The sequence below is a fragment of the Homalodisca vitripennis genome, chromosome 2 (assembly GCF_021130785.1).
Source record: "Homalodisca vitripennis isolate AUS2020 chromosome 2, UT_GWSS_2.1, whole genome shotgun sequence".
NCBI lineage: Eukaryota > Metazoa > Arthropoda > Insecta > Hemiptera > Cicadellidae > Homalodisca > Homalodisca vitripennis.
The window spans coordinates 40,942,638-41,202,691 of NC_060208.1; the positions used below are offsets into that span (position 1 = coordinate 40,942,638).

Here is a 260,054-nt window from a genome sequence, read left to right on the forward strand (position 1 = left end):
ACTTGACTTGTATACTATTATTTTCATCCACCAATGAATAACAACATAAATAATAACACCTCCTTCGCTAAAAGGGACGAATCGAAGCCAAAACAGCTCAAACCGCAAAATGCACAAGAGCTTACGCTCATCATTCAAACTCACTTGAGTATCGAATCCCAAAAGGGTAACCAATCCTTTTACTATAAAGAACTGTCCACGAACGACTTACGTTAAAGCAAAGTGGGGTAGAATGTAAGAAACAGCTTTTCCCTGTTTTCATTCCTTCGGAAATCATCAGCATGGTGAAGGAGCTATGGAACTTGGAAAACTTGTGTTTGCAACTGGTACTACTCTATATCATCTATCTACCATCGATCAAAGATGATTAAGCTGTGAATAAACCCTGCATCTACCTATCTTAGATAAGGGCAAAAAACTTCATAACATTTTCTAAAGACAAATTTGTATTCAATGCCCAATAAAAACTACCTGTTTTTGAAAATATTACATAATTTGGTACATTTTCCATTGTGATATGACAATGTGAGAGACTGGTGTGTACAGATGTTTTGTGCAGCCTGTATCATGATATGACAGTATTGCCTGTGTATCTTCTGACCTCTTGGACTCTGAAGCATGCATTTAATTTTTTACATACAACTTCTTTTATTTAGGTGGGTTTTATGCCATATATTTATTTGTGAAGAAGTTTTGACTGCTTTCTTTGCAAAAAATGGCTACATAAATTATGGAAAGTGGAAAATACACTTCTGAATCTGGCCATTGTGCAGTGGCGAAAATTGCAGTTGGATCGGCCATTCGAATTGTTTACACATCACGGAATTTGTGATCCATATGGATTTATAAAAAGTGCCCTTACAGCCAACTGGAATGTACACTCTGAAGTCCACACTCTGCTTATACTATTGAGTCCACACTGTGGTACTGTAAGTATTTAACAATAGGTATTAGACAACTCCAATTACTTGAGCAGGAAAATCCCACAGCATTAGTGTACTGACAAATATCTATATAACACAACAATTTTTCATACTGTAGAATACAAAATAAATAGATACACAGCTTGGTGAATCGGTTATGTGTATACCTGAGAGCAGCACTTAGAGCACCGGATATGAACAGGCCCGTGAGTCCTGGGTAGTCTTTTGCCACTTGCATAACATAAAATGGCATCACTTGTCCAGACTTCTGAACCATCTACAAAAATAAATTGTCCCACTTTAATTCATTCAGAAAGTTACTACAACAAAGTAACGTATTTGGTTAAATCCCTCCATGTAAATATAATTCAACAAAACAATAAATTTTGTCATTCTATAATTGTAACCATTTGTCTATTGATGCACTTTTTCTTGCTTGTACAATATAATTTTGATTGAATGAGAACTTATTACAAGTATTTATACACATCGGTCTATCCAATTAAACACTTTATTACCGTTTTGTTTATCTGAAAATACTGTACATGCTTCTTTTGTATCACATATTGCAGTGTTTATTGACAAGAAAATTTACTGACTACATAATATTCATACCTAGTTAAAAAAAGATCTTAACCATCTATCTCATAATCATTCAAATTTTGGATTAAAGGGCAGGAATAAAATTTAGTCTTCTGGATGTATTGTATGGATTTCTGTTTGATCAGATTTTACCAATTTTCGGCTACAAAAATTGGAAAGCGAACAAAACTCTGAACAAATTCATTGTAAACGGATTTTAGTATTTTCACCCAACTAGAGTCAAAAAACAGAATGCGAAAAAAGTTTCGAGCCTTCAAAACAATATTATACTATGACGTTTTCAAGACAATAATGATGATTAATGATGACGTTTTGCTATATCATTCATTGAAAAAATAAGCATTGCATTTCCTTAGATTAAGTATTTTTAGGTTTTACAATCAACAAAAAGATTGTTTTTGACGATGGTAGGATTGAGAAGGAAACAGTATTTTTTTTCTGAAAATTTCCCACCATTCAGTAATACAAAAAATTGTATAGAGAGACATTCAGACATATGCAATGTATAATACTATGACAATGCTCTGGTATGATTAGTTTATTTTAACCTAGATTGTTATGTATTAGTTAATCATCCACCTATGAAAGAGATCAGATTGCTGATCTCAAACGTAGTGTAACGTTTTATCACTAAACTATGGCAAATTTCCGGAAGAATTCTGTTTCCTTCACAACGAAAAGAGATTGGATAGGATTGTAAGATTAAATAAGAGCAATCTATATTTTGAAGTTTTACAGCGTTCTTTAAGTGCATTTTATATACCGTGTTGGTATTTCTTTAATCTTGTTTCTGGGTGAAGAGGGAATTTATTCAGAGTTGAGAACGAAATACATGTTGTCTGCGATGGTCGTTAATGATCGAATATAACGAATTGGAAAGAAGAATAGATACTCATACCTTGGTAGCGATAGGGTCACAGTCGTGGTAGTGGGCATAGATCAGCATGCCTAGAAGGGTCGTGATAGCCTTAACCCATACGTAACCCACACAAGTCCATAATAAAACCCTGCAACATTTACAGCAACAGCCCTTTTTTGAGAGCAAATAGAAAGGATCCTAAAAACAGCTGAAGCTCTTATGAATTTAAAGTACCAGTTGACTTAAACCTAAATATTCTTGCATATGTAGTATGTATGATCCTTTATAGAAAATAAATCACTTTATCTATCACTAAGATCATTAGGTGGGTGAGATTGATTTAAAAAGGCATATATTTCCTATTTCCAAAAAAAAATTATACAGATTCATGAAACAAAAATAACTCACTCCAGATGTTCAATGTTTTTTTTGATATAATTATATTTTCTTGTACTTACTATATGCTAAGTAACGTAAATTACTGTCCATAAAGATATATTATAACATACATTTCTTTATTTTATTCTGTAATGATTTATTTTTACTTTAAGAAAGAGCTACTGTAAAGATATATATATATATATATATATATATATATATATATATATATATATATATATATAAACCTAGAGAAATGTATATACTTATATTATATTATACATAATTAAGTCAGTTTTAAGTAGGTCTTTAAAATTTTCCATTTCATTTTACATTTTTATACCTATTTTATAATTTCACAAATAACTACGAACTAAAGAATAGTTAAAGTCCCAACACTCTCTTATTGATTTATTGCTTCCATTGGAATCCCGGACGGAAAATGTTTCATTGAACCATTTGGACTAAATAATTCGGCTATATATCTGGGTGCAGGTCGATTGGACCAAATAAGGTCAGTATGGATCATTCTCCTATATAGCTTTCCCTACTAACATACACCTAACAAGTACAAAGAAGCACCCAAAATAAATTAAATTGTTTTGTCTGCTTGAACTATTAGCAGAATAGGGGATGATAATAGAATAGATAATGAGAATAGGGGGACTAATGTGGTTGAAATGTGGCACTTATTTATTCTTTGCACACTCATAACAACTCTCTTCCAAAGATGGGGAAGCCAATTTTGTTAAGGAGTTTTATAAGGAGAAACCTTGCCTGTAAATCCTTCGATTCTGGGCAGTGTTCAACTAAAAATGAGAATCTTTAATATTAACAAACTTGTGTCCTTCGTTTAAAGTTTGCTATGGACAATGGTTTGGAAGGATGATAGGATTTCAAACAATTACCATTTTTATACTTTCACCATTTTTTATGCATGAAATTTCTTGCCTACCAAAAAGGGTATATATCAATCCTCGATGTTATATTGTAACAAATAACGATGGCAAACGTCCGAAATACTAATATCCTTTCTAATCTTGTGTGGTGAAAACTACAAAAACACCAGCTTAAAATAATGCAATATTTTTATATAAAGAGATTGTGTATATATATGCAAGCTGAATGATTCATGGAGGATGGAGAATCGAGTATTATAAATATTACTTTGATCTAGCATAACTAAATAGTTTGATAATACTGAGTTTACCTTGGCGACAACACTATTTTTGCTTACTATACAATAATGGTTTTAGAAACATATAGTGATGTTTTACCTTTTCAGGTACAACACAAATTATGTGCATGCTGCCTAATACTCCTGTATTAACATTAGATTTCATAATAAAATGTCTGACAAGGATTTACACCCCCACTGTACATTTGATTATTGTAAAAACACGGTTTCCATTAACCAAATTACACATGTGGAAAAACCGAAAACAGACACATATGCCAAGAAACACAAGTATGAAAAAATAATAAGACTTTTATTTCACTAATTTCACTTGAAAAAAGTAAATTAGTAAGTGCACCTAATGCCTACAAGTTCAATTTCACAAATGTTTGCACTTCTGGGACGTACCGGAATTTTTGTGAAGGTTTGGGAACTTTTTCCTATTTTCTAGTTAGGTTTGTGTAGTGGTGAGTCTTATAAAAAGTTCTTGCACAAAGATTATATTCATTGGGATTAAAACTTTGCTTATGGATCATTGCTATAACCTCTCCATTCTACTTCAATACTCTGTAAAGATTTGGATATCTCACCTTAACCACTTTGACTATTACTAACTTATCAATTCCACTCTTAATCATATTACACCTTTGATTAAAGACTGTATTCTTTGAAAATGCATGGTTTATTATTATACTAAAATATGGAACATGGATTTTTAAAATCTTGACATAAATTGAGTGTTTAAGTTTTACATTAATATCTCAAGTTTATAATTATCAACTTCAGTTTGATGTACGCTTTAAAACATACTTTTTTAAATCAATAGATTACACCAAAGTACTTAAATAGTATTGTACGCACGCTCTGGCCTCCTTGACAGTTGAAACGGCGATGAATCTTTGTGAAGTGCCGGGGTGAACACCCACGTGACTTAACCATGTGAATACGGACCCCAAGCTAATGGTCCAGAACGTGCTACGTGCAAAAGGACTCGGATCCATGCTAGAAACAATTAACTGTAATAATTATTAGCCATTAACATAATATCAGGTATTTAAATGATAGCAGGATTCCACCATCCTGTTAAATCTACCATCACGTTATGCTAAAATATAGAACACAACATTTCAATAACTGGTATCTACCTACTTCGTCAGGTGTCAAAAGGCAGTGCACTTTTACAAAATTATTTTTTATTGTGGTGTTATCGAATGTGTTTAATTTTTTTATATACAATTAATACGCATCCAAACACTTTTTTCAAAAGTGTATTCTTTTGAATACTAAAACTATGAAATACCATACCAAATAGTTTGAGGACTTTATTCTTAAACAATGCTTTAAAAAATCTAAAAAACTAAAATTTGTTTTGAAGCGTATTAAACGTATCTTTAAAACTATACATATCTCATACATCTACGACTAAAAAAAGTCATAAAAATGCATAAGGTCTTTCAAGTATAAATTTGATTTTTGGCAAATTCAGCATCATGTATTTATTTTTTTATCCTTGACACTACCGACGAATGAGTATCTACTTTCCTTTTTCTCCATTACATTCTTCTTTTATTATCATGCAGACAAAATTCAGTTCATTATTCAAGATGGATTATTTAAACATTTACAGTATTTCCATCATTACAAATTGATGTTACAAAAATAGAACAAGAACACAAAAATTATAAACAAAGCAGTATATGGCGTTAATTTTGCCGAAAGTCAAACATGGTAACATAATTCTTGACAATTTTTACGTGAAATCCAAGCTTCTATCCTCCAAGTATATTTTTAGATCTAAAATTTATTTAATTAAAAATGATAAAAACCTATTATCTCCTATTATCTTACGTTTTACATAATATGTGTGCTTTACTTTACAACATTAACTGCGCATGTTTATTTTACTTGATAACTGGTTGCCAAGTGTGTTACTGCATTGTACAATCTGTCACCACAGAAACAGTTATAGTAATGATATCACGAATAAAGATTGCTTCATTGAAACTGACTTTCATACTGGAAGTTGTGAAATTACAATATTAAACCTCACGTAAGTTGTTTCGTTGAAATATAATTTTTCATTGTATTACCTGATTTTAGTTTTCTTAGGGGTCTATGTATGAAAATCTGTCCATAACATATTGAAGAGTTATTACTTAATAAGTTTTTTTTACTTTAGTATTGAATGGATTTTTATACATGCTTCTAAATATAACAACCACATTAAGCATTTATTATATCAGCATATTTGAGCAAGGCAATTTGTCCATAACACTCTGTTAAACATATGTAAAAATTACATTATAAAATTTCATTTGGAGTGTAACAACAAAAAGCATTCAGCAGAATTACCTTAGAGTGCCCATCATGCTTAGAATAATCTTGTCAACCTGTCAGGATACATTTTCATTGTCTGTTTTTGCCACCTTTTACTCTCTGATAACTAAAAACACTTTTCTCAGAATGAAACTAATTTATATTAATAGGTACTTTAAATTACTTTCTGATCATAGCTTATTTTTTCTTATTCAAGTACCTTTAACAACCTAGTCCTTAAACTAAAAAAATCTTCAGCAAACTAGTTATGGCCGCAAAAATAAATACAATTTCAAAACAAAACGCCCAAACATCAAGATTCAAATGATAACTACTTTAATACAAAATTACATATCTGGTAGGATTTTGTAAGATTTTGTGGACCTGCTTACTTGAATAGCTCCAGCCTGTGCCCTTCTCCATTGATCCTGAATACCTCTGATATGCTGCCAATCTTCAGAAACCCCAGGACCAAGATAAAGAGGGTGGATGAAATAGTGAAGGCACTTTGCAATGTGTCTGTCCATACCACCGCCTTGAGGCCACCCTGAGAAAGTTCAATTCACTTATTTTGCTTGATAAAAAACGCCAAATTGATAAACTGTTTATGAACTTCATAACACACAAAAGTCATTAAGACGTTATTTATTTATTTATTTATTACAATAGATATATAATTGTAAACTCAACATGGTAAATTACCAAAATATCCAAATTAATAACAAATTGAAATACTATAATAAGTAAATAGACAATAACAATTGCCAAAACTCATACACGAACATTTGTATCAGTAGGTAATGCAACAGCTAACAAAATAAAAATAGATACGCAATAAAAACTGCAAAGAATAACCTAACGGTAAGAATATAGTGTAATTGTGAACTTAACCCCTGCAGCAGTAAAATACGAGTTTCCCATTATTAACCTATTGAGATCGTCATCCTGAACAAAAAAATATAAAGTTTAATGGGTGGAAATGGCAAATAACGAAGTTACAGAACATGAAAAGTGGAACTACTTTTCTTGCGCTAAGTATTTTTTGTCTTGTTCTACGGGTGTGACGTGGTCTTTTTATGATCATAAGTCCACCTCCTATTAGTTGTTGATAACGTCAGCTGTTACGTCATCTTTGGATACCTGAAATAACAATAATGCTGAAATCTAGGGAATTTGGCCCAAATGAAAGACGTTTATGTTAATTTAGACCTTCTAAGAATAAAAGTTTATATCAATCTGACACAGGGCGACATACGAAAAAGAATCCCTCGAGTTAGGTACCGTAGTGCCTATCATTAAAAAATTTAATCCTAAATGGTCCTAATGTTGGATCACGAATGCCTCCGGCCATCACTGATTTACAGGAAACGAAACTCGAAAAAGAAACAACAAAAAAACAAATATTTTAAATTCACCTAACAACTTCCGTCTATCCTGCAAGAAAAGTAGTTCCACTTTAAATGCTCTAAAATTCATTTCCTTGTCATTTTCATAACCTCGAATCTTATATCATTTTCTACAGAAGGACAATAGCAATAGGTTAATAACGCGAATCTCGTTTCCGGTGTGGATAAAAATACAATTGACAATAATGTATACAAATTGAATCAAGCTTTCAACAAAACCAACGTGACCATAACTTCGTTTGTGCGTATACTTACATCCCACGTGGTAACTTATCCCATAAAAATAGCTTTTCTTAATTTAAAAATAACACACGATTACTCAACGAACTTATACTCTCACTTTGAAAAAACACGAAGACAATTAACAATTAAAAAGGAATAAGATAATTTCCTAATATTTTAATTGCTCACGTAATCTGCAATCAAACACGTAAAAACTTTCAAAACTAATTGTATTAGAGTTACCGCTCCGTGATTGAGTAATAGAGGCCATTGTTGAAGAGACTGCACGGAACGGTAGATGGTACTTAACTAAACTGTTCTGACCACAGAAGACTCAGATAAGCTATCGGGAGTAGATAACGCTACAAATCATAGATTACAAGAAGCAGAGCACATAAATATAAGCACAAATTTACATGTACACTCCATTTATTAAAAAACTAACTTATTTGTGATTTCCACCCTCTAAAACCGCATATATTTTTGTTCGCGAGGATGAGCAGAATGCGTTAATGACATTGCATTTTCGATTGGCTTCTCCGGCCGTTAACCTCACTAATACCGAATTAATAGCTATATAATAAAACAATCAACTCACAAAAGAGGTGTAGATAAGACAGATGACGCATACGATGGGCGTGATTACGTATATTGAGACCCCCGTCACTGCAACAGAGTACCATATTTCACAATATCCAGACAATTAAACTGAACTAACATTCATATCTTAGCCCCTGCATTTGCAATAATCAGTATTTAAATAGGGTTTACTTACCTTAATCCAAAAAAATACAGCACTTACGTGTTTCGATATACATTATTGTGAAAACAGTATTCAAATTGTTAATATTTTTCAGCACTGCGCGTCATCGTAATTTAATTAAATGCACAAAGACGGACCTAGAATTAATATATTTCAAAACATTTTAAGATTTCCAAGTGTAGAAATGCGAATGAACGTAATATAGACAGAACAAGAAAATGTAGCAAACTGTAGAAAGAAAAGGAAACAAGATGTAAAGAGAATGTCACTTGCAATAATACCCAGAGCAATTTTACACTGCAAACCAGAAAGCTGAGGAAATGTAGGAAGAAAAAAGTGGAAATAAACCTAAACTTCGAAGACGAAGTTAGCTCTAGTATAAACCCTGAGAGTGGTTAATATCAATTCATTAGAAGAGAAGCTTACTAGAATTAACCAATATTGGAAAAGGGATTATAACAAAGTCAATTGCATTTTTAATTTAATATAGTTATTTAATATAGTTATGCTTTTAAGGGGAAACGATCCAAAACCATTTGCAAATATGTGTTGACCTTACCGGGAAACGAACCCTTGACCTCTTGGTTAGAGAGCCCGCAACATTACACCTAAGCTACGGCGAAGGTATGTTTCACAAGGACTTTGAACCTTCAGGGGCAAATCTTAACTTAAAAGGTAAAACATGCATAACATAAATAACAACATAAAATTAACATTATTGGACTATTTAAGTGATTTCTATATTACAATATTGTTAATTATCAAACCTCAAATCTGAGTACACCAATTAATTTAGTAAATTACTTGTAAAAATCCTAAGCTGATAGTAATATTTAGACTTAATTTATTGAAATTAGTTTGATAAATGATTAAATCTCGTTACACAATACCTTGATTAAAAGCCAGTGCCGGGATGTATATTACAACAGGGATGAATAACACCTGTAAGTAGATATCCAATAATTGTTAATTAACTAAATTGATGTTTAAAACCTTGCTACATGATTAACTCTGACCTTTTATATATTTTTGTTATTATATATATATATATATATATATATATATATATATATATTATATATATATATATATATATACAAAATATAAATATATATATATTATGTTTTAAAAGTCCAGGAACGGTTCAATAATGTTTAACCACTTCTTGTAAAGCAACAAGACTTGGTATATCAATATTACCCATAAAATCTAATTTTTTATGGAATTTTCAGGATTTTATTTCATCAGGGAGACAACCCTCAAAGTGTCAGAAGAAAGTCTTAAATTAGAGCATAAGTCGAGATTCGAGTGTCGAGAGCATACATCAAATTAAAGGTCTTTTCTATTAAAACACAATGCCGCAAACCGTACCTCAAAAGGATTACTCCATCCAAAATGGCGGTGTTTTAAAGTTTCAAGATATCCGAAATTATTTCCCGAGTTTCTTCATTGATGCGATAAATTAATTCTCGTATGTTGGCAACAATTATCACAAAAATGGAATTTCCAAGATAATTTATTCCATAAAAGTCATTACCCTTTACATCCTTGTTAATAAGTGAATTATGTTAATGACATTCCTACAGTCATTTCAAAGTTAAAGTGATTCAATGTTTATCTCGTCTAATTTGATTTTAGAATACGTTCAGACAGGACATTTTAATGTTATCTTCAATAAACAGAATAGTATGTGTTTTACGAACTTGCATGATTTAAAAGAAAAAACACCGCCATTTTTAATAGGATAAACTTTTTGAAGTCCGGTTTGCAGTATTGTGTTCTACTATATAAGACATTTAATTTGATGTACATCTCGATCTATTCTCTAATTTAAGATTTTCTTTTGACACGTCGAGGGCCGTCACTCCAGTGATATAAAATCCTGACAATTCCATAAAAAATTATATTTGTATGGGTAATATTGATATACCAAGTCTCATTGATTCACAAGAAATGGTTACAAATCAGGAAATCGTTCCGAGACTTTTCAAGCACACTATATAGGCTCAAAGACTAAACTTACCAAGGACAGCGCAAACAGTAACGAAGCTAAAGTCCTCGTTCCTTTACTGAACCGAAGTTCTAAATACTGAAATCATAAAGAAGAGTGTTAAATGGAGAAAGAGAGACATATATAATAAAAATTGAAACCAGTTACATCCGCGGATAGAAGGACGGGTGAGACATTAGGTAGAAAGGGTTCACTTGAGTTTCCTCGCTTTACCCGAGAGGGGGTGATTTCCTACTCCTCCATGGCTTCCAGGGCTGCAGTGCGATCCACCGAAGAACGAATCATTTTCTCTGAGAATCGTCACTGGGATTGGGGTAGGAAGTTTAAAAACGAACATAATTAGAACAAAGGGGTAAGCCATCGCGGCCGGTCCACATCAACGGCCAACGATACACGATATACTATACAACGAATATGAGAAAAGAGAGTATAGAGACCACGGGGAGACACTTCCACTACTACGAGAACAAAGGGATGAGCGATCGCAACCAGACCGTATCTCCAGAAAGGTTCCTACGGTACGACTGAATGTTCGGGCGTCTAAGGGACCCTCCTGAACGTCGGACGGACAGACGGACGGGACCACGCGATGTCTTCACCAATGAGAGACGGCCGTTAAATCGGACGATGAGTCCAATGGTCACAGGGTAAGCTTACCAGTTTGTTCTTTGTTTAAAGTTTGTTATTGACAATGGAAGGTTTGAAAAAATAACAGGATTTAGGACAACTGCCATCGTTATAGGTTATAAAAGGTATAACACAACGTTTTTAGGATTGAAATCTATCCTCTTCGTCAGGTGGGGAAAGTATTAATACGAACAAAAATAAAGAATAGAAAGCAGTAAAGAAGTTAAATAAAAGGGTTTAAGCATACCCAAAAGCTGCTTGGAGTCCAGTCCAAGCGTTGTTACTGCACAGGAAGTCTCGAGCACAAATCACAAGTGCTCTTACTTGTAGTATTGTATTCATCGTACTCATATTTACGAGTTCATCAATCCATTGTTAATGAACCAAGGAATTGATATTGTTAATTTTGGTTACACATGAAGCTACCCAGTAATGTTCTAACATGTTTTAATTTTACACGGCTTTAGTCGTGAAGGCATGTAAGGCTCGTAATATCTCCCCCAGTATTAGAGCACGGAGTAGCGGGCGCCGCAACCCTTCTGGAGAAACATCACTGGCCCCGAGCGTGTACATTGGGGCACACCGTATGGGTCAGCTTGTACACTGTGCACACACCAGTGTACCCTGTGGATCTAAGATTTGACTTTAACTGTCCGCTCCATATAGAGCAGGCATTGAAATCGTATCTTTTATAGCTGTGTTTCATTTCCAAAGTAGGGATAACTGAGATGCTCATAATTAAACAAGAATACGGTTAAGATTTACGTCTCTGACTAAACAATCCCATCGAATACCACCAGCGCGTTACGCTTAACTATGCTTCCTGAAAACTACTTTCAAACCTGCAAATAAATACCAGTCTAAGAAGTATTTGTTTAAAGAGCATTATAATGTATTGTAAATAGCCCCATAATTTCCTTTAAATACTTAAAATTAGTTATTATTATGCCTATCTCATTCTTAAGTCATAGCAAAAGATATGTATAGTTAACCAAAATAAAAGTATCATCTGGAATCCCATATAATTCCGAAAGAAGTTCATCAATCCATTGTTAATGAACCAAGGAATTGATATTGTTAATTTTGGTTACACATGAAGCTACCCAGTAATGTTCTAACATGTTTTAATTTTACACGGCTTTAGTCGTGAAGGCATGTAAACGACTTTAGGATTCTGAAAAATCTGACTGAGGTTTAAATAATCTCTAAAAGCTGATTTATATTATATTATAAATATACTGACCCTTACGCAACTATTATATTGGACTTCCATATATGAGTTTTACAATTTTGAGTACAAGAAGAAATCCATTGCAATAGTAAAAATTACTTTATTTAATCCCTGTTTATCCTTCCTGCATGGTCGGTCTTCCGAGATTGTCCTCTTTGTTCGCAATGGAGAAAAAGAGAAGAGAATTTAGTTTGTAATCTCCACAGAAAAGGTAGAAAAGAACAGAAGTATCCCGCGCCCATACACAGGACTACCATTAGGGAGACAGTTCACCACTATCGAATTCAATTGACTATCTTAGTTATTAATCTAGTGAGAAGTCTGGGTTAGGATTCTCTTTGGTAATCAGCATTTGAAAAACCAAACACGAACTGACCGGACTGTTGTCATTTAAAAGGTTTGCCATCAAAACTTCGTTCTATAAAGCACCATCTCTGAGTTCTTCATTAATAACGTAAAAATATATTTGTCAAAGTAAAAAAATACTCTGACTTCAACAAAATCTCTTTTTGCCTTTCCCGGCGAAAGGATTTCTTTTTTAATTCCCTGAAAAAAACTTCTTGGTGATAAAGCACTTACCTCGTACAGCGAATTCAGCTGGAGATTGAAAAACACAGGCAGGAAGCTGTTTACCACTATGAAGTACATTATAACGAAGCTGATACACATGACGAAATACTGAGTCCCATAGGAGTAAACCTCTGCTGGTACCCCGATCAGACTAACGCCAGAAACGTGGCTGAAATTGGATTACACAAATTAATATAAGAATTGTAAATTTACAATAAACTTGATTTTAATACTATGCCATTAAATAAAAGTGTTATTCTTCACTTCATCACCTTGAATCGTAAATATTTTCGTGGATATATTAATTTACTATGTTAAAAATACCTGAAGGTAAGGGACATTGCGACTGGAAAAACGGACATCTTCTTCCCTCCAAGCAAATACTCAGCGACGGTATCCTGCTTCTTAAAGTAGCCGAAGTACACCCCGACCAGCAGAGAGAGCAGCAGCATGGAGCAGAACACTGAGTACTCTACCCAGCTGAACATCAGCGCTGCTGACATTAAGCTGTTCGATTCTGTTCCGTTCATCCTGGAAGTAATTTTGGTGAATGAGACCTGTGAGGATTCAAGGTTTGTGTTGTCGAGCCGGTTACACTACTTGTGACTAAGAAATGACCAGGTTCAAACCCGATTTCTGTAGGTTTTTTAAAGTGGCCATATTGTACTGAACAAATAATTCTTCCTCCTGTCTAATTAAGTCCTCGCACAGGCTTATAGCCTATGGGGACGGGCAAAAAATATATGCATCACTGTATATATTGAGAGGTATTAACTGTTTTTCACCAGGTATATTTACAAGATGCCAACTGTTTTAAATTTTTATTATAATTACAACGGTAATTTAATCAACGAAATTCGTCAACGCATAAGCGACCACGACCATATTACAGGTACGTTTACACAAGACGGAAGCATCAAGCGTCAAAACACCTGGTTCCTCTGAACTGACAATAATGTGTGTTTATCCCAGCTTCTAGTACATTTATAATTGTTACAAAAGTTTCAAATAGGTGGCATGTTGTGAATGTTTCTAACTGTACACAGACTTTGGCTATGTTTTATTTGACTTTTAAAAGGCACCATGTTGTTAGTATTAAAGCAAATAACGCAACTATTTTCGTACAATAACACATATCTTAAAAGTTCTGTTTATGTACCTTTACTAGTTCTATAGATGATAACGATACGTTTCTTGACCTATGGGACTTTTTTGTTTGAAATCATAAGTACTATCAGTCACAGAAGTTTTTTACTATCTTATAAACACTCTGTATACATATATCATTTGTTAAAAATTTTACTAACGGAAACACTATAGTTAAATTAAAACATAATGTTTCCGAATTAATTAGTTTATAACGACTATTTTGAAAACTAAACTGTTTTGCATGTTATTTCCCATACTTGCCATAACCTAGCATTTATCAATAATGGAACATATTGTCATTAATTATCAGGGATATGACTATGCTTTTGTTTAAAACTAAGAGTTTGGACGAAGTATTCCAAAATCTTCAAGTAAACTATTGTAATAAAGTAGACGTTAAGTTGTTAATTAATAGATTGCGAGATGATTTTAATTAATACATGCAATATTATAAGGGCCAACAATAACTTTTTAAATAATACGAAAATAAAATCGTACTAAACTTGAATAAAAGTTGTTTTATTATCAACCTGAAGCTCTAAATGAAGCTGTTTATCATATTAACAATTTAGGCTAGTCTAAATGAGTATTTTTTAGCATGGAAAACAGTATACCCAAACCGTTATTCTGAAAAACCAACTCTAAAAAACTAGAATATTAAAATGTGTCACCTGGTTTAATCTGGCTTTCTTGCTGTAGAATAAAATTTGGAAACTGTGAAGAGTTGTTAAATAGAAGCTGTCAGTGTTGTACAGATAAGAGTATTTGAACAAGACTGAACTTTCAACCATATACGTTAGTGTTGGTTTAGCATAATACTTTAAGCTCGATAAGTAAAACGGTAAACATTCACGTGCTAGTAAGGTACCGTAGGCAAAAACTACATAGTGGAGGATAAGTTGATTTCATAGCCTAAACATAGCAGACAACCAGGGCTACTTGGTGTAAGAGATTCCCAAATATGGATTTTAATATTTCTAAAATACGGGTTACATCATGCTAATTTTTTGGCAACACGCTTGATGAATAAATAGTTTCTTATGAATGTATATCACAATAACTTAGTCAAGTGTCTCAATACATAACATCAGCTTATTGATCTGAAACAATTAAATGACTTTTTCACCTAGTGGAAAAACAATACAAATTTAAAGCTTATCCATTAATTGCGATGAAGTTGGTTAACCGACAATATTTGTAATTTGTGAGTTCTAAGAGTGCGATAAGCAAAATGATGAAATGGAATTAAGATCATACAGCACTTATGATTGTTTAATACTCATAAGAAGGCATTCCAAAAATATCTAAATAAAAAATCTGTATTTCTATATTCATTATAAAAACATTCAAAGGACAGTTAAGTTCGGTGAATGATAATGAATTAACTCGCATCATTAATATATATATATATATATATATATATATATATATATATATATATATATATATCACACACTATCACTACTATGTACTAGTGTAGAATCGTACACTATTTAACCGATCATTCCATGGAGAAGATTTATATGCTTTACCCATTAATGTAACTCGCCACCAGGAGGCGCTGCAAATGATAAAAGTTTTGAAAACGCATGCAAATTATAAACTACAATTACGGGATAGTTACGTATATTAAATAGCCAAACATTATTTCAACGTGCTAAGTTATGATGTATATTTGTGTTTAAAATAAATTAGTTTAACAAAAATAAATAAAAAAGATTAAAATAAAAAAAAAGCTTGAGTGTTGACTACTTTATAATACAGTACATGGACGTGATAATAGCTATAAACATACAATTGGAACAGATCTTCTTGATCGTTGCAACAAGGGAAACTTTACATCGGCGTGGGTAATATAATTCACTTGAACCAGAGCTCATACACAGGCAAAGCTTGCGGAAAAGCTTGCGAAGCCGCGGAAAACAGCTAGTTGTATATAAATGGAGGGGGGTGTAAACGAAATAATTATCGTCATAGAGAATGTGTATTCAATTCAAGTAGCTGTACAATCTCAGCCAGGGATTATTCATCGTTATTTGTTTAAATTTAGAAATCTCTATTGACGATAAGTGTACTAAAAGGATAATATGATTTTTGCATTTGCTTTTGTTCTACATTTAATATACACTACGTTACGAAGATTGGAATCTGTACTCTTCCTTCGGAGCCAAAACAAAATGTAACACACCGTTAAGCAATAGCAAAAACTAAAGCAAGCGTATGGCGAACAACCCCCCAAAGTCAAACTGTACAATAGAACAAGTTGTACAGTACGCCACAAATTCAATCATATACTGTACGTGATAGTACAGAGCTTCCAGAAAAACAAAAATCCACATGACAACACGATATAGGCGCATTGCACGTACCAGAGAAGGTGAGAGACCCGAGAGAGTTCTTCACCATTTATTGATTCCACCTTAAAATTTTGTGTTCTTTCCCTCACTTTTGGTAAATTTTACTCGAATTCAGATTATGGGAGCCAATTAACGGGGAGAGCTAAATCATTGTGGGTAAAAAAATTTTATGAAACGTTATTCATATCGGTTCCTTTCCGTCCTTTTGATGCCATCAGAAATAATTATCATACGTACGGCTCGGTGAAGAGTTACTTGTTGAGGAAACAGTTCCGTACCAAGAAACAGTTTCCGATGACTCCTATCCCTCATTGATCAATTTATTTCGGATCAAACATCCTCCTTTGGTGCAATCCTCCTCGCTCTTTTATCAGTAGTTTGTTTCCGGCAGTTCAACTATCAGACATCACAACACAGAATTCTCTTACCCATTCAGACATCTGTTATCTTGTCAGAAGTGTGGTTGGAGTTGCGTAATCTCTAGGTAGAGGGGTGAGGCAATCTCGGTTCAGTGTGTGTCCCTACTTATCAGCGATCTTGTCAGAAGTGTGGTTGGAGTTGCGTCAGCTGTACGCACCATCTCGAGATTTCATTGCGTCAGTTTTCTAATGCTGACGTTTTGGCACAGTCGTTTTGATAAATTATTATGAGTACATGAACAAGCCGAGTTCGACGATGGTTTCTGAAGGGACAGGAGAGAGAGCGCAAGTTTATAACATCTAATACAAGAAGACCCATTTCCATCAATTCTTTTATGGTTTGGTGTGTATATTACTTTGTCTTACTTGGCTAAGGAGTGGAGTTTTATATTGAGATATAAGTAATACAGTCTTTGGATTTTAACACACTTGAGTTTTATTAACTATCAGGAAGTGAATGGTTTAACTACGTTGAGTGACCGTTTTTAGGCCCCAGAGATGAAAAACTTCTTTTTTCTATCTTAAGGAAGAAATTAAAATTTTAAAACATTAACCCACACCCGATTGCATTACCCTAATGCTACCACCAAGCGTTGTAGTAGCATTTACGTGGAAGCAGTTTTCAATAATATTTCGCCAAAATGTAATGCATTTTGAAAAAAACATTTAACTACACTTCATATTATAAGAATACAAATTCAATAAAAAAGTACTTTTAAAGTTTTAATATCCTTATACGTTTTAGTGCCAAAATAAGTATACACTTTTTCCAATTCATGCGAGCACTCGTTCTTTTAAAGAGTCTTGATAAATGTTCACATATTTTATATCCATCAACAGTACAAGCAAATTATTTGTTTTAATAATTTAATTAATTCAACTAATGATTTCATAACTAAACAAACCATGAAATGCGAAATTATAACTACATTTTTATTAATTCTAATCACGTGTGATTGAGAATAATTTTCCATTTCAATTAACATTTACATTAAAATAACATTGTTTATTAAAACTTATTTGAAGTAGTCTATTTTTTCTTTCTTTAAATTTAATTTTTATTTTTAAGATCCAGCCATTATTTATTGGTTCCAAATATATTTTTAAATACAACTGTTAATTGTTCCAAACAAGTTTTGCATGTAATACATAATTCACTGAGATATATTCAGGAGAGTTTTTTCCTGAAGAATAATCGGTTTCCTCCGATTTAATTAAGTATTTGAAATTTTGGAACAAGATTCCAAAAGGTGAGTACAGGAAAGGTTGAAGTACATTTCGATGATTAAAGCTAACTTCTTTTTCAGATGTCAAAACATAACATCAACAGAACAAGTTGTACCTGATATTCTTGGCGTTATGACGAATCACAAACCATAAGACTGCTGAATAGAAACTCAGTTCACATAACGCATATATCAGAGAAGAACAAAAGAAATGAAGAGGATATGGCAGCTTCACGACCATACTTTTAACTGTAGTACTGTTCCGGGTTCGTTGGACACGAAACGATGATGGATTTTTGCCTAGGTTAAGTTAGGTATCTGTAATAAATAACTCTCTCTTTGGTTGACTGAATAAAATCATGTATTTACAAAATACACAATTTTAAATTACGTTACAATTCAATACAAACTTAGTAATTTAGAAGAGGAGGGAGAGCGATGTCACGAGAGCATAAACCGCACGTCTACTGTGAACAAAGAATGCTGCCTTTCTCTCCAGAGGCAGGAGGAGTTTCTCCCTCCACAATGAAACAGTCCAAGTTACTCCCCTCAAAGTGGTATCGGCCAGACATCAGCTAAGTAGTCTCAGCAGATCCCTACGTGTTTACTACGACTTAACTCTGCATCTGTTCTGCACATTGAATGTTTTCAGTCTTAATGGTGTTAGAACTGGACCTATAAACCACATTATATCTTTTCCTCTTGTATTACTTAACCTAATGTGACTAACTGCTTTACATTTATAGTGCATTATTACAATTAAAGAAATGTTGTATGTAAAAATAATAAATATATCGAAAAATTTAATATTTTTAAACTGGCTGATTGAGACCGTATATGATGTTACCGTCCTGGCTTTACAATTATATGCTGGGACTCGTTACATCCCCCCCCCCACCTTAAAACCATAATGGTCTCAAAGTATGAGGAACCATCAGCCAGCAGTCAGCAAAATGAAAGTTAATTTACAGAGGAAAATCTCTACCCCTCCTTTACCAACAAAATCTTATTAGGGTGTTCGGATGTAGGATGTAGTGTTCTTTCCCGGCTTGTGTTCCACAGTGTAAGTGAACTTAGTAAGCCTCATTATTATACCTGCTTGGACCTTTCAAAGATAAAATCCACATTTGCACTGCATGATCTATCACAGCCTTAAACTCCCGGCCAACAAGTAACATCTGAAATATTTCGCAGTCCATACGAGACATAACGGTTGTCTTTTGTTCGTATCAAAATTCCTCTTAGCAGGAAGAAGTGTACAATAAGCGTACGTGACTGAGTGTTCTCCATCCACTTCTTGGGACAACATAGCCCCCAGAGTGTTAATACTAGCATCAGTAGCCAACGGCTTACTAAACTAACTTCTGCTTAAGGCTGCGCTCTACCACTCTGGTGAACGCTGATGCAAGGGTCTCGAATCTGCCTCATTGTAGACTAAATTTTTTTGAGCTATTACAAACATATTGATGTCATTTAAGTAACTAAATATTTGTATACGTGCATTAGTTTTTGAAATTTCAATTTCGATTCAACTTAACCTGCACATCAGGTGGAAAGTTTTTAAATTAAGGGTATTTTCAACGCTTCATAAAATAAAAACGTGAATTTGTATTAAAGAATTGAATACAGACATTCGTAGATTGGAATATAGTAAGCGTAAAAACTGCAAACGGTTTATTAAAAGTTCTGAAGTTAAGGTACAATAAGGCAGACATGAAAGGTCTGCCAAGCGCTATTCAACGCTCTGTCAGGTGGCGCGCGTGGCGGCTACAGCCGGAAACTGTAGGCAAATTTCTCCCACCACTACCTGCTGGATATTTCCCCTCACCCGCTTTCGCTAGGTTATAACGTGGCCTTTCATTGTTGGTGTCCCTTCAATTTTGCTGATATATAATATCTATTCATACATTAATAATCAAGTTCCTATTTTGCACAAATGAAAAATTGGAGTCAATATTTTGTTTTTTAAATAATAATGTATTATGAACAAGTATGTATGTAATGTATGAACTACAATATTTTTATTTATTCATCATCCGATCAGTGTGAAAGGATAGGATCACAGGCGGCCACTGAGCTCACGGGCGGCGGTGTCAAAGCACCGCGCCGCGCCAGATCTTTCCAGCGGCCATGGACGGAACACTACCTTACGCGCCACCGTGGCGCGCCCATCCTATGATTGATCGTGTCGTGTGGAAGCTCTCTCATACATCTTCATATCACCGAAATAGTGTTGGCGAACTCTTTCCGTAACAATAAATTCGTAACGTGTAACACCTACCTCTACCTCCTGGGGGAATAATAAATTATTGATTAAATGTCAATATTTCAAAATATGAGTGACATACCTCATTATGAGGTATTTTGTTTAGTGCAATATTATAGTCTAACTATAATTGTTGACTTTAATATATGATTGCTTCATTTGATTGTTAAACAAAATCTTATTACATGAGAAGCTATTACCCATTACAAAAATAAAGGAATCAAAATTTTAAATTAAAATTCCAATTTTAACTTTTTACCACAAATGCATATTGCCAGAACTAGTTGACCCAAGATACCCTCGAGGGCTTCCCTGTGAGAGACAGACTAGATGTTTTATAACTACAATTTTTTGTTAGTATAATGCAATAGACGCGGACGAGAGCAGCTGATATAGTAATTCATTTAATTCACATATATACCTATATTAATCCCTTACAGTCATGGAGACTAGTTGGTATGTTAAAAAACAAACTACACAATTAAATATGACAGATAGGTGTTATTAAATATGTGTTATTAGTTTCAATGCAACATTAATATTTTTGCGTAATGAGGATAATAGAAATTGTATTTTTATAACTAAAATGAGTTGTTTCCACAAATTTGAAGAAAGATTGTTAGAGACATTTAATTCATTTTGCATCTAATCCAGTATATATACTCAGTATAAAATACTCAGGTAAAATTTTATCCTATACAATTTGCTAAGTAAAAACTGTAATTTCTCTCATGTTTGGTCTTGCGATATTTTGCTTGATTGTAATTTTAATGTCTTGTTGTGACTTTGTTTTTGTTGCTGAAATTTTGTTATGTTACTATTGTTCAATTCTGTAAAGTTTATTGTTGTTACAAAAGTTATAATTACATTCTAATTTGGCAGACGTCCAGAGAGTGACATGTAGCTGTGTGTATTAAGTCGTAAATATGAACTGAGCTCATAAAATATGTAATTTTGTAATATACCGTTATCTTTGATATAATGTATCTATAAAATTTACTTTTAATGTACATTTAACTAACCACATTACTGGTAGCGTGGTTAGTTAGTCTTAAAAATCTTATGTGATCTGATAATTCTAAAAAAATGAAAAGAATGATTATACAAACAAGAAAATGTGTGGGTTTACATTATGTATCAAAGAATTAATAAAATTATGTTATTTTTGTTGATACATTAAAATTATTTAAATTTTTCTATGGTTTTTCATAACAATTCCTTCCTTGCCTAGTTTTTCCACGTATTCCAGATCGGTAGACACTCTGACATGACAATATCATTGGAATGATTACGTTTCTGTTAGTTTTCAAATATTTCAGTAGACCGAATTTAAATTAACAAAAATAAAATATATTTTTACTAAAACGTTTTAATAATAAAAGTATGTTGTACCAAACGAGTAGTGGTAGGAAATGTACCGGTTACAGTTTTATACTGATTTAGCCGATCTCCACACTACGTGGCGCGAGTGCGTTGTTACGAGGGAGACGCTGCATTAGCACCCCCTGGAATAAGCACCCCCTTGGCCTCTGACGTCACGGCAGGGGGTGCTAATTCAGCGCATGGACATGGTCGAGGCTTGAATTAACACCTCCCTGTTCCAAGGGGGTGCTTATTCAGCGCATGGACATGGCCCAGTCACTGAATTAGCACCCCCTAGCATTCAACAACAACCCTAGCCTCGAAAAGTGTTTGATATAAATACATAATAATAAACCTTTTAAACACTTTTTATATACTTATTGTACACTGTGTATTTCGAATTCAATGAACCTACAAGTACCTAATAATGAATTCATTGAATTCGAAATGTACATTGTACAATAAAATATATAAAAAGTTTTAAAGGTGTATTATTGTATATTCATATTTGTCTTTTACAGATTTAATTTTAATAGTAAATATAATAGTTTTTTATCTGTATATGACAGTTTTTCTTTAATTGTAATTTATTAAAAACATAAATATTTTTTAGTACATCTGCTCCTAAAATGCAAAACAATTGTAATTTATGTTTTCGGGCCTACCTATGGATACCATAGAGTCATATATTTGATGTTTAATGAATTAAAAAAAAATATTTATTGTTTTAGGGCATATTTACTTATTAAAATTTTTTCAAACGACAATCAGGTGTATTTCCAATAAAACAGCTTATCTATGATATTGTCATCTATAAAAGAATTATGGTCTGAATATTACTGTACCAATTGTACTTTTTGTTTATTATTCCTAATATACAACAGTTAATCTAAAGTCTCTTTTAATTAGTTTTGTAGCATACATTGTGAATATTTTAAACCCTGTGGTAAATAAAGCAGTTTATTATTGTTTAACTAAGAATTTTGATTGTTTTCTGTAATTTTTCATAAAGGCGTTCATTGATGATGAATTTACAATACATGTATTAGGTTTCAATGTATTAGAGAAAAGAGTGACTTGGCAACATATATTAATGTATTTCATATTCTTTAAATTAAGGAACTGGGATCTGAGTGCAATTGGCATAAGATACTCTGGAGCTGCCATTTAAACGATGTTTGTATTGTGAGCTACTCGCTGATAAATTCAATGTCGACCGTGCATTGTTACAGTAAATCTGTGTGTATGTTATTTTACATAAGTTTGGTCATTAGATTTGTGATAGAATCCACTTAAACTGTAGTTTTTGCAATACCATAGTAAAATTGCAGATTTTAAGAATGTAAAAAATTAAAAAAATGTAATAGCTACAATTTTGAAAGTATTAAAGATATTATCATAATATATTTTTGCAGCTAGGCTTTCCGGCCATAAACAATTGACCAATACTTACGTCACCTTGAGCAATAATGCTTTTGAAAAATATGGTAATATATTTATTGCTGCGCATTTTTAACATGGTTTGTTACAGCGTGTTTTTAAATTTTTTGTTGATTATAGTTTAACTGACTGATATAGATATAACTGAATCCAGTAAACTTCACAAACATTATCGCCTTGCACAAACTCCATTACAAACTAAAAACACGATGTAGATAGCAGATATTGATTCTTGTAAACGTTCCAAAATATTGTAATTTTTGTCCAGTGTGTTTGAACCATACGATTTAAATTGGTCTGTCCCTAAAAATCATTGATCCTTAGCCTTTGGAAAATTACTTTCCCGAGTTTGATTGGTCTTCGCAAAATTCAAAACAAATAGATAATCATTTTTAAAAAGGTTAATAGGTTGATAGAATCTCTGACCATGTATATTTATTTACACATACCCGGATGTAAGAAATATCAAGCCCTCTGCGTGGTTTGTACCACGGATTTAAATTAAATCTACTATAAAAATAAAGTTGTATTTGAATGTCTAGATCCTAATTTTTTACGTAAGCATATAGGATGCATAGTATTTTTTACAATAGGTAATTAATTATTTCGTTTTTAATATTAAGGTCAAATCATAGCAAATATCAAATCGCAATATGATTAGAGTTTTATTGTTTTATTCAGTTGGAGGTACTTATTCTTCACATCAACAAGATATAAGCGCTGATTCAAGGGGGTGCTAAATCAGCACATGGACACGGTCAAGGCGCTGAATTAGGACCCCCCAACTCGAAGGGAGTGCTTATTCAGGGCATGGACACGGCCACTGCGCTGATTTAGCACCCCTTTCCGTGACGTCAAAATGATGTCACTGGCGAGAGGGTGCTATGTCCAGGGGGTGCTAATTCAGGCGCACCGTTACGAGCCGTACAACCACCGAACGCATTTTCTTTCGGCAAATAACTGAGATGCTCCGTAGTCCCGATACTGCGATCTCTGGCCTGTGGTACATCGCAGTCTTAACAAATCTAAACATGTACTGTAATAAAATTGAAAGTGTCATGTAAAATGTTATTCACATGTAATATTTGAATGAAGCCACTCCCAGTCTGATTTTTTCTATAATATTTTACGTATCATGTTTTGCCTAAATTATACTACAATATTTTATACAGGGTGTCAATTAAGTCCTGGAAACCTCTTTTTTTAATTTTTGAACCATAATAGAAAGAAATACCAAAGTTCACACGTGCTTACTGGTGATAGTAAACGCACACTGCCCAATTACCGACCGGATAATCCCTTTGGGGGACGGTCCACAAGGAGTCAGACAAAATTCTTAAATAGCAGCATAGGTCAAGTTTGGTATCAAATTAAAGGTCTTACTTAGCAGAGTACAATGCCGCAAACCGGACTTCAAAAGGTGGATTCATTCAGTAGTTATAGCTACTTGAATTTTAAAACAATTGAAACAATGTAAATTATTAAGTATTACAAGTAAACACCAAGTTTTAAGTACCTGTGATCAAAGTAAGTGTTAAAAATGTTCCCCTCCCATCATCTGACAATGTAGTAATCGAAGCCAGGAATCAATAAGTATTACCAATAACACAACTACTGTTATAATGTGAAAGTGGCAGATTGAGTCATACACAGCATCCACAAGAAAACTTAACGTTTGGGCAGGTATTATAGGAAATTAAATTATGGGCCCATTATTGATCAATGGTAATTTAAATGGTGACTCGTATCTAGCAATGCTCCAAAAATGAGATAATTCCTGCACTACAAGCTGCTCTTGGTCGACAATTTCAAAGAATTTATTTCCAACAAGATGGCGCGCCACCACACTTTGCTCTCCTTGTTAGAGAATACTTGGATACAATATTCCTTCACAGATGGATTGGAAGACGTGGTGCAGTAGAGTGGCCTGCTCGTTCCCCTGATTTATCTCCGCTGGATTTATTTCTTTGGGGATACCTCAAAGATAAAGTTTTATCATTCTAAGCCTTGAGATTTGGCGCACCTAAGAAATCTCATAGTCCAAGAAGCTCAAGATATTCCTCATGACTACCTTCAAAATGCAGTGGATGGCTTTTACAACCACCTAGGACATTGCCAGACGATGGTAGGGGAACATTTTGAACACTTACTTTGATCACAGGTACTTAAAAATTGGTGGTTTACTTGTAATACTTAATAATTTACATTGTTCAATTGTTTTAAAATTCAAATAGCTATAACTACTGAATGAATCCACCTTTTTAAGTCCGGTTTTGCGGCATTGTACTCTGCTAAGTAAGGACCTTTAATTTGATACCAAATTTGGCCTATGCTGCTATTTAAGAATTTTGTCTGACTCCTTGTGGACCATCCCCCAAAGGGAATTATCTGGTCGGTAATTGGGCAGATATGTGCGTTACTATCACCAGTAAGCACGTGTGAACTTTGGTTTTTTTTATATATATTGTGGTTTAAAAATTAAAAAAGAGGTTCCAGACTTAATTGACACCCTGTATATGTTTAGCGACAGTTTTCATGTGTATCTTTGTGTCCATTTTACTGTCAGTATATAGGGGCAGGACTAATGTGAATAAAGCATAGCATGTGGCTTGGGTAAAGTTTCTGAAGAGTGAAAGGCCTACTAGCCATCCCTGTTAAACACGAAGCTGGTGCGCTGTGCGGACGTCACGCACCTGGCTCGGGTCCCCCCGCTCGGCAAATGTCGGAGGCGCTAGGTAAGTTCCGATCCCTTCCACAGCAACTATTACTCATTGCCCTCCCTACAACCGATTTTGCCAGCGCTCCAAGCGGATTTTTGTAAACATCGAACTGCGATTTCTGGCCTGTGGTAGAGCGCACCCTTAAGTGTTTCAAATCCAGTTTGGCACGCCTGATCCCAATAAAACTCCTTTCTTTGCTCAGTTTGACGATCAGGTTCCCAACAGCAGCAACGCTTTCCTGGGTCAAAGTCAAAGTCAAGTCTTTTATTGCCGTTGATAATAATACAATTATGTGGCAAAGGTCATACCGAATAAATCTAAAATTTTTACATTCGTTCACAATACCACATTCAGACATACAATCGTTACATTCATCCATACCACTTACTCGCCAATTCTCTCCACCGCCAACGCCAGTGTCAGTCTTCTAGATTGGAGGTCTCCCAACTATAATTCAAAAACTCGTCGACGCTATAGAATGCTTTAGATGCTAAAAAGCGCTTCAGACGAGTTTTTAACGCCTTGGGCGTTTGTACGTTTTTCATGGAATCAGGCAAACTGTTGATGAAACGGACACCTGCCTGCGAGGGCAGGTGTTCATAAACCACCGTTCTGTGTCGCCCAGTACGGTAGTTGTCTCTGCCTCTCGTTTCATATTCATGCACGTCACGGCCCCTAGTCAGGGCACATTTTAACTTACAGAATAAAACTGCCTCCAAGATATAGAGACATGGCAGAGTCAACAGCTGCAATTTTGTGCTACGACCTCATGGGGTCAGGTTCTACACCCATGGTAACAAATCAACACACTATTTCATCAATCTTCCTACATGTTTAGGAATTTACTTGCTGAGGCGTTAGACCAATAAAAACAAAGAACTACCGAACAACTACTAAATTATTCTCAAAATACCGAAATTCCGATTGTCGTTAGCTCGAGTAGTCGACAATCGATTATCTAACAAAGAATATAAGTAGGAGCTACCAAACAAGTATGGCGGACTAACTAGCAACTAGCTATTGTTTGAAGAAGATCTTTAGCCAATTTGGCTTCTCTTTTACAATGATTGCTTTGAAATTCAACATAAAATATAAAAATTTATCAAAACAAACTATCAATTTGCATTGAATTTTAAGCGTCAAATTGTCTTTGTCTTTAGTCGTCTAGTTATTTCAAAAATATAAGTTTTACATATTAAACAAAACTTGTAGGCTAGAGTTATCACCTCTACGACCTCATATTTTAAAGATTATTTTAAAAATTTTCCGGGCTCGTTCAAAACGACACGATGACGGATTCTAGCCTATGTTAAGTTAGGTATTTGTAATAAATAACTCTCTCTTTGACTGACCGAATAAAACAAAGTATTTAGAAAAATGCACAAAATGTCACAACTCAATACAAACTTAGTCATTTATAACGGGAGAGAGAGAGAGGTGTTATGTTATTTATGATATCATGCGAGCTTGACGCGTTCAAAAATCCGGCGTGACTGCTGCTAACGATGAACACTTGGAACAATGGAACAGTCCAAGTTGACTCCCCTCAAAGTGGTATCGTCCCAGATATCAGCTAAGCAGTTTTCAGAAAATTCCTGCGTGTTTACTGCGACCTAGATCTACTTCTTTTCTGCACGTGAAAAGTTTTCAGGCTTAATAACGACAGAACTGGACTTACAATTCATATGCTGTACTAAATCATATATCTTCTCCTCCTGAAGACGTAATGCGACTGACCGCATATTATATCTATAGTGCATTATTATAATTAAACTATTAAAAAATGTTATGTTGAATGAAAATGGAATATATTACTGCAAATGTAACATTTTTAAATTAGCTAATTGAGACCGTATATGATGTTAGCGGTCTGGCCTTAGAACTGTACGAGTTGAGGGTCGATAGATTAGGTTAGGTTAGATTGTTTTATGTTAGGTTAGGTTAGGTTGTGTTATGTTAGGTTAGGTTAGATTGTGTTATGTTAGGTTAGGTTAGATTGTGTTATCTTAGGTTAGGTCAGACTGTGTTATGTTAGGTTAGGTTAGATTGTGTTAGGTTAGGTTAGGTTAGGTTGTGTTATGTTAGGTTAGGTTAGATTGTGTTATGTTAGTTTAGGTTAGGTTGTGTTATGTTAGGTTAGGTTAGGTTGTGTTAGGATATGTTATGGGCACATGGCGTGGCACTCAGTGCATCTGAAACAAGAAATCGAGTGTTTGTATTTGGCCCTACGTCTTCGTTCTTGATCTCAAAGTCATAATGTATGTTCCAAAATACTGCATTTTGAAATCTGATGAAGGTAGTTTCTAATACTCAAAACGCAGTGTTGTATTCTTGTATTCAACGTGTAATGGTGGCGAATGTCCGAAATCTCGTTTTCAAATTAGAATCATTAATAATACATTTATAAAAAAGGGTAAAGCAGATCACTTAACTTTGTTTTCATATACTTATTAAAATTGTGTTATTGTAAAACCCATGTTTAAAATACTCGGTAGTAGCTTACAGTATTTTATCCTTTTGAAAAAATTATTTGAACGTAGATTAATTGGTGAAAGCAGAATCTTTCTATAAGTTCTAAAACTGTTGTCAAAATACATTTTAATTTGCTTCTGAAAATATTCGTGTTGCAGGTACTTACCAGTAAATATTTATTCTCTGCCGACAGTGGTAGGTCAGGCTTACAAATACACGAGACCAATTAAAGGGGATTTTGGCCCAAAAATGAAGCCACGTGTTCCGCGCTCATCCTTTATAAATATGGCGGCGCGGGCGCTATAAAATTGTTGCTGGCCAATACCTTAAATCTCTGTTGGCTACTCAAGAGTTTATTTCTGCTGCATTTTTTCTCAATTTTATAGTTGAGAAAGTTTAAATATTAGAAATTAGAAATATTAAAAATCAAATCCTTATTTGATTTTTAACTTTTATTGTAGTATTACTGAATTAATCAATAAATGTCTTACTAGATAGTATAATATTCATTCAATTGGTATTTTTGAACGACGTGAAATTTAATCTGTTTGGAGCCTTAGGGGATCCTACCTCGTTTTACAGTAAACATGTACTGTGCAGTTTCTATTTCTATCCTAAGATAAGTCTAAAAAAATAGGAAAATACTTTTAATCGTAAGTGATTAAATCAAATAGAATACAATAAAGGCCACGTAAATAACATAACCGGTTATCAAAATATTATTTAAAATGTATTGTAAAACATAAAACATATGTTTTCTGCAGGATAAGTGCTGCAATCAAATCAGTTTAGAAAGTAAAGTACCGTTTTTCAAAAATATATGTAATATATAATTCTCTTTTAGATTAACTAAACTTTATAAAAGTGACCAAACGGGTGATTAATATTTCGGGAACTAATTAGGGTTTCAAAATAAAAATAAAATCAAACAGGGCTTTTTACCGAAAATGCTTTGTTTTTCTTTGCATGTATGTATATGTTTTAAAGATAAATATGTTTACTGTTTACGCTAGGCCTATAACACGGAAATTGGGTATACATATTGAGAGTACAGCAAAAAATACTCGTGAAAAATAACAAAAGTATATTATATATATTTGTTAAGACAAATTGGCGATAACATTTGACGTTAAATAAAAACACGATTCATGAAAATAGAAGGATTTTTATACATAATAAATTAATAAAAGGTGTTCAATCTAATCACAAAACCAAATAATACACCGAATATAACAATAATACCAAATACTAATAAATATACCAAATTTGTAAATTTGTGTAAGGATTATCTGAGATATTACCAGTTTTATCAATTGGAATACCAGTAAGTTTAAATATATTAATATGTCGGCAACAGTGTAATCCAAAGTTATTGAACTTTACTCAAAACTATTTAAATTACTCCAAACTAATCTACTGAACATGTTGGTGGATTATGTAGCACACTGTATTTCACGCCAAGCATCATCAATTCTATTCGTGCCTTGGTCCTTACTTAGGGGGGAATATAATATCATTTTTGTGAATGTTAAATTAACTTTTGGAATTTAAAAACATTTTATTATTCAGTCTTGGCTTGGCAAATAAAGAAACGGAGAAACTGTCAGGACTTGTTCTTACGGTGAAAATAACGAAAAAAGTTCATATACACATAGGTCCAGAAACGCTTAGTTAGCGAGCTATACAGGGTGAAAGATCTCGCCCAGATTTCAGTGCCACCGTTAAAAGGGGGCCCTATTAAATTATTTTGGGCGTTACCCAGGACTTAAAATTTAATGTATATTATGCAAATTGAACTGAAAAATTGAATAAAATTGGTACCAGACCTCTAGCTGCAGTAATTTTTAAGATATCTGGAGAAATACGCAAAATTCTGTGTCCAAAAACAAGTTTCATTTAGGTTTCAAGTAGATTAACTTTGTTAAATGTGTAACAAACACGTAAAATTCTTTAACAAAACCTGTAAAGAATTAATTTCTTAAGATAATGATGTAAAATAAGCCAGTAAAAATTATACGTAAACTTTAAGAAAATCAATTTTTAATTTATTAAATAAATAACTTACGAAGAATAGACAAAATCGGTTACACTTTTTATCTTACTGAATGTGCATCCTAATATTTGGAGAAAACATGTTAATTATTGAAAATATTATTTAAAATAATTATGTATAGATTTTATTTATAGAAACATTCTTCTATTTTTTATAATGAATTACATTCTACTAAAAAAACTTTAATGTCATAAAATCTGAATCTTAACAATAATTGCGAATTAATTTACGTTATTCTACAACTTTTGTAACAAAAATATTATTTTCATAGGTTGGCAGTACTAACAGCTGTTCAACAATCACAATTACGAACTTTTTTTGAATATTTTATATTGAAGTGTCATACAGATAAGTTAAGTGTAAATATTGATACAGTATAAAAGTTAATGTGCCGTTTCAATTTTCTAATGAAGAATATGCCGACATAATATTCTGTTACGGATATGCTAATGGAATGCGGAAGCTGCTCGACGTGAATATCAGGAATGATTTCCTGCAAGGCGAATTCCGAATGCGAAAACCTTTTCTTCAGTGTTTCAGTTTTTAAGAACGAATGGATCATTTCCAACAATTTCGTTTTCGGTTGAACGGCAGGCACATCATCGCGTTAACGATGAACTTCAAGTGATTCAACATATTCATCGTAGCCCGGGTACTAGTACGAGGCGAATTGCGTATCGCACTGGTTTATCGAGAAACAAAGTGTGGCGCATCTTGCGTAAAGAGACTTCATCCTTTTCACCTGCAAAAGATACATTTGCTGCCGACAGATTACCCTTTATGGTTAAACTTTTCTCATTGGCTTCTAGACAATGCTGATAGGGTAAATTCAATTTTATTTACTGATGAAGCAACTTTCACGAGAAACGGGTCCTTCAATTGTAGAAATAGTCATTTATGGAGCGAAGAAAATCCACATGGTACCGTAGAAACCTGTTTCCAACACAGATTTCACATTAATGTTTGGTGTGCCGTTATTGATGACAAAATTCTAGGACCATTCGTTTTTTAAGGAAACCTTACAGGAAATATGTACGAACAATTTCTGAAAAATGATTGACCGGCTCTTTTGGAAGGTATCCCTTTACAAAAAAGATTAAAAATGATTTTCCAACACGATGGTGCAACTCCTCATTTTTCTTTAGTAGCTAGAAATCATTTGAATGCTAATTTCTTGAACTGGATTGGGCGTGGTGGACCAATCAACTGGCCACCACGATCGCCTGACTTATCGCCTCTTGACTACTTCTTATGGGGACATATCAAAGCTATGGTGTATAAACGTAAAGTTGATACCAAGGAAGAATTACTCGTTAGAATTCGCAACGCATTTGACAGTATACGAAACAATCCAGACATAATTCGCAGAGCCACCACAAATATTTTACGTCGAGCAGAGTGCTGTGTGCATTGTGAAGGAGGGAATTTCGAACAGTTACTAAACTAAGGTTAGTTATTTTGTTAGCATTAATTTTTTTTGCAATAGTAAGGTGAAAATAAAAGTTCATAAAAACATGTACGTTCAGCAAGAAAAAAAAGTGTAACCGATTTTGTCTATTCTTCGTACGTTATTTATTTAATTAAAAATTTATTTTCTTAAAATTTACGTATAATTTTTATTGACTTATTTTACATCATTATCTTAAGAAATTAATTCTTTACAAGTTTTGTTAAAGAATTTTACGTGTTTGTTACACATTTAACAAAGTTAATCTACTTGAAACCTAAATGAAACTTGTTTTTGGACACCGAATTTTGCGTATTTCTTCAGATATCTTAAAAATTACTGCAGCTAGAGGTCTGGTACCAATTTTATTCAATTTTTCAGTTCAATTTGCATAATATACATTAAATTTTAAGTCCTGGGTAACGCCCAAAATAATTTAATAGGGCTCCCTTTTAACGGTGGCACTGAAATCTGGGCGAAATCTTTCACCCTGTATAGCTCACTAACTAAGCGTTTCTGGACCTATGTGTATATGAACTTTTTTCGTTATTTTCACCGTAAGAACAAGTCCTGACAGTTTCTCCGTTTCTTCATGGGACACCCTGTATATGCTGATATCATACATTTAAATTTTGTACTATACGAGGTATGATCAAAAAATACGGTGAATGAATTTTTATAGCGGCAATTGCTGACTCTACATCAATATGATGAAATTTGCTTAGTAGCGTGATCTGTTAAGACAGGCAGCGACAAGTTTCAACACGCTGGAGCTTGTCAATCGACTGCCAGAGCCGCTAGAGTGAGGTCGTGTTTATCGTGTCTGTCGCGCACCATTGATTGCGAACAACGCATTAACATTAGGTTTTGTTTTAACTTGCAAAAGAAGCTGACGAAATGTTAAATCTGTGTATGGCGATAATGTGGTAACTCTGAAGACTGTGAAAGACTCTGAAGATAACTTACAAATGAGACGAGCGAGTGCAAAATTAGTTCCCTAGTCTTTTGAATGATGAACAAACAGAAGGATAAGGTGCGTAAGTCTGCACAGGTTGAAGGATCGTCTTCAAGCAGATCCGAACTTCACGGTCAAAATTGTAAAATGTTATTCTTAAAATGTTGTAGAATAAATTTCTGTTTCTGTAATTGATCATTATTTTAATTTTCGTAATAGTACTAATCAGTAACTGAATGTAAAAATCGATAAATTTATCAAATACATTTCACATTAAGCCTTTTTAAGTTTTTGTTTACAAATACCTTGTAATTTTTAAGTTTTACCAAATTATATACAGAAAAAAACTGATTATTCAAAATTATAAAAGCATATCATTATACATGGAATACTCAGTGATGATAAATTATCCTACAGTTTATTGCTGCTTCGGCAGTGGTGTTTATTCCTTTGATGATGCAGAACAAATACAGTTCATACCTAGATGTGACTCTGCCCTTTCAAAGCATTAATAATATTAGTCAATTACTGGCATTACGGGCATCGACATTTCTTTCCGCTATAAACTGGTACTAAAACACATTAAATGTGAAAATTTTGGACGTCAAAGCTTGGCAGCCCATTCAATTAGTAAACAATTAGCATAGGGAAATTTATATAGTTTCCTATTAAAGCTATTTGGGGTAGTCTACCTAAATCACGAGAACGTCGTTTTTGTATGTGAAACAGCGCCAGCAAAAATTAATATTAAGGGTAAAACTTGTTATGTACTTGGTGTTTATTGTCCACCAAGAGGGTCACACATCAAGCTGAAATCAAACCACACATCTAAATAGGTGACGTCAACATAGACAGATTAACAATGGAAGATGAACTAACAACTTTTTGAACAAAACGGCTTTCTCTCCCAGAAACGAAGACTACTTATCACTCAAGATATATATATGCTGTATTTACATAAACATATCTGAAAATAATAATTCTTTATTGCAGTAAAATAATTAATAACATTGTATTGCAAGCGTCATTTTATAATATTGATTACAAATTCTATTAACTAAATCTATCTTAAGTTATCATAGGCACAGTCAATTCCACATATTAATGTGTGAACCTAATAATATATTGTATTTTGCATGTTTTGGATATCAGAAAAGGAGAAGTGGAATAATAATAAAATGCTAATTTTCATCCCTGCGGCCCATCGTAAACTCATCAACGGAGTAAAATTCCTTTGACAACAAAAAGTGTCTTAATCGAGATTTTAATTGTTTGGGTTCATTAATTCGTTTGAGGTCTCCAGGGAGCTTATTGATTATCTTGATGCCCACTTGAGATGGCAAACGTTCGAACACAGTCGTTCTATGCTGTTTAGTTCTGAAGTTGTTGCTGCCTCTGGTCTCGTACTCGTGGACGTCCCTGCCCTGAACCAGTTCACATTTTAATCGGTAGTACAGAGTGACATCGAGAATACTAAAGGCTGCGTAAGGTTAAAAATCCAAGCTCCCTGAAGGCAATTTTACACGAAGATATGGTGGACTTTACAGTAGGCTACTGGAATATCAGATCATACTGGCTATACCTGCACATTCAATATGCAAACAAAACTCTTCTCTAAAACGAAGCTAACTTTAAAAAAGTCTTTTCAAGGAAAACCCTTGACAGCCTGAAAGCAAATGAAAGGAAAAATGTGCACTGTGCATCTGATGCTAAGGAGAGCCACAAGTTATATGTCACAACTGTTAGATTAACATTTGTCCATGTTTCTCCTAAGAAAAAAGTACAAGAAAAACAAAATAGAAAGTCAAAGTTCACTACAATGAAAAAATATAAAAGAAGACTTTCTAACTGCCTGACATCATATGAACTAACTAGAAATGATAGTGACAGAATAGCAATAGTAGAAAAAATAAAACCTACGGCACTAACTTTAGAAATATTTAACGAATCACAATAATAGAATATAGTAATCAAGCTGACAACCGGTCTAAAGCTATCTAGAACACAGAGAACCAAAGTATACAAAAAGAAGAATCATATATGCAGTTGAAAATAGATGGAAATAGTGAATGACCCTGCCTTGGTTGTTGAACACCTTAATATTTTTCAAAAATAGTAGTTTCTACATTAGATAAAAATCTGGTGCAAATTAAAAACCATAAAAATACTCCTTCAAATTATCCTCCCACAAAGTGATTCTCAATTTCTAACTTTAACACCAAAAACACAAAGGAATTCATTGCTACAAAACCCACGCTGTCTTGCGGAGTAGATGAAGTTCCTTCAAAAGTCGTAAAACGCTGTGCCAAACAGTGTATTTGTTGACATAATAAATATATAATTCAAATTAGAGAATTTTCCCTCTACTTTAAAAGTAGCCTAAATATATCCAAAACACAAGAAAGGATCTCTCATCATACTAGAAATTTAACGCCCTATTTCGTTAATATCAACACTCGAAAATAATAGAAAATATTTCTCTGTCACGCTGGGCCACATGGAAAAGCAGGAACTAATTTTAAAAAATCAGCATTGTTCTTTTTTTAAAAAAGAAGATTTACCACTACAGCTGTTAAAAATATAGTTGATACATATCTTAAATAACTTGGAAGATGACAAATATGTATCAGCTGTTGTACTTGATTATGGTAAAGTCTTTGATTGTTTAGGCCTGACATTATTCTGGGCAGTGATGGCCTAACTATCTGAAAGAACGCACACAATTTATTGAAATTCAACTAAATCTGAATGAGAAAAAATGTACATACAGATCAGTACATTCTCTACCAGTGAGTAGAGAAGTGCGACAAGTCTCAATGCTTGGCCCTTTTTGATTTTTTATCACTCTTATCAATGATGACAATGTAGAGACTAAAATTTATGCAACCGATTGCAACTATTTTATTTTTAAATGACACATCACATGGATTAGTAGCAAACAGTTTATCTTCAACAGACAGAGCACTCCAATACTGTCTTCAAAATGACTTGGCTATAAATCCATCAAGAACCATACATATAAATTTTATTCGAAGACATGAACAAATAACAGTTATTCCTAATATTAAAACGGAACAGTCAAGTAGCGTTTTAAAAGTTATTTAAAGGTTGAATAACGACACTAGTATTGTGTAGAATTTATTTTCTGAGCTTCCATTGACTGAGAATTCTTCACATCCTCAGGACTCAATTCAGTGTTGACCATTTGATATTCTCCAGCTGGGTGTTTTTCAGGGCAGATCTGAGTTTGAGGAAGAAACCGGCGGATGCAAGGAGTGATGAGCTTCGGGTCAAGATTTCTCAGATCCTGAGGTCCTGTGAGGTATGAGACCGGGAGTCCAACCATGAGGACTATCAGAGTGCCGAGGCCGATGTAGTACCAGTAGGACATCTGGAATATGAGTGCCACGGAGTCATCAGCGACCGTGGGAGTTCCCACTCCAGTGTGTGTCTGCACTCGGGTGGTCGCACTGGAACGTGACAATTGTATTAGTCTCCAAACAACTAAAATGAAAACGTTTTAAGAAACTCAAAGTTTATATTTGATAATGATATGATCGCAAATGGCAGATATTATGAATATAATAGAAGTAATAATAACATAATTCAAATGTTACATATTTACGTAAATTAATGTATGCATGGTATTATATAAAAATGGAGAAAGTATAAACATGACTTGTATATTTACTATAGATAAGCCGCATTGAAAGCAACCTGCGCGAAGATTTCTTGCGCATAGGGGGGAGAAGCAGGAGCTTGACCACGCCTACCGCCACCCCCTCTTTCACTGCTTCATGTATTTCTTGTTGGTGGTCTGCTTCCCTGTGTTGGTGTTTTGGATCATCACACTATGTTTTGTTACTCTCGATGTTACGTAATAACAAATATTATTATTAAATATTATTATCTATGCTAAGAATAGTGCATTGCATACATTTAATATGTTAGTATAATTAGGAAGTATTTAATAAATGCTTACTGTTAACAGCTGTTGTTATTATTACTAGGTTTGTAAAACAGCTGTTATGTAACACACACCCTACGAGTGGTAAAATGGCGACTGAGGATTGGTTGGTAAGGAATGTGAGGGAGAAGTGAGTCCGCGCTTCTTCTCCCTCTCCACATCTCTCTCACTCATTCCCCCTCGCACTGTTCACTTAATAGGTCGCTTTCAAAGGGGCTCATCTATAATTCAACTCATAATACTCGTATTAGCACAATACTGAATTATTTTCTCAACAATCAATAACAGCTGTATATAATACAGCTGCTATTTATAATGCAACAAATAGTTTAAAGAGAATACATATCACACGGTAACTATTTCTACTTCCAGCAATATTTGCTAATGCATTATGAAAAAAAATCCTGCCATTAAGGGGAGGGATAAAAGCAGCAGGGATATTAGCTAGCAGTAACGTTGCATTACTGGTTCCAGGGGTTTAAAAACTCATTACTGCTGTGGTATTAAGACAAATATTTTATACACATTGGGTGGTTATTTGTTTACTGACATAATATATTTTGGTGTTAATTTGAAGAAACTTAATTGCTTTCTGATAGTTAGGCTATATATATATATATATATATATATATATATATATATATATATATATATATATATATATATATATTATCTTAAAGACTACTAAATATAGTCTTTCCGATTCAGATTGAAATGCTAATTAGGTTTATTTTACAATACAGGTAAACTACAATTGTACAAAAACAATTAATTTCTCTAGGGATATACATTACAGAAAATTGGGTTTTGTTCAGTTTCCGTCATATTGGAACGGGATAGCGTAACAAATTGGCACATGAACTAAGCAGAGACACTTAACAAACAAATTATTGTACCGTGTATGAACTTGTTTTAGTACTGTTTTCTCCAGTTCTTGGTGATCGAAAAATGTGTATAGGATTATCATTTACTCGATATCTCAAAAACTGTTTGAGTTACAAACACGATGTTCATAACAAATATTTACGAAATTTTATATGTTTTACTTTTTTGTAAATCAGCAAAAACGGAGTTGTGGATTTAATCGAGGTTTTAACGGTTGCCGTATTGGAAAAAAATGGCGTACAATGCATAACCAACGTAGCCGGAATATTTATAAGATCAACTTCTTATACATATTTGTTGTATTTGGTTGGGATTATTTGGTTATGGACAGTTTATTTTTTTCAGTGCCACGTTATATAACCTATATACTTTTGGACTGCGTTGGTTTTGGCCCTTATGATCATGTTCGTTGTTGCAATTGCTATAGGCAATAATCAGGTATGGGAAAGTCGATTTGTTGAATTTTAAACAGATTTTAGCTCCATACATCTGGTTGAAACTTAACTACATGTTGCTCACTATGCTAAAACCTCTCGCTGTGTATTTCATGTCATATTAGCTCCACTTGGACCGTTTTTTCCCTCACCGAGCAGATGGGCAAGCTGCCGTGGAAAGGCAAAATTTTAATTTTGTCCAAAATCTTTTTATTTTATTTTAACAAAACAAAATTTATTACTAAGTTCAGTGATACATACTACATATCCTTTCGTTAAGTTATTGACCATATAATAAAGCTTTGAAATCGACTCTACAAAAAACGTTGCTGCTAACATAAATAAGAACCTGTATATACTTTAATACGGTATACCAGAACTATAGCAATAAAACTAAGATCACACTTTTTTAAATTTCAACTTGTTCTGTAATAAAATAATAATGACTACAAAAATATTCATTTAAAAAAGAGCATTTAACATTTATCTTCATCAACGAAAAATTTTGCATACTTCCAAACATTATATACAATCCAACGAGTTCCATACTGGACTCAAGTATCGAGTGTTATACGCTGCCCAATGTGACGTAGAACGTAGACCGGCACCATGCAGCCAGCTGCAGCGCCAACCCAACTGCTTGGGTCTTAATATTGGTGATGAACGTTTCATCACCGATGTGGCCGGTGGAACGTACATAATAAGCCTCAAAATAAACTCCAACCATATCAGCTGTCACTTTTTAGTTAAGGAAAAGAGCAAGGCGAGAGTCACCAGCTATGAGCTTTGTTCGCCAAAGTTCTAGCGATCACAAATTTCTCGGTTCTTCTCCTAAATTGGTCACAATCCCAGAGGCTCACCGCTTTGTGAACAGCACACCAATTTTATAGTTCTACTTACTTGAAATCGAGTCTAGCGAGGAGCTCAGGAGGACAGCCGTCCACACTCGTGATTTTCCCCGGGAACTTCATCATACCGGAGGTTATGTAGTACTGGGCCCCGAACACTATCACTACCATGGTTGTTAGGCTCGACACGGCCCCTGCTAACGCTCCCTGGAAAACAATAACATTATTTCAGTTTTAGCAGATTTTTCTCGTGGGGTTTCACAGCACCTAATCTCACAGCACTTAAAAAGTATTCGCCGAGGTGTTTTTACGAGGACTTTTTTATCTTTTTTGGCATGATTTAGGGTTAAAGCTTGCGGGTAATAATTATATTTATATAATACCGTCAAAAGATCCATGGTCATGTATGAACACGTTTCGAAGGCATCCATTTCCTACATCGTCAGACCACCCATCGTTGGCGGGCCGCAGTCTCCTGAATACAGTATCGCGCTCAATCGAGATTTGTGTAGTATTGTGAGGCGATATGTATTTATTGGCTGAGCGGTAGCGAAGCCTATCAATTGAGGGGCTGGAAAAATGTAATTTCTCTATCTTTTTGCCTGTCTATCTGTCTGTCCGCATGATACCTCGAAATCGAACAGACCTAAAGATTTGAAATTTGGCATGAAGTTTCATTTGTATGTCACGCTTCACTGAGTTCATGTCACAGCAAATGATTGATGATGTATGTCACTCCTTGTGATTACGCTAATCTTTATCTAATATATTGACAATGACACTATGTACGTGTTTGTTTTTTTTCTAAATTGAAAAACATTTTTCATAATTTAGAACATTTAGAGCTGCAATTAACGGTTAGTTCAAACACACAGTCCAGCGGACTTTCTAGCATAGTTCTTGCCGACTTCTTCAAGGCAACCTTCGGAGTCAAATCCCAATCTTTATATATTTTAGGACAATGTCTAAGTAGATTTCTAGGGTAGAGTACTTACCTAATCGCTGATATCTAAAAACGGCATGAAAACTAGTGGTTACTCCTTAGAGAGTTTACACACTATAACAATAAAAAAAATGGAAAATAGTTGTTAAATTATAAACCATTTGGTTGTACTGGCATAAAGCAATGTTTATTCAGAACAGCTGATTACATTTAACAGGCTCTTTCAATTAATATTTCACACTTTTAGAGGCCAAAATGGGATTATTTGCTACTTTAAACTCCCGTGAATGGTCACCGGGAGAGATTTTCGAAATGAGAATAGGCCTATATTCATTCCAGAGACCGTAAGAATGTCGATGTAAAATTTTAGTACAATCAGTTGAATATTTTACGCTTGAAAGCAAAATAAACAAACTAAGACACTTTCTCATTAATAATATTATTAGAATAGGATAAACAGAAATGCAGTGAGAAAAATTTTTTTGCACAATAAAGCATACAATTTTGCTTTCTAACAAATCTGTAAGAAAATTATCAAAAAGTTATATATTTGTATATTGACTAATGTACGACTTTATAGATTTCAAATATATATGTGGAAAATTAAGCTTGATTCTTAACCGCTTGTAATTATAAACAGATTTTTGTAAATTAGAGCATTTTGTTAAACAAATTACTATTCTATTATACTACTGTTTCTACATTTGTACGTTTCTCGTAATTTGCGTAGATTGCTAGAGAAGTTGTATGCAAACCTCCTCAAACAAATTAATTGAAATTCAACCGGAGTCCCGGATACATACACGAGACTGTGCTTGTGTTAATGTGTAGGTACTCTGATTCATACATTGTACGGTCTGACTCTTGCCGTTTATCATCTATTTTGCTTAATGTAGATAAATTTAATATTTCCAAATGCGAACTGTTTTTCATTCTTGAAGAAATTTATAATAAAATGCACAATCAATTACTTATTTTCCGAAGAGCCCACAGACGACGAAAACGTCTTCTGAACCTAGGTCGCTGGATCTGATTTATTTTGCATCCTCGGAGGATGTTCTTTTAGTTATCTACCAGTTGAAGATAATTGTGTCTTTCTTAGGTCAGCCTTCCTAATTTATTTAGCACTGAGGGAGATCCACCCAACCCGTCATCATCCATAACAAACCAGGCCTATCAGCTGACATCCCTAAGCTCCAGTATCATGCCATCATCGCTCCTGGTCATCCATTGTAATGCCAATAATAAAAAATGCCTTTGCTAAATCCAGTTTAGTTACTACTGGACAGGATAAATCATTCAGGGGTCAAGTTTCTTTCTGGAGACCTCTACACGTACCTTAGCATTGGCTGTAGGAAAGAACAATCCCAAAATAAACATTCCAACCAGAGTTCCATTGGTTACTCCACTTAGGCTGATTGACATCTGTAACAGAAATACAGTACGATATATTAAATATTCATGTTGTATCTAATGATATACAAACATGGTAACCGTTGCTTCAATATTTGTTCAAATCACAAACTACTACATTTTATATATAATTTTTTTGATATTACATTAAAGTATGAATTCTTTTTATTTTTTTTATCCCAACAGAGCTTCTACCAATTCCGGTTATTCTAAGATTTTGCAAGACAATTCTCAAGCCATTTAGAATTAGAATTACATTTTTACAAGTTGAGCTGGAAAATCCTGTGACAATAAACTGTTAAGAAAATTCGTATATACTGATGTTTGCTGACTAGCCACTGAAGTGACTTCGGAATCCATACTGTGAACACATGAGGACAGAATACATAATATTGTTTAAGTAGTCGCGTCAAAAAATACGCTAGACAATTCAGATGTTGCTGAAAGATGAATAACTCATTCAAAAGGGCAACTATGATATACTAGAAAATGTGGTGTAGTCAAAGCAGAACTAAAGAAACTGAAAGTAAGGAAATTGAAATTATGGGTATTAAGGATTTCAAAATTAGAAGATTGCAGATAAACTAGGTGGCAGTAAAACTTTCCAATTTAATTTGTAATCGATTACTTTACTATTTACGCTATTAATTTCTAATTAAATTTCCACGTAAACTAATACAGTTGAATATCAAAGAGGTGTTCTTAGAAGCAGTAAATATCCGTTGAAGACGCAGGACGGACAGCTGGTCCTAATCTAGTTATTACTCTTGAAGCACAACATTCATATTGCCTCAAAACCTTAAAATAATCTCAAAATATACTCCAACAACGATTCAGTATCAGATCAGTACCACTAAATACAGGATGGCCTAGATTTGAAATAGGAAGATGACAGTCTGAGATACGTGGGTGCGGCCATAAGCACTCACATTGATCTGCCGCATAGAGCTTTTCCTTGGTCTCCCACGCTATGCTACAGTAAAATTTGCCCATTTACAGAAGTCAATTAATTATGGAATTGAAGTACTACCAGTTGGAAAACCACTACCAGTTGCACCAGTCAAAGTGTAGGCTATGGATCCAAGGATTATAGGTTCTCCTATAACTTTTGTCCAACAAGATGAAAAGGCAAATAAGGAAAGAGAAACAGAAAGATAATCAATGTTTTTCTCGAACCATAGCACTCCCTCCATCACGTCAGAGCCAGCTCTACGAAAAGGTTTTTTCAACTGGAAATCATAAACCCTCTGTGGCACTTTGTGCATGTGTTTAATATGTACATTATTTGAACATTTAGGGAAGAAATTTTATTTTAAATGTGGATTAGATCTGTTCACCTCTGCTGCTCTTCCCTTCACAGCTAAACTTCACCAAATAACTCTGACATTACTCTAAGTCCACCATCTGAAAAGGAATACGGATGCAACATCTAATGTTGCTCCTAACCTATTAATGTATTTAGCTTACACTTTCTTTTATACTACCTTTAGGGATTAAAATTTATCTACAAGGGAACGACCTTAAACATTACACAACTGTATTTTTAGGGTGGCTGAGAAAGTAGGGAACTGTCTTAGAATTATACAGTGCTGCTGTTGCTTTATCAGTTATAAAACATATTTTCTGGGAAATCCAGAAGGTTGAATATTATTAAATTTGTAGGGCCACTACCCTCTAGAATTCATTTCTTAAGATTACAAAGTCGACATTAAGGCTTACCAAATTAATTATATAATATAAAGGCATGGTTTGAACACATACTAGCTTGAGGTTCAGAAACTCGCCAAAAAAATAGAACAATAAAAAAATACAATACCTGAAGCAAAGATCCAAGTTTCTCTACAATGAATACTAGTCCAATGCAGCTAATCCCAATAACCAAGACAATTATCTTCAGCGTAAAAGCCTGCATCGCATCTGTTTGTTTCTTCCCTCTCAGTATAAACTGGACAAAGTCTTCGTATAGGGTGCCAGCCACCGTGTTCAAACATGCAGACATCGTGCTGCCAACATAACAAAACTGTATATTCAAATCAAATTTATTACAATCATTCAAAGAGCTTTTAATTGGGTTAGAATAGAATATAAATACTTCGTTATTCAGGCGAAATTACGACCGTATGATCCTTTCTTACATTTAACCTCTTAAACAAAAATAATCCTAATAGTACAAAATTAGGCTTATTAACTAAAACTTACTAACATAATTTTCCATTCCCTCTTCCATTCACACAGTTAAGATTCAAAGAGCAGATAAAAGATCACAATTCAAATATCATAGCCCCGCCGCCCGCCACGATCATCCGATCCAGGTATCTTCGTCTCAGCTTCACCGCAAACCGCTCCCGGCTCTCAATTTCTTTGACAGAATCTGGTAAGGGGTTCCATAATCTACAGAGATAAAGTTTACCTTAGATAGACTACATATAGATGTAGAGAATTATTAAAAAATCGCGTCCGGTTTTATAAAGTTCAAGCTATATAGTTCAAGCTTAATTCTACGTGTATGGACGTTTCTTGGTTACGAATTCCTTTCAAAACTCATGCTCTAAACATCTGTCCAGCGAAAGTATTAAAATAGTCTCCGATTTGAATGAATACGCGTCTTAATTGTTTCCCAGTGCTTTAATGTGTAAGCTTTGAATTATACGTTTTATCTCTTTTGTTCAACTGGTTTTTTTTTATCCAATATTATATTTTCAAGATAAAAGTATACAATTTTATCACATAACCAAATAAAATCACTACGAGAAGTGTTGCTGAAGCCACAGTGGGTATACAATGTTTGTTATATTTTGCGTTTTTAGCTTTCACTGTTTAATTCTATAGGTTTCTAATTACATCAATTAGTATGTGATGTTTCAATGTGAAAGAACATCATTTATTTAGTCATAACAGCAAACAATATCAATATCAATCGATGTGCTTATCGCTGAATCCGCATTGGGTATAAATATTCTATGAATCTGATATTATTACACTTGCTTCCCAAAGAAAAACGTGTATCTAATCTTGTAAGATTGCATACACTTTAAATAAGATAAAAATTAAAGGAGCAGTTAATAATTCTCAAGGATTATTTTTAAACATACAATGGTGTGATGATTGACTTTGCAAACAAACCTGTTTATGCTTTAAATATTGGAATATGGAACAAAATAGGTTTTAAGTAATAAAATAAATGTATCAATGCAGTTTTCGAAGTAATACTAAATTGTCAAATTATTATTCTTTTAGAAAGAAGAAAACATTAAGTTGCATTTTTATTAATATAAATAATCCGTTAATGTTCCACTGGTGAAGATGAAAATGTGTAATATATGAATGAATTCCATTCACAAATAACAGGTGTGCCATCATAAAGACCAAAGGTAATCCAAATCTAGATGTCTCTCTGTGTTTAATAACTAAGATTTTCAACGGATTTTCTAGTGCTGGGTTATGACCTATCAATGTTAGTAGTACTAGGCCTGGCCGATGAGATGTTATTTGAACAGTTGTTCGTTTAAGATCTCTTTTAACCTTTCATTGTTTAAAATGAAGGTGTAACACACGTTGGATTTAGAACCGCGTGTTAATTACTGCTAATAAAATAGATATAAAGCATATAAAGTTCGTGTACAAGTACAAAGAGGCACACAAAAAACTCAAACTCACTCAAAATTAACTCATTTATACCCAATAGATTATCGATTATGAAATATTATATTATTCTTGCATGTCTTAGTTACAGATTTATCCAGATCTAACTATAGTAAAGTTACCTAAGGGCTGCACTCAGGACACCAGATATAAACAGTCCAGTTAACCCAGGATAGTCCCTGGATACGTGCAAAACGTAGTGGGGAAGTATCTGCCCTGATTTCTCAACTATCTGTAAGTTTCAAACAATACGTTACATTTCATTTTTATTTGGCATTACAAACAATATTATAATATTATAAAAACGAAATATTTCACAGGATATTATATCATAAAAAATTATATTTTTGCCCTAAATGTCGTAAAGCTTGATTGATTTAAATTCAGGTATCTCTCTATAAATTAAAATAGTTTAAAATTAACGATTTCTAATGAAAAATATGCTTAGTTTTAAATTAAAATATATGAAGATAACAATTTTTTATTAAATTGTTTTCATACATAACAGCCTTTTATACTGTCTGGTAGTGCTAGGTTGAAAACAACGAATTTAATAAACTTTGTTCTTTATAATAATTTCTAAAATACTGATCAAATCACTTTTTACTCTCGTGGACTAGCGTCTATACCATATTGTACTGTATATTTAAACAGGTAAAGATGGTACTGTGTATGCACTGTACATCGGTATCATAAGGAATTTAAAATGTAATTATACCCAGTCAATGTTGAGAAAGAAAGTAATTAATTAATTGTTCTACAATACAATAGATTGATAGGTGAAATATTCAAAATCTGGATACAACAAGCATAGAGAAAGTATAAAACCTAACATAAGAATTGGACATTAGTTTCAGCGAGCGCCGTATTGAGAGCTAGGTGCAAGATTTGTGATTAAATTGTTGAAATTTTTCGACCTCTCTTTGGAGGGCCATGTTCAGAAATATCTGTTAATCCGAAACTGTTTCATATGTTTACTATAAAATTTAAAGTTACGTGGTAGATTCGCTATCTTAGATACTCTCCAGTCCTTGTTCGAATTGAAATCTAAGAAGAATATAACACAGTATTTCAGAATTAAAAGAAAATGTGTTTTTAAGTTAGTTTCGTTGTATACTTAAATTTATCGATCCACTTCATCTTAATTTTGATGATTTTACTTTCACTTTCAACTGGTATTACGTAGAAATTTGCATTTATGTTTTTCTGCCCGATATCTTGAAAACGAAAAAACCTTTTAACGATATTTTTACGAAGCTTTATTTCTATATTGGCAACATTGATTTCGATTATTGTGCATGTCACTCCATGGTAGTATTCAGCTGAGCGTTAGCAAATACTTTTTCATTGGTCTTAAGGGTAACCATGACGGCAACTAGAAAATTTCAGAATAAATAAACTTGTAAATAAACTGAATACAATCATGAAATAGTGGCATGTGATATTTTTATTCATAGGGTGAAACATAAATAAGGAGTGGAAAGTCAACGTTAAAAGTCGGTGACAAGATATCATTTCGGCACACTGTTGTCCCGTAATAACCTCTTTTCAAACCTAACTAATAAACTAAATGTGATGTATTATAAGGCAAGATATTTTAAGAAATATTACTGTTGAAGACTTTAAATTTTGCGTAAAACTTCATTTCTATACACTCGATGTAGGAGTACGCCACACCACGTGTCGCGTAAGAGGCTTTTCTGAGGTTTAATGTAAAATTTCAGATAAAACGAGAGACAATCATATGGAATAATAAAATCTTTACCAGTCTCGAAAGTGACCTATTACAGGACACGTATTGAACTATACTTTTTACCAAGAAGAAAAAAGCACTCGAAATGTTTTAAAAGATTATCAGACATTTCATAATCTAGTAATTATTCCTCCATAAGGAAACGTAACAATATGTTATCACTCATTTTGGTATTTAAATCAGCTGTTTGAACATGCCACTGAGCAAATAATCCGTCAAAACAAATAACGGAATTACACAACTGTCATATACGGAAAGAGGTGTTTACAAAAGGAAAGAATTGTTTACGTAGGGAAAGTAATATTTGGGAGAAGGAAATTAGCTGTCTTAGCTACGACGGAAATTATAACTTCACAGATCCCAGCTGTGTTGGAAAGTAGCCTATTACCATACAGAGTAATGGAAAAGAAATTTTAACATTCCCGGCAAACAAAAGAGAAATTGTGTCAGCCTGCAGAGGTTTCATGGTTAGACATGCACCATCATAGAACTCATTTTTACCTATGTTTCAAGCAAAATTTAAAGTCTAATAAATGAAATCTATTGAGATGTGTTTCATATCAGTGTTTAAATAATGAAAGTCTACACACCATGGTCAAGCTACAAAGCTCAGCCACAAGAATGAGTTCTATGATTATGCATGTCCAACAATTTAATTTTGCTGAGCGTTATTGACGCCTATTTCTTTTTTGCCTGCCGGAAAAGGGAAAATGCTTTTAAGTAGCCTATGAGCATCTGTCCGCAGGACGTCTTGAGAATAAAATGACCATACTTGAAATTTTGCAAGCAACGTCAGAAAAGCCTGTTACGCGAAAAGCGGTGTGGCGTAAGTAGATAGTAATATGGGGTTCCTGGCGCACTTTCGGAGCCAACCGAAAAGCAATGTAAAATACTGTTCAATGTACCATAAAGGAAGCTGAGAAATAACACAGCAAATCTCAATGAAAAATTAACCGAATCTACAGTCGTTCGTCTATAAAAGCGATCGGTACATTACTATCTACTCTGTGGATTGAAAAATTAACCAAATCTACAGCTGTTTGCTTCTACTTTCTTAAGCTGTGCTTTGTAAAATGTTGTCAAATCTGCTACGAATAAAGATTTATCTTAATAAAATTTAATCAATTTAAAACATTTTTACTAAAAACATACTTTTAATAAAAAAACTTTTCTACTAAATAGTCACCAAACAACATGAACTCACCAAAGTCTCTACAATTTCTAGCATTAAAAACAGTGCAACAAAGATGAATTCAGTGAATTGCCGGTTTATTCTCAACAACAGTTTGAGTAACCGTCTTTAAATGAAACAGAATTAAAAGAACTTGTAGAGTCTTTTGCAGAAAGAACGAAAACTGCACACGTGTACACACACAAAAAACGAAAAAAATAAAGGGATTATATATTTAATATAATTACGAAAGATATTGAAAAGAAAGTAAAAAAATAAACAAACAGAGAGTTTTCATCGTTTTTTTTATGACATTTTTCCCATATTATACGTTTCTTTCAAGATAATCAAGACTTAATTGATGAATTTCTTAGGAATTTTTTGTGAGTATCAAGATTTATCAACACAATTCATTAAAGAGCATTATAGAATTTTTCTTATAGAATATAGCCACATTTTGTGTGAAACAAAAGGTATTACTGTAGATAATATTCCATGTGATTCCTATGAAGAAAGACACCAACTATGGTTATCAAAACAGTACTATGACGTGGGGAGGGACTGCAAGTTTTAGAGTTTAAGACTTTATTCTACAAAGTTAATTGTTATAATTTCTTTATCTTTAATAGTCTTCTTTTCCAGTAACAACCAAGTGTAATTTTTCATTTTTGTTTAATTCTTTAATCTTTTTCTCATCCAAAACAGTCAAATATCTGTTCGGCAAGTGTACTTTACAATCTTCCAACTCGGCAAATATTGTAAAACCCGGCGCAATCGTTGGTTTACAAGCACCATTTAGTTAAATAAATTTTTCTATCTAAATGGAGCGCGATAAAATATCATGTCCGTTCTGCAAAATAGAAATTTTTAAGAAAAAAACTATGATCGCCATTATAATTCTAAAAGTCATGAAAAAAAACAAGCAAATTTACAATAATGAACTAAATTATTTAAGACAGTGGGCTAGAGAAAATAAAATTGCCGATCACGAAAAACATGTTTTAATATTGAGAAATTACGTGAATTAAAGAGAAATTTCAAAGTTGAAAAGAAAAAATCTCGACCTATTTAATGATGAAAAACTTCATTCAATAGCTGAAAAGTTGGCTATCGGTACTAACGATAATAAAACCAAGTCTGAAATGATCGAAAGAAATTGATAAAAACTCTTAAAGTAAAATCCGAAAAATATCATTGATGTAGAAGTTTTATCCTCAATACACGGTCTTTTCAAGCAATACATTTTAACAAACTTGAACGATAATTCCATGTCAATTTACAAATATCTTTCAATTATGCGGTCAGAAATTAAAAAGTTTAATCAAGAAATTTCAAGAAAATGTTAAAAATATGAAGGGCTATCTCTCTTTGGAATGTGAATACGAACGAACTTTAGTGAATGGTGAACCGCAAACATGTCTAATGTATTTTTACTATCAAAGCAGACGAAATCTTTGACGTAAACGACTTTATTACTAAGCAATTTAATAAATTAACACATCGAGAAACAAACGAATAATCCAAATAAAGGTTCCGGATGGACATTTAAAAGTTGTAAACAACTAGTTTTTTGAGCCTTAACAAACACGAAATGATGAATGCAGGATCATACATCGATTTACCAAAGAATATCAAAGATAAAAAAAGCTTGTATAAAATTAAAAAAATAGAGATGATTTTTGCTTTATTTACTCAATAAGATGTGCTATTGAAAAACCAGAAAGAGACTGTGAACGTGTAAAGCAATACGAAAAATTTGTGAATGACGAAATATTTTCAGGTTTTGAGTATCCAATGTCTCTGAAAGATATACAAATATTTGAAAAACGAAGCTACAATTCCAAGTATAAGTATCCAACAATGTCTATCAATGTCTACAGTTTTGATGAAAATATTAACATTGTTCCGTTACAAATTTCTGAAAAAATATGACGCTGAAACAAACATTGATTTATTGTATGTTAAACAAGATGATAAATCTCATTATGTTTTGATAACCGATTTAAATAAGCTTGTTTCTTCGCAGTTGTCTAAACATAAAGAAAGAAAATTTTTGTGTAGAAGATGTTTAAGGCCATTTTTACAAATCTGGAGATTTAACAGATCATTTAGAAATTTGTAAAAATCATGAAGTTTGTAAGCCAATTATGCCATTTCCAGGTCAAACAACTAAATTTTACTAATTATCAAAAGAAATTTAACCATCCGTACGTAATTTATATGGACTTTGAGAGCATATTAGAAAAAATTCCGACATGCAAGAACAATCCACAAAGATTCGACTACAACCAAGATTCAGTTCAAGGCACATTCCTTATGGTTTTACTCTATATTTAGTGTCGAATGTGACCAATCGCATGTACAAACCGATATGTTATCGTGCCAAAAATGAAGAAGATTTGAAAAACGTCCCGACAAAATTGTTTGAAGAACTCAATAAATTATCGAAATACATAGCGAAAAAATATAATTCTAAGAACATGAAAACCTATGAAATTGACAGAAGAAGAAGAAATTTTTTTCGTATCAAAATTCAAAAACGTTTGTCATATCTGTGAATGGTCTGCTTATGATGTTGGGGTCAATTCAGTATGGTTTTACTCCTGATAGTTGGAAAGATAAGAGTTATAATAAAGTGAGAGATCATTGTCATTTAACCGGCAAGTTTCGAGGCGCAGCTCATGCATGTTGCAATCTAAATTTGAAATTTCCTCAGAATATTCCCGTTTCTGCCACAATATGTCAAATTACGATACTCATTTGTACATAAAAGAATTGGCTAAACAATATGGAAATGTTGATTTGATTGCAAACAACCGATGAAAAATATATAAAATTATTCTGTAAATTCTGGATATGGCTATGAATTCGAAGGTGATAAGCCAAGAAAATTCATCAAGTTTTCGTTTGTAGACACGTTCAGATTCATGGCCTCGTCTATAGAAAAGTTAGCTAAAAATCTAAAGAGAGAAGACTTCAAACATACAAATCATTTTATACAGGATGGACTGAATGAAATTATAGAAAGACAGCCAAATGACGAAGAAGAAATCTTTAAAATTCTATCTGGAAAAGGCATATTTCCTTACGAATTATCGATAGTATTGAAAAACTTGATTACACAGAACAGCTGAAAATTCAAGATTTTCTATTCACTTTTGGACAGACGAGAGCATATCTGAGAAAAGATTATCAACACTACTTGAGCGTTTGGAACAAATTAAAAGAGAAAAATCTTGGAAATTACTCTGATTTGTACAACATTCAAGATGTTTTATTGCTTGCTGATATATTCGAAAATTTCAGAAATATTTGCTTAAATTGCTATAAACTTGATCCGGCACATTATCTAACAGCTCCAAGTCTCGCATGGGATGCTATGTTAAAATTAACGAAAAATAGAATTACAATTGATTAGTGATTATAATATGTATTTGATGATGAAAAAAAGGCATTCGTGGAGGTATTTCTCAATGTATTAAGCGATATGTTAAAGCAAATAACAAATATTTGAAAGATTTCGATAAGACTAAACCTGAAAACTATCTGTTGTACGTCGATGCAAACAACCTTTTATGGTTACGGTCTTATGCAAAATTTACCATATGGTTGATATCAAGTGGATGAATCCTAAAACATATACAAAAGAAGAGTGGAAAGAAGCAATTTTGGAACTCACTGGCGACGAAGATTATGGCTATATTCTTGAAGTCGATCTAGAAAATCCAACAAATTTACACGACGAACATCACAAGGATTTACCTCTTGCTCCAGAACATTTTAAAAACAAACTTTGCACAACTCTACTGGATAAACTGAATACGTTGTTCATATCGAGAAATTTGAGTTCTATTTGGAACAAGGTATGATTTTGAAACATGTGAATAGAGTTATTGCATTCGATCAGAAGCCTTTTATGAAAGAATACATTGATTTTAACACAAACATGAGAACCAAAGCTACAAGCGACTTTGAAAAGGACTTTTATAAGCTGATGAACAACTCAGTTTTTGGAAAATCTATGGAAAATGTGAGAAACAGATGTGATATTAAAGCTTGGAAATGAAGAAATTTTCAATGAAACAAGCTAAGAAAACAAATTTCAAATGCTTTTAACATCTTTGACGACAACTGTATAGCGAGTCACATGTACAAACAAAAGGTTAAATTTAACAAACCGATTTACATAGGATTTTCAGTTCTCGACCTCTCAAAATTGCTAATGTACGAGTTTTATTACAACAAATTAAAGAAGTTTGATCCAGATTTGAATCTGTGTTACATGGATACAGACAGTTATTTTCTAGAATTGAAACGAGATCCTTTTAAAATTATTAAAGAAAATATAGATGACTTTGATACAAGTGATTATCCAAAAGATCATGAATGTTTCACTACTAAAAATAAGAAGGTAATAGGGAAATTCAAAGATGAGTTAAATAGCGAAGTTTTAGAAGAATTTTGTGGATTGAGATCGAAAATGTACTCGTACAAATATCTAGACAAAAAATCCAAGTAAGATGCAAAGGGATTAAGAGAAGCGTTGTAAATAAAACAATAAAATATCGAAAACTTGAAGAAATGTTTGTTCGAGAGATAAAGAAGAAATTTAGAGAGATGACAGTAATCAAAAGCTACAAACATGAGTTGTACACTGTTACCCATAAACAAGCTGGCACTGAACGCTAAAGATGATAAGAGAATTGTCCTAGAAAATAAGATCGATCCAGTACCGTATGGCTATAAATCTGATATATTAGACGAATTAAATAAACTTGGAAACTTTTGATATGTAAATGGAAGATGATTTAATTCACTGTCACAAGTGTAAAAAGAAAACGAAAAATATAGATTCAAAAATCGTTCAAAACTCAAAATGGATTGTATAGAATTGCTGCAAAATGTTCAAAATGTAAGACAAATAAGAGTAAATTTATAAAGAATCCTTATGAAAAACAAGTAAAGAAAGAATCTAAGAATAAGGAAGAAATCGAGATTGAAGCTAGAGAAAATTCATGCACCGGTACGAATAAAAAGTTTAAAAAGAGAAAAAATTATAACATTAGGAATTGACGATTTTATGGGCAGCAGATTTAGTTATAATGTCTAACTATTCAGATCAAAATGATGGATTTAAGTATATGTTAAATGTTATTGATACTTTCTCAAAAATATGCTTGGTCAAGAGCTATCAAAAGAAAAAACGGTAAAGATGTTTCAAAAGCCTTCGAAGATATAGTAAAAGACGCGATAAAGATCAATCACAAACCGCCAAATCTACTTCATACAGATAAGGGTTTAGAGTTTTAAAAATAAAGAATTTAACGAAGTTTTGAGAAAATACAACATTAAGATTTATCATACTGAAAACGAAGAGAAATCAAGTATTGTAGAGCGAGATATAACAGAACTCAAAATGAGAGAATGAAAGTAATTTTTTTTGAGATTAATAAAAACTTTAAATGGATCGATATTCTTCAAGAAATCGTAAAAAGAAATATAACGATACTGTTCATAGCACAATCAAAATGAAACCGAAAGACGTAGATAAGGATGCAGAAAAGGAGTTATTTAGAGACCGATTCAAGTATGTTCCACCTGAAAATTCACACGAAAACTAAATTTAAAGTCAATGATCATGTAAGGAAATTGTTAGTAAAAACAAACATTTTCGAACAAATATAAGAACAATTGGTCCAAGAGAAATCTTTTGTGATTTATCAAATTAATAACACAGATCCTGTAACTTTATAGTATAAAAGATTTTAAATAATGAAGAAATAACCGGAAAGTTTTATGAATCATGAATTGAAGAAGTCAAAACTGTAATATAAAATTTTCTATATATAAATGTGCGCATCAAAAGAAATGTACAAAGTGCAAAGAATATTTAAAGATTTAAATGAATTTATTATAAAGATAAAAATAGGAAAGATGAATGCATTATAATTGCAAAGATTGTGAAAGGGAATATCATTAAAAGAATTATATGATAAAATAGAAAAATTAACTTTGGAAGATAAAGAATGTCTTAAATGTAAGAAAAAAAAAACTAAAAAAATTTCAGAGTTTAAATAGTGATCACTATAGTAGAGATAAGAAAGACTCATTATTGTAAAGATTGTGTAAAGAAGAAATCACCATAGATTATATTATGAAGATACTCAATGTGAATGTGGAAGAACTATAAAATTGGTTAAATAATTAATCAAAAACATTTACAAACCAAATATCATAAGTTAAGAGTTTAACATTTTCATCGATGTAATAATTTGTTGTTCTATATAAATGGAGTCCTCAAAGAAATGTACAAAGTGTCCAAGAAGAGAATAGAAGAAAAGACTGTTATTGTAAGGAATTATATGATAAAATGAACAAATTAACTTTTAGAAAGAGAAAAAGTGTTACTTTTTGTAAAGAAATTAAAGAAAATATTTCTGAATTTAATAACTGGCAGTATAGTAAAGATAGACAAAGATGCTTTTTGCAAAGATTGTGCTACAAAAAATTTTCAGCGAAAGTATATAAAACGAAATGCCTTGTGAATATGAAAAAAAAATTCTACGATGGTTACCTAGTTATGCTGCTAAACATTTACAAACAAAATATAATAAATCGAGAGTTTTTAGTAAAAATTTAGAAACATTTTCATCGTGTAATTTAGAAAGAGAATTCTATAAATCAGTCGAGATTTCTGCCATAAATTTTGTAGTAAAAATGAATTTCCGTTGTATAAAATAATTCAAAGATTCTTTAAATTTGGTTGTAGAGATTTATACTATTTGGATCTCCTTGTCTTAATAAAATTTCCATTTTTCTGGGTAATCAATTTCAAGTTCTTTCAATCTTTTCGGTATTTCTTTCTTTTGAGCTCTGATAACGTAATAAGGATATTCCCACATGTGATTCTTCTTAATTAAATACAAAAACATGGATGTAATTTTTTTCTTAGCAAAATTCTTTACAAACAAGGTCTGGTTTCATTAAGATTCTTCATTTTACATCTTTGTTTTGCGATTATTTCCGTTTTGATTTCATCTTTAATTTGCAAGTGTTTAACTTCGTCCTCTAAATATTTAATCTTGTTTTCAAGTTTGTACACAACCAAATTTTACGAATACTTGGCAAAACTTCTTCTAAAACCCAATCTGGTTTGAAACATTTCTGCTATCTTCGTTTTTGATTTCATTATTAAAGAATATATGCCAAGGTTCATTAATGAAAATATCTTGTTTTTTTGAAAGTTTGAAGGTAAGAACGATTCGTTCCCCCCTTCTGAATCTATGTTATCGTAGCTTTATTTATATTTGTCTTTAACGTGATCTCTAATCGCTTTCAATCGTATTTTTAAAATTCCCCAATATTTCTGCAATATATTTTGCTTTAAACCAAAATTCATTATTTTCGTCAACAAATGTTAAAATTTCTTTATTATTGAATTTGAGTAGATTCACAACTGAACTCCATTTAGATAGAAAAGAAATTTAACTAGTAATTTTTATTTAGAGAATAAAGGCTAGATTCATTAATGAAAATAGTGTCAGGATGAAGATTTTGAAAGGGTCTATGGCATAGACTCTTGTAATTTATATATTTAAAGTTGTTTTTCTTGAAAATTTGAAGGTAAGCTATTCAATAGCTCCCCTTGATTCATCATTCTTTCGACAATCTTAAATAAATTGTTGTTTTACTCTCCATTATTTTTAATAAATTTCCACCTCAGAGTCTTGAATAGTCAGAACGATTTTTTTGAATTCTATTTAATATTTTTTCTAATTGGAATATAATCGATTTCATTTGGTTTTTCACTGATTTTTGATCCATAAGCAACATTTGGGAAAAAAGTGCACAAAATTTCAGATTCTTTGTGTAAATGTTCGGTATGATTTTCAAAACTAGGTTCAACGAGGATTGCAGTGCACTTCAATTACATCGAACGGTCTAAATTTTGGCGTTTTATTTCCTAAATATACCTGATTTGGCTCAATAGTTTCTTGAACAAACCCTAATAAATCTACTATATTGCTGAAAACATTATTCTTACTGGTGATTTTATTTGAATTTTTATTAGAGAGATAATTTTTTTGCATTTCAAACTTGTTTTTCGTCAAAGTTTTAAAGATTTATCTGATTGTTTGAATGTTTTTTCCAGATAATTTTTAAGGGAATTTTTTATTTGATCGAAGGTATAATATCCTTTGTTTAAACCATAATATTTTGTTATGTTCTTCTCACTAAATCCTATGCAATAAAGGAGAACTTTTCACTAATATTTATTACAAAATTGTCAGAATAAAAACCGCTTAAACCGATAAAATAATTTGATTCTTCCTCTAAGTGTATAGGATGTTCCAAGTTTAAAACTAATTTAGAGCTTTCTGAAGTCAACTTGAACAGCTTCATTTTCGCAAGCGTTGCTTCAAGATGAAAATCTTCTATTTAAATGGAGAAATTTTTAAAGCAAAAAGATCAGATAAAACTTCAAACGTTTGAAGAAAATAAGAAAGATCAACCAATCAGATTGTTAATTGTTGGTTCAAGTGGATGTGGAAAAACAACTTTATTATTGAATTTTAATCTACAATAGGTTGATTCCTTATTCCAATTTGTATGTTTTTAGTAAATCTTTAGAACAAAGAACGCCTATAAAAAATTACAAGAAAGATTTGAAAAATATTGAGAAAAACTTAAACAAAAAAAATCATCACATTTTTTATAATGCTTCTTGAGGACATAGTTCCGTTAAGCGAATGTAAACCCAATTCGTTAATCGTTTTTGATGATTGTATTTTGGAAAATCAAGACGTTATTAAAGAATATTTCGTAATGTCTCGTCACAAAAACATATCTTGTATCTATCTTTCTCAATGCTTTTCAAAGGTTGATAACAAGTTATAAGAAATAATTTGAATATGTTGTGTGTGTTTTAAGCAAGATGATCACTATTCGAGAAAGATTTATAACAATTATGTGGGATCTGATATGAGTTTTTAACCACTTTATTGAGTTATGTGATAAAATTTGGAAGGAAGACTACGGAATTTTTTAACTAATTAATCTAACTTTGAAGCCTAAAAATGGCAAATATTTGAATAAATTTTCCAATATAAACGTGTGATAATCTAGTTGTTTTCATGTTTTTACGTTCACGTTCCACGTTCACGTTCATGTTTCACGTTCATGTTTCACGTTCACGTTTTTACGTTCCACGTTTCGTGTTTCTCGTTTCGTGTTTCACGTTTTCCACGTTCCACGTTCACGTTTTACGTTCCGTGTTCTCGTTTCCACGTTCCACGTTCACGTTTTACGTTCCGTGTTCTCGTTTTCGTGTTCACGTTTCCACGTTCCACGTTCACGTTTTACGTTCCGTGTTTCACGTTTTTCGTGTTCTCGTTTTCCACGTTTCGTGTTCACGTTTCCACGTTCCACGTTCACGTTTTACGTTCCGTGTTCACGTTTCGTGTTCTCGTTTCCACGTTTCCACGTTTACGTTTCAAAATTTTCCTAAATAAATGGCGAACGTAACTTCAGAAGAAGCAAAAAAAAACTTGATCAAATAGAAAAGAAATTAATCAAAAGAATTTAAAGAAACAGATTCGAATTGATGAAAAAGAACAAGAATTTATTCAAAAAATTAATCAACCTGTAACATCTGCAATAAAAAATGTTGAGGGCAAAATTGAAAATGTTTTAAGCGATAATCAAAATTTGATGAATTTGGTTCCAGTTGTACGACAATTTGCCGATATTTCGATACCAGAATCTGAGTTTGAATTGCCAAAAATTACCATCTTCAACACCATTTATGACCTCATATCATTGAAGACTCTACCATAGTTGAACCAATAAGTCCTGGAACAACGGATATAATAATTGGTGAAATTGGGTTAAAAAATTTCTTCCTAGAGCAAAGGATGATTAAATTTGGTTTGTATTGGGACAGAAAAAAGAAAAGTTTATATGATTGGAAATTTACCCGTTAATTTTGAACATAATGATATAATTATTGAAGATAAAACATATGAAGGAACTCAAGGTTTATGGAGATTATTAACAGGCACTGATGTTCCAAAAGACGGTTTATATTCTGAAGAAGACTTGAAAAAAGTATACTGAAATTTTATGGAAATCTGATTCAATTTACAAAAATAATGATCCATCAACTAAGAAACCAAAGTCAAGTAAAAGGTAAAAAATATCTCAATTTTGATTAAACCAATTTGGGAAAAACGAAATCGAAGGATCAGGTGTGAGAAAATACAGTGATAATAAGATTGAGTACAGATATATCGACGATTTGACAAAACTCGATGGAATTATTAAATTATATTTATGCTCAAGAGAAGGCTGGAAACAACAATTTTTTGAACGAAAAGAAAGCGATTAAAGATTTTATTTCGAACAAACTTGATGAAATGATTGAAAAACCTGATGGAATTAAAATATTTAAAACGAGTTTTGCCGCAATAAGTTCATCTATGATTGAGGGTAGCGGACTTTTGAATGATTTTTATCAACAATTTACCTCTTTGAATTACACGTACCAACTTATCAGTATCTGGGGCCTGGCACAAAACTCGAAAAAAGACTAAAAAGAGGAGATACTGGTTATAAATAAATTAGATCAAGCTGCTATGGAACACGATATTTTTTATGCAAAACATAGAGACACAAATTCCAGACATATCGCAGATAAAGTTTTGCAAGATAAGGCAATGGATAGATTTTTATCAAAAGATGCTAGTTTTAGGTGAAAAGATTTGTTGCGCTTCCAACAGCTGGAGCAATGTTTTTGAAGAGAAAACTAGGAATGGGAATCGAAGAGAACTTGAAATTTTTAACTATATAAATGGAGGTGAATGTAAATTTCAGCAAAAATCAGAAAGGAAAAAATAAAATCCGCTTTTAAGAAGAAAAATACCCGTTAGTATTCAATTTAAAAATAGATCAACTAAAAAATGGCGAAGATAAGATATTTTTAACAAATAGACAATACAATAAACTCGAAAAAACATAAGAAAAACAATAAAGGGAACCAGAATAGAATTTTCTTATAATCAGTTGAAAGAACTTAAAAATGGTGGACTTTTGAAAGATTTATTAGATTTTGGAGAAAATATTCCAGTTGTTTAAAAATGTTGTTCCTTATGTTCGTAAAGCTGCTCCAATCGTTTAAAAAGGATGTGATTCCTATTGTTCGAAACATTTTAATTGGTTAGATAAAGAGTTGGAAGATGTTACAGGATCTGGATTAGATGAAAAAACTTTTGAATTACGTGAAATCAAACATTGAAAAAAAAATTTAAACCTTTAACATTCGGGGAATTGGAAGAAATCTGCAAAAATATTAAACATTTTAGAGGAATCTTCATGAGAGATACATTACCTGAAAAAAGTTAAGAAATTTGAATGTGGAATTGTGAATTTAGACTCGATTATGGGAAGTGGTAAACGCATTGGATTTGTTATTATATAAAAATGATAAGAATGCATTGTTATTTTGATTCGTATGGAAGAATTGAAGGACAAACCACCTATAGAATTGATTAAATATTTGAAAAAATCAAGCGTCCTACTACAATGATTCTCAGATTCAAGACTATAAAGATCCCCCAATTTGTGGTCATTTATGTGTTTTTGTTTTGAATGAACTGAGTACTGGTAAAGATTTTTAAAGAAGTTGTTAACAAATTATTACTTAATAAATATGGATTCACAAAATATTTTTGACGTATTTGGAACACAAATTATTCAAAATGTAGATAATAGTTTGAATTTTGATAGATTTGAGAAATGAGTTTGATAACAAGTTAGAAAATTTATTACAAAAACCTTCCAGATTCAGATATGTTTGCTGTCGAGATTGAAGATTTTTAAAGCAGAATATGATAACAAACTTGCAAATTTCATGAGTTCAAATGAAGTTGCTGATAAATAAAAACATTGGAAAAAGAAGTTGATGATCTGGTGTAAAAAAAATTATTTACCAATTTAATGTCTCACATCGAAAAAGCTGATGAAATTACTGAAAGCGATCAAAGTTGAAAAGAATTATGTTAGTTTTGGCTAATAAGAAAAGAATTGTCGGTGTTCGACCTGGTATTGACAAACATGATGTTGTTGTTAAAGAACAAATTTTAAAACCTCTAAAATTATCAGAAAAACATCGATATTGTTGATTTACATGATCCGAAATGTTAAAAATGCCTTAGATTTTAAAAGGAAAAAGAATTTAGCGGTGTTAGTAAAGGAATTAATCCATTTGATGTTGTTGTAATGATTCAATTAGAAGATCCTATTAAAATGTTTTAATGAACTAAAAACAAAATTATGAGAATCATAAACAGCATGTTAAAGATTTTACAACAGAAGTCTATGACAAGTTAGAAGCCAGAAATAGAAGATCAGTAGACGATGTTGGTGAATTACTTGATAAAGTAAATAAACTAGAAGAAAAACTTTAATACATATAAAAATAGTGTTAATGTATTAGTTGGTGAAGTAATTAACAAAATTCTGGAAGATTTTGGATACACATTTCAATGAGAAAAAATAAACTTTTTTGAAGATTTTGGTACAACACGTTTAAATGAGCAAATAACACATAATAATGAATTACTTAAAAGTATAAGATGATCGATACTCTTTATATCTCGATAAAGTAAATAAACTAGAAGAAAACTTTAATTAAAATTTAAAGAAGATGTCGATAAAACTTTTGAAAACATCGACAAACAGATTTTAATGGAGTAGGTGGTTTACGATGACTAATTTTCCTTATATAAATGGCGCCTCATATATTGTGTGAGATGTAAAGAGAAAACTGCCACAAACGATATAAAATACTATGCAAACATTAACGGAGTATAAAAGAATTTCGGGAAAATTGTGCTGAATGTAACTCAAAAAAGAGCCAATTTATAAAAAACTTGATTTTGAAATTTTTTCTTAATAAATAGAGATGGCGGGACATCTACAGTGCATTTCGATCTTTTATCTTTTTATCATGCAACACGAAAGAGATTTGAAAAAAGAACATTGGGATGACATTTCTCAAAAATATGAATTATCCGAAGATATGATGAGATTATACGTAAAACAAATGAATTGGTATAACATTGCTAAATATCAAACTCTGTCCCCAGAGTTCATTCAAGAAAATATACATTATCAATTAAAAGATCATATGTCTGTTCTTTGTCTCTATCAACACTTGAGTATAAAGTTTTTGGATGAAAATAAAGATACAGTTGATTGGAACAATATTATAGATAGCGGTTTACTATCCTGTGGCAAATTTTATTGAATATGTGACCGAGATCGCAAAATTTAAGGAAGAGAATCCTGAATATGACCGAAGTAGATCATTAAAAATGACTCTAAATCTTTTTAATTATTTTACTAAAATTTATATCTTTTCTTATAAAAACGTACATTAGATCGATGAAAAAATGATACACGATGTTTAAAATTTTCTAAATTTTCTCTTATTAAATGGCGGACTACAGAAAATATGCTAGTGATATTGAAAGGGCGGAGTTTAAAAATTTCTATCCAATTAGTAAACAACATTTGAATGAACCGAATAAAAGAACTGAGTTTAATATTGATTTTGGAGATAACTTTTGCTCGTCTAACTTCCAGTTTTATATTTTACTGGAACTTTAACAAAACAAGATGGTCAAGCATATCTTTGGAACTGATAATGTTAGATTAATCGATAATTTATACCGTTTTTTATTTTCTAAGATTGAAGTAAGAAAACACAATAAAATTGATAGAAGAAGTCGATAACTGTGGCCAATTAAGCACAATTAAAGGAACTATTTCGTATTCAAAAAGTGATGTTATTTTCTCAAACTTCTAATGGCTTTGAATCAGATTTTAAATTTGGTGTTTTTGAAGCAGCTGGAAATTTATCTCATATTTGGATTAGGATTTTTTGAAAATGTTACTATTCCGATCTATAAAGGAGGATTTTTATCTAAGTTTTATAAGAGCAGAAGACGATGATGTGATTCTGAAGACTGCAACTGGAAATGTTATGCCTGTTGATGGAAAAATAACAATTACAGATTTTTTTATTAGAGTTCCAATGATTGATTATAAAACCACGAGTAAAATTAGGTTGATTGATGAAATTACAAAAAGTCAAAAACATTATGTTTAATTTTCTAGATTGGCAATGTATTGAACAAAAAGGTATTTCCGGAACAACTTATTCGTTCGATATTACAAATATTTATAGAAATATCTTCAATCCCCAAGTTCGTTATCATTGGTTTTCAAACAGGTAGACAGAATAATCAAGAAAAAAATCCTTCAAAGTTTGATAGTTTTGGATGTAAAAAAATATCAGAGAGTAAAATTGAACGGTTCTTATTATCCAGATGAATTACAAAACTTAAACATTTCAGGAGGTCTTTTTCAGAATCATGTATCAGATGTATCAAGATTTTAAGAAAGTTTACTGTAATAATAAGGAAATGTATTACAATCCTAAAGAATTTTTTTAGCGAATAGACCTATTTATGTCATTGATACAACAAAGAGTATGACAAATTATTTCTGGTTCAAAGAACGATATAATTATCAATATGGATTTTTTCAAAAAGCTGTTACAAACTCGACATGTTATGTGGTTGTGGTTTCTGAGAGAAATTTTTAGCCTATGATGTGATTAAGAACGATATTAGAGAAATTCAGTAAAATTCACGTTATTTTCACTATTATTCATCGGATAATTTTTAAAACTTTACAGAATTGTTTAAAGGACATTGATATAAGTATTCATTTTTAATTTCAAAAGAATATCTTAAAAAATGGGGATGATATTAAACAAAAAACTATTCCAAGGTCATCTTAAGGGTTGGACCGGAAGTTAATGATTTTAAAAAATACTTTAATATTTACTGATCTAATATACCAAATTTCAGCAAAAAAGCTCCAATAGTTCTCGAGATATAAGAGTTTTAAGATAAGGGATGATTGGGGTAGTTTTTTGAAAATTTTGTTATTTTCATGAAATTTTAAGTTGAACTCGCTTGTTTTTGAAGTTTCAGATTTTTCTGATAATTTTTTTTTATTTTTTATGAATAATTAAGAAATAGGGGATGATTTCACCCTTATGGATAAGTTAAGTCGAAAGAGTTAAGTATTTACTATATGTGTACCAAATTTCATTAAAATCGGTTGAGTGGTTTTTGAAATATAAAATTATTAATAAATTTGTAAACTAGCAATCCTAATTGAACAACTTATATAGCAGAGATATAGCTTATAACTTTCGAGACTCTCCGTAGCTCAGTTGGTAAAGACGCTTGCCTTCAAAGCCTGAGGTTCTGGGTTCAAATCCCAGAGCTTCAGGCGCGCTTTTTATTGAGGAAGACATGGTTGTCGTTCAGTGGTTGGGGACAAGTCTTTTACACGATGGCCATAGTGTAATGACTATAGAACAAGCCGAGTAATGACAACTGTGGTTGGCGCGCCATTTGCTTCCTCACCCTTTCCACTTCATTCCTTAATTCCTTTCTCTTCCTTAATTCGTACATTCCTTCTCTTCCTTAATTCGTTCATTACATTCATCATTCACATCATTCATTAATACAACATTACACTTACAAAACACCCGACAACAAATTCCCTAATTGTATCTCTCCATCAACTTCTACACAGTAGTTACCAAAGAAAAAAATGAGACTTGGGAACAAAAAATTCCAGAGTCTAAGACCCGAATTACAGCTCCTAGCCATTAACTTGGTTGGACAGTAGCAGTGCAGGCCAAGTCACTAAACAATAGACACCGTAGAAGTTGAATGTGATGTGATTCCCCATAGCGCAAACACGCACACTAACAACACTACACCAAAGACACAATCATTCATTTTGTCTTTTACAATAATTGATGATGTTCATATTATTCTCTTTCATTCCTTCTAAAAAACTTCAAAAATATACTCTTTTCGCTGATGAAAAATCTCGATTTTCTTCCGGAATAATCTTTGTAATCATAGACAAAATATCCTAAATAGTTGAATAATAAAATAAAATCATTTCTTTTTATCTCGGTAGTTGAAATATAAACATAAACAATTTGCGTTTGAAAAATTTATATCTCGGCAGACTTAGTTCCATAATCTCCATTTATAAAAAAATCTTTTTGTTTAAATGGAAGAGTATAATGCCAACTGTTACAAGTGTTCTAATAGAGGAGAAATTATCGATAAAAGATATTTAGTTTGTAGAGGTTTGTAATTTAATTTTGTAAGAAAGACCAAAACCCTAAGAAATTTCGAAATAAATTAACACATTTGAATAACCTGCTTACAAAATTGCAATATGGAGACAAGAAGCAAACAAAATTTGTTACAGAATTTAGAAAACAGAATAAAAATTTTTACTTATCTCTTGGAACCATATGACAAAATTATTTCCTTTCAAAGAAATACATTAGGTTTGTAGGTATCGATACACACGTTTATTATGAAAAGATATTACCTAATAATCTTTCACTATTTGGATATTGAATTTGATTACGATTTTAAGCCTGAAATCTTTGATGATTTTTATAGTACATTTGGAGAAATTAAACGAAGAACCTCTTGAAAAGAATGCGGTTTTACTCACATTCTCCCCGACTTCTCGAGTGGAAGGTTAGCGAATTTCATTTTTTTTCCGTCTTTAAATTTTTTTCTATTTAAATGGAGTTCTTGAAGGAGTTAAATGATATTGGAGAATGTAAGTTTAAAGAGTATAAGAAGTTGAATGAATTGGAAGAAAGGAAGAAACATAGAATCTTGAATTTGGAGAAAATGAAAGATAAATTCGGGTTTACCAATAATTGCCGAGTTGGAAGATTGTAAAGTACACTTGCCGAACAGATTTTTGACTGTTTTGGATGAGAAAAAGATTAAAGAATTAAACAAAAATGAAAAAATTACACTTGGTTGTTACTGGAAAGAAGACTATTAAAGATAAAGAAATTATAACAATTAACTTTGTAAGAAATAAAGTCTTAACTCTAAAACTTGCAGTCCCTCCCCACGTCATAGTACTGTTTTGATAACCATAGTTGGTGTCTTTCTTCATAGGAATCACATGGAATATTATCTACAGTAATACCTTTTGTTTCACACAAAATGTGGCTATATTCTATAAGAAAAATTCTATAATGCTCTTTAATGAATTGTGTTGATAAATCTTGATACTCACAAAAATTCCTAAGAAATTCATCAATTAAGTCTTGATTATCTTGAAAGAACGTATAATATGGGAAAAAATGTCATAAAAAAACGATGAAAAACTCTCTGTTTGTGTTTATTTTTTACTTTCTTTTCAATATCTTTCGTAATTATATTAAATATATAATCCCTTATTTTTTTCGTTTTTTGTGTGTACACGTGTGCATTTTTCGTTCTTTCTGCAAAAGACTCTAACAAGTTCTTTTAATTTCTGTTTCATTTAAAGACGGTATCAACTGTTGTTGAGAATAAACCGCAATTCACTGAATTCATCTTTGTTTGCACACACTGTTTTAATGCTAGAAATTGTAGAGACTTTGGTGAGTTCATGTTGTTTGGTGACTATTTAGTAGAAAAGTTTTTTATTAAAGTATGTTTTTAGTAAAAATGTTTTAAATTGATTAAATTTTATTAAGATAAATCCTTTTATTCGTAGCAGATTTGACAACATTTTTACAAAGCACAGCTTAAGAAAGTAGAAGCAAACAGCTGTAGATTTGGTTAATTTTTCAATCCACAGAGTAGATAGTAATGTACCGATCGCTTTTGGAGACGAACGACTGTAGATTCGGTTAATTTTTCATTGAGATTTGCTGTGTTATTTCTCAGCTTCCTTTATGGTACATTGAACAGTATTTTACATTGCTTTTCGGTTTGGCTCCGAAAGTGCGCCAGGAACCCCATATTACTATCTACTGGCGTATCTTTACCTTGTAAAATATTTAAAAGAGAAAAAGTACTTGCAGGTGAACAATATAGGTTTAGCTTACCTTGACAGCCACGGGATCACAATCGTAATAAGAGGCGTAAAGCAGCAATCCCACTAGAATTGTCAGCACTTTGACCACAATGTAACCTATACATGCGCAGAGTATGACTCTGAAAAATAACAGTCTTTATCATTATAGATTACAAGCTATTAATTAAGCGTGAACAAGAAAAGTTCGTTACTTATAAGTAGTAAATTAATTTAGCCTTCCAGAGCTTAAAAGTGTTATAGCGTATTGTTTTTATCACGCAATGCTCTGATGAACACTTCTGACATACAGTAAACTAGCCAACATAACCTAAAACATCACTCTCGAACACTATCCTTCATACAGTACGCAACAATCTCAATTGCCTACACTATCTTATTTCTTTCTTTTTTATACTTGGCGTTTTCCATTCCCGCGAGTTTACATGTGATTCTACAAACGAATCTGGCCATTGAGATCCAAGGTGACGCGTGAAATGTGAACTAGATTTAATTGGTGAAAATTGAAATCCATCTACAATGGACCCGAATTAAATTAGTTGGTTGGACTAATTCGGATTATTTACTGAAAAAATGTTTAGTCCAATGTAACTTAACACTTCATTGATTACAACATGTTAGTTATTTCAATGGGATGGTTAAAATCATTGTAGATGAGGCGAAGACCATATTGGAATAAACCTGTGAGTAGTTTTTAAATGTATATCCTCAGACACTCACTACACGGTGACGTGGCATGATGCGACGTACTTAAGGGATATTTTCAACTCAATTTTTATTTTCTGTTTTCTTTGTTAGAAATATTTCTTTCATGCCGCATTGCTTCGATAAATAAACATCCTTTTATTTCGTTGGATATTTGAATATTTGACTAACTACTTGTATTTTGATATAAAAAGACCATAGAATACTTTGTTTGAAGGTTATTTTTGACATGGAAGGATTGTGAAGGAAACAGGATTTTTCCGGACATTTGCCATCGTTCAGTGAAACAAGAAATCAGTAACACTACGTTTCGAGATCTGCAATCTGATCTTTTCTTCAGGCAAAAGAACTAACCTAATACATAATTACAAACTAGGTTAAAATAAACAAAACTTACCAAAGCGTTGTGGCACGCCTAAGTCAGGAATCACAACCATCTAATTAGAATCATTTTAAGAATTCATAAACATAATAATAAATAACGGTGTTAACCTCAGATGGGAGCAGATAACACAGCTTATAAAGAAACTCTCAAAATGACATATCCTTACTTACGCCTTGGCCTCCTTGAAAGTTGCGACAGCTATGAACCTCTGTGAAGATCCTGGATGTAAAGCCACGTAACTAAGCCAAGCAAACGATAATCCAATGGAGACAGACCAGAATGTGGTTCGCTCAAACGGATTGGGATCTAAACTAAAACGGTAGAAATACATTTAAATTAATTGGAAAAACTAAACTTAGTTTTATTACTTTTAACAAAAATAGTATAAACTTAAGTCAACCAAAGTTGGAATAGTTTAAAATTCATATTGCTCCCTTTCTCATTGATCCTGAACACTTCTGATACTCCACCAACCTTAAAAACTCCAGGATGAGGACAAATATTGTTGGACCCAGAGTATTACTTAGTACAATGTTATTTAATATTTATAAAACAACTGACACACTAACTTACTTAAATAACTCAAGTCTGCTCCCTTTCTCATTGATCCTGAATACTTCTGATACTCCACCAACCTTCAAAAACCCCAGGATGAGGACAAAGATTGTTGAACCCAGGGTGAATATACTCTGAAACGTGTCAGTCCAAACAACAGCTTTCAAACCTCCCTGAAAAATATAGACTATTTTACAAATAAATATAACAAGTAATTTTAATTATAGTCAAGTTAAAGCTGCAACAAAACCACGTCAAGTTTGCATTCATGGTAAAACTGTGTAAATTGTCTACATTTTACTTCACCATGATTGACTTATATTAATTGAATGATTTTGAATTACATCATTTTAATTTCTGTAAAGGATTTAGAAGCTTTTCTAATAAAATTATACTACCTAAGGAGATACTTGTCTTAACAAATAAGACTTGTAAACTAATGGGATCATAATTACTTGCTTTTCCATTAAGCAGCTGATTACTATTCAACCTTTAGTGGCTTTAATAAAACAAAAATGGAGCAAATCAATAAAATGAATTACTTAATCAAACTTATAGCTTGTTCAGTTTATCTGTACAGTTTTAAAATAATGATTTGCCTGTTTTAGCAAATCAGTAAATGTTTAGCATTTGCAAACAAATTCTTGTGCTATTAGAGATTATTTGTGGCAAACTTTTAAATAATAAATGGAAATAAAGTAACAACAATGATCCAAAACTGCAACCTTGAGGAATGCCATGTAATTAATAACATTAACAACTTTCTTTATATTTGTGTTCTGCACAATAAGGAATGATGCTTAAATTAACTAAACATTAAATTATTAATTCATAAAACTTACAAACGAAGTATAGAAGACGCACACTAGACTCACTATTGGGGTGATTACATGCACTGACACGCCCGTCACTGTGGAAATAGATCGTGGTGTCAAAACTTGTGAGTATAACCTTTCTCAGATTTATTGGAAAATATACAAGGCTAAATATATAACTAAAGCCAGTATGATTACTTTATTTATCTCATTTAGTAATTTAGTAATAACCATTCTTTATATTTTAGATCTTCCAGCCTGCAAAACAGTTGAAAATAGCAAATACCTTGATTAAATGCAAGTGCAGGTACGTAGATTACTACTGGGATGAAGGTCATCTGAAAATTAAATTTAAAACATTTAAAATAGTTAAATTAGCACAGATATGTTGTAAGCAATTGCATCAACTACAACAAAACATTGGTCATATTGACATTTTTTAATCTAATGATAAAACCAGGAATAACATAACTCCTTTAAAAATCATATTGCACGACATAAAGAAGGTATGTAAGTTAAGGGCGAAATACTTAATTCTATAATTTTGATAATATGAGATTTCATGAAAATATACTTCCAATACATAGTAAAATGCACTTTATTTATGGTTCACAAAACTTACCACTTACCAGAGAAAATGCAAATATCAGAGATGCAAGTGTTCTTGTCGCTTTACTGAACCTTAGCTCAAAATACTGAAACAAAATCAATTTTATCAGAATTTTATCTTTGGAGCTCTACACTATTTTATACTATTGATTGCATTATCATATGTAAGTGAAGATTAACTTTTGTCAGAAATTTAAAACTTTCTATAATGATTGATCAAGGTCTAAAATACGGGTTGTTTGTTTCTATTTACTATTTATAATTAATTTTATCTGTAAAAAGTTATACCAATAACATCGACAGAGAGTGATCTTGACCTAAAACAGCTCAAAAAATATTTATAACGATTTGGGTTATCAGTCACAAAATTTTGAATAAAATTCAAGGATTAAATTGTAATTAACTCTCCAAGTTGGTATAGAAATTTTTTTGATTAGTTATGCCTAAGCAATGCTTAATCATTAACCACCAACTATATCTAAGCCTATGAAATATTATTGGAGTTTTTTAAAATCAAACTCACAGTTAAAAGTCATTTCAAAACAAACTTAATGTCACTTGGTAAACTCGATATAAAAACACTTTTCTGCCAAATTGCCAATCTTTGTATTGCCAATTAAATTTGGAACAAATTTTCTCATTCGAAAATTCTTTTGGCAAAAATATATTAAAATCAAAGTTCTCATCTTGTGCTAAACCCAAACTGTGGGATCTAGTTCAATTCCCGTTATGTTCCAGTTAATTAAAAAAATTCAAATGCAACTTGCTTCAAAGTGAATTCTTAATAATGTGCAAAATTACACAAATTAGTTACAAAGATTTCAAATATTAAATATTCTAAAGATGAAGTTAATCCTTTGTTCCAATAGTAAAAAACAAGTATTCTACATGAAATTTTCTTTCTTCTAACTGCCTTCCTTTTTACTGGATTACTTTAACAAATCTGCAATCTAGTCTTGTGTAACTGAGTGAAATTCCCTATAACAAGAAAACCCCAAAATTAGGTACAGGCCAGGAAAACTATTTAACGTAATTTTGAAAGAAATGTATTCACCCAAAGTCACTTGCGGAAATTTAGACACACACGGAACGGACTAACATAGATTCGCACACTATTACAATAGAAAATTAGGGGGAAATTGAGAAGTGCTGGTTTATATATTCCCCCCTCCCCATAATAACTAATTATGTCATTTCCGAGGTAAATCATTAGCCCAGCACGATTCTAACAAATTAGCCAGCTTTCCTGATTTTAAGTAACCACAACCCAATAACAGTTGGACAAAAGAACCGGTATAACAATGGCTCAACTCAGAATTGAACTACTATCCTCAAGTAACATGAGCAGATTTGCCAAAGTAGTACATTCAATACCATTACCTACCGTCTGACAATCTACTTAATACAATAAAACCTCTTTTTTACATTTCTTATATAACTAAATCTATAAAATTATAAAAATTACTACAATCTGCCGTAAGCAGACTAGTAATAGTTGGACATCTTCAGACCAAGTAGAGGGAAAAGATTAAGATTCCCTGGCTTTAGAAAGAAATTGACTGTGGTAGGGTAACAATATGTTCTGCTACATCTACATGCACTTTACCTCATACAGTGAGTTCAGTTGGAGATGAAAGAAGACAGGAAGGAAGAAGTTGACACTCATGAAGTACAAAACAACTATGCTCACAAAAACAGCTGCATACTGTGTTCCGAACTGATAAACTTCTGATGGGATTCCGATGAGACTAATACCCGACACGTGGCTGAAAAATGTATTATCTTTGGTAATTTCTTTTTTAGATATACTCTATATCTTTTAATTTTAGTAATAACTATAGTATTAACTTCATTAAGTACAATGAGCGTCTAACTTAATTTTACTGTTGAAGATTTTTGTGTTTGAATAGTTGATTTCTTTTGGCTATTTCTATCTTGAAATAAGACATCCAGACTCATTCGTCATTCAAATTCGGGAATGATAGTATTGGCTTGTTATTTTTCAGTGCTATTTATGTTGGATGAAAGTCATAAATTGATAGGTCGACTGTATTGAAGAGGACTTAAAACCGATATTTATTCCCTTCCCATAGCAAAAGATGTTATTCTATCATTTAGTATATAATTGTAATTTTTGACTAGTGAGATTCATATTTCAACCTATTATCAATGTGGATGTAGCAGTTGTTTTTTTTCTTTCCTTGTTTATTATATTGATTCAGTTGTGCTAGATTGATCCATGGAACCTTCAACTAAGCTCAGCGCTTAGTGTTTGAGCCATGGGCGGATTTAGGGTGTGATCTTTAGGGATGCAATCATAATGAAAGGTCATAGAGTGTTGTGTAGTGTAATTAACAGATCTAGTTCTAAATACAAACATAAAGAGCCCATGTCAAATTCAGACCAATGATTTCTTTCTGCACGAATTCATTATTTCATAGGAATGCACCACGCTTACATGTAGTGATAATAGTCATACACTTACTTTAGTACTGGTTCTCTCACTCTCATGTGTTACTGCAAAAATGTATACAAAAATGTTGGGGTACGGTGCACCTCCTCTCATCCCCATGAATACACCCATGGTTAGAGTAATATATGTTGCATTCAAACTTCCTTATGTGTGGTTCTTGTGACGATCATGTGTATCGAACCCTGTGATCTATGAATATGGAATTTGAGTGCTTGCAAAATCAAGTTAGTATTCTGAATTGTAGTGACTGTTCTGAGCATTAAGTCTATAAATGTTAAAACTCCAGTCCATGATACAAAATCCGTCTCTAGTCTGGTTGTAAAATCTATGTTCTTCATATAGGTTAAAATGCTACTGCTAAAGTACTTCCAGAATCTCAGCTTTTTCAGCAATCCACGAGATCATTGGTAGACAAACTATTAAAGACCCTGTTAACCACCAGAATGGCACTATTTAGCCTTGCTATTAGTCACTGAAGAGAAGGTAATCAATTTTATTACTCTTAACCCCAGGAAGACTATGGTAATTACTTTCATTCATAAAACTAATGTTTTATTCTTTCTATGGGATTAGTGCCATTAAGATAAAGAGGAAGTACAGAGTATAGGATCTTGGTAATCTCATAGATTTAACTGATTTTTTCTTAACACATACGCTGTGTTTGTTTGGGAGCTTGAGGTATTTGAATTCTATTGTGAACATTGCCCAGTTTTTCCACAATATAGATTCTTGCATGTTTTTTAAAGATCCAAAATCTGTCCTGAATATTGTCTGGAGTATAGACTGAAGCTACAAAAAAGTAATAATCTAAACTGTGTAGATTAAATTCCTTTTGTGAATGTTCAAGAATGTTTCTAAACAAGCTATTGCAGAATGTGAAAAAGGAACTTCAACCCTCCATCCTCCTAACTCATTACAGGATAATGTGGTAGACTTTGTTACTTACTATAGAATTATGATTTATCAAGTAAACATATGTCTGAGTTCTAGACTTGCATTTTGTGTAAGAGACTCTGTTACATTCTGTCCGTATTTGACAGTAAGTTACTGGTAATTTGATATATGGAATCACAAATACATTTTATATAAATTTGGTCAACAGCGACTTTGGCATGTCTCTAACTCAGCTGCTTACTGTATGTAATGCCTCATTTTCTCAAATGTTGAAAATACTAGTCTCATGGCTGTGCTTTGTGTGGAACTGGAGGATACTTCCTATATCAAGATTTTTGCTGATAAGTTGTCATTGTGGTAGAATGTGGAACAGTCAGTGAGGCATATGGGTTTGTGGGACTGTCGTTATACTTTTTTACTATTCCTAGAATCTTTATTGTTCCATCTTTATTCATCCTGCAATGTCAAATCTACGTAAGATTTTCTCATAACACAATTTTAATACCTAACAACAATTTTTTTTTTAACTAGGGATTATATTACTAGTTACATAATAGGAAGGTTACTTATCAATAAATGGTCAGTGGGATTAGGTGAAACCATTAATACAAATTACATGGAGGAACACTAACCTGAAAATAAGAGACATAGAAACTGGGAAAACGCTCATTTTCTTGCCCCCTAATAAGTACTCAGCCACAGTGTCCTGTTTCTTAAAGTAGCCAAAGTATATCCCAATCAGCAGAGAGAGCAGCAACATGGAGCAAAACACTGAGTATTCTATCCAGTTGAACATCAGCACTGCTGTGGCTAGGCTGTGTGATTCTGTCCCATTCATTGTGAGAACCGAGGCTGTTCTACAACTAAACAACAAAAAAAGTTTAACTATAAAAGATTAAATGAAAAGATAATGCATATTTGTCAGGAACGTTTATAACCAGAACATTCATAACAACTGACAATGAATAGTTGAAATATACAAACATCCAAATATAATAACATTATGGAGGTGTTAAATTTATCACTAGAATCTGTTACCCATATTTTCAATTACCAACAATGCAAGATTATCAAAGAGAATGAAATAACAATAAAATATTATACTGTATATTCTTTACACTTTATCCAGAGAACTATGGCCTCTGAACAAGAATGTAGCCAGGAAAAATTGGGGGGGGTCCAGACAACTGATATTTTTCCCGTAGTGGACAGAGAGAAAGGCCCCATTTTGTTACTTAAAAAGTTCTTGACCCGTTTCTTTCTTGAGAATGATCTTTCAGCAGTACATGTCAGTAATACTGAATTATTTAAATAATATTAATCGTTTACAAAAAAGTAATTGAAAAAATTTTAAATTTGTGGAGAGTCCTGACCCCTTGGACCCCCTCACTGGCTACGTCCTTGCCTCTGAAGCATTTTATAGATCCTCACCACTACACTGCATTTTTTCAGAAGATTTCATAATCAACGACTGTACACATGCACGCGCGCGCACGCACACACACACACACACACACACACACACACACACACACACTACTAAAACAACTGGCCACTCCAACCTAACTTCTCTACCTGGCTGATTTGTCATTAACTGGTGGCATGGTGTAAAAAAACTAGTTTTTTATTTGTTTATGGAATAACTGCATAAAATATCTGATATCCATGAAAACTAAAAGAAATAAATCTAATCATAGCAGAAATAATATTATTAAAAGTAACATTTAAAACTGTTGGAATGGTGAATTAACATATCCCTTTAAATTTAAATGCCAGATTTATTATTTTCGTATGTACATAGCATTTAAACATATTTTGTTAAGAATATTACACACGCAATAAAATTAATTCAATAAAATAAGAATTAAGAAAACTGATCTATCGTGAACACAAGTAAGCGTATTATTTCAATCCAATATAAACCCTATGAGGTGTTCCTCACAGTTCTGTATTGGGCCCTATTCTATTCATTGTCTATATTGATGATCTTCCTTCTAATATTAATTATGGTCATGTTGTTTTGTTTGCTGATTATTATTATTACTCTCTTCTAATTATAAAACCCGCTGTATATTCTGATACTTTATCTGCAAATTTAAGCCTTCAAGAAACGTCTTTGTGTTCTTAGAAAATAAGCTATATCTCAATGATAAATAGTCCTGTTTTCTTGAATTCAAACGTCATATGTCCCAAAACAGACTGATGTCAACTGGTTTTCTAATAAATTGTAATCCATTACAGTAATTGCATTCAACCAAATGAAAATTAGTTTAGTAAACAATATTTCATTTCTAAATGCTTTTATAGTTTAAGTGTATATAATTATCTTTTTAATTTTAAGACAAAACTATATTTCTTCATATAGCATAACTACTTAATCATATACAAAGACATGTTCTTTACAATTATTTCTTGTACATGATCGAATAAAATTGATTTCATTGATCAAAAGTCAGCCCTTAGGACTGTGAACGTGCATGAGCACTTGGTCGGCGACTGCTCATAGTCCTTCAATGGCTTACCATACAGAATTTAGAATTCAATATTTTATCTTTAATTTACTTAAACCATTTAATTATTTTAGTTTTAAATAATAAGTCTTTATTCTGCTAGCAAAATACAGTGAATATAAATAATATTTATAAATATATTTAACACATGTAGTAAATGAGTATAAAAAAAGGAATAGTAACTACCTCTCAGCCTAGACCAAGTACCTAATTTAATAGTTTCTTTCCCAAAATTTAGAAATATTCTACAGAGTAACTGATTCTTTTTTATAGTATCTTCATTCTTCTTCATTCTATTAGGTACTCAATTTCTATTTCTTTTCTTATTCATTACCATTTTATTAAGAAGAGTTTGACTCGAAATATGTCACTGGTCACTGATTAACTAATTTAATTTAAATCATACTGCAAGAGGAATAAGTAGATTTTTGTTTACCTATTATAAGTACAGTATTATGTTTGAATATAGTAAATTTTTTACCTCTTGCTAGTTAGTTTTATTATTAAGTCTTGTGTTATATGGAAATATGTTATTTATATATTTATTATATGTATATAAGGTTAATACTCGTAATTAGTTTTCATACCAAATTCCAAAACGTAACAATAATCTCAATATACAGTATATATCTTACATAATTACAATGTGTTATGTCCATGTGTCAAGAAAATCAAGTTGAAATTAGGCCAGAGTGCATTGTTTTGCTCACTGTTGTTCAAAAGGGAAGATCTTAAAACTTCTTCCCACTCACTGCCACAGAAAGCGAATATATATATATATATATATATATATATATATATATATATATATATATATATATATATATATATCCCTTTCTATTGGCTAAATTAGTTAAGATTTATGTGGTAAAAACATCAAACTTGATGAGATATAATCTAATTCCAATACTGATGTACTGGTGAATCAGTTATAGTGTTTTTCTCAATAGGATGTTCTATCACACAAACCAGAATGTCTTTATAACCATCAGTTTGTTGATTGTATGTTCTATAAACTTGTATATTTCAGACTCTAAGTAAAATTTTAGATACCAATATTTGACTATTATCGTTCTTCATTTCAAATTTCCTGATTCCGAATTATTTAAATTCAGTACCGTAGTAGTAATCCAATTCATTTTATAGAGTCAAACTCATGCATGCCATAGTGTGGAGGTGCTCCACCCTGCTGGAATAGCTGGATAAACCTGGTTTTTTTACATTTTCTCTTGTTATTGAAAATGCTTGTTATTATACAGTATATAATCCATAGAAGAACAGCTAGCCGTACAAACTGGTTTAGAATGCAATAAAATATATAAAACCACTCTTTAAAGTTACTATGTTATATACTCACCTACTTGGATGATGAAACTTTGGCAGCTTTTGGGGGCAGAAAAGCAGAATCCCTAATGTGTACAATTGGCCTGTTATAAAGATAACAGTGTTTGATCAACTCCATTCTCAGCTTTGGGTTGTAAGATAAGAATTTCAAACAAAGGCACTTTAAACAAATCTTTTACTAAAATTGTGTTCACTGTTGTTAATATCTTTCACATGTGTCATAATACACTTATAGTTTAAGCCAACATTTTCTTGACTTAGCACTCAGATTCTAACTTTGTTTTAAGGGGGCTGGCATGGTTGCTTGCAACCATTTTGCAGACTAAAACTTAAAATTTTACTGTAAATTACAATGAAGGGCAATTTGAACTAAAACTTTGAGATTAAACCCAGAATAAGTCATATTTATTTTTTATATCTTGAAAAATATATAATTATATATTTTTTTTCAAGGAAAACTGATTTTTGTGATTTTTTCCTTGAAAATCTTGCTACCCTTTGAGATGAATATGAAAAGTAATTTTTATCTTGATACGAGGAGCTGCCTGAACAATTTTTACTGCTTACATATGAAAATAAATTTTTAATGGTTTTTTTATGTGAACGAAAATGCATTTATGTTGAACTTAACATGATTGTAGTTCGTATAGCAGATACATTTGTTCTAAACAGTCCATAATATCTTGGTAACTGTAGCTCTGATATACGAGTATGTGTTTATTTATGAGGGAAATTGGTAACTCAAAAAATGAGTTTTGGAAAATCACTGTTTATTTGCACTAAAGAAACTTTTAATATTTTATAATAAATTTTTTTAAATACTATGATTGATTCTAGGGTAATTTAATCTAAAAATGTTGTTCAATTTAGACTTCATTAAATTTACAGTAAGATTTTAAGTTGTAGTCTGAAAAATGCTTGTAAGTAACCATACCGATTTCCTAAATTAAATTTTTTATGTTTGCAGTTTTGATAAGGTAGGTTTTTTTGTATATATCTTTCTGTATGATTAATGCATATTGCCACTGTACTTGTAGAGAAGGATGTTGCTGGTGACAAGTGATTTGGTGAAACAAATGCACTACTACAAAGGTTAGGTTCCTTATTCAAATGAATTATAGCTACAGATTATCATATCAAGAACTATGGACTTACCCAGCAGTGTTTGTACCATTAACCCTTTTACTTCCATTATTTAAACAGCATTATTGTACACAGTAACAGGAGTTGGAGCTGCCAATAATAGGTCCTAAATTCTCAGTAGTTCATCATTTCCAGCTCAACTTCAAGGCTGCAATTTGTTTCATAGCCATGCCTGTACCTAACAATATGTTCTGTATTAGTGATGTTTCTTTGATTGATAGAACGTAAGACCAGTCAGGCTTCATGTTCATGGTTGATATTGAGAAAGCCAAGTACCAAAATTTGTTTAGGTCGGTCTGACTGGATGTGGTGTGGTATGCAGCTAGAAACATTATTTCCCCTACCTTACCTATTATGCTGATAGAAGCATTGGGAACAGTAGCAACTTCCTAATTGATTGCAGTTTGCTGTTCTTATAGCTTGATGATTCTTTGTCCTTCCTTTATTGAATTACAGAGCTAGTGTAAGAGCTACTAAAATTATGAAGAAAAAGGATGGATAGATATAATTTACGTTAAAGTTGGTGGTCAGCAAATTGTTTGTTTCAATTTTTCTTGTTCCTAAAAAAACAGCTTTAGAAAAAATATTCTTCTCTTGAAATGTTAATGCCATCAAAAATACAACAAGGTCAACAACATATTTTCCATTAACAGCAACTATAGTGTGAGTTTTAGTTTCTCAATCATTGTATAATTTTGGTCAGTGTACTAGCAAACTCCAGGATTCCAATTTTTTATCATCCAAATTTTGTAAGAAAATGAAAATTTTGACTTGTTATCATTAGCTAGTAAGCATTCTCGTTGAGTAGTGACCTTAATATTCAGCTTTAAATGTATTCACAAAGACACTTTTTTAGTTGATATTCTTTTTCGATTTGTTGACTGTTAATTGTCTCATCGTACTCGTTGAAAATAACAGTGCAGTGAGTACTAGTATGTCTTGGCATAGAACAAATGTGCATTTTATTGCCATTGACAACTTTACATTGAAAGTTGAAAAGTCAACTCATTTTTCTAATCTATACAAACAATTGATTTTAATATTGAGAAATCAAAAATCAATAGTTATAGCACAATGAAAACTATTACAAATAACTATTAAGAATAGTAAATTTAGGTCAGTTACTTTGATTATTTATAAATATAGAGTTTAAAATATACTTAAACATAAATAACATACAATAAAACATATAATTTAAAATATACTTTAATACATACTAATTAAAACAGTATAAATTAATAGGTTATTTAAAACTACTTGTTACTTAGTCACAATAGTTAAGAGCTGAAATTGTACATTAAAATTGCAATTCAAAAATTCATTTGTACTATAAAATGGGTTTTGAATAAGCCAATTATATATATATATATATATATATATATATATATATATATATATATATATATATATATATATATATATATATATATATAATATTGTCTGTGAGGAAGGTTGTCGTGTCATAACCCAATAACAACATAACCTTCAAACCTTATGTTTGAAGGTTCTAAAACTAACATATCTTGCCTATTAAAAAAATAAATACAGTTTAGTTTGAAAGAGGTACCAGTTCTAGCCAGTCTGTGAGGAAGTATATTAAGTTTAACTCCACCTCTAGTGTTATACTGGTGAATATCACTTCTGGTTAGAAAATTCAGAAAACACAGAAGTTACAATACTACTAGAGTCAATGAGTGGAAGCGTTGACCTATGCAAGCAGCATAACAACCTGTCAGTGCTGATGTGTCTGTGTAGAGTGTTGTGTTTTCACTGTGCTGTTGCCACAGGAAACAAGTCTAGTTGCTACAAAGCTCACTTGTTGCGTTCGAGTTTGTGATTGGCCGCTAGCACTTTTGGTGTTTTTTTTAGTATAGCAAAGGTTATAGTGCTGTCAAGTTGTGTTTATACTGATAGTGATAGGTACAGTAATAAAAGAAAAGCGAATATACAAAACTATTTAACTGTTAAACCATTGAAATACCATATATATAAAAGGCAAGTGATGTGGTTGGTGAATGTGGCGATACTTCGGCAAGTAAGGAGCTGTCTACAAATACAAGCATTGTAGAAAAGCCTTGTGTTACATTGGAGTAGGGCTCAAAAATCAATGTAAACAGGCCTGAGGCTAATGTAAGTAACATACATTTCTTTATATAAAATCAAAAGTTTGACAGATAATGAGATGTTAAATGTTTTAAATGCTAAATGGGTTCCTTAGAGTCATTTCAACTTCCCCTACAAATCATTCGGGAACCAATAATGTAAATTTTTTATTTCATGGCTGAACAAATATTCTTGGCTTTCGTACTCTGGTATTGAAGACTCTGCATACTGTGTATATTGTATGCTTTTCTCGAAAAAAGAAGTAGGTAAGAGTAGCGCTCAACATACTGGCCAACTTATTGATGAAGGTTTTTGTAACTGGAAGAATGCATTAGAAAAGTTTTAAAAACATGCAAACTCTCAATATCATAAAGATTCATGCAAAAATGTGACTAACTTTAAAAGACTAAGGGTCAGCCAAATAAATACAATTGACAAATCTGTAGATAGAGGAAAACATGTTCAAGCCAAAAATAATATGATAAGATAACTCCAATAATAGATACTATTATTTGGTGTGGTAGGCAAAATATTTACTTTAGATTATGGTCAATTTCAAATCAATTGTAAACCAATTGAAAACAAGGAAAACCTACGAGCTTTTTTCAGAGCAAGAATTGAAGAGGAAGACCAACATTTAAGAACTCATTTTGAGTCATGTGGCAGAAATGCAACATATATAAGTTGGAATTTCTAAAATCAAGTTATCAATGCTTGCAACCAAGTTATAACTAAAAAAATAGCAAGTAAAGTTAAAGAACACGTTTTTTAGCATCCTCGCTGATGAAACCTATGACGTTTCGACAGCTGAACAGTGTTAATTGTGCCTACTTTATGTGACATTGAATTCTCAAAACGACTATCAGATATGTGAGCAATTTCTGAAGTACATGACTCAAACCTCTACTACAGGTAATGAGATGGCAAAAACCTTAGTTAAAGGTCTTGAAGCCTGTAATATAAATGTCAATAATGTACGTGGCCAAGGGTACGATGGGGGTTCTGCTATGAGTGGGAGGTTTAATGGCCCTTAGGCTTTCATCCAAGAAGCTTACCCAACAGCAAAATATTGGCATTGCACTTCCCATAGCCTTAATCTGGTGTTGTCAAATGCGGCTGAAGTGGTGAAGTTGTATAATTTTCTCAACACTCCTAAATAACAAGGCGTTTTACAAAAGTGCATTAAATCAGAAATAAATCTTGACACCAACACGAAAAAGCTTCTGCAGCTTTGCCCAATGATATGGGTTCAGAGGCATGATGCTGATTTTATTATGAAAGATTTATAAAACCCATTGAAGCAGCATTAGAATAAATTACAAACTGGAATGATAGTGACTCTTCTTCGGGAACTTTAATGCTAGTAATCTCCTTGTGACAAGGTGAATTTATAATTTCTCTGTGGTTACACTACTAAGCAAAAAGCTGCAAGCAATTGATTTGGGTTTATCATCTTCAATTACACAGCTGAAACTGTATTTGAAAGCTTGAAATCCGTTAGAGAAAATACAGATTAAGAATTTCATCTAATTTTTAAGAGGCTACCCAAATTGCTGACCCCTTTGGTTACTTAATTTCAATGCCTTGTACAGCTGGCAGACTCACACAACTGAACAGGGGCAACACACCAGCAGAAACACCAGAAGTAAGCTACAAACGATCTGATTTTATCTCTTGGATTGGCTATTAAACTATTTCATTGGAATTTTGATTCATCAAGCATAAATACATATTAAAGGATTTTGAGTGATTAATATCATCAGAAGATGTGTCAAATGCAGAGAAAGAAGCCATCCAAGACAAAACGCAACTCAATTTTCTAAAGCTGTGTAATTTTGATAAAAATTGTATGTTTGAAAATGGGGGCTACAAGGGCCTACTCGAGGCTGAGTTTGAATTGTGGCACAACATCTTCAAGACCCACTCTGTAACGTACCAAAATATGCAATTTATGTGACAAGGACTTGTCTCCCAATATCCACTCATTGTTGAGAATGTTGTGTACCATCCCTGTGACTACAAGTACTGCTGTGAAGTCATTCTCTACATTACGTCGGTATAGACGTTAGGAATACCATGGGATCAAACATGTTGACTGTACTAGCAGCATTGAATATTCACAGAGAAATTGAAGTGAGTTCAGAAGTAGTTAATGTACTAACAAAAATCAAATAGACATCTGGATTTTGTTTTGTAAATCCATAGTTCGTACTTATACTTTTGTTCCAATTAAATTTAAATGTTGAAAATAAAAATTTTATTTTTTTTCCCCAAATATTAATATTATAATTTTATATTATATAATCCAGTTGTTGTGTAACATAAAAATGTTATATGTTATCGTATAATGTTATAATATTATAGTATAATATTGATATTACAATATTATAATGGTATAAAACCCAAACCACATCAATTATTCTTGATAACTAACCTTACTCTTTAATGTAATGATTATGTAATTCAGTCCTGTCACAGTAACACTACTCATAAGAGACATAATTAATATAATTAATGGGGGGGCCTCCCCAAACCAAAAGTCTGGGTGCGCCCCTGCATGTACATGTACCATTTTAGGAGCACTTTTAATGTATGAGTCTAAATCAGGACGAGTACGTTTTTTATCCACTGTATTTATAAGTGGATAAATTTCTTTTATTCTCATTTTCAGTCAAAAAATGTTTAATGACCTCCCAAGAACATACCAATTTATCTAATCGTAGTTTTAAATATCATATGAAAAACTTTTTAGGACATCATTTGTTGACTTTAAGACTTATAATTTAAAACCCACAAAACACAACTGCAATTTGGGAGTTTTTATTCTTTATGAGGGTAGTTCGATTGTGGAAACTAAAAGAGATCAGGAAACTGATTCATTTAAAGGTTATTTTCAACTTACTAAGAGGAACTGACACTTATTTTCAACTGTATTTTATCATCACAGTGTGTTTTGTACTATTTTACAAAATACATAACAAAAGAGAATTTTTCTACATAAATACAACTGTGCTTTATAGCTTTATAAAATAATTTAGAAAATTTTAAAAATATTTATTGCAAATATTGTCTTATAATACTCAAAAATTTGAAGTTTTAAGATCATATGATATCTACACATATTTAACCTCTTTCTTATATTGTCACTGCAATGTTTCAATGTCAATAGAAGCAGTTGATAATAAAAGTTAATTAAAAATAGTTAGTACAGATTTTTTGTTTCAATTAATATTAGGAGCTAGCTGTTGTGAAACTACCTTAAGTTTTACTCCATAAGTAATAAAAAATAATTGTTATGCTCTTGCATTAAGATATAGAGTTATCGGAGATCATGTTAAAGCTGTGTCTAATAAATGTCCAAATTGTTTGGTCTTCTAAAATCTTTTTGAGTATAAACAATAAAATAGAAAAATACATGAGAGTTTTTTAAGTAATAAAGTATTGATAACTTAATTAGCGTTAGGATGTGTATTAACTATATTATTTAAATGAATCCCATACCAAATATAAGGGTGTAAATGAATTCAAAGGTTTATCATTGTTACTGTGAGACTACACTAAAATGGCTGCCAGTACAACTGGCTCTGAAATGCATTATTAGGAGATAAAACCTTGTATGGTAAAAGAAAATAATGAGGATGATTTATAAGAAGCACTAGACTACATAAATTTTTATTAAAAACATTATAATTAATAATATTAGCAAACAGTAGTCACATTTGATTCACCAACAACACATTAATCAACAAAAATGTAAGTAAAAATGATTTTGAAATGTTGTAGGACTAATGTTTGTTTAACTTGCTATGCACTGATATACTCCGTGACACTCTCCTTTGCTGGTTCTTTCAAGTCCTCCGGGGCAGGGTTGGAGTTAACCAAGGTGTACTCCTCGGCAGGAGGTTTCACAGGAGTGGGAGGGAGGAACCGCCTTACACAAGGGGTGAACAGACGGGGGTCTAATGAGGAGACGTCCTGTGCCTCTGTGAAGTAGGAGACAGGCACCCCCACAAGCAGGACTATCAAAGTACCAAACGCTACATAGTACATGTACGATACTTGGAATATGAGAGGTACAGAGGGGTCCGCCACCACTGGTGTCCCCAAGCCTGTGAATGTCTGTACGCGCTCAGATGCACTGGAAAATCATAAAAGAATCAGTTGCATATTATCTCCTGCAAGAATTTGGTTAACAGGTTAATGCTCTAAGTTCAATCCTGTTACCCTCAGTATTTTCTATTGATCAATCATATTTATGGTAAACCATAAAGAGCAAAGTTTGGGCAGAGCGAATTAACTATCTCAGACAACTAAAGTATAAAGACATTCAAGGATTACTGATCAGGTTTGTTCCATATAGATATAAAAATATTACAGATTTTATGACAAAGGGTACTTAATTATACTCCACATAGAATATCAGATTATGGTGATTATTTTAACACTTATTTAACTAAACATAACTATAATATAAATATTTAAAAAATGTTCTTTGAAAACCAAAAACAACTATCTACGTAAAATCAACTATTCTGGTTTGGCCACTATTGCAACAAATTTGGTTTAATTTTATTTAAGCACGTCCAATGAGCTACATCGAATTTCCTTCGTATATTTACTTAGAAACAAAAATTCGAACAAAAAGTTATATCACTATAAATAATTTAATGTAATTCAGAAGCAAATATTTGTATTGCCATAAGTCCACTTTTCTGTTTGGCTGCACAAAATCACAATGAACAAATTCCAAAAAATAGATAATTTTATGAAATTTTCATTTTGGCTTTATTTTAAGAATCTTACAAATAAATTAATAAACATTAAATATAGATGTTAGTGTATCATTATTAGCTAATGTTTGATAGTCAGGTAAAATAATAAAAATACATCTTGAAAACTATCAAAAATTGCCTACAGATCACAAAAATAAGCAAGTATCTCAAAACATTTCTTAGTAAATGTTTCTCAATAGGGCTATCATGATAAACAAAATCTTTAGTTTAAATTGCTTTACATGTTTTCCCTGCTAACTATACAAAAAATTAATTAAACGTTGATAAATCTACATGTAAAACAAACAGCAATTTGATTTTTGTTAGTTACGTCTGAAAATGGTATGAGAAATAAGAAATCAAAATCATTGAGTTAAAATATTGATGTCTCTCTTTCGGATTGATTTTGCTCCTCAGAACCTCAATAATAAAAAAGTTTGTTTTAGTATGGTAAACTGCAAATAATAAACAAAATATATTTAAAAAATAAATTGGATTTGTAATAGTAAGAGCATAAAATCAGTAAAAGTCGATGTTTAAAACAAATTCATAACAACCGTGGATAGACATGATTGTTTAGTAAGAGTGTACACGTATTTTTAATCAGCTAAATAAGTACGATGTTTAAGTTCTACTGAATATATTGAAGCAACAGTATATTTTTTAGTAAGGCATTAAGAGACCCTTTCTAGTTCCATAACAAGTAATGAACAACGTAAAATATTACTACTACTACTACTGCTAAAGGCGATGATATACTTTATTAAACTTATGAAAAAAACCACTTAATTTAAGTAGGACCTACGTTGTAATGATAAAAAATACTTGCTGAATAAAAAATAACCAGGATTTAAGTGAAATTCAAATACAGGTAACTATATGTATTTCAAACTAACAGGCAAGCCTGTGTATTCTCACTTGAAAGGAAGACTAGCGAGTAGATCCGCAGGACATCCATCAACACTTGTCAGCTTCCCAGGAAACTTAAGCAGTCCGCTGGCTTTGTAATACTGAGCACCAAAAATAACTACTGCCATCGTTACCATGCTCACTATACTGCCAACCATCGCACCCTGGTAAAAACATTTGGTTGCATCAGTTTGTTGTAATTTCAACATACAAATAAATTGACTTAAGTGATCTTTTACTAGGAAGGTCTTTATCCAATTAACTTTTAAAAATACAATGATATAGATATATTCTTATACGGAGTGCAAATAACAAAACTCCTCCTGAATTTAAAGCAAAAATTTAAAGTTTAGCAAATTTTTATGATATTAATTCAAGCTTCTTTTAATTAGTTTTGTATTTCATTATACCAAAATGAAGGTTTTAGAGAACAACACAGAAATTTCCAGTAGTAATCTCTTACTTTGTGACCCATTAAAAAAACAAATATGAAATCCAACTGTGATTAAAAACAAATGTTTTACTTGTCTCTATACAAAATGAGGGCTGATTAAAATTTGGAACTTTATACTTTGGACTTGTGCAAGTTTGAAATACACTATAAATTATCGCTTGGGTATCAATAATAATTAATTGGACAGTACAATTATCCAGTTTGGAGAGAGAACAATAACTTATGGACAGTACGAAATAATAGTGGGTTGACACAAAGTCAAACAATATATGTTAGACTATCTGGGATGCTTCAGAAAATCTTGAAATAAAATCTGGAGTCACGTAATGATTTATACTTGAATCAATACTATTTTATTATATAATAATATAGTAACATTCATAGTTAGACAATAGACAATAGACAAGTTTCTTTATTGACATATTCTTAAAGAATAGTAATAGAGTCACATATTATTACAAAAAGTTAGCTTATGATGAAACAAAGTCAAGGTTTTTGTAGTCTCCATTCTCCATTGCAGGCGTTCAGGAACTCATCCAGTGTATAAAAAGGTTGATTTACTAGGAGGTTATGCAGTCTTCCTTGTAGGGCATTCCTCTTCAATCCTTTCATTGTATCTGGTAGAGCATTCCACAATTTCCGGCCGATGTAGGATGGTTTTTCTTCAAAGATTGCTGTGCGATGTGGGGGCAGAACGTAGTTAGTTGCATGACGAGTTGTACGAGTGGAAGTCTTTCCCTGTTATGACTATGAGCATGTAGAATAACTTCTTGAATGTACAGAGCAGTGATAGTCTTTATGCCAAGGGCTTGGAAGGCTTGCCTGCAGCTTTGTTGAGGTTCAAGGTCAGCGAAGATTCTGATGGCTTTTTCTGTAGGATGAGCACCCCGTTGAGGTTCCCAGCAGAGGACCCACCCCATACAGCGAGCCCATACCTCATGTGCGTTTCTACTAGTGAATAGTAAGCTGTTTTTGCTGTTTCTAAATTTCCAGTCCATTTTATGCGCCGCACAGCATATATACCTGTGCTGATTTTTTTGCTGAGGATGACTCCTAGAAATTTAACGTGGTTTTCAATTTCTACGTCAGGTATTTTTGGAATGTAGTCTTTTCTTTTACTAAAATTAATCTGTATTGTTTTTGATGGGTTTACAGCCAAGTCATTTTTTCTGCAGTATGTCAGTGCTTTGTGCAGGGAGTTGCAGGCAGTTGTATGCACTCCTTCTGCTGTAGCACCACTGATTAGGAGTGTTGTGTCATCAGCATACATAACACAGGTGGTGTTGTGGTCTTGGATGTATGCTGGGAAGTCATTGACAAATAAAACAAAGATGACTGGGCCTAGAACTGATCCTTGTGGCACGCCGCGTGTGACTGGTTGTGGGTTTGATTGAAAGGTGTTTTTAAAGCCATGTGTAGTGCTCTGTACTTCAACTGTCTGTGTTCGCCCTGAGAGATAACTCATAAACCAACTGTTAGCTATACCAGTAATGCCTAGAGATTTAAGTTTTTTTGATATGAGATCATGTCCTAGACAGTCAAATGCTTTGCTGTAGTCAAGAAGCAGAGCAGAGATGTATTGTTCTTTATCTATTTGGTCAATGATGTATTCAATTAGGTTGATGATAGCTGATGTGGTTGATTTACCTTTCAGAAATCCATGTTGACAACTATTGACTATGTTTAACTGCTCCAGGTGGGTCATAAGTCTATTGAGAACTACTTTTTCAATTATTTTAGAAAAGGTTGAAACAAGTGAAATAGGACGGTAATTTTTATTTCAGTCGTTGATCCTTTTTTATGTTTTGGATACACTTTTGATTGCTTTAATGCAGCAGGAAACTGACCAAGGCTGAAAGATGCGTTTATTATGCTGACCAAAGGTGGTATTAGCTCTTCAGCACAATGCTTTACAATTTTTGATGAGTATTCATCCATTCCACTTGACGGTTTAGATTTAAGGGAATTGATGACCGCTCTTACTTCTCTGTCACTTGTCGGGCTTAAGTTGAAAACAGTTTGGCAGTTGTCTGTTATGGACTGGTTGTTTGCATTGTTGTCATGATTTCCTACTGTGTGGTTGCTGAGTTTCAGTGTTGCTTCAGCAACTTGAGTGAAGAAAGTGTTGAAATGTTCTGCAACTTCAACTGGATTATCCACCACTTGATTCATTTGAATGAATTCTTTTTGCTGACAGAAATTTATTAATAATGTCTAAACAGATCTTCATTAGAGGTGAATTAATTAATTAACATTATTAATCAGTGGTGTGATAATTCTGGATTTTCAGTAAGTATCTCATCAAACTAATTTATAGAGTTCTCAAATTCAATAGGAAATCAATATATCTCAAATGTAAATACTATATGAATTAATATTAATGCTACACATTCTTGAAATGAAATAAAGTTTCACAGAATTATAACTATAATATTTAGCATGTTTAATTGTGTTGTCCCTGTAAATGTTATTTGCTCCAGCAAAAGAGAATTTGAACTTCATTTCCTGACAATTCACTGAGGACTATTGAAGAGCATGATGGGTAAAAGCTGTATGACCACTAGGAACAAAGGTTTAAATGTTCAATTGTACATATCTCCATTTTATTCACGTTCCACAAATTTAATACTTTATCAAATATGTAGAAAAATTATTGAGTAGCCAAAATATGGGCTGAAGAGACTTTTACATCTAAATATAATATTTTTTCGTATGGGTTGGCATGAAGTGTGAACTGTACTCATTGTCTCATGAGATGAGCTGAAACATTACCCAGAACCCAGAAACTAAACAGCCTGCTTAGAGTTAGTATATCAAAATTGTGCATTTTTGTGGAGTGATTTCTGCAGGCAAATGATGTTTATTCTTAATGGAAAATTTCACACTAAGCTATTTTAAAGGAAGGGAGTTTTCTAGGACAGGTCATAGGTGAACTTAGAATTGATGCAAACCAGCATTCTTAATTGCAGAATTTTACAATTCAATGTGTAAAGGGTTCATCACTGACATGTATAGATAATCCTCAAGGTTTCTTCTTAGAGTATTGTCCACTTTGTAAAAGAGCAGACCAAGAGTAAAGATTCTGACACTGAAACGATCTCTATTCCAGAAACATTAAAGGTTTAGTGTGTTCAAAGAAGAAGTTAACTTTCTCGTGTGGTTTGTCAAGTATAGAGGGAGTTCAAGTAAGCCATGAGTTGTGGTAAATTCATGATTTGGTTTAATTTAAGGGCAGAGAAGTGTCTCATTTTGTGATAATGATCACAGGTGATAAGGTGATAAACAGCAATCAAGTTAAGTGACAAATGAAAGAAAATATAGAATTTTTATTAGATTTGAAGGAGTAGAATTTTAATGAACAATACTATTGTACAAATTTAAGTATGACACCCAGTTTAAAAGTTTTGTATTTCACTTTTAAAGTTTTGTATTTTGCCTTTAAAGTTTTGTATTTTGATCTTAGGAAGTTTAACTTGAGGTACCATTGTTTGTATCTAAGGGACATTTTAGTTTTTGCAGCAACTGATGATAACATCAAGAGAAAAATGTGTCACCATCGCACTTGAAGTTTACACAAATAGATATAAAGACAAATAGATAAATAATATATTGTTCTCATTTTGAATGAGAGTTGTCTTGGATACATTCACAAGGGTATTAATCTGCAAGAGGAAGAGAGAAGTGTCACTGTTGATAAGGACCAACAGTCAGGGTTGTAGTCAGCTTTGGAGGGCCCCGGAAAATATATTCGGCTGGGACCTGTTACGTCCACCTCTGTGCTGTCCGTTAACACGGTTACTTCAAATAGACGTGTGGCGAGATCACGGTAAAATTGTCTGAAAAAAACTGGTATGAATACGGGCTTACTGGCAGTGTGAATAGCAGTCAGTAGATTTGTCGTGACTGTAGTTGGCCATTCATAGTTTGAGAATTTGATTTACCATTGCAAACTGAGGTTATTTAACAATAAGATAAGTAAACTGTGGAAAATAAAGTGAATAAATCTTAGTTCAACATAAAGCACAAGTGATGAAGTAGTTTCAATAATGTAGTAACAATAGACTACATTAATTTTACCAAATATATTGAACAATAAAATAAAACACACATGTAGTTTTCATTAAAAAGCATGTTGGAATGTGATTCAACATGTAATTCAGGATTCCACTAAAAAAAGTCTCTAGTTTCCTTGCATTCTCAATGGAGAGTAAAGACTATATTGTGATAGTGTAATTTCTAACAAATGTTTCAGTAACATTTATAAACAAAAATTGTTGTTTAAACTAATTTGGTCCCAGATTTAGTTGTATTTTATATGCTAATTTGAAATCCATAAATTCAGTCATCCTACACAGGTATGTACTCGTACATCTACAGAAGAGCTTTAACTAGAATTGAACATTTTACATCTAAATTATAAATACCAACCTTGGCATTCGCTCTTGGAATGAAAATTCCAAGAGAAAAAAACTCCAACAAGAGCCCCATTTGTAACCCCAAGTAAGCTCAAAGCCATCTAAAAGATTACAGAAACAAAAATATATCAATTGTTTTATCATCAATATTATTTTATGTATAATGCTGTAATGTACATATAAGTTTATTGTTAAGTACTTGACAAGTAAAGCACTATATTTTATGTTCTAATACATAATACCGACAAAAACTATTCAAGCATATTATTTCTAATTTATATTGTAATTAATAGAAAATAACTCATTTACTTTATGTTTTTTTTTTTTTTACTTTTCATTGTAAGCATATTATTTTTCAATTATCCTTGTAAAGCACATGTATTCACTCTAACAAAATTTGAAAACAAATCACACAATTTACAATACCATAGTGCATTCAAACAAAATTGATCATGATAAAATATAGATTCTTTTTTTTCACATAAACTGTTGCTTTTTCTACATCCTTTCTTAAAACCTTTGTTTCTTTAAAAAGTTTGCAATAGTCCAATAATGCAACACACATAAATGGACACTTTGTAAATTTCCTCAGGTGATGAAATCCATTGTATTTTGACATTGTATAAAATCAATTTTTTTACTGGCAATAAACCATAAGCTGGTTGTAACATTGCAATTGTTGCAATATGGCCTAATAAAGATTATATAACTTGAAACAAACACTGCTTGTTTTGGTTTAGTAGGCGTTACAAAGAATATTTAGTACTTATTATTTATTAATTATAATGCATTATATACGTCTTTTAGTTTGAGTTCAAGTTATCCTACTATTTCAGTTCTTTATTTGTTCTACAGTCCACAGGTGACCAACGAGAGTAAATCTATAGCATTGGTAGAGCACATAAGGACATTCACCTCTCTTCAACTAACTAAATAATTTTCAACAACTAATGTATTTTATATTTCTTATGTCCTCTACACTAATCTGTGTTCTCTTTCTTTCAGTTCCTATTTTATTCTCCATCGATTTTAATATTTAAGACTCGGACGACTGTTTAGCTGCTCCTCACTGATATTGACCCCGAGACTTTGATCTTGCCTGGCTGACAGACCTCCCTTCACCACCTGCCAGTGTCAGTTTCAGAGTATATTCCATTACCGGTATCACTTATTATGCTGTCCATAATGTTGAGTTGATCATATCCACATCACAATAATTTTTGGCTTATAATTCAAAAATTATTCTTTTGCACATAGTTAAATTTACTTTTTTTACAAAATTATAAATACGTCATTCCTAAGCACAGGATATGCTTCCCATTTAGGCATTGCTTCTAATATAAGTTTTATCAATAATTTTAATTTGAATTGTATTTTATGAACTTCTGTGACTTATTTTAAATACCTGTTTCTACACTTTTTGTATTGTGTTCATTATGAAATAATGCTAATAAAGGGATAAATTTTAATTGATTTAATTTCCACAACTCAACCTGAAATAAGGAGCCAAGTTTCTGGACTACGAAGACCATGCAGATGCAGATGAGTCCAATCACAAGCACAATTATCTTCAGCATGAAAGCCTGCTTTGCCTCCGATTGCCTCTTGCCTTTCAGCACAAACTGGACAAAGTCCTCGTAGAGGGTACCAGCCACTGTGTTGAGACCCGCAGACATTGTGCTGCCAACACCGTATTAGTAAGAATTATCAACTATCCAAATGCTCAATCCACCTCTAACATTGTATTTGCAAGTAAGTTTTAAGAGCCACTGATACTGATATTATATCTTACTATGATGTATTACAATAAGAGCCAAGCGAGTTACGATGCCACTGTAGCCGGACTGCCAAAAAAACCCAGCTGTAGTGAAATGACCGTAAGTTTTACACCATAGCAACAATGTTAAACTTTTCTTGTTGCAGAACTATGGAGATGTCACATTTTAAAGATAAAATTAATACGAATCCATATACTTTATCTTGAAAATTGTATACCTTTTTGTACTTAAAACTTAATTTTCAGTTTTTCTTATAGTACATAACTGATAAAGTAAAAGGTTTGATTATTTTTCTGAATAATCAATAAAAATGTGTATTGTATCTTAAAAATTAGACATATCCCATAATTGTACGACTAAAAATAAGGTAGTCAAAGTTTGTGAAGTTTAACTTCGTTCTATTGGGGTTAACATAAAAATGGACACCAGCACATTTATTTAAAAGCAGATTGTATATTTTTAATAATCTAACCCATGTTTTTCTTTAGAACATAACAAATATTGCTTAAAACTATAAACAAATAAACTATTCGAAGATGGCAATCAGTTTAATTCTTATAATTATCATTTTAATATTTTCTTTGCTTACTTCAAAGTAAACATTAAATTATAAGAATTAAATTTATTGCTATCTATTTAATTGTATTATTTTATTAATATTTTAAAAATATATATAAAACAAAAGTAATAATTATTTTACTGTACAATTAGTATTTTTTTAATACTAGGCTTTTTATGGAATTACGTTTTTTAAAGACTATTATGAAAAAAGTAAATAAATTACATTGACCAGAATCAAATCAACTTTACACTGATATCTGAAAAATCCATGCATAGCAAGTCCCTTAAGAATGATTTTGAAATTTAAATACACAAAACAAATTAAGTAAGACAGTAGAAAAGCATATAATAAAGAAATTGTGACTGCTCAATTTTAAGCCATATAAATATAAACACATTGAACATAATTTGGCATGCCACCTCCATCAATTTATTATTCAGGAAATCTCTGCCTTGACTGATACAAGAATCAAAAGACAACAAAATCCTTAAATAACAGCAACACAATTTTTTATTATGATTATTCAACAGGCAATACCACATACTACAGATAGGTTTCAGAAACATACCTAAGAGCTGCACTGAGCACACCAGATATGAAGAGTCCTGTAAGTCCAGGATACTGCTGAGCAACCTCCATCACATAGTAGGGCAACAACTGACCAGACTGCTGAACTGCCTGAACACACCATAAAATTAGTCTTTTTCCTTTATTTGAAGTTAGTTTTTGAAAAAGGATGGATTGTGAAGGAAACATGATTTTTTCGGACATTTGCAATCAAAACAAATTGTTTAGCTATACAAAAGAAAATCAGAAACACTATGTTTCGAGATCTGCAATTTGATCTCTTCTTCAGGTAAATAACTAACCTAACACATAATTACAAACTAGGTTAAAATAAACAAATCATACCAGAGCATTGTGACACGTGTAGTCAGGAATCATAACCACCATGTTGTGTGTCAACTTCAATAACTCTAAAACATGCACTTAATAAAAAACTAAACACAAAACTAATTATTAAAACTGAACTACAGAAACAGGTCACATTATAGGTCTGCATTTGCCGACCAACCACCTACGACTGACCAGAGGCCAATAGCAAAATGGTGATCGTCACAGCAGAAACAAGATGGCGGCAAAAAAGGAAGAGAACAGGATTGGCCCTTTTTTATTATTATGGCTTCATGCTATATGAACCTCTTAAAACTATACTGTGACTCTGCATTGGTTTTGTACAAATATCTAATCTGTTTGGTATTTTTGGTTTTTTTTTAGTTCATTTTTCAGTGGCAACCAAATTAGTCTCACCCACAGGATGCTATGAGAAAGTCTCAACATCCTCAAAGTTTCCCCAGTTACCAATTCAAACAAGTTCGTCATTCCTCCTAAGATCTTGTTGTTTGATTGCTTAATTATCTTTCTGGTGGTTACTGTACATTACAGTACAGTATTTAATGCCATGCAAATGAATCAGCTCTACTGATGGGTGATATAAAAAAATCTCATAGAGAAAGATTAACACATTAATTTGATACGAGTATGTAGCCAGCGTAACAGTATGGATATCTATACAACCTCTAAAATGTTCTACAAACTAAGCGATTACTGCCCCCAGGAGGGTTCATTCATGGCTGGTTTTTACTTTCCAATTGTACCTGTACTGGGAATAGCAATAACCGATGTGTCGCTTAAATCTGAGGCACCTTATTGATGTTCAGGAGCAGCATATCCCTAACCACAAATGTCAAGATATTGAGTTGCAAAGGGTGGATTGATAAGTCTAGTCTACTGTGGAAGATGACTTTTGGAGTTGGTGGGGCTCCTTAAGTGTTAAGGGCGTTTGCTAGCCTACACATAAGAGCATGCCACTCCCTGACTGCTTTGACTGGAGAGGTCGTTTCAGAGCTGACCTCCTATTCTTTCAAGGAGCTATGACAGATTAATTCCTAAAATCCTTCCTCATGATCTTGACAGGAAGCGGCCCCTACCCCCAACCTTAGCCATCCAGAATATCCTGCCACTCCAAAAACACCACAAAGGTCCTTCAGAACTAAGTGCAATTTCTCAGCTTCTTGTCCAAAGAGAACCAATTTAAAAAAAAAAAAAACAGTTGCCGCTCTGATCTCAGAATTTTATCAAATTTTTGTACCCTTACAGTGATAGCAGTGTGTAGAAGTACCTTGAATGATGTCACCAGTCCTGTTAGCCATCACACGCTGCTCTGTAATCTACGATAATCATAGTTGCGAAGAATGATTTTGATCATATTTTGTATCAATTAACTTTTGTTGGTATCCTTAATGATCACTATGTTTTCTTTTTAAAGCAATATGGAACGTAAGATTTTAAAATGTTTGTAAAAATTACTGAGCGATTTGTAGAAAGCACTAAAATATTAAATCTTTTGCTTGGAGACAAAATTTATTTCTGTTATTACCAGAGTTATAAAAATGAAATATAACATGTTTCATACTTTTCTAATAAATTCTAATATTCATTTATGATACATTTATAAATCCTGATTTATTTGTTTGTTGCTAAATAGTACACATATAAACCTTTCAATTTTATCATATTTTATCATTTCATGACATATCTTCTCTTAAATTATTATATAATCATACGTGGTAGGCTGAGGGGAGGGGACAACACAACATTCATTATTTGGATGGAAGGGGTGGCAGATTCTGATAGTCCACCTCTGGTCAAACTTCCTAGGAATACACCTTGATCTAGGACGGACTTGGAATGAGCACATTGATTATGTTTGTGCCAAAATCTGCTCACACATTTTTGTTCTTAGAGCTTTAGACAAATACTGCCAGAATCAGGTACTGATTACAACGTATTAATGTTTATTCATCGGGGATATTCTTTTGTGTAATCAACCCTCTATATGGTATTTGTATCATATAGTAACATAGCTTTAACGTACCTTAGTGGCTATGGGGTCACAGTCATGATAGTTGGCATACATCAAGAGGCCCACAAGTGTTACCAGTCCCTTGATCACAAAGAAACCAATGAAACTCCAAAACATCACCCTATAAAATAGAAAAGCTTTACATTTGTACATCTGTTAATTAAAGGAAATAACAACAAAAATTGGTTCAAAGCTAAGAAAGTTTTCCTATTTGAATATTGAGAAACTCATGCAGAAGATCTTAAAATTGGAAAAAAACGCGTTGAGTCAATGTTCTTTTCTACAGCAACAAGCAACATCCTTGTGACATAACGGTCTCATATAGCGTCTATGGTGAAGCTATATACACAAGTTAGGGATTTCATGATGTATCTGAAATTTGTGATCTTTGTATTGACAGTCAACGTCTGTGAGAAGTGAGAAATGTCAATGTTTTATATATATATATATATATATATATATATATATATATATATATATATATATATATATATATATACAGGGTGGGCCATAAGTCAGTTGTCAAAAATGCATTTGGTGCAATAATATACCAAACAAGCGAAAATACAAATACATTTATTTTACTATGTAGTACAAATACAATTTATTAATACAGGAAAACATGTAGTATTCAATGAACCTACAAAAGATGCTCAAAGTGTTCTCCATGCTGTTCTAAGCAAAGATTGCATCTTTTCAACACAGATTTACAAATTTTGTCGCAAATGTTCCTGGACTGTAAGTTTTCAAATTCTGATTGGATTCGTTCCTTCAAATGCTCAATATTACGAATCTTGACTGAATAAACCTCATTTTTTAGTATACCCCAGACTGAAAAATCCATCGGTGTTATATCTGTGGACCGTGGAATGCAAGATAAACATCACTATAATTATGATCATGTTTCCACCATGTTTGCAAAACAAACACACGCTGTTCTGTTGTTAATTTCCTATTCATACTTTCTCAGATATCGACAATAAACAAACATAACCTCAAACTGCTAGTGTTTGACTTAGTCAAGTTCACAACTACTACGCTAGGAAAAACAAAGTCTAAGTAAGGATTGCTAGTGACAACTGACTTATGGCCCACCCTGTATATATATATTCCTATATATGGGAATTTTCAATCAGGGCTGATTAAGATTTGATGATAACTCATCAATAAATGATCAACACTTAGGTCATCAAACTAATTTTAATTAAGTGGTTTTATGTTGGATATTATAGGCTTAATTAGTTTATATCAAATAGCATCTAAAAAATTGTGTAATTCTAACAAAACTTCAATTATATTTTTTATTAAGAATAAAATTAATAAAAAAAGAATAATAAATACTAAATTTGTTGGAATTAATATAAAAATTAAAACTATTCAATTACATTTATTTAGAGTCATGTAAAGAACAATGGTTTGTAAAAAATGTTGAACCATGAATATTGAATACTCACGATTTGGACTCTTTGAATGAAGACACAGCTATGAACCGTTGCACTGCACCTGGGTGGACAGCGATCTGTCCGAGCCAGAAGAAAGTGGAGCCGATAACCACTGACCAGAATGTGTTTCGCTCAAAAGGACTCAGATCCATACTGGCAACAAAGTATGTTAAACAGTATTGTATAAGATTTTAAGTCATTTTAAATAGAATATCTACGAACATCCAAACATATTCTATTTAATCTATTACAGCACAGATGCGATATCAGCAAATTTATTTATTTTCCAAGAACAAATGACTATAGCACTAGTTAGTGCAAATGAACGTACTGGATATTTAGGATTATGCATGGTTTTTTTTACATAAACCTTGTTCTATTGCCAAATTTGATTTTGGCAAGGCGGTCACTATACAGTGATTAATTTTAAATTTTTTGCTTGCTTAACCTATCTATTAAGATTTTGTTGCGAACTAACAAAGACGATAGAAATAATTCTAAACACAATGTTCTATTTTCGTAACATATAATGATGGTAAATTTTTTAAATCCTGTTTTGCTCTCAAACCATCCATCATAAATTATAAACTTTCTCCCTTAACATATGACATACAATGCAGAGCATACTAGAAAATCTAGGCTAAGCCTGATGGTTTCATCATTTGGGTAATCAATAAAGATACCTATAACTGAAGTTATTATGATATCATCAGCAAGTAGCGTCGAGGAGAAAATGTACTCGTACAATGCCTTCAAAATATTATTGATGTACAACATAGTCCAAAAATTGGCTATTATAGCACACCTCAGTTTCCTTCAACCTTAGATGAACCAACAGAGACTATTTTTTCTTAATGAGTCAATCTTTACTTAAAGAACTATTTCGTTTAAGTATGAACCTAGCCAATTCAAAGCTGGATCTATATCCCATAATTTGTTTGGAGGGCATCTGTCTCAATAACACAGTCAAGTGTTTTATTAAGATCAAGACACAAAACAAGAGGGTGGTTCTTTGCTTCCAGCCCAGATACTATCTATATTTAATGTATTGATCACATCCAGGTTATCGTATTATTTAAAGATTAAAGTTTTTGTTTAATATAGTTTATTTTGCTACATCCTATTTTAAATAACAAGAACGTAGCCAGGAAAAATGTTTGGATGGGATCCAGACAACTGATATTTTCCTGTAGTGGACAGAGGGAGCAAGGCACCATTTTGTTCCTTAAAAAGTTTTTGATTTGTTTCTTTATTGTGAACGATCTTTCAGCAGTACATGTCAGTAATACTGAATTATTTAAATAATAATAATCATTTACTAAAAAAAGTAATTGAAAAATTTGAAAGTTTGGGGGTCCAGACCCCTTGGAAGCCTTGATAGCTACATCTTTGTTAAATACAAAAGTAATATATAGGCTATGTTACTACTAACTTGAACAACTCAAGCCTGCTGCTCTCTCCGTTGATTCTAAAAACTTCCGAAATGCTTCCGATTTTTAAGAATCCTAGGATCACAACAAAGATAACCGAACCAAGAGTGAAAGCACTTTGCAGTGTGTCTGTCCATACAACAGCTTTTAAACCTCCCTGAAAACATAAGCACAGTAGTAGATCAATCCTTTTTTTAGTTTTTTATCAATAATACTTTCATTGTGGCAAGGTATGACACCTGATGATGGCATCTTTGATGTCGAAAGGCCTCGTATTAAAATATAAAAATTATTGGAGAATTGTGAGTTTTCTTTTATAAAATAATAGAAAAAAGGTATGAATAGTTTAAAATAATTCAAAACTTTTGGGTTTTAAACAATACCTAAACAAGTGCCTGTTTTTTTTTTCTTTTATTGTAACAAACAAATAAAAAATTAATTTAAGAACATGATTCTTTACGGTTTTATTGCTTTGAAATATGGTTGCAAAAGAAATAAATTTTATGCTTATTACAACTAAGTGTAAATCTAAAGTATCGTTTAAACTGGTAATGCAGTATTGTTTAAACAGGTAATGCAGTAGTAATGGGCAGATTTAGATAACAGAGGGTCATTGGTGTGCCAGTTTTTAATACAAACATAAAAAAAACCTGTAACTTCAGACTAAGTAATTTTTATTTAATTTGTTCAACACTAATTCATTATATTTCATAGCAATGCACCATTCAAGTAAAGAGTATTAATACAGTCATAAACTTACCTTAATACTGGTTCTTTTATATAAGCGTCCCACTCTCATATGTTATTGTAAAATTGTACATCAAATTTTGGGTGTGCAACTCCTCTCACTCCTGTAAATCTGCCCATGGTAGTAGTGTTTAAACTAATAGTGCAGTACTGTTTAAACTGACAATGTAGTAATATATCAAGTTTGTAAATCCAATAAGCAATTCAGATCAGTGCTACTTTATGGATGAGATGTCTCAGAATCGTTGTATATTTTTGGAACTTAAAACGGTAAAACATCTTAAAACCTTTGAAGGGTCAAAGATTCTCTCATTACAATATTATTAAGATTGTACAGAAAATGTATGAAGGTGTATAAAGAATTACAGGAAAACAGAAATAACTCAACACCATGTACATTTTTAATTGAAATTCTGTTAGAAACTTTCAAATTACTCTCCTTCTGATGTCATACGATGATTTCCAAGATCTACCCAGTTTTCAAAACATTCACTAATGCCCTTCTCTGAGAGTCTAATACACCCGAAAAAGCATGATTCAAATCACTGCCTATTTGAAAATGGCGTTGCCAAAGCTTCTCTTCCAGATCTGGTGAATATGATGGATGGGGCATGACGTCAATGACTTGATCCTTTATAGAGTCTTGTACAAATTGTGCTCATTGAGCAGGGGCATTGTCCTGATTCAGAATCAATCAAACTCAAAAAGGATTATGCCTTCAACTGAGTCATATGACATTTACATCATGTCAGCAATCTTTCCTATCATCAATCAGTGATCTTTCCACAGCATGACATCAATGGTGGTGGTCTGTCTGGACATGGTGCATCTTCAAGCAGTGGCGTAGCGACAGAGGAGCGAGTGGAGCGACCGCTCCAGGGCGGGGCGACAGGGGGTGGGGCGGCGGGGCGGGCGGACGATAAAAATGGTGGGAAGATTCGCAAAGTCATGCAATTGCGTGTGAAATATACTATCGACAGGCGACAGGCCAGTACAACTAGTCATAGAAGAAGCGTTCGGGGGCTTTTTGGAAGTGGAAAGCCAGAAATCAGAATACTTATCAATGTTGTTATTTTCAATATCATAGAAAAAGTATTCAGATATATCTAAAGTTCGAGGGCAAGGCTACGATGGAGCCGCTAATATGAGTGGTATATATTCAGGCCTTCAAGCAAGAATAAAACAAACAAATCCTGCAGCCAAGTATATTCACTGTTGTGCTCATCATGCCCTTAATTTGGTAATCAACGATTCAGTATCAAACATTCCTGAAATCAGAACCTTTTTTGATAATGTTTCAAAGTCGTTATGTATTTTTTTTTAAAATTATATCAAGATGGCCACTGTTGACTAAGTCGGCTTTGTTACAAAAAAACCTTAAAGAAAGTGTGCCCAACAAGGTGGACTTCAAGAAATCAAGCCGTCGACGCTCTTCGATGTGGTTATTTTGACATAATGAAAGTACTGACTTTCCTAACGTTAGAAGGTAAAGACCAAGAAGAAGTAAACCAAGCTAAATCACTTTTGAAATATTTTGAGCAGTTTCCTACAGTAATATTGAATAGTTATTGAAAGTGTGTTGCTTGAAACTATGGACATAATTTCTAAAAAACTTCAAAGTACCGAAGAAGACTTGGAACACGCAAAACAAATGCTCTTTAATCTTAAAACAAAAATTAACAAACTTAGGAATGAGTGGCAAACAGTTACAGCAGATGCAACTAAGCTTTGTTTGCAATGAAAAGTTTGTACCACATTTCATTGACTCAAGAAACAAAAAAGAAGACAAGAATGTTTGATGAAGTGCAAGTTGATGACCCTATTAAAGACAATGAGAAACGTTTCCGGGTTGAGGTGTTCAACCGTAGCCTTGACATAATCACAACACAGCTGACAGAGCGTTTTGAGGCTGTTACTCACATTACTAGTAGTTTCCAATGTCTGAAGCCTTCTTTTTTAGTTGGAGCAAGTGATTGATAAGAAATCTTAGAATCAAGCAAAATTTTGATATTAAACTACCAAGATGACGCCTCCCTTAAACTTAGGTCCACAGCTTGTAAGGCTAAAACTTGTTTTTTAAAGTCACGTGGAAAAACTCAAAGGTATAAGAGATCTTGCAGATTACTTTAATAGTGCGTGCTCAAGTTGGTTCCAGCTTTCCAAATGTTGTGAATGCTTGTTTGATTTTTTGACACTACCTGTTACAACTGCAAGTGCAGAGAGATCATTTTCAAAACTTAAACTGATAAAGTAACTATCTTCGCAGCACCATGTCCCAAGAACGTCTGAGTGCCTTAGCAACCATATCTATAGAGCGCAGCAGAGCCAGGCACATCAACTTGGACGACACAATAACACAGTTTGCTAGCATCAAGTCATGAAAGAAGATTAGTTAAGATAGTAATATGCGAGTTGGTTTTGTAACTACTTAACTACTATGTTCACGTTTTAGATAATGTACTCAAATTTAAACTAGGGTTTTCAATACATATTTATTAAATACATTGAAAATTTGTACTTTCATTCCAAACCCTATGGAATTGAATTGAGATTTAAGTACATATTGCTATACACGTAAACTAGGTCTCTTACAAGGAACAAAAACTTTATAAAGAATAGTAGACTGTAAGTTATTATAAAAAAAAATGATGTTTGGTCAAAGACGCCTTACATTGCTGATGAAATGATGGCCAAGAAACGTTTGTTACGGTAGTGAGGTGAACTGTCGGCACTGATTGATCATGGTAGGTAAAAAAGTTGGGGAAAGGGCGCCAGGGACTGAGTCGCTCCATGGCGCCAAAATCCTCACTACGCGACTGTCTTCTCCCTTCCTTAACTTTCTGTGTCATACAAAAACACATGTCCAACACATAGGATAAACATTTGTGCGTATACACTTTCTGATTCATATTTAGGTTGTTGGTACATGATACGTTCATAATAACACAAAACCTGATTACTGCATGCTGCTGTAGTTTGACATGCTGTGTATGGAACATATCTTTACACAATGGCTCCTTCTTCTCCACGGAATACTTCCACACACTTTGTACACATGTCACAACGTAAATGAAGGTAAGACCTCTCAAAGACAACAACTCCCAAATATTACAGCAAACATATTTGAACACATTAAAATCAGTTCCATTATATTTTTATACACCCTCTGATATACACTTATGCTACAACAGGTTTTGCAAAGATCTTGAAATGTTCTATTGCATTACAAGACATACATATGAGTTTTATTTAAAGCATATAAACCAAATAGCTTTAAACCATATACACACATACATGGGTGTTTCTATGCTGCTATATCAGTAATATCCTTAACCCATTCTTCTCACCTGTACACACCTGTTCTTTGTATTCGCAAAGGTACAATATTGTTAGATAAGTTAATAAATACATACAATTTAAAATTTTATTAGAGTTTTGGAATTTATTTGATTATTTTGACTCAGGGTGGAACTAATTTCTCAAGAAATCTGAAGCATGATAAAATAAACATATTATAGAATAAAAGACTGGAAAAAAAGCAGCTATAATAATAAACCCCCACCAAGAGTACATATATTTCTTTGAAACATGGTACTTACAAAAGAAGTATAGAAGACACAGATGAGACTTACAATAGGTGTGATTATGTGTACAGACACACCAGTTACTGCAAAAATAACAAACATTTATCAGATAATGAATTTTGTAAAATTTTAGTACAGTTTTGATTTCTTGTTCTAATCGTCTTTTGTGGTTGTTAAACATGAATTTAAGGTTTACCAACACAAAATTTGCTGATAAATCTGATTTTGAGGTAATATATGTTAAGTTTTGCATTTTTTAGTTTCTTATCAGTATTTAAAAACATGTTTTGCAAAATGGTTACATACGGTCATTATGAGGTATTCCCTTGATAATTTTTGAATGGTTAGAAATAGAAAAATAAAACTTGGAGATATTTTTAGGTAACAATACCTTTTTTATGTCATAAAAATATCTACGAGTGCTGCTGCCCAAATTTAAAATTTTCAAATTATAACCCACTTTTGTAATAACATTTTTTTAAAGATATAAACCGATACAGTTTGTTCAAAACAAATGTTTTAATCTTTTTTGGCATATTATAAATTAAAGTTAAAATTAATCCCAATAACTAAGTCCAATTTAAACATTGCAAAAAATAAATTATTTCTCCTAAATTCTCACTTTCATCACAAATTTCAAATTAAAAATGCAGGTTAATGAATGAAAACCTCCAAGAGGGATTGTTTCTGCAAATGGATGCCAAAAATGGATATTAAGTAAATCATATTACAAAACATTAAATTTTCAAAAAATGCTATGAAATCATTTTATACAATCTTAAAATTACTACAAATTCAAATCCAACTTAAAAAGCTTGTTCTCTTGATAATAATATAACCTTGGACTTTTATCAACCCCCTTTCAGGAGGCAAAGCACCAAACTTCAAAAAAGTATCAAAAATAACACACTATACCCCTAGAAACATATTGTTAATGTTTTATTTTACATTTTTTTTAACTGTTTGAAGAGTAGATTCAAATTCTTAAAACCAAATTCTAGAAGTTTCTAACACATAAAGGTGGTAAACACCCATAACAAATATGTATTCACCTGATGCCACGGGAGCACTTATAATTAGATTGCAGTAAACAACTAAGTACCTTGGTTGAAGGCAAGAGCTGGAACATATATTACAACTGGAATGAATAAAACCTGGAAAATAACCACATGTATTACACACAATAGTATATAAAAATACAATTTTCTACCATTGCTTTAGTCATAGAATAGTACTGTAAGGCAGGGGCGAAACAATGGGGAGGGGGATGAATAGGATCTGTTCCCCCTAAGAGTATTTAAATTTATTTTCGTCTAAAAATGTCATTTATGTAGGAACTTTGAAATCAATCATAAAAAAATATATGAATTATTCAAACATTAAAACTATTTTGATTTATGGAATATATGACACTCCATATACAATAACTCAATTTTGTTGAAAAGCTAAATACCTACTTGAATTTCAATATCACGCGCAACTATGAAAGCGAGGTTATTTCTTACTATTTCCTTACTATTTCTTGTGGTTTCTACCTGTATCCAATATTTTCAGTAACCGAGTATGCCGGTACTGATTTAAAATCATACTTTACAGAACACTCTTAAAATCGCACAGGCACATGTTCTAGTTACTGTTAATGCTAAATGAGTCCAAGTGCTTTGTACAGCGGTAAACAAATGAAATATCTGTACCCTTAAAGTGCCTGTAACATTAACTTGTGCCGAGTATTTTCAGATTGCAGTAAATTGTAATCTTGGGACAGATCAGAGTAGAATTTACTCGGTACAACGTATTTTTGCATTAGTCTCAGCATCATCAGTTGTCACATTAGTGAGTGAGTTGCCGAGATCCAAATTTAGCTTTGTTCTTGATCTGTGATTTAAACTTCACTATTTTGTTCAATATTTTGTCAATATTATGATTTAATTTTGTTTTAGTTAAATTAATTTCACACAAACAGTATTTGTCACAGAAGATTTTAATTATCCCTGTATAAGCCTCCTGGTGATCGGTGGTAGAGTGATTTTATTGTAAACTTTATACATTCTGACCTGATCTTTGCTCTCCTTTTGTTAGGTAATTTAGAAGCACTTTAAAAAAGAAGTATTTTAGCCCCTAGTATTTCCAAAATCTCCCCTACTTATCTGGAGGGTTTTCAAAACACCGGACTCTCCGGTGTTTTAGAAATCCCCCTCCCCCAGAAGATTTCTGGGTGCGCCATTGCTATAAAAAGAGAACATTTAACACCTTCAATTTAGCAGTAGTCATGGACTAACTTTTAATTTAGTACCCTAACTTTAGGACAGCCAGAACAGTAATAACCTGAGTCCACTGGAGTTAATGTGGTATTGTTAATAACTGTGGTTATTTTTTTTCTTTTAACATTTGAACATTAAAACCAAATGGTCTCAAATAAAATCGTCTATTTCTGGTCTCCCTTGTCCACAAAATCATTAAATTATTAATCTCAGAAGGCTTTAATTTTTAATTGCTGTCTTTGTTATGATAAATATTAATGATTAAGTCTTTACTTCATTACAGTATAATTTCTATTATTAAAATACAGTACTTCAAACTTACCAAAGATAAGGCAAATATGAATGACGCAAGAGTCCTCGTTCCTTTGTTAAATCTTAGCTCCAAATACTGTAATCATCAAATTTTGTTGTAATAATGAACATAATAGAACTTTATTAAAATATTTACCTTAATTAATTTATGAAAATACTCTCTTCTAACTAACCCTCATATACAATATTAGAAGTTAAAAACATGACATCAATCATAAATTCGTTATATTTTCTTAGTATTCTAGGTACAATGCAAATTCATGACTGGTTATATTTAATTGACTCATCAGATAAATTTAGTTGAAGACAAATGGATGAGGAAAGATGAAAATCAAAGACAGCAATGATACACAGACAAGAAACAACTTTACTGCTTTAAATTTAACTTATTCAGCTTTGTTCCACAGACTTTACTTGACAATAAAACTATTCACTTTGCACCGTCTCTAATATGATAAGAATACCACAATTCTCTCCTTTTGAAATTAAACAGTTATTAAATTGTAATATGTGTATAATTATTGTATTTCATAGCATAGTTATGATGTAATGCTATTCACCACCTACAACCACCAATTTCTACCTTTAATCATTTTCCTCAATATGTCTAACTGATTGGTTTTGTTTCTCTTTGGTTAATTTTTGTTCATCCAATCTACTGTCTTTATTTGTAAAATATTTCCAGAACTTTTTTTCGGGTGGTTGTACCTAACAGTGGTTCAGCATAAATATTGTTTTTACAATATTCTGTCCTAAAAATTGCTAAAATGATTTAAGTTTTGAGGAAATTTTAAGCATAAATTTGATTAAATTTTTGTGCCAATGACATCCAAAGAAAATATTAGAGCTGTATTGAAACATTTTTTATTATTGTTACAAGGAAAACAGAGTGTGCCAAATTTTGGCAACATTTTTTTATAATATAGAAACCCTCTAATTATAGGAACCCTTAACAAGACTTGGCCATGTTTACTCAACAATCCCCACCAAGTCTAAGGTTTACCGCTCCACCACCCCCCTCTCCCAGTTCCAGCTCTGATAGCTTACCCCAAAACTACATTCTAATTACAAACCTCATAAAGAGAGTTTAACTGCAGATGGTAGAACACAGGCAGGTAAAAGTAGTTGACTAAATATAGTGTAGCCACGTTGCACAGGTATATTGCGATGTACTGTGTCCCGAAGATATAAATCTCTGTTGGAATACCCAGCAAGGTCACCCCGGAAACATGGCTACAACATTCAGAACTCAACATTCTTTGTCATTCTTGAATCTTATGTTACTTTATCTAAAAAGGTTAACTAGGAAAAATTCACATTATTTTTTTCAAAGAAGTATTTAGTTACCTGAAAATGAGAGACATTGAAATAGGAAAAACACCCATCTTTTTGCCTCCCAGTAAATATTCTGCCACCGTATCTTGTTTCTTGAACCACCCATAGTAGACACCTATGAGCAGAGAGAACAGCAGCATGGAGCAGAACACAGTGTATTCAAACCAGTTGAACATCAGCGCTGCTGAGGCCAGTTTTGACCCTGTCTCTGTTGCATTCATTCTGGACAGAGCAGTAGAATGGTGTAAACTGAGATATTACTGGAGTTAAAAACAATGTCCATTTTCTTGTTGGGCGTTTAGTATATCAGTAAGATTGGTCAGTAGGAGTGGCGTATCCAGGACGTGTTTTAAGGGGTAACATGATAAACTCATATTTTGGGGGGAGGGGGATATTAATTGATTTCATCTCTTTTTCAATATTATGAATTAAAGAAACAGGAAACTTAACAGAAAAGGACAACTGCCACATGCACAGAAGCCAGGTTTGAGGAGTTGTTCATTTATCTCCGAATTTGGTTCTAACCATAATGAAATTCCCCAATTTAGATCACACAAGTTATATTAACCAATCAAACAGTGATAATGACAAATTTATATTGATCTATAGTTTTATTTATTTATGTATTATTTCAAAATATTTTAAAACATGTTAATAATAAAAATAAAGAGGGTTCTAACTTAACTAAATAACTAAATGTATGAATTGAACATTACTACTGTCCTGATATAGTGTCCCAATTTGTTCAACCACACCACCCACCCATTTGGTTAACACTAACTAATGAAAATTTATATCTTTTATGTATAAGACTTTATTAAATTGCAATTTCTTATATTTTATGTTATACTAGTGATTTAAATTAATCATATTATCAAAAGTAACAGATCAAAAGGCATTAAGTTTAGGTAATTGATTTAAGTGACATTTTAAGTGATTCAGGATGGAATTAGCCTCTATTTATACTAGATGTGGTCAGATATTCAAACCGTAAAATAATCAAAAAGTTTTTAGCCAACCTTTATAATATGAAGATGAAACATATGTCAAATCAGTAGTCAAACTGCAGAACAACTATAAATCAACAACTTTATCTATGTTGGCATATCCCAACAGTACTGCTTAAATAATGCCTTTTCTATAACTCCTCTAAAACCAAATTTCTTACAGTTGGCCAACTCAAAGACGAGTTATCTCCTCCACCAGACTTGGAAAAATAATGAACAAGCAAGGATGAATATTTAGGCATGGTCCTTGATCAAAATCTAACATTAACATTAAATTGATACCATCTCAGCTTGAAGTTGAGGATAAAAGCTACTGGCACAGCATCTGCTCCCAAAATAGAATATCACTTGTTCTATGAAATCCATTCTTGTTTAGAGTCATCTCTTATAGGGAAGTATGTCAATCGGCAACACTCAAAGAATATTTGTCTTATAAAACAGGCTACAAAAGTCATGTGGACTCTCTTTCCTGAACAGCTGCAGAGAAGCCTTCAAGGAACTCAACATTCTGTAACATTAATCTACACTGTCGAAGTAATAATTTATGCTTCAATACAGACTTTGTTGAGAAGCGGAGAATTGCATGCCTATAAGACAAGACAGGTCCAAGCTTACCATACATCAGCTCACAGAAACACAAGCTTTTCACCAAGAAACTATCATTTAGAGTCAAACTTCTGTTACATCCTTCTCGAAGCCATCATTACCGATAATCCCTCAACCCTAATAAGAAGATTCCATAACTGGTTGGTGAAGAATTCTATTCACAGCCTAAAGTTCTCAAACATTTACTCAATTGGTATACTGTGTTTTCTACCTTGTTTCTACTTGCATTTGTTGTACTTTTTATACTTTGGCAATTATTCTGTTCTTGATCATAAATATATATGTATGAAATCTATTTAAAAGAAGACAGCAGATCACCAAACTTGGCAGTGAGACTTCTAAACCTCTCTTTAAAATTCAAAGTGCACCTCAAGGTGGTTGTCTCAGCTCAATACTATTCAATTTGTACACTTCTGATTTCCCTAGTTGTGTTACATATTGTACTCCTCATCTATATGCAGATGACTGCCAACTGTATTTGGCGTATAGTCTGAGAAAATGGCAACTACCATTAGTCAGATAAACACACACCTTCAAACTGTCTCAACCTGGTCAGTGAACATTGGTCTTACATTCAACACAGACAAATTTTCAGTCCTTCAAACTTCCCCACACAACCTGGCGGAGGCCCTAGGTGGTGTTGGGGTAGCGATCATGCGGGGGGGTTTGACTGTGTGTGACAGGGTTGACTCTCGATGTTTTGCTTGACAGCAATCTCACACCTCCCTGTGTGCTCTTGGTAGACTGGGAGGCCTGCACAGGTTCAGAACACTGCTGCAGCGCTTACAGTCATTTGTTTTGTCAGTATTCAGCTACTGTTATCCTCCATTGGAAACATCATATCAAGAGGCGACATGGATAGACTCTGGGAATGACAGAACTCTGCAATCAAGTATATTATCCTTCGGATTCATAATCATGTTTCTCCTTTCATGATGCTGCTCAAATGCTCCCTATGAAAGTAGTATGTAAATTGCTGACATGATGCATGATTCACAAGGCACTCATAATTGGAGAGTCACGTTCAAAGTGGCTCTTGTATCATGGGAAAATTCTGAATGAAGCTCCCACCAGGACAGAACGCTTCACTTCCCTAAGGTGAGGCAAGAAGTTAGGAGGAGGGGCTTCTCGTATTTCGGCCCTCATTTGTTTAGTGGCCTTCCTAAAAATACCAAGAATGTTGTATCTTGTGTTTTTAAAACTAAGCTTAAGAAATTATTAGGTACAACATTTTCTAGATAGGATTAGACTAACCCATGTATTTTTGTAGTGTTAATCTATGTGTGTTTTTGTTAATGTTATTTTAGAACTAGATTTTGATTTGACAAGAGTAGATTTGCAAAACCACAATTTATCATTGAAATATGCTTGCTGAATAAAAGCCAATTTTATTTTTTTACTAATATATATATATATATATATATTTATTTATATAATATATCTATATAAGTAGATATGAATATGCCGATTCTAAACCACTTTCGGAGCCAACAGTAAATCAATGGAAAATACTGTTTAAAGGACAATAAACGAATCTGTAACTCACGAATGAAAAATTACCGAATCTATAGCTGTTTGCTTCTACTTTCTTGAGCTGTTTTAATGTAAAATCTCCTTAGAATCAATGTAAAATATATTGGAAATGTTGTCAAATCTGCTACGAATAAACGAAACGCAGATAGAAAAAATTCAAAGTCAAAAAGTGCAAAACCATTTCTCGGTCGACCTTTTCTCCTCCCTCTTTCTCTTTCTCTCTCCCTCTCTTTTTATGCCTATGACACGATCACTTCTACCGTTTATAGGCTAGGATCTTTATTCAGGCTAGAGAGAGAGAGAAGAGTGAGATACGGATAGAGAAATGGTTCCGGAATACGTACTGAATACTTCTGAACTTGGTGTTTCTCCGCTATGGCCACTCGCATTGAAACAGTTCAGAAGTAAACTTCCTAACCGACCAAACCGAATTCGCGGACATATATACTGAGCAAGAAACTACAACATCCAATCGAGAAGTAAAAATTTAACAAATTAATTTAAAATATAATTTGAAAATTACAAGTAACAAAATGTACACATATTTAAAATAGGTAAAATTATCTTACATTTAAAAAAAGAAAATGTTATAATAGTTAACGGAAACACAATTTTTATTCTTTAAAGCAATCTGCATTACCGACATTTTAGTTCCGAAAGAATGCGCTATGCACGAGGTGTGCCACTACAGACCGACCATCACGATAATCGCTTCGCCCGCGTCATATCCGTTAGTGATATCACGCCGTGAGAGGCACAATCGTTGGTTTACAATCACCATTTAGATAAATAAATTTTTCTATATAAATGGAGCGCGAAAAAATATCATGTCCGTTCTGCAAAAGAGAAATTTTAAGAAAAAGCTATGATCGCCATTATAATTCTAAAAGTCATGAAAAAAACAAGCAAATTTACAATAATGAACTAAATTATTTAAGACAATGGGCTAAAGAAAATCAAATTGCCGATCACGAAAACATGAATAATATTGAGAAATTACGAGAATTAAAGAGAAATTTCAAAGTTGAAAAGAAAAATCTCGACCTATTTAATGATGAAAAAATTCATTCAATAGCTGAAAAGTTGGCTATCGGTACCAACGATAAAACCAAGTCTGAAATCATTGAAAACATTGATAAAACTCTTAACGAAAAACCTGAAAATATCATAGTTTTATCCTCTATGCAAGGTCTTTTCAAGCAATACATTTTAACGAATTTGAGCGATAATTTTATGTCAATTTACAAATATCTTTCAATTATGCGCCCAGAAATTAAAAGTTTAATAGAAAAATTTCAAGACACTGTGAAAAATAGTAAAGGATATCTCTCTTTGGAATGCGAATACAAACGAACTTTAGTAAACGGTGAACCACAAACTTGCCCAATGTACTTTACTATAAAAGCAGACGAGATCTTTGATGTAAACGACTTTATTTCTAAACAATTTAATAAATTATCACATCGAGAACAGACAAATCATCCAAATAGGGGTTCAGGATGGACATTTCAAAGCTGCAAACAACTAGTTTTGAGCCTTAACAAACACGAAATGATGAATGCTGGATCATATATCGATTTGCCAAAGAAAATCAAAGATAAAAAAGCTTGTATAAATATCAAAAATAAAGATGATTATTGCTTTATTTATTCTATCCTATGTGCTATTGAAAAACCCGAGACTCACGTTGACAGAGCAAAACAATACGAAAAATTTGTAAATGACGAAATATTTTCAGAATTTGAGTATCCAATGTCTTTGAAAGATATACAGTTATTTGAGAAACGAAGTTACAATTCCAAGTACAAATATCCAAAAATGTCTATCAATGTCTACAGTTTTGATGAAAGTATTAAGGTTGTTCCGTTACAAATTTCTGAAAAATATGATGCAGAATTAAATATTGATCTACTGTATGTAAAACAAGAAGACAAATCTCATTTTGTTTTGATAACCGATTTAAGTAGGTTAGTGAGTTCTCAAACATCCAAACATGGACATAAAAATTTTCTATGTAGAAGATGTTTAAGCCATTTCTACAAATCTGGAGATTTAACAGATCATTTAGAAATTTGCAAGCAACATGAAGTTTGTAAGCCAACTATGCCGTTTTCAGGTCAAACAACTAAATTTACTAATTATCAAAAGAAGTTTAGCCATCCGTACGTTATTTATATGGATTTTGAGAGCATATTAGAAAAAATTCTGACATGCAAGAACAATCCACAAAGATCGACTACAACCAAGATTCAGAAGCACATTCCTTATGGTTTTTCTCTATATTTAGTGTCGAATGTGACCAATCGCATGTATAAACCGATATGTTATCGAGCCAAAAATGAAGACAATTTACCTAATGTTCCTACAAAATTGTTTGAAGAGCTCAATAAAATATCAAAATATATAGCTACAAAATATAATTCTAAGAACAAAAAACCTATGAAACTAACTGAAGAAGAAGAAATTTTGTATCAAAATTCAAACGTTTGTCATATCTGTGAAACAGAAGGTTTTAATGGTGAAAAAAGATTAAAAGTAAGAGATCATTGTCATTTAACAGGTAAATTTCGAGGCGCAGCTCATTCATGTTGTAATCTGAATCTCAAATTTCCTCAAAATATTCCAGTTTTCTGTCATAATATGTCAAATTACGATACTCATTTGTACATAAAAGAATTGGCTAAACAATATGGAAATGTTGATTTGATTGCAAACACCGATGAACAATACATAAATTATTCTGTAAATTCTGGATATGGCTATGAGTTTGACAATGATAAACCTAGAAAATTTATCAAGTTTTCTTTCGTAGACACATTTAGATTCATGGCGTCATCTATTGAAAAATTAGCGAAAAATCTAAAGAAAGAAGACTTTAAACATACCAATCATTTTATACAAGATGGTCTGAATGAAATTCTAAAAAGACAGCCAAATGACGAAGAAGAAATCTTTAAAATTCTATCTGGAAAAGGAATATTTCCCTATGAATTTATCGATAGTATTGAAAAATTTGATTACACAGAAGAGCTGAAAATTGAAGATTTCTATTCACTTTTGACAGATGAGAGCATATCTGAGAAAGATTATCAACATTACTTGAGCGTTTGGAACAAATTAAAATATAAAAATCTTGGAAATTACTCTGATTTGTGCAATATCCAAGATGTACTATTGCTCGCTGATATATTTGAAAATTTCAGAAACATTTGTCTAAATTGTTACAAACTTGATCCAGCTCATTATCTAACTGCTCCAAGTCTCGCATGAGACGCTATGTTAAAATTAACGAAAATAGAATTACAATTGATTAGTGATTTTAATATGTATTTGATGATTGAAAAAGGTATTCGTGGAGGCATTTCTCAATGTATTAAACGATATGTTAAAGCAAATAACAAATATTTGAAAGATTTCGATAAGACAAAGCCTGAAAACTATTTAAGTCGATGCAAACAACCTTTATGGTTATGGTCTTATGCAAAAACTGCCGTTTAGTGATATCAAGTGGATGAATCCTAAAACATATACAAAAGAAGAGTGGCAAGAAACAATTTTAGAACTCACTGGCGACGAAGATTATGGCTATATTCTCGAAGTTGATCTAGGATATCCAACAAATTTACATGAACATCACAAGGATTTACCTCTTGCTCCCGAACATTATAAAAACAAACTTTGCACAACTTTACTGGATAAAACTGAATACGTTGTTCATTCAAGAAATTTGAAATTTTACCTCGAACAAGGGATGGTGTTGAAACATGTGAATAGAGTTATAGCATTCGATCAGAAGCCTTTTATGAAAAAGTACATTGATTTTAACACAAATATGAGAACCAAAGCTACAAGTGACTTTGAGAAAGATTTTTACAAGCTGATGAACAACTCAGTTTTTGGAAAATCTATGGAAAATGTACGAAATAGATGTGATATCAAACTAGGAAATGAAGAATTTTCAATGAAACAAGCTAAGAAAACAAATTTCAAATGCTTTAATATCTTTGACGACAACTGTATAGCGAGTCACATGTACAAACAAAAGGTTAAATTTAACAAACCGATCTACATAGGATTTTCAGTTCTTGACCTATCAAAATTGTTAATGTATGAGTTTTATTACGATAAATTAAAGAAGTTTGACCCAGATTTGAATCTGTGTTACATGGATACAGACAGTTATTTCCTAGAATTGAAACGAGATCCTTTTAAAATTATTAAAGAAAATATAGATGACTTTGATACAAGTGATTATCCAAAAGATCACGAATGTTTCACTACTAAAAATAAGAAGGTAATAGGGAAATTCAAAGATGAGTTAAATAGCGAAGTTTTAGAAGAATTTTGTGGATTAAGATCGAAAATGTACTCGTACAAATATCTAGACAAAAATCCAGTAAGATGCAAAGGAATTAAGAGAAGCGTTGTAAATAAAACAATAAATATCGAAAACTTGAAGAGATGTTTGTTCGAAGGTAAAGAAGAATTTAGAGAGATGACTTGCATTAGAAGTTATAAACATGAGTTGTACACAGTTACCATAAACAAGTTAGCACTGAGCGCTAAAGATGATAAGAGAATTATCCTAGAAAATAAGATCGATACAGTACCGTATGGCTATGAAGCGAAATCTAATATTTTAGAAGAGTTAAACAAAGTTGGAAACTTTGATATATAAATGGAAGATATTTAATTCACTGCCACAAATGTAAGAAAAAAACGAAAAATATAGATTCTAAGATTGTTCAAACTCAAAACGGATTGTATAGAATTGCAGCAAAATGTTCAAAATGTAAGACAAATAAGAGTAAATTTATAAAGAATCCTTATGAAAAACAAGTAAAGAAAGAATCTAAATAAAGAAGAAATAGAGATTGAAGCTAGAGAAATTCATGCACCAGTACGAAAAAAGTTTAAAAAGAGAAAAATTATAACTTTAGGAATTGACGATTTATGGGCAGCAGATTTAGTAATAATGTCTAACTATTCGGATCAAAATGATGGCTTCAAATATATGTTAAAGTTATTGATACTTTCTCAAAATATGCTTGGTCAAGAGCTATCAAAAGAAAAAACGGCAAGGATGTTTCAAAAGCTTTCGAAGATATAGTAAAAGATGCCATAAGGATCAATCACAAACCTCCTAACCTACTTCATACAGATAAGGGTTTAGAGTTTAAAAATAAAGAATTTAATGATGTTTTGAGAAAATACAACATTAAGATTTATCATACTGAAAACGAAGAGAAATCAAGTATTGTAGAGAGATATAACAGAACTCAAAATGAGAGAATGAAAGTAATTTTTGAGATTAATAAAAACTTTAAATGGATTGATATTCTTCAAAAAATCGTAAACAATTATAACGATACAGTTCACAGCACAATCAAAATGAAGCCCAAAGACGTAGATAAGGATGCAGAAAAGGAGTTATTAGAGACCGTTTTCAAGTATATTCCACCAGAAATTCACACGAAAACTAAATTTAAAATCAATGATCATGTAAGAATTATTAGTAAAAAAACAACATTTTCGAACAAATATAAGAACAATTGGTCAAGAGAAATCTTTGTGATTTATCAAATTAATAACACAGATCCTGTAACTTATAGCATAAAAGATTTAAATAATGAAGAAATAACCGGAAAGTTTTATGAATATGAATTGAGAAAGTCAAAGCTATAATTTTTTCTATATAAATGGAGTCTCAAAAGAAATGTACAAAGTGTCAAGAATTTCAAGATTTTGAAGCTTTTTATAAAAATAAGAATAAAAAAGAAGGATTAGGGTCTATGTGTAAGGATTGTCGTAGTAAATATGAGAGAGAATTATACAAAAAAATAGAAAAATTAACTTTAGAAGAGAAAGAATGTTGTATTTATAAAGAAATTAAGAATATTTCAGAATTTCACAACTGGCATTATAGTAAAGATAAAAAACAAGCTTTTTGTAAGGATTGTGCTATAAGAATTTTCCGAGAAAGTCAAAATAAACCGACTCATTGCGAATGTGGAAGAGTTCTTCAATGGTTACCTAGTTATGCTAAACATTTACAAACCAAATATCATAAGTCAAGAGTTTTTAATAAAATTTAGTAACATTTTCATCATGTAATAATTTTTTCTATCTAAATGGAGTCTCAAAAGAAATGTACAAAGTGTCAAGAATTTTATAAGGAAAAGAATAGAAAAGACTGTTATTGTAAGGATCATGATGAATTATATGATAAAATGGACAAATTAACTTTAGAAGAGAAAGAATGTTGTATTTGTAAAGAAATTAAGAATATTTCAGAATTTCACAACTGGCATTATAGCAAAGATAAAAAACAAGCTTTTTGTAAGGATTGTGCTAAAAAAATTTTCAGCGAAAGTTATAAAAATGAAACGCCTTGTGAATATGAAAAAAAAATTCTACAATGGTTACCTAGTTATGCTAAACATTTACAAACAAAAAATAATAAATCGAGAGTTTTTAGTAAAATTTAGAAACATTTTCATCGTGTAATTTAGATATTCTATAAATCAGTCGAGATTCTGCCATATTTGTAGTAAAATGATTTCCGTTGTATAAAATATTCAAAGATTCTTTCATTTGGTTGTAGAGATTTATACTATTTGGATCTCCATATCTTAATAAAATTTCCATTTCTGGGTAATCAATTTCAAGTTCTTTCAATCTTTTCGGTATTTCTCTCTTTTGAGCTCTGATAACGTAATAAGGATATTCCCACATGTGATTCTTCTTAATTAATACAAAAACATGGTGTCTTTTCTTATCAAAATCTTTACAAACAAGGTCTGGTTTCATTAAGTCAATTTTTACACTTTGTTTTGCGATTATTTCCGTTTTTATTTCATCTTTAATTTGCAAGTGTTTAACTTCGTCCTCTAAATATTTAATCTTGTTTTCAAGTTTGTACTCACCAAATTTTCTAATGGAGGGTAAAACCTCTTTTGTAACCCACTTTTTAAACAATTTCGATTCTGGCTTATTAGATCTCAAAATTAAAGAATATAAACCAGATTCATTAACGAAAATAGTATGTTTTTGAATATTTTCTCGGGGTCTGTGGGATAGACTCCTGTAATTTATACATTCAAAAGTTGTTTTATCGTCATTATCGACATTATTTATGATAGCTTGCCTCGTGTTTTCATACTCTAAAATTTCTGCAACATCTTTTGCTTTGAACCAAATTTCGTTATTTTCGTCAACAATCGTTAAGATATTTGTATTTTTGAATTTGAGTTAATTATTTATTAGATCTACAACTGTCTCCATTTAGATAGTAATTTTTATTTTGAGAATAAAGCCCAGATTCATTAATGAAAACAGTGTTGTTTTAAAGGTTTGAAGGTAAGCTATTCAATAGCTCCCCTTGATTCATCATTCTTTCGACAATCTTAAATATATTGTTATTTTACTCTCATTATTTAATAAATTTCCCTCAGAGTCTTGTATAGTTAGAACGATTTTTTGAATTCTTTTAATATTTTTTCTAATTGGAATATAATCGATTTCATTCGGTTTTTCACTGATTTTTGATCCATAAGCAACATTTGGGAAAAATGTGTACAAAATTTCAGATTCTTTGTGTAAATGTTCGGTATGATTTTCAAAACTAGGTTCAACGAGATTACAATGTACTTCAATTACATCGAACGGTCTAAATTTTGGCGTTTTATTTCCTAAATATACCTGATTTGGCTCAATAGTTTCTTGAACAAACCCTAATAAATCTACTATAATTGCTGAAAACATTATTCTTACTGGTGATTTTATTTGAATTTTATTAGAGAGATAATTTTTTTGCATTTCAAACTTGTTTTCGTCAAAGTTTAAAGATTTATCTGATTGTTTGAATGTTTTCAGATAATTTTTAAGGGAATTTTTTATTTGATCGAAAGTATAATATCCTTTGTTTAAACCATAATATTTTGTTATGTTCTTCTCACTAAATCCTATACAATAAGGAGAACTTTCACTAATATTTATTACAAAATTGTCAGAATAAAAACCGCTTAAACCGATAAAATAATTTGATTCTTCCTCTAAATGAATAGGATGTTCTAAGTTTAAAACTAATTTAGAGCTTTCTGAAGTCAACTTGAACAGCTTCATTTTCGCTATTTAAATGGAGAAATTTTTAAAGCAAAAAGATCAGATAAAACTTCAAACGTTTGAAGAAAATAAGAAAGATCAACCAATCAGATTGTTAATTGTTGGTTCAAGTGGATGTGGAAAAACAACTTTATTATTGAATTTTATCTACAATAGGTTGATTCCTTATTCCAATTTGTATGTTTTTAGTAAATCTTTAGAACAAGACGCATACAAAAAATTACAACAAAGATTCAAAAATATTGAGAAGAACTTAAGCAAAGAAATATCACATTTTTATAATGCTTCTGAGGACATAGTTCCGTTAAGCGAATGTAAACCCAATTCGTTAATCGTTTTTGATGATTGTATTTAGGAAAATCAGGACGTTATTAAGGAATATTTCGTAATGTCTCGTCACAAAAACATATCTTGTATCTATCTTTCCCAATGCTTTTCAAAGGTTGATAAACAAGTTATTAGAAATAATTGGAATATGTTGTGTGTTTTTAAGCAAGATGATCACTATTCGAGAAATATTTACAACAATTATGTGGGATGTGATATGAGTTTTAACCACTTTAATGAATTATGTGATAAAATTTGGAAAGAAGACTATGGATTTTTAACTATTAATCTAACTTTGAAGCCTAAAAATGGTAAATATATGAATACATTTTCTAATATAAATGCTGCTCAGTGGTCTGACAAATCTACTTGATAAAATATTTGTTACAATTATTTTTACATTATCTTTACTTTTTATTTACATTATGAAAACAACTGAAAAACGGTAAATCTTTTCACGTTTACGTTCCACGTTTCACGTTCACGTTTTTACGTTCCACGTTCACGTTTTTACGTTCCACGTTCACGTTTTACGTTCCACGTTTTTACGTTCCACGTTCACGTTTTTACGTTCCACGTTCACGTTTTTACGTTCCACGTTCACGTTTTTACGTTCCACGTTCACGTTTTTACGTTCCACGTTCACGTTTCAAAATTTCTCTAATTAAATGGTGAACGTAACTTCTGAAGAAGCGAAAAAACTTGATCAAATCGAAAAGAAATTAATCAAAGAATTTAAAGAACAGATTCGAATTGATGAAAAAGAACAAGAATTTATTCAAAAAATTAATCAACCTGTAACTTCTGCAATTAAAAATGTTGAAGGTAAAATTGAAAACGTTTTAAGTGATAATCAAAATTTGATGAATTTGGTTCCAGTTGTACGACAATTTGCTGATATTTCGATTCCAGAATCTGAAGTAGAAGAGTTTGAATTGCCAAAATTACCATCTTCAACACCTCGAATCATTGAAGAATCTACAATAGTTGAACCAATAAGTCCTAGAACAATGGATATAATAGTTGGTCCAATTGGTAGAAAGTTTCTTCCTAGAGTAAAAGATGATAAATTTGGTTTGTATTGGGATAAAAAAAGAATAGTTTTATGATTGGAAATTTGCCCGTGAATTTTGAACATAATGATATCATTATTAATGAAAAAACATATGAAGGAACTCAAGGTTTATGGAGATTATTAACAGACTATGACGCTCCAAAAGATAATTTATATTCTGAAGAAGATTTGAAAAAGTATACAGAAATTTTATGGGAATCTGACTCAATTTACAAAAATAATGATCCATCTACTAAGAAGCCTAAGTCAAGTAGAGGTAAAAAATATATGAAATTAATTAAACCAATTTGGGAAAAACGAATCGAAGGATCAGGTGTAAGAAAATACAGTGATAATAAGATTGAATACAGATATATCGACGATTTGACAAAACTCGATGGAATTATTAATTATATTTATGCTCAAAAAAAGGCTGGAAATAACAATTTTTTGAACGAAAAGAAAGCGATTGAAGATTTTATTTCGAACAAACTTGATGAAGTGATTGAAAAACCTGATGGAATTAAATATTTAAAACGAATTTTGCCGGCAATAAGTTCATCTATGATTGAGGGTAGCGGACTTTTGAATGATTTTATCAACAATTTACCTTTTGAATTACACGTACCAACTTATCAGTATCTGGGGCCTGGCACAAAACTCGAAAAAAGACTAAAAAGAGGAGATCCCGGTGTGAATAAATTAGATCAAGCTGCTATGGAACACGATATTTTTTATGCAAAACATAGAGACACAAATTCCAGACATATAGCAGATAAAGTTTTGCAAGATAAGGCAATGGATAGATTTTTATCAAAAGATGCTAGTTTAGGTGAAAGATTTGTTGCGCTTCCAACAGCAATGTTTTTGAAGAGAAAACTAGGAATGGGAATCGAAGAGAACTTGAAATTTTAACTATATAAATGGAGGTGAACGTAAATTTCAGCAAAAATCAGAAAGAAAAAATAAAATCCGCTTTTAAGAAAAAAATACCCGTTAGTATTCAATTTAAAATAGATCAACTAAAAAATGGCGAAGATAAGATATTTTTAACAAATAGACAATACAATAAACTCGAAAAACATAAGAAAAACAATAAAGGAACCAGAATAGAATTTTCTTATAATCAGTTGAAAGAACTTAAAAATGGTGGACTTTTGAAAGATTTATTAGATTTTGGAGAAAATATTCCAGTTGTTAAAAATGTTGTTCCTTATGTTCATAAAGCTGCTCCAATCGTTAAAAAAGATGTGATTCCTATTGTTCGAAACATTTTAAATTGGTTAGATAAAGAGTTGGAAGATGTTACAGGATCTGGATTAGATGAAAAAACTTTGAATTACGTGAAATCAAACATTGAAAAAAAAATTTAAACCTTTAACATTGGGGGAATTGGAAGAAATCTGCAAAAATATTAAACATTTTAGAGGAATCTTCATGAGAGATACATTACCTGAAAAAGTTAAGAAATTTGAATGTGGAATTGTGAATTTAGACTAGATTATGGGAAGTGGAACGCATTGGATTTGTTATTATAAAAATGATAAGAATGCATGTTATTTTGATTCGTATGGAAGAATTGAGGACAAACCACCTATAGAATTGATTAAATATTTGAAAAAATCAAGCGTCTACTACAATGATTCTCAGATTCAAGATTATAAAGATCCCCCAATTTGTGGTCATTTATGTGTTTTTGTTTTGAATGAGTTGACTGATGGTAAAGATTTTAAAGAAGTTGTTAACAAATTATTACTTAATAAAAATATGGATTCACAAAATATTTTTGACGTATTTGGAACACAAATTATTCAAAATGTAGATAATAGTTTCAATTTTGATAATTTGAGAAATGAGTTTGATAACAAGTTAGAAAATTTATTACAAAACCTTCCAGATTCAGATATGTTTGCTGTCGAGATTGAAGATTTTAAAACAGAATATGATAACAAACTTGCAAATTTCATGAGTTCAAAAGAAGTTGCTGATAAAATAAAAACATTGAAAAAAGAATTTGAAGATGGTGCAGAAAAAATATTTACCAATTTAATGTCTCATATCGAAAAAGCTGATAAAATTACTGAAGCGATCAAAGTTGAAAAGAATTATGTTAGTTTGGCTAATAAGAAAAGAATTGTCGGTGTTCGACCTGGTATTGACAAACATGATGTTGTTGTTAAAGAACAAATTTAAAACCTCTAAAATTATCAGAAAACATCGATATTGTTGATTTACATGATCCGAATGTTAAAAAAGCCTTAAATTTTAAAGGAAAAAGACTTAGCAGCGTTAGTAAGGGAATTTATCCGTTTGATGTTGTTGTAATGATTCAATTCGAAGATCATATTAAAATGTTTAATGAACTAAAACAAAATTATGAGAATAATAAACAGCATGTTAAAGATTTTACAACAGAAGTCTATGACAAGTTAGAAGTCTATGAAAAACTTGAAGAAAGAAGTAAAAGATCAGTAGACGATGTTGGTGAAATTGCTGAAAAAGTTATACAATTTGAGCAATATTATAATTCATTTACAGATTCTGTTAATGAGCAGTTGAGAGAAATTGCACAACGTTATCATACATATGAAGATAAAGTTAAAGAACTACAGTGGAGTCCCGCTAATCCGAACACGTGTAATCCGAACGTCGGTTAATCCGAACGGGTCCAGGAGGAATTATTTATAACGATAATGAACAGTTATAGGAACTAATTACATAAAAAATGAAAATGGGTGCATCATTTCATACATAAACAAAGAAAACGTTAATTAAATAGACATACAGTATTTTATTAAGACAAATTGTGTACGGTACAGTACATAAATAATGAAGTTAATTACTGTATTAAGAAGTGAAATCAAACAAAAATTGGACGTACAGTACTGATATTATTATTGAGTACAATATTAATTGTTAAAAGACATAAATTCAGTTATTGTCTTCTGTCGCATTAAAGAGTCTATTGGATGACTCATAGTTTCGTACAACTATTGAACGCGTGGACCCGTACAATATCCAGTACGCTCACATTGCTTAACAATAGAACTGTCACACTAAATACGGTAAATGTGTTTAGTATTCGCAAACACGTTTATTTGTCAAGAAATACAATGCAGCAGTCAGAAATAATGTTTTAATAAACAATATTGATAATTCTATAACAAAATGGACCCATTCTCAAGTTTAAAACCGTATTTTTCTGTAATTCTGGCTAATCCGAACAATCACATAATCCGAATAGGGCTCGGTCCCAATTAGGTCGGATTAACGGGACTCTACTGTAGTTCGAAAAATTCAGGAAGATTTTCATACATATCAAGATAATGTTCGTGATAAAATAAAAAGTAATGGTGAATTACTTGAAGGAATAGATGATAAACTCGATAAAGTAAATAAACTAGAAGAAAACTTTAATAAATTTAAATAAGATGTTAATAAAACTTTTGAAAATATTGATAACAGATTTAATGGATTAGGCGGCTATGATGACTAATTTTCCTTATATAAATGGCGCTCATATACTGCGTGAGATGTAAAGAAAAAACTGCAACAAATGATATAAAATACTATGCAAACATCAATGGAGTTAAAAGAATTTCTGGAAAATGTGCTGAATGTAACGCTAAAAAGAGCCAATTTATAAAAATTTGATTTTGAAATTTTTTCTTAATAAATAGAGATGGTGGGACATCTTTTTATAATGCAACACGAAAGAGATTTGAAAAAAGAACATTGGGATGATATTTCTCAAAAATATGAATTATCCGAAGATATGATGAGATTATACGTAAACAAATTGAATTGGTATAACATTGCTAAATATCAAAATCTGTCCCCAGAGTTCATTCAAGAAAATATACATTATCAATTAAAAGATCATATGTCTGTTCTTTGCCTCCATCAACACTTGAGTATAAAGTTTTTGGATGAAAATAAAGATACAGTTGATTGGAATAATATTATAGATAGCAGTTACTATCCTGTGCATATTTTATTGAAATATGTGGCCGAAATTGCAAAATTTAAGGAAGAGAATCCTGAATATGACGAAGTAGATCATTAAAAATGACTAAAATTTATATCTTTTCTTATAAAAACGTACATTAGATCGATGAAAAAATGATATCTTTCTTATACATGATGTTTAAAATTTCTAAATTTTCTCTTATTAAATGGCGGACTACAGAAAATATGCTAGTGATATTGAAAGGGCGGAGTTTAAAAATTTCTATCCAATTAGTAAACAACATTTGAATGAACCGAATAAAAGAACTGAGTTTAATATTGATTTTGGAGATAATTTTTGCTCGTCTAACTTCCAGTTTTATATTTCTGGAACTTTAACAAAACAAGATGGTCAAGCATATCTTGGAACTGATAATGTTAGATTAATCGATAATTTTATACCGTTTTTATTTTCTAAGATTGAAGTAAGAAAACACAATAAATTGATAGAAGAAGTCGAAAACTGTGGCCAATTAAGCACAATTAAAGGAACTATTTCGTATTCAAAAAGTGATGTTATTTCTCAAACTTCTAATGGCTTTGAATCAGATTTTAAATTTGGTGTTTTTGAAGCAGCTGGAAATTTATCTCATTTTGGATTAGGATTTTTTGAAAATGTTACTATTCCGATCTATAAAGGAGGATTTTATCTAAGTTTTATAAGAGCAGAAGACGATGATGTGATTCTGAAGACTGCAACTGGAAATGTTATGCCTGTTGATGGAAAAATAACAATTACAGATTTTTTTATTAGAGTTCCAATGATTGATTATAAAACCACGAGTAAAATTAGGTTGATTCAAGAATCAAGAATCAAGAACTTTATTTTCCATTAAGTAAACAAGTCACAATAGGCATCGTCAAGAAGTTATAAACAAAATTAAGGTGTCAAATCCAACATATCACAGTTCATATACTCTTCTGCAGTATAAAATGCTTTCTTCTTAAGCCACTTAGCAATAGTACAACTAAATTTATTACAAGGAAGTGACCTGATGGACATCGGCAGTTTATTGTATAACAAGATTTGTTGATACTTAAAACTATCTAAACACTTATTAAGCCTAACATTAGGTTTAACAAGATCTTTCTTTTGTCTAGTATTGTAATCATGTATTGAATTTGCTTGATTAAAATTACTAATGTTTTTCTTAACATAAATCAGGTTACAGCTAATGTAGATACATGCAAGAGTCATAATATTAAGTTGTTGAAAAGTGTTTCTACATGAAGCCGACATGGCTAGTCCGTTTATTATTCTAAGAGCCTTCTTCTGCCAAATAAAGGCTCTTTTTGCTGAACTAGAACCACCCCAAAGACGTATACCATAGCTCAGATGTGCATGAAAAAGGCCAAAGTATATCATGACAAGAACATCCAGATTCACGCAATCCTTCAACTTTCTTAAAAGATAAGTAACTCTGGACAGTTTTTTACAGAGATGATTAACATGTTCGTCCCAACAGAGTTTGCTGTCTAAATAAATACCAAGCAATTTCACAGGTTTGAACAAGTCATAGTCTACATCCGATAAATGGTTCTTTAAAGTAAATATTATTTGTTCAGTCTTAGTATTATTTATTAACAGATCATTAGCAAGAAACCATTGTTTTGCTTGTTTTAATGAATGTTTAAGTTGAATTTTCACATCTAAAATATCCAAACCAGAGTTAGTAATGGTTGTATCATCTGCATATAGAACAGAAAAAGATGAAACATTATAACTAAAATCATTAACAAAAATTAAAAAAAGAAAGGGTCCCAGTACTGAACCTTGTGGTACCCCTGCTGAAACATTTAAAAATTGAGAATCTTTGTCTTGTATACAAACCATTTGTTTTCTATCTGTAAGGTAACTACTCAACAATTGCAGCTCTTTGTCCAAAATTCCATAATATTTTAGCTTTTTTGACAATAAGCCATGTGAAACGGTATCAAACGCCTTACTTAAATCAATCATACTTGCTCCTACTACCAGTTTATTTTCAAAACCATTGAGAACAAAGTTTACTATTGCTTCTACTGCATCACTAGTTGAATGGTTAGGTCTAAACCCAAATTGATAGGTGTATAGCAAATTATTATTTACAAAATATTCATAGAGTTGAGCTACAAGACATGACTCAATAATTTTACTTATAATGGGTACAATATTGTAATGGGACAATAATTGTCTGGATTTTTTACATCTCCTTTCTTATGAATAGGTGTAATTTTAGATACTTTAAGACAATTTGGGTAAACTCCTTGAGATAAAATTAAATTAATTACATAGGTAAGTGGTACTACAATTACATCAATAATATTTTTTTAAACATAATTTGAAAGGCCATACATATCCTCACAACGGGAATTACTCATTTTATTTACAACAGATTTAACAAAAGTTTCATCAATCAGTTTCCATTGAAAACTGCTAGTTGGTTGTGGCTGAGGGGAGTTTGCTAAAAAATCAGAGCAGAGGTTATTATTTGTATTTACTGCCACATTCACAAAAAAATCATTTAAAATATCAGGGCTAATAGGTATTGGTGGCTGTGACATCGGATTCAGATTACATTCAGTTTTTGCAACTTTCCATGCAGCTTTACAACGATTTTTTGAGTTTGAAATCATCTTGCTATTGGCTGCAATTTTGGCCTTTGTAATATCTTGTCTGTAATTTTTTTGAAAATTCTTAAAACATGCCTTATCTACTAAACTTGAAGTATCCTTCCATTTGTCATACAAAGTTAAAAGTTGATTTCTCATCATACTTAATTCAGGAGTAAACCAGTTCCCCTTGTTAATTCTCTTAGGTTTACATTTTACAGATATATTTGGACAATACATATTAAAATAAACACTTAAAATATTTACAAATGACTTAACAATAACATTTACATTACAATTATTACACACACTGCCCCAGTCAAGATTACTTAGACATTCTTTTAGATTATGTAGTTTTTCAGGGGATATTAATCGTTTGGTACAATTTTCCGTTGTTTTCTTAAAACATTGACTATTTTTTAGTGTTTTTGGCAAAATGAAAAATTTTACCCATAAGCCAGCATGGTCTGATATTAGGTCTTGTTCAAGTAAGGAGGAGTCAAAACTACTACCATCCAAACTTGTGAATACATTGTCCAAACAGGCCAAATCTCTAGTTGCTTTAAAATTAGTTGGAAATAAATTAAAGGATCTAAAAACATCTAAAAAACATTGAACATCTAACCTATGAGTTTCTAAAATATTACATTAAAATCACCTGTTATAGCAAAATATTTGCAAGATTTAGGTACTATATATGACATTAAAACATCTAACTCATTTAAAAGAACCCTAAAATCTGAATTTGGAGTTCTATAAACTGACACAATGATAAGATCATAGTGTACCAGTTTAATTGCTGAGACTTCACAGATAAAATCAATGCAATACTGGGATAAATCTATTACATCATACTTCAAGTCATTTTTAACATAAATTGATGACCCACCATGAGTAAGAGGTGGTGTTCTACAGTAACTGGTTGCATATACAAAGTTTTCTGGGACATACAGAGAAATTTCTTGTTTTGTCAGCCAATGCTCATTCAAACAAAGCACATCAGAAGGCTTATTCCTTAAGATAATATCTAACAAACCAAGTTTTTTGCGCAAAGATCTAATATTTAGTGTAGACACACAGATATTAGAACGTGTTGATGCCTGACTGCTTAGAGTTGAACAATGATTAACATAATTTAAACTTTGGCTAAAAAACTATTATTACTATTTACAATATCTACAATATCTACATTACTGGCTTCGTTAAAAGTTAAGTTATTTACAGAACTAGGTGAGGTGGATGGTAGTGGGGGAAATTCATCCATCGAAAGCTGGGAAGGAAGGCACTGATGGATCAATATGTCAGCTCGTGGGTCTGTACCGGATGCCAATAAAATCTGACGCTCACAATCCTGGAGAGAGTTTTCCAACAGCATTTGGGTGCTGCCTCCATTCTCGCTCCTCAGTAATGTAGGCCTACCTTCTGGGGCTGGTGAGCTGACTGGGGCTGGTACAATATCATCAGGCGATTCACACAAACAAGGTGATCTGCTTGAGCTCCATTTACTCACCTCTCTGCATATCTTCTCAGCAAGCCATCTCTTACCCCGTTGATTAAGGTGCATGCCATGGCGGGTATGTAGGTGTCTTTCAGCCTGACTTGCTTCAATCAGTGACACATTTGAGTATTCCTTACTCAGGTCTGCTAGCGCCACATTTGTACTTTGAACCTCTTTATTAACACATGACCAGCTAGCAAGGTCGTATCTATTAGGTAAATTAACAAGCAGAACTTTGTTATTGCGTACATAACTAAGAGTCTCTTTGATACCATGTAACACGTTTTGGGCTTCATTTGCAGCCACGTCATTTGAACCACACAGCACAACTAGATTGATGAAATTACAAAAAGTCAAAACATTATGTTTAATTTTCTAGATTGGCAATGTATTGAACAAAAAGGTATTTCCGGAACAACTTATTCGTTCGATATCACAAATATTTATAGAAATATCTTCAATCCCAAGTTCGTTATCATTGGTTTTCAAACAGATAGACAGAATAATCAAGAAAAAAATCCTTCAAAGTTTGATAGTTTGAATGTAAAAAATATCAGAGTAAAATTGAACGGTTCTTATTATCCAGATGAATTACAAAATTTAAACATTTCCGGAGGTCTTTTCAGAATCATGTATCAGATGTATCAAGATTTTAAGAAAGTTTACTGTAATAATAAGGAAATGTATTACAATCCTAAAGAATTTTTAGCGAATAGACCTATTTATGTCATTGATACAACAAAGAGTTTGACAAATATTTCTGGTTCAAAGAACGATATAATTATCAATATGGATTTTCAAAAAGCTGTTACAAACGCGATTTGTTATGTGGTTGTGGTTTCTGAGAAATTTTTAGCCTATGATGTGATTAAGAACGATATTAGAGAAATTCAGTAGTTAATGATGTTCATATTGTTCTCTTTCATTCCTTCTAAAACTTTAAAAATATACTCTTTTGCTGATGAAAAATCTCGATTTCTTCCGTAATAATCTTTGTAATCATAGACAAAATATCCTAAATAGTTAAATAATAAAATAAAATCATTTCTTTTTATCTCGGTAGTTGAAATATAAACATAAACATTTGCGCTGAAAAATTTATATCTCGGCAGAGTTAGTTCCATAATCTCCATTTAAACAAAAGATCTTTCTGTTTAAATGGAAGAGTATAATGCCAACTGTTACAAGTGTTCTAATAGAGGAGAAATTATCGATAAAAGATATTTAGTTTGTAGAGGTTGTAATTTAATTTTGTACGAAAGACCTAAACCTAAGAAATTTCGAAATAAATTAACACATTTGAATAACCTGCTTAGAAAATTACAATATGGAGACAAGAAGCAAACACATTTTGTTACAGAATTTAGAAAACAGAATAAAAATTTTTACTTATCTCTTAGAACCATTGACAAAATTATTTTCCTTTTCAAAGAATACATTAGGTTTGTTGGTTTAAATACACACGTTTATTATGAAAAGATATTACCTGTATTTTTTCATTATCTGGATGTTGAATTTGTCTACGATTTTAAGCCAGAAATCCTCGATGATTTTATAGTACACTTGGAAAAGATAAATAATGAACCTCGTCAAAAGAATGTGGTTTTACTCACATTCTCCCCGACTTCTCGAGTGATTGTTAGCAAATTTCATCTTCATCGTCTTTAAATTTTTTCTATCTAAATGGAGTTCTTGAAAGAGTTGAACTCGGTTGGTGAATTCAAGTTTAAAGAATATAAGAAGTTGAATGAATTAGAAGAAAATAAGAAATACAAAATTTTGAATTTGGAGAAAATAAAAGATAAATTCGGGTTTACAATAATTGCCGAGTTGGAAGATTATAAAGTACACTTACCGAACAGACTTTTGACTGTTTTGGATGAAAAAAAGATTAAAGAATTGAATAAACATGATAAATTACACTTGGTTGTTACTGGAAAGAAGACTATTAAAGATAAAGACTGTGTTACCGTCAATTTTGTAGAATAGAAGATTATCATTCGTTCCCCAATTCATAGTACTCTTTTGATAACCATAGTTTGTGTCTCTCTTCTTCAGAATCACATGGAATATTATCTATAGTAATACCTTTTGTTTCACGCAAAATATAGTGATATTTTATAAGAAAAATCTGATAGTGCTCTTTAATGAATTTTGTTGATAAATCTTGATTCTCACAAAAAATCCTAAGGAATTCAACAATTAAGTCTTGATTGTATTCGAAAAACGTACAATATTTAAAAAATTCCATAAAATATCGATGAAAACTCTCTGTTTGTTTCTTTTTTAATTTCTTTTCAATACCTTTCGTAATTAAGTTAAATAAACAATCCAATATATTTCGTGCTTTATGAAGAAAAAACCACCCTCCATCATTCGTTCTTTCTGCAAAAGAATTTACAAGTTCAATGAATTCTGTATCATTTAAGGACGGTATCAACTGTTCTATAAAATGTTTTGGTAATTCGTTGAATTCATCTTTGTTGCACTGTTTAAATGCTAGAAACTGAAGAGAGCTTGGTGAGTTCATGTTTGCTATTTAGTAGAAAAGTTTTTTTATTAAAGTATGTTTTTAGTAAAAATCTTTTAAATTGATTAAATTTTATTAAGATTTCGAAGATTTTTCGTTTATTCATGTGCCGAGGGCACAACAGTTAGTTAGCAGGTGGTCAGATAGGCATAGTTGTATTGCATGATAGAGGGCGCTACTGACGCCGGTTATCAAAGGTCGGGGGAGTCGCTCAAAAGACGAGCGCAGTTGTTCCGGTGGCTCCGTGGCTGTATGGGTGAGATCCTTCCAATAATTCTTAGGACTTAATTTGGTTACTTTTAGGGGAATTATACTATGGTGGCTTTTTCAGAAGATGTTATTACCATTTATAAATGTGGTGCACCTTAGTGCTGTATGAATAGCATCACGTTAGTTTTAGAACCGGGGCGATTAGATTGAATTAAATTATATTTTCTAAACTAAAACATCTATCAAAGCTGGCTGTCTCTGCACCTTGAGGGGTGTCCACCTCGACCTCGGGCTCCTAAAGCTTAAATTAGTTGGTGAATTGCAAATTGGCGGGGTCAAATTATTTATTACCCGAGACAAGAATCAATTTTTCGTTCACGCACGTGCTTAGAAACGTTGCAGATGGTAGCAGAGCGATAACCTCAAGGTGTTGATCAGTCTGTGATAGATTTTTGTTTTAAAATTAAATAAGGTAAATTAATATTATTTTGCATTATCATTTAATTCATTGTAATGTTCTAAATTCACTAGTATAGGATGGCAAGCCTCGTGGGTTCATGCAGGAGGAAACGGGTTCAATCGGCAGACCTGATCGGGCATGAAATTAGTGATTAGCCTGTTAGTTATCATGAATTAGAAAGTAATTTGGTCTGTCCGTTTGTACGTCTTTCCGGTATCCTTAGCGTTTAACAAAAGATTGAATTGGCCGATTTGGGTATTTATAGTGTAAAGTTCATTAAATTAAGGTTGTTCATTAATAACTAAAACAAAGAAATGGGATCATAGCATGTTGCATAGTATTCGAATTGTACTTGGATTATTAAATCGAATAAGTTGGAAAATTTATTAATTTATAAGTCTAAATTGGAGCATGTTAGTTTTATGTTAGATGGAAAATATTTAATATTATTAAACGGGAGACAGAAATTGTTTAGGAAGAGAAAACATTATCATGAAGGAAAATTAGCATGTCATACTCGATTTCAACATAAATAATTGTTATTTAAAATTTCTGTTAAATAAGATATTATTAAGATATTAATTAGAAGGATTATATACAGGAATTTTTTTATTTTGAATATTAGTTAAGGGGTACAATAGTACAATATTCTCGCTTAAATCTTAAATAATAACTTATTAACCCCTAGGGTAAAGTTAATTATAAAAGTAACATTATTACTTGATTTCAGTAATTAATTAGATACTCTTAAATTAAAGACTTATTGGTTGGAAATGTAGTGTTATTAGAGGGTGTTGGTTAAAAAGTCAATTCATTAAAATTCTAACTTACATTATGGCTCATACCATACAGAAATTGTTTTAATACATTGTATATATTGTATTAAATTTTAGAATATATATCTTAGAATTATATTGGTGAGTAATAACATGAATTTTCCTCTTCTAAATTAAATTTCATGTGTTACAAATAGGTAAATGGAACTACTGCAGTGTTTAATACACAGGGTGTAATTAAGGTTCACATATAAATACGTGTGTAAGGAATAAATAAATAACGAAACTATCAACCGAGGAAAGGGCTGTGACCTCAAACCTTATCACTAGAGCTCAGCTGATTGACTGATAACACAGTCCCTTGGTTAGTGATAGTAAACTAGGGTATTCATTCACAAAATACAACATATTATATTAGATGCTTAGCATACACGTGTTAACAATTGTTGTAAGAAATTCATAAATAGTAAAATCACCAATTTTAATTTAATAGTAATTAATAGTAACTTGATCAATAACTTGAACTTAATTATTACTTAATCTTAAGTTCTGAAACAGCATTAATAAATACCATTAAGAAAGTTTTTATAGTTGTGTAATTTTTATTGCGTTTGATTGAAGTGAGTATCATATGACCCGGATAAGAGGTTTCGCTTAAATAAATAAATGTCCTCTATAAAACAATTTTTGAACAAACAATTCTAGGTGTTCATAAATCTTTACTGTACATACTGGGTTTTATTGTAATAGTTGGCACCAGTTATAAACTACGTATAATTAAATCTTACACTAATTTTCAAACTTTACCTTGAATACCATACTATATTATATAAAAGAATAATGAATGTGTTTTTACTTGGCGACTCTCACTTAAAACGGCTTATGAATTTCCCACATTCCTTAGAAATTAATATCTGTCCTATTATTACCATGGGAGGTTTCACAGTTTCTAATCTTAAAAAAAACATTAAGATAAATCAAACAATAATTCCGAATAATCAAGTTATTTTAGTTTCAATAGGCACAAACGATATTCTGCAAAACAAAGCTATGCAACAGTTAAGAGATCAATACCGATCTCTTATCAGACTAATAAGAATTAAATATAGTCCGTCTAAAATCCTCTTAATGAAAGTGCCTTTATCCCCTAGAATTAAATCTGGTAGTTTGCACCTGAACGCAATTAACAGTTTCAACTCATACTTGTCCACATTCAAAAGTCATGAAATACGATTAGTCGACATTAATCCTGTGGTAACTCAGGGCTATACTAGGGGGACAGGCAACCTAAAATATTTTGAATTGCAATATTTTAATGGGAAACCAGATTTAGTACATTTGAATGGGCAGGGATACGCGGTTCTTTTTCAAATAATTAGGGAGGCCTTAGAGAGTTAAACAAAATGTCACATACAACTTTGCCCGGTAGAATCTTCCTGTATTGAGCTTAGAGGTAGGCCATCCGCAACTATCATATTATTGTTATTGCTATTTGATCTATAGTATTACTTGTTTTGGGAATCTGTGTGCTTTGGTATTAATATGTCGTCTGACGAAGATATCCAAATTTCGGATGAAAGTCTGAATTGGATTTACAAACTTGATAGGGATCAACTCAAGATACAGTGTGACAAATTCAAATTAGCTAGTGGGACGGTCCGGCAGATGAGGGCTGCGCTATCGGATTTTGTAAAATCGCAAAAGAAAATTGATTCGGAGTGGGTTCCGTCTAGTAGCCGAATCAATGACGGTATGAGATACCCGAAGCATTTAAGGATGTTAAGGAGCATCAAAGGGACGACTTAAACATTAATGGCATAATTCGGCAGGTTCAAAGTCGTACGCCACCACCTAATTATTTTCTTCGTGACGGAATTTTAATGTATCGAGCACCTAATCATACACGACCTCGTATTGTAATTCCGGAAAAATTGATTCCAATGCTATTTAAAGTATATCACTGCTCGCCAACGTCTGCTCATTTGGGGATTTCAAAAACATGGTCTAGAGTATCCAAGTATTTTCATGGGGATCAGCTGCGTCAGCGTATAATGGGTATGGTGAAATCTTGCGTGGAATGTCAGCGTTGTAAACAGGCTCAAAACACGCGTGTGGGTCATCTTGCGTCCGAAGTCTACTCTGTACCTTTTGAACGTATATTTATCGATTTCATAGGACCACTCCCACGTTCAAAGAGAGGGAACAAATGGCTTTTAACGGTGGTGGATGGCTTTTCCAAATATTGTATAATGCTTCCCGCAAGAAACTGTACTGCTAAAACAGCCGTCAGCTTAATGGAAAAGGGAGTTTTCACGTACTTTGGATTCCCAAAATCGATTGTTTCCGATCATGGTAGTTGTTTTAGGTCAGAAATGTTCCAGGGCATGTGCCGATCACTCGGGATACAGCACGTACGAACAACGGTTTATTATCCGCAGCCATCACATGCCGAGAGAGTTAACAAAAATATTAAGGTAGCTCTCCGGGATTTTCATCAAAAGGACCATTCAGAATGGGACCGTAATTTACATTTATTTCAAATCGCGTTTAACTCTGCTGAACATGCTAGCACTGGATTTTCACCTGCCAAACTGTTTTTGGGATACAGCATTAGAAATCACTTGGAGAATATTTGGAATTTAGATGATTTGCTGCAGTTAGATGATAATCAAACTAATATCGAGGCGCGTTGGGCCCAGGCTTTTGAAAACCTTAAAATTGCTCATCAAAAGATAGCCTCAAGGTACAATATCAACAGGAAACCTGCTGCCTTCAAGGTTGGTGACACGGTAATGTACCGGTTAATCAATATTAGTCAGGCAGCGAAGAACATATCGGCTAAACTAAACCCGTTATGGTCCCGGCCCCTTATTATTACACGTTTCACGTCTCCGGTGACAGTTTCCCTGAGCGACCCTAAAAGTAAGAAATTCGTGAGAAATGCCCATATCTCGCAATTAAAGCCATTTTCAGGTAAAATGTAAATAAATCGGAAAGTTAAGACTATAAATAACCAGTTAGCTTGAGAGGCGGGGATGGTCCCTCAAGGTGCCAAAGAGAGACTTTGTGATACTATATATTAAGAATACACTTACATTTGAAAATATACATCTACTACAGATCGTCCTCAATGCGGGAGGCTTTTTCGACGCAGTTGTCAATAAGATCTGGGTTTGCGAAGCCTTGATCACTTCTGCGTTTTGAGGCTGACTGCGTTGAGAGATGGTTGGAAACACACACACACATATACGAGGGAGGGTTATCCAAATCTGGCTATCCTTTTTTTATGTGAAGAAAAGAGCATATGCTACCAAATAATTTTTGTTTTATTATTTACATTTCAAACAGATGGTTGGACGAGGAGATCCCTAGCGCACCCTCATAACACTGACATTCATTACACAAACAAATATTCACATTAATATTAGTTCAGAATCGAATTTTACTACGGAAGTGATAGGAAAGTAGAATGTTGTGATATGGAATCTGTCTTGTATTATTTCATATAGAAATATAAATAAAATGAGAGTTGTATACAAATATGATAGATCAATAATGAAAGAGTGTTAGGTGGGTGAGTTGTCATAGAGCATCGCCGATAAGTCGGACATGTGTCGTTCAAACCGAGTCAGATTTTTCACAAACTCTACGTAAGGAGTTTGCAAAATGGAGCGGAGATGGGAAAACCTTTTCTACAGTACTTGGGAAATTGTAACGTGAATGTTAACATTCACTTCGTTAGTGTAAGTAGGTTAATTTTAATTAGTTGTTTTTGGTGTAGGGTCTTTTAATTTCTTCTCATTTCTAAGCAGGCACGTCTTTAGGGAATGGAGTACGTTTCCTCACCATCAATATTTTGTGACTGGGAATTGTTTTTTACGATGACCGCTTGGGGGAGAGGAGGGCGCTCCCTTTCCCTCCTACGAGTATAGGTTAGTGGCACCCACTGATCGTGTGACCAGTCAGAGTCTCATTTGGAACAGTAAAAAAAAAGAAAATACGAAACAACATAATTACTCACAAACTGCCAACCTTTAAAATCCTACCTTTTCCTATTTGAGATAGAGTGACATCTTCCAGGTGATAAGTTAGAACCAGAGTAAATATATAAATACAGTCAACATTGATCTAACTATTAAGATATTTATTGACTTGAATATAAGGAATAGGATAATAATCATCTCGAGGAGTAGGAGGAGTTGAAATGAGCTCAATAAGTAGCCGTCACATCATGAGGGTTAGGAGGATATGCAGAATAAAAAAAAAAAAAAAAAACTACACCTATTTTTTTTAATGTTGAAGGCTTAAAGGTTACCTTCCTCCTTATCTCATCCTTTTCGATGTTTTCATTTACATAACACAAACTCACACGAGGTTCCAAAGGGACAAACCAATGACTGATTGTCTATACGGTGGTAGGGTGCAAAGGGGGGAAACAGATTTTGCATAAAGGCAGGGATGCATGTATGCCTTGTTCCAAGGTTATCGAGAAACTCACAATAATTAATTGTGAGTAGATTAGGTTTGGTGTCGGTGGTGAGGAAATGGGGGAACTAGAAATTCTATAGCAATCCATTTACCCCAGTAAGGTAGGTTAGGAAGACGTGCCTCAATGTGTGACGTACAATGTTGGTGTTGGGAGACATTATATACATAAAAAAAAACTTTGGGGAAGGGGGAGAGGATGTGCCGAGGGCACAACGGTTAGTTAGCAGGTGGTCAGATAGGCGTAGTTGTCTTGCATGATAGAGGGCGCTACTGACGCCGGTTATCAAAGGTCGGGGGAGTCGCTCAAAAGACGAGCGCAGTTGTTCCGGTGGCTCCGTGGCTGTATGGGTGAGATCCTTCCAATAATTCTTAGGACTTAATTTGGTTACTTTTAGGGGAATTATACTATGGTGCCTTTTTCAGAAGATGTTATTACCATTTATAAATGTGGTGCACCTTAGTGCTGTATGAATAGCATCACGTTAGTTTTAGAACCGGGGCGATTAGATTGAATTAAATTATATTTTCTAAACTAAAACATCTATCAAAGCTGGCTGTCTCTGCACCTTGAGGGGTGTCCACCTCGACCTCGGGCTCCTAAAGCTTAAATTAGTTGGTGAATTGCAAATTGGCGGGGTCAAATTATTTATTACCCGAGACAAGAATCAATTTTTCGTTCACGCACGTGCTTAGAAACGTTGCATTCATAGCAGATTTGACAACATTTCCAATATATTTTACATTGATTCTAAGGAGATTTTACATTAAAACAGCTTAAGAAAGTAGAAGCAAACAGCTATAGCTTCGGTTATTTTTCATTCGTGAGTTACAGATTCGTTTATTGTCCTTTAAACAGTATTTTCCATTGATTTACTGTTGGCTCCGAAAGTGGTCTAGAATCAGCATATTCATATCTACTTATATATATATATATATATATATATATATATATATATATATATATATATATATATATATATATATATATATATTATATATAATATAAATAATATATATATATATATATATATATATATATATATAATATAAATAATATATATATATATATTATTTTTTATGATAATTACATGATAAATTGATTGCCAATAATTACATTTTTGTATTGTTACGTACCGTCTCCATAGTTAAAAACTAATGCCCCCAGTACTACCTACCTTCCAAAGAGCGGACCACAGCAATCCAAAACACCTCACTTGAAAATATTCCGTACTCTCAAAGATTTGGTTATATACTCGGATTTTAATTGTCTACTCTTATTTGTATGTTACTTTAAAAATGCTGATAAGGTAAATGACTGTAATATGTACACATTTGTTTAGGGAATCTCAGGTTTACAATGATGTAGTAGATTCATACTGCTAGTTACTTTAGTAGTTGTTTAATTGTTTACTGTTGTCATTTCCAAAATTAAGCAAAAAAGAATTACATAATTGATGTATTGCATCAGTACATTTTTAATAGTGTTTAATTAATTAGTTTCTCATATACAAAAACCAATCAATATTTATTTTTGGATTTGTTTTGAATTTGTGTAATTTAGAAGGTATTTTCTTGCAAAAAGCAGTAAGTCATAATGTCAGTATTGATTGACTATAGATTAGAGAAAGGGGCTCAAAGTAATGAATAATAAAATGGAAAGATTTCATCAATCCTAGAGTAAAAAGACTTGATGGGCCTCTCTTCTTACCCGAGTTATTTTAGAATAATTATTATTGCTCCCTAAATTATTAGTAAATAAAGGTTTAGTATATAAAGAATAACCATAACAATCTTAAATTTGCAAAAATTCATATCGAATTGCTGTACAGTAGAGTCCCGTTAATCTGACCTAATTGGGACCGAGCCCTATTCGGATTATGTGATTGTTCGGATTAGCCAGAATTACAGAAAAATACGGTTTTAAACTTGAGATGGGTCTATTTTGTTATAGAATTATCAACATTGTTTATTAAAACATGTTTTCTGACTGTTGCATTGTATTTCTTGACAAATAAAAGTGTTTGCGAATACTAAGCACATTTACCGTATTTAGTGTGAGAGTTCTATTGTTAAGCAATGTGAGCGTACTGGATATTGTACGGGCCCACGCTACGCGTCATCCAATAGACTCTCTTTAATGCGACAGAAGACAATAACTGAATTTATGTCTTTTAACAATTAATATTGTACTCAATAATAATATCAGTACTGTACGTCCAATTTTTGTTTGATTTCACTTCTTAATACAGTAATTTAACTCATACTTAACCTATAAGTTTCAATTTGATACTTTATTTAACTTCATTATTTATGTACTGTACCGTACACAATTTGTCTTAATAAAATACTGTACAGTATGTCTATTTAATTAAAGTTTTCTTTGTTTATGTACGAAATGATGCACCCATTTTCATTTTTTATGTAATTAGTTCCTATAACTGTTCATTATCGTTATAAATAATTCCTCCTGGACCTGTTCGGATTAACCGACGTTCGGATTACACGTGTTCGGATTAGCGGGACTCCACTGTACTAACTTTAATAGTATTCTTTATATTCTTTAAATAAAAAACAGTAAACACATAAGTCATATACTGAAGAGAATTGAAGTCTAAGAAACCAGGTTTGAAATTTTAAATAGTCATTTAATTGCTGTGTTCTAGTTAAAATTAATAAATAATAACACAATCATGACAGCAAAAAGAACAACAGGCAAATGTATAATGTAGGCACAATAATTAAGTAAACTTTGGTTAAGAAGATTTACAAACAAACTCTTTCATACAATGAAATTATATTGAAACAAATTTGTTTACATTGACAAAAATCTAAACCATTATGCCCATTCAGTAAAGTAGTTGCATCAAATGAATTTAAGAAGTAAAAGTTCGGAGTAGGGAGGGAGGTAATGCATCTTTTCTTTCCCCATTGGCCTTATTATATAACGGTTATTTTACAACTTTCAAAGAAGAATTTCATTTATACAATCTTTTAACAGACAATTTCTATTGCAGAATACAAATTCCATTGGTTTTGTAATTATTCTAACAAAGCTAGTTAATATGTTTTATATCAGACAATTACTATAAATTTAATGCGTATTAAATGTAAGTGCTAAATTTTATTGGTGTTAGAGGTTGGCAATAGAGTATTTTATTTAGGGTGCCAGAGTACCTTGTGCGCACCCTGGTTATTTAAGATATAAACGATTATTTAAATTGAGAAATAATATCTTGATCTCTGTTTTTTTTTATTATTCCTAAAGAAATTGTGGCAAACATGTTATATAAATAAATATCACTAAAGTTAAATATTTGTTTGAAAATTCGAAATGTTAGGAATTTAGTAAATACCAACATTCAATAAATTGGAGATACAAAACTCAGTTGGATAGGGATAATTAATTAACCAAATTAATTAATTGTGAAACAAATGTAGGTGTTATATTCACTGCAATCTCCAAGGTTATAACTCTATTCCCAAGAAAAGGTCTAGGCTATTAGCTCTTGTTATCTTTTATTTATTTTTCCACTGAAAAAGGAATCTTGTAAAACCAAAACAAACTACATGTTATCGTTTTGTTTAGAAAAAGTCTATCTGTGGGCTTTCTCAGAACATCTCCGACCCATCCTCCATCCCCCTTCCTAGAAGAGGATTGGTGTCCTCATTTGTATTTTACAGTTCTTGCGGTACAGTAATTTAGCTTACAGGTGTTTAGAAGATTTCAAAATGTTTGATGTAGGACAGAAGTTTTAAAAAATTAACACTGTTAAAAATACAACCCAATGACATTCCAAAATCATTTTAGCCTTTCATTCCATTTATTCTTATGAAACTCTTAGCTTACTTCTAAAGAAAAAAATGTCAAAACTTTCAATTTTTCTACACTGTGAGATAACTGAATACATTCACACAAAATTCACAATAACTATTAACTATTTAAGCTATTGAATTATTTTCTGAGAGAGAACTTAATTTTATAAAAACCAGACACATCAATATAATACCAGCAACATTAAAAGTACAAGTACTTCTTAAAGTTTATTTCATTCTAAAAATATTTCCTTTAAAAAAAGTTAAACAAGACATACATATTTAAATTAATACATAACTTAAATTTAATTACATTAAAATATACAATTGGAACAATACTTTTTTATAATATTGAGTTTCTTTTTCCATCTGTATTATTGTTTGTTGCCATATCAGAAGTTTTGACAAGTTTGTACTCTTCATTTTCAGGGATAGACTTGATCCCCTTTTTAGGTAAGAAATGGCGAACTGGTGGCGAAAAGAGTTGGGGATCGAGGTGTCGAGCGTCAGTAGGGCCAGATATGTATGAGACCGCCAGCCCTACTACCAGTACGATCACCATGCCCAGCAGGCAGTAGTAGAGATAGGACAGCTGGAAGATCAAGGGTACAGAGGGGTCGGCAATTACTGGAGACCCAATGCCAGTGTATGTGTCACACCTTGATGTTGCACTGAAACATTGGTGAAGGTTAATAATTGTAAACAATTTAGACAACCTTAAGACAAATAAAAAATTATTTTATTTCTTTTTATTTCTATTCTATTGTATTTATAATTCTTCTAGTGATGTTTGCAACAACGAATAATTAGTCCCCTTTCATCAAGCAGGTGATAGCTTAAAGATCATTAAGTGATCACTAAGGATAGCTCAGCGGTCTTCCGCTCTCTTTGGCATGATCTTAAATTTGCAATGCTACCTGTTGCAAGACAGTCATTTTACTGATAGAACCACAAGACTTTTGTAATCACAATTTTACCACTGGCAATATGAATCTAAATCACTGTTCTTTGTTTGAAGTTTGTTTTTGACAATGGAAGGAAGAATTTTGAAGAAAACAGGATTTTTCTGGACATTTGCCATTGTTCAGTGATACAAAAAATCACTAACACTACGTTTCGAGATCTGCAATCTGATCTCTTCTTAGGTAAATAACTAACCTAATACATAATTACAAACTAGGTAAAAATAAACAAATCATACCAAAGCGTTGGATGGGAACAGGGGTGGGACCTTTTTTTATTATTGGTTCATGCTAGACGACCTTCTTAAAACCATACTGTGACTCTGCATTGGTTTATTACAAATATCTAATCTGTTTCATAACTTTAGTTTTCATTTTAGTTCATTTTTCAGAATTGGCAACCAAAGCGACCCAATCTTGATTTATGGTTGACTGATTGGTTGGTCTGCCAATTTAATGTATTTGCTATTGTCCTCTGGTCAGTTGTATGTGGTTGATCGGCGAATGCAGACCTATTGTGACCTGTTTCTGTAGTTCAGTTTTAATAATTAGTGTTGTGTTTAGTTTTTTATTAAGTGCATGTTTTAGAGTTAGTAAAGTTGACACACAACATGGTGGTTATGATTCCTGACTACACGTGTCACAATGCTCTGGTATGATTTGTTTATTTTTACTTAGTTTGTAATTATGTGTTAGGTTAGTTATTTACCTGAAGAAGAGATCAGATTACAGATCTTGAAACGTAGTGTTACTGATTTTTTGTATCACTGAACGATGACTAAAGCACTGAATGTTACAGGGCTTTAATACTCTTAATAAATTCCTTAACTATGTCACTACTCACTTGAATGGAAGGCTCTTAATGAGGTCGGGCGAACAGTTGGTCACGCTTGTCATCTTTCCAGGGTACCTCAACAGGCCCCTCACTGAGTAGACCTGCGCACCGAACACCACCATAGACATAACCACAAGGCTGGTCAGAGTTCCAGCTATGGCACCCTGCAGAGAAAAACTAAGTTTAAATTTGTAAGATTCAACATCTTAAGCACATGTCCAACTTCTACAGAACTATACGGTTTAACTTCACTAAATAAAGAACCATTTCACTTGGACCAAATTTGTGAACTTTTTTGCTGTGAAATTATTCATTGATTACAACATTTAATTCATAAGCGGGAGTTAAAATAAAATACAACTGTAAAATATATGACAAAAGAACATTTTAGAAAGTTAAGAACAAATGTGGTTAGGAAGAGGAAGAGTTCATAGAGAGAAGAGGGTTGATTAAAGGAATGATGCTTCTCACTAAAGTGATCTTCACCCATCCTCCCAAACGACTGTCACATACTGTCTGTAGGGACATTTACAGATGAGAGTATAGTACAGCAAATTTAAAACTCAGAGTACTCTGGCTTCAAAGGGTAGAAATATTCAATTACATGAGAATCCACATCTGTCCAGGGTCACAAAAGAGGAAATTCATTGAACGCGGATCAAGGGGATTCTATAAATACCCGTACCTTGTTTATTAATGAATTCTCATAGTTTTAAAGAGAGGAAAGGACAACGGACATGTTCTCGGCCCCAAAACGAGCAACGAATTCAAGATCCACCACTCATATTCACATTATGGAATGCCAGCTGGGGGCGAAATGACGTCATCGCCCCGATCACGTGATATCTTACAATCTAGAGGGGAAAATCAAATACATTGACCATTCAAAAGAGCAATCATCTGATTATACGTCATCATCTACATCTATCTAGCCAGTGCAGACATTATTATAGATAAAAATACAAATGTAGTACAAAATTATAATATCAATGAAACTATATTTTATACTACAAAGAAAGAGAATTGTAAATATTTTACAACAAATCACAGAAAGAATTTTACAATCCAAATTGGTAACATCTCATTACAACAGCATAATAAATGTGTAATCCAATAAAAGAAACTGTGAAAACAATAACAATTAACAAAACTAGTGTGATTTATGATTCAATGAAAATTATATTTTATAATATTGTTTATCACAATTATATACAAAAACCATAGCTGATACTAAAAGTATCAAGAATTAAATTATAAATTGCAATATACTAAGAGTGTTTACGATAACCACAGCTAAAAGTGCAAAACATACAAATGCAATATAACATTCAGGTAATTTATACAGAGCATCCTGAAAACTGTTATCACAAATACAACATTTCCAAAGTGAAACTCTAATTGTTTAATTTAAAAATTATTCTTTAGTTTTCTATGTATTTGCCCAATGTGTTGCTGAACTTTGATTAAAGAAACATTCATAAAATCATGAAATCATAAAACACTATTTTCTCCAGTACTGACACAATGTTCGTGTTTTCAGTTGTTACTAAAGGGTATTATTTATTGTTCAGGTTTAAGAGTAATTTACAATTTAAAATTCTATGAAGTCACTCCACAGACCGAGCCTATTATGGAGTGGAAAAGCAACAATATAAAGAAAGGAAATTGTGGCACGCTATTGAGGAAAAATATACAGGTTAGGAGAAAGAAAAACTATGACATGCAAGTTATAAAGTTTAACATTGATGAGCTTCAGATGGGGAGAGATTATAAAGTGATAATAACAACTCACCAGAAGGTGAAGAACTTATCACCCGGTTTCAAGAATGTTGAATGGATTTAGTATTATCTCAACTCCAAACATGATGTGCCTCTACAAAAAGTGATGATTAAATTTGAAATGTTAGAGTTAATACTAATAATTTTATAAACACTTACCGTAGCATTTGCTTGAGGGAAAAATATACCCAGTGTGAAAAGACCACTTAAGCTTCCATTTGTGGCACCAACCAAACTTTGCACCATCTACAATACAATTTTAATGATAAACTCCATCTTGACAATTGACTTGCGATGATATAAACCATATAATCAGGCTACTATTTAGTAAAGTATTAAAAAGGTTCATAAATATCTTTTTCAAACTACTTAAAGATTGTGTCCAAATCAAAATTAGGTGCTACACGTTTTCCAAAAACTCATTTGATTTTTTTCTAAGGCTTGCCATTAGAGCCAAGAACGAGATTAAATGAAAGGGTTATAACAGATTCTGTAACTGTATTCCACTGTATGAGACTAATCCTGTCAAAGTCCAGACCTGCAAACAAGAGAGGGAAAAATAGAAGTGAGATATTTGGTTACCAGATTCCACAGGAAGAAAAACTATATCTCCAAAGGACTGGTAAATTTATTATAATGGGTGGAGTATGATGATTGGCTGAAAAATGATTCCTAGTGATCCACATTTGCAGTTACATAATGGCATTTTCTACCTACAAATCATCTCTTTATTCATATTATTTACATAAATCTTTTGGACGTTGGTATCTCCACATCATTACTGTAGGGATTAGAAAGAGAATAATATTTCTTTGGTTTCTGAAAGAAAAAATTCCAGTTAACCCAGCCCTCCTTACTAAATGAATTTTGAATATAGGTCAAAGAATCTAAATAAATTAGTATTATTGTAAAGCAATTAGTGATTGATTTGATGCAGAAAGACTCAAAAGCACATCTCTAATAAGGGTGGAGCTGGTTGTAGTGTAATGGAAATTCCAATGTTTAGCTACAATAAAAAATGTTCCATACTTTTTATTGCCTTTTAAATCTTTGTAACACAGACTCTTTAAGACAGATACTGCACTGTAAAATAATTATGAATTAGTTTTCTATCCACATATATACAAGTCTGATGTTAGTTTATTAATATTGCCCTGCAAAACATCAAATTTGATACATATTATGTTTGGTTTCCTTAATAATTCCAGGGTATAATGTTTTTGTGGCTTGTATATTTAAGACACCAATAAATCCATCCAACATAGCCAACATGTAGAAATTCTTGTTCAAACAAACTACAAAAATTAAACAAATCCATGGAATTATACCTTGTAAGGATTTTGAACCAAAAAGAGAACCGAGTATAGCCAAGCATACATAGCCTTCTCTGAAGGAATAAATAAACTTTTCTGCTTCTTATGATTAATGCTTGGCAAATAAAATATTAACTAGACTTCTCTTTTTTACAACATTTATTTGTAGAATAAATATAATTTTTAACATATTTCAAATTTCTATATATTCTCTTCTTTTATTTACACAGTTTTACCACCAAATTGGTGTTAATTTTGTCATCAAAAAATAAAGTTGGTCGCATCTGTAACCACTTACGCACAAACATATCCATCCCTTTATTGTCATAAAAGTGGTGACCTCTTAATTCTTCTTTACGTGGCCCAAACATGTGGAAGTACACAAGTTGACTGGGATTGTAGAGCTCATTTTCAATTTTTATCAATGATTTTGGTTCAGTTTTTCCTCAGTCAATGCAGCTATTTGTGGTCAAGCAGTGTCATGGAGCAGAATTGCGTTTCAAATAAGCATATCTTGCCTTTTTTGCTGATAGGCTCAGTTCACAGAATCAAGTAGTTTGAGTAGTAAGTAGCATTAATTTGTACACTGTTCATGGAGAAAATGATATTTTATGATATTTTGGTGAGTCTTTTCTTGTAGCAAGAACTTTTTCTCCAAAAACCACGTCTTGGCTCCAAGATTGGTGTGCATGACTCTTTTTGTTCACTGACTCTATGCCATTGCAAAACTGTTTGTGCCAGTCTTAGACCGAAGTCCTTGAATGTATTTTTTTTAGCAAACTTTACAGTAAGTTACCACAAAATTTTGGCAGTTTTACGCTCTCTTGCAGAAAAATTTGATATAATGCATTGCTCAACAGATTTGTGCACCTCTTACTCAGACATGATGCTACTAATAATCAGTCTTGTCTGGTGAACTGCCCCCTCATCTTGAAATACCTATTGATTCTTCAAAGGAAAAATCAGGTTAACATTTTATCTACCCTCGTACTTCAAGAATAATAGTTTGATATTGTTGATCAAAACATAAAAACTCTGACATTGTATAAAAAAAATATTCACATTTAAATGTTGTTTTTTTAACTAAATAAACTAGCCTTTGACTATTAATTGAAAGGTAAAGTAAAGCTTACTTGAAATATAGCACCCAATCTTTCAATGACAAAGACTCCAAGAATGTACAATAATCCCAACACAAGAACAAGAATCTTGGTGACGAGATTCTGCCTAGTCTCTGACAGCTTCTCTCCTTTCAACACATAGACGACAAAATCTTCATACATCGTCCCAGCTACAGTGTTCAGGCCAGATGAGATTGAGCTGACAACATACACAATACTGAAAAATTGAGTTACAATAACCATTTAAACATTGGTACAATGTGAATTTTCTAATTGTAGGCAATATTTACATTATGTACCATCACACATTTACCTCAGAGCTGCACTTAGAACCCCAGAGATGAAGAGCCCTGTGAGGCCAGGATAGTCATGTGCCACTTCCATCACATAATAGGGTACCAACTGTCCTGTCTTTTCTACTACCTACAACAGTGTTTAAATCCACAATTTTCTTAGTAATGCATACATAGTATAACTAAACAAAAACCTTTTTAATTCAATATATATAAAAATGTACTTTTCTGGAATGTATAATGTTGTACTGATATATCGGAATTAACAGTTACAAACAAAGTACATTTCAATACAATTTCCCAAAAATATACAGTAACATTTTTGTTTTGATATGTTTTTCTTTATCTTTGAGAGGCTTGTTCAAATATATTAAGAAGTCTTTTATTGACACTAAAGAGTTTTATGGCATAAATTGACAAAATTATTGACACCTTCACTGTGTCCTAAAGTTAAAATTTCCCACTTTTATCATCTGAAACTCTGTTATGATGTTTAGCTGACAAATGGCTGCATCCAAAGCCACAGGGGGGATTTTCCTGCCACCAACAATCTCTTTGTTCATATTGTCTCTATAAATATTCACTTTGGCATAATCAAATCATATATTATGGAAGGTCATTAAAGAGACATGGTCAAGAACTAGAGGTTAAAAGATTAAAGAAAATTCTGTTTGTATACATAATTTTTGCATCCAAAGACAAGTAAAGGACAGTACTTATTCATGCTACAGACTACACAGGGTTTGTGGATTATATTTGGTTGCTTTGGATGTCAGAATTTGTGACTCAAGTACAATAATAAATTATAATAAAAATATGAAACAACTTTTAAACCTATTTCTTTCAATATCACGCTAAAATATCATGGATTCAAACATTTTATGCTAAGTAGCTCTAACTGATAAAATTTTAATGCATAGTCATCCGTGCTAGGGCCAAATTCCTCAAAATATTCACACACTGAATTAAATAATATTGAGAACATCTTGCAGTACAGCTGCTTGGACAGGAAATATCTGACCACATTGCATGGATTTGTGTTGCTCAATTAACTCCATAACCAACTCAGCGATTTACTATAAAACGTTTTGCAAACTAGAATGGGCAGTCTTTTTTGTTTACCAGTTTATATCCTTGTCAAAACCACACAAAAAGAGAAAACACAGAAGTATCACTAAACAGTTTTTACTAGTGAATTTTATTGTTAAACTGAAGCATGTTTGATTATAATATTTGTAGTTCATAACTGTTCATAGTTGGCTGCTAAGACTGAGAGTAATAAGTATTTGTGTTCCTTGAAAATTCAAAACCCCCTCATACTGCTAATATTTCCATTGAAACAAATATTTCAACAATAAAACTATCCTGTAGAAATATGTATCTAAAAGCCAAAATAATCACCCCAGATGCAACTGGATCGCAGTCATGGTAAGTGGCATAGAGCAAGAGGCCAATGATGAGAACAAGTCCATAAATTGTCAGAAACCCGATCACTGACCAAAACATCACACTGAAAAAAATTTAACATAATTATAACACTTGCAATTAAGTGTGATTATAATGCCAGTTGGAAAAGAGGTTTTCTTCTATAAAGATATTTCCACTCACTCTGTATTAGGCTAGCAGAGTAACCTAACAAAGGACTTGGAAAATAATTCTCTGAATCTCAATAAATCTGAATATTGAGTTCAAAAAAATTAATTCCTTATCAAACCAGGTTATAATAGATATAACTCTTTCGTAGAGCCACAGTTTGTGGAAAAATTGTCTTATATACTTTTAAAGCCCAATTTTTAAAGTTTGTAATATCATAAGAGGAAGATTTTGTTTAACAATGTTTTTATTCACTTACATCTAAAATATATTAAAACTCACAATTTTTAAGAAAAAGTATTCAGCTGTTTATACACTCACGCTTTAGCCTTCTTGAATGAAGAGACGGCAATGAATCTCTGCATAGCACTAGGGTGAACCGCCAGCTGAGGGATCCATATGAAGATCGAGCCAAATGCAATGGTCCAAAATGTGTTGCGCTCAAAAGGGCTAGGGTTCATGCTAAGGATTAAGATGGAGATTATCTTAAAGAGCATCACTATGGAAATTCACATATCTATGAGTTTAATCGAAGTGACAATCTATTACATTAGTAACAAAAAGATTTTTGTGGACGTGCAAAAATGGAGTTTTTAATAAATAAGTTTAAATTCACTACAAGGACCAGAACCTGTGGATTTCAGTAGTTACCACCAAATCAAACATATCTAGTTAACACACTGTTGTTGGATATGAACAAGCAAAGTGATCGAAGGTCATGTCACTAACACGGTCCAAGTATGTAACACTTACTTGTATCTCCGTCTTTGTCATTGTTAGTCAAATTTAACATTTGCAATCATTGTGCTTTACACGTTTTAAAACGCAAAGTAAAACACCAATCCAGGTACTAATGATTTACTTATTAATTATTGGCTGTTACCCATGGCACATATTATTTAATGTGTGTATTCGTTTTTAAACATATATTCTAATTTATTTCTTTATGTAGGTAAAAATAACCACTAAACAATAATATACAATTTGTCAAAGCTCCAGTATCATAATTTCCAAATCTTTTAGTAGAAAGCAGTAAAGTACTATTCTGACTGTATTTACAATATTACAGCTTTGAATAAAGATCTATGACTATGACTATGACTATGACTAAGTGATATGTAATAAACTTGTGTAAGTGCTTTTGCAGTGCCACAATCCCCAAAGCTGTGACATTTCTGTGTAAGAGTACACAACAATGTAGCGAACTATTTAGAATAATCAGATTACCTTCATGAACAATAACAAAATTCAGGTTGTTCAAGCTTTTGCAGTGCCACAATCCCCAAAGCTGTGACATTTCTGTGTAAGAGTACACAACAATGTAGCGAACTATTTAGAATAATCAGATTACCTTCATGAACAATAACAAAATTCAGGTTGTTCAAGCTTTTGCAGTGCCACAATCCCCAAAGCTGTGACATTTCTGTGTAAGAGTACACAACAATGTAGCGAACTATTTAGAATAATCAGATTACCTTCATGAACAATAACAAAATTCAGGTTGTTCAAGCTTTTGCAGTGCCACAATCCCCAAAGCTGTGACATTTCTGTGTAAGAGTACACAACAATGTAGCGAACTATTTAGAATAATCAGATTACCTTCATGAACAATAACAAAATTCAGGTTGTTCAAGCTTTTGTAGTGTAATTCTAATCAATAAAGTTGATGTTGTTACGCAACAAACAAATCATAAAATTACATTTAAAATTCAAAAACAAAATTATAAATAAACAAAAGGTACTTTGAAGTTATATGGAAGTCACTCTTTCCCTATATATTACTTGTTATTACGCGATATAAGTAGGTTTAGATTAGGTTATCATAAATATGTTACTAGTAGCACCAAAGTTAAAGTTAACCTTCATGAACATTTCACATGATCAGAGCTTGAATTTGGGTAATATTTCGAGAGATGTTTTTTCTTTTTTTGCTAGAAGTCCGGGGCTAGCGAAACCTGCATTGATGGCTAGGGGAATTCCCAAACGATACTTTTCCGAACTCAGATTACGTGCCAGATCGTCCAAAATCATGTGATGTGACATTAAAACTGATGCCAGTTAATTCATTATAAAAACGTATTCTCATAAAAGAATTCCTAATGCATAAATTTTTATTTTTTAAGACTACTTAAGTTAAAAAGGTACTAAAATATATGCTTATGAGTTAAGTAGCTTATCTAAATACTTGCAATGTATTAATTTTCAAAATAATAGCTAATACTTACTGTAAATTGTAATATTCACTTAAAATTATTGTTGTCTAATATGAATAAAAAATATTTATTGTTAGAGTAAAACTTACTTGAATAACTCGAGTCTCCCACCCTCCTCGTTTATTCTAATGACTTCAGAAATGCTACCAACCTTCTTGAGCCCTAGAATGACTACAAATATGGTAGATCCTAAAATAAATAAACTTTGCAGTGCATCAGTCCACACAACGGCTTTCAAACCTCCCTGGAACAATTTAAATTTGTTAGGTGTATTTCACAGCATGTATCATATAATTCAATGAGGTTGTATGCAAGCTTTAAAGTCTATAATTATTACATTTGTTACTATGTCACATGTTAAAATGTCATATGGTTTTACTCAGTTTGTTTACCATTGATTTATTCTGTGATTTCCTCATTTTCGTTACGGTTTACCCATACTCCCAAAGTTAAAATGTTAACTAATCCTAGGCAAAATCCCATGGATGACTTGCACTATCATCAAACTCGATGTTGCTTGTATAGAAATGCAGCTTCATGCAAAATTTTAATTCTACGTCAGTTTGGCCTCAATATATCATGAGGATACACAGGCAGATAGGTAGAAATACATTTTTTCCAGCCCCTCAAGTGATAGGCTTCACTAACACAGCTAAAGAGTTTATTTCCAGTCATTGTGATTAACTTCCAGTCTAAGGTAATTCCAGGGCCATAGACACTGTTGCCCTGATCAAGAAAATATATACACAGGTCTGTAAAATGTTCATTTGTGAAAGAGTCTACTTCTGGCCATTACCATCTAGTTCCGGGCTCAAGAATTTCCAAGTATTTTCAACAGTCTGAAGTAGGGTTTATACTGTTGCCTCGATTAAGAAATTATATAAATACCTATATTGGTCTGAAACATGTACTTTGGTCAAAATATTTCTAATTCCGGCCATTGTAATCTACTTCCAGTCTGTAGTACTTCCAGTGCCGGTAGTCTGTTAAATGTGTAATACACGTGTGTCAACTTTCCAGGAAGTTGAAATCAAAATATATAGTTCTTCTAGGGGTTGCAGACCTAATTATTCTTCCCATAGTTTCATGAAAATTTTTTACTTTGTGTAGAGAGCTTAAGCGATGTTTATTTAAAATTTCATCATTCTAGGATTGTGGGAATTTGAAAAACAAAAATATGGTTTTTCTAGGAGTTGGAACCCTTTTTAAGCCCTGTGGGTGGAATAATCTTCATGAAAATACTTTTTTTTTCTTTATAAGTCATGAGATACATGTGTGACAAATTTCATTTTTCTAGGACGTCAGACGGAAAACAGAAATGTAGTTCTTCTAGGGGTTCCAACTTTACTTTAGCCCCTATGGGTGGTTTATCTGCAATAAAAACCTTTTCTTTTTCTTTTGAGAGTGTGAGCACATTTGTGCCAAGTTTCATCGTTGTAGAAAATTGGAAAGTTGAAAAACAATAATATACTTCTTAGGCTTGCAATCTTTTTTAACCCCTAACGGTGTTTGGTCTTGAAAATTTTTTGTTTTTCTTTGTAAGTCAATAGGTATATTGTGTCAAATTACGTATTTCTAGGAAATCAGGTTATTAGAAAACAAAAATTTAGTTATTCTAGGGTTTGCATTTGGATATTGGATTTCCTGTGTATCATGGTTGATCTACAAGAAAAATTTGTATTTGTCTGTTGTAAGCATATGGTGTCAAGTCAATTTCAAGTTTAATTTTTCTATGACATTGACAAGTTTAGAAACAAAATACACAATTTTCTAGGGGTTGCAAACCCATTTCAAGCCCTATAATTGTTTAATTGTTTTGAAAATACTTTTTTTCAGTTTATGCCATAAGGCTTCTGTGTGCCAAACTTGAACTTTCTGTGATATCTGTATTTAGCCCAGGTAGTAAGTGGTTTAGTTGTATAATCAATAATCGTTAAGTATATTTACAAAATTTTATACTGTAGGCCATTAGTTCCTCCAGGTGCGCTAAATTGGTGTCACCTTTATTGTTCATGATTTTGTTCTCCCATTTAAATTTTATGTTGTACTGTGAACTGTTTTTAAATGTTCTGTATATTACCCTTTAATTATTATCTTCCTCTGTTTATTTTTATTTATTTGCTTTTGAGACTTAGATACAGATGTGTATTATTCGGCAGTGCCACAACCTTTAGACACATTAATTAATGAATACATGAGTCATTAATTTTATATAGAAGAATAATAAATATTGCACATATTTAGCATAAAGAACTGATACAGAATTTTTAAATATTATAAGACTGCTTCAAACAAAAAAATAATCTGATCAAAAATTTGAAAATTAACTACTAATTTAAGTATTAATTATAATTAATCGCCAACATTATTACTTTTAATCACCATAATAAAATGTGTAAAAAATTCATGTTGTTTAAATACTTACAAATGATGTGTAGAAGATGCATATCAAAGTTACAACAGGTGAGATTACATGGACTGATACTCCTGCCACTGAAAACACATTTTTGAGATTTCAAGTAAGTGTCTGAATTAATTTTAGTATTATAATATTTTGATTTTTCATAACTATACCGTATAAATACTTATGTCAAAAAGGCTATCACATATCTTTGCAGCTCTTGTTTGGTGGTCTTTCAAAAGGAAGTAATGACTTGTATAAAATGGGGGCAAAGCTTTTCTCCCCTGAACAAGAAAGTAAGGCTGGTGCTTAATCAGTTACAATGTCTTGCATGCCTTTAATTAATCTCTATCTGCATTACGTGTTCATGGTATGCTTTAACACACTGCATTGGCTATAGTGTTTCAGATTGTGATATTACTAAACTAAGGATAAAAAATACCCTACTGGTGATATTCATTACTAAAACAGATTCTTTCTTTTTGTAAGAAAAGTTGGAATCTTGCAAGTTCTACTTAGCAATTATATTTGAGATGTTTATACGTGTTTTAACAGTGTAAAACATTGTACAATATTTATTCTGTGAATAAAAAAACATTTTTTAATACTACCCAGGAATGTTGGATACAAAGGACAACCCTTAGTCTGCACAGTAAAATTGTACATCTGCAACTACAATTATATCTACATCACAGGGACTCAGAATGTTTACATTGTGTTCTATAGTTCTACTGTTATATAACTCTCTGTGACCTAGGTTAGTATTATACTTATCTTAGGGAGCAGAGACTTTAAATAATACCATACCTTTGGCTGGAGTTCAGAAAATGCAATAAAATTGTTTATATGTAAATAACCAATCATATGGATATAAGATTGTAAAATTAGTCTTTAAATTTAATTATACACTAACAAGTTTATTAATTACAAGCTATATAAAAACCAACCTTGATTGAAGGCTAAGGCAGGAACATATATTACCACAGGTAGAAAGATTATCTAAAAATTAAAACAATTATAAATGAACAAAAAATCCAAATATTTCAAACAATGTGCATGCTAATAACATTAAGTCTAATTAGTTCAAAAAGTAAAAATCAGCATTTCTTAATTTATAAGCTTAACAAATTAAGTAATGAAATAGTTTTAGGTGTATAACAATTAAAGTTAAAACAGATTAACATTTACAATATTATATTTATATACAAGGAGTTCCTAAAGTATAACCTCTCTTGAGCATGTTCTGGAGGTGTTAAAACTAAGACTTTTCTCATCAAATCCAAAGTTACCCCACAACAGTCATCCTGTCACTTTGTCTTCCAGCACTCCACCAAATGGAAGGAACATTCAACTCCATTTTCTCAAAAAAATGTTTAATAACAATAAGCCAGGGTCAGTTGATTATTTGTACCTTTTTTTAAACATTTTTCTTTAAAACATTTTTTTATTGTACATGAGTATTACTCAGTCAAAACTAATGTTAAGGCAAGTATAATACAATCCTACCAGGTGCTGAAGCAAACCTGGTAACAGGAAATCTAATAAAAGAAAGAAATCCATCTTTTTTACACATCATTTAAATTTTCCTTAGATTTATCAACTAAAATTACATAAAAAACTTACTTATTATAGAGCCAAGTTAATAAAAAACTGTAACAAAAACATTGCACTTACCAACGATATTGCGAAAATCAGAGAAGCAAGAGTCCTAGTGAATTTATTAAACCTTAGCTCCAAATACTGAAAAGAAAACACATGTTAAAAGGGGTTTTTTGTAAAATTACAAATATGCACAGTCCTAAATCTACTAGTTCTTATTTTATAAATGAAGATTTACACACCTTCTTTTGTAAAAAAAACTCGATTTTAATTACATTTACTTACTTCATACAGAGAGTTCATCTGAAGATTGTAAAACACAGGTAGATAAAGATAATTAACAATGAAGTACATGGCAAGATCAGTGAATATGATTGCGTAGAACTGAGTTCCATACGTGTAGACCTCAGCTGGAAAACCAATCAGTGTCACACCTGAAACATAGCTGCAAACAAAATAATACGATTTATACAGGATCAGACAGGTCATCTGTCCGGCATGCGTAGCAGGAGAACGGTTTAGAGTAGTGACATAAAACAAAATGATTTCCCCATAAATCGTGCATAGGAAATCCATTGAAAATATGTCCATAAAATCCAATACAAGGTCAGGGAGGGATATATGTACAGCGAGGGATCAAATCTCAAAATCTTTAAATATAAACATACAAATCAATATATCAAATCACAATACAGGCAAGTCATACATCATTTTGGCTAGTTGAAAGGAACTCACTGGCAAAAAATTTTCGGATCACTCTGTATTTTCTTAACCGCTTTAGTTATGTTTATTCTGAATCTGATTTCTTACTCGTAAGAAACTCAGCTGCACTCTGATAAGTGAAAAACTTGTTAAAAAATGTTGAATAGTACTATTTTGTTTAAGGTTCCCATAAAATAAACACGTTTTACATAGCCTGTACAAAACTTAAGTTCATTCCTAACCTAAACAATAAAACAATTATACAAAATGTGATTTATAAAAATCATCTTATTTAACCTTTACTTTTACTAAAACTTGAAATAATACCAAAATTAGGTTTATTCAGTATAAAATTTATTATGCACAATTAACAAACAATAAACTGTTTTCAGTAACTTAAATGTCTAAATTACCTCACGTATATTTTTCAAAGTCAAATAAATTCTGGTTAACATTTAAAACTAACTGTAAACACTAATAGAGCATAGATTGGGTCCATTTAGACTGTGAACATTCTAAAACATAAGGACAAATCTTACTTATTTAACTAGATCACAGGTGTTCAAACTGCAACCCATTATTTACACAGTTACACAGTTCTGTTAGATAACACAGTCTGCTCTGGAACTGAAGCTATTTACAGTTCATAACACCTCTTGCTCACTGATTAAATTTACAGCAGTCCTGCTTTCCAGCATCATATATTTTTTTATTTGAATCTAGGATAACTCAAACTTTTATTCCACCATATGTTAAGAACATTTGTATTATCAATAATGTTAAAATAAAATAGGGTGATTAATTCAGTTTTTGCGCTTAAATTCCTAAAAGTTAACAAGGCAACATTACCATGCAATGTTTAATACTGTTGTTAACAGATTATGGTTGTAAGTATAGCTGCATGTACTGTTGCCATACTGACTGAATCAAATGATGTTTATAAGAAACAGCCCCTTGATGTGCCAGGTACGCTAAATGATTAATTAGTTGTCGGTTTGCCTGAAAGGGAAGGTAAGGAAAATGGGGAAGGAATCAATTAAAAGTAATCAAAACTGTGAAGATGAAACGATTATGTTATATCAAAACCATATAATATTTATTTATCCAATGGGAATGACTATGGGTGGTATGAGAGATGAGAATAGCGCAATGTTCATACATCAAACAAAATTTTGGTTGTAAAATATTGAAACATAAAGCAACCGCAAAATGTTTAATAACACGCTATGTGAAAGATTATGCAAAGAAATATAAATCTTTGGTACCACAAGATTTAATTAGTTAAACTAACTTCATAATTATTTATTTTAACTACTAGTTCTTCAAATAAAAATAATGCTTCAACAAACTTAACTAACCTTGCAACTAAAGATAGGGTGACAGGGAAGACCGACATGTTTTTGCCTCCCAGCATGTACTCAGCCACTGTGTCCTGTCTTTTACACCAACCGTAGTACACTCCGATCAGCAGAGAGAGCAGCAGCATGGAGCAGAACACAGAGTACTCTACCCAGTTGAACATCAGCACTGCTGATACAAGGCTGTTTGGTTCTGTCCCATTCATCCTGTGTATAAAACAGCCTTCTAGAGTAGCAACTTTGCCAAATGTCTTATGAACTCTAAATTCTCACCAATCAATGTTCATATTAAAAAAGTGAGGATTCACAAGTTCCATAACCCTGTATGGTATGTTTAATTTTTCAAATGGTGAAGTTAAAGATAATCTTATAACAAAATTTTGTTACTTAAATTAAGTAAAAATAAACTTAGTTTTTAATAAAAGTTAAGTTATTTTTAAATTTACATCCACCTTGAACTCCACTGTAAGAATTTCTCGATTTAATATGATTCTTAGAGCATGCATAACTTAAAACACTCATAAAATATAGATTACCAATTGAAAAATCAATAGCAGTAAAATTAAGGTTTTTTTCCATTCTCTAAAATTTACTTGGCTGATCTGTATTTTGGTTTCGTTGGCTTTTTATGATTCATCTACTAAATCCCAGTTCGTGAAATATTCAAAATTTTCCCAGTTACTGCTACTCTTTCCTCCATTTCTTTTCTCATCTGTTTTCCCTTGTACACATGGAAAGTTAACAAAATTGATTTAAACCTAAATTTGTCTAAAGCATTAATTTATATTCAAAATATCAATAGTTTATCATTAAGGAAAACAGCCTGGTTTCTTTACTTTCTGCATCCAATATTATTTAAATGAGAAATATTTATTCTAATATTTACTTCCCACTGCTTATTCAAAATATGAATAATATATTTCTTTTCTAAATATTTTATCGAGATGTTTTCAGGGATGAACTGAATCACATCAAAACCAACAGACTTTGTTCAGCATTTCCTCAATCTTTGCTATTGCCTGACCAGTCACTGGTTAATAATAAAGGTAATAGTCCAATTGATCATTCAAACTCTTACTACATAAATTCAGTTATATAGCTATACCTAATGTAGAAAAATATTCTAGAATAATGAATGTTATGTGATTTTATTAATTACTTAATAATGAGGTGTTAAAATAGGCAATGAACAGTTAGTTATTTTTAAAACTAAAATTTAATGACCATTCGCTTCAGCTCAATTTGCATTTTAAATATTTCAAAGTAAAATATCCCTAAAAATACAAGTCAAAGAAAATAGTTTAGAAGAAACCACTCCAATAAAGTAAACAAACCATTATGCAGTTGTTTATTACAAATGAATGCTTTATGCCCATTATATGTAACTGCAATGACATGTTCTATTATAAAATCACTCAATTAAACTTTACCCAAAAAAGAAATAAATACTATATCCAATTTCAGTTTCTACATAATATAATACTAAAATGTCTATAAATAAACATATTGGTTCTTTTACCACCAAAATACTGCAGCACAATGATTTATTTGTGAATTCCTCTTAAAATTATTTTTTTAACTTTTCTCCAGCTGATATTACATTATTGAACTAAAAATTAGAAATATTGGACAAAAAATATTGAAATTTTCAGCTACTTTAGCCCATGTAATGTTCTTACCAACATATTAAATGCCTGTTTTATTAAACGTAGCAATATAATACTGGTTTTCTTTGATATCCCATTATTGAATTTCAATATTAATAATTTTTGAATATCTAACATATGTTTGTGCAATTTTCTTTTCTATATTACTTTAATAAACCATATAACGTTATTTCCATAGAAACTAATACATATTTTCATTACAAATCCATAATTGTATTCATTCAAACCAAATTAATTACCTGTGTTAGTTTATTCCTTAGGTCACCATACAGAAACAATATTATACAGGAACAGGTAATATCATCTAAATATTATATACATAGATAAAACAATTGGCTTATCATTTAAGTTATCTTCAATACTTTGGATTAGGAGGAAGTATCCAACGCACACCGATCAAATTCAAGTACTCATCAATCTGAGATTGCACAACAGCTGTGAGTGTTATTAATAGATTATTACCAACACAAAATTGCACAATGACAATTACCCCTTATTTAATTGGGTCCATTTTGTTATTATTAAAGGTGAACAAATAAAATGTTTTGAATTAAGAAAAATATTTAATGTCACACCACTTTGTGACAAGTGACTTGAATTTTTAAGTGGCAAAAATCACTTGTGTAATAGTTATCCAGCAACTTTCCAGTTAAATACTTTCCAATTAAACCTACTGGACGCAGTAAAATCTAACGTGTCAATTATTTCTGGGCAATGAAATCAATGTCCAGGAATGGCACATAACTAACCAAAATTGTTGAGATGTTAGGGGTGGATCTATAGGTCTTGTCTACTGCAGAGGATGACTATTGGAGTGAGAGGAACTCACTTAGTGTTAAACGCTGTTGCGGGCCTGGACATGAGGGAGTGCTGCCCCTGGCTGCTTTACTGGAGAGGCTGGATAGAGCTGGCCTGCCATTCTTCCAAGGTAACATGACTGAGATATAACCCACTATCCCTCCAATCTCGGCAGGAGGCGGCACCAACCCACATCACCCATCCTGCAAATCCTGTTACTCCAGATGCAAACACAAAGATCCTTTCAGAACTAAATGCAATTAGGGTTCCTAAACATCCTGTCATAAATACAGAAAGAAACTTAATCAGAGCATGCTGCAAAAACATAGCAATTACACTGTGACTTATGGTGCAATTAACATTTCAAAGAACAATATAATTCAATAAGTATAAGACCATGGAAATGTTTTCAAAAATTCTAACAAAGTTAACTTTCAAGGTTTATTTTGAGTTACCACCAATCTTATAAATTTTTTATATCATGAAGTCACTAAAAAGTCTTCATTAAGAGTTTATTTTAATTTGTTTATGAACTGTCTATAAATAGAAATCGATTTTAAACTTGCAAATTAGTATCTTAACCTGTATAAGCCCACAAGGTCAGCATCAAACCTCTACTAGTACACCAGTGCATTACCTAACTTCTTAATAAACTAAAGATTCTGGGTAAATATGGGTACAGGATTTTTGCGGACATTTGCCATCGTTAAGTGAAAACAAGAAAACAGTAACACTACGTTTCGAGATCTGCAATCTGATCTCTTCTTCAGGTAAAGAAACTAACCTAATACATAATTACAAACTAGGTTAAAGTAAACAAATCTTACTAAAGCGTTGTGGCAACGCCTGAGTCAGGAATCACAACCTACATGTTGTATGTCAACTTCACTAACACTAAAGACATGCACTTAATAAAAAACTATACAAAACACCAATCATTAAACTAAACTAACGGAAATACAGGTCACAATATGTCTTCACCTCGTCTACTAACCATTTACGACTGACCAGAGGGGGTAAGCCAATGGTAATCGTGACGGCCGGCTAAAACAAGATGGCGGAAATACAAGGGAAGGGGAACAGGAATGGGCCCTTTCGTTATTATTGGTTCATGCGAGATGAACTTCTTAAAACCATATTGTGACTCCGCATTGGTTTATTGCAAATATCCGATCCGTTTGATACTTTTGGTATTCTCTTTAGTTCATTTTTTAGAATTGGCAACCAAAGCGGCCTAATCTCGACTGATGGTTGACTGATTGGTTGGTCTGCCAATTTAATGTAATTGTTGCCTCAATTAATTTCCTTTTGAAGAAATGTGGTTTCCCGATGTATTATGTGGGCTTCATCCCAATTCATATGATGGTCTTCGGACCAACAATGGTGTGCAATTTTTGACTTTTCTGTGAAACCCCTTTCTCGTGTTTTCTTTGTGTTCTTTTATCCTTTATGTTTAGTGGTCTTTTTTGTCTCGCCTATGTATTCCCTATTGCAGCTACAATTTTATACTGTAAACACAGTTTTTGGAATCCTGTGTGCCATTTTTTTGGTTTTGTTTTTACGAGACTTTGTCTAAGAGTGTTGTGTGTTTTAAACGCGGTTCTAATGTTGTACTTTCTACCTACTCTTCTAATTTCTTTCTCTCCGATAATCCCGGCACATAAGGGATTGACATAAACGCAAATTTATCACAATTCTGTTTTTCTGACTCAGGAATGATTCTTCTGGTTCGTTTGCACTTATTAATTACTAATTGAGGGTATCCATTGCTTCTGAGATCCGATTCAATTTTCTTAAATTCTTCTTTTAGTCCATCTTTATCTGAGCACAAGCTCTTTGCTCTATCAAACAACGAGTAGGCTACTCCTTCTTTTGACAGATTTTTGATGGTTGGATTGATAATTTAAATATTTTCCTGTGTGTGTTATCTTTCGAAAAAACAGTTGTCTTAAGGACATCCCTATCTCTTAATACACACACATCCAAAAAGGGAAGCTTGTTTTGGACTTCCACTTCCATTGTGAGGCGGATGGAAGGAGAAATACTATTAATGTGATTCAAAAAATTATTTAATTTCAATGTCTCCATGAGAAAAAAATAACAAAGGTATCATCCACATACCTCCACCAAATCTTCGGTTTGAACTGAGCTGAAGCCAAAGCTTTTCGCTCGAATTCCTCCATAAAGATATTGGCGAAAATAGGAGGACAGTGGAGAACCCATTGCCATCCCCTCATCTTGACGGTAAATTTTACCCTCTAACTCAAAATAATTGCATTGAGTGCATAAGTTCTAACAGTTCCATAATTACTGGCACGGGAAGTTTAGTTCTATCCTTTAATGTTTGGTCTTCTTTGAGACGTGATTTAATAATTCCGAGAGTTTCTGGAACTGGTACATTTGTAAATAGACTTTCGACATCAAAACTTACCAGTTTGTCAGTTTCAGTCAACTTTAGGGATTTTGACTTCTCTACGAAATCCCCTGGAATTTTTGATGAAAGAGTCAGTTTTTTTCCTACCAATGGTGTTAAGATGTCCAAGAGGACTTTAGACAATTCCCTGCAAGGTGAATCACGAGAACTAATGATGGGCCGGAGAGGGATGGTAGTTTGTGGATTTTGGGAAGGCCATACATATAAGTTATATGGGCTTGTTTCAAGTTGATGTTGCACTGCTGGTGTGCAGTTTCATAATTAATTGATCTAAATGTTGAAGTGGAAGTACATTAGTACTTGTTAGCCAATGATTTTGATACAATGCTATGACATGTTACCATTGAGGCATTTTATTTATAAAATGTTACAAGCTATGTTGTTTATGATTCTACTCCTTAACAGCAAATGTTGTAGGAGAATAGTTTTGTCTCCGATACCTACCAGTGGCCTCAATAAATATTCATTTATAGTTATGAGCCAAAACAGGCTAAGTAGAACAAATACGGATGTTTCTCAATTACATATGGTTAGCCCAGTACATGGAATATTCAATAACAGCTCTTGCTCAACATGCTGATAAAGAAGTTGATTAGTCAACAATCCCTCTCACTAATCCATAAAATCTCAAAGAGAGCCAGACTTAACCCTCCTTCCCTACCATTCTAAATATCCTGCCAATCCATAAGCTGAGTGGAAGATCTTTTAAGGTATAAATAGACAGACAGTGAAGTACATAGTGGCGGGGCGTTGTGAACAGTAATGGGATGTCAAATGGAAGCATCTACAAGCGTAATGTGGCAGGTTTGTTTTACAGAGTATGGTGTTTCAGCTTCTCTACACCTCTGCCATTTTGTTGTGTTTAACCTATGCATTATCAATATCAAATTCTCTATACCAGAGCTTTTTGAAAGGAAACCTGTACAACAGTATCATCACAAACTATATCATAAGTGTGGCTACAAGCTTTTAAAGCAATAAATCTACTAATTGTTTATTTAACCCTTTGGACGCCAACGTCCGGTTCATCGGACCGTCGAAGTCTAGTCGAAAAATGCCAACGTTCGATTGATCAGCCGTTCGAGAGAAACATCTTTTAAAAGTTATTTTTTAACTTTAAAAGTCTGTTTAAACTGTTTAGGACTATTTTAGAAGTAAATAAGACTATCTGTAATCAATTTTGTTCAGTTTAGTGTCCACCCATTGTGTTTCCCTAAACACACATTAGAAGTGACGGGGACAAAATGTATATATATGTGTAAATAATTATTTTGTTGACAAAGATTTTTCTTACTTTTTTTAAGAAAATCTATGATAAAGACATATAGTAGTGAGAAGATTCTCTTATTTTAATACTATGTAAGTATGTACAAACGTATTTCCTACTGAAAAATTAATTCTAGTTATAGTACATTTTTTCTAATATCAACACTAATTAAAAGTATTTTTGGTGAAACTATTTTTCAACTTTCAGTTCTGAATTTTTGTGAGCAGTCTTAGATATAATATCTGTAACGAATAAAAATGTAACCGATAGGAAAAAATATTTATTTTCGTACCAATATTTTGGCCTGAAGTGACATTTTTATGTAAACAAATGTTTTGGTTAGGCATTACCACATCATGTAGTTCCATTCTAAATGCTATTTATAATAACACTATTCGATAGCACATATAATTTCCTACAAATAAAAAAAATAAACATTCAATTAACATAAAAACTAAGGATAATACAGAGCAAAGCGTAATAGGTTACAAAAACTTCAAAACAGGGCTGGCGGTTTTGGATAGTACAGTTGATTCGGGCGCTAGCGAGATGGGTAGGGCGGCAGCCTCTGGGGCGTTGGCGTCCAAAGGGTTAAAATGTGAAACCAGCAAAGATCTTCCACTAGATGTCTTATTATTGGACCTGATTCAATTGCCTAATGAAACTTCTGATTCTATTTTTGGATGTTCTTTTATGTTTTTGAAAATATATGGGTTTGATTATGAGTACTTAAAAGAGAATTTAGTAGCATTTGTCTGTGATGGCACTAGTGTAGTGTTAGTAAAGAAATCTGGCGTTGGAAAAAATTCTAGTGAACTTGATTTGCAGATAAACAAAATTGGTTGTATTTTGGGCACAAAATAGGTAGGTGGGTATCCAATTCCTTAAAAACAGTAACGGCCATTTGGTATAAACTTGAGGCTACCAAGCATTGTACTCTCATTTTAAGAAGGCCCAAGAAGACAACACCAGGATCACTACTGAACGAGTGATGTATACAGGATTAATCAAACACCTCCTGACATGAACTTAATTTCTGTCAGATTTGGCAATCATGTACAACGTATTAGCAGAGTTGTCGATAGATTCAAAATGTCTTCAAAGCAAAAGAACTACTATAGTCTATGCAGACAAAATCATACAAAGGGCAATTGCTTTTTTCGAGTGTCTTAAAGAGAAACCTGGTATTAAATGCCTTGAGACCAAAAGAGTTTCAATCAAAGGTAACTTTGATGGTGTCCTCTTAACAAGCAATGGCAAAATATCTGTTATTAATGACCAGCAGTTATTAATAACATTAATTACTTAATCAAGTGTAATTAACAACCCTGATAGAAGGCTTTTCACCACTAGAAGTAGCAACGAACCATCTACAGGGGCCGGCAATTACGAAAAAGAATATGATTCAAGTTATACTTGAAAGCAAGAACTGGTCTCCTGAAAAACCCTTTAGATTCGGTGAAAAAGAAATAAAAGAGCTCTGTGAAAGATTCAAGCTGAACTTAAACAAGATTAAAAATAGCTTTAGAGATTATTTAGAAAACAGTACAACCATTCCAAAAGATCTAAACCCCTTAATCAATTGCTGCAAGCTCATTCCTTGCAGTTTGTGAGTGGGGTTTTAGTCACATGAATGTACTAAAATCGCCATCTAGATCAAGACTTAACCATCAGACATGTATCAGCACTGATGTTTATCAAGCTGAATGACCAAACATTCGGACATGGAAACTGGACTACGTCAGGACATTGCGACGGCAACACCGCTCAGCCGATGACATATTTGATGACTGTTTATATATATATTTAATTGTATTTTTTGTTTTATTTCTCTTCTTGTGATTTTTGGAATATATGTTTAATTTAAAGAAAGAGATTATGATAGTAAAGTTAGTTGAGTCTTCATAACGATTTTTAATAACGTTTAATAATGTATTGAAAAATAAATTATTTAAATCCATAAAAATGAGATTACTATTTTATATTTACATTAAATTTTATATATTATAGGAATTATATTTTATTTTTCCTATAATTTTCAATATAAGTTAATGTAAACTTCTAGGCTCAGTATTATTCAGATCATATAAATTCAAATTTCCTTACAATTTGTCAAATGCACCTAATGTTCTTACACTGGAAAATTTGCCACTAAACCACTGGCCATCTTAATGTAAATATACTCAAATTAACACTTTGTAAGATCAGTTTTCAATTGGTAGTGTTATGGAAAACAACCATTAAATGTTAAAAATTCAATAGTCAGTTTTCGTGTTGCATTTTAATTAAAGTATCTGTAATTAAATCACAAACATTAAACAATAACTGTAATTACAGTAACATACTATCAAATTATGGGCCATTAAGTTTGCATGTCTAATGAGCAAAATCTTCCATAAAATAGTTATTTCTTAACCACTTTTTACAAATGAAGTATGTTTGGAAAGAAAAAGTTATTTCAAAATTGTTTGTGTTGCATAAAAGTTTAATAGAAACTTCAACAAAAATTAAATAGTCGCCATTTTTAAGAATTTTTTTGCTATATCTTTTGAAATGGACCCGTTTACCAAGTCATGTAACAATCGCAAAGATAACAATAAAGATAAAATTGTTGAAAAATATATAATCTTTGTTTTTAGCTTAGAATCAAACACAGAATCAGAAAATGCATAGCCTAACCTTTTTGTAACACCATGTGTATATTAGTACACATGAAGAAATTAAGATTTACTAAATAGTACATGCAGAAATTGTTCACTGAGGACAGCCAATTTACATTGTTATGAACACAATCTACTTCAAAAATGTAGTTAGTTACACCAGTTTTGGTGGCTATGCACAACAATGCACACAACTACAGACTTCTGAAATCTTGTATTATTCTGAGAGATGAGAATCCAATTTACATTGTTACGAACACAATCTACTTCCAAAATGTATAGTCAGTTAGACCAGTATGACACAATTTGGCTATGCACAACATGCACACAACTTCAGACTTCTAGAATCTTGAATTATTCTGAGAGATGAGAATCCAATTTACATTGTTACGAACACAATCTACTTCCAAAATGTATAGTCAGTTACACCAGTTTTGGTGGCTATGCACAACATGCACACAACTTCAGACTTCTAGAATCTTGTATTATTCTGAGAGATGAGAATCCAATTTACATTGTTACGAACACAATCTACTTCAAAAATGTATATTCAGTTACACCAGTTTTGGTGGCTATGCACAACATGCACACAACTTCAGACTTCTAGAATCTTGTATTATTCTGAAAGATGAGAATCCAATTTACATTGTTAAAAGAACACAATGTACTTCAATCTGTTGTCAGCTACACTAGTTTAATGGCTATGTACACTAATCCATCAGCTGTCCTCACATGTCAACTACTATCAAAACTAGTATAGCTGACAAATTATTTCTTTCTTAGAGGAAATTCCTGCCTTCACAATAAACTAGGTCGTGTGCTTGTACAAAGAAAGTTGGCTTTCAGCTCCCTGACTAACTGGATAAAACTTGTGTACGAGGGGGTACCCAAAAAAAACCGGAATTATTTTATAAAAATTATATATTATCAAATTTTTTACAATACGACCTTATCTCCTTCAAAATAATCTCCATTACAACTAATACACTTGTCCCAACGGTATTTCCATTGATCAAAACATTTTTTGTAGTCATCTTTAGAAATGGCTACAAGCTCGAGCTTCGTTTTTTTCTTAACCTCTTCAACGCTGTCAAATCGTTGACCTTTCAAGCCTCTTTTCATGTGTGGAAATAAAAAAAAGTCGCATGGAGCGAGGTCAGGCGAGTAAGGTGCGTGAGGCAGCGGAACCATGCCGTTTTTGGCTAAAAACTGCCTAACTGAGATGGCTGTGTGTGCCGGTGCGTTGTCGTGGTGGAAGAACCAGTCTCCAGTCTGCCACAGATCGGGTCTTTTTTGGCGAACACTGTTGCGCAATCTTCTTAAAATCTCCAAATAAAATGTTTGGTTGACAGTCTGACCTGGAGGAACAAACTCAGAATGAACAATGCCTTTAGCATCAAAAAAGCAAATCAACATGGTTTTGATGTTTGATTTGACTTGCCGACATTTTTTTGGACGAGGTGAAGATGGCGACTTCCATTGGCTTGACTGTTGCTTCGTTTCTGGGTCATAACCATAGCACCATGACTCATCACCAGTAATTACCTTTTCCAGAAAATCGGGATCATTTTCGAGATGTTCTTTCAGAAGGCGGCAAGTTTCAACTCGATGTGCCTTTTGATGGTCAGTCAGAAGTCGAGGAACAAATTTGGCAGCAACCCTTTTCAGTCCTAAATCTCCTGTTAAAATTCGCTGAACCGAGCTCCAAGTTAACCCACTACTCTCTGATAGTTCCTCAATTGTCTGTCGACGGTCGGTGAGCACAAGTTCACGAATTTTCTCAACATTTTCGTCCGTTCGAGAGGATGGACGTCCAGAACGAGGTCTGTCTTCAATCGACATGTCGCCATTTTTAAATCGAGCGAACCACTCGTAGACCTGAGTTTTCCCCATAGCATCATCTTTGTAAGCTGTATTCAACATTAAAATAGTTTCTGCAGCATTTTTACCAAGTAAAAAACAAAATTTTACAGCTGCACGTTGTTCACTTAAACTTGCCATGACAAAAAACGAAACAAGAACAAAACAGAGTTAGCGAAAACAGTCACTACGAACGAACAGAATGCACTAGGACAACAGAACTGGGGTCACTGAGCTCGCAATGGGTTGCGCGACACACGCCTAGCAGCAGGAATGTGTACTACACGCTTCCGGCTGTAAGCAATACAATTCCGGTTTTTTTTGGGTACCCCCTCGTACAATAGATTTGAGTTTTCTTCATTAGTTAGCACAGAGATGGTTAAAATGATTAATAATGAGAATTGCATCTCTCTGACAATTTATTGAGTTCATTTGTAACATTTATGTAAAAATAGCTTTCACTGCAATTAAAATAGCTGCATATTTCAATGACCAAAAAAGGTGGGAAACAGAAAATGATAAGTCCAGAGTCATCATTTATGATCGTTTATTGGTTTAAAGGAACAGTCGGGCATAGGACGGAGCTAGTGAGCGGTTACGATTGGCACGTGAAGAAATTAACAGCTGATTAACAATATAACATTAACTTACACTTAATTACTACTGTTTACACCAAATTCCAATGTAATATAATAAAGATACATAAAGTTATTATGAATTTACACCAATGATGTGTTTCCCTATCTTACAAAAGATAATCGCTGTAACAATGCAAAATATTATAATTTATGTAAACTGTTAAAAACACATTTAAAGTACAGACAATAAAATCAATATATATTTTTATTGTTAAAACTATGTTTTAACTTGTTTCTCTTAAAATCACAGAACACAGTTTGTTAATTAAATAATAAAATTAACTATTACCTTTTTTATAAAGATAAACTGTGTCAACCATAAAAAGTCATAAAAGACATTCAAAAAGTCGCTGACTGTTATTCCAGATTTCAGATGCTACGCTGAACGGAAGGTGAACTGGAACCAAACTCAACAGTCCCATGGAATCAACCCTTCCCACCACAGCTATGTTATGGTGTATGTATGTATGTTTATTTAAATTTAGTTTAACCCTTGAGCTGGCAGTTTATATTTTCTGGTTTTGGACAGACAGGCTATTTGGTGATTTTTCTCCTTTCCATAAAAATATTATTAATAATATAAACTTTTTATAAACCAACATGTGCTATATACCACTTCTTCACAGAAATGTGTAAAATGTAATATTGTAAAAACATTACTACTGTATGTATTATTTTATGTTTTGCAAAGAGTTTTTTGAGAAAAGAATTGTTTTAGTTAAACAAAATAGGAGTGCACCTGGCAAGGAATGATTTTGAAGTAAGTATAAACTTCCAATAAGTTCTATTTGGCTTTAAAAACATAATAATTGGTGATTTATAGATCAAAAACAAAATAGTACATAAATGATTTGACTTTGTTAATAGATAAAAATGTTCTCAATATTTAGCAACAAAAATAAATAACCGTAAAATTTATATGTAAGTAATAGAAAACTATGTTTAATGAATAATAATAATATAACATATTTGTAGTTATTATAAATCTCTCAATGAAATATAGAAATAACACAATAGCATAGACTTTGTTTGAACTGGCTTCCAGATATTCACGAAAACTGAAATCACTATTTTATTATATATTCAATTTCATCACTAAACCATTTATTTTGGCATCAAAAGAACTTCAGAAATGTTATTACACTGAACTAGAACACCAGCGTAAAGAATCAAAATGGTGAAAACATTTTATTTCCAATGTTAAACTATTCCCAATGGTAAACTATTTCCAATAATTCACAACCTGATACTGAGCAGTGGAAAAAAAAGGCATCACTGATATCAGCCAATGTTTGTAAAACTAATAGTATACGAATTGTGGTGATGGTGTTGATGTATTACTATCAGAAATTTAATATCAAATAGGTATATGCCGATCAGCATTATAATGCTGATCAGCACTACACTATTGGTTCAAATAAACATTATCCGTTTGAGGGTTAATTACTACGTATAAGCCAAAATAAATTCCGTCTTTAAATTTAGAATTATGTGAAATAATATTTACATAACCGATTGTGCAGTATTATTTTTCAGATTAAATGGTACAGCAAATCAAAGTTATTATACTTAACAACACAATTGTGTTTTTATTTTATTTCTGTAAAGTGTAGAAAAATTTAATAACATACTTATAGTGATCCACACTATACACAGTTAAATAATTATATCACTGTGGAGATATTTATATTCACTTTCGTAATAGATTGTAAAAACTTTTCAATCATTTATTTTTCATACTAAAACCAATATTTAACAATATTTTTTTACATTTTGGGAAAATGTATTATGCTATTAGCCAGTTTTAACGATGTACTTCCAAAACTGAAACATTTTAAGAAATAATATGTATGCCATCTAAAATTACTTTACTTTGCTAATAAGCAGTTGTATTTTAATGTTTAGTAACAAATATTTTACCTTTTATAACTAACACCAACACTACATAAAAATCCAACAAAATTGGAATCCAGCCTAGATTTATATGTAAGCAACATATACATACACCAAATCCTGAAAAAAATATACTGTGCATAAGTATGCCATTGATTAATTATTACTTGACAAAATATTTGTTTTTGTTACAAAACATTTATTTGGAAAAGGAAACTATTTGGATTCTACACATGGAAAAATACTGAATTTTATTATCAATTTTTTACAAGATAAAAATACCTCTAAAATTGAGGAAGGAGTTTTACAGACTAAATTTAATTCACAAAAATCCTATGTTTAGGTATTTACGACATCAATGCATTTGCTTAGGCAAAAAATTATAATTACACTAAAAACAATTAATCAAATCCTCCTTGAAAAGAATTCTAAATGCTCATGAATCATAAACATTTAAAATATATGGTTTTAGTAAAAAAAAAAGAAAAAAAATACTGACAATTTTAAACATTTTGAAGTTTTGTAGAAGACTATCATTTTACACCTATAAAATTCAATTGTAACATTCAACCATAAAATCCAATTAAATAATTATGAATAAATACTAATACTCAAATTGATATCTTAACTGCAACAGAGTTTTGATATATTTAGTAATAAATACATAGGACAAAAATATTTTGTTTTACTGCTTAATTAAAGTGAACTCATCATTTTCTTGGCAAAAAGAACATGACATCAGTAAATGAACACATCAAATCACTAAAATGTTCTGAACACTATGAACACATTACATTAAGTCTTAGTAAATTAACAAAACAACTTAATCTACACTAATGTAAAAATTGAGTGAGATAATTACCACATTAATATAAACAAAGCTATATTTATAGATTAATTTGTTTTAGATAAAATTTATAGAATTAAAACACATTCTTAAAATAACAAGTTTTCATTATTAACCAGGGATAAAAATAAATCATGTGCTGTTCATTCATATTTTTATAAAAAGGGTAACAAAATGAGCTACTTCAACATACGTTCAACAATAAAAAATTAAGTTGATTCGTATATTAAATTAAACCTAGGAAGTACACAAATTATAAGACACCTATCAAATTAATGCTTCTTTTTGGAAAGGAAAAAGGTATTTTGCAAAGCTCAAATTTATTACTCACTCTTTACGGCTACGTAAGAACATCGAATTAGAAAATGGCTGTGCCAACTAAATATCTTTAAACCGTTCAAACTTCATTAAATTTATTAGTTAATTACAGTACAAAACAAAGAACCATTATCAGCATTTCAGTAACGTTACTGCCAGTAATACTTTGTTTTGTTACAATTAAAACAAAACTTTCAAGCGGTTACTACTTTTATTTTTTATTTGGTTCAATACGTTACAGCTGTCAAGATTTGGTAGTAGCGAAACACCATCTCACATGAAGATCAAGTCAAGCTATACAAATCACGGAATAACAGTGTAAATGCCTTACAATATTCTTTCCCTAAATTTCTAAATGAAATCAAGCAACAGAGTTAACCAAAAACTCCCAGTCCTTCCTTTGTGGTAGAATCTCAAATCTGTGTATCTATATAGATTTTCTTGATCAGGAAACAGAGCAAAATCAACTATAGAACAAAAAATACTAAGACCAAAGTAAATTACAATGGCCATAAATATAAACGTTATGGCAGATTTTCTTCATTGTGGCAAACATTGGCGTCGGAAATATTATTCACTCGAACCAGAAGTGCTCATACACATGCAAAGCCTATTAAATTGTGTTCAAAGCCCTGGGTAACTGTAAACATATTTTCTTTATTGGGCAGTTAATTACATGGGCTGATTGTAGATAACTTTTTGATCAAAGTTGGTTTTTGTTGGTATATATTTTATTCATCTTGGAGGCAACGCCGACTTGACTGTCACTAGAAATATCTTAAATTGGGAAGTGAATTTAACCAAAAGGAAGTTTACAGTTTTTGGCCGTAGTAGGCTTCTAAAACTTTCATACGTATATATTTTCTTGATTGTGCCTATTTCTGTTTGAAAAACATCATAGAGCATCATATTACATCATAAAATGCTTTGACTAAGAAGACTGAGCTCTTTCAATGTTGTAAAATATGTGCAAAGCCAAGTATAACTGATAGTAACAGTTATATCTATATGTGGTTAAGAAACTTGTCACCTTCTTCATGGTAACGGATAAAATTGTTTACAACAGATTCCATTTTCTTAGATTTTAGTTCATCGGCTACCTAAACATAGACAAGAGCTTGGGTACTCATCGGGCAGGAAATGTATGATATTCAAGTTTCTTAGTTACAATTCATATACTAAAGTTCTTGATATATGCAGGAAATACTGTGAAACATCCGTGATGTTGACCTTCAATTTTCCCTAACTTAATGTAGGATTTGTTCAACAAGGTCACCAGTAAGTAACTGCACACAGCAATCACTTTATTTTCTTTATAAACATTAGTTTTTCCTTCACAAAACAACTGGTATAATTTTTCACTTTAGTATAGCTCATAATGTCTTCTCCATACACAGTACAAAATTCAAAACGAATTTCCCATTTTCTTTGAGAAAAGAAATCTAATGGCACTTTGTACTTTATAGTCAACAAGAGTTGATTGTGGCGGCCATTTTTATTACTAGTGTAGAGCACTTAGGCTGATATTGGGACACTGCTAGATGCATACTAAATGTAGCTACACTAAACCATCTAGATCATGCCACTCATTCGGCGATCAACATCCTCGCAACTTCTCTATCAATCAAATTAAGCTAAAATTTATAGAAAGATAATTAAAAGTTCTTTCTCACATTGCTTATTTATATTTAGCACAGCTAATTTTAATGAATGTTGGATATTAATCACTTGATTAAGTACAAAGTAACTAAAAATATACTTTAAAATTAAATTCATTTTAAAAATTTTCAGATTATTGATCCACATTTATTAAGCTAATGACTATTTAGAAGATTCAAGTTTCAAAGCGTTATATTATCTAAATTAAAAAAAATAAATAACATACTATACAAAATATACAATATTTACAATAAAATAGAGAGATACAAAAAATATTATATTTGTAAACTATTAATAAATAACAAATTACTGAACTAAATAACACGAGATAAATAATAATACTGAAAATGGCAAGAAACTATTGATAAATTTTATTTTAACAAGGAAATTTATTTTTAAACTCTAAATTTTCATTGTTTAACAATATTTGTGAGTTAATTTAATTTCACAGGCAAACTTATGTTGCTGTGCAGTAATCCACAACTATAATTATGCAAATATTTTATATATTACTCTGTTTTTATGATACAATTCTTTGAGCATCTCATAAGTCAGAAAATTAAAAAGCAAATTTTAACAAATCTCTTGGTGAATATTTTTAAAAACTTTATATCAACAATCTAATTGTTAATTAGATTTTTAAAATTGAATCTCATTTTGCCAATTATGAAATACCAGATTCATAAAAATACGTTATAATTTTAGAGAGAATAAATTAAAACAGAGTGATTCTATTTTTGTAATAGTTAAATTAAAACTAGGTAAAGATTTGTTTTATAAAGTTTGAACTGTAATAGTTGTTCTTTAATACTTTATGTTTGAATTTAATATGAAAATATAATCATGGAATTAGTTTTTTATAAGACAAATTTAGCTGCCATGAGTGCTAATTTACAAATTACATATCATTAACACAAGGTGTATAGCACTATTCTGTATTGTTCACTGTTAAACATTACAGTTTCTGAAAACAATATTTTAAATCACTATATGGTTTTCATACAAAATCACCAATCACCAATTTTCACAAGTCTAGATAGCAATAAACAAAACGTCATGATATAATAAATCTAGCTTATAAAAAAGCAAAACATTTAGTACGAGACAGCTCCAGAAAGTAAGATCCATTGTACTTTTGAAAGAAAACAAATATGCATTCAGAAAGAGTATTTATTTCAAAACAACCTTGTTCCATGACAATCTGTATTACACAACACAATTTTCTAAGCGTCTCACTGTAAGCATTTGTATTAACTGTTTCACTCCGCAGTGGTAAGTCTACTCTTAGAACATTACATCTATTCTCAAAACACTATGCAAAGGAGTTTTTAACTTATCTTTTTAGCTTGCCTTTTTACTTTCCAGTGAATATGAGTGTACCTCCATTCCATAGTACGTTATGATTCAACAAGGTTCTCACATACAAACCAAATCTCACTCTCAATTACACAAAACTGCTAGGAAAATTGTCACAGTCATTATTCAGACATGTAAAACTCAATTACACAACCATTTTTGTGTTCCTCTACAAGAAATTTTTGGAAATTCTAATTTTTCATTAACAATTTCATAACAAAATGATCTTGAAATTAATAGGAATTTTAAAGAAAGGGCTGAAACTGTTAACTTACATTTATCTTGAATTTTTCATCAACCAAACTTGCCATTAAATCCTTCATTGAATTTCCTCCATACACCTCACAGATCTGTTCATGAATTTCTACTGGTACAACATCCTCACATTGGCAAAATTAATTACTGTTTTAATCCCATGTGTGACAGGATTTCAATAAAGTTAGCTTCTACAAACAAGCACCATAATGTTTTCCACAATGGCCTGAACAAAAAGCACACTCAAATGGCATCAACTCCTAGATAATAAGTCACTGGAGCTGCATGTGCGTTAACAGTGATCACAAAACACTATAAAAAATACAACTGATCTTACTTTCAGGACATATTACATTTGTCAGGATCATGTACAACATTACTTAGAAAACCCATTTTTACTGTTGTTAAGCAGTCATATGTAAGGAATGTACATATGATTTACTTCTAATTAAACAGTGTTAACTGTCCATCCATTAATGTCTTAGAGTATGAAGCCTTAAATGAGAATACACTTAAAATGCTATAAGTGAGGTTTGAATTAATAGGGTTAACAGCCAAGATTATTATTAATGGATAAGGAAATCAGCAGGGTTACCTTGAAAACTTCATTCTAAAGTCCACTGATTTGAAAGCAATACATAAAAGTACACATATTTCGGAACAGGCAACTGGCATGCTCTCTACTGGTTGAAAACAATTGCAGTACAACTGAAAACCTCCAAATATGTACTTTTTATGTGTCTATTTTACTTCTATTGTATTAAAACAACTCAAATTATGATTAGTTTCCTATTAAATTGTGAATTTAAAAAATGCTTTTTACTCCACAAAACAATGCGAATTTCGTGCATGACTTTTGATGATTGTATCTTAAAAATAAAAATTTAAATCAACCTCAACATGTCCTGAAAGGCCTTCAAAAAGGGAAAAATATATTAAGGAATTCCAGTAAATCATCTTTACTTATACAGATTAGTATAGTAATTGCTATACACCTTGTACATACTCGACCTAAATTGCTACAACTACCATCTTAGCACCAGTTATGGTAGAAATAAACACCATTTCATGATTCTACTCCTAAAGAGATTATATTCTTTAAATTTGTGTACAAGCACATAAACAAACAAAAATTCAAATAAAAGTACAAAAATAAATATAAAAACATTAGCACCTTCAAAACCAATTTGAATTTGATTATAAACTAGATCCAGTTTTATTTCCACCAATATACATAATTATCAGCATGTTTATGTAGCTCTGGTAAGTTAACCAATCAATGCAGAATGTGAATAATTCATTATATTACACTGACTGGAATAGGTTACCCATGTAGAGAAAAGGTTTCATATTTAAGCTGAAAGATTTTTGTTAGCACTAAAATTATTTCCAGCATAGTTATGCTCATAATTTATTGTGTTGTATTACACTGAAAAACAATATACAGAGAAAAGAAACATTTATGATGTTATTGTAAACAACATTATTATCAAAATATACTTAATACATAGAACCTGTTTTGCTAATCTGTAATTCAATCATATTGATATTAAAATCAACTTGATTCTAGAAGGCTCAACTACTAATTTAGGCTTATAAAAATTATATTGTCATTTTTATGAGCCTTTATTAGCAACCCAGTTCCAACACAAAATGTAACACCGCTTTGTCATACTCAGGCTCTAAACCATCCAAGGGGTTTATGCGGATCTCTGGTACCAAAGTTAGGCTGACTCCAAATGCACAAAATAATATCATAACCCATCTCCATCCACCTGATTAAAGGAATGTTTTTTCTGGTTTTTTCAGCAAGGTTTCTGGTAAAATATTTATTGAAGTTATTAATAAGAAAACTATGCATAAAAAGGCAAATTTTTAAAGTTAAATTATAGAAGAATGAGTTTTTATAGAGTAAACACTGTACTAAAGATAGATCATTTTTAGTAATAATATAATAGTAGTAAATTGTCAATTTCAAATCATTAATATGAATACTTCGGCTAATATTACGTTGTTAAAATGTAAGTAAATTTTTAACAATTCATGGCTTAATGAGAATTAAGAGGCCTAAGAATTTAGATGATGCTCAGATGTAAATAATTTTTTCATATGAAAACAATTTTATTTTATTGTATAATATCCACGAGATATTGATGGAAATAAAACTAAAACACTACAATACACAGCTCAGTTACAGAATGTTATGTTAAAATACATAGAAAAAATAACAGCAAGGGTATCCGAATATGAGTATTCTACAACACTTGCCATATACAGAGATACTTGAATGTTGTGCAATAGATTAAAATTAGACACGAATGGTAACTTGTTGGTAACTAGTGAACGTATTAGAGTGACTAATGCTGGTTGGTCTGAGTCTCGATAGAGACATCTGGCCAGGCAGTCTGGGTCTCGATGTCCGAGAACGCCAGCAAGAGATCATCACAGGTCTGCGTGTACGTGTTACTGTATTCGTCCCACAGATCGTGCGAAGTCTGTGTCTCTATGGTGGCCAGTGTGTCCGTGTAGTTGTCTAAGAGTGACTCGATAGAGAACTCTGTTTGGGTTTCAGTACTACAAGATTTTCCCTCATCCAGTATTTCATCCTTGGACATGAATGCAGACATGAAATTATCAGTGGAGTCGGCGTTGATGTCGGAGAACAGATCCGCTTGCTCAATAGGCCTGGTGGGTTCCTCTTCGAACAAGGATCCACCGAGATTCAGAAGTGAGTCATCAAATAAGGTTTCTGTCGACGTTTGCGTGCCCGAATTGAACCACAACTGAGGCAGACCGATGTCCCGTTTAGGATAACAACTTTCCTCACTGACCACCGTTTGCTCCACGACCTTAGTCTGTGTCTCCATACTCTTCTTTCTCCGTCGCGTTACGTTCTTCTTGCCCTTGTTACAGTACTCACCCACTGTTTGAGTCTCAGATGATATTCGTGTTCGCTTTTCCCCAGTCTGTGTCTGCCGTGACGTGTCAGACAACCGCTGATTACGCCGCCGCCGCTGTCCTGTAGGCTCCGTCTGTACAGCGATGTCCACACACTTCTGCCAACGTAGCTCACTCAATGCCTCTGCTGTATTGGCCACCATTGTATCATATAGTTTCGGCTTCAGCAGGATCGAATTTGGACTGGATTTTTGTGATCCAATGTTTTCATTTTTGTCTACTTTGCGATTTCTGGAAGAAAAATTGTACATAGTTAAATATTGAACATAAAAAATACACATATTGTTTCTAAATTGTTACATATAGTGTAACCACACCGAACCCTGTACTATCTAGGCTGAAGTTGCTACACGTAATAGAGGTCTTTCTTAACCTCAAAAATCATTTGTTGTATTAATACTCCTATACAGACTAATACAGCTGTAATGTGCGGAGAATAGCACACCAGGGGCTCCACTCATACTTAGCAGCAAAGGTCGGTGTACGCAGATTCAGAACACAATTACGAGTGGAATTAGAATTTGTTATTTGTAAAGAATCATTTTCATAATTTTTGTAACATAATACTATCATTGACACCAAATGAGATTTTCTGATCACTTAAACTTCTCATCCACTAATAACAACAAGTTTTAAAGTATCATAGGTATATTTAATTGCTTAGCTTTATGTTAAAGAACTACAACTGTCTGAGTTCAAGACAAGATTAACAAATATTTAATCATGACCATGACCACAACTTATTCTATTGAGGAATTCTATATATAAGTAGGTATCAATCAATCAATAAATACTTTATTCAAGTAAAAATGCACACTGTACATTGAATAGGGTCAAAATAACATTAATTAGTTTAACATAATTTATGCTTAGTAATTAACAGTTTACAATTAATTGTTCAAAGTATTATAGACTACTACTATTTTACCAATAAAGTTTATTTATCCATATATATATATATATATATATATATATATATATATATATATATATAAAGATACATACATATACATACATACATATATACATATATACACACACACACACACATACATGTATACACACACACAAAAAAAACCATTATTAAAATATAAATCAATTATCCTGAAAAGAACTCATCAAGTGAATATAAAGGAAGTTTTAACAAATGTTCTTTTAATTTCCTTTTGAATTTGCCAAGATCTGGTTCTAATCTCAGATCCCTTGGCAAATTAAATAAAAATTTTGTTCCCATGAATGTAGTTTTCTTTTCAAAAAAGTTTAATGTATGTTTTTCTACTCTTCTGTTTAATCTTGTGTTATATTTATGTTCATTGTTATTGTCTGTTGATTTGTCGTATTGTCTAACATAAAGAACGGTTTGGAAAATATATAAGCTATAAACTGTCAGAATTCCAAGCTCTTCAAAGTATTTTTTAACTGTTTCTGTATTTTTCAAATGTAATATAATTCTAAGTGCCTTTTTTTGTTGAACTAAAATTCTGTCTAAATTTTTTTTTGTCGTTGCTCCATAAATATTTAATCCATAAGCCAAATGTGAATGTATTAATGAGAAATAGATCGTTTTTAGAAAGTCAATGCTACAAACCTTAGCCATTTGACGCAATGCGTAAAGTCCAGATGACATTTTTTTTAAGTACCTATCTTATCAATATGTTGGTCCCAACTAAGATTATTATCTATTAGTAATCCAAGAAAATTTGTGCTATTCACTTGAAGCAGTTCTTCATTATAAACAGTGATATGAGGGTTTAACTTTGATCTCGCCTGTTTTGTGGAAAACGAAATAAAATTAGACTTTCCTGAATTTAAAAGTAAATTTTTACTTGCTAAAAATTGTTGTATCCTTGAAAGACCAACGAATGAGGATATTTCAATACTCTCCTTTGATTTGCCTGAAACAGTGATGCTGACGTCGTCAGCATACATACAGACAGAGCCACCCCCAGGCACCAAACCAGGCAACCCCCTGACATAACAAAGAAAGAGGAGAGGACCCAGAATCGATCCCTGGGGTACTCCATATTGCATTGTTTGCAATTTTGAGCGATATGTTTTAATATATTTGTATTTGCATAAAGGATCATCAGCTACATGTTGTATTTCAACACATTGTTGCCTGTTTTTAAGATACGAATCAAACCAATTAAATTCTTTATTTTTTATTTTTAATTTGCTAAGACATTTTAATAGTGTGTCATGTGAAACGCTATCGAAAGCTCTTGTTAGATCTAAAAATATGCCAATTACTTTATCATGCTTATCCACTGACTCAATTATATTTTCAATAAAATTTATACTTGCTGTTATTGTTGATCTACCAACCCTAAAACCATATTGTTGTTCATCCAATAATTGATTCCTTTCTAAATAATTTAACAGCTGAATAAAAACTACTTTTTCGTAAATTTTTGAAAATACAGGGAGCAATGATACCGGCCTATATGATGCAGGATCACATAGATTTCCTTTTTTAAAAATTGGAATTACCTTAGCGATTTTTAGCTTTTGAGGAAATATACCAGAAATCAATGAGGAGTTAATAAGGTGAGTGAGTGGTTTTGAGATTAAATAAAAGGCCTTTTTTATTATTGTTATTGGGACCTCGTCAATTCCTGCAGATGACTTGTTTTCAATGGCCATTACAATTTTTTCCAATTTAAGCTCATCAATTGGTTCAAATCTAAAAGTTAAACCATTAGGAATATTAGGAATGGTTTCACTGTTTACCCTATTTGTGTGATTAAAATGTATGTTTGGTACTATAAGCCTGTCTACTGCATTGACGAAAAAATCATTTAAGCAGTTGCTTACTGCAATAGGGTTGGTTATTTTTTTACCACTGTCTTCAATGTTTATATTCTTAACAGACTTATTTTGGTTATTTATTTCAGATCTAACAATATTCCAAATTGCTTTCGATTTATTTCCCGAACTTGTTATTTTTTCTTGAAAGTAGTTTTTTTTAACATTATTTATTTCAACTCTAAGACTTTTTTTTAAACTTCTAATTGTTACGTTCAACTCTTTATCTTTAAACATTATAAAATCTTTTTCTAATTCTAATATTTTTTATTTTTTTATTTTAATGTCATCTGAAATCCACTGATTAAAATCAAACATTCTATCGGTTACCATAATTTTAGGAAAGCAAATTTCAAAAATGTGTGAAAAAATATTACAAAACATGTCATATTTTCTTTCCACAGTAGCTTGGTACACTTGAGACCAACTTTCACTACCTAAATATCTCAAAAACAATTCTATATTTTTGTGTGCATATTTTCTAGAGAACTTTCTGTATACATTTTTTTGTAACTTATTTAATCCCAAAACTTCCAACATTTGAGCATCATGATCGGAGATCTGGGTTATAATTCCACATATTTTCAAGGGTTTACTATTTATATTAGTAACAAAGTTATCTATTGCAGTTTCTGATTCTGTAGTGATTCTAGTCGGGAAGTTTACTTTGTAATCCAAATTATAAGATTTTAAAATATTTACAAATGTAAAATATGTTTTGTCATGGTTTAAAACGTTAATATTAAAGTCACCAGTTATAATAATATTTCTGAATTTGTCATGTAATATTGCACATAAGATGTCAAATTTTTCTAAAAAAGATTCTACAAAACATTGTTTAGGAGACCTGTACACACATCTATATATATAAAAATGAATGTTTTGTATGTTTGTCCTTTATGGAATCGTGAACTATTGGACCGATCATGATGAAAATTTGTACGTATATGTATTTTTCCACGGAGAAGGTTTATAAGCTATGCCCATCCCTTTCCCGATTCAGGATTCCGCCCCACTGGTTACAGAAATACCCATAAGAAATGCATTGCAGCAAACATATGTTTAACGTCTTTTCAAATTTTTAATCAGCTGTTCTTTGTAAACATATATTACACTTATAGTTTTAAAGCATAGAGTAAGCTTAAGAGAAACGACAAATTTTGTTTAAACTGTTTTTGCAATCACTGTTAAACATAGACTTTACTATCCAGATAATACAATTCAAATTTGACGTAAAAAATTCACCTTTAACTGCAATATTTATTTAATATAAACCATGCTCATGATTGATCAGAAGAGTAATGCAGATATCATAATTACTATCTTACGTTGGCTACAAATATAAAGAATGTTATAAAAATCAACCTTAGTTGTTTTTTTTGACAGAAGTATGGTTCTCAAAACTCCGTGTGTACATATTCTCTCGATCGAGACAACAAAGCAAGCTCAATCGTGGCATCGGAGATATAACTAATTTAATCTAAAATTTATTATAGTAAAAAAAAAAATTTACTAAGTAATATAAGGACTTCGGTTCTTAAGATTTGCGTGCGAAGCCGTGGGTAACAGCTAGATAGAGGCAGGAATATGGTACATACCTTCATAATACGCCCAAGAGGCTCACGATGGAACGACTATCAATTATCTCAGCAATGTTTAGAATGTGATAGAAAAAGAATAAGTGAATATAGTGTACTGTTTTCAACGGGAAATTGCGTGCGAAGCCGCGGCAACTTTTGCAAAAAATTATTGAAATGCGCAGCAAAGCGCGCCGGGCCCGCTAGTACCAGAATAAAGGAAAACTTGTCAACAGTTATTTCTGACAGGCAACATTCAAATTCTTTTTCATTTAGTAAATTCTGAACCGCAGGAATTAAGATTGTTTTACTTTTAATATCCTTTCTCACCATGATGACAACCCCTCCACCAATTGAATTAGATCTTGAAAAGAAGGAGCATTTTTTATAATTTGGAATGTTCAATACCATGATTTCTTCCTCAGACATTTTGTGTTCTGACAATGCTAGTATATCAGGATGTACTTCCTCCAGATTTATTTTCAAGATATCCAAACGTGATGGCAGATGCTGTACATTCTGGTGCAAAATAGACAATCCATCTGATTTATTTTGAATGTTACCTGTTTTACATTCATATAACATTTCTTTTAAATGCTTATCCTCATGTATACCCTTACAATTATTTAAACTATCATCATTTACTAGAATATCTTCATCATAAAGAAAAGTATTGTTTAAAGTCAACGAACTATTTACTTCTACATTTTTTTTACTTAACATTTTCGTGACTTTAGAAGTACTGTTTAAAGTATGGATTTTATAATCACTATCAGCTAGGTTACACTCCTGGACACAGGAGGATGGCAGTTTTTTTCAGCTGTTACAACCAAGGAGCCACCCACTATTGAGGCAGGTACTGCCTGACTATGACTAATTAATAATTCACCAAAACCACTATTACTCTGCTTTAGAGCCTCAGAAAATGTGAGGTCTCCCGGAACCACAAACACATCACCAGTCCGATTTTGCGGTCTCAGCTGCTCCCCGTACTGTGTCACGAAGCTTGCTGGGGCCCTCTCCACTGCCGATTGTTCTGTATCTAGATTGATGTTAGACCTTTTATCTCTCATTGCTTCTTGGCTGGACATCACCTCTGGACCAGTTGTGTAGTGAAGTCCAGGCTGCATAGTCTGGTGGTTGAATTGAGGCGATTTAGGTTGCTCACAGAGTTGAGTTTGGGCCGGATTAGGAGATCTGTCCTCGTTCACTGATGGCAAGTTGTTTGAGCAATTTTGTTTGTGTTGTCCAATTAATGTTATTCTGTCATTTGTTATTGGTGTTTTGGGGGATTTAGATGTTTGCATAGTTTCCTTGTTTATCATTTGGCGCATTTTGTGTATAAATTCTTCAAAATTTAGTCCATTTCTTAGGGTTCTTGAAGACTCTTCTTTATATGTTACTATTTGAACTAGTGCCCCCGTTGCCTTACAGAAATCCTTTACATTTGAGATGAAGTGATACAGTGAGATATTATCCCGTACACAGCCAAGAGGAGAACAAATTAATCGTTTTAGTTTCTTGTTTTGAAAATTTAATTTTAGTTGTTTAAAGGCCAAGTCATAGTCATCTTTTGATGGTTTCCAATTATATTTCTGTTTGGTTATTAAACTATATATGGTAGCTCCATCTTCAATTGTCTGACATGCCAAATGTGTACTGGGACACTGAGATGGTAAAGGTTTCCCAAAGCGATTTCTAAAAGCCACAGCAACACCAGCACTCATTTGTCTAGGCTCCCCAAAATCAGAGGATATGCAGTGGGCAAAGGCTGTCGATTTGTCATTTTCGAATTTCTTAATGACGGTTGCCATGTTCTCAACAATCACCTGAATACAGGAGCCCGAACACACTTTCTCCCCTTCCGAAACAGGAAATGAAAGCTCCTCCTCAGGCTTAAGAGATGTTTCAATGTTGTTCTGACTAATTCCATAAGTTCTGGTCCAGGAGTGCCACCAAGAAATGCTTTTTATAATTTTGTGAGCCAATTTTGTCTTGCCTTTATTGTTCAGGTGTAAACCATGTCTGGTGTAATCAGATCTTCCAAAACCGTTGAGATTAAGGAGATGAACATTACCATTTCGAGCTGTTATCTCACTGATATAATTGTTAGCTAGCTGTATATCCTGGTTAGTAGGGTGATTAAAAGGCTTGTCATGTCTGATTGGAATTGTAGTAATAAATACTGGTCTGTTTTGACTTATTGTAATTAATTTATTTTCTATTGACTCATATATTTCTTGCATGTTATCACTTAGACTGTCATTTGTACCACCCAACAGAATAAAAGGGTTCTCATTGTCCAAGGATGCCGACTCTATCACCTGCATCAGAGTTGTGTTAGCTCTACTATATCCGAAAGCATTGATTTTCCCATGGCTGAGTACCTCTACTTTATTAGCAATGTTGCTACCTTGACTGTCAGAACAAATAATCATCCTAGTTTCAGGCAACTCAAGAAGTTTAGTCCCTACTGACCCAAGTTTTTCATTTTTATGTTTGATTCTAGCAGTTTTCATAGCTCTGTTATTGTTACTTTGTGTTGGTGTCGAGGCCAGTGTAGTCCCTGAAGATTGTTCTGTCTCTTGTACATCAGCTAAAACTTTATATTTGTTATTTGTGTCCAACCCAGTCATAGATATAAGCCTATTGTTCTCTTTTTTTTTTATTATGACTTGTATTTTTTCCATTTTTATTGCATGATTTGACAGTGAGCCAAGCATCCTTTTGTTTATTGCCATCGTGTACGACTTTGCACTGGAAGAGGTCAGAACTCTGTATTTTTTCTGAATCATTTTTGCCTTCCTGATAAGTGTATACCCCTTCGTAAGTTTGGTCCCTTGTCTGTCTCTCACGCTCTTTATTTGGTTTTTCTACCATCAATTTAAAAAATCTCTCACCGTCTAACTGAGAACTATTCATCAAAACATAGGACAAAAGCGAGCGCTTTACGATTATTTGTGGTAAATCTAGTACAACGGTTTGTATGAAATCAAAATTTGGAGAGCCAGTTTTTAAAATGCCATGAATGATGGATTCAATAGTCCAACAGGTAAAAATTCCACAATCATACCCATTCTGCTGCTGAGGACCATTTAAAATGGAGAAATCGGCAGTCAATGCAGCGTCTCCAAGATACATTGACAAATTATTGGCAACTTTATTTGCTGAACTCAAATTTAGATTCCTGTATGAATCAAAATAGTAGTATTTATTGGCAGTTCTTTGATAAACCAAGGTACTCCAATGTGACCCACTGTCAGCAACCTCAGGTTTGTCTGAGTTATTAATTGGTAGTATTATATTTTCTTTTGTTTTCAATAAGAGGGGGTCAATCATAGGTACATACTCTTTAGAAATCTGTAATGCGTGCACAATAAGTGGGTTTACCACAATGCTTGAAGTGTTTTCCAAACAATGCTCATTCAGAAGCTCAAAATAAGGTTGCAATGTAAAATCGGTAAGACAGTTCTGGCTTAAGAGCTCCGAAGTAATAGCTAGTCGAGTATTAGTATTAAGATCATTAACCTCCAACACTGATTTTGAGTCTTTCCTCACTTTCAAGGAGTCCATTTTCTCCATCAGTCCGACATTTATATTGTACATACAATATAATTACAATAAATACAATATAATTTTATACATACATATAAAAATACATATATACAGGTAATATAATAAAAGTTGTTTTACATTACCATATATTAGTTATTATGTTGTTTATTATACTGTGTTGACGATACCTATTGCTTTTGCAGCTTAATGGTTAATCTGCTACATTTGTAGGATCACATGGATAAATAAATAACAGGAATAACTTAAAAAATGTCACATATAAAATGTACATGCAAAAATTGCATTCGAATTTTTGTAATTTGAAATTTATTAAAGCTTTGCACCTCAGATGTTTTAATGATTTTACAATAATATTTCAATACCTTTAGTACTTGTGGAGCAGTGGTGACTTGAAAAGAACATACATATTGTAGAAAAAAGCTGTTTTGAGTCCTTGTGAAATTGAAAAAATGGTTCAGCAATTTTATGTAAAACAGCGATTCTGATCTAATTGGCATTTGACAGTCAAAGGGTTAATACTTTCAACTGTAAATAACAAATATGTTCTTTGGGTTGTTCATTTATTACATATTTTAAAATATAAAATTCACTTTGTTGTTTAGGGAATAAAAAGCTTTATTACGAATTTTATAGAATCTATACGCACCTTATGGCAGACCAAGACTTGACGAATGTATGACGCTTTCTGGATGCGTGAGTCAACAAAGCAGCAATTGTCTTATACTCGGCCCCACACGAACATGCAAACTTGAGCCCACACTCGTCCAGGTGGCGTTTGCGCAGCTGTATTGTGGCGAAGCCCTTGTTGCATTGCTCACACACAAACTTCTTCTCCATGTGCATTTTGATGTAGTGCTGATTAAAGAAACACACAAATAATAATTATCTTATCTTGCATTCATTATCTAGTACATAAATCTATAAAGTCCACAAGAGGGTAAAAATTTAAAATGTTTGATTTTGAACTTTAGTTAACAAGGTCATATAACAATTTTTACTTCATATATTCTGGCAGGGCATTAACTATAGTACATTAACTATTAATATTCTTCTTTCAATTATCGTCTTCATTGTTTGCTGTAAAAATATTGTTCTCTATGCAGCAAGATGTGAACTAATACCTGTCAGCCATGTTATTGCGTCAGCCCTGTTGTTGTGGAACTGGATACAAGTGCCAGGTTTTGTATTAGGAGATTTGAATCTAATAGTATTTGTGGAAAAAGGTATTTAACACTTTTTAATGTTTTATCACTGTGGTTTATCTCTTAAGCTATAGTTTTAGTTGTTCATAATAAGTGAAAACTTTAGACTGATTTTAGACTGATCAAGTGATCTTAGAGAGCTCTTTTCTATGCATCCTATCTCTAATGATGAAGAAGTTTATTCTGACATTGAGGTAAACGTTAATAATAATAATATGGTTGTTGTTTTTAAGAAGTTGTTGTTCCATCTGCTCTTGATGGAAGTTGATGTTCTTGACTCTGCTCATGAACTCATGAAATTCCTCAACATGAACTGTCTATCACATTAAATACATTTATATAAATAAGGAAGAACACAAATTTAGCATTTCATTTTGTTTTAATTTCCATACTTACATAAGTATAAATGCAGTCATAAGATTATGTTATTCATTAAAGATATTTAGATACTTTAGAAATTAACTTTTTTTTAAAGTAACTGCACGCTTTATTATACAAATCCATGTAACAAACAAGTTTTGAGGTAAAAGTTAGAATAACTATATTTTTTTGAATCAGTACAAAATTTAAAATAAGTTATACATTTACAGTTTTGATGTAAAACTTATTTCTAAGCAGATGCACAATGAAATATTTACAAAAATAATTTACAAACATATTTTTCAATTTTGTTTAAAAAAATATTTACATAGAAATAATAGGTTATTGTTTTATTATGACTAAATTGACATATCACTGTTTATATTTGGACTAATACTTATGAAATGGGATACATTATAAAAACAATTTGCACCAATACATAGAGCCACCAATACAGAGTGATACCAATAAATTATATATTCCACAAACAAACAAAAAACAGTCAAAAAGGTGTTTTGTTCATTTTTGTCATTTTTAGTAGGGGGTTAAGAATAACAAGTATTGTGTTGCTTTCTTCAGAAAACTGTCACTATGCAGCAGACAGACATAAACTAGTCCTGACAATTGAAGACAATTGAAGTTTAATTTTTTAATAAATTGAGAAAAGAAGAAGAATTGAGAAGAAATTTTGTTATTTCTTTTATTAAAAAAATAAAAGAAAAAACAAAATCAATGAACTTAAATGCTTGGGAAACACTACACATAAACAGAAATTAAAGAAAACACATGAACAATGAAGAGGGCCCTACTGAAAATTCCAATCTTCTTTCTTCTTAATTTATTCAAAAATTAAACTCTAGTCAAATTTAATTTTTCATACTGGCTGAAATATTTCCAATATTTTTGTATTTGCATTTTTATACCATATGTTATTTTAATATTAATTGTAACAAACAATAAGTAAATATTTATTTGTGGAGTTGCCTGAAGATGAAACCTTTGGTTTCGAAAGGCCTCGTCCAAAAAATAAACAAATTGGAAAAGTAGTGTTTTTATTAACATTTATTAATATTTAGTCCTGGCAAGCTAGACAAATTTTAATAAACTGACTGTAAGCAAAATGTTCTAAAAATAAAAATCAATAACTAAGAGAAAATGTCCATGTTGTTGAGAAAATCTGAAATTTAACTGAAGCTTTAATGAATTTTATGAAAATCTTTGAATTGTTATTTGGAAAGAATATTTTGATGTAGCACAAAGTGTAATGTACCATCTAATTGAGTAAACAGATACTGGACAAGTTTTTCAAAGGCCATTAAGAAATTAGTTCCAATGAAATCATTTCCAAGACATTCCGCACAAATGAATATCGTAAATAATGACGAAGAAGGTAAACTGTCTACAAGAAAGAAAGAGCCAGAAACTCCATTAAACCTGCGAAAATTTCTAATGGTCCTAAGATAATGTTCATTTAGGCTTTTCAGATCCACTAAAAAACATATCTTGCATGATCATCATCGAAGTGTACTCAATGTCTGTTGAATCTGTTTCCAATGACAAATGCTACACCAAAGAAAGCTACTCCGAATCAAAGATTGCTTTTTTTCACAATAATGGAGAACTTCATAAACTACTAACAAAGAGATAATGGGTAGTCAATTTACTTCAAATTAAAGCTAATAACATTACACAATTTCTGTCTTCTTATCAGCTGTTATTGGGATGGCCTAGACAGTTGGATAAGCTACTCAAATCTACTACATAGTAGCAAAGCATGACATTTCAAATTCCATTAATAGATTACAATCAGTTCTATTTGCATATTCTACATGAATATATTCATCAGCCATGTGTGCACCTGCTGAGTTATTCATAGATAAGATCCAGACTTTCAAATCTGGACTTAATACATTGAAATGTCTCATTTTAAACAAAAGTCTAAATATGATCTACACTCAATTTTATATATATATATATATATATATACATATATATATATATATATATATATATATATATATATATATATATATACCAGAATAGATTTCCACTCTGCCACTGTAAATAATGTAAAAATTACATCAATGCACAGATTTACTTCAAAATGAAAATGATATTAAGACGTACCAAAATTAACTGCCATAACTAATAAACGTTTAGTAAACCTAAGACAATTTACAATGTTTTTTATATATATCCTTCTTTCAACCAACAGTAACCCATATAAAAAGTTTTAAGTCTCTAGGATCTATTGAAAGTTATTACACAGATGCAAAACAATACGATTTCAATAAGGCTTTGTAAGTTAAAACCAATTTTTTCTTAAAGTTTTAAGTGGTTTACTTAATAAAAATGTTTACTTAATTTTTTTAGATCAGCATAAGAGGGTCATCCGGAAAGTAAGGTACATTTCATGGTAGCTATTCGAGCAACAAGCAAACAGCGCAATGTGCATGCGTGCCAACTTCCAGAATGCGTTGCATACAAAATTATGCCATTTGCAGTGAAATCAAAGAATCCTGTTTACTGTGCAAATTTAATATGTTCAAAACAATTGATCAACCTACTGACTGTGAAATACAATCAGTTATCCGGTTTTTGACAGCAAGAAACATTCCAAAAGCACATATTCATGGACAGATAAGTGAAGTATACAGCCTTAATGCAATTAGTGACAGCAAAGTGCAGAAGTGGGCGAGAGATTTTAAAGATGAACAAGAAAATCTCCTTGATGAACCGTGGATCTGTTCGGCGAAAAGATTTATGTAGTTCGGCAATTTACAATTTTATTGGCATTGGAATTTCTGACCGCAAATAAAACAACATTGTACAAAATTATCTCTGAACATTTGAAATTTCAAAAATTGTGTTCATGTTGGGTAACCAGCTGCTTACTGAGGAACACAAACTGAGAAGAATGGGTTTTGCACTTGAGTTTTTGGTTCAATATGAGGAAGACGATACACTATTAGAGAATATTGTCACAGATGACGAGACATGGGTTTCTCACGATTCACCAGTTAAATCAAGGCCAAACAAACAAACAATTGTATCACACAAGGCTATGGTGACAGCGTTTTGGGATGGATATGAAATATATTTCGTTGAGTTTATAGAATGAGGAAAACCAATAAATGCAGTTGCTTATTGTGATACTCTGACTAAACTTACATGCAATACAGAATAATTGACGTGGCTTACTAATATCTGGAGTTCTCTTGTTGCATGACAACGCCAGACCCCACTCTGCCATCCAAATCCAAAATATGGTCCGATCATTTTGTTTACGAATTCTTATTTATTTTGTATAAGAAATCAGACCTTACTTTCTGGATACTTGCTACTAAGAAATTGATAAATAAAAGGCATTCTTTGTCAAGCATGCGAGATCGTAGAGTTTATAAACTTGTTATGAGAAAAAAGTCAAAAATGTTATCAATACTATGCACCATCTGTCAGATCTCAGGTTGACGCATGTAATAGCTTCTGTAAACCAAAAAGAATATCTACTATGGTATTAGAGTATTTATTATGGAGAGTAACGTGACATTAAAATCTCCAAACAAAATAGATTGCTTACGTTGAGTTGAGCTTAAGTTTTGTGTGTTGTGTGTTAAGTTAAACTGATTTTTCATCGTTTTTTTTTTCGTGTTTGATCATTTTTACGAATGTTATTTACTGACTGCTTACATTTTTTATGGCGTACTTTGAGTATGAAAAGCCAAAATGAAATAACCACAGTAACAAAATGTTGTGGTTTATAAATATTTAACTAGAAGTTGTATATTCTGTCTATTTTTGTTCAAGTGCTGTGCACCTGACACGTCTGTGCGTGGATGTCAAACGCTCAGCTGTTTAAAAAGCAAGACTATTTATTTCTTGTGTCATGATTCATTGTGTAGTTGTATATGAAGTAAATATATACTTTATAATATATGTATGTGTGTGTGTATATATATATATATATATATATATATATATATATATATATATATATATATATATATATATATATCTGGGTGTAAATGCCAACACCATTTCATCGTGGATGGTATGGTTTGAAATTGAAAAGAATTTAAATTGTAAAAATACATTTCAATTCTCAAGTAAAAAAACTATTCAGGAAGCCCATTTTACAATCTATAAATTCTAGGTAAAGGATAGAGAGTGTGACTTGTAGTTATTAAGATATAGCAGTTTTGCATAGACTGTAAATCCCTTTAAACCAGCATCATTTTTTTTTTTTTTGTATTACCGGGTGGTCTCCAATAATTTTGACTTAAGTTGTAACTACTTTGTGGGCCATAAAATAAGAATAATATGCTCTCAGAAGGCTGCCAAACTTAAAATTTTTTATATTACAACATTTAAACATATTCCAGGGAGTGCCCTTCAGCCACAGCTTGGCTGGGAGGTACAGAAAATTCCCAGATTTTCTATTAGTTGTGACCCCCTAATAGGTCATCTAAGATACATCTGTGTCTGACACATGCTGTTAATTTGATGTACTTGATTTTATGTATTCAATGTGATGATTATCGCAAAGATGATTTTGATGGTATGTTTAATATACTAACAACTCAAAAATGATCATGTAGAGTTAGAGATCGCAAGAATTGCTAACCCTATAACAAGTATACCTGTTTCAAATATTTATGCTGTGTGAAGTACTTGATGCCAAACTCCTTGTTTAGATCACCACTATACTTGCACCCAGCTGCGGGACAGTAGAATTGCTTGATGACATTGTGAGAAGGAGCGACACGTGCTGGTACCGAGTCGTGTCCATGACAGAAGTGTCGGTGCATCTCCAGGTTTGGAGTGTTATGGAACACTTCAGAGCATTCTGGACAGGGGTTGTAGTTGAGGATCTCGCTCAGCTCTGAGGCCTTTGGGTAGATCCTCTCTATCACTGGAAGACCCATCTTTTGCGGATCTAGAAACACAATGATTTAATTATTTTGTTCTGAAAACTTTAGCATCATTTAACAAAACCTTTAGGAGAATTTTAACACCTTCAAAAGAAAAATGGCACACTAAATAAAAACATTGCACATTTTTTTTAATTTTCAATAACAAAAATGGCAATGTTAAAGTTTTTTATAGTTTGAGCTCAAAATCTCTTTACATTCCAAACATGTAGCCATTTAAAATATCAAATGTGACTTAATCAACATCAGCCTAAGGGTTTTACACGGAATCAGAGTGATCCAAATTATACTACAATTAATACGCGTTCTACTATGTACTGCAATTAATACTAGATCTAATATAACACTCAATTCTATAAATTAAAACAACTATCATAAAATATTGATTTCAGCAATACCCAATTAATATGGAATACCCTTTTCATTGGTTTCTATCACGCCTTCAGGCACTTAAGATAACTGAAATTTAGGCAACTTAATTTAAGTCACTAATCATAACTCCCAGCTGTGATGTGTTTTATAATTATTGATCTAACAGTCACACAATATCTATTCGATAAACAATTCAATATGGCAGTTGCTATGCGATACACTGCCATGCTTGTGGGCAGGACTCGCATGTGGCTTGACAGTAAATTACCTGCCAGTACTTGTCAGAATGTTGAGTTGTGTGGACGGTTATAGAGATCGTTTTCATAGTCCTTATTCACTGTTAGCATGAAACTAAAATTACTGAGATACATTTGGTGAACCTCATGAAAAATTCACACATAGTATAATACTTGTAACTTTGGGAGTTACAGTGATTATAAAGTGAAGTAAACTGTAATTTTTTAACTGAATTAAGCATTTCTTTATCAAGTTTCATGTTTAATTTTAGCTTGAACCAGTGCAATTTTTATCAGTACTGTACCGACCACGAGCTCTCCTCATTCTGCTTAAGTTCCCTGCACAGACCTATATATTCTTTGAGGAATGTGTAAATTATTGTTAAAAGAATCTCAACCTTTTCTCGGTTAAACTGTATAACAGATTATTCAATCTTAGAAAGTTAAATATATTAATTTGTAAAATCTTGTAGTAAGCAATTCAATGGACAGAAATTTGCTCCAGGAAGAGTTCCTATGCTATAGCTAACCACAGCTACTAGGGACAGCAAATTATTGTCTCAAGAGGACAAAACATAAACAATACAACCAGAAAGATACAATAAATTAGTTGAGGGAGAATAGGATAAGTTATAGTTAGAGGACCAGCTGAGATTGTCAATTTCCTGAGACATTTCACAACAGTATAGTAGTAGGATGGATGTGCATATTGGACTTGGATAGACAAGTGGGTGCAAGGACAACTGGCTAGTCACTCTCCAACTGGTGTCATCCAAAACAAGTGGCCATAGTGGTGGCCAACTTAAACTTCTTTAAATATTATTTAAAACTACCATGCTGAATATTTCAATATTATAAGAATTAAACTAATTGAAAATATAAGGGAAATACAATTAGTGGTTGGCATGATATTGTATTTTTTACTGTTAAAATAACTTAATATGTATTTCTTTTAATATTATGATTCTGTAATTATTTATTGTATGTAGCACAGAGTGTCTAGCTAAGTAGCTTTTTAATACCAAAAAAACAATTTTCCATATCATATTACAGATCAAATAAACAGGTTTTTTAATGTTAGTTTTATTTATAAATAATGTGTCAATTATGGTCACAAATACTGACGAAATAGTCAGTTTAAAAAGGTATTAAAAATTAAAATTTAATTTAAGTTACAATTAGGTATATTAAAGTTAAAATACTGATGGGCCTGTAGTGCAGTATATTGGGGTGTTAGAAATTTACATCCTGATTCCAGAAAGGCTAAAAAAACTTGTCATGTATTTTCTGGATACTCTAATGTAATATAAAAATGTTATGATTACAAGACGAGGTGTCTACTGTTTAGGAGTGACTTTTGCAGCAAAAATTGGGTGACCTTTATTGATAACTATTACAAAAGTAATGTACAAAAAGCAACATTACTACAAAGCAATATTTTAGGGCATATTTTACTAATTAAACTGGGAAAGACGTACAACGTATGTGTAGTGTTCAGTAGCCCAAGCAATTTTAATACATAGCATTTTAATACTTTCCATGAATATACGCAGCAGACTTGCAGTGATGCGTGTCATAGATACAGACTGCAAGCAAAATATTTACAAAACTAGGGTAATTTGTTAATTATGATATCTTTCTATGGATTTTCACACACAAAGTACAACATTACACACGTTCTACCGATTGGTAAATTGCGTACTATCAGCTGTAGTCCTCGAATATACCCAGCAATGGTGGTAATGCATTTACATAAATAAAGATCTGGAAGTAAAATATGGTTTACTGAACTATGAATTAGGTTACCTATCTACAGTTATTCATACACGAAGTAAAACGATCACGTTTTTGCAACCAGTAATTTGCATAATGGCGTTCAACTTTTGTCCGGAAACAAATGCAGCATACTCGTGGCATCAATGAACATAAATCTAAAAAGTACTAACTGCAAGCAAGATATTATTTTAAACGCTCACACAATATATTAATAAGATTATCTAATTACGATTTTCAAACTCAAAATACAACAAAAGCGTTTTTGTTTTCAGTAATTTGAATACTGCCGATCAGCTGATAATTAAAGACGCAACGGATATATGCAGATTCTGTTGTTGAATAACGATCAATTTTCAAAACTGAATCTTGGTTGAAAATTCTGTAGATTTGAAATTTGGTTTTGACACATCACTAGTTATTATTATAATGTGGTAAAACTGAAATTTTAAACAGGAAATTTCGGTGAGGTCATATTCCATGACTTTTTTCCCTGAACCCTCTTTACAATCCATGACTATTCTGGGACTTCCGTGACCAGTACACACCCTGCAAAAATAACCGGAGAATTTTCCCGGCCTATCATTAAATTTCTTGACTTTTCTATGACTTTCTCGATATTGTAACAATTCCTTGACTAATCCCGGTTTTCTCGTTTGCTAGACACCTTGTAATATGAATTTTTGTTGATTGTATATTATACTGGCTATTGTAAGTAAATAAAATTTTCTAAAAATTGCACTGATAGAAAAGATAGGGTTAAGAATATTGTTGAGTATTTTTACAACTTACCTATAACAACTTCATAAAAAAGATATTGAATAAAGACTAAACACATGGTTTGAAGATAATTATGATCAAAGCCTATTCATTATTGTTCCAATGATTTTTTTTTTAATATAGGAACAACCACAATCAGTCAATTATTTCTGACTGTTCTGTATATCCTTTCTTAAAAAGTGGGACGATTTTTGAAAATTTTAACATTTTTGTATTTTTAAATGCTTAAATAATAAACAAAGATTGATAACATATAGTAATAACCTCAAAGTAGGTATTACTTTCAATACAAAATTTCTAAATTTATAAAAATCAATACTTTAGATTTGATAATTTGGAAAAATTTTGGTCACCTCATTAGGTTTGATGTCTGCCCAACAAAAAGTATCATCTAAAACCGGCCTGTTACCTATAAAAATCACAAATTTTATTGATAAATAAAATTGCTATTTTGGCCAACAATTTTTCGGAATTAATAAAATAGTTGTTTATTTGATCAGATGGAATTGTAGCATCATACACCATATGACTGACTTCTAACTGAATTTACGAATGTTAACTGAATTTTCATGTAGAAATACCTTATCTCTTTGATCTTTCTTCTTGTTAAAGTGTTCCATAAATAGTGTGTAATTCAAGTAGTTATCAGCTGGCAAAATCACATCTTTATCATTCAGACTGTTAAACATTGGCTGCCCTCATACAGGTCAGTTATATTCTACAGTTCCTTGTAGCTGGGTTCTCCAGCCACGGAAACACAGACAATATCCACTTGTTCTAAATGTACAATCCTTCAGTTCTTTGTTTAAAGTTGCTATTGACAATGGGAGGTTTGAAGGGATAACATGATTTCGGACATTTGCCATCGTTATATGTTACAAAATAACACAACGTTTCAAGGATTGAAATCTATCCTCTTCGTCAAATTTCTTGTTAGTATCCCACTTTCACCTATGCTGGTGTGATTGTATTTTTAATAATTATTAATAATGTTTAATAATAATTAATCCTCGAAACGTTGTATTATACCTTTTGTAACATTGATGGCAAATGACCAAATTCCGTTATCCCCTGTCATCCCTTCAGTTCTGGTGCTGAACCTACATAGCTTTATTGATGTTTATAGCCTAATATAAATTTCCTGTGTATACTCCAAACATCAAACCACCTGTGGCACCATTTCTTACATTAGAACATTATTTTCAGTATCTACATAACAAACATCTTCCACATTTAAAGAATTTCCAGAGCAAATCTTATCAACTTCTTAAGGCATTAACCATTGTATGCCTCCAAAAATGTCATCATTCATAATCTCCCTAAGTCGAGTTCTGCCTCTGCAGCTAAATCTCAAGAAGCTGATCTCATTAGCAAGTTCTTAGGCCATTCTAAATCACAGGTCCAAGTATCTGACATCTGTCACCTTAGATTGGGTCAGAAGGCTCGAGATAAATCCTGTCCTCTCCTAATCTGCATGCCATCGGAGAGTGCTGCTATATAACCCTATTTACAAACTTCAAAGAGGACGATGTCCCGACAATTTGCTGACTCCCGGCATTGTGCAAACGTAAATATAGAAAATACTAACTGGGAGCAAAATATTATTCTTAAAAATAATATCAATAGGTCATTTATTTATGGCTTTCAAAACACAAAGAACTGTAAAAATATGTTTAGCGAACAGTAATTTGTATAACTGTTATTATTAATGACATTGCAGATCTCCATAGATTCGATTAGCGAAACCTGTTGATGGATTCTCAAATCCAAATCTTTGTTGGAGATTCGAGATTCGGCTTCAACATATTACTACCAAATACAATTCTGTTTACTGTGCATTTGATAAAAAATTCATGTTCATATTTTAAATACCTGAATAATATCACTAGCATTAGAACCAGGAAACATTAGTAAATTTAGAGGGTTAGAAAATATGCCTCGAACATCATACTATGTATTGTTATCTTTATTAAGGAAGAAAACCATTTTTTCCTTCATATATCAGCAGATAGCCACTTGATTTATAACCAGCCAAGCCCAGTAAATGTGTAACTTAACATAACTCATGATAGTCCTGGACTATATTAACACCATTAACTCAAAGCAGTCCATGTCAAAGTCTCTGTTACACACACAAATACAAATCATTACCATCGCTATCAGATACAAACAACACTATTTTTTAATTATTTTGTAATAAACCTGCAACGTTATGACCTCCAAGAGTACATTTTCAAAATATTTAGGGGGCAGGTTATGATAATCAGACGCGGTTTTCATTTTGTTTAGTATTATCGTCAACATTTTACATGTCCAATTATAGAACTATCAATCGATAAAAATGTAGGCTAATCATTATACTAAATAAAAGTCTTCGCTTTAAAATTAAAAAGAGTACTTTACCATATACAATGACATAACGGTACTTTGGGATTAGCCTATACCGACCACACCAGTATGAAGAACACAAAAATATAAATTTATAGAAATAGACATGATAGAACGAAAAAACAACTCTTTAATTGCAAAATTACAAACTCACAAGCATTTCCAGGTATTGTGATCGGTATTTTTGTCGCTGTTATCTTATCTTTCTCGAGAATCCCGATTACGGCAGGCCGCGCGGCATCACATGATTTGCACTGTACATAATTGCCTTTCCATTACAATTCAATTTATATTTCTGATCAGCCCCTCTAGAATTTGATATTTTACTGATAGGTACTATCTCGAGGGATGTTTTCTTTCCTTGAAAAACACAGCACCAAAGGTGCTGCCGAAGCCCGCGCTGATGGCCAGAGGCACTCGCATTTTGGGTGGCGGAATGTGATCAAGAATAAAAACAAGTTTTGAGTGTTTTTTCAATAAAGAGTTTAGTTTTAGTTTGGTAATGTTTGTTTTTGTTTAATTTTTGTGTTTGGACAAATGTAGAGGTAAAACACGGAATTACAACAAAGCGACGAACCAGCTGAACGGGCGGCGAGACTCTGCAATCACGTTATCTACTAGACTGCTCGACTTTGACCTCTGTCTGAGGATGGAGAGGGGTTTGTGATAAGACAATTTCTGTTTTATATTGACGAAATATTGTTCTACGCTAATCTAGTAATCAGTAGAAGCAAAATGTCAAATAACAATTCATGTCTGGGTGTGGTCGGTATAATCCCAAAGTACCGACATAACACAATAAATAATAAAGAAAACATAACCAAAAAACAAACATCCTGAAACCGAAAAAGACTCAGTAAATAATCTTTTAGTATTATTTTGTAAAGTTTTCTAAAGTTAACTATCTTATTTTATTTAAAAGAAATTACATATAAAACAAATTGTGTTTAGAATATAAAAATAAATGTACAGTTGGTAGATGATTTAGTTACTGTTACAAATTAATTACTATTGGTTGATTATATCAACGGGTATAATAATTAAATATTGTTTTATAATTTCTATATAAAAAACCACTTATCGTATTTTACCCAAAATTTTAGCTTATTTATATAATAAAGAAATCATAACGGTAGGGTACGATAAGCGGACCCGGTTTTTTATATCGAAATTGGTAAACAATATTACTTTAATCATAACCATTGATATAATCAATCGATAATGATTAATTATTTTGAACAACTTAAATAATCTATATCAACAGCTGTAAACACTTTCAAATAACACTCGTAATGTAATATTTCAATTCTATATAAGTAACATTTGATATAAGTAACAATGGCAGTCAATTTTAGAAAACTACACGACATTGCTTTCAAAGATGATAAGACATGTTCTTTGTGACTTCAACATGTTGGACTCGTACCCAAATAACCCATTATGTGAAATATTTGGGAAAGAAACAACTGTAACTGTGAGAGGAGCAAATATGGTTATCTGCAGATTTCCTAATTTTGGTTATAATAATTTGTTTTATCACTGTAAATATTAAATTCATATTTTAATTTAAAACATATGATTGTTATTAAGGACTATAGATACTTTTATATCGATTGATAGCCTAGGATTTGATATGCGAATATATTAGGTATTGATGATTACATTTTTCAATATAAAAAACCGGGGTAAATCTTAAGCTCAGCGACTACCGCTCCAATCGCCGTGATTTTTTGAATACTAACACAGGTTAACGTAATTTCACCGAAAAAAATAATCCCGATTATCGCCGTAGCCGTTTACTCCCCCCCCCCCCCAAAAAAATGTCGGAAAAAATTAAATTAAATTAAAAAAAACCTGACTGACATCGCATTTATTCGTTTTTTTGGTATTATTAGTTCGTAGGGCAGTAGTCCAGGTACTACTTCTAGTATAAACTCGTCTTATCTTATCAGTGACAAACGCGCGCCGGTTACCTTTTGCTTGTAATGAAACCTGCGTTAGTTCTGTCTGAGTTTTGTGTGTGTAAGCAGTCATGGTTTGATCTGGGCTTGGACTTTGCAAGCTCGAGTTAATTTTTTTTTCTAAAAAAGCAAGCAGCGCAAAGCGCTGCGCAGCGGGCAAACATCGCGTGATCTGAGTTTTGAATACGCAAGCTAGGGTCTTTTTAGCGTGTGACAAGAACCATCGCACGCCATGTCAATAACTTCACTAATTATACCTTGTCCATGTGGGTTTGTTTGTTTACGTCTGGCGGTCAATCAAAGCCGTCCTATAGGTCACGTGACCCGCCCGGCCAATCGGAAATTTTCGACTGTTTGTCACGTGACTACTGTAAACTCATCAAAACGACCATGGTCGGCCATTGTTTTTAGTTTGATAGTCGAAAATCTCGTTATTTATGTGTTTTGTATTGCCAACATTTTACTGCCGAAAAACTGGTTTTTATATGTTAGCGATAATCGGGACTATTGTTTTCGGTGAAATTACGTTAACCTGTGTTAGTATGCAAAAAATTACGGCGATTGGAGCGGTAGTCGCTGACCTTAAGATTTACCAAAACCGGGTCTGCTTATCGTACCTACCCATCATAACAAAAAAACATATTGAAACGAAAAAAACACAGGTTATGACCTATTTTGGTTAGTTTTCTAAAGTTATACCTAACTAACATTTTTATTTAAATGAAATTACTTGTGACGTATAGGTCAAGTATAAAATCTTAAAAGGTGTTTACATTGGTACAGATGATTTGAGCTATTAAATCAATAGCTTGATTATATTGATGATTAATGATTTAAAAACTACGTCTGCTAAAACTACTCTACTCCATATATGAAGTTGGTAACAAAAATTAAAGCACATGACAACAGCAGTCTTCACTAACCTAGGGTTTCGTCAATTAATAAAACCGGAACTAAACTCACTCCAGCTAGGCCTAGTACAATTCTCGACAATGACAATGATGGTTAAGGGGGAAATAATGTAAAATCCTTATATGCTTTAATTTATACTCAGCACATGAATTTTGTTTTTAAGACTAACCTATTTTATAATTGGTATGCAATGAAAAGACACCAATAATAGTTTAGGTTGTACGGAATAGGCTGTCATTTTTACTAAAGCCTATTTCGAGGTAACACTGTTATTGTAATAAATTTACAAGAAAGTATTTAAATTTATTCTAGAGAGAATAAAATCTAAAACGTACCCCCTAGCGTGGAGATCGCAATCATTTTCAATGTTTTGAAAACAAAATACTTGCTTTATAGTACTGATATGGCACGATCTACGTCAAATTTACAAATGTTAAACAGTACTTTCACCCTCTCATAGCCTAAAATCATACATAAAAACAGCTGCTCTGATTTCTCACTCCCACAATAATCAGAATCAATACAATAATTATAGTCAAAACACGGAAGGGGGAATCCAAATCAAAGGCCAGGGAGTACCACCACCCAGTACTGCCACTACCCACACTGCCATGGTAACATTGACGCAACAATAAATGCGTCAAGACTGAAGTACTATGTATAAGCAGTCTCAAGATGTACATATTTATAAGAAGTTTGGTTTTCAAACTGAATTTTAGGCACTTTGCTTTTAATACAACTGTCTATTTAATTTAAAATCCCTAGTATTTACTATTAATACGTTTAGGTTTTGTTTTTGTAATTTCTAAAGCTCACTGACAAGACGGCGAAGCACAAACGAAGCTGCTGGATGAACAATTTTTGTTTTATTTAGAAAATTACTAAATAAGAATTATCAATTATCTAGAGAGGGGCCCAAGTAACCACAATCCAACGTTTTCAGACAATTCATTTGAATCTTACCACCTTTTTGATGACTCCACCCAATCCAGAACAAATATTGTGTATAGACTGCATTACTTGGTGCTAAGTTTTTCGTCCTACAAACCATAATTGAACATGTTCTTCTGTTTGCTCAGGAAACGAGTAAATTAAATTTTGATGATGTGGTTTAAAAATATATTGGGTCAAAATAAAAAAAAAAAAAAAATAAAAATACAATAAATTTCAATAATACTACGGTGTTTTACTTAATTTGTGCTAGTAAATTATGCCTTAACACAAAACATGAGTAAATAAGAAAAGTTATTACAAGAAGAACTACATTGTTGTTCTCGAAAGAACAATTTTCAAAATTTTAAACGTTTAATATTTGGAAGATGGTTTGAAAGTGGCCAAAACTTATCAATTCGTGAGAACAAAAGCGCTAACGCAGTAAGAAAATAGGATGTTGAGTTGAAGTTAGATAACAAAAATACACATACTTTAATGTTTTCCTTGTTCCGAGTTTGGTCTGAAGTAAAACTCGTGTTTCAGATTCTCTAGCCATTCAAAAAGAATAAAGATATGCCAATTGTATAAAAATGACAAAATTTCTGAATTTATATTACATTATAATTTCTTTTGTAATGTAATCAGTCACAATAAAAAAAATCTACATATCTTATTAGTGTAACGCTGGCCCTATCCACTAAAGTAACTGTTGTGACAGTTACCAATAATTACTAAAAATACCAAACAAATACTAAAAACCAGAAGAGTGATAGTATATACGTGTTTGATATTAAAAAACATAAAAACAGAAAAATTACAAAATTTGTTAACATATAATCGTAGTTTGGATTTGAGTTGTATCTAAACGATTAACTGCCCTGGCGAGGTCAGTTCTGAACCTAAAACATTTACTACATTCTACCAGCAAACATTGTAGGTAGAAAATGCCCTTATATATATATATTTGACTTCGCCAAGGTAGCCAAACGTATTTTACAAGGCGTTCCAAGTGTATTTTGCTGTTAATTTACTACCACAAATCCAGGAATAAGCTAGTTTACAACGGACAGGAACATTTTTTTACGATAACAATAGAATTAATGTTATTACAAAAAATATAAAAAAAGAAATCACAACGATACAACATATTTTAGAGCCTGATACTAAATTGGAATATTAGAAACTCATCCTTGTCCTCGGAGAAACCCTAGGCAGGAGCCTAAGAGGGTCTTTGCCCACACAAAAACACGCACCCTCTTTTCGAACGACCCCGTCAAAGCGGGCGTCGAGACAATACCGGACCGAGGTAGAGGAGGTTGATGTCAGTTTGAATTGGCCAATCAGAAAGGTTGACTAGACATCTAACTGTTGTATAGATTAAATTACAAAGGCCCTGCACTGACTTACTGATAATACGTCCGCCGTAGTATATTTTTTTAAACTATAATGGGCTAATAACTATAAAACATAACCTTTTTGTAGATTAATTAAAATGCGAGTGAAATCTTTCAAAGTATGCTTACTCTCGTAAGCCCCATTGAGTTCTCTAGTTAATTTCAAGAAGTAAATAAAACTTCATGTATGTATACAGGTCTAAGCCCTGTATCTTGGAACCCCTAATGGTACTTGGCTTATGAGTTCTTGATTAAAAAGGATACAGAAGGTAATATATTCACTTTTGTAACTTTACATGTATTCCGCCTGGAAGAGGATAAAGTCTATCCAGGATCTTATTACTTTCTTACGGGTACTAGAAAAAACTATGCTCATTTTCTTCATAGGAGTTGTTCCATAGATACCGTTATGCAGTATCAGAGAAGGGCACAAAAAATAAGAATGTTTTATTGTCTTAAATAACAATATACAATTTCCATATCAAACATTGTGTGTTGTATAGTCTATAAAGCTACCTCACACATAATATTAATCCTTACAGCGACTAGATCAGATTCAAAAATCAGTTGATCATCCTAGTGACCCATCATGAACTCGTAAACTAAATAAAATGCTCTGTACTTCAACATGTGTTTTAAATTATCAATAGTTTTGAGTCCTCCAGAGAACCAATTGGTCAGTCTGACACTCATCTGACATGGTAGACGCTCCGAACCAGTGCGTCTATGTTGCTGGACCCGATAGACTCCCCTGACTTTCACCTACAATTGCTGAAAATTTCCCCCTAGAACTAAAGTACACTTTGACCGGCAGTAAAGTATCACCTCAAGGCCATACTGGCAGGACAGTTTCAGCAAATCAAACTCCACGAAGGAATCTTTGCATGGCTCTTTGAATTTTACCCTGCTTGCTCTTTGACAGCCTTTATTGAGGCATGAAAGCTGGTTCCATATTTTTCTGAGAACAAGCATCCTATAGTCTTATTTTATAGGCAAAATGCGGATGTATCGGACCAAAATAAGCCTTTCTTAAGACTTTAGGAGTTCAGATCCGTACTAAATTACGTAGGGGATAAATACTTGATGCAACCTTCAAGCACATGATCTGTCGAAACGATCTTCCAGTTCCGCTTTTATCAAGGTGAAATCCTAGGAATTTAGTGTATTCAGTTTCCTCTATAAGGCCACTCTCTAACTGTGGAATAATGCGTTTTCCTGCTACTCTAGATTGACTGATTAATTGACTAAAGTTAAATGCCACATGACTGGTGCCCCAGTGTCTCATGGTGTGCACAGTTAAAGGTTTTGGAGAAGCAATACAATTCACATGATCTGCCTCTCCAATCCATCGACAACAGATTCTAATAAGAATAATTTATTCAGATAGTACAACACAAGGGAGTACAAAATTTTGTTCAGCAGATAAGTATTTTAATTCCGAACAGTTCTATTAATTTTGAAATTTAGACTATGAAATTTAGTTTGCATCCCTGCATAATCCCTAAAGCGAAATGGCTGTATATGGCTGGTTTTATTATAGAGACGTCAGTGTTTGAGATGTTGGTGACAATTTTGTCGATGGCTGTGTTCGTTGTAGGAGTAACAAGTGCAAACTAAATAGTTTTAACCATTCTTTGAGTACAGGTACCATTTTGATTTTTTTTATAGATTTTTGTGCCTTTTGGTTGTTTCCACTTCATGACAATACTGTTTTCTTATATTTAGAGCTATAACGGATGTTATGTGCAGTCCTAGCACTTATTTATTTGCTACTGACAGAGCCGTTACCATAATATACAGTATATGAAAACTTTGGCTAAACTTTTGCAAATAGTCTAGATTATTATTTATCAGGAGAATGAAAAGCACAAGCTCCAGATCATATCTTTGTAGAGTACATTACCATGATGTTGTGGGTGTTTTACATTGAAAATACCTTAATTACAAACAGTTCGTAGCACTCCGTATTGTTTGCTTTCTATAAGAGGATTTTATAGCCCAAGCAAACAAATGTTTTATCTAAATTCAGAAAAAAGCCGATTAAAACAGCTACGACTTCCATCAGGGTTACAATTATTCTACATTCTTTGACAAAGCCATACTGCTGAGTTAATAGTTTAAGTGCTGTTGAACTGTTATAAGTCAGTTTAACATTCCTTTATTTAATCTCTTTTGAAATAGGTAGTAGAAAGAAGGGTGTGCAGTTGCTAATATCTTCCGGAGGTAGTTTTAATGTTGAGAAAATCATTGACAATTTTAGGTCTATGGAAACAATGTCTTGAGAGAAAATTTTCTTAATTAATTGGCCGAGAGTTGGAAAAACCTATCACTCAAGGGACTGGAGAAATTATATTTCTGTCTGTATCTTGTTCGCAGAATATCTCGAAAACGAACATGGAGTTGAAAGTTTGCCTAAAATCTCATTTCTACATTTGGTTAGTACTATCGGGTCCTTCTTAATCTGCTATACCAGTTTATTTGTATATAGAAAAAAATAATAGTTTGTGATGATGCATGTCTCTCCATGAGATTTGGCCATAACTTTTTCGATGCAATATCAGTTTTTACTTCTTCCTCTCCATGTCTACGTCTTTGTCTTTAATGCCATTAAACAGGCAGTTCCCAGCTTGTTAAATTCTCCAATCAAACATCTTTCCTGGTCTTCGTTTTTTTACTAACTACATTTGAGTGTTCTGGAAAAATATTAGTAAAAGATGTACATATTTTGCTTCCTGGATTGATACTTTACTCTAAAAATAAATAGGTTAAATAATTTTCTGTCGTTATTTCAATGATTACTAGTTTAGTTTACAGAGGTTGTACATTGAAATAGTTAAAAAGTTAAACATAAAATAAATAAAATTGCACGTAGCACAAAATAACTTAAATTTAATATCTATGTATATGGTCTGTCATGAAGAGGAATTCACTGAATAATTCTTAACACTAATAAGTAAACAAATACACCCATGGACAGGTATTGACTGAGCAGTAATATACAACTCTAAATTTTTGTTTGTGGGTGGTCATAAATAAAAAATAATTAAATTACACTACGATTTCATCATTGCCTTCTAGTGTTTTCACATGTGTGTATTTTTTTAACTTATTTGTGTGATGTGCAATTTTATTAATTTTCTCAACATGCAAAAAACATGTTTAATTTGATTTTTTTTTGTTTTCGAAGATTTGAAATGGAATAGTAATCACTGAAACGAAGTTGGATTGTAATGGAAAAATACGTAACCTATTTATTTGCAAATATTAGTAAAATAGTCATAGGGTTTTCAACATATAATGCGTTAATAGATTTATTTCCAGGTTTCCAAGCTGAGCAGGTTCGATGATATTTGATATCTTATAACATCAACAATAATGACAAGTTGTAAAGGGTCAACAGTGGCCAAACATATAAATCTTCTTTTTCCTTGAATTATAATATGTTCATTAAGTGTTGTTATAAATAAGTTTGATGTAGTTTATATTGGATTATTTATTTTTTGTTGGGTTCATTAAGTTTTTGAAATCTTTCCTTAATATGCCAAAAAACAGCACATAATCTAGTATTCTAGTGTTCAGAAGTCTTCTTTTAGTCCATACTTGCTTAAAATGAGTAAATCATACATTTTCGTTTGGAGTAGATGGAGGAATCTTTAAATGTTTGTAACTAATAAGTCTATATTCAGATTTAAAGTAATTACCAATTATTGTTTTTTTAACATTTTTTTTAATTTTTTGAGACAGCACTAAACATGTATAAATTCTGAAAGATCCCGAAGAAGACTAGAATGCTGATGGATGTATAGTATAAGCGGTTTACTCACCACTCTCGCAAGACTAAAATTACCAGTTTCAGTACGATGCAATGTGTCCATCATCAGATGTTTTGAAGGTTTTTCCTTCTATCACATGAAGGACATTCCGGTGTCTTCATGAAGTCAAATAAAATTAAAAAACAATACATACAACAAACAAAACAGACAGTAGAACTACTTAAATCTGGTGACGGGCTTGCCTACTACTTTCCAGTAACAGGTAATCTACATAGCTACTGCTACTTTTAAATAACTGTGATTTTTATATGCTACTCCATGATTTGACCAGTTAGATCTATTATGAGCAATTAAGTGTAAAATAAATAGAGATTTTTGCTTCTGCATATATTATGTGTATAAAATCTGAAATGTGATTTATCAAATTAAGTGATGCTTGTTAAATTATTGAAATTAACATAAATAGTAAAGAAACAAAATAGAGTAAAAGGTCCCATATTTAAGGTTTACCATTTGTACAGTGCTTATTTCAGTACATTTCACAGTGCTCATCACATTTTTTTGGCCCTGCAAATCACTGTTTTTCACTAATATTGTTCGAGTATGATTGTTGCGAGCATTACTGTGGTTGCAGCATGTTGCACTGACGTCATTCTAGCAGTGTTCTGTTGGTAGAGGAGATTGCTGATCTTGACAAGCTACGCTCGCAGAGGTGCAGGGTGCAGACAAGGACAGTGACAATTGTAATGATGAGGTGCCTTCACGGACCATTTCCGTGACCAAAGAACCTCAGAAGCAACAAGACCTCCATACAGAATTTCTGGGGATGACCATGACTGATATACTTGTGATGACATCAACCAAAAAGAAACAAATAACTATGAATGATTTTTTAAGCCAATTTTAGTATAGTATGTATGTATTTTAGTAATGTCTCAGGGTTTCCACTGAAAAATAATCTGGTTGAATAAATTAAGGTCAAGTAATAATTTAAAGCCCACTTCCATATTAAATTTCGTACACTCTTCATTAGTAATGGTCTAATCCAGAATTTATAAATCTTACTCCAAATCTTTAAGAAATAGATTCCCAAAATGTCAATATATTATTTTATTTAAATAAAATTATTACCTAACCGATTTCTGTCATTCTTAATCTTTGGAGGATGCCAAAAAACAATAAAAATAATCCAAGAATACAACTATATTTGAAAGGATTTACAGAGGTTAAGGGACTATTTAAAGAATAAGAACTAGTTTACAGGAAGAAAAACAAGTTTTAGCGATTGTGATTAGTAGTTTATGTTATGCTATTGTCCGCGAATCGTCATTATGTTATAATCTATGGGTTTTCAAACTCAAAGTACAAAAAATCCCGTTTAAGTAATCAATAATTTGCGTTCTGCCAATCAGCTTTCATCGATATATATGTGCTCCAAAGTATGAATTTAAGTGCTTATATAAAAATGTACAGTCAAATAATATTTACAAAATCATGATATTTTCCTACAGCTACTGGCCAGACAACGATAGTGCTTGTGAGATACAACAAAAAATTCACCTAGGCTTGTGCAATTCCGTTTTCCTTTGTGATTTTTCACCAGTATCGATCAACCATCACAATATATGATGCAAGACTATCTGGTTGAAATTATTCAGTGTTTACAAGTTTGGCATAAGGAATATTTCATCTGCTGCTATACTGGTGGACTAGAAGTGCTGGAAAATGAACATGACTTATAATTAATGACTGGGCAAATCTCAACAGATTCCGAGATTCGCCTTCTACACATTACTACTCTTCCCATTTTCCAGGTGCTAAATAGCCTTTAAATGCCTAAAACAATGATTTGTGGGACAAATTAAAATAAAATATTCGAGTTTTCTTATTAAGTTTATCACTTATAACGTCGGAATGTATCTGCAGGAAAATGAAAGAATACAGTTTCATATTATTTTTTTTAACAAATGAATCAACAATTATATTTTCTCAAAACTCATTTCCTCCTCTTTAATATGATGAGTTTAAAAGATAATTTCATCATTTTTAATAAATACTTATTCACTAAAGGCCTAAAAATAGTCTGTAATTTGAATACACATATTACTAAGTTATGTGATTTCAATTTATTAATAAGGATCTAAAAATTCCTCATTCTAAGATTATCCTGCTCAATTACACAGGAAAAAGATAAACCAGCTTCTTTTCCATTTAATTAAAGTTTAGTTAGAGTTACCATACAGACACATTTTCAATTATTCAAAATATTTCTTTACCCATGACAACTTGTCATATCTTGTGCATTCTATTTTCCTACATATCAAAATTGTCAGTTAAAATTGCCTGTAATGAGTAAAACAAACTAACATATGTAGAAACGTGCAAGTTAAATAAAAAGGAAAGGAACACAGGGGAAGTGAAATGTTGTTTACTTTAAAGTGTTTATTTACAAAATAATTTATAATGTAACAAATAGAATGGTGTGTAAACCTATTGCTGCGGAAGGGTTGGTGCAACCTACTTACAAAATACACACAACTGTACACCTGTACATGAGTCCAGACTTGCTCATTCTGTGCTGAAACAAAAAATTACAAATAATTATAAATATAGCTAAGGAGATAAATATTTGCAAATAAATTATATCTTGATGAGTAATTTATTTGTGTTAGAAGTTTAGTTGTATTATGATTACCACTTTTTTTTGTCATCTGGAATTGATATTAACCCTTATCTGAATCTTTACAGTAAAAATTAGCTTATCTAAGAAGTAATTAAACCCTTTACAGTAAAAGTAAGAAAGTGTTATTGAAACCTTCATTGATATATCTGAACCACTGCAAGAAACACACATGCACACTTGTGAATTAAGTGAACCTCAGTACTTGGCTGGTCTAATAATGTGAATATTTTTGTAAAATGTGTAACAAGGGACAAATAAATCTTTTAAAGTTATCCTAAAACTGGCAACATATTTTGTTTTGTAACACTGTACATATAAACTAAACTGAAAAAACTTTAACAATTTCACAAAAAAAATTAACATTGGTAATTACAATGCTTTTTATAACCCAAGTATCTATTTAAAAACACCTTTATTTGGAATTTTAAACATAATCCTATCAATTTTGGAACATTTATTAAATTGATTGCTATGACATAGAACAAGAGTGAAATTAACAATTATTGATTGTCACATTTTTTAGTTTTTAACTAAAAGCACTTGAATATTTACGAATACAATTTAAAATAATGACATTTAAGTTTATTTGTGTATGAAACAACATTAAACCCACTATGTCTTCCGTTACACTGGTTTAAAATAAATTATTTAATCTTTTCTAGTAATAAATAAATCATGCAACAATTTAAAGTACAACAACTGACTATCTGAGTAAAATGTAAAAAATGTTTTTTTCATGCTTTGTTGGTCTCAATGTGTGTTATTGACATATTTTTATTTAAAAAATAATGTAATTTTCACTTGTGTAGGGTCTGGGCTTTCCTTTATTTATTTTTGCTGATGTAAAAGGTTAAGAATTCATCAAATGTTTTCCACAAGAAAATGAAAATTTACAATAAATTATTCCTTATTCTTTTCGTGACAAAATTACACAGCGACAAAGTAAACAAATTGAAAAACAACACTGAATAGAAGGTGAGTAAGTAAAAATTGCTATTATGATGAAATGTGATGTGAGAGGTTGCTATTCATCTAATATAAGTTTCAGTACTACATTTGACACTATATCTCTTGACAAGATATTTGACTAAATCAGTTCAGTGCAATTTTCAATACGTTTTGATAATCTTTTGACTGATTTCATTCCGCCCAAAAGTTTTAATTTGAACAAATGATATGTGAGTTTTAATGGCATCAATTATACTTATGATTAGTTTCATTAGTGTGATAGGGCTCACATGCTGATATGGCCATTAGTGCTGCAAGACTATCATTAGACTAACAAGACCAACACTTGTCAGAGAATTCCACAATATGCAGCCAGTGATAAACTAAATGAATACTATCAAAATATATCTAAACTGTCTAACATAGTAGACAATGTACTTCACCATTTCCAGTGAATACTAAAAATACCAGATGATGATACCTCATTTTAATCCTTATAGTTTTAGTAGAATTTTTATATAAAATTTAAAAACTAATCTTTAAAAAAAAAGCATTGCACAGATGTTCTATTTTTCGTCTAAACAAGCTATTATCAAAAATGAAAATTGTATCAACATAGCTAGTTTTGTTTTACTTGTTTTTTAGACTAAAATATAGTTTCTTTAGATAAAATTCTTAATTATTGTGCTTAAAGAAATTTCAAATTAAAAAATAGAACAAACGGAACAGATATATTTATAAATTAGACTTAAAAGCCAAATTATGTAAAAAAATATATGGTTTTTACCATGACATGTTTTCAATTCCATTTTATCTAAAATAAAATTGAACTATTTATAAAGTATGAATGGCAGTTTCTGGATAAAATAACCAGTAAATAATATGTTGTAAACAATGAAAATGCAACAAAGATTAATTTTTTAGAGTAAATTTTATCTATCACCAAAACACTATTTTATGACAAAAAAAAACCCTAAAAAGTGTTGTTTGTACTTCTGACCACCCACATCTTCGAAATTACATAAAACAACTTATTATCTATGGTATGTGGCAAAAATAATTTTCATTTTATACATATTGTTGGTAAGCCCATGCAACATATTCCTATAAAGCTGACAATAAATTTCACATACATGTTAATTTTTCTTTAAAAAAGCTCAACATTTTCAATACAAACTTGGGATAGTATATAAAAAGTTAAAAACTTTTATATATTTGGGTTTATGAGCATAGATATTATATACATAAGGAAAGATCTTACGGAAGCGAGTTTTTCGACTTAAGGAGTCCAAATACAAAAATTTCTACAAAAACCTCAAATTTAACTTTTTACCATAATCACATATTTTTTTCTTAAATAAGAATAGAGGGAAAGAGTAAACATCCTAATTGATAAATACACATACTAGAACTTTGAGAGGATGGACTCACCACTAGAGAGCAGGTCCAGAGTCATCCCTGTTCTCTGGTTCACAGAACTCTGGTTGCTCATCGAACCGGTGCCTGTTCTCCAGAGTGGAGGCGATCATCCTCAGAGTGTCCACTCCACTCAGCATTTGCCTGTTAAGCATATGCAAAATTCTTCAACCCATAAGTTAATTACTCAGAAGAGTAATTAAATAACAATTACATATTATAATCTCATGATTAAAAGTTGTATAGTATGATAAGGATAGGTACAAACAAGTTCTCAAATATACTACATACAGATTTCATTGTTAATCTGTGACATTGTAAAATTAATCACAAATATAAAAGGCATTTAAAAACTTTAGGAACAGCCCTATAACTGGCTCTTGAGGTTTTCCCACGACTCCTAACATTAGATTTAAACATCTTGGGTGAAGCATATAAATCCGTTTTGCAAATGAAAGCTGCTGACCACAGGAGCGTAAGCTCCATTGGCATGAGCCATTGTAGATGACTGTTTGTGAGTTTCTTTTTGTAACTATTCGAACCTGATGATATTGGAGAAGGAAGGGAGGTATAGAATTACACAAAGCTAACTTAGGTAACTTATTCAAATGACTATTCTGGTGGAAGGTGAATCTGATTACGAGGTGCATAATTCATCTCTCCGAGCAGCTCTTAGTAGAAGTCTGAGAGATCACTACAGTTTCCCAGGGTGAAATCTACAGTATCTAGGCCTAAGGAAAACATGATATCCAGGCTCTCTTGTAGCCCTTAACACAATGACATTCAGTTCAATGATATTGTAGCTAGTCATAATGTAGTTCACCTCAGTTTCTTGGGCCTGAACCAGTTTTGACATAATAAATCAACAGCTTGCCAAGCCATTGTAAAAATATGGTTCTCAGAAAAGTACAGTTATTGCTGGGAGACACTTCCTAAGAAACTCATTCAAGGTACCATTACTCAGCCAACTGGATGATAAAGCTGAGTAGAGACCTTTTGAAGTAAGTAATTTGTTACCATTGCAGGACATAATCATTTCAAAACACTTTGGGACTTAACATTGAAGATCCTACTTGCAAATCATGCAATCAGTCTGAGAAGACAGCCAAACAACATCATTTTAGATTGTGAGAGCTTGAGATCAATAGAAGGAGGACTGTGTCGATATCTTTCAGCCAGATTATAATTTTTATTTCAGTATTAGGTCTTGTAGAGGTTGTTGTTTGGTTAATCTTGAGCCAATCACAATAGAGCTTTGCCCCCTACTTATTATTGCTATTAAGTTTCAGTTTGATAATTTAACAGTTTTTACTAGTAACCTGTAAGTTAACAATATAAAGAATCATTTTTGCTTGATTCAACTTGCATGGAACTCTCTTGTAGCACCAACCTGAGAGAGTGCTCAGCACTTGACACAGCCGCCCTCAGCTCGGAAGCTAACCTGTGGTCGCTCGAACGATCGCTCGGTCCACTCACCCCACGTAGCTCGTTTACTTCCAGCTGATTAACAGACAAGAGATTCTCTTCAACTAGCCATTTCCTCCAGCAAGAAAGGATGAGTACACATATTCAAATTACTAAATGAATATTCTTAAAAAATATTTGGCCTTAAAATATAAACAAATTATATATACAGTAGAACCCCTCATATCCGGCCTCGGTTTTTACCGCACCTCGGTTTATCCGGCCACTTCCCGGAAGCCAATATCGAAATTTATTTACCACGGCTTGCAGACGCGCAGTTGCACGCACTAGTCTCCCACGACTCTTGCGTTATTTTTGTGTATCTATTTGTTTACATTTTCCTGTGTTGTCCTCAGTTGAGCTAATAGGTTTAACCTGTAAACAGTTCGTTGATTATTTCCAGTGCGGTTAGTACAGTACAGTACAATTGTTTTGTTTCGTCAAGTGCTGTGTACTGTAGGTTGGTTTATCCGGCCGAATCGTTATCCGGCCAGGGGCTTGGTCCCGTGGTGGCCGGATATGAGGGGTTCTACTGTATATATATATATATATATATATATATATATATATATATATATATATATTATAACCCTTTGAGTGCCAAGCACTTTTGAAAGAGTGGCACTGCCAGTGCCAAGCATTTATGACAAGTCACCTCTCTCAGTGCCAAGCACTCTTTTGGTGTTAGTGTAGTTTTTTGCCAGATAATTCATAACTTAAAAAGAATAAACATTATGAGATGATTTTTATTTTAATACGTAGGGGGAAAGTAAGCTATAACTTGTAAAATTTAGTTGAATTATAAAGCAATGTAGAATCTTTGAGCATTGGAAAAAAGGTTTATTTTACTATCACTAGTATAAATGAATAAAATATTTTCCAATATAACTTTTATTTTTGTGCTTTAGCTCACTTAAAAGTTATATTGGAAAATATTTTATTCATTTATACTAGTGATAGTACAATAAAACAATGTGTTAACATTTTTGAGAAAAAATAAAACAAACAAAAATTAAATATTTTAAAAATTTGGATATCAAAAATTGCTAATTTGATATTAATTTTTTTTGTATGCATCCTTTTTATTGTTCTTTATGTACAAAGGATTAAACATACCACATTTAAATAAGTAAATATTTGTATAACTGAGTTTATATTTTTATATTATATTTTTCTATATTCTATATTTACGTATAGATCCACAAAATTATTCACAACTTTTGCAAAAACAAACATAATGGAATTGGTTTTTGTTTTCTTGTGTTAGGAGAAAAGTAGGATATCAGGTATACTATTTATTAAGATGATAAAATTTGTTAAAATTTTTAAACAAAAAAGTTATATATAACAAATTTAGTTTTGTAATTTTTTGTGGTTATAAAAAAATTGTAATTTTTTGATCTTAATACATTTGTTTGCAAATTTTTTATTGTTCTCTATGTAAGTAGAAACAAACATAACTTACCAAGTTTCAAAAAAGTAAAGTAAGTGTAATACTGAGCATGACTTTTCTTATATATTAGTACAAAATATTGAAAATCTGCACTCGCATAAAAATTGTTTCTCATATTTGGCAAATAGCTTTTACAACCTGTAACAAATCAAACTAAGATAGCTAATCTATGTTTAGTTTATGTATAAAATGTAACTAAGTACAACACCATAATATGTAAACATTTAGTAACTAATAATAATATTCGAAATGCTGATTTAGTCAGCTTCAGTCCTTTTGGGAAATACCTGCGAGCCCATCTCATTAGCTCTTGGCACTCAAAGGGTTAAAGACACTTTTAAATCACATTCTATTGGGCACTTACACATGTAAAGACAATTCACAATGGTTGACAACATTTCTATAAAAGTGTCATAAAATTCAACCACCAATCTCAATCCCTTGCATATTTAATACTAGAGGTAGTAATCCACAGAATCTGTCAATTGAAATACATATTAGAAATGTATCAATATCTGTTGATCAGTCCAGTGCACACTCACACTCAAGATCTGGTGCTTTAATCCGATATGAAACCTATAAAATTATACACCACAGGAAATAAATTCTGAACAACTCAATAACAAAGTGTTATTTGTAAGAGTTAATGCTGTAGTTGACCCATTGTCTACCAATGATGTATATTGCCCACCATCAGTTAGCGTTGCATTATTACTGATGACAGGCGCTGCCTGTCGCAGTAAGTTCCTAATTTTAGAGTTGAAAAATATTTCAGATATCAATTATTTTGGCATTTTTTACACTATTCTACCGATAGTCATAACATGTTCTATTATATGTTCTTAAGCCAGTAAACTCTTTCAAAATCGATTGTTGTTTACCATTTCATCTTTTGATTGTTTGTTTTGATTAGATTCCGTCTGAAATGACATCACGGTAAAATGATGTTGTGGTAAAAAAGTCATTCTTTTTTTAGTTTTAGTAACTTTGTGGAGAACGTACTCAATGAAAGTAAAAATAAGTGAGTGATGGTAATTTTGATGACGAAATCTTTAGTGAAAGTGATGAGGAAATTTGTAAAAATTACGTGACAAGGCTTAACCTTCAAACTTGGGAGTGGCTAAGGCAAGCTAATAATCCGCATAATTTTATTTTTAGTGGTAAATTTGGTATAAATTTAACTGTTGCCAGGCTACTAAATACTTAAAATATAAGATAATAAAATACAATTTTAACATGTTATATGGTCGTATTTGTTTTAATTGATCCTAAACATCCACAATGATTTCCATTGAAAAATTAAAAATTAATTCATTACCCGAGGGTAAAAATAATTGAATTTTAATTGGTAGTCAATTCAGGTTAATATGAAATTCAAGTTACTCTACGACAAGCGAAGTGACTAACAGAGTAGAAAAGCTCATTTTCAGTGGTCTCATGGAATAGGTCCTTATCTATCTGGGCCTTATTCATATGTTCAAACTCCACATTTTTTATAATATGAAAAATGTTCCGATTCACACAAAGTCAAAACATCACAGTCAGCTTCAATGTCAGATTCAGTTTAACACCTTGGACTGAAGATGGTTGCTCACAGTGAGGCAGAACTATCTCAAGATACTACTAAATGTGTTAACAATGTTTTGATGCAGTGTGAACCGGTTACCTCCTGCATTTAAGAAATTAAACTACTATCAAACAATAAGGTTATACTATATTTACCGTAAGAAGTTTAACTTCTTGCTTCAGTTTAGCTGCTTTCATTTCTGCAGTCTCTGCTCTTTTCTGTAAGTAGAACACAGAAAGATAGAAAAAGCACACACCACATAAAATACTAAATTTTAGAAAACCATTAATATTTTAAACTCAAAGATACCATGCATTGCTCATAGGTTCGGAAACCACATATTTCCATATCACACATGTATTATTTAAAATCAATCAAGAAGAATAAAATACTACAATATGATAAACTTAAGAATTGGAAAGTTTCCAAACAAACTAGATTCTTAACATAAGTTGTTCATGCAAATTGACCAAATTAAGAACATACTTAGAAAAAACCTAAAAATTGTATTTAATAAAAATTAAAAATATTAAGCAACATTTGATGAATACATCAAGAAAATATACTTCATTACTCATGTCTCATAACTAGATTCTGTGTTTGATGAATACATCAAGAAAATATACTTCATTACTCATGTCTCATAACTAGATTCTGTGTTTGATGAATACATCAAGAAAATATACTTCATTACTCATGTCTCATAACTAGATTCTGTGTTTGATGAATACATCAAGAAAATATACTTCATTACTCATGTCTCATAACTAGATTCTGTGTTTGATGAATACATCAAGAAAATATACTTCATTACTCATGTCTCATAACTAGATTCTGTGTTTGATGAATACATCAAGAAAATATACTTCATTACTCATGTCTCATAACTAGATTCTGTGTTTGATGAATACATCAAGAAAATATACTTCATTACTCATGTCTCATAACTAGATTCTGTGTTTGATGAATACATCAAGAAAATATACTTCATTACTCATGTCTCATAACTAGATTCTGTGTTTGATGAATACATCAAGAAAATATACTTCATTACTCATGTCTCATAACTAGATTCTGTGTTTTGATGAATACATCAAGAAAATATACTTCATTACTCATGTCTCATAACTAGATTCTGTGTTTGATGAATACATCAAGAAAATATACTTCATTACTCATGTCTCATAACTAGATTCTGTGTTTGATGAATACATCAAGAAAATATACTTCATTACTCATGTCTCATAACTAGATTCTGTGTTTGATGAATACATCAAGAAAATATACTTCATTACTCATGTCTCATAACTAGATTCTGTGTTTGATGAATACATCAAGAAAATATACTTCATTACTCATGTCTCATAATTAGATTCTGTGTTTGATGAAATGAAAGTGGGAAATTTAATATTGTGCTGTAGAAGTAAAGGTGGAAATCATGGTGTAAATTTATACAACTAATCATAATATTTAATATTAACGAAGTTTGAATTATGAAAATTAACATCATTCAAGTATTCGTGCTAAAATTTTATTTTTTTCCTTTGTTGCATACTTGATTATATTTGATTTAAAAATCTTCGGTCTTAGGATAAAAGGTAATTATTGTTTGATATTAGACAGATGTCTACTCTTAGATAAAAAAATACCGATACCCGAATTTTAAAGTTGACCACAGAGTAACTAATAGAGGTACAATAAAGGGACTTTAAAAAAATGTTGCTTGTTTATTTCTGCGCTTAGACGTATAAATAAAAGAATTTACGAACATTTAACTTCCAGTTTTTATGCCAAAACAACAAAACAGACTATCAGTTTTTGGTGCTTTTTAACAATTAATACTGCAACTTTGAAATTCCATGACTGAAGTTTGTGATCTGATTAAGACCACGTTTGTATATACAGGAGAGGTACAAGTGTATTGTTTTGAGTATTTAACTTTCAAATTATACAAAAATGTTGTTATTAAAATACCATCTTAACTTTTATTCTTGATTGGGCAGTCCAAATTTTGATATTAGTCACACTGGGGAGCTCTTAGGTCTTAAAGGGCGGATTTGTCTGGCGGTTTGTGCATTCAAATGAGCAGATGCCGGCTACGGTAAATTAACAAAACCTGCTTAACGAAATCTGTGTTAAAAATTAAATTTTTAAAAATAAAGGTTTACAAAACTACATGCCTTAGATAATGATTTAAATAACTCCATAACAGCAAGGGAGATCAGCTAAGTTTTCTCACAGTCCTCATATAACCATTTTGAATACTTAAGAGAGAAACATTTAATTCAGTTTCCCAGATAACTGTTTTTGATCACTTGTCCTTACTTAGCAAAATTACTTCTGTGCTACAACCATTTTTTTCTTTGTCATCAATTTGTATTTAGTGTATGGAAGGAACCAACACTACATAATACTCACAACTGCACGAGATAAGTTGTCCTCAACTTGCCGCACCATGTTCTCGAGGCTGGCTGCATCGTCGTGGTCTCGACTACGCAGTATCCTCAACTCTGACTCCAATGACTCGTTCCTAACACACATGTACAACTGTATTTTGATCTCTCTCATTCGTCTCTGGATAATCTCTTGCTAATGTTTGGCCATCACTTCATGCATGTATGGTACAGATCAAAAGGACATGTTTTGGATCTATTGTATTGTTTTTATATTTTCTTGCCAAAATGAGTGTTAGCCTATGATAAATGCCACACTTTCTCAGATTAGAAACAATGTGTGCTCTAACATACAGTTGTCAACAGGATAAAGATAATAGTGTTTTATATAATGTAATTACAAACTATACCAGAAAGAAAGAATTAAAAACTCTTTATCAAGTAATTTTTTATCAAATTTGTTGGCCAAACAAAAACATATTTTTACTGAGCTTACAGATTTTTATGTTTAATTGGATTTAACTTTGTACAAGCACAAAAAATGTCACACAAAACATTTTTTTACACAATACTTGCAAGTGCAGATGCCATCAAAGTCAAATCAGTGATTACACTGATAATATCCTGATAAGTTTTTTCATGTAATCAACCAGTAACAATGAACCATCAATTGATCTTTTTAGAGAGCACAATAATTGATCTCTATATAATATAAAGGTCAAAATTATTAAAACACATGTGAGTCTAAGCTTCTTTTAGTGTTTTATTACCCAATACAATGTTAGAGAATGGGTAATACAATTAGAAAAAAAGAAGCAAAACAATTTTTTTTTAATAGAACAAAACATATTTTGTTCAACAATACAACAAATTAAAATAACAGAAAATTTTTCAAACATTTTATACATTATATGAGCAGAAGGGTAATTACACCAAAAACTTGTTAAAACTGCTGAAAATATAGATACAGTTATTTCAGATGTTAAACAAAATTTAACAAGATGTAAAAACTTAACATAAGGGAGTTTGTTCCAACTGGCAAAGAAAACAAGTCTTTGCTTTGAAGCTGAGCTTGTCAAAAGAAAGGGTATCCAGTACTTTCAAGCATACTATTTTTATGCTGCAGAAGAAAGTTGATTGACAGGAAGTGATAAATAAACGGAATCCTGGACAGAAACTGCCTTTTATTGAATGAGAATAGTGAAAACACTCAAAGTTCTCCACCTATATTGACTGAGCTAACAGAAATTAAAACTTGACCAGTTAGAGTTAGCAATTAAATCCGCACCACCTGAAACTGCAAAAAGAATAATCTCTATCCTAAGGTGACGCTGGCTTGGCCAATACAGCACAGATCATCTTGGGGGAGGAAAGTAAGTATTGGGATGAAGAGAAATATATTTATTATCTTCCTACAAGCACTTCAATATTAAAAACAGACTACCCCCAAAGGGAAATGCACTGACCTGACCCAAAGGAAGAGCCTGGAGTGTATGTACAGTCCTCAAACTGACCAAAATAATGATAGTCCAGAAGCAAATGCAACAACCAAAATGCCTCCATCTAATCAACTGCCTTCAACTACAGCAAACTAAAAGAAGGTGAGATTCTTGAAGAGTTCTTTATAAAAAAACATTACCAACCTCAAGAAAAAGGCCATAAAGGAGCTCTCCAAAGTGTCCCAGCAAGAGAAAAATATGAGACCCCAGTAATAAATGTAATATCAGATAATGTTCCAAACGTCAGCAAAGCAAGAAACCTCAAAACCGCAGAAATCCTCAATAATTTGTTACAGCAGGCTCAATAAAAAAAAAAAAAAAAAAAAAAAAAAAATACAAAAAAATAAAAAATAACACTAAAGAACCAGAATGTTTCTGTGCACAACAAACTAGAGGAAAAAATATCTACGAGAGCAACGGACTACCATCTTCCAGCAAACCACACATACAATATTACAGGAAGCTCTCATACATTGGGCGAAAAGTCTTCAACTTGCTTCCACAGAATCTAAGACCAATAACTGAAATGACATCTTTCAGACTGGCTGGTGGGTCACCATTTTATTCAATGAAAGAATACTTTGATTCAAGATGATTGACACAATAAAGCAAAACTAGAACTTCAAAAGCTTTTGTAACTCATGTAACTTATTGATGAATGTGCATTTCTTAAAGAAATCATATTAAAGATCTTTCTGATTTAATAAAATTTGAAGACCTTTAGCAGATGAATTTTATAACATTTTTGTTTTTAACTATAGAAAATGCAGCTCATAAAGAATCTTGAAATGAGATCATACAGTAATATTAGGTTATAACTTTGAAAGCTAGCTGAGTTCTGTTATAACTTGCAGCTTAATAGCAACTAATAGTTAGATCAGCACAAGACCTCAGGTCACGTGCATTGAGCTTGTTAGCTACACCTCAACAGGAAAAAATACCAGGTTATCCTGGTACCTATACATTACGTATGTCAGTTGTCTAAATATACCTACATACACCTAATAATTACAAAAAGTAATTATTTTTGCTTTCCTTATTTCTTAACATCATTGTGCCAAAATTGTCAAAGCTTTTGTTAAAATGTGAAGTCAAATGAGTTGTAGAAATCCGAACACCACCACAACACACATGATAGTTATAGCGAAAACGCTGGTGTCAACATTGTATAGGCATCAGCGTTATAATCGTTAAGAAGATTTAAACTGTGTACACTTTAGCTAATCTTACCCTGCACCTATTACATTTTTTCACTTGCAAATTTCTGTAGAGAAAATTACTTAACTGAAATAAAAGAAAACGGTTAATTGATTGCATTTTTAAATCATATTTTACTTACAAATGTATTAGAGAATTACAACAATTAAGAATGCTTACCTCCTGATTTGATCTGAAAGTTGTCTCCGAAGCGTTTCTTGGTCCCTTCGTAACCTGTCATTCTCCATCTGCAGCTGCAACAATAGAAGTTGACAATACAAATGAATCAGTTATGCTGGGACTGTAACATTTCCCTTGAGTTTTTTAAAAAGTCTATGGCTCTTACTGTGTTACCAGTCAATGTTTTGAATGTGGTAAATAGCTACTGTTCACCATCAAGAAGAATGATATTCTGAGCATGTAACCACGTATAACTACACTTACTGCTTGTGCGTGTGAGTGAGGAGGAGGGATGTGGGGGCTGGTAGGCTCGGAGGGTGGCTGTCCTGCATCGTTCCGCCGTCCACTATGAATCGGCCCATCAGACAGAAAGTCGGGCAGGCTGGTGGAGGCCCCCACCTCGCCTCCGGTGGCAGGCAGGTCGAAAGGCAGACCCTCTGGTAAGTCTAGTGGTAGGACAGGTGACTCTGGTCGTTCATGTCTAGTAGCTGTCAGATCAAATGGTAAGTCCCCTGTCCGACTAGGGTTCCAGCCATCATTTGACGCTCTGCAAAATTACATCAATATATACAGAGTGTTTAAGAAATGTGGAAAAATAATTTGGGAGTTGGTTTATTAGGTGAAAATAAACAACAACAAAATTCCGTTAACACTGGTTTATTTTGTTTCATTAACCGTCTGCCTGTCTGTCTGGGTTTTAATTTTTTTAAATATGACTCAGAAAAGGTTTTACTCTCACTTACATTTCATTCAATAAATTGACTGCATGAGAGTAGTAAATATGCATTTATTCATCATCTGTTTGTAAGTTATAAAATAATAAATATGTTGCTTTCCAACAAAGCTATCTTTTATGTGTCTTTAAAATACTTTCTCTTTTTTTCTAGACATTTTTTTAACACTAATAAAAGGCTGCTATTTTAAATTGATTAATGATAGATTTTTTTTTTTGAGCAGAAAATAATATCCTAATAAGATATAAAAACGTGCAATATTATAACAATGTAACTTAAACCGTTTGTAAGTTATGTTTAAAAAATTTTTTAAAACACAAACAGGCGTTAAAAGAAGAGAAAAACACAAGTTTTCGAGGGACTTTTTTGTTTATTTTCACCTATTCAACCGTACACCAAAATATTTTCCCACATTTTTAAACACCCTATATATCAGTATCCAGAATTTTATGAAATAAATCTACACTGAGTTTTGAAAGCACGGTATGTACTTCTCCTGTTAGGAAATTATCGCACAAAATTTTATGAGTCTAGTGCCCTTAGGAAGGAATGTCCATTCCTGGTAAGTTAAATATTTTTGTGGAGTCATTTCATTTTTAAATTTAAAAGCCTACATTTTTTCACTAGACAAACTCCAAAATTGGAATGAAAATAATATATTAAATAAACTTAAATGTCTTATAATTCCATCAAGCATTCAATGCCAGAAAAGGTATTTAGTAAAGAATTTATTGTGTTCTACTTTTACAAACAAATTATTGAAAATATAGTGAAAGGTTTACTCTAAAGTGAAGGGTTTACTATTTACTTGATGTACACCAGGCCGGGAACTTCTATTTTAGTTACTTTGATTTCTGGCTTCAGAAATATGTACAGAACATCGTAAACATATCATCACTAAGAAAGATACATAAATAAGAACTGTGCCTACCACATACAGTTTTAGATATTACATTGCTGTAAGCGATGATTACTGATTTATGTCTATGTTTATTAAGACACTAGTGTTGCACTTGGGTTCTTTTTTATGCACAGCCTAGTTATAAAAATATTGTTCTTATTTTATACAATATACAGGGTGAATTTAAGTTAGTGTCGAAAATTTTTTGGGTGATACTACTCAGTATTATAGACCAAAATATGAAAATAAAAAATCCCTATCCCATCTATCTTTTAACTACGACCAATTTCGCTATTTTGTTAAAAAATCATGTTTTGTTTCAATAAAACTCAATTTCCTCCATTATTTTTAATGTTTTTTTAATTCTGAATCCATTTTTGAAATTTACACAAAATTTTACATGGGAATAATAGAGAAAAACTGTCTTGAAAATAAGTTTGATACAAACAAATTGCTAATAAATCAAATTCTTAAGTTTTCGGCAAAAACATTAAAAAAGATATTAGACCCGAGGAATTAAATGAAGTTAATTCTGAAGAGAGGCCAATACCACATAAAGCTTGCCCATTTTGTGGGCTTTAAAATGACATAATGCATTTGTCCATATCTTATCAGTTTTTACTCCTGACTATCTTATCTCTACAATCACAAATATGAAGGAATACCCCATTTTTCAGGTTTTTATTTTGTCTTTCAGCTGACTTTACCTCTATCCACTTAAAAAATAGTTATTTGAGTCGTAGCTATCATGGATTTCACATCGAGAGAGTATGCAGAGATGCATTTTGTATATGGTTTTTGTGGCGGGGAATGCTCTGGCTGCTCAGAGAGAATACCACGCTCGGTACCCAGATCGTAGAGTTCCTAGTGATAAAGTTTTTACGAGGCTACATCAGCGTTTGTTGGAGAGAGGAACAGTTCACAGGCAGCGTAATGAGGTAGGTCCTGTTCTTCGAGATGTTGGCTTAGATGAACGAGTTCTAGATTTAGTTCAAGAAAATCCTGAGGTCAGCAGCCGACGACTTGCCAGAGAAGTTGGTGTTTCTCAGAGTAAAGTGTTAGGAATCTTACACGAAAATAACTTCCACCCCTATCACTTATAAAGATTCAAGCATTAGAACCAAATGACTTTGGGTCCAAGAGTAGAGTTCTATCGCTGGAATATTGAACAATATTTTTTGAGAAACATTTTGTACACCGATGAGTCTACCTTCACTAGGGCTGGTGTTTTTAACAAGCATAACATGCACCATTGGGCCGAACAAAATCCCAGGGCTTTCAAGAGAAAAGTTCCTTTCAAAGACGTTTTCATCTCAACGTATGGGCAGAGTCATCGGAAACCAACTTGTGGGTCCCCACATTTTTTTCAAGGAACCTTAAATAGTGGAGTTTACTTGGACTTTTTTACAGCATACCTTGCCCACACTTCTGGATGGACTTGATATGAACCACAATCAGAGGGACAACATAGTTTTCCAACAGGACGGTCCTCCCTCCTCATTTCAGCAATGAAGTGCGTCAGTGGTTAATGGACAATTACCCGACATGGATAGGTCGCACTGGAACTGTAGCTTGGCCGGCCAGATCTCCTGACCTATCTCCTATGGACTTCTTTGTTTGGGGGACTATAAAACAGGAAGTTTACTCGACCACTGTAAACTCTGAGGAAGACTTAAGAAACCGGATTGAGTTAGCTGCCCAAATAGTGTGTAACAAGTTATCTTTGAACGTGACGGATAGGGCCATGAGGAAGCGTGCGAGAGCCTGCATTAGAAACGGAGGCAGGCAATTTGAAAACAATTTGTAGATTACTTACTTTTATGATTATTCCTTTTTGTAACTGTTCTTTATGTGTTTATCCTATGTTTGATTTATTATTGAATTAAACACAATTTTGACTGGTTATTTGGCACCTTGATATTTTAAGTAGACCTTGTTTTCCAATACTGATTCTTTAATAACCAGTAGAAGATGAAAATAAAAGGAACATTGCATTATGTCATTTTAAAGCCCACAAAATGGGCAAGTTAAAAAATGGATTCAGAATTAAAAAAACATTAAAAATAATGGAGGAGGAAATTGAGTTTTATTGAAACAAAACATGATTTTTTTAACAAAATAGCGAAATTGGTCGTAGTTAAAAGATGGGATAGGGATTTTTTATTTTCATATTTTGGTCTATAATACTGAGTAGTATCACCCAAAAAATTTTTCGACACTAACTTAAATTCACCCTGTATGTACAGTTATAAAAATAACAGTGTAATAAGTGCTTCTATAATTTTAAAATTATTTTTTTACTGTAATTTAAAGAGTAACCTTGAAAAAATCACGAATAACAATGACCAGGTAATATACACCTCACAATGTCAACAATAGTAGGTATCAAGTAACTCCCAAGACTGTCAGTAGGCAGGCTCAAGAAAATCCCTATGTTGTAGGGTGGGATTAGAATGACAGCTAAATCAAATTAATTATCTTTAGATGAACATCAATGGATAAGTAGGTATTTCCTGAACTACAAGGTAGTTAACATATGAGTTTGTTCTCATTGAATTCCGAAAACAGAAGTAAAAAAATTATTAAATACTTATAATTCAGTGTGTATTGTTCATTTACATTTAAAAAAAAAACACACACACACACGACAGGAAAACCGATAACTGCAGAAATTATAATGGTTATAAATCAGAACTGAAACTACAACAACAGATAAATCCGTGATAGGTACAACTGTAAATTGACAGTTATGCTACTACATAAGATGCAGATAACTGAAGCAGAATTACAACTATCACTATAATATAGACAAAACAGATACAAAACTAATAATTAAAAATCATTAAAAAAATTGTATATAGAATACTTAGAAGCGAATTATTCTAGTATACCGCCACAGAATACCATGGAACCTAAAATAAAGGAAATTATTATATATGTATGTGTATATTTGTATGTGACTGAAAGCAAATATACACCTATATATTTAATAATCTAGAGCAATATGTTCTAATAATAAAAAAAATGTAGTGATTTTTAATATTCTATATAAAATGCTATTTTTAGCATCACATTCCTTATACAGAACAGTTATTGAATAAATGACTATTTAAGGAAAACATATGCAAAAATATGTACACACTAACAAAATCACTTTATAGCTTTGAAATATTTTTCTAACTTAGGCTAAAATTATATATTAGGAAAAATATTTTATGCATAGAATTCAACCTTATTTTAAAGTATACATACCTGTTAACGTTTGCATTGTGCCCATTGCATTACAGACAATATAATATCAATCTTTTTTACCAGAAAGTTGTTAAGTTGTTAATTATCATGTTGTAGATGTAGTGACGTGTTCCTTGGCATGAAACAATTGATTTGTTTTTTTTTGTACTACCAGTGATACTAACATCGAATAAGTAACAACATTGTTTTACTAGTTTTAAGAAACATAAAAAATGTGGATAAATGAAATTACTTGGTAGAAGGGAAATGAGTTTTCAAAACATTCAAAGGATCAGGAGTTGGCTCTTTTTGCTATAAAAAGCAATGTTTGATAGATCATACATTTTCATTCAAAGTGTTGACTATGTTCACGGAATAGTGACTTTATACTATTTTGTGACACTGTCCCCACCACCTATCCACAAAATGAGATAGTGCCAATTAGATTAACTCAAATTTTATGGCTGGATAGTTCCATCACCAACATAAACTTAATTTACACATTACATTTTCATTGACAAACCATGACAAATGGCGTGTTGTAAGTTTACGTACTGTACACTAATAAAAAAATTATACATATAGGCCCAATTACATCATCAACAAATCACTTACTCCAATCCAAACTCCACCAAATTGTTCATATCCACAGACAATGGCTGGGAAGGCTGGTTCAGGTAACACTGCTCGATGACGAGATGGTCTTGGACAAAGTCCGGCAGGCCCGAGGTAAGCTCGGGATTGGCGATGAGGCGAGGGGTAGAAGGGGATTTAGAGGGGAACACTTTCGGGCGTGCCCCTCCTGACACATCTCTGTTCAAGAAGTGTTTGAAAGAGAACGGGTTTTCTTCCCGACGAGGGTGGTCATTGCTAGAGCTTGAACCTGTATAGAAAACAATCCACTTTCAGAAATTGAATATAATATTCTTAAATGTTGTTGAAATTTAAGAGTTAAAAAAATTAGCTATTATTTAGTAAGACTATCACTTTTGGTTACAAGATTATCTTACTTCTTCGTTGCACCTGAATAATATGGATTTTTTTTATTCCAAATCAATTTTTCACACTTGATATGATCATTTGCGTCATGCACAAACTTGCCTATAAATGTTCTACCACAATGCTCTTGGCACTATGAACACAAAATTATGATCCTCACATGTCTGTGGCAGTTGTGTCATCTACAAATCTGAATACATCAAAAAAGGTTATAAAGTAAGTTGTTACCTGTAAAAAGACATATAACTAAGCTCAGCAAGGACCTCCCCGGTACAGCAACTTCTTCCTTGCTTTTGCACACATACTTTTTATTAAGACTTGTGATCACCTCCAATTGCATATCGGTTCCTTCCATTTTAAAATATGATCCAGGATGTATTTAATAATGTTTGACTTAATGTATCTCATATAGGATCAAAAATAGCTTCTCAAGTAATGAGTATGTATTTCATCCCCCTTCTTCCAAATTTATCTCCAATTTTGTTTACTTGAACCTTAACTTGTCCTGGGACACAAACAAGTCTTGTGACTGTGCTCTTTAACTGATTAACTGCTGTAGTTGTATATACAAGACATAGGCTTATTTACCAGAGAATTGGTCATGTCATATATATTTCAATTATTTAATTGCATATCTTCAATGAGAGTAAAATTATGACACTGCAGCTAACATACACCTGAAAAAACTGACAGGAGGCTCAGGGACTTACAGGAAACTCAAACATTGGCCCCTGACTATCAAACAAATAATACCTTCCCCTCAGTTCTCTTGGAAATCGGACTCTTAAAAAAAACAGCCATAATGCCATGGAAGAAAAGTTTAAAAGTCTGGAAGCAATAATAAAGATAACCTAACACTTACGAAAAAAAAAAATGCAGAGGAATGCACGTATCGTTCAAAAACCCCCTCACACAAACATAAAAGATACCACAATAATGCAAGAAACAAGCACAACCAGTTGTCAATAAGAAAGAAGAGACACAATTCAGTGTCTCCCTTCAAGTGCAAAAAGATGAAAGCCGCCACTTCCCATGCAGAAAACCTTACTGAAGGCCATAAACCCCCAAGACAATCACAAACTCCCCCCCAATAAAATATAAAAGAACCATACGTGTCAACATGTCCTTCAAGAACCGGGAAAGAACCCCCAATAACTGCACGAATACGACCGTTGACGAAGACCTGGAGGATTTTTTTCAGGAAACACTATTGATTTCTACACAAAAAATAAACCACTCCTTTAATAAACCAACTAGCCTGCATTCCAATACCAATAAAGACTTCATGTCTACCTGGACACAATTGTCAACTATCCCAGCACATCCACCTATTTTTTAGAGGACAAGCCAGCCTCAAAACAAACCAGATTAAGTATCCTTCACCAAAATATCCAGGGTGTCTCTAATAAAATAGACAGACTCCTCCATCTAATAGAAGATACCAATCCTGAAATTATAATCTTGACAGAACATGGCCTAAAGCAAGAACAAATCGAAGGATGTTGCCACATTCCCAACTACAGTTTAAAGGCTCATTTCAGCAGGAAAAACACACAAACAAGGCGGCTGTAGCTATCTATGTTAATCAAACCTTACAAAGAATATTCAGAATCCATTGACATACAACCAGTACTGTGAAGAAATCGCATGTGAACTTGCCGCTGATAAAGATCAAGGTAGACAGAAGAATTATTCATGTAATGGGAGTGTACAGATCACCAGCGGGGAACTTGGATGATGGGTTAAACATACTCTCACAAGTAATTGAGGAAACAAAAACTGAGAACTTACCATTAGTCCTTATGGGTGACATCAACATTGACAGCATCAACCCTGACATAAAGACAATTAAACTGAATGAAGTTTTAGCTCTCCATAATTTGACAAGGGTGGACTTACCTCCTACTAGAATAACAGCTCACTCTGAAACATCCATAGACTGTATTTGTACTAACCTTGACTCGACAGAATGTTGATGCAAGTGTAAATAAATGCTGGCCTCTCAGACCACACAGCCCAACATGTGCAATATAACTTACCCGGATGAAACCAACAAAGACCACAAATACTTTACCGATGCCTAAAACGACGAAATCTTGACACGTTGAAAGCTTTACTTCAAGAAGAGGACTGGCAACCTGTCATCTATGCCCCGACAGGCAGAAGAAGCATATAATATTTTTAGCGCTAAACTGTCCCTATCCTTCAACACGGCCTGGCCCTAAAATAAAGAAAAGGCAAAAAAAAACACAGACTTTAAACCCAAACACTTCGCAGATGCAGATGCTTTAAAACTAAAAAAACAGTTACACTAAAAGCTCTAAAATCATTATGACAGTAACAGGAGACCCTAACGACAAGAGAACAAGCCGGCTGCTGAAGTGAAAAAAAACATATGGACTTGAGGCTTAAGTCATTAAGAAAGGAGGCATCTAAAAATTACATTAATGATTCTGACAACAAGTTCCAAGGCTGTTTGGGATGTTTATAAACAATGTAAGAGTCAAGAAAAAACAGTCACATGAAATAAATCTCCAAATAGAAGGTGAAATAGTCCGAGATGCAGGAAAAAATTGCCAGACCACCTAAACAAATTCTTCACCAGCATCGCGGAGGAAACCTTAAAAAGTAATAAAAAGAGATCAAATGCAATAGCCCATTCACAAAAAACATTAAATCACACATTCTCAACCCTGCCTCACACTACTGACCAAGAAATTAAAGAAATAGTAAAAACATCTCAAACCCAAAAAGTTCTTCCGGCAATGATGAAATATCATCACCAAAACTTTTAAAGCACTGTATCAATGAACTTACGCACACCACTGGTAGTTATATTCAATAAATCGTTTGATCAAGGACTTTTTCCATCAAGAATGAAAAATCTCCAAGGTGTATCCAATACACAAAAAGGGTTGCCCAGCCACTGCTGAGCAACTATCGACCGATCTCCCTAATATCAACATTTTCAAAGCTATGTGAAAGAATAGTCCTTAAAAGACCTCCTGACATACTGCAACGAAAACTGTCTCCTCACAAACGCACAGCATGGCTTTATTAAGGGCAAGTCAACAACAACAGCCATGATTAAACTCATAGAAATCTGTTATTGACGACCTCGAACAGCGAAAACTTTCTACTGCACTTTTTTTAGATTTTTCAAAGGCATTCGACTGCTTGAGCCATGACCTCATTATATACAAAACTGGAAGCCTTAGGCATATCAGGGAAAGCCAAAGACTGGTCTCAAAAGCTACCTAACTGGACGACAACCAACTGGTGGAGCTCAAGCACACAGAAAAATGGCATTACCAAACATGTGCAATCAAATGCATTGCCAGTAAACCTGTGGCGTACCTCAAGGCTCTGTGCTGGGCCCAGTCCTCTTCGTTTTATTCACTAATGACATGCCCCAACTTCTTCAGGACCACTGTTTTAACCATCATGTATGCGGATGATACGACACTGCTACTAAAATGACAAAACAACTGATAAATTAGCCGTTTACCCGCATACATAGCTCTTAACATGGCTTATCAGTACTGCCATAACAATGATCCTGGTCGTCAACCCTACAAAAACTAACCAAGTTGGATTTGGGCACCGAAACGAAGATGTACCACAGATACCAGGCGTCTCCTTGGAAAGCCAAGTGAAATTTTCTAGGCATAACTCTAGACAACATGTTATGCTGGACCCCACACATAGAAAATCTTTGTAAAAAATTAAACACTAGTGTCTATGCAATTAAACAAATTAAGGCCATTAGTGACCTAGCAACAGCAAGAACTGCATATTTTGCACTCTCTTTCGAAACACACTTAAGGTATGGCCTTGCCGTCTGGGGTGCAGCTTCTGCAGAAAAACATCGACGAGGAAAATCCTGGTCATTCAAAAAAAGGCAGTCAGAACTTTAGCCGGACTGCAACGACTTGACAGCTGCAGGGAAGCATTTAAATCATTAAATATCTTAACGATTGTTTGGGACTCTACATCAAAGAAGTTGTGATGTACGTGGATGGAGAAGATCTCTTGAGAGGATCGGATCTACACACCTACTGCACTGCACACGTAATGCCAACCTCTAACAACCTCCCAGCACATCGCCTCACTCAATATGAGAAAAAAACCACATATAAAGGTGCTAAATTCTTCAACCGTCTACCAAGGGACATAAGAACAGGAAGTGGAAGCAAGCTGAAATCAAGACTTCACAGCTGGTTGGCCGAACGTCCATTTTACTCCATCAACGAGTTCCTTCAACATGACTAAAAACGATTCCAAAGAACGCTTTATCTGTTAAAAAACATTTCACTGACTCATTTACAAATGTATAATTTGTATCTCTATGTGATTTGAATTATGACTATGTATAATTGACACCATTTCTGTTCTCAATGAACATGTTATTAGAAAGGATGTTTTGATTTGATTTGATTTGATTCAAAAAGATACAACAAGTGCTACCACAAACAGTAACTCAAAAATGATGAACTGAAACATAGAATAATTCGTTTTCCCCGCATCAATATGATAAAATACTTTTGGCAAAAGTAAGAGGAATACCACATGAAAAGAAGACTTCAATGTGCACAATGCTAACTAAGTGACAATATAAAGATGCTTGTTTTTTTTTCAAGAATCCCCCAGCGCACGGTGCTGTCTGTCAGGGGCACATGGGATCATGTATGAAATAAAAAAAAACTTAAACTGTTAATAGTAATAAACATCATCTGAACTGTGTGGAACTGTGAACAATACAACAGTGTATGTCTAACCTCACTGGTTAATAATCTGGAACCTATCTGAACAATTTATACAATAATGTTATTCTTAATTCATGTTTATTTATTAAAACCAATTTTGTTGAATCAGAAATAAAATAAATATTTACCATGTTAAAATGAAATCTTAAAACACAAATTTATTGAGACCCTAAAGTAGTTTTAATTAAGGCTGTCCCCTAATATTTGGGAGATGAATAAATTCGGTGTAAATTGTGGGCAAGCAATATTCCTTCCATTATAATCATGTTGGTGCGGGCTGATAAAATAGTTTTGTGCTGATACACACAATCAGATCTTTGGTTCCGAGAGTGAGTTTCCAAGCAATGTTTTGTAATGTAATATTTTAGTTTGTAACAAGGAGTATGGCCCGATGAACTGTTTTTGGTGTTTTTTTTCAGTTCGTTTAATTAAAACCATTTCTTGCCTTATAGGTATGACTTTTATAGTATAAAACCACATCATATAATCCCCCCCCCCACCCCCCCCCCCCCCCACCCCCCCCCCCCCCCACCCCCCCCCCCCCCCACCCCCCCCCCCCCCCACCCCCCCCCCCCCCCACCCCCCCCATTCCTTATTAATTATTTAAGTAATATCTTAGCTAGATAACTAGTAAACTATTGTTTTCAAAACAATTCTGTTTAGTTCTTTACTATTGTCATTTGTGTATTTCATGTACAGTTGATGGAATAAAAAAGGACTCAAAAAACAACATTTTAAAAACTGGTACTTGCCGTGGTGCATACAATGCTCTCTGAATTACAAAGTGGTATTTTGTTTGAGCTTTTCATTTCTTTGTGATTTTTTAAATAGTTTTATAGAATCATTGTTGTTTTAAAGTTTAAATTTGGTGTGTTCAACGTCAAATTTCTTGTTTTGTAACTTTCAATTTGAGAGTTTGACTCTACCATGGAAGAGAGCAGGATATCAATTCTCAAAATATCGTGTTTCAGTTTTTTTTTTTTTTTTGTAACATGATGGCGGCAAAAATATCCGGAACCCAGTTAGCCTTTCATATAATCCATTGTTAATAAAGAAATTTAAACCAAGCAGTTATAGAGATCAGCAATAAAGATATATTATCTGATAATCTTGGCATGAAATATACTAATAGGTAATAAGAGAGATCTTTCCAATCCTTTATTAATTGTTTTGAATAAATGATCAGATTACTTTCTTTATTTTTATCTCTTATAGGCAGAATTAAATGTAATATACATAGACTGTAAAATACTTTATATGGATTTTATAATTTTTTATAATGTATTTAATAACAATTATACACTTTACTCACAATTGAGGCTAGTAGAATAGTTAAAATTACAAAAATTTGGCAACTTACACTTACTTTGACAGACTCAGTAAAAGGTAAAACGTGGTATTATCAATAAAAAATAAAACTGTTGACATTTCAAATATGATTAACATGCATGTATAACACATATCAATATTACAACTATTTTCTTAGCTGTGTTCTTAATATGCAATATTCGACTTTTCTCACTCTAATCAAGTACTTCTTAATCTAAGATATGTTCATACATAGCTTATCCTTCATAAACCTTTTTGGTAAATAAGTTCCTTTATGAATTAAAGTCAATGAAATAGTAATTCTTAAAAGCAAGCCAACTTTTTCTTTAGAATATTTTTACTTAATACTGAACTGATTGACATTATCTTCAATGTCACCTTATCTAATAGTATTCAGCCTGATATCTTAAATTTTTTATTTACTTATGGCCATGACATTTGCACTTGATTTGCATGTAAACAGACCGAAAATTAGAATATTAATGTTTGTGCGTGTGTGTTTGTATATGCATGTTCATGTGTAGTTAGGGCTATGGAATAATTTCCTAACAACCATATAATCAGTTATAGTTTTAACACATCAGACAGCAAAATTTGTTACTTTCAGAACAAAAAACACTTTTTTATTTATGAAATGTTATTAATTAAACCATTGAATAGCGTCAATAATATTAAACTTTTAACTAATCAATTATTTTATAGTTTTATCACCAGCCAAAGCAATTAACAAACATTAGTCCCTTCTGTCAACAAACTCCTGTAGTTAATAAAATGGCCTTACAAACATGTCTGCTTCATTCAAATTTAGTGATTGAAGACAATGTACTTGACAAAATAGATTAATTTCAATGGTTTTGAAGAAACCTTCAGTGTAAAATATAGGGTAAACTAAGTAACTAACAATACAAATAGATTTTCTTTTGTTCATATTTTTTTATTTATGTAACAAGTTTTATAAAGTTTTTGGTAATTGATATTTGTTAAATTGTAGTAGAAATACTATAGTTTATTTCAATTAGATATAAAAATGTGTGTGTTGTAAGCAAACGGATGAGCAGTAAAAAAATACATTACACTACTTTTATTTATAAAAAAAACACATAAATAAAAAAGAAAAAAATCAGGAAATCCACCTACTTCTAAATCCAATAATGTTATTGATTTTTATCTATCTATAATATAAATTTCTAAATTGACTGAATCAGTTAAATAATAAACCACATTTTATTTTGTGTAAGGAGTATTTTTGGTACTTGTACTTCAGGGAAAGTAGACCTTAAAGTGAATTTTAAACATTGGAATATTTCGACAGATTTTGGAAATAACTAGTTAAAACAATGATTAAGATTTCTTCCAAGAAATTAAGATGTTTTAGAATGGAACCTAAATGTTGTGGATTTCCAGCACAAAAAAACATATTTTGATAATTTCCCTGTCTTTGCACATTAAAAAGTATGATATACCGTAATAAGTTCTATTGGTTCGTATGAATGAACATGTGTTATCAGTTCACAACATAATATGGTTCTAAAATTGTACTTAAGTGATGCCACAGCATTTGAGACATCAATTGACCACAATGAATCCAATTACTAACTACTTGACCGATACACACACATGGCACTATGTATTCACCCAAGAGTTAGCAATAATGTTTTACTTACATGATGTATCCCTTGCATGACGGGAATTTCAAACCTCCAGGTGGAGTGTGCAGTGATGCCCATGACGTATGGGCTCATTCCATGATAGGCATTGCGAAATGAGATGATGTCATAGTTTTTTGTATGAATTCTAGCCAAAAGCATTGCCAAATCATTTGCCTCCGACCCACTGTTTACAAGATACACAACCTGAAAAATATTCCTCCTTTGAGCATTTGAATCTTCACAATTATTTTAAATATTGTTATGTAGTATGGAGAGAATTACAAATGTTTATAAGTAGAGAATAGAATGCATAATATATGTTGCCTTTCAAAAAATTCAACCCCTGAAGTAACCTATAAAGAGCAAAAAAAGCAGCAGCATTAATAGAATCTATGTTATAAAATGCCTACTTACTGTTCAATTGAACCTAACTTCTGCAAAAAAAAAAACATTTAACTAACTACGCTATAATAAAAAATGCACATTTTAAATTTAACACAAAATATATAAAACCACTATTTTTTTAAACTAGACAGATATTCTTTAAATGTTAATCTCTAACTTAGATCTCAATAATACAAGTAATCATACAAACTTTAAAAGTTTTTAAATCTTTATGGAAGAGCATAAAAATGCAAACAGAAGTCACTTAAAGGGGAATACAATGATAAAATTTTTCAAAATTTGATAACAATGAATCAAAACAACGTTATTTATCTGGCACATACTATGTACACTGAAAATTTGGTCAATTACTGAACTTAAACATTTAGTCATATATTCATCCTGTGGCATGCATTTATCTATAAATAAGGTTTAAAACGTCCTTCTGTTTCCTATTAGATGCTTAAAAAGTAGTAAATCAGTCTTAATATCGTAATATCAGTAAAAGATGATTGTTCCAAGTCATTATACACTTGCTAGACATTTTTATGTTAATGACATATGCATACAAGCACATTTTAGTGAGCTGTTTTATGGCTGGTGGCAATTCTGTCAGATAAACTAAAAAAAGCAATGTTATTTATAATAGATCCTAGGGGATCCCATATTTTACGACAAAAGTGGTAAAACAAATTGTTTTCTATTGGTAAAATATGACAAAAATATCCAAATATCTACATTTAACCACTATATTTAGCAGTTTTTGCAGTAATATTTCACATGAAACACTATACAAATTTGAATTAGTTTAAAGTTAGGTGTAGTATTATATTATCCTATAGATATACTCGTATTACACTGAGGTTTTGAAATATTCTGTATATAGAGAATTACCTTCAGTTTTCCAGGAAACTTTTGTACCAGTTTTTCTGCATACTCATACACTTTCGGATGCATGTAGATATTTGTTGTATGCCATAGTTTTTCCATCTGCTTTCTGAGTGCTTCATTAACTTTCCTGAAAAAGTTTTTTTTTTACCCAGAGCTACTCCTTTATAATCTTTTTCTGTGAGTTTTTTTAGCTATGGTGCATGTTTGTCAAAGATGGATGTTGCTGTACATAGAGTATTTATCCAAGAACTTGTATATAGAGAACAAACTTTATAACAGTTTGTAAATATTTCAATTATTATAAGATAAAATTTGAAGATGAAGAATGTAAGGCCCAAATGGTAACTGAATAAAAATCAACTTCCTTGTGTTATAGAACTAGTAGAGTTATAACAGATTAATGTTCAAGCCAGCAGATTAAACATCTACGTTTTCCTCTTCAGAAATTTTTTTTATATCAACATAGTTTAAAGTACAGAAAGAAAACGGTTAAGGGGTTAACCAACCAATAAACAATATAACCAACAATGATTAATACAGCTTTTTTTAATCTCAGGCTACCTACTTATTGACAATTTGATGATATCTTCTTTATCGAACATATTTTTGGTAACACACGGCTAATGTACACTGATATTATTATATGGTTCTTTAAAATCTGATTGCATGATAGAATATGGTACTGGCCATAAAACAAGTAAAAAAATTGAATATACAATTAAGAATTAGTTGATAAGATGTAGGAGATTAGTCATCCCCTTCTAACCAGCTAACTACCAGCCCAACACCAAAAATCAATTTAAGAAACTATCTTGAATCTATGAATAACTTTCAAATTATGAATGGCATCTTTCAAAATACATATTATAAGATTGGTTTGATACTTTTGAAAGTGACAATTGATTTATATTTATAATGGTTATTATAATTTGAGGCACTGAATAGACAACTTTTAGAACAGCTAATACATATAATGAGTAACAGTGTGATTGGTGAAGCAATATCGCATTGACTACACCCTCACACTAGATACACAAAGATGTCACCATCAGTCTCTTGTTTTACTTCAAGGCCAATAAAAACTGAAATTTGCAATAGGTAAAATTCAATCATAGACTGTAATCAGTTCAACTTAAACCAAAGTAGACGGCATTGCACATTGATGATCATTATTTAAAGTCAATAAGAGAGGTTTTAAAAAAAAGAATAAGCTCAAAAGTAGATAAGCTCAATTAACTGAACATACGGATGTGAGTGTCCCACGCTGACTGTAACAATGCCTCCAAACATATCAAGGTAGCGGTTGCCATTCTGGTCAAAAAGCCACTGACCATGCCCCTCATGCAGAAGCAGAGGCTTCTTGTAGTACTGTCGGATACACTGAATCACATGTTGTTGTTTGATCTTTTCCAGCTTCTCGTAACTTGGACCCTGGTAATCAAGTACAAAATCCAGAAAACCAATCAACAATCTGATGTATAAATTGCACACATTATCCTACTTTAAAAACTAATTATCATTCTTAGTCACAACTTGATTTTTGTATTAATAATGAAACATAAATTAGCAATTTCATGCTGTAAATAGGATCTTTGTTGTTATGACATGTTATGTACTGTCAGTGTGTTATGTCAGTGATTGATTATAGCATACAAACCTATTGTGATCTGTATTTTTTAGTTTAATTGATAATAATTAATTTTTGTCTTGGAAATAGTGAGCAAGGAAATAAAACAGTGTGTTTGTTAGATAAAATTGCAGATCTCAAAACGTATTGTTCCTTATTTTTTTATCACTGAATATAACAAATATCTTAAAAAATCCAGTCACCTTAATGGGTCAATCAAACTATAATTAGTCAGAATAACTTTCTAGGTGTTTTAGTTATTGGTTTTCATTTTTTCTCTGAAGGGATTGGTCCCTGTTCCAAGACAATTTTCTATGAACAATAGAACTCGTTCAAAGAATATCTCGACATTCCAAATTTGAACACATTTAGACCATAAATTCAGTTTATACAATAATTTTCAATAATATCTCAGTACAAATTCCAGATCATTTTTTTACTGCAAGATGCTTCCTATATGACATATTTTGTCATCTACAACAGTTACATGCTAAAAATTCTCAATATATTCTAGAATAATAAGAAACAACTGTATTCTCAGAAATGGGATTGGACTACTTTGCATAATATTTTATATACTGTATTATAAAAGGTTGATATAGTCAAAATCATTAGAATCATATGTCTGTCAACACTTACTCTTCAAAAAAGTACAGAGTATTTCTTCATACACTGAAATCTATAGTTACATCGCCCCTTTCCACAAACCTGACTCTAGATTCCATATCAAGAACTATCACCGTATTTTAATACAATCTATCTGTGAAGTATTTGAGAAACAGGTACTCGTGAAATACTTTCAAATGCTTCTCCATATACTTACTGTCTACAAACAGCACAGATTTATGCCGGGGAGGTCAGTAAAAAGCAATCTTACACTGTTATTGTTAAGTAAAATCGTCCTTCAGAGCCAAGAAACAAGTTGATTTCATTTATCTTGATTTGTCCAAGGCATTTTATTAGCTTATTTGTATAAGTGATTAGTGAAAAAATTTGTGGCATTAATTGGTCCATGGAAAATTTCTCAAGTAGTTTAGCTGTCTTCAGGGTTGCCCATTGTCATGTTTCACTCAGACAAATCTAAAAACTCTATGGTTAAATCTAGCGTCCCACAGGGTACTCCCCTTGATACTTCCTTGTTTAATTTTTTTTATTAACAATATATATCACAATTATTGATGTTCAACATCTTATTTTCACTGATAACATGAATCTGTACTCCCACATCATCTCCATCCTCAAAAATAGTTTATACTAAGTGTAAGAATGGTATAAAACCAATAAAGACTAATCAGTGATATATGTTTATATGTATCTCTTGATAAATTGGAATATTCTGATGTTTTATGTACCATCATAGAAATTTGATTGTGAAGAGGGTTGATTCAAAGACCTTGGAATGGTTCTATTTCCCTCTTGAATTATGAGCCTCGTATCAAATTGTCTGTATAAGGCAAATAAATGTCTTGGCCTTATTCACTGAGTTTCCTGATTTATTGAACAGCATTTTGCATTTGGAGAACTCTTCATGGCTTATGTTCAACCTCACCTTGAATAATTATCTATTACCATAGTCACCAGATAATATCAGAGGTAACAACTCTAAATTAATCATGCTTGCTAGTTGGCCATCACCGGTTTGGTCAGTCTTGATGTCACTATCAAGACCATTGCAACCCAAATTTAACTTCTCCTTTTGGAGTTAAGGAGAAGCCTTTAAGATATTGTCTCCTTACATAGAATAACTGATTGATTGTCCTCAGCTTTTTGAACTGACAAACTTCTGTCTTCTATGTGTCACAATATCTGAAGAGTTGTTTGCTTACTTTATCATGGAACTTTCTACAAACAAAACAGCCTAATGATTCGGACCCAGTGTTTTGTGAACCTTATACCTCAGGATATTGACTTAATGAACCACCACATCTAAACTTAGCAATCACACACACTTTTTGGCCATTGGTGATTCTCTGAATTTTTGACCCTGAATCGGAAGTAAATTCCAAATATCATTTACAAACACATTTCAAGTTATTGATTGGCTATTTTCAATTACTTCTATCATTATTTTTTCTTTTATATTAAAAATTCTACAACTAGTCTCTAACTTATTAGATTGTCTGTCAATAAATGAAATCAAAAATATGCTGCATTAATTAGTATATCACAGCAATATCAATGAAATCTTCTAGATCTTTAGGCAAAGCCAGGCAAATAAGAAATTTACTAGGAATAATAATAATAATAAAGTTCTTTAACAGAGAATTTGAGTTCATCTAAGAGAAATTACGTTATTCATTTATTGAAAATAACCTCACTCAAATTCAAAACACATGGCATATTAGTAGCATAATCAGCTTAGAGTGATCTCTGCATGGTCTACAAAGCAAGAGAAATAATTATTTACCTCATAGGGTCGTGGAGTGAGTGAACAGTTTGGAAGCTTGGGAATATCTTGAGTCTGCTTGACAACCGTTTGTGATGACACATTTTTAAGTTTTTGTTGGTGATCTGAAAACAATACTTATTTATTTAGTAATATTTATTTCAGTGAGTTACTATAAATCACAACAAAATATCCAATCTGAGCTCATAAAAAATAAAAAATTCTAATATTTATATAGTTTTACATTACTATGCACAACAACTATAAAAATTTAAATAGAATGTTACAACATTGTTTAGGTACTGGTATTATCAAATGTGAAACAAAATAATAATTTAAGTAAAACAAAATTTTTGTAAATTATAATGAATTCTAACATTAAAATTAATTGCTTAATTATAATTTTTGTTAGTTAATAATATATTATTCCCTCAACTTTATATTTTGTTTATCTAGTTAAAAATACTATAATCACATTTTTCAAACTTAGCTTAATTTTTAGAATGATATTAATTCTAAATTCATTAATAAAATTTTGTTAGTATAAACATGTATGATAATCCTGCTGATTTACCTGTACAGAGAAATCTTCCAACTGTTTTTATTAAGTTCTTCATATGTAACACACATAAAAACAAAGTAAAAGAAAAATTAATTTATACAGTAATAATAACTCTGAGAAGAATTCAGTGGCTTTACAAAATCACCTGTTGCTCTCAAGCTTCAGATTTTAGTCTGTAGGAAACAAAGTTTATTCATGTAAACAAAGAAATAGATTCTTCATACAGCTTAATCTGAAGTGTTTGCTGCCTAGTGTGACACTGGTTGAATGTTAGGATATGCACGAGCTGCAAGTCTGCTTCTATTTGTTTACAGTCCAGTCTAGAGAGTAGAGGTCATTCTCAAGGTTATCTAGCCTACCAAACTATATTGACTGGTATAGAATAGTGAGGGGAGGGGGTCGTCAGTCTTATTTGCATTTTGATTTTAAATTTAAATTGTCCCGCCTTTGTGAGTCAGCTGTTTTATATAGATGACAAGACTGTTTTTCGCTTTAAATCAGCTGATTATAACGAAGTTCGACGATTAAACAAACCTTGGCGACTGACGGAGTAGGAATTAAGAAAATAATCATGGCTGATAGTGATGGGAAGGGCAATGAAAATAGTAATTATTATAGAAATAATTCAAGACATTCTAATGATGACGATAATTCCGATGATGAACACATACAAGGCGCTTCTATTGGACCAGATATTGGCCTGGGAAACAACAGACATAATGTAAGAAAATCATCGACAGAGACCGGATTAGCAGGTTAGGATTTCATTTACATTCAAATGTTAAATTCAAAAATTGTTATTTTTATTTGATTAGCAATAAGCTAACAATAACTTCCAAATCATTGGTAGAATTACCTCTTATACCTACTGAAGCAAAATTTTTGTTGTTCTACAAATAAAAATTTATATAGGCCTAGGCTAGGCTACAGATTCAAACTATCCAGGCTATAACAAGAGAGTATTATTATTATACTAACTGTTGTTTTGTTCACTAATAATTTTATATTTAAGAGTTATTTCGGGTAGAATACGATTAGTGCACCTGGATTTTTATATCAATATTACTTAAGTATAACTAAGAATATAATAAACGAAGGCTAGACTTTAATAAGCGGCCTATACTCGTTATTCAATGGGTAGGGTCCAATAAGCGGACCCGGTTTTTTTATATCGAAATTGGCAAACGATATTACTTAATCATAACCATCGATATAATCAATCGATACTGATTAATTATTTTTAACAATTAACTCAAATAATCTATATGAACAGCTGTAAACACTTTCAAATAATACAATTAAGGTAATATTTTTAATTTCATATAAGTAACATTGTGTATTAAAAATGGCCGTCAATCTTAGGAAGCTTCACGAAATTGCTTTAAAAGACGATAAAATATGTTTTTTATGGCTTCAGGATGTTGGGTTAGCACCTAAGAATCCATTATGTGATATTTGTGGAAAGGTAACAAATGTAACTGTCAGAGGAGCTATCATGGTCGTCTTCAGATGCAAAAAAGAAGGTAATGGTGGACACAACTTTAGTAAAAACTTTTTCGTTCTGTTTCATTTAGTTAAAGTTATGAGTTTCCCTGATTTTGGTTATGTTCATTTATTATTTGTTACATCATTAAATTCACATTTTAATTTAAAACATATGATTGTTATTACTTTTATATCGATTGATAGTCTATGATTCGATATGCGAATATTAGGTATCGATGATTATATTCTTCGATATAAAAAAACCGGGTCCGCTTATTGGACCGTACCCGTTGTTTTGTTCACTAATAATTTTATATTTAAGAGTTATTTCGGGTAGAGTACGATTAGTGCACCTGGATTTTTATATTGATATTACTTAAGTATAACTAAGAATATAATGAACGAAGGCTAGACTTTAATAAGCGGCCTATACTCGTTATTCGATTACTATTTTCGAATGGTTTAATTGTTTTACTACAATAATAATAATTAAATATTACAATTTATTTAACTTAGCATATGATTTCAACTTTTTAGTTATAGTAATTTTAATATAAACAATAAGAAGTAACTAATATTTTGAGACTTTGAAAATGGCGATGAATATGAGGAAAATATATCAGATATTTCTCACGAGTTATGAGATTTATTTAAGTGGCTTCAACATGTGGGTTTGGCTCCTGGTAATACATCAGAACATTCGGGTAAACTTTAATAAGCGGCCTACACTGGTTATTCAGTTGTTTTTATCGAATAGTTCGATGGTTTTATCCAAAGGAATAATTCGATATTACAATTTATTTAACTTAACTTATAGATTTCAACTTATTAGCTATATTAATTTTAAAAATAATAAACCATTAAAAGTAATTAATATTTTGAGTTTTTTATTACTCCTGGTAACCCATTTGGAGAAATTCTTTCTCCATTTCACAAAAGCAGTTAATCGTTGATATCAAGCTGGGTAAGTTATAAATTTTGTAAGGTTTCTTTGATATCTAAGACTAGGCCATAGTTGGTTTTGTTGTTTTGTGATGTCACTGTTAAATTTATGTTTTTAAAATCGTAATATACGAGATTCTTCTTGTAACAGTAATTTATTATAACTTATATTGTGGACGATTTTTACATATCGAAGTTGGATAATATATCGAACCATTCAATAAAAACAACCGAATAACAAGTGTAGGCCACTTATTAAAGTCTTCCCGAGAATTCTTTTCTCCATTTCACAAAAGCAGTTACTTATTGATATCAAGCTGGGCAAGGTATAACAAGATCTATTGTAAGGTTTCTTTGATATCTAAGTCTAGGCCATAGTTGGTTTTGTTATTTTGTAATGGTATTGTAAAATTTATGGTTTTAAAACTGTTATTTATGAGATTCTTTTTGCTACGGTAATTTATTATAACTCTTATTGTGTAAGATTTTTACATATCGAAGTTGGATAATACGAGTATATCAAATTGTTCGATAATAGTAATTGAATAATGTAGTGTAGGCCTCTTATTAAGTCTTCCCTGAACCGATACTGATTTTTTAACAATAACTAATTTGTATCAACTTAAACACTTTTTCATGTATTAAACGTGTTGTCTTTTATTGACAATAACAAAGTCAAAAGCTATATACTGATGGATCTTGAGTGCTCCAGCACACATTAAGGCATTTGCTGCAATTAACATTTTACTATTAATTATTTGAGTAAAATATTGATGGATTTTGTTCAATTAAGTATTTTAGAACAGTCACTAATTTATAACAAGTTAGTATTTCTAAAAATTACATAACATAAATATTCTGTTTTTTTTTTCTTTTAGTTCAAGTAGGCTAGTCAAACATTATTCATAATGTAGTCATTATTCTAATTATATTTTTTTCGGATAAAATAATTTTGAGGTAATATTATTATTATTTTATATTTTAGGTATTGTAATATTATACCTCACTTAAAAGAGGGAAACCAAAGACCAGTAATTGACAAAAAATTCGTATTGTAAAAGTAAAACCGCCAAGAATAGTAAACAACTGAAACTGTCAAATAAATCTACATGTAACGTCCCTCAGTGTATGGCTAATCAATTTATAATATATAATTATAACAAGTAGTTTAAAGTAATAACTGTTACTAGAATGGAAAGTAGAAGGTTATGTTATCTAAAAATATTTGTTGTGTCAGCGAAACATCTTTTTAATCTGAATATCTGACACAATTTCAAATTGTCAGCATAAACCTATATCATGAGTTAAGTATAACTATGTTATTCTTTACAAAAGATTCTACTGTTGATTATGAGGAAAAATTTTTTACATTTAATTTTTATAAGTAAAAATATAGAGTAAACTACTTTATTTAGAAACATTATACAAATCTTTATTAATACGTTACATAGTTTTAATATGATTTTTAAATTTGTAGAAGAACATTTTAATGTTGTGTAATTCCTTTCTATCGTGATTTGAACATACGTTATGTATCGATGACAAGTAATAAATGAAAACAACTGATGTAAAGCTGAACAACATTAAATTCCATCATATTCTTGAACTTTGTATATACTTAACGTAGTTTTTGTTCCCATATTGAGGACAGAAATTGTGTGTAATGTAAAAAAATTATATCAGTTACTGTCATAAACTTTTTTTTAATTCTGCGCATGAGCTGTACTGAAATGTGGCATAATTATATGATGTTATACTATAAAAGTCATACTATAAAGGCAAAAATGGTTTTAATTAACGAACTGAAAAAACACAAAACAGTTCATGGGCCTACTCTTGTTACAAACAAATATTACATACAAACATGAAACTCACTCTCGGACCAAAGACTGATTGTGTTATCAGCACAAAACTATTTTATCAGCGCACACATGATTATATGGAGACCATTGCTGCCCACATTTACCCGAATTATCATCCAAAATATTGGACAGTTAATTAAAACTACTTTAGGGCTCATAAATTTTGTTTTAGATTTCATTTTACATGTTAATATTTATTTTATTTCTGATTCAACAAAATTGGTTTTAATAAATAACTGTTAAGAATAATTATTGTATAAATTGTTCAGATAGGTTCCAATTATTAAGTTGTTAGACATACACTGTTGTATGTTCACAGTTCACAGTTCAGATATGTTTATTTATTAACAGTTTTTTTTTATTTCATACATGATCCCATGTGCCTGACACAGCACGTGCGGGATTCTGAAAAAAACAAGCATCTTTATATGTCATTGTTAGCATTGTGCACATGAACTCTTTTTCATTGTTATTCCTCTTACTTTTCCAAAAGTATTTTATCATATTGATGCGAAAACAATTATTCTATGTTCAGTTCATCATTTTGTACTGTTTTGTAGCACTTGTTGTATCTTTTTGAAGATATGCAATTAAATAATTGAAATATATATGACATGACCAATTCTCTGGTAAATAAGCCTATGTCTTGTATATACAACTACAGCAGTTAATCAGTTAAAGAGCACAGTCACAAGACTTGTTTGTGTCCCAGGACAAGTTAAGGTTCAAGTAAACAAAATTGGAGATAAATTTGGAAGAAGGGGGATGAAATACATACTCATTACTTGAGAAGCTATTTTTGATCCTATATGAGATACATTAAGTCAAACATTATTAAATACATCCTGGATCATATTTTAAAATGGAAGGAACCGATATGCAATTGGAGGTGATCACAAGTCTTAATAAAAAGTATGTGTGCAAAAGCAAGGAAGAAGTTGCTGTACCGGGGAGGTCCTTGCTGAGCTTAGTTATATGTCTTTTTACAGGTAACAACTTACTTTATAACCTTTTTTGATGTATTCAGATTTGTAGATGACACAACTGCCACAGACATGTGAGGATCATAATTTTGTGTTCATAGTGCCAAGAGCATTGTGGTAGAACATTTATAGGCAAGTTTGTGCATGACGCAAATGATCATATCAAGTGTGAAAAATTGATTTGGAATAAAAAAAATCCATATTATTCAGGTGCAACGAAGAAGTAAGATAATCTTGTAACCAAAAGTGATAGTCTTACTAAATAATAGCTAATTTTTTTAACTCTTAAATTTCAACAACATTTAAGAATATTATATTCAATTTCTGAAAGTGGATTGTTTTCTATACAGGTTCAAGCTCTAGCAATGACCACCCTCGTCGGGAAGAAAACCCGTTCTCTTTCAAACACTTCTTGAACAGAGATGTGTCAGGAGGGGCACGCCCGAAAGTGTTCCCCTCTAAATCCCCTTCTACCCCTCGCCTCATCGCCAATCCCGAGCTTACCTCGGGCCTGCCGGACTTTGTCCAAGACCATCTCGTCATCGAGCAGTGTTACCTGAACCAGCCTTCCCAGCCATTGTCTGTGGATATGAACAATTTGGCGGAGTTTGGATTGGAGTAAGTGATTTGTTGATGATGTAATTGGGCCTATATGTATAATTTTTTTATTAGTGTACAGTACGTAAACTTACAACACGCCATTTGTCATGGTTTGTCAATGAAAATGTAATGTGTAAATTAAGTTTATGTTGGTGATGGAACTATCCAGCCATAAAATTTGAGTTAATCTAATTGGCACTATCTCATTTTGTGGATAGGTGGTGGGGACAGTGTCACAAAATAGTATAAAGTCACTATTCCGTGAACATAGTCAACACTTTGAATGAAAATGTATGATCTATCAAACATTGCTTTTTATAGCAAAAAGAGCCAACTCCTGATCCTTTGAATGTTTTGAAAACTCATTTCCCTTCTACCAAGTAATTTCATTTATCCACATTTTTTATGTTTCTTAAAACTAGTAAAACAATGTTGTTTACTTATTCGATGTTAGTAACACTGGTAGTACAAAAACAAAAATCAATTGTTTCATGCCAAGGAACACGTCACTACATCTACAACATGATAATTAACAACTTAACAACTTTCTGGTAAAAAAGATTGATATTATATTGTCTGTAATGCAATGGGCACAATGCAAACGTTAACAGGTATGTATACTTTAAAATAAGGTTGAATTCTATGCATAAAATATTTTTCCTAATATATAATTTTAGCCTAAGTTAGAAAAATATTTCAAAGCTATAAAGTGATTTTGTTAGTGTGTACATATTTTTGCATATGTTTTCCTTAAATAGTCATTTATTCAATAACTGTTTCTGTATAAGGAATGTGATGCTAAAAATAGCATTTTATATAGAATATTAAAAATCACTACATTTTTTTTATTATTAGACCATATTGCTCTAGATTATTAAATATATAGGTGTATATTTGCTTTCAGTCACATACAAATATACACATACATATATAATAATTTCCTTTATTTTAGGTTCCATAGTATTCTGTGGCGGTATACTAGAATAATTCGCTTCTAAGTATTCAATATACAATTTTTTTAATGATTTTTAATTATTAGTTTTTGTATCTGTTTTGTCTATATTATAGTGATAGTTGTAATTCTACTTCAGTTATCTGCATCTTATGTAGTAGCATAACTGTCAATTTACAGTTGTACCTATCACGGATTTATCTGTTGTTGTAGTTTCAGTTCTGATTTATAACCATTATAATTTCTGCAGTTATCGGTTTTCCTGTTGTGTGTGTGTGTGTTTTTTTTAAATGTAAATGAACAATACACACTGAATTATAAGTATTTAATAATTTTTTTACTTCTGTTTTCGGAATTCAATGAGAACAAACTCATATGTTAACTACCCTGTAGTCCAAGAAACACCTACTTATCCATTGATGTTCATCTAAAGATAATTAATTTGATTTAGCTGTCATTCTAACCCCACCCTACAACATAGGGATTTTCTTGAGCCTGCCTACTGCCAGTCTTGGGAGTTACTTGATACCTACTATTAATTGACATTATGAGTATAATAACCTGGTCATTGTTATTCGTGATTTTTTCAAGGTTACTCTTTAAATTACAGTAAAAAAATAAATTTTAAAATTATAGAAGCACTTATTACACTGTTATTTTTATAACTGTACTTATATATATTGTATAAAATAAGAACAATATTTTTATAACTAGGCTGTGCATAAAAAAGAACCCTAGTGCAACACTAGTGTCTTAATAAACATAGACATAAATCAGTAATCATCGCTTACAGCAATGTAATATCTAAAACTGTATGTGGTAGGCACAGTTCTTATTTATGTATCTTTCTTAGTGATGATATGTTTACGATGTTATGTACATATCTCGGAAGCCAGAAATCAAAGTAACTAAAATAGAAGTTCCCGGCCTGGTGTACATCAAGTAAATAGTAAACCCTTCACTTTAGAGTAAACCTTTCACTATATTTTCAATAATTTGTTTGTAAAAGTAGAACACAATAAATTCTTTACTAAATACCTTTTCTGGCATTGAATGCTTTGATGGAATTATAAGACATTTAAGTTTAATATATTATTTTTCATTCCAATTTTGGAGTTTGTCTAGTGAAAAAATGTAGGCTTTTAAATTTAAAAATGAAATGACTCCACAAAAATATTTAACTTACCAAGAATGGACATTCCTTCCTAAGGGCACTAGACTCATAAAATTTTGTGCGATAATTTCCTAACAGGAGAAGTACATACCGTGCTTTCAAAACTCAGTGTAGATTTATTTCATAAAATTCTGGATACTGATATATAGGGTGTTTAAAAATGTGGGAAAATATTTTGGTGTACGGTTGAATAGGTGAAAATAAACAAAAAAAGTCCCTCGAAAACTGTTGTGTTTTTCTCTTCTTTTAACGCCTGTTTGTGTTTTAAAAATTTTTTAAACATAACTTACAAACGGTTTAAGTTACATTGTTATAATATTGCACGTTTTTATATCTTATTAGGATATTATTTTCTGCTCAAAGAAAAAATCTATCATTAATCAATTTAAAATAGCAGCCTTTTATTAGTGTTAAAAAAATGTCTAGAAAAAAAGAGAAAGTATTTTAAAGACACATAAAAGATAGCTTTGTTGGAAAGCAACATATTTATTATTTTATAACTTACAAACAGATGATGAATAAATGCATATTTACTACTCTCATGCAGTCAATTTATTGAATGAAATGTAAGTGAGAGTAAAACTTTTTCTGAGTCATATTTAAAAAAATTAAAAACCCAGACAGACAGGCAGACGGTTAATGAAACAAAATAAACCAGTGTTAACGGAATTTTGTTGTTGTTTATTTTCACCTAATAACCCAACTCCCAAATTATTTTTCCACATTTCTTAAACACTCTGTATATATTGATGTAATTTTGCAGAGCGTCAAATGATGGCTGGAACCCTAGTCGGACAGGGGACTTACCATTTGATCTGACAGCTACTAGACATGAACGACCAGAGTCACCTGTCCTACCACTAGACTTACCAGAGGGTCTGCCTTTCGACCTGCCTGCCACCGGAGGCGAGGTGGGGGCCTCCACCAGCCTGCCCGACTTTCTGTCTGATGGGCCGATTCATAGTGGACGGCGGAACGATGCAGGACAGCCACCCTCCGAGCCTACCAGCCCCCACATCCCTCCTCCTCACTCACACGCACAAGCAGTAAGTGTAGTTATACGTGGTTACATGCTCAGAATATCATTCTTCTTGATGGTGAACAGTAGCTATTTACCACATTCAAAACATTGACTGGTAACACAATAAGAGCCATAGACTTTTTAAAAAACTCAAGGGAAATGTTACAGTCCCAGCATAACTGATTCATTTGTATTGTCAACTTCTATTGTTGCAGCTGCAGATGGAGAATGACAGGTTACGAAGGGACCAAGAAACGCTTCGGAGACAACTTTCAGATCAAATCAGGAGGTAAGCATTCTTAATTGTTGTAATTCTCTAATACATTTGTAAGTAAAATATGATTTAAAAATGCAATCAATTAACCGTTTTCTTTTATTTCAGTTAAGTAATTTTCTCTACAGAAATTGGCAAGTGAAAAAATGTAATAGGTGCAGGGTAAGATTAGCTAAAGTGTACACAGTTTAAATCTTCTTAACGATTATAACGCTGATGCCTATACAATGTTGACACCAGCGTTTTTCGCTATAACTATCATGTGTGTTGTGGTGGTGTTCGGATTTCTACAACTCATTTGACTTCACATTTTAACAAAAGCTTTGACAATTTTGGCACAATGATGTTAAGAAATAAGGAAAGCAAAAATAATTACTTTTTGTAATTATTAGGTGTATGTAGGTATATTTAGACAACTGACATACGTAATGTATAGGTATCAGGATAACCTGGTATTTTTCCTGTTGAGGTGTAGCTAACAAGCTCAATGCACGTGACCTGAGGTCTTGTGCTGATCTAACTATTAGTTGCTATTAAGCTGCAAGTTATAACAGAACTCAGCTAGCTTTCAAAGTTATAACCTAATATTACTGTATGATCTCATTTCAAGATTCTTTATGAGCTGCATTTTCTATAGTTAAAAACAAAAATGTTATAAAATTCATCTGCTAAAGGTCTTCAAATTTTATTAAATCAGAAAGATCTTTAATATGATTTCTTTAAGAAATGCACATTCATCAATAAGTTACATGAGTTACAAAAGCTTTTGAAGTTCTAGTTTTGCTTTATTGTGTCAATCATCTTGAATCAAAGTATTCTTTCATTGAATAAAATGGTGACCCACCAGCCAGTCTGAAAGATGTCATTTCAGTTATTGATCTTAGATTCTGTGGAAGCAAGTTGAAGACTTTTTGCCCAATGTATGAGAGCTTCCTGTAATATTGTATGTGTGGTTTACTGGAAGATGGTAGTCCGTTGCTCTCGTAGATATTTTTTCCTCTAGTTTGTTGTGCACAGAAACATTCTGGTTCTTTAGTGTTATTTTTTATTTTTTTGTATTTTTTTTTTTTTTTTTTTTTTTTTTATTGAGCCTGCTGTAACAAATTATTGAGGACGTCTGCGGTTTTGAGGTTTCTTGCTTTGCTGACGTTTGGAACATTATCTGATATTACATTTATTACTGGGGTCTCATATTTTTCTCTTGCTGGGACACTTTGGAGAGCTCCTTTATGGCCTTTTTCTTGAGGTTATTAATGTTTTTTTATAAAGAACTCTTCAAGAATCTCACCTTCTTTTAGTTTGCTGTAGCTGAAGGCAGTTGATTAGATGGAGGCATTTTGGTTGTTGCATTTGCTTCTGGACTATCATTATTTTGGTCAGTTTGAGGACTGTACATACACTCCAGGCTCTTCCTTCGGGTCAGGTCAGTGCATTTCCCTTTGGGGGTAGTCTGTTTTTAATATTGAAGTGCTTGTAGGAAGATAATAAATATATTTCTCTTCATCCCAATACTTACTTTCCTCCCCCAAGATGATCTGTGCTGTATTGGCCAAGCCAGCGTCACCTCAGGATAGAGATTATTCTTTTTGCAGTTTCAGGTGGTGCGGATTTAATTGCTAACTCTAACTGGTCAAGTTTTAATTTCTGTTAGCTCAGTCAATATAGGTGGAGAACTTTGAGTGTTTTCACTATTCTCATTCAATAAAAGGCAGTTTCTGTCCAGGATTCCGTTTATTTATCACTTCCTGTCAATCAACTTACTTCTGCAGCATAAAAATAGTATGCTTGAAAGTACTGGATACCCTTTCTTTTGACAAGCTCAGCTTCAAAACAAAGACTTGTTTTCTTTGCCAGTTGGAACAAACTCCCTTATGTTGAGTTTTTTACATCTTGTTAAATTTTGTTTAACATCTGAAATAACTGTATCTATATTTTCAGCAATTTTAACAAGTTTTTGGTGTAATTACCCTTCTGCTCATATAATGTATAAAATGTTTGAAAAATTTTCTGTTATTTTAATTTGTTGTATTGTTGAACAAAATATATTTTGTTCTATTAAAAAAAATTGTTTTGCTTCTTTTTTCTAATTGTATTACCCATTCTCTAACATTGTATTGGGTAATAAAACACTAAAAGAAGCTTAGACTCACATGTGTTTTAATACTTTTGACCTTTATATTATATAGAGATCAATTATTGTGCTCTCTAAAAAGATCAATTGATGGTTCATTGTTACTGGTTGATTACATGAAAAAAACTTATCAGGATATTATCAGTGTAATCACTGATTTGACTTTGATGGCATCTGCACTTGCAAGTATTGTGTAAAAAAATGTTTTGTGTGACATTTTTTGTGCTTGTACAAAGTAAAATCCAATCTATATATATAAAATTGAATGTTTGTATGTTTGTCCTTTATGGAATCGTGAACTATTGGACCGATCATGATGAAAATTTGTACGTATATGTATTTTTCCACGGAGAAGGTTTATAAGCTATGCCCATCCCTTTCCCGATTCAGGATTCCGCCCCACTGGTTACAGAAATACCCATAAGAAATGCATTGCAGCAAACATATGTTTAAACGTCTTTTCAAATTTTTAATCAGCTGTTCTTTGTAAAACATATATTACACTTATAGTTTTAAAGCATAGAGTAAGCTTAAGAGAAACGACAAATTTTTGTTTTAAACTGTTTTTGCAATCACTGTTAAACATTAGACTTTACTATCCAGATAATACAATTCAAATTTGACGTAAAAATTCACCTTTAACTGCAATATTTATTTAATATAAACCATGCTCATGCTTGATCAGAAGAGTAATGCAGATATCATAATTACTATCTTACGTTGGCTACAAATATAAAGAAATGTTATAAAATCAACCTTAGTTGTTTTTTTTTGACAGAAGTATGGTTCTCAAAACTCCGTGTGTACATATTCTCGTCGATCGAGACAACAAAGCAAGCTCAATCGTGGCATCGGAGATATAACTAATTTAATCTAAAATTTATTATAGTAAAAAAAAAAAATTTACTAAGTAATATAAGGACTTCGGTTCTTAAGATTTGCGTGCGAAGCCGTGGGTAACAGCTAGATAGAGGCAGGAATATGGTACATACCTTCATAATAATACGCCCAAGAGGCTCACGATGGAACGACTATCAATTATCTCAGCAAATGTTTTAGAATGTGATAGAAAAAGAATAAGTGAATATAGTGTACTGTTTTCAACGGGAAATTGCGTGCGAAGCCGCTGCGGGCAACTTTTGCAAAAAAATTATTGAAATGCGCAGCAAAGCGCGCCGGGCCCCGCTAGTTAAACATAAAAATCTGTAAGCTCAGTAAAAATATGTTTTTGTTTGGCCAACAAATTTGACAAAAAATTACTTGATAAAGAGTTTTTAATTCTTTCTTTCTGGTATAGTTTGTAATTACATTATATAACACACTATTATCTTTATCCTGTTGATAACTGTATGTTAGAGCACACATTGTTTCTAATATGAGAAAGTGTGGCATTTATCATAGGCTAACACTCATTTTGGCAAGAAAATATAAAAACAATACAATAGATCCAAAACATGTCCTTTTGATCTGTACCATACATGCATGAAGTGATGGCCAAACATTAGCAAGAGATTATCCAGAGACGAATGAGAGAGATCAAAATACAGTTAAAATGTACATGTGTGTTAGGAACGAGTCATTGGAGTCAGAGTTGAGGATACTGCGTAGTCGAGACCACGACGATGCAGCCAGCCTCGAGAACATGGTGCGGCAAGTTGAGGACAACTTATCTCGTGCAGTTGTGAGTATTATGTAGTGTTGGTTCCTTCCATACACTAAATACAAATTGATGACAAAGAAAACAATGGTTGTAGCACAGAAGTAATTTTGCTAAGTAAGGACAAGTGATCAAAAACAGTTATCTGGGAAACTGAATTAAATGTTTCTCTCTTAAGTATTCAAAATGGTTATATGAGGGACTGTGAGAAAACTTAGCTGATCTCCCTTGCTGTTATGGAGTTATTTAAATCATTATCTCAGGCATGTAGTTTTGTAAAACCTTTATTTTAAAAAATTTAATTTTTAACACAGATTTCGTTAAGCAGCTTTTGTTAATTTACCGTAGCCGGCATCTGCTCATTTGAATGCACAAACCGCCAGACTGTCCAGACAAATCCGCCCTTTAAGACCTAAGAGCTCCCCAGTGTGACTAATATCAAAATTTGGACTGCCCAATCAAGAATAAAAGTTAAGATGGTATTTTAATAACAACATTTTTGTATAATTTGAAAGTTAAATACTCAAAACAATACACTTGTACCTCTCCTGTATATACAAACGTGGTCTTAATCAGATCACAAACTTCAGTCATGGAATTTCAAAGTTGCAGTATTAATTGTTAAAAAGCACCAAAAACTGGTAGTCTGTTTTGTTGTTTTGGCATAAAAACTGGAAGTTAAATGTTCGTAAATTCTTTTATTTATACGTCTAAGTGCAGAAAATAAACAAGCAACATTTTTTTAAAGTCCCTTTATTGTACCTCTATTAGTTACTCTGTGGTCAACTTTAAAATTCGGGTATCGGTATTTTTTTATCTAAGAGTAGACATCTGTCTAATATCAAACAATAATTACCTTTTATCCTAAGACCGAAGATTTTTAAATCAAATATAATCAAGTATGCAACAAAGGAAAAAAAATAAAATTTTAGCACGAATACTTGAATGATGTTAATTTTCATAATTCAAACTTCGTTAATATTAAATATTATGATTAGTTGTATAAATTTACACCATGATTTCCACCTTTACTTCTACAGCACAATATTAAATTTCCCACTTTCATTTCATCAAACACAGAATCTAATTATGAGACATGAGTAATGAAGTATATTTTTCTTGATGTATTCATCAAACACAGAATCTAGTTATGAGACATGAGTAATGAAGTATATTTTCTTGATGTATTCATCAAACACAGAATCTAGTTATGAGACATGAGTAATGAAGTATATTTTCTTGATGTATTCATCAAACACAGAATCTAGTTATGAGACATGAGTAATGAAGTATATTTTCTTGATGTATTCATCAAACACAGAATCTAGTTATGAGACATGAGTAATGAAGTATATTTTCTTGATGTATTCATCAAATGTTGCTTAATATTTTTAATTTTTATTAAATACAATTTTTAGGTTTTTTCTAAGTATGTTCTTAATTTGGTCAATTTGCATGAACAACTTATGTTAAGAATCTAGTTTGTTTGGAAACTTTCCAATTCTTAAGTTTATCATATTGTAGTATTTTATTCTTCTTGATTGATTTTAAATAATACATGTGTGATATGGAAATATGTGGTTTCCGAACCTATGAGCAATGCATGGTATCTTTGAGTTTAAAATATTAATGGTTTTCTAAAATTTAGTATTTTATGTGGTGTGTGCTTTTTCTATCTTCCTGTATTCTACTTACAGAAAAGAGCAGAGACTGCAGAAATGAAAGCAGCTAAACTGAAGCAAGAAGTTAAACTTCTTACGGTAAATATGGTATAACCTTATTGTTTGATAGTAGTTTAATTTCTTAAATGCAGGAGGTAACCGTTCACACTGCATCAAAACATTGTTAACACATTTAGTAGTATCTTGAGATAGTTCTGCCTCACTGTGAGCAACCATCTTCAGTCCAAGGTGTTAAACTGAATCTGACATTGAAGCTGACTGTGATGTTTTGACTTTGTGTGAATCGGAACATTTTTCATATTATAAAAAATGTGGAGTTTGAACATATGAATAAGGCCCAGATAGATAAGGACCTATTCCATGAGACCACTGAAAATGAGAGTCACTTCGCTTGTCGTAGAGTAACTTGAATTTCATATTAAACCTGAATTGACTACCAATTAAAATTCAATTATTTTTACCCTCGGGTAATGAATTAATTTTTAATTTTTCAATGGAAATCATTGTGGATGTTTAGGATCAATTAAAACAAATACGACCATATAACATGTTAAAATTGTATTTTATTATCTTATATTTTAAGTATTTAGTAGCCTGGCAACAGTTAAATTTATACCAAATCTACCACTAAAAATAAAATTTATGCGGATTATTAGCTTGCCTTAGCCACTCCCAAGTTTGAAGGTTTCTAAAGGTCACTAAAGATTTCGTCATCAAAATTACCATCACTCACTTATTTTTTACTTTCATAGAGTACGTTCTCCACAAAGTTACTTTTTTTACCACAACATCATTTTACCGTGATGTCATTTCAGACGGAATCTAATCAAAACAAACAATCAAAAGATGAAATGGTAAACAACAATCGATTTTGAAAGAGTTTTACTGGCTTAAGAACATATAATAGAACATGTTATGACTATCGGTAGAATAGTGTAAAAAATGCCAAAATAATTGATATCTGAAATATTTTTCAACTCTAAAATTAGGAACTTACTGCGACAGGCAGCGCCTGTCATCAGTAATAATGCAACGCTAACTGATGGTGGGCAATATACATCATTGGTAGACAATGGGTCAACTACAGCATTAACTCTTACAAATAACACTTTGTTATTGAGTTGTTCAGAATTTATTTCCTGTGGTGTATAATTTTTATAGGTTTCATATCGGATTAAAGCACCAGATCTTGAGTGTGAGTGTGCACTGGACTGATCAACAGATATTGATACATTTCTAATATGTATTTCAATTGACAGATTCTGTGGATTACTACCTCTAGTATTAAATATGCAAGGGATTGAGATTGGTGGTTGAATTTTATGACACTTTTATAGAAATGTTGTCAACCATTGTGAATTGTCTTTACATGTGTAAGTGCCCAATAGAATGTGATTTAAAAGTGTCTTTAACCCTTTGAGTGCCAAGAGCTAATGAGATGGGCTCGCAGGTATTTCCCAAAAGGACTGAAGCTGACTAAATCAGCATTTCGAATATTATTATTAGTTACTAAATGTTTACATATTATGGTGTTGTACTTAGTTACATTTTATACATAAACTAAACATAGATTAGCTATCTTAGTTTGATTTGTTACTGGTTGTAAAAGCTATTTGCCAAATATGAAGAAACAATTTTTATGCGAGTGCAGATTTTCAATATTTTTGTACTAATATATAAGAAAAGTCATGCTCAGTATTACACTTACTTTACTTTTTTTGAAACTTGGTAAGTTATGTTTGTTTCTACTTACATAGAGAACAATAAAAAATTTGCAAACAAATGTATTAAGATCAAAAAATTACAATTTTTTTTATAACCACAAAAAATTACAAAACTAAATTTGTTATATATAACTTTTTTGTTTAAAAATTTTAACAAATTTTTATCATCTTAATAAATAGTACCTGATATCCTACTTTTCTCCTAACACAAGAAAACAAAAACCAATTCCATTATGTTTGTTTTTGCAAAAGTTGTGAATAATTTTGTGGATCTATACGTAAATACAGAATAAGAAAAATATAATATAAAAATATAAACTCAGTTATACAAATATTTACTTATTTAAATGTGGTATGTTTAATCCTTTTGTACATAAAGAACAATAAAAAGGATGCATACAAAAAAAATTAATATCAAATTAGCAATTTTTGATATTCCAAATTTTTAAAAATATTTAAATTTTTGTTTTGTTTTATTTTTTCTCAAAAATGTTAACACATTGTTTTATTGTACTGTCACTAGTATAAATGAATTAATAAAATATTTTCCAATATAACTTTTAAGTGAGCTAAAGCACAAAAATAAAAGTTATATTGGAAAATATTTTATTCATTTATACTAGTGATAGTAAAATAAACCTTTTTTCCAATGCTCAAAGATTCTACATTGCTTTATAATTCAAACTAAATTTTACAAGTTATAGCTTACTTTCCCCCTACATATTAAAATAAAAATCATCTCATAATGTTTATTCTTTTTAAGTTTATGAATTATCTGGCAAAAAACTACACTAACACCAAAAGAGTGCTTGGCACTGAGAGAGGTGACTTGTCATAAATGCTTGGCACTGGCAGTGCCACTCTTTCAAAAGTGCTTGGCACTCAAAGGGTTATAATATATATATATATATATATATATATATATATATATATATATAAATATATTAATTTGTTTATATTTTAAGGCCAAATATTTTTTTAAGAATATTCATTTAAGTAATTTGAATATGTGTACTCATCCCCCCACCCCCCCCCCCCCCCACCCCCCCCCCCCCCCACCCCCCCCCCCCCCCACCCCCCCCCCCCCCCACCCCCCCCCCCCCCCACCCCCCCCCCCCCCACCTGTGGGACTCCTTGGTATATTCTAATACTACTTGATACTGCATTCTGGACCTGAACACATTGACTTCTACTGCTCAAGTATGAGTGGAGCCACTGGTGTGCTGTCCCTCGTACACCACAGCCTTCCAGCTTGTGTAGACAATATACCATGATTAACAGTATCAAACGCTTTTCAGAGATCAAGAAAGACACTGAGCGTTCTTTGATGTGTCTTAAAGCCTTCCACAATAAAGTCTACAAGTTGTGTGATTGCTCCAAAATTTGATTTTCCTGGTCTGAAACCAAATTGTTGATCAGACAAAATTTTGTGTATGTCAAGAAAATTAAGAAGTTGGTCCAGGAAACAGTTTTTTTCAAAAATTTTGCTAAAAAAACAGGTAAAATTGAAAATTGGTCGATAGTTATCCGCTATCTTTGGATCGCCTTTTTTGAAAACAGGTACGACTTTTGCCAATTGGAGGTGCGGATGGGAATGTGCCAGTTTCGAAAGAAACATTTATGATTTTTGTCAATGGGCTTAATATGTGCTGATAACATTGTTTTATAAGCCACATTGATATGCTATTTATGTCATTGGAAGTTTCAGCTGAAAAACTTCTTATAATACGTCCCACTTTGGTCCTCACACACAGGAGCCAGAACCATAGATGAAGCAGGGGTATGTGTGGTGACTGTATCCAGTTCCAATTCACGGTCAGCATCAAGAGAACCAGCCACTGAGGAGAAGAATTTATTAAATTCTAAAGCTATTGCATTTGGATCGGTTAATTTTATCCCATCAGCATCAAGCTGAATGGATTTTGAAGATGCTTAATTGTTGAGTTTTTTATAATGTTCCAGGCTGTCTTAGAAAAGTTAGATGATTGTTGTAGTTTATTGTTTTATTTCGTATGATTTTGCAGCAGTTATTACTTTTTTATAAATTCTTTTGTAATTTTCTATAGAAGGATTTGAATCTATAATCATTAGTGTTCCTGAATATTTCATTATAGAATTTTAGTTTATTTCTAGAAATCAGAATTCCAGGTGTTATCCAATAATTCTCTTGAACTTTACCTTTTGTTTTTATTTTCCTAAGGGGACAGCAAAGATTTAAGTGGAACATGAAACAACTGTTGAAGGAGTCGAATATTGTGTCTGCAGAAGTAAAAGAATTCTTAAAAAAATCCAATTTTTATCTGCCAGACATTATATTTAAAAAGATTTATATTATGTGGATGGACATTTTCTCCTTAAAATAATGTTGTGGGATTCTTGGCTCACTGAACATCCACGGATCACCACCTCCTGTGCGTAATGGTAATGGTCGGGATATAGCAGTGTTCAGCACTGACATAGAACTATTGAGTACGTTTGTTATGACATTATCAATGGCAGTGCTCGATGTCGCTGTCACACGAGTCGGCGAGTTCACAGACCAGCTAAGACTAAAAGATTTGAGCAAGTCTCTAAGCTGTTGAGTTTGCTTATTCATTCATATTTTAAAACATTAATATTGTATCCCCCATTATAACAAAATATTTAAAATTATTGAGGAGATAGTTTAGAAGCCGCTCAAGGCCTCTCGAAAAAAAAAACCACCAAATTGGCCATTTGGTGATCTGTACAAAACCAACTACATCAATTCTCCCAAGAGAACTCAAGCAGACCTCAACTCCAGCCATCTCAAAATCAAATTCAATACCTACATTAGACCTCAGTGGGTTCAGACTTGATTCGATCTCGAACTAAAATTGCTATTCCACCTCCCTTATAAAATTGACGCTGAAAGGATTGGACCAGATCAAAGTTAATAATTTTGAAAAAAAATTATTGTTTTGTTTATAAATCCGTGTTCTGAAACTATGAAGATGTCTTGGTTTTAGTTCCTCACATAGAAGAGAAAGTTCATCTAACTTATTTGTTGCAGTTTGAGCATTTTGGTGGACTATGCTGAACGTAGAGTTTGTTAACAAAGTTTTATGTTCTGTGTTTTACTTTTTGGAAGAGGTTTAAGTTCTGTGTTGCAACTCTGGGGATTTTCAATATAAATCCATCTATACAGAAAAGAATTCATGAACTGAACTAAAATTTAATCTGTACACTCTTATGTTTGATGCAATGTACTGTTTTTCCATGAATGTGTGTGTTTTTCAATAACGTCCTTTGTCTATAGACTATTTATTACAAAGAGTTCTAAAATATTTTGTTCATATTTTTCTCATTAAAATGTTTTATGTGTTTCTTTTTTATATATTGCTGTGCTACGGCAATGCCAGATGATTTTCCATGAATTTATTTAATTACTTTTTTGAAGTTTAAACCATTAAATATAAATATGTGTCAAATCATATTTGTTAAGTTTCTTGAATTCCAAAAAAGCAGCACCATTTTTGAAGTCTGGCAGAGCATGCACATTGTGTACAGATATTTGTCGCCAAGTCACAGCTACTGTTATGGATCCACTCAATGGTGTTTACAGTTGATTACAAGTGCTTAAATGTCTCCTCCGATTAAAAATGCTGTGTGAAATACGCAGTGTGATACGGTAGCTTAACGCTAAAGGCGTGATAGTAGCTGACATTCATCGTTAGATCCGTGAAATATGTGGATAAACCATTATGAGTGATGGGGTGGTATGGAAATGAGACAGAGCTTTTAAAAATGACCGTACGAATGTAAATTATAAGGTACAAAGTGAATGATCTTCACACATTACTGATAACTTGGTGCAAAAAGTTGATCATTGTAAGATCTTAATAAATTTGCACTGAACAATCCAAACCAAAGGTGTGGCATGCTGAGTACAGGTATCGTTTTGTTTAATTAAAATGCCTGTTTTCACATAGCAAATCAAACTCAAGAACTGATTTGATCATTTGGCTGGAAACTAATTGATCATGGAACATACAGCCCAGTGACTTCGACATAATCTAGAACTTTAAGAAGCATCTGGGAGGT

General features: G+C 32.1%; 7 protein-coding genes across 7 annotated transcripts in view; 1 reads left to right on the forward strand and 6 right to left on the reverse strand.

The window, feature by feature from the left end:
• Positions 1 to 14,984, reverse strand: part of LOC124353830 (sodium-coupled monocarboxylate transporter 1-like) — a 25,220-nt gene extending 10,236 nt beyond the window's left edge. Inside the window, exons 1-10 of the mRNA XM_046803850.1 lie at positions 14,907 to 14,984; positions 13,411 to 13,617; positions 13,096 to 13,255; positions 10,671 to 10,736; positions 9,538 to 9,589; positions 8,483 to 8,550; positions 6,649 to 6,803; positions 4,802 to 4,942; positions 2,425 to 2,533; positions 1,091 to 1,200 (exon numbers count right to left, since the gene is read on the reverse strand). Of these exons, the coding sequence (XP_046659806.1) occupies positions 1,091 to 1,200; positions 2,425 to 2,533; positions 4,802 to 4,942; positions 6,649 to 6,803; positions 8,483 to 8,550; positions 9,538 to 9,589; positions 10,671 to 10,736; positions 13,096 to 13,255; positions 13,411 to 13,616 (1,067 nt within the window). The 5' untranslated portion in view covers position 13,617; positions 14,907 to 14,984. The remainder of the gene's footprint in view (positions 1 to 1,090; positions 1,201 to 2,424; positions 2,534 to 4,801; positions 4,943 to 6,648; positions 6,804 to 8,482; positions 8,551 to 9,537; positions 9,590 to 10,670; positions 10,737 to 13,095; positions 13,256 to 13,410; positions 13,618 to 14,906) is intronic.
• A 20,976-nt stretch (positions 14,985 to 35,960) lies between these two features.
• LOC124355603 lies at positions 35,961 to 136,915 on the reverse strand. Its single transcript, XM_046806766.1, is given in 30 exon segments — positions 35,961 to 36,422; positions 39,139 to 39,293; positions 41,368 to 41,454; positions 43,259 to 43,445; positions 45,207 to 45,316; positions 66,019 to 66,127; positions 67,266 to 67,406; positions 67,669 to 67,823; positions 68,493 to 68,560; positions 68,752 to 68,803; positions 69,095 to 69,160; positions 70,681 to 70,840; positions 73,074 to 73,304; positions 76,309 to 76,378; positions 81,125 to 81,150; positions 83,347 to 83,679; positions 85,232 to 85,386; positions 90,105 to 90,143; positions 90,145 to 90,192; positions 91,585 to 91,771; positions 93,000 to 93,109; positions 95,370 to 95,478; positions 96,812 to 96,952; positions 98,232 to 98,386; positions 102,576 to 102,643; positions 103,663 to 103,714; positions 105,144 to 105,209; positions 106,207 to 106,366; positions 106,481 to 106,690; positions 136,857 to 136,915. Coding segments are annotated over 29 exon segments (3,798 nt in total). The 5' UTR covers position 106,690; positions 136,857 to 136,915; the 3' UTR covers positions 35,961 to 36,073.
• Positions 136,916 to 139,483: 2,568 nt separating this feature from the next.
• LOC124353831 (sodium-coupled monocarboxylate transporter 1-like) lies at positions 139,484 to 157,686 on the reverse strand. Its single transcript, XM_046803851.1, has 14 exons — positions 157,570 to 157,686; positions 155,664 to 155,870; positions 153,889 to 154,048; positions 153,679 to 153,744; positions 152,952 to 153,003; positions 152,029 to 152,096; positions 149,693 to 149,847; positions 147,712 to 147,852; positions 147,199 to 147,307; positions 145,818 to 145,927; positions 145,517 to 145,703; positions 143,230 to 143,316; positions 141,301 to 141,455; positions 139,484 to 140,165 (listed from the first exon to the last, which is right to left on the reverse strand). Exons 2-14 carry the CDS (start codon positions 155,867 to 155,869, stop codon positions 139,838 to 139,840), a joined length of 1,824 nt encoding a protein of 607 aa, XP_046659807.1. The 5' UTR covers position 155,870; positions 157,570 to 157,686; the 3' UTR covers positions 139,484 to 139,837.
• Positions 157,687 to 172,859: 15,173 nt separating this feature from the next.
• On the reverse strand, positions 172,860 to 199,686 carry LOC124353832 (PR domain zinc finger protein 15-like). The gene is made up of 4 exons (XM_046803853.1): positions 199,482 to 199,686; positions 190,434 to 190,729; positions 184,878 to 185,086; positions 172,860 to 176,504 (listed from the first exon to the last, which is right to left on the reverse strand). Exons 1-4 carry the CDS (start codon positions 199,504 to 199,506, stop codon positions 175,673 to 175,675), a joined length of 1,362 nt encoding a protein of 453 aa, XP_046659809.1. The 5' UTR covers positions 199,507 to 199,686; the 3' UTR covers positions 172,860 to 175,672.
• A 7,982-nt stretch (positions 199,687 to 207,668) lies between these two features.
• On the reverse strand, positions 207,669 to 226,251 carry LOC124355604 (endosome-associated-trafficking regulator 1). The gene is made up of 9 exons (XM_046806767.1): positions 226,140 to 226,251; positions 225,528 to 225,795; positions 220,311 to 220,593; positions 220,047 to 220,120; positions 217,196 to 217,307; positions 214,933 to 214,995; positions 211,684 to 211,793; positions 210,309 to 210,437; positions 207,669 to 207,824 (listed from the first exon to the last, which is right to left on the reverse strand). The coding sequence occupies exons 1-8, from the start codon at positions 226,249 to 226,251 to the stop codon at positions 210,311 to 210,313; spliced, it is 1,149 nt and encodes a 382-aa protein (XP_046662723.1). The 3' UTR covers positions 207,669 to 207,824; positions 210,309 to 210,310.
• Positions 226,252 to 233,622: 7,371 nt separating this feature from the next.
• LOC124353833 (alanine--glyoxylate aminotransferase 2, mitochondrial) lies at positions 233,623 to 239,825 on the reverse strand. Its single transcript, XM_046803854.1, has 5 exons — positions 239,518 to 239,825; positions 238,965 to 239,068; positions 236,177 to 236,361; positions 234,934 to 235,057; positions 233,623 to 233,859 (listed from the first exon to the last, which is right to left on the reverse strand). The coding sequence occupies exons 1-5, from the start codon at positions 239,558 to 239,560 to the stop codon at positions 233,638 to 233,640; spliced, it is 678 nt and encodes a 225-aa protein (XP_046659810.1). The 5' UTR covers positions 239,561 to 239,825; the 3' UTR covers positions 233,623 to 233,637.
• A 101-nt stretch (positions 239,826 to 239,926) lies between these two features.
• Positions 239,927 to 254,361, forward strand: LOC124355605 (endosome-associated-trafficking regulator 1-like). The gene is made up of 6 exons (XM_046806768.1): positions 239,927 to 240,260; positions 245,128 to 245,395; positions 248,267 to 248,549; positions 248,740 to 248,813; positions 252,499 to 252,610; positions 254,284 to 254,361. Exons 1-6 carry the CDS (start codon positions 240,077 to 240,079, stop codon positions 254,359 to 254,361), a joined length of 999 nt encoding a protein of 332 aa, XP_046662724.1. The 5' UTR covers positions 239,927 to 240,076.
• Positions 254,362 to 260,054: the final 5,693 nt, after the last annotated feature.

Excerpts from the sequence above, each read along its gene's own strand:
- LOC124353831 (XM_046803851.1), bottom strand. The coding sequence starts at position 155,869 with ATGAATGGGACAGAACCAAACAGCCTTGTATCAGCAGTGCTGATGTTC. Across the intron at positions 147,853-149,692 it reads GGGAGACTCGAGTTATTCAA|CATGAACCCTAGCCCTTTTG; the intron begins GTAAGTTTTACT and ends CTTAATCCTTAG. Across the intron at positions 141,456-143,229 it reads TCCCTCAAGCAAATGCTACG|GGTGCCATAGCTGGAACTCT; the intron begins GTAAGTGTTTAT and ends TTTTCTCTGCAG.
- LOC124353832 (XM_046803853.1), bottom strand. The coding sequence starts at position 199,506 with ATGATTGCGATCTCCACGCTAGGGG. Across the intron at positions 190,730-199,481 it reads TGCGATCTCCACGCTAGGGG|ATCCGCAAAAGATGGGTCTT; the intron begins GTACGTTTTAGA and ends TTGTGTTTCTAG. Across the intron at positions 176,505-184,877 it reads AAGTCTTGGTCTGCCATAAG|AAATCGCAAAGTAGACAAAA; the intron begins GTGCGTATAGAT and ends TTTTTCTTCCAG.
- LOC124355604 (XM_046806767.1), bottom strand. The coding sequence starts at position 226,251 with ATGCAATTGGAGGTGATCACAAGTCTTAATAAAAAGTATGTGTGCAAA. Across the intron at positions 225,796-226,139 it reads AGTTATATGTCTTTTTACAG|GTTCAAGCTCTAGCAATGAC; the intron begins GTAACAACTTAC and ends TTTTCTATACAG. Across the intron at positions 211,794-214,932 it reads AAGAAGTTAAACTTCTTACG|CTGGAAGTAAACGAGCTACG; the intron begins GTAAATATAGTA and ends TCTGTTAATCAG.
- LOC124353833 (XM_046803854.1), bottom strand. The coding sequence starts at position 239,560 with ATGAAGAACTTAATAAAAACAGTTGGAAGATTTCTCTGTACAG. Across the intron at positions 236,362-238,964 it reads TCACTCCACGACCCTATGAG|GGTCCAAGTTACGAGAAGCT; the intron begins GTAAATAATTAT and ends CTTGATTACCAG. Across the intron at positions 235,058-236,176 it reads AGCGTGGGACACTCACATCC|GAAAGTTAATGAAGCACTCA; the intron begins GTATGTTCAGTT and ends AAACTTTTTCAG.
- LOC124355605 (XM_046806768.1), top strand. The coding sequence starts at position 240,077 with ATGGCTGATAGTGATGGGAAGGGCAATGAAAATAGTAATTATTATAGA. Across the intron at positions 240,261-245,127 it reads GACAGAGACCGGATTAGCAG|GTTCAAGCTCTAGCAATGAC; the intron begins GTTAGGATTTCA and ends TTTTCTATACAG. Across the intron at positions 252,611-254,283 it reads ACAACTTATCTCGTGCAGTT|AAAAGAGCAGAGACTGCAGA; the intron begins GTGAGTATTATG and ends TTCTACTTACAG.